At 42.2% G+C, this 208,838-nt stretch overlaps 5 protein-coding genes and 1 long non-coding RNA gene across 12 annotated transcripts; 4 read left to right on the top strand and 2 right to left on the bottom strand.

The window, feature by feature from the left end:
* The first annotated feature begins 38,587 nt into the window (after positions 1–38,587).
* Positions 38,588–86,748, top strand: cops7a (COP9 constitutive photomorphogenic homolog subunit 7A). Of its 2 annotated transcripts, none has more exons than XM_034174458.1 (8): positions 38,588–38,655; positions 69,676–69,798; positions 71,114–71,189; positions 71,862–71,950; positions 72,482–72,684; positions 72,772–72,877; positions 80,903–81,064; positions 86,277–86,748. In XM_034174458.1, the coding sequence occupies exons 2-8, from the start codon at positions 69,676–69,678 to the stop codon at positions 86,340–86,342; spliced, it is 825 nt and encodes a 274-aa protein (XP_034030349.1). In that variant the 5' UTR covers positions 38,588–38,655; the 3' UTR covers positions 86,343–86,748. The 2 variants fall into 2 exon arrangements, with proteins under 2 accessions (XP_034030349.1, XP_034030350.1); XM_034174459.1 differs by having other exon boundaries at positions 80,903–81,072.
* On the top strand, positions 75,211–77,028 carry LOC117514152. Its single transcript, XR_004561818.1, has 3 exons — positions 75,211–75,377; positions 75,444–75,445; positions 76,699–77,028. It is a non-coding gene; the product is annotated as an uncharacterized LOC117514152 (long non-coding RNA).
* A 1,237-nt stretch (positions 86,749–87,985) lies between the features above and the next one.
* Positions 87,986–99,764, bottom strand: pianp (PILR alpha associated neural protein; the record flags this gene model as incomplete). The annotated part of the gene is made up of 4 exons (XM_034173650.1): positions 87,986–89,441; positions 89,852–89,995; positions 98,860–98,938; positions 99,302–99,764. Coding segments are annotated over 4 exons (708 nt in total), but the record flags the coding sequence as incomplete, so codon positions are not given.
* On the bottom strand, positions 99,635–133,671 carry si:ch211-154o6.3 (uncharacterized protein LOC563854 homolog). Its single transcript, XM_034173649.1, has 16 exons — positions 133,430–133,671; positions 121,328–121,464; positions 120,693–120,904; positions 114,060–114,183; positions 113,677–113,798; positions 111,011–111,097; positions 110,789–110,878; positions 110,322–110,410; positions 102,100–102,322; positions 101,880–102,002; positions 101,595–101,760; positions 101,299–101,387; positions 101,084–101,168; positions 100,333–100,449; positions 99,825–99,881; positions 99,635–99,720 (listed from the first exon to the last, which is right to left on the bottom strand). Exons 1-15 carry the CDS (start codon positions 133,517–133,519, stop codon positions 99,872–99,874), a joined length of 1,764 nt encoding a protein of 587 aa, XP_034029540.1. The 5' UTR covers positions 133,520–133,671; the 3' UTR covers positions 99,635–99,720; positions 99,825–99,871.
* Positions 133,672–151,408: 17,737 nt separating this feature from the next.
* znf384b (zinc finger protein 384 b) lies at positions 151,409–167,771 on the top strand. Of its 6 annotated transcripts, XM_034174454.1 has the most exons (11): positions 151,409–151,577; positions 154,741–154,808; positions 157,239–157,464; positions 160,260–160,379; positions 163,798–163,964; positions 164,044–164,135; positions 164,764–164,988; positions 165,960–166,127; positions 166,260–166,338; positions 166,477–166,635; positions 166,780–167,771. In XM_034174454.1, exons 2-11 carry the CDS (start codon positions 154,743–154,745, stop codon positions 167,134–167,136), a joined length of 1,659 nt encoding a protein of 552 aa, XP_034030345.1. In that variant the 5' UTR covers positions 151,409–151,577; positions 154,741–154,742; the 3' UTR covers positions 167,137–167,771. The 6 variants fall into 6 exon arrangements, with proteins under 6 accessions (XP_034030345.1, XP_034030348.1, XP_034030343.1 ...); XM_034174457.1 differs by lacking the exon at positions 164,764–164,988; XM_034174452.1 differs by having other exon boundaries at positions 166,477–167,771.
* A 5,101-nt stretch (positions 167,772–172,872) lies between these two features.
* On the top strand, positions 172,873–204,589 carry gnl1 (guanine nucleotide binding protein-like 1). Its single transcript, XM_034174451.1, has 12 exons — positions 172,873–173,085; positions 175,598–175,745; positions 176,379–176,515; positions 180,623–180,774; positions 190,371–190,442; positions 191,887–192,079; positions 192,231–192,329; positions 192,451–192,633; positions 195,212–195,390; positions 195,662–195,848; positions 203,242–203,382; positions 203,644–204,589. The coding sequence occupies exons 1-12, from the start codon at positions 173,013–173,015 to the stop codon at positions 203,907–203,909; spliced, it is 1,830 nt and encodes a 609-aa protein (XP_034030342.1). The 5' UTR covers positions 172,873–173,012; the 3' UTR covers positions 203,910–204,589.
* Positions 204,590–208,838: the final 4,249 nt, after the last annotated feature.

Raw genomic sequence — 208,838 nt, 5'->3', positions numbered from 1 at the left:
TATAACAGAGTGCATCATGCTCTTAACTTATACAAAACTTACCCATAACTTATTTGACGTATGCCAGTGTATGCCAGCATTTTCAATACAGTCGGCATAGACTGGCTAAATTTTCAAGGTGTGTAGGGTTATTAGTAAAACGCACATGGCAGCCTGCCTGAAGTTTGCCAAAAGGCACCTGAAGGACTCTCAGACCATGAGAAACAAAATTCTCTGGTCTAATAAGACAAAGATTGAACTCTTTGGTGTAAATGTCAGGTGTCATGTTTGGAGGAAACCAGGCACCATCCCTACAGTGAAGCATGGTGGTGGCAGAATCATGCTGTGGGGATGTTTTTCAGCAGCAGGAACTGGGAGACTAGTCAGGATTGAGGGAAAGATGAATGCAGTAATGTACAGAGACATCCTGGATGAAAACCTGCTCCAAAGCACTCTTGACCTCAGACTGGGGCGACGGTTCATCTTTCAGCAGGACGATGACCCTAAGCACACAGCCAAAATATCAAAGGAGATGCTTCAGGACAACTCTGTGAATGTCCTTGAGTGGCCTAGCCAGAGCCCAGACTTGAATCCGATTGAACTTCTCTGGAGAGATTTGAAAATGGCTGTGCACCAATGCTCCCTATCCAGCCTGATGGCGCTTGAGAGGTGCTGCAAAGAGGAATGGGTAAAACTGCCCAAAGATAGGTGCGCCAAGTTTGTGGCATCATATTCCAGAACACTTGAAGCTGCTGCCAAAGGTGCATCAACAAAGTATTGAGCAAAAGCTGCGAGTACCTACATGTACATTTTATTTCTTAGTTTTTTAATTTTTAATAAATTTTCAAAATATATATATAAAAAAAATATTTTTTCATGTTGTCATTCTGGGGTGTTGTGAGCAGGATTTTGAGGGAAAAATTAATTTACTCAATTTTGGAATAAGGCTGTAACATAAAATGTGGAAAAGTGAAGTGCTGTGAATACTTTCTGGATGCACTGTAAATACATTTTTTTTTTCGAACCATTTCAGTAATTTAAAAAAGTCACATGACTGCAGTCTGATGACCGTGACACTTTATGCTGTTTATGAGCACTCCTCTAATAAACCCACACTGAGCTTTACCTTTTTATATTTCTTACTTCTTATATTATAAAACGTTCGACAGAGAGGTGTTGTCAGGCTGGCTGTATCTGCTGAAGCAGTTAAAAAAAGAAAGAAAAATACACACACACAAGAACAGTTCACAGTAAACTGTAAAACAATCACAAAAGACAAGTTTTTGATGAGTCATTATCAAACACAAAAAAATGGGGACAGATTAAGTAGCAATGCACTTAAACACATCTGAAACACAACCCATACACAAAGGGACAACCAGACATCAGTGACTCATCACAAATCACACCACTTTTTTTTATCTAACATTATTGTGAGAGCTGAGAAAGGAAATGTAACAAACTATTAGGCTCATTCAGTGCTGGAGATACATCAGCCTTCTTTTACATTCACGTGAGATAATAGCACTACAGTGAAGACTACCATCAGGGAAACATTTGAAATGTACCTTGACATGAAAATAAAATGAATAAATGCAACACTATGTAAATGGATTGCATTTTCTGTATACACCGCTTTCATTGGTCAAAGTGCTTTACAATGATGCCTCACATTCACCCATGCGCACACACACACACACACACACACACACACACACACACACACACACACACACACACACACACACACACACACACACACATACTCTAAACCTGAATGTTAAATTAATTAAAAAGATTAAGTAAACTCAAAGTATTAAGAAAGTGTTTGACATACTTAAATATTTCAAGTTTGTGTAACATGATCTTGCTTTTTGAGTAAATTAAACTCAGAATTTTTGATTGACTTGAACTAACTGTATATTCAGTAAGCAAAACTTAAAAGTATAACTTAAGCACAACTTAAAAGAATTAAGTAATAAGATAAGAAAATATTTGAGTTGACTTCGTGGACACTTCAGCAGTAGTGGTGCCAAGTGGTTAGTGCACTTGGTTTTGGTGCAGAAGGTTCCTGGTTCAAACCCCACCCCTACTACATTCCTCTAGTATGTAATGTGGAGTTGCATCAGGAAGAGCATCCGGTGTAAAACTTGTGTCAACTCAACATGCAGATCCACCTCGGAGCTGCTGTGGTTATCCTGAATGAAAAGCAAGGGAGCAGCTGAAGGGACTTACTTTTACTTAATAAACACTTTAATTTAATTTTAATCAGTGGCATATAATCAAAACTTTTAAGTTCTGGAAACAATTGATTTGTTTGGGTTTACAGTGCATAGATGGCAGATGCAGTAATTGTTTTATTTCTGTAAAAACAATGGCTGATCATCAACCACTTTCACTGTCTGTACTGTATTTAAGCAGTGCTATCAAGTTAATGGAGTCACCCATCAGGACAGTCATTAGAACTAAACACTATGGGGGGGGAGATGCATGATGGATTATTCAGGCAGACAGTGGTTTCAGGGAAAACGCTCAAGTAATCAATTTGCAGAAAGATGTGGGTGATTTCAGACCACCATATGTGGGCAAAAAACAGATTTTACAGCCAGTCTGCTGGAGCCTGCTAATGATTTTGGAGTAAATCAGATGGACACTTGTTTGACATAATTGTCTCACATGAGGATGCAGTGGTTTATCACGGAGTTGAACTTCAGCATCTGAAGAGACAATCTGCACTCTGGACTGTCCACATTTTGACATGCGTCAGATGTAGAAACAGGCCATTGGTTTGACCACTGGGTATCTGGCATCTGTTGACAGAATTGGCAGAGTTCATTTTGTGATGCAGACCTGACTTTTAAGCAGAGTCCAGACATTTTTAATAGTGTTGAGTTCAGGACTTAGGGAACATCATTGCAAATGCTTAATTGTTAGCCTGCTGTACCTTTGTTCTAGCCAGCTTTAATCTGTGTTTGTGGTGACTGTCCTTTAAAAACCAAACTGTATCTAAGGGACAAGCATCTGCCTGATGGTTTGAAATACTGCTGAAAAATTCTGAGGCAGTTCACTTCTTCATTAGTCCATCATTAGTATGAGCTTTGGGTAATGACCAAAACAGCAAGGTTGTGGATATATAACCAGTCTAAATGAGATTCCTACATTGGGTATCTGGGCTTACATTCAAGGATGGGGGGGGGACTCAGAGTACAGCCACTGCTTTTTCACATTGAAAGGAGCCAGCTGAGGTGGTTCAGGCATCTGTATGGATGTACCTTAGTGGGCTCCCTAGGGAGGCAGGGAATGCCTAAGGAGGCCCCATGAAGAGTAAGAGGACTTAGCCAAGAATAGGGAACTGTGGGACGAGCTGCTTGGTCTGCTGGGACTGCCACCTGGACCTGGATAAATGCCAGAAAATGAATGAATATACATAGTAGAAACATTCTGCCCTACAAAAACAACAACACACAGAAATGATTGAAAGCTCATTATGGTCATGACCTTCATGTCCACAGTGAGTGTATACAAACTTCTGACCACAGCTTTTATTTTTCCACCTGTGTCGCTGTCTCATTCACTTTCTCCATCACCCTTGGCTGACACGGGGTCCTTTAAATCTTCAGCACAGTCTGTACCTCTTTGCATTGAGGATGCTTTGTTTTCTCTTCGGGCAGCACTGTGGCTTAGTGGTTAGCATTGTTGCCTCACACCAAGAAGGTCATGGGTTCAGTTCCCACCTGTGGCCTTTCTGTGTGGAGTCTGCATGCTCTCCCCGTGTTTGTGTGGGTTCTCTCTGCTGTGCTCTGGCTTCCTCCCACATCCAAAGACACGCACGTTAGGTGGATTGGAAACTTTTTTTAAAAATTGTCCATAGGTGTGCATGCAGGTGTGAATGTGTTTGTTTGTCTATACAGTATGTGGCCCTGCAACAGACTGGTGTCCTGTCCTGGGTGTACCCCGCCTCACGCTGTATGACTGCTGTGATAGGCTCCAGCTCCCCCCGCGACCCTTAATTGGACTAAGCGGTTGAAGATGAGTGTGTGTGTGTGTGTGTCTTCTCTTCATTAGCGGAGCAGCAGCAACAACGCCACCTCAGTGACACCACACAAACATACCCGACCAGATGCCCAGTAGCTGTCTCCAAAAAGCTGTCAGCTGGTTTCTCTCTCTCTCTCTGTGTGTGTGTGTGTGTGTGTGTGTGTGTGTGTGTGTGTGTGTGTGTGTGTGTGTGTGTGTGTGTGTGTGTGTGTGGTGTGTGTGTGTGTGTGTGTGTGTGTGTGTGTGTGTGTGTGTGTGTGTGTGTGTGTATATGTCCCATTTTTTTCTTGGCACCTTATTCCCACTGCTGCTGTCAGCTGTTCTACTCTATGAGATTTTGTTATTCAAACTAAACTAATTAAAGCAGAGGATGAATATTTATCCCTGTGTTTGTTTTAGAGACTCGCAATGTGATTTATGTGCTTCTGCATCATCATAAATTTATTATTGTCATACTTTGTGCCGGGCCTTCTTCTTCTCCACAGCACACTGGGCACACAGCGGTGTTCACATCCGTGCAAACATTTTGGTTTTAGTTTATAATTAATGGCAAAAAAGATGAAGGTGCTCTCCTTTTTTAACTACTGTTGAAATAAAAAACAAACAAACAAACAAACAAAAAAGACTTTCCTCTTCATCTGACTCACACATGCACACCCTGCACTGTGTCATCAGAGCTCTTCACTCCAAACACAGCGACTGAGCCCAACGCAGGGACACATCATAAAATGAGGTGTCCTACCGGACTAATTCTCAAAATGACACTGTATAAACACAGGATGAAAAATGCACTTCTTTTTATTGCATGTCATCTTCATTTCAAGCCATATTTACTTTCTGCCTCCATGGCATACTCTAAATTAAGGCTAAATTACGAAAAAAAAACCAAACTTAAAAATGATAACTTTCCCAACAGGCTGATAGGGTGGGGGGGCTTTGAAGCAGACTTTATAGAAGAGAAATAACTACATATTTTAAGAAGTGGGATTTACACAGTGACAGCTGGTGACAAATATTCTCGGTGGGTCTGTGGGTGCTACCTTCAGTCAGTTTCTGTTACCATCCCAATACAATTTAACACAATACACCAGATACTGGTGATCGGGGAAATAAATTCACATAACTAGCAATAAAAAAAAACCTTAGCAAATTAATGATAATAAAAATGATCATTAATTCCAGCCCTAATGTGCTCAGATATAAGGTAGAGTATCATTAGACTGCAAACTCCAGTGTGGTGGCCAAGCGGTTAGAGTGGAAGGTTCCCAGTTCAAGACAAGAAAGGGCATCCGGCGTGAAACTTAAGCTAAATCAATATGCAGATCCATATTGGACCCCATGGTAACAAGGGAGAAACCGAAAGAACTTCCCATTAATTTACAGACTGGATCAGGAAAGAAATCATATACACTCTGAACTATAAGTATTTGTACTGTGATAAAATGATTGTACTTTGCCTCTGTACACCACCATAGTGGAGATGAGATGAAATAATCAAGATGTGCTTGTGCTGTAGAATTTTTAGCTTTAATTCAAGGGGTTTAACAAAAATACTGAATGAATTATTTAGGAATTACAGCCATTTATATGTTTCATGCAGTATTCAAACTGGTAAAAAACGTTTTTTTTTTTGTTTTGTTTTTTTGCACTTCTGAATCTGAAGGCCTTTTCTGGAAGGGCGCTACATACTTCCGGTATCTAAAGATCTAGACCTGCCGTCTCAGCTGCCAAACTGTACAGATTACTATATCTGGTATATACATGGTCTAAATTTAGGGTTAGGATTGGATAAGAGCCCTGTGATAGACTGGCATCCTGTCCAGGGTGTAGGATAGACTCCAGCTCCCCCACGACCCTTAACTGGAGTAAGCGGATATAAAAAAATGGATGGATGGATGAATCTGGATAAGGGTTAGGGTTTAATTTTCTGAAATGCATAAAAAGGTTAGAAATTTGAACAATACTTTTGGTTCCAGACCAACACGTTGTGGACTTCTGGATGTCTTGTGCAGCAGCAGACTTCCAATGTGGTCCAGGTCCAGTTCTGGAATACTTCCAATTTGCATCCTGGGCAGAACATATATACACAATCCCTCCATGTTCAGAGCCCATATATAATTGGACAAACTAAATATAAATTATACAAATGATCACTTTTACAGCCAGCTTTCTGAATACATCTCAGAATTAATTTGCAACAATCATCAAGAGATACAAGCACTTACAGCACATCTGAACCGTCGTATCTCTGGGAACACATTTGTTTAACAGTGCAGCTGTGTTGCAGATGGGGCTACACACCCCAATAAATCAACCAGCACGCAGGGACAAATTTAATTTCACAGAGAAATATTGCTGTTTGGGACTGAAGATGTCTTTGGGGACATGAGTACATGCAGTGTAAAAACAGAGATGGTGATAAAGTGTGTTAACAAGACAGACGCAGGCAAAGAACACAAAGAAATCTGCAGCAGTCTGCACATGTTCGCCTTCCAGAGGGGACAGGTCCGCCCATAAATATGCTGCCATGCTGTTTTAGTGGGTAATGTGTGGCAGAGACATCATAAGAAAAAGATCACTTCATCAACCATAAAACTGTAGGTTTGGCATAAGGAAAAAAAAAAAAAGTCCTGTTGAAGAAATTTCAAATTTACAGCAATGTTTACCTCCATCAAGACGTTAGTGTTTTCACTCATGTGAGCAGTCACTTCAAAGCTTGCTGGGCCTGACATCATTAAATTCTGGAGCAGATCCAGACAAAAAGTACGCTTTTTGCCTGTTCGTCTTTCAGTGTAGCAGCGTTTGTCGGTCTTTAATAAAAACCTGTAGATGTTGGAGCAGCCATCTCTTGCAGGGAGAATTTGATCGTGAGCCAGCTTTTATTTTTATTTCTGTAAACTAACAACACTGGAGTTAAATGGGGATGACACAAACAGTCAAAAAAGCAGGAATGATTGCAAAACTTGCTTTCAAATTTTATTACCTTTGCCAAATGGAGAGTGGAGGAGGTTATGTGACAGCCCGTGTTAGTCTTTGTGTCTGTCTAATCACAGCATAACTCAAAAAAGGGCGATGATCAAATAAAGGAGACATGGGAGGTCAAAATTAATAAAGACGTCTCACTAAATGAACTGGAGGAACATTTGCAGTGAGGCACACTTGATGATAAATTCCAATACTTGGAGGGAGTTTAAATGGAAAGTCGTATGATATTTCCAGACTTCACAAGTAACAGTCAAGTGGAATCTGTTGGGCAACTTCTGGAAAGATATGATAGAGGCCCTGAGAGCAGTGTTCCATCAACATACGTATCTCCTAAAACCCACAGGGGATCCTTTTAGGTGTAATCCCTGAAGGCTTTGAGGGAAGGTTGAACATTTATTTATTGCAAGTGCTCTTGGGGCTGCAATTAAAAGAATTACAATTTGTTGGTTAAATCCCAAACATCAGGTATTGTATGTTGGCCATTCGGGATTTAACCAAAAAATTGTAATGCCTCACTGTATGAGATGGAACAAGTGATTTACATGTTGAGGTTGCAGGGGCTGGACTTCATGAAGAGGTGGAGTCCTGTAATGGTAACTGATGCAATATGGAAATTCTGTATAAATTGCCATGTATAAAACAATTTTTTTTTAAAGGGTATGATGTCCATTCGAATTTTCTCACTTTCTTCCTCATTGTGAGGTAGGTGCTCCTTTGATATTTTCTTTAAAATGTTTGCTTTGTGACATAATAATTCTGTAATCACACTGACAGAAGTGAACCAGGAGAGAGCATTAGTGGGATGTGCCTGTCTGAATCCAAACTGTCTTAAGATTTCCAGTGTTTGCAGTAAATCTATAATAAAATCTCTGCATAAAAATGTGCGGACAAGATAGAAAGAAAAAAAAACTGAATTCTGATTTATGTCAGTTGGTGGATCCCCCTCAAACTGCCACATTATCGTGGTGGGGGAGTTTGCGTACCCGGATGATCCTAGGAGGTATGTTGTAGGGGGCTTTGTGCCCCTGGTAGGGTCTCGGCAAACAGGTCCTAGGGGACGGGTCAGACTAAGGGCAGTTCAGAATCTCCCATGACCAGTATAATATCAAGGACCAAGACATCGCCTGGTATGGTGGAGCCAGGGCCCCACCTTGGAGCCAGGCCTGGGGTTGGGGCTCGCGTGTGCGCACCTGGTGGTTGGGCCCTAGCCCACGGGGCCCAGCCAGGCCCAGCCGGGCCCAGCCCGAAAGAGAGACGTGGGCCCGTCCTCCTGTGGGTTCACCACCTGCAGAGGGGGCCATGGGGGTCGGTGCAGAGAGGACCGGGTGGCGGGCGAGGGCGGGTGGCCCGGCGGCCCTGTCCGCGCTCACAGCCTCTGGCTGTCGGAACGTAGAATGTCACCTCACTGGGGGGGAAGGAGCATGAGCTTGTGAGGGAGGTTGAGAGGTACCGACTAGAGACAGTCGGGCTCACCTCCATGCACAGCTTGGGCTGTGGTACCCAACTTCTGGAGAGGGGCTGGGTGCTCCACGGGGAGAGGTGGCAGGCGGGGGTAGCATTGCTCCCCAGCTTAGTCACCATGTGTTGGAGTTCACCCCGGTGAATGAGAGAGTCACGTCCCTACACCTTTGGGTTGGAGACAGGTCTCTCACTGTTGTCTCGGCCTACAGGCCGAGAGGCAGTGCAGAGTACCCAACCATCTTGGAGTCCCTGGGAGGGGTACTAGATAGTGCTCCGACTGGGGACTCCATTGTTCTTCTGGGGGACTTCAATGCCCATGTGAGTGGTGACAGTGAGACCTGGAGGGGGGTGATCGGGAAGCATGGCCTCCCCGATCTGAACCTGAGTGGTGTTCAGTTGTTGAACTTTTGTGCTAGCCACAGTTTGTCCATCATGAACATCATGTTCGGGCACAAGGGTGTCCATAAGTGCACGTGGCACCAGGACACCCTGAGCCAGAGGTCGATGATCGACTTTGTAGTCGTATCATCTGACCTTCAGCCACGTGTCTCGGACACTCAGGTGAAGAGATGGGCTGAGCTGTCGACCGATCACCACCTGGTGGTGAGTTGGATCCGCTAGGAGGGGAGGAAGCTGGTCAGACCCGGCAGGCACAAAACTATCGTGAGGGTCTGCTGGGAATGACTGGCGGAACCCTCTGTCAGCGAGGTCTTCAACTCCCACCTCCGGGAGAGCTTCTCCCAGATCCTGGGGGAGGTTGGAGATATGGAATCCGAGTGGACCATGTTCTCCACCTCCATTGTCAATGCGGCCGCTCACAGCTGTGGTTGCAGGGTCTCTGGTGCCTGTCGCAGCGGCAATCCCCAAACCCAGTGGTGGACACCGGAAATAAGGGATGCCGTCAAGCTGAACAAGGAATCCTACTTGTCTTTGTTGGCAGGTGGGACTCCGGAGGCAGGTAACAGGTACCGGCAGGCCAAGCGTGCTACAGCCTGTGCGGTCGCAGAGGCAAAAACTCAGGTCTGGGAGGAGTTCAGCGAGGCCATGGAGGAGGACTATCGGTTGGCCTTGAAGAAATTCTGGCAAACCGTCCGACACCTCTGGAGGCGGAAGCAGCTCTTCACCAACACTGTCTACAGTGCAGTTGGGGGAGCTGGTGACCCTGACTGGGGATATTGTCGGGCGGTGGAAGGAATACTTTGAGAATCTCCTCAATCCCATCGTCACATCTTCCGAAGAGGAAGCAGAAACTGAGGACTCAGAGGCAGACAACCAGGCTGAAGTCACCAAGGTGGTCAGAAAGCTCATCTGTGGCAAGGCTCCTGGGGTGGATGAAATCCGTCTGGAGTACCTTAAGTCTCTGGAGGTTGTGGGACTGTCTTGGTTGACACTTCTCTGCAACATCGCATGGCGGTCGGGGACAGTGCCTCTGGATTGGCAGAACCGGGTGGTGGTCCCTCTGTTTAAGAAGGGGGACCAGAGGGTCTGTCCAACTACAGGGGGATCACACTCCTCAGCATCCCTGGTAAGGTCTATTCCAGAGTACTGGAGAGGAGAAATTGACTGATAGTCGAACCTTGGATTCAGGAGGAGCAGTGTGGTTTTTGTCCTGGTCGCGGCACACTGGACCAGCTCTACACCCTCCATCGGGTGCTTGAAGGTTCATGGGAGTTCGCCCAACCAGTCCACATTTGTTTTGTGGCTCTGGAGAAGGAGTTTGACCGTGTCCCTCAAGGCGCCCTGTGAGGGGTGCTCCAGGAGTAAGGGGTCTGGGGTCCTTTGTTAAGGGCTATCCGGTCGCTGTAGGACTTCAGCAGGAGCTTGGTTCGCATTGCCAGTAGTAAGTCAAGCCTGTTTCCAGTGTACGCTGCCCTCCGCCAGGGCTGCCCTTTGTCACTGGTTCTGTTCATTACCTTTATGGACAGAATTTCTAGGCGCAGTCAGGGTGTAGAGGGGATCTGGTTTGGGAACCACAGAATCTCGTCTCTGCTGTTTGCGGACGATGTGGTTCTGTTGGCTTCATCAAATCAGGACCTTCAGCGTGCACTGGAGTGGTTTGCAGCCGAGTGTGAAGCGTCCGGGATGAAAATCAGCACCTCCAAATCCAAGGCCATGGTTCTCGACCGGAAAAAGGTGCATTGCTCTCTTCAGGTCGGTGGAGTGTCCTTGCCTCAAGTGGAAGAGTTTAAGCATCTCAGGGTCTTGTTCACGAGAGAGGGACGGATGGAGCGTGAGATTGACAGATGGATTGGTGCAGCATTTGCAGTGATGCGGTCGCTGTATTGGACCGTCGTGGTGAAGAGAGAACTGAGCAGGGGGCAAAGCTCTCGATTTACCGATCGATCTACGTTCAGACCCTCACCTATGGTCATGAGATTTGGCTCATGACCGAAAGAACAAGATTGCGAGTACAAGCAGCTGAGATGAGTTTCCTCCGCAGGGTGGCTGGGCGCTCCCTTCGAGATAAGGTGAGGAGCTTGGTCACTTGGGAGGAGCTCGGACTTGAGCCGCTGCTCCTCCACGTTGAAAGAAGCCAGCTGAGGTGGCTCGGGCATCTTTTATGGATGCCCCCTGAACGCCTCGCTGGAGAAGTGTTCCGGGCACATCCCATCGGGAGGAGGCCCCGGGGAAGACCCAGGACATGCTGGAGGAAATACATTTTGCAGCTGGCTTGGGAACGCCTCGGGGTTCCCCCTGAGGAGCTGGGGGAGGTGTGTGTGGATCGGGAAGTCTGGGCAGCTTTGCTTGAGCTGCTGCCCCCACAACCCGACCTCGGATGAAGCAGAAGAAAATGGATGGATGGGTGGATGTAATAATAGCTTTGGTCATTGGTGCTGCATGGTGGTGTTATATGCTCTCTGGGTGCCGCTCCAGCTTTATATTTAAGATCCAGTGGGTTTAATACTGGATGTCACAGTTAAATGTGTTTTTAACTGTGGTTGATTTAACATCAGACACATTTTTACTACTAAGCATTATTCACTGCATCACAAAGTCTTTATACATTCCGTTACGTTAATCTCTTCAGTGGAACAGTTTCACTGACCAATTTTCTGAGGTGAAAGATCAAGAAGTGAATATTCAGTCATTTCAGAAAAAGCAAAAACCATTTTGTTATAATAGGAGAGAAAAGTGCACCACTTGGGTCAGGTGGTCGATGACTAATCGTGAGGAATGAAGTGAGTGCAAGTCATGTCTCAGAAAAGAAATTATCCCTCTGGAGTGTTGTGTGGGCCACTGAAGAGGAGGTACTGCTGGCCCACCACCAGAGGGCACCCTGCCTGAAGTGCGGGCTTCAGGCACGAGAGGGCGCTGCCGCCTCACGGGAACAGCTGGGGGTGACAGCTGTCACTCATCATCTCTTGACAGCTGTCACCCATCTCCACCTCATTAATCACTCCATAAAGCCGGACGACATCTCCACCTCGCTGCCGAGATATCATCTATCTACGAGGTAATCTCTCAGCCGTATTCTGTGCCTACCACACTAATTCTGTATTGTTTGTAGGCGTACCTGTTTCTCCACTTACAGCTTAAGGCTGGGTTCGAAGCTGGTGACAGAGTGACGATCTTCACTCCTCACGCTGAACTGTGATAAGTAGTGATTCAGGCGCTGCTGTTTTTTCTGTGTTCCTCTTTCGGAGGTGGAGGTGTTTTGGCCACCATAAAGGAACTGTTGCTGACTGTGTTACTGGGTGTGCACACACCCACACCTAACTGTTTCTGCTTCCTGCCAGCAGTACCAGATCCGACAGCCGGAGACGGTGGCCACCTGGGGACTCGGGACTTGGCGGCTCCAGTATCCTCCGGGTTCGGTGGCAGTGGAAATCGTGTGGGATCCGGTTCTTCTCTGGACAGACGTCTTCTATCCTCGAGCCTGCCCACACGTCACCTTTGTACATTTGACTCTATCCAAATTCTGTATTTGTCTATATTTTGTTGTGCACATTTTCACAGCAGTAAAGTGTTGTATTTTGGCTCATCTATTGTCCGTTCATTTACGCCCCCTGTTGTGGGTCCATGTCACTACACTTTCCCAACAGGATATCTCGGCCAACGTCATGGATTCCGAGGGGCGTCAACCATCTGTTGAACAATCAATGGAAGAGCAGGGTCCACAGGCGCCAACAGGAGGCATGTTAGGTGAGTTGCAGCACATCTTGACCGCCTTCACTGCTCGGATGGACTTAGTGACCGAGCAGAGCGAAATACTCAGTCGCAGGATGGAGGCTCTCACCGCAGAGCTGGAAGCGCGCGCACAGGGTGCGGCTGCAGCTCCTCCTCCTGCTGTCCTGGTGCCAAATATAGACATTCTACTGGTCGTCCAACGAACCCCCCCACCGTCCCCTGAAGCATACATAAGTCCCCCGGAACCGTACAGAGGTTGTGTAGAGACATGCGCAGACTTCTTAATGCAGTGTTCGCTCGTCTTTGCACAGCGTCCTGTCATGTACGTGTTTGACTCAAGTCGGGTGGCTTATGTAATTAATTTGCTTCGAGGTGAGGCACACGCCTGGGCTACGGCGCTTTGGGAGCACAATTCACGGCTCCTAACGGTATATACTGAGTTGTGAGGGAGTTCAGACTGGTGTTCGATCACCCACATAGAGGCGAGACCGCTTCAACGGTGCTGCTGTCTATGAGACAGGGGCGTCGGAGTGCAGCCAAGTATGCAGTCGACTTCCGCATCGCGGCTGTGAGAGCCGGCTGGAATGCTACTGCACTCCACGCCACCTTTGTAAACGGACTGTCTCTGGTCCTAAAGGAGCATCTGGTGGCTAAGGACGAACCGCGGGATTTAGACGGGCTTATCGACCTGGTTATACGATTAGACAACCGGTTAGAAGAACGCCGTTGGGAGCGAGACGAAAGACGTGGCCGGACACGCGCTGTCCCTCTCCCTTCCGGGTCCGAAAAGGTTCCGCCCTCCCCACGCTCCACAGCCTCAGCACTCCGTGTGGCAACAGCTCCCCCTGCTGATGTTGCTAGGGAAATGAGCAGGGCCAATATGAGATCAGATGACAGAATGAGGAGGCTGGCCCGCGGGGAGTGTTTTCTCTGCAGCTCAAAAGAGCACATACAGAAAAACTGCCCCAAACGGCCAAAACGACAGCACTTGCCTTTAGAGACTGGGCTAAGGGTGGGTCATAACATTCACATGGGACACACATGCATATCTGCATGTCTCCCAGTTACGATCCTGAGTGGGGATCTAACCCTTCAAGCCCCAGCACTGGTGGACACGGGGTCAGAAGGGAATCTGCTTGACAGCAGATGGGCAAGGGAAGTAGGGCTCCCTCTAGTGGCACTCCCTTCACCATTGAAGATGAGGGCACTAGATGGCACCCTTCTCCCTTACATCACACACAAGATACAACCAGTAACTCTGGTAGTGTCTGGGAATCATCGGGAGGAGATAGAGTTTTATGTAACTCCTTCTACCTCCCGCGTAATTTTGGGCTTCCCATGTATGATTAAACACAATCACCGGATTGACTGGCCGTCTGGGGTTGTGGCTCAGTGGAGCGAATCCTGCCACCGGGAGTGTTTAGGATCCTCGGTTCCCCCTGGTTTGACTGCTAACGAGGAGGTAAAAGTTCCCCCCAATATGACGGCGGTGCCTGAGGAGTACCATGATCTCGCTGATGTCTTCAGCAAAGATCTGGCACTCACTCTTCCCCCGCAACGGCCATACGATTGCGCCATTGATCTGATCCCGGGCGTTGAGTACCCGTCCAGTAGACTGTACAACCTCTCATGTCCAGAGGGCGAATCAATGGATTTCTACATCCGGGACTCGTTAGCTGCCGGGTTGATCCGGAACTCCACCTCCCCGATGGGTGCTGTTTTCTTTTTTGTGGGCAAGAAAGATGGCGGACTCCATCCATGCATTGATTACAGAGGGCTAAACGAGATTACGGTTCGCAATTGATACCCATTGCCCCTGTTAGATTCAGTGTTCACGCCCCTGTATGGAGCCCAAATTTTCACCAAACTTGAGCTTAGGAATGCGTATCACCTGGTTCGGATCCGGAAGGGAGACGAGTGGAAGACAGCATTTAACACCCCGTTAGGTCACTTTGAGTACCTGGTCATGCCGTTCGGCCTCACTAACGCCCCCGCGACGTTCCAAGCTTTGGTTAATGACGTCTTGCGGGACTTCCTGCACTGATTCATCTTCGTATATCTAGACGATATACTCATCTTTTCCCCGGATCCTGAGACTCATGTCCAGCATGTACGTCAGGTCCTGCAGCGGTTGTTGGAGAACCGACTGTTTGTGAAGGGCGAGAAGTGCGAGTTCCACCGCACTTCTTTGTCTTTCCTGTGGTTTATCATCTCCTCCAACTCCGTTGCCCCAGATCCGGCCAAGGTTGCGCCGGTGAGAGATTGGCCCCAACCCACAAGCCGTAGGAAACTGCAACAGTTCCTCGGCTTTGCAAATTTCTATAGGAGGTTCATTAAGGGTTACAGTCATGTAGTTAGTCCCCTGACAGCCCTGACCTCCTCTAAAGTCCCCTTCACCTGGTCGGATCGGTGCGGAGCCGCGTTTAGGGAGTTTAGGTTTTCGACTGCACCAGTTCTGGTGTAGCCCGATCCTAGCCGCCAGTTTGTGGTTGAAGTGGATGCCTCTGACTCAGGGATAGGAGCCGTGCTGTCCCAGAGCGGGGAGTCCGACAAGGTTCTCCACCCATGTGCCTATTTTTCACGCAGGTTGACCCCGGCTGAACGTAACTAGGACGTGGGCAATCGGGAACTCCTCACGGTGAAAGAGGCTCTTGAGGAGTGGAGACATCTGTTGGAGGGAGCTGCTGGTACCATTCACGGTTTCACAGACCATCGGAACCTGGAGTATATCAGGACCGCCAAGTGGCTGAACCCCAGGCAAACCCGCTGGTCATTGTTCTTTGGGCGTTTTGACTTCCGGATCACCTACCCCCCCGGGACCAAGAATCAAAGATCGGACGCCTTGTCCCGGGTTCACGAAGATGAAGTCAAAACAGAGCTGTCGGATCCGCCAGAGTCCATCATTCCTGAGTCCACTATCGTGGCCACCCTCACCTGGGACATGGAGAAGACCGTCCGGGAGGCCCTGGCATGGAACCCAGACCCAGGAATGGGCCCGAAGAACCGCCTCTACGTCCCACCAGATGCCAGAGCTGCAATCCTGGACTTCTGTCACAGTTCCAAGCTCTCCTGTCACCCGAGGGTGCGAAGGACCGTGACAGTGATCCGGCAGCGCTTCTGGTGGGCGTCCATGAAAGCCGACATCCGGGAATATGTCCAGGCCTGTACCACCTGCGCCAGGGGCAAGGCAGACCATTCAAAAACTCAAGGACTTCTGCAACCGTTCCTGGTGCCTCATCGCCCCTGGTCCCACATCGGCCTGGACTTTGTCACGGGCCTCCCGCCGTCCCAGGGCATGATGACCATCCTCACGGTAGTGGACCGATTCTCCAAGGCGGTCCACTTCGTGGAGCGGAGAAAAGAAAAAAGAAGTTGGAAGACGAGAAAAACAACAAGACAAAGGTAGGTTTGCATGTCCAATATTACAATTTTTGTTGTCATTATTTGCGAAATGCTCCGTTCGTTTAGTGTAAAGTGCTTTAGGTGTCTTAAAGTCAGAGGCGATTGCTCTAAGACTGCAAGTGAAGCTCAGCTTTCCCTAAAATGTCAAAAAATAAGTGATCAAATATATACTGTTGTGTGTACATGTCATTGCCTAAATATGCGCAACAACGCGCTCAACTTTTGAATCAGCTTCTTATCACTGCTAACGACGCGGCTTTCCTCTCACTCAAACCCGCAGCTTCACAGTGCTTTAAACAGTGTGGACGCTGAGCGTCCACAGACTTCAACAGCGACACAAAGCATGCAGCGAAACGAGATGAGTCATTGGATAAATGCTGGGCTTTGTCCCGCCCATCGGACGCTCAGCGTGTCTGGGGGTCTATGGGGCAGTGGGCTGGCCTCGGCTGGCCCGGACGCTCAGCTTCTGCATGATGATTGGATGATCTGTCTGAGGCTGAATCCCTTTTTGATTGACAGTGAAATGAGCGAATCAGCGATCTTTTGGTGTAAACATCCGTGGGAGCATTTTCATTCTGTTCTGAGTTGAACCGGAGACTTTCCTAATCCTAATCCGGCATTTTCTTTGTTAAAAACGACTAGCGACAAATCGAGCTTCTATTTCTGGTGTTTTTTGTTTTTTTTTGTAGCTGCTTGTGTTTGGAGACTGACTTCTATCACTCTTTCTGACTTCTATTGCAGTTTCTGTTCCTACCGAGCAGCGGGTGCTGCTGAGCTCCTCCACCGTCACAAAGCACTCACAGGCGGACACACTTCACACTAGCCTCACGCCAGTCCCAGCTAGCGAGCTAGCAATCTGCACATAATGGCAGACAATTTGAATGTTGTGGACCGGATTTTGGCGAAGCCATTTGATGTCTTCCTTACGAAGAAAAACTTAGAGTTAAACAGCAGGGCAGATCAACTCCTCAGATTAATTTGGTGCAAAAGGTGGAGAAAAGTAGCTCAGCTCTCAATGGTTTGCAGGCCAAAGTTAAAGCAACAGCCCCAGTGTTATGTTGTGGATTTCTATGTTCATTTTGGAGACTTATTAAGTATTGTATTTATTATTTAAGTATTTAATTTTGATTACAACTTTATTTTTCTGTAAGATAATGTGACTGTCATTGATTATATTTTGTATTTGGATATTGAACATTTTGCACCACCATTGCACATCTGAAAGAAATTAACTATTTAACGTGTTTACTATAAATGCAGTCTCCTGCCTGCTGATGTTACTTTCAAATAGTTAATTAATGAGCCATGCTTATACATCACTGTGTATGTAGACGTTAATTAAAACCTATTTATGAGTTTGCTACCCCTTTAAGGTTAAAACAAGAATGACACCTGTATGATGTAAGATAATTACAAATAATGCTAATGATTGTGGGTACGTTACACACATAACAGTGTAGTCTATGGAATAATGAGGCATCTGGTGCTGAGGTGATGGTAGGGGGGCCCCCAAATGAAATTCTGCTTAAGGCCCCATAAAGGCTTGGGCCGGCCCTGTTTCCAGATCAATGACTATGGACGATCGGATCTTTACTGACCATCATGTGTTCATACAATTTGGCAGTTTTGAACGCAGATAATGACTTTGTTATATACAGAGCCGTGTGGAACCTGAGCAGGTGCAATTCTACATGGCTGCTGTGTGCAAACATTGGAGGAGAATTCATGTGCATTTATTAATATTTTGTGCTTGTTTTAGTTTAGTTTTTTAATACAAAAAGCAATCTGGATTGACATACTGGTATAAATCCAAGCATGAAACTATAATTGGACACAGGCAAGTGGCCTTCAAACAGTTAAAAATCTGTTCAAAATTTTATGGAATGATTATGGATAAAAATGGCTGTGTGCCTATCTTTTATTTTTCTAACCCACTCTGGCTTATTTACCTTTATCAACTATCATCAGGCCCAAACAAGTTAAAGATTTGGAAGAAAATAATTTATATCTGGTATTTCATTTTTTTTAAGTTAGTGTGACTGGAGTGAGATACTCTCTTTAAGGCCAAAATCTGTTCTCTACATCTGTCAGTTTCGCTCACTATGACGTTGTTAACTAGTGATGCAAGTCAAGTCAAGTCACGTCTAAGAGCCTGCGCTAGTGCTGCTGTTTGCCGCAATCCCCAACACCACAGGACCCGCCCCAGGTCCTGGCCCTGGGTGGCAATCACCAAGGCAGACACCTAGTCCCATTCCCACATCTCTTAACTAACCCTCTATCTGCCACAGCTGGGTGAAACGTCGATGTACCCTTGGGCCTTCTCCAGCTACTGGGGTCCTCAACACTTAGACACCTGTGTCCTGGATCATGCACAGAGAAACATGCACATGGCCAAAATATCACAGCTGACACTCAATCACAATACACGCAATACTCCTCATCATTAGTTTCTCTCAGTAGTTGTTTGTTTGATGCAGTCATTCCATCTGTACCCAAGAATCCTTTGAACACACTTAGTACCAACGACATCCCGTCATTGCCTTGGGTCACTGTTTAGCATCCAAGTCTCATAACCATACAGCAAGACTCAACAAACAAGTCTCGGCTGTCGTCTGTTGTGATTTGTTTTTTGTTATGACTGTTTTTCTGTGCTTATGGGGTTTTTTTTTTGTTTGTTTGTTTTTTTTGCTCTCCAGTGGTGCTGCGTGAGTTCAACACAGCAGCAATGGAGGTTTTTCTTTTCCCAATTCTTTCCTTGTGTGTGCTTTTATGTGTGTTCATGTACCGGACCGGCTTATGTGTGTTGTTGTTTGTTAAGTGTGTCATGAGGCCGGTGAAGGTTTGCTCAGCCCTGCTCGTGACCTAGGGCAGGGATATACATCTGGAGCTGGGTCCCCGGGTGCCCTAAAAGGCGACCTCTGCTCCTAACTGGCAATTAGGATGGGTAAACATGCAGTAAACACATTTCATTGTGCAGGGAACATGTTCCTTATGTGCATATGACAATAAACTCCTTTTGAATCCTTTGAAGACAGGCAGCACCAGGAACCTAAAGACCGTTCACCTGCAAAGATATCAGCATCTTCAAACACCTCTGTCCAGTGACCTCATGACTCCATAAGCTCTTCCCAGGTGCCTCTCAATCTCACTGGCCGAGGACCCAGGGACATGTACGAGGTCTATTAGAAAAGTATCCGACCTTATTATTTTTTCAAAAACCATATGGATTTGAATCACGTGTGATTACATCAGACATGCTTGAACCCTCGTGGGCATGCGAGAGTTTTTTCACGCCTGTCGGTTACGTCATTCGCCTGTGGGCAGTCTTTGAGTGAGGAGTCGTCCACCCGCTCGTCGATTTTTTTCATTGTTTAGGAATGGCTCAGAGACTGTTGCTTTGTTTGATAAAACATTTTTCAAAACTGTAAGGCACAACTGAGTGGACACCATTCAATAAATTCAGCTGGTTTTCGGTTAATAAAAATTTTAACGGCTGATGAGAGATTTTGGTCTGGTTAGGTCGCTTTAAGGACGGTCCACGGCGCCTGACGGCGATCTGCGCTTCGAGTGGCTGGCAGCGTCTCGCCATTTCAAGTTGAAAACTTCCACATTTCAGGCTCTGTTGACGCAGTAAGTCGTCAGAGAACAGAGAACTTTCAGAAGCAGTCGGCATGAGGAGTTTATTCGGACATTCCATTGTTAACGGTCATTTTGTAATGAAAGAACGTGCGGGCAGAGTCGCATGTCGGGCTGGACCCGACCGCGGGGGGGGTCGCGGCAGGAAAAACACCTCCGTTGGAAATCTTAAGGGGCAAGTTGGAACATGCCCAAGCTGTTAAACAATTTCTCAGTTACTCACTTGTTGAAAGCCATTAAAAGCCGCCTGAATTCTACAAATGGTTTTCAACACGGAGGTGTTTTTCCTGTCGCGGCGCACACAGATTTGCCGAGTCGTCACGGGAAACAACTCGGCGAATTTGCGCGTACGTCTTTCATTAAAAAATGTCCTTAAACAGTGGAATGTCCGCATAAATTCGTCATGCCGGCCTCTCTGAATCTTCTCTGTTCTCTCACGATGTTCCTGGGTGAATTTAAGCCTTAACTTAGGATGTTTTCAGCTTGAAACAGGCCAACGACAGCGCCTGGAAGCGCTGCAGGACGTCCCGCTCCGTGGGAAGTCCTTACACCGACAGAAACACCCCTAATCTCTCATCAGCCGTTTAAACTTTTCACAGAAAACCAGCTTAATTTCTCGAATAGTGTCCACTCGGATATTCCTCACAGGTCCAGAAAAAATTTTGATAAAGCAACGCGCGCTGGTCTCGAGCAGCGTTGTGAACAAAGGAATTCAGCCGAGAGGGCGGGAACCACATCTCACTCAAGGCCTGCCCACAGGGAAACTGACGTCACCAACACGCGTGAAAAAACTCACGCATGCGAAAGAGGGTTCAAGCATGATTGGTGTAATCGCATGTCATTCAAATCCATATAGTTAAAAAAAAAATAAAAGGGTCGGTTTATTATCTAAGAGACCTCGTATATCACTGCTGAGATAAGAGAATGTCTCTACAAGTTCAACTCTTTCACTACATACAGATACCACTTCTGATGGCTGAGTTCAGGAAGTCATTAAAAAGCCTGAATCTTAGTCTTGATCCAGGACAATCTCTAACCCAGACACTCTGATTCCTCATTCAGTGTTATGGCTAACCCAATGAGTGAATTGGACCCAAAAATGCTGGGAACAGGAATGAAAACAAAGAACAGTTTATTGGATGAATTTACAGCCATAATATTGCAGTAGATTTGTGGAGGAGGCACCAGAGCAGGGAGGCACAGGCTGGAACCAGAATGAGATGAGGATGGAGATCAGAACCAGGTGGCCGCAATGGAGCTGAAGGCAGGCTGGAAGCAAAGTGCACAGAAAAATGTCAGGTTGAAGGAATGAACACAAAGACAAAAATCACAGTGCAGGGTATCAATGAGATATACTGAGGCAGGTACCACTAAGCTGAGCTGGGTTCCTGACTTCTGTGGAGTGGCAGAACCGGAGTTTAAATACTGAAGCAGGTGATCACAGGCAGGTGTGCCAAATCAGCTCTATGACACACCTCCTGGAAAAAACAAGAAGGGAGGGGGGTAAGGAGCAAAACTTCTCAAGTTCTGCAATCAGAGCATCTAATGACTCTCCAAAGATCACAGTATCATCCGCAAAGTCAAGGTCAGTAAACCATTCCTTGCCAACAAAAACACCCAAGTCGCTGGTTTCCTTTCCTACCCAACACCAAGTCCATGCAAGCACTGAACAGTTGTAACATTGAACACACCCCTGATGAACACCTAGTTTTCAATAAGAAAATCTCAGTCTCTACCTCCACTCTATACATCACTCACAGTATCATTGTATAGGCTGGCGATGATGTCCAACAGCTTTTTGGCAATCCCTCAAATCCTCAGGCTGTCCCTGAGAGTAGTCCAATCAACTAAATAAAACACTTTGTGAAAATCAACATAGGCCACAAAAAAGCACTGCCGATGCTCAGGCTTGCATTCTATGAGAGCCTGCAGTTGACTTGTTGGGTGTGAAGCCAGACTGCTCCGCTCCGGTCACTGAGCAGCAAGTAGCTGAAACTGAATCCTATTGAGAATTATCCTTGTAAGTACCTTCCCTGCCACAGAGAGCAGTGTGATGTCGCAGTCCATGAGATCACCCTTTCCTTTCCAGATTACACTGCAAAAGACAAAAATTACACAATACACAGTTTCTCCCATCATAGCCACAGAAGCATATAACTCCTTCGGAGTTGTCATTGAGTGTCTTGGTGGCTTCCCTCAACTGTCATCTTCTTGCTGTCAGGGTGGGTCCTGGCTCGGGGCGAAGTTATGGGTTTGTATCCTATTGTTGTCTGCCTCCCCTGATTTGATCCTCTTGGTTGACCTTTTGATCATTTTGTATTATGTTTTCTCTGGTTGTGTTTATTATGTATCTTTGGCATTTCATTATCTTGTATTCTTTTTGTTTTTGGTATTATTTCCTGTGATCATTTGTTCAAGTCATTCCATTGTTTTGCTGTAGGTTCTGGTTTTGTTCTGTTCTTTCTTTATTTTCTGTGATGTTATTAGTTATACTTGAATGAATGAATGAATGAATGAAAACTGTTTATTTCGAACATTTGATACAACAACAATTACAAGATAGATCAGTGAAGACAACAACAAAAAAGTTCCTACTGTGTACCCAACATGTCCGAAAAGGGGTAGGGTGAAGCATCAGCTTATTTTTCCCTACCCCTTCTTCCCCACAACCAGTGATACCCTAAACCGATATCTATCTATCTATCTATCTATCTATCTATATATATATATATATATATATATATATATATATATATATATATATATATATATATATATATATATATACACAAACATAAATATACACCTACACATACCTACTTACATACAAAATACTATATATTTACAAGCCGAAGCAAAAAACAAAAACACCCTAACCCTCATTACCCTTCCTCCTCCCTATACCTAGAAAAAAACATATTTTTGTACCGCTGTTTGAACTGGTTCATGCTTGGACATTGCTTGAGCCCCACTCCCAATCTGTTCCACATCCTCACCCCGCAGACAGAAATACAGAAACCGTTTAATGTTGTTCGTGCCCACTGATGTTTTAAATTAAATTTCCCCCTCAGACTGTAATCCCCTGATCTGTTAAAAAACATATTTTTAATATTTGCTGGAAGTAAATTGTTTATTGCTTTATACACGATTTGTACTGTTTGAAAATGAACCAAGTCTGTGAATTTTAAGAATTTGGATTGTAAAAATAGTGGATTTGTATGATCTCTATAGCCAGTATTATGAATGATTCTTATAGCTCTTTTCTGCATTACTGATAGTGATTGTGTTGTACCTTTATAAGTATTACCCCATACCTCTGCACAGTACTGTAAATATGGTAAAACCAGTGAGCAGTAAAGAATGTGGAGTGAGTTGTGGTCCAGAATATGTTTCACTTTGTTTAGAACTGAAATGCTTCTTGACAGTTTACTTTGTATATGTTTTATATGAGTCTTCCAGTTTATCTTATCATCTTTTTTTGCTCCGTATGCATCACTCTGCATTTAATCATTAGTGATCGATCTCTGCCCCCCTTCTCGGCATGTCTTTTTCCTGGTTCTTTCCCTCAGCCCCAACCAGTCTCAGCAGAAGACTGCCCCTCCCTGAGCCTGGTTCTGCTGGAGGTTTCTTCCTGTTAAAAGGGAGTTTTTCCTTCCCACTGTGGCCAAGTGCTTGCTCATAGGGGGTCGTTTTGACCGTTGGGGTTTTTCATGGTTATTGTATGGCCTTGCCTTGCAATATGGAGCGCCTTGGGGCAACTGTTTGTTGTGATTTGGCGCTATATAAGAAAAAAGTTGATTGATTGATTGATTGATCTATTATCACCCCCAGAAACTTATTTTCATGTACCCTTTCAATATCTACCCCCTCGACTTGTAACTGAACCTGTATGTCTGTATTACAATAGCCAAATAACATGTATTTTGTTTTACTTAAGTTTAATGATCATTTGTTTCTGTCAAACCATATTTTCAATTTTCCCATTTCTATACTGATCCTCCTCAGTAACTCCTGCAAATCCCCCCCTGAACAAAAAATGCTTGTGTCATCTGCAAATAATACTAATTTTAATATTTTGGAAACATTGACAATATCATTTATATAAATTAGAAACAGTTTTGGACCCAATACTGACCCCTGTGGGACGCCACAAGCATTGTCCAAGCATGATGATGTATATTCCCCCAACTTCACAAACTGTTTTCTGTTACTTAAGTAGCTTCTCACCCAGTGCAACACCAACCCCCAATCCCATACTGTTCAAGTTGATTGATTAATATGTCATGATTGATTGTATCAAAAGCCTTTTTAAGGTCTATAAATATTCCAACTGAATGTAATTTGTGGTCTATGGCGTTTGTAATCTCCTCAACTGATTCTATTAATGCAATTGATGTTGAACTATGTGCTCTGAATCCATATTGACTATCAGTAAGTAATTTATGTTTATTTATGAATTTGTCTAATCTATTATTGAATAACTTTTCTAATAATTTGGAAAATTGTGGAAGCAAAGAAACAGGTCTATAATTTGTGAAGTGGTGTCTATCCCCAGTCTTATACAGCGGCACAACCTTAGCTATTTTCCATTTGATTGGGAAATTTACCGGTTTGAAATGATAAGTTACAGATGTATGTTAATGGTTCTACAATCCATTCAATGACCTGTTTTACCACCACCATATCAATTTCATTTAAATCGGTAGATGTTTTATATTTACAATTATTCACAATGTCTATAATTTCTTTTCCATCCACTGCTGTGAGGAACATTGAACAGGGATTTCTTTCTATGAGATTATTATCCCAATCCTCAGGTTGGGAATCGGGAATTTTTTTCTGCCAAGCTTGGTCCAATATTTACAAAAAAAATATTAAAACCGTTGACTACCTCATCCTTATTTTCCTTCTTGACATTATTATCAATGAAATACTGAGGGTAACTCTGTTTTTTATTACCATTTTTGATAATGCTATTTAATATATCCCATATTCCTTTAATATTGTTTTTGTTATTATATAATATGTTACTATAATATAATATTCCTTCCTACATACCCGTATAATATTAATCTATTTTTGTATTTCTTATATCTATTTTCTGCCTCTTTAGTCTTTAGTTTTATGAATTCTCTATACAGTGTACATGCATTTCGTAACCCTTTCGTCATCCATGGTCGAGCTTGGATTTTTTGTTTTCTGTAGTCTTGTTTAATTGGACAATTTTTATCATATAATGATGTAAATATTTGTAAGAAAGTTTCATATGCACTATCAACATCACTTTCACTGTATACCTTTTCCCAGTTTTGCTCCTGTAAATCGTTCTTTAGTGTGTTCATGTTTTCCTCTGTCCGCACTCGCCTGTATTTTATTTTCTCCTCTGGCTGATTCCGCCGATGGTTTCTATTATAAACAATGAAAACTGGTAGATGATCACTAATGTCATTGATTAATAATCCACTCACAGTGTTATTCTCAATATCATTGCTGAATATATTATCAATTAAGGTAGCACTATGGGATGTAATTCTTCTTGGCCTGGTGATTTTTGGATATAAACTCATACTGTACATTATACTGATAAATTCATCTGTTATTTTATGCTTATTTGGATTGAGCAGATCAATATTTAAGTCACCACAAATGAACACAGTTTTTTGATTAGTTTTTGAGAACATTTTTCCCATACAGTCAGTGAATGTTTCAATACTAGATCCTGGTGCTCTATATATACAGCTGACTAATACATTTTTGCTTTTTTCTTCACATATTTCAATAGCTGTACATTCTAATAAGTTATCAATCACAGTTGTCATATTGTCTACTATTTTATAATCCATGTTCTTATCTACATACACAGCCACTCCTCCTCCACTCTTATTCTTTCTGTTTACACAATTAAATTCATATCCATCCAGTTCAAAATCCATTCCTTTATCGTCATTGATCCATGTTTCTGATATAGCAATTATGTTAAATATTTTTTTAAATTGACTTAAATATTCTTTAATGTTGTTAAAGTTTGCATATAGACTTCTGCTGTTGAAATGGATTATTGATAATTTGTTATCCGTTTTAATGATCCGATTAAACTGTTCATCTGTATAATAGCAACATCTGTCATTGATATTTGAGAAGAAATTATTGTCCAGATCTGTATCGTGCTCCAAATCCAGTACATTGTGGTCTGTGTATTTAAATGTTCTCAGTTCTACTTCTCCATGATCAGCAATCCTTTGAGTTATATCCTTCTTGTCTCCAGATGTAGATGATATAGTAGATGAATAGGTTCCTCTGGTCTGTGTCATGGTGTTGTGATGTGTTTGTGTCCTCATACCTTATTGGTCGTATTTGTCCAGTTCCTCGATGTTCCTGATTACCATAACCTTCGCTTGTGCTGGTGTTCCATTCAGTTTGATAAATGTTTTGCAGTTGGATGTCCATGTCTGTTGAATTTTTCCCTGCTTTTTTAAGAAACGAGCTTTCCTGGCGATGTCTGCGTTTCTTTTGGTCAGATGTTCACTGATGAATACGTTTGTTCCTTTGAGTTTCCATCCCTGTTTTAACAATGCCATTTTATGTTTTCTGTTGACAAACCTCATTATAACTGCTCGCTTGTCTCCATCCTCTCTCCTGGGCAGGGGGTGGCACGCTTCAATGTTATTACAGTCCATTTGAATACCTTTAGATTGCAGGAAGTCAGCCACCTGTTGTTCCACTGATCTGGCCTCCTGCTCGCTGGCCTCCCCTCCGCTGTCTTCTGACACCGCCCGTGTGTAGGATCGAGGTTTAATATGAATTCCTGTAATAATAACGTCGTTCATCCTTGTGTACTGTTCCAACTCCGCAACACGGTTCTCCAGGTACACCAGACGCCGGTCTTTCTCGGCATTCTGGATCCGGAGAGCCTTCACTTCTTCCACCAGCTCCATAATGGATTTCTGCTGCATTTTAACAACAGAGATTTCCTCAGACAAAAAGTCCAGGGACTTCTTGATATCGTCTCCCTCCTCCGCCGTCAGTGCCTTCTTCGGACCCATGGTCAGATAACTCCGCGCTGGCGCCTCGGGCCTCAGTGGAGCCGCGCCGGTGGAACTGCACTGACGCCTCGGGCTTCAGGTGGAGCCGCGCCGGTGGATGTGCGCTGGCGCCTCGGGCCTCGGTGGAGCCGCGCCGGTGGAAAACAATCCTGCTGTGGATCAGCGAACTTCACACTAATAATGTGATTATTAACTGTCAGATGACAGTGTAAAACCTCTTATCATTCTAAAGTTGATTGTAAGCAGAAACAAGGCAGTTTAAGCGCAAACGGGGCGATAATCTCTTAATTGCTGCTAGCGCTCAGTCATACTTCAGTCACATTCTGTTCTAGTTTGGATTAGAATCTGTTCTATCTCATTTTCCGTGTTTGTGATTCAATTTTTACTGTTGTCATATTCAGATTTGGTTCTAGTCTTGTTTATAGTCTTATTATTCTTGTACTCTTTTTAAGTTTGGCCTTTATTTTGCTCACGTTTCCTTTTGTTGGTCTGTGGGCACATTATACTTTCACCATTGGTTTTCATTCACTGACTCTTCTTGCTTTTGATCTGCTTTGTTTTCACTCACTCTCTCTCATCTCATCCTGTCTCTTTGCTTCACCAGACCACACCTTCTTCCAGAACCCTGGAGTACACGTGCATCTTGTTACATCACCTATTATTTAACCTCTCACTTCCCTCACTGCGGTGCCAGCTTATTGATCTTTGTATCTTTGTTCCAGCCCTGATCTTGTCTCGTTTGCCTGTGTTTTTGACCTCGCTTTGTTCATCTGGATTTTGCCTTCTGCCTTTGCCTACGATATTGTGTCTCTCCATGCCTTTGACCTCAGCCTGTTCCTGACCACGTATTTTTGCCTTGCCCTCATCTGTACCTTTGCTAAGCTGCCTGCCTTTCTGTGTACCGGAACCTGGACTGGTTGTGCGATAAAGTTTATTATTACAACTTACGTATCGTCTGAGAATTTGCATTTGTGTCCACCCACCTTCTGTGCCACGTGACCAGGAATCCTGACACTTGTACATTCATTCAATGATTGAGAAACAAATTACTCCACACAGACTTAACATACAGTACCAAACTGTTTGTTGTTCTTATTGATTAGTGGAAATTAAAGATATATCAGTGACTTGAAAAATGTTCACGTCTCAAGAAAACTGAATGAAACAACCCCCAATTCCCTTGAAGTTGGGACGTTGTGTTACAAATGTAAATAAAAACAGAATACAATGATTTGCAAATCCTCTTCAAACCTATATTCAATGAACACACCACAAAGACAAGATATTTAATATTCAAACTGATAAACTTTATTGTTTTTGTGCAGATATTTTGCTCCATTTTGAAATGGACGCCTGCAACACATTTCAAAAAGCTGGGGACAGTGGTATGTTTACCACTGTGTTACATCAACTTCCTTCTAACAACACTCAATAAGCGTTTGGGAACTGAGGACACTAATTGTGAAGCTTGTAGTGGAATTCTTTCCCATTTCTGCTTGTTGTATGACTCTAGTTGTTTCAACAGTCTGGGGTCTCCGTCGTATTTTGCACTTCATAATGTGCCAACATTTTCAATGGGCGACAGGTCTGGACTGCAGCACAGGCCAGTCTAGTACCACACTCTTTTTAACTTACAAAGGCACGCTGTTGCAACCACTGTGCCAGAATGTGGCTTGGCATTGTCTTGCTGAACTAAGCAGGGACGTCCCTGAAAAAGATGTTGCTTGGATGGCAGCATGGTTGCTCCAAAACCTGGATGTACCTTTCAGCATTGATGGTGCCATCACAGATGTGTAAGTTACCCATGCCATGGGCACTAACACACCCCCATACCAATCACAGATGCTTTTTAACTTTGCACTGGTAACAATCTGGATGGTCTTTTTCCTCTTTTGTCTGGAGGACACAACGTCCATGATTTCCAAAAATAATTTGAAATGTGGGCTCATCAGACCACAGCACACTTTTTCACTTTGCGTCTGTCCCATTTCAATGAGCTCGGGCCCAGAGAAGGGCAGCGGCATTTCTGGCATGTTGTTGATGTATGGCTTTCACTTTGCAAGGTAGAGTTTAACTGCACTGTAGATGTAGCACGAACTGTGTTAACTGACAATGGTTTTCTGAAGTGTTCCTGAGCCCATGTGGTACGATCCTTTACACCAGAGGTGGGCAATTTAATTTTACAACGGGGCCACATAGGGAACCTGAATTATGCCCAAGGGCCACACCCATCAATAACGCGGACTGTCTCCCATTACAAATTTTACAAAAAATTACCTATTTAATAGCTTTTATAGGTAATTTTTATTATTGTAATAATAATATGTAATATTTAAATATACCTAAATAAACCTCTCTAATGATTTGCAACACACAGCTTGACATTTTAATATATGTAATAATAATCACAGACCCATGAGGGCCGGACAGAGACATGCAAAGGGCCACATGTGGCCCCCGGGCCGCAGTTTGCCAGGTCTGCTTTACACAATGATGTTGGTTTTTAATGCAGTGCCACCTGAGGGATCGAAGGTCACAGGCATCAATGTTGGTTTTGGCTTGCCGCTTACATGTAGAAAGTTCTCCAGAGTCTCTGAATCTTCTGCTTATATATGGACTGTAGATGATGAATCCCTAATTCCTTGCAATTGATCATTGAGAAACATTGTTCTTAAACTGTTGGACTATTTTTCATGCAGTTGTTCACAAAGTGGTGATCCTTACCCCATCTTGCTTTGTGAACGGCTGAGCCTTTTGGGGATGCTCTTTTTATACCCAATCATGACACTCACCTGTTCCAATTAACCTGTTCACCTGTGGAATCTTCCAAACAGGTGTTCTTTGAGCATCATCAACTTTTCACTGTTGTGTGTTGGGGGGTGTGGCTGGACATTTTGGTGTTCTTTTCTTTTCTTTGCTCTCCAGGTGGCATGAAAACTGATTTGTCTGTGGAGAAGGTGCTGGCTGAAGAGTCCTTCACCCTCATCAACATCATGTGCAGCACCTGTGAATGGTGCTCACGTGCAGCCTTAAAGACTTTCAGCTGAAGCAGATAATTGGATGGCGTTCTGCATTTAAATCATGTGTGATTCAAGCAGAACTGCCGGGAACTCGACCTTGTGATGTTCGTTTGTGAGACGCTGAGGACCGCGCCTGGGTTTGACACATCGAGCCTGTGAAGCAGGAAGGGTGAGGGACACATGCTGTCAGCACACATCAGAGGTGATTAAGTGTTTGACTAATTGTTGATAGTAACTGGTATTTTGTTATGCAGTATATTTGAATTGTGATGAGAATTGTGCAGCTTGCTTCTCACTGCTTGTGGCGTTTGCGGACAAGTGATCCTCCACCTGTTGTGAGAAGCTGCTCATTTTGCATAAAGTTTAAAATACAGACCTGAAGTGTTGCTGATAGTGTGTGTCTTTTGAAGGATATTAGTTGTAACTGCTGACTTACCTCACCTCTTCTATCCTTCGCAGAGAGTCGGTTTGTCGTGTCCACTGGGGGTGTGTTTGTCGGTAATAGTGAGTCCAGAAGCACCGGGCTTCGATCCTTTTGGGCGCTGGAGAGCGTGACCAGCCTTCACTCCACCAGAAGGCCGTTATTTTAGTTTTTACACTATTATGCACCAGCCGGGTGAAATAAATAAATTGTTTTGTTATTGGAACCGCCTTTTCTGGTTATTTTTAGCGCTGGGTTCCGTCTGACGCAGGTCCGCCTCCCTCAACCCGCGTCGACACATAACATTCCCAGTCTGTTGTTGCCACGTCCCAGCTTTTTTGAAATGTGTTGCAGGCATCCATTTCAAAATGAGCAAATATTTACACAAACAAAAAGTCTGTCAGTTTGAACATTAAATATGTTGTACTTCTGGCCCTGAAAATGGAGAAGAGACCTAAACAGTATAAAATGATTAATGTAATATTTTTCTTAAAACTCCTTGAATGAAATGCTGAAAATCTAAACTGCAAACACATTCTAGTGGTGTCCAGAGAAAATTTACAAATATTGTGTCACTGTCCAATTAATAATATATCTGTAATTGGGGTCAATGTCAAAACAAACAACACACGCACCACACACACACACACACACACACACCACACACAACACACACACACACACACACCCACACACTCATCTCGTCAACCATTAGTCCAATTAAGGGTTGCAGGGGGCTGGAGCCAATCCGAGTAGTCATAGAGCGCAAGGCGGGGTACACCCTGGACAGGATGCCAGTCTGTGACAGGGCCACAAACAGACAAAACAAACACATTAACACTCATACACGGCCACACACAATTTAAAGATTTCAATCCACCTAACCCGCATGTCTTTGGATGTGGGAGGAAACTGGAGCACCCGGAGGGAACCCACGCAAACACGGGAAGAACATGCAAACTCCACACAGAAAGACCACAGGTGGGAAATGAACCCATGACCTTCTCGCTGTGAGGCAACAGTGCTAACCACTAAGCCACTGTGCTGCCTTTGTTCAAGACAACTATTTCTAGTAATTTGTAGGTAAAATGTCTGACTGGAGCAAATAGAAACTTGAGGTTGGTGAGTAATTAAGAAGAAGAAGAACCTTTATTGTGATTGTACATATATACATACCTTACAAGGAAATCTGTGCTCTCTATTTAATCCATCCTAACAGTTAGACACAATTTAAGCCTAAAATCTGCTCTGCTGGAGGTTTTTAGAGTTGGGTAGTGGGTTAATTTCACTAGTTTTGGCTGTTTCCATGGTAACAGTTCAGTTTCCGACAAAGGATTCTATTAGGGACTATTGAAACTTTTTTGCAATAATTTCACAAAATTAAGACCAAATGAGCAGTGGACTTTAAGATACAACATAACATCCACAGAAACAACCACACACACACACACACACACAGAATGTAATGTATGTGGATTTTTTTTTATCTTTATTTTTCCATTTTATAATATATATTTCAGTCAGGAAATGAATTAATTTAATTAATTAATTAGCTAATTAGTGGGGTGGCATGTTGGTCGTGCAGTCACAGAACAATATTTGATCGTGTTCAGACTGTATCAGGGGACAGTAAATGTGCACAGTGAAACCAAATTCAGGAAAAACAAAAACATTGTGTTCTGTCATGCTGTGCTGCAGCTGAGGATTAAAGTGCTGCATGACAGCTCCCATGCCATGCACAGGCTGTTTTGTCACTAATAAGCCTCCTACAGATGTGCGTTTTGACCATCGGAGGAGTTAGATGACTCTCTTGGTGCTGATTATTAGCTTTTTGGCCTCCATGAGCACCACTGTGAGTATAAACACAGACTCACAGCAGGTCTCTGTGTGTATGTGGTGTGTCTGCTCCTCTGTCCATTTAGCTTTCGTTGGATTATTCCCTTTACTTCAGCTTAGTGTACCTATAATTGGCAATAAAAAAAAAGATTAACCAGTCTCTCCAGTCCAAGAAGGGTCATGTCATAGAAAAAAGCACAAAAGCCCATAATTGTGAAATATTTGTCCTGCAGGTCAGAGACTCTCTGGCAGTTCAACCTGATAATGTGCTTGTGAGGACACTTTCTCATTTAAAATAAACACCAGCGGGGCTGTACGTCCACAATTAGTCACCAACGGCACCCCTGTTCCTCACTTAAAGAGGAAAAGAGTCACTAATAAAAAGAAATATATCTGTGATGACTGAAAGCTACAGTCGGTGTGATTTAGGGTTGTTTATGAGCAGACATGTAATATAGAAGAAATATAATATAGCATTCATAAATATCTGTTCATTAGTGGAGAGTTCCCTGCAACAAGGAATCGATGTGTTTTCATAAACTTCGAATGGGCTCCCTCATGGTGTTGTGAGTTCTGCTTGTTTTATTTTTTCTCTCTCTCTCCCTCCCTACTGACCTCATCAGTGGAGCTGTAATTGAAAACACCTGTGGTGCCTCAGCACCTGCAATTAATCATTGTGGCATTACACCAGTCCCGGTCTTTCAACCCATCCTTGCCTGTACTCAGTGTCCTGAGGGGTTACTGTTGGTTACATAAGCTGTTTTCCTTGCGGATTGTTCTTAGCACCTCTTGAACTGAGTTTTTGTGGCTTAATCTCCATTTGTTCCTATCTCCAGATTCCCAGCTGCCACTGCAGCTCCACTGACAATCACAAGCTTTCAGTTCTCTAACCACACCCTGGCTGGCTCCCAGCTTCTGAGTCTCATCTTTGTCTCCAATTTTCACATTTTAATTTATTAATTTTCTTACCCATTGATTCCAGTCAAGGATCAAGGGGGGCTGGAGCCTATCACAGCAGTCACAAGGCAAGAAGTGGGGTTCACCCTGGACAGGGCATCAGTCTGTTGCAGGGCCACACACAGATAAACTTGTTCATGCTCAGACGCACACCTACGGACAATTTAGAGTCTCCAGTTCACCTGCGTGTCTTTGTAAGTGGGAGGAAGCCGGAGCACCCCGAGGAAACCCACACAAAGATGGGGAGAACATGCAAATTCCACACAGAAAGGAACAGGTGGGAAGCGATCCCAAGACCTTCTTGCTGTGAGGAAACAGTGCTAACCACTAACCCACCTTGCCACTCAGACTTTAATTTTTTTTTTTTTTTCTTTTCACATTTTGCTCATAATCTGCCTTCGGGTGCAACTGTCTTTTCCTGGTTTTCCCCAACCTGGTCTCACGGCAAGTCGTGATTCAGCAGCATGAAATATACATTAATCTATTGATTTGTGATATTGTGAAGAAAAGCGCCTCATTTTCGTCACGGCAGCACAAATTCATTCTAATACATTCCGTGATGGCTGCATGAAATTAAAAGTGAAGCGCGCAGGGGGTCGGGGGTAGGAGTAGGGTTAGTAATAGTTAGTTAAAAAAAAAAACCCCGTCACGAAAATTTGACACATAACCCTAACCTCGTGACGGGAGGACAAAAAACAACAACAACAACAACAAAAAAAAAAACCGTGAGACTGGGCTGGGTTTTCCAAACACAGGGAGGAAGCCGTGTTACACTACAGTACCTCTAAAGGGTCATGCTTACTCCAGCTTTTGTATTTCACAGTGCAGACAGAAAACAGAAGAAAAAAAAAAGGAATTGTTGATTGCTCCTCTTTACATTTTTGACTAGACTATAGTGAAGGCTAACAAGTTTGAGTGCCCCAATTTTTGTGTAATGGTGACACGTTTTCACTCACTTGCTCAGTGCTCCTTTTCGCCATGATGTAACAAGTTGGGGACTCCCATTGTGTCATGTAGTGATGGGTTGTGAAAGGCATGTTTTGACAACTACATCATTTCTCTCCGACAGTGCGTAACTATCTGCTTCACTTTCACATTGTTGGGGGACATTCATCTATGCTTTAGCTATAGTCATGTTTAAAGTTAGGGTTAGCGTCACACATTGATGTTTGGCCAAAATGAGCCATTTGCATCAATATGAGATGACTTTGGTGTTGAAAATGGAGGATCGTTCACATTGATTATGAGAAGAAAAGGCAATGGAGCATGAATCCTGGTCACTGGAGAACTCAAAATGCTGTTGTTGTTGTTCATTCAACTGCTCCCGGTTTTGTTCGGGGTCGCCACAGCGGATACAGCCAGATCCACATTGGTAATTGGCACAAGTTTTATGCCGGATGCCCTTCCTGGCGCAACTCCAGTTTCACCTGGAGAAACACACACAGCCACTGGTGTTCCAAGAGATCTCCCATCCAAGTGTGAAGGGGAAAAAAAACTATGACCAGTGACGGCATAACGTAGTCTGCAACCTCATCACTAGATGGCACTAAATCCTACATAATGTAGCTTTAACATATTTAGATCATTGATACAGAAATAAAATACACTTTATTATACTTCAGAAAGGTGGAATTTCAATAAACACATATTATCATGAATGACTATACAAGATTTCAAATATTAAACAGTGTTTTTATGACTCACTGTTTAATACAAATGTTTTTACTTTATGCAAACTGTTCATTTGCTCTTTTCTCTCTCGCTCCCTCCAGCAGTTAAAAATCTTGGGGGCTGGTTGTGCAGCCATTAGACATCTTCAACACATTGTACCATTTGCCATTTAAATGCTTTGCTTTTAATGGCAAAATATTATAATAGTCTTTAGGTTTTACAGCATTTTCATCTGCACTATTGTCATTAGTTTTATCAGTAGTTACTAACTTCTGGAATGAACACTAACAAATTTTACTTACCACGGCAAACTTTTTAACTAACACTCAAGCAGCATAAAGTATTGCAAATGGCATGCTGATTAAATGAAAAGGTCCTGATAAAACTCGGCTTTCAAATGAATTAAACATGGCAAAACAATGTGCAATTGTATTGTAACTGTGTCTGTATGATATAATCTGCAGATTATTCTATGAAAGCCTTAATATAGGCCCATTATCTTTATGGATGGCTTTTGTTGCATGGAAATTGTTACCTAAATATCACCGTTGTTCAGTCCGCAAAAGAGAATCTCCAGCATAAACAGAAAAAAAGTGGAAGTATAATTTAACAAATACATCATACTAAGTCCTCATTGCAAATGATATCTGACAGCCGTGTTACACTCAATTACTCTAGTAGCAATAACACCACATGAGATGCACAGACTGTTTTCAAAGAGCTGGATGATGGGGAACATAGTTGTGTAAAATACAATAGCATCAGACTGGCACATACAGATCCAACAGCAACAAATACTTCTCAATCCATTGCAATATTGAGGAGCAGAGAGTGCACAGATTTGTGTGATGAGAAGGATGTAGCTGAACAAAGCGCCAACACTGTGGAACTTGAAAATCGGTGGGCTGGTACCTACTTGCGGTTAATTACAGATCTTTGACTTCTGCTGGTATCTGTTAGGACTTGAGCACTTGATTGGCTCTCCACATGTGCCACTGGAAAGAACTCTAGTAGGCAGTTAGCTCATGCTCAAGGGTAGCATTCTCGGTTTTGCAGGAATGAAAGTTGTCCTCATTGGCAAAATATTTAAGACTGGACTCTACTGTTGAAACTGCAGTTTTCTACAAGTTCAAATTTCTGTTTGGACCTGTTCAGTTGCACAACGGAGCATCACAACAAGATGGTTTTTCCTGCCTTGAATATGTTGTGTGCATGGCGAAGCTTGGTGGAACACCCAACCAATACTTATTTTCTATCCAAAATACTGTCACTTCATAAATCTGCAGAGACCAAGGCAGGTGTGGTAGAAGTCAAAACTGGAAGATCAATCAATCAATCAATCAATTTTTTTTTTATATAGCGCCAAATCACAACAAACAGTTGCCCCAAGGCGCTTTATATTGTAAGGCAAGGCCATACAATAATTATGTAAAACCCCAACGGTCAAAACGACCCCCTGTGAGCAAGCACTTGGCTACAGTGGGAAGGAAAAACTCCCTTTTAACAGGAAGAAACCTCCAGCAGAACCAGGCTCAGGGAGGGGCAGTCTTCTGCTGGGACTGGTTGGGGCTGAGGGAGAGAACCAGGAAAAAGACATGCTGTGGAGGGGAGCAGAGATCGATCACTAATGATTAAATGCAGAGTGGTGCATACAGAGCAAAAAGAGAAAGAAACAGTGCATCATGGGAACCCCCCAGCAGTCTACGTCTATAGCAGCATAACTAAGGGATGGTTCAGGGTCACCTGATCCAGCCCTAACTATAAGCTTTAGCAAAAAGGAAAGTTTTAAGCCTAATCTTAAAAGTAGAGAGGGTGTCTGTCTCCCTGATCTGAATTGGGAGCTGGTTCCACAGGAGAGGAGCCTGAAAGCTGAAGGCTCTGCCTCCCATTCTACTCTTACAAACCCTAGGAACTACAAGTAAGCCTGCAGTCTGAGAGCGAAGCGCTCTATTGGGGTGATATGGTACTATGAGGTCCCTAAGATAAGATGGGACCTGATTATTCAAAACCTTATAAGTAAGAAGAAGAATTTTAAATTCTATTCTAGAGTTAACAGGAAGCCAATGAAGAGAGGCCAATATGGGTGAGATATGCTCTCTCCTTCTAGTCCCCGTTAGTACTCTAGCTGCAGCATTTTGAATTAACTGAAGGCTTTTTAGGGAACTTTTAATAATGAATTACAATAGTCCAGCCTAGAGGAAATAAATGCATGAATTAGTTTTTCAGCATCACTCTGAGACAAGACCTTTCTAATTTTAGAGATATTGCGTAAATGCAAAAAAGCAGTCCTACATATTTGTTTAATATGCGCTTTGAATGACATATCCTGATCAAAAATGACTCCAAGATTTCTCACAGTATTACTAGAGGTCAGGGTAATGCCATCCAGAGTAAGGATCTGATTAGACACCATGTTTCTAAGATTTGTGGGGCCAAGTACAATAACTTCAGTTTTATCTGAGTTTAAAAGATCCAAGCCTTATTCTTGCCAGGGTGGTCTGTCTTATTGGTTTGTATGGTAACACTGAACTTTCAAATGATCTGAACCTCGTCAATCAAGGTGCAAACCCATTCTCATATTGATTGTGTCTACATGACATCACCGCTGATGGTTCTTTCTATGAATGCCTTAAAACACAGCCTCATTATCTTTAACTTTTGTTCCATGGAAAGTGTTACTGAAGCAGCTTAATTTTTGAGTTGGCAAAAGAAAACCTACAGCATAAACAGGAAAAAAAGTAGAAATATAATTTTCCAATTAAATCACTGTAAATTCACATTGTAAATGATAATATCTTATAGCCGCAAGGGAGCGCATTAAACTCAATTACTCCAGCAGCAATAACATTATATGAGACACACAGACTGTTCTCAAAAAGCATTGCACAGTAGGATGGATGAAGGAAACATTGCAGTGGCTAAGAAAACGCAATAACGTAAAATTTAAGTCATCTGTCTGTCTGTCTGTCTACAGTATCTATGACTACATGCCGTCTCGTTTTCCCATCAAGATAACTATCCCAAGGAAAAGCTCTTAAAACACTGAAAATGCTCTTTTCAGATCAATTACTTTAACATTATTGTCCCAATGAACATACATGGCAAACATAACACAGTCTGTAGGAGATATGCATAAATTAATACAAGATTTTCTTCAACCAAAACTTTATACTTGACATATGTAAAGAGCATAAATGCTTTGTGAACAAATGCACAAAATGCAGGTTTGTCATTGTCTTTGTCATTCAGTGCAAGTTTCTGAGTTTGGTTAAAATTCTTGAAAAATGGCCAATGTAATTTGTTGCAGAATTTCTAAAAGTCAAAACTGCCTTTAAAATCTAAGGCTTGCACATTTAAGAGTGGATTTTAACTACATTATCTTGTTGCTTGCATCTTATTCCAGAATTAAATGTGACTTCTAACAGTGAGTGTAATGTCCAAATTATACGAATGACCACACACGTTTCAGTTTAATTAGTAGAGATGTAGTTCTTGGTTAGTGAGTAGTTAAATAAGATTTTGAACCAGATGGGGATTCTGGATCACGTTTACATTATATTTTTATGTTGTCTTATAATTATCATGTTATTTGTACACTGGCAAAAACTTTGCCCCCTACCTGTAATTCAAGTGTATGATAAACTGTATTTTAGAAAAATTGTCCATCTTTTCTCTTGTTTTGTTTTCCACTGCATCATACAGATTACTATTATAAAATTCTATTATATTCTATTATAAAAGTCAAAAAGCTAGCTTTTAGTACTGATTAACTCAAAATTAGCTCATTGCATTAACGAGCATTTGATGACTTATTGTGCCAAAATCGAAAAGGGTCATTCCTTCAAACAAAAAAGAAAAGAAAATTAAACTCAAATCGAGAGATTTCTTAACCGAGTTTTATTTCTTCTGGATGTGGAATAAAAGTCGACACACGATGGCGGTGTTCTTGTTCCTAATCCTGATCTACATACACTTGTCCCGCCTACTTGACGGTGTTGTCCAATCAGCGAGCACGTTGTTTTGTTGTTGTACGTGTGTGACACTGGGAAGAAGAGGCTATTTTCTAGAAAGCAAACACAAGGTAAATGCTATTATATGGTTTTGTTGTAATACAGCTGTATAATTTTTTGTGAACGTTTTATATTTGTTCGGCATTTGTTTCGTGTCGTTGAGACTGTTGGATTGATAGAAAGCTATAAAATGAACTAAGGCCTGGCGTTAATGCTTTACGTTCGTTAGCATTTGACTTAGCATGGTACATTTAGCTCATATTTTAGCGAAAGTTTACGGACACTAATTCGTCGTTTAACACTGTTTCACATATAAACATGCTTTCTTATATTGTGTGTTTTTAATACTTTAATGTTAGTTCTGTGATAACGTAAATATCTTAGCGTTTGAACGTTATCACAGAGCAGATTTTGAGCAATCCTGGGCTAACAGAACCTTCCACAAGTGACCAGAAAAATGGACACAAACCAAACTAACAGTTCTGTAATAAGCACGGATTTATCAAGACAGTGGTTATCTAAATAACATAACCAAAAGTAAGTGCTAGTTACTCTTGAAAATATGATAAGGGGGTGTGTTACTTTGTCACAGTAGATAATAGACCTTTTAAAAATATAATGAAAATGACTTGGTGTCAAATTTGGACATTTTCAAGGCAGAAGAATTCCAACCAAAATATGTGGTGAGGAAGATGGGAGGCGGGTAGAGAAATTGCACGGGCAGAAAGTGAGAGCAAATAAGACATTTGGAAACGCATGGAGGAAAGAGATCAAAACGACTAATCTGCTTTCATCTGTCATTTTTGCACAGATTTTCTGATCCTAACTATATACACTTGTCCCACCTAATTATCTGTGTTTGGAAATCATGCAGTTTAAAACATCCCCACCCCTTCCCAAGACATACATTTTTCAAAATCGTTATTACGCTTGTCTCCCACAACAAGAAGGCATGAAGGTGTCTATTTAGTGCAGAACAGCTGAGCACCTGTGACAGTAGGATGTGTAGTCATAGAAAGAAGTTACACAAGTCAGAGATTGTTTCCCTTCAATTTCAGTTCAGTTTATTTTGTGTATATAGCGCCAAATCACAACAAAGCTGCCTCAAGGGGCTTCACACAAGTAAGGTCTAACCTTACCAACCCCTAGAGCAAGCGCTCTGGTGACAATGGTGAAGAAAAACTCCCTCTGATGATATTGAGGCAGAAACCTCAAGCAGACCAGACTCAAATGGGTGACCCACCGCTTAGGCCATTGTAACAGTTACAAGGTTTTTACAAAGTTTTACAGAGCTGAAGAAACAGCAAACAGGAAATCAAACAACACAACTTTACAAAAGAAAAAAAATATTAATTCAATGAGAAGTCCAAGCAGGTATTTGCACCACAGGCAGGGGTCATCCAGGCTTCCTCATGCTGTCAGTGGGCCTGTTCCTGCGACAATGTCCATGCCAAACACAGACTGCGCAGCTTACAGGTTCTGGCAATTTCACAGGCAGTCCGGCATCCTGCGGTTTGTAGCGATCAGTCCTGCAATCCTAAGCGATGTTATATGTACATCGGACAGAGAGAAAAACTGTAGAATAAGGTCGACCGGAAAAAGCAATACCTAATTATAATTCATCAGCAGTAAATCAACAGGAAGCAGAGAAATTTACTAAGGTTATCGCTGGCTGTTAGCCCTAAGCTTCACTAACAGACCCTGAATGTAAATGGTAAATAGACTGCATTTATATATCGCTTTTCCAACTGCATCAGACGCTCAAAGGGCTTTGCAAATAATGCCTCACATTCACCCCAATGTCAGGATGCTGCCATACAAGGTACTCACTACACATTGGAAGCAGCTAGGGGATTAAGGACCTTGCCCTTAGTCCTTAGCGGATCCCCCTGGTTTCAAGCCCAATGCTTTAATCACTGTACCACCACCTCCCCTAAATGTAGATGAAGTTGAGGCCAAGACCTGTTACATTGCTAATAAAATGACTTTAAAAGAATAGGGAGCACAGTGTCATGCTATGCCAGTATGCTAGCCATATGACAGGGAGAATAAATGCATCTAAATCTTATTTGAATGTCTCTACAGAATCTGACTGTTATATTGACGTAGGGAGATCATTCCACAAAACAGGTGCACAATAAGTGAAGGCTCCATGGCCTGAAGTCTTTTTATTCACCCTAGGGACACAAAGTAGTCCTGCACCCTGAGAGAGCAGAGCCTGGGCCAGTATGTAGGGTTTGATGAGGTCAGCTAAGTAGGGAGGTGCTAGTTCGTGAATAATTTTATAATAATAATAGCAGAACCATAATATTTGACCTCACAGATACAGGAAGCTAGTGAAGAGATGCCAGAATGGCTGTAATGCAGTCAACCTTTATGCTAACCTTTATGCTTCCTGTCAAGAGTCTGGCAGCAGCATTTTGAACCAATTGGAAGCTCTTAATGCTGGATGCGGGAAAACAAGAAAAAACAGCATTGCAGTAGTCCAGTCTAGAAGAAACAACTACATGACTTGGAGTGTCTGCATCAGCCATAGACAGAATGGGATGACTTTTTGCTATATTTTGCAGGTGGAGGAAAGCAGTCCTCATAATATCTCTAATATGAAGGTCAAAGGACAATGTGGGATCAAAAATTACCCCGAGGTTCTTCACTTTGTCAGTGTGATGTATGACACATGAGCCTAGGTTAAGTGTTAGCTGATCAGACTGATGCCAATGTCTCAGTAGAGTAGACCATGAACATTATTATGGTCCTGTCTGAGTTTAAAAGTGAGAAATTGCTGGACATCCAGCTTTTTCACCTGATGCAAGGCAATCCTCTAAGGACTTATGTGTATGAGATTACCAGCAGTTATCGGCATGTACAACTGACTATCATCAGCATAGCAATGGAAAGGTAATCCCAAAATGCCGCAATATGTGCCCAAGGGGTGCTATATAAGGGAGAAAAGCAGGGGGCCTAAGATGGACCCTGTGGAACCCCATATACTCATGTCACCAAGGTTAGAGACAGTGTTGTTGTACAAGACACAGTGAGAACGACTGGTCAGGTATGATGTCAACCATGCAAGGACATTTCCAGTAATCCCAAAATGATTCTCCAACCTATCGAGTAGAATACAGTGATCCACCGTATCAAACACAGCACGAAGATTAACAGCACCAGAACCGTAGTGGTATCTGAATCCATTGCAAGCAGAATATCATTTACCACTTTAGTGAGAGCTCTAAATGCAGACTGTAGTGGCTCAAAGAGATTATTCTCAGCAAGGTGGTCCACGAGCTGCTGTGAAACCACTCTTTCCAAAATTTTGGAACATAATGATAGATTTGATATCAGCCTATAATTTTCAATACAGTAGGGTCAAGATTAGATTTCTTAAGTAATGGTTTAATCACTGCAGATTTTAAACATTTAGGAACAGATCTTGAGGGTAATGACAGTCAATTTCCAACACAGTAGACTCAAGGGTGGGCAACAGTTTAACAGTTTTGTTGGTATCAGCTCAAATAAGCTAGGGCTGCAGCTATCGATTATTTTAGTAATCAAGTATTCTATTGATTATTCTGGCAATTAGTTGAGTAATTGGATAAAAAGTACTTTTGCATTTTTAAACAGCATCAATAGTTTAGGGCTCTCCCTAAGCAAATGGCACAATGTCGCTGCGCCAAAGTGTTGACATTTTGCTGAAATGCCGATGGGATATGGGTTTCTGTTTTGTTTTCTCCAACTTGTAAAATTTAACCATTTAAGTTTTTTTTTTCCCTTACAAACGTTGGTGGGCTGAGTTCCTGCGTGATTTATTTTTTTATCGCTCTGCGATTCAGCAGATGCATTTCAGCTGGAGGTTGAACATGCAAGCCTCGCACTCGCATTTTCCTCTGTGTCACTCGCATTTTACTCTGTCACTTTGAAAAGCGGTAGCTATCGTTGCTAATTTCATTAGGTGTTGTGCTCTAGTCTTCTTCAATTTTTTTTTTTCTGGGGATGTTGAGGTGCCACACACAGGCCTGGCATATGTACTACAACGTTAAACGAAGCTTTAAGGCACGAATTTGCCTCGAACATTTTTTGTAATCGAATATTGAGTTACTCGACTAATTGGTTCAGCCCCAGAATAAGCAGGTTGTGCTTTTAGCAGACATTACAAGTTTTGTCAGCACGCCCAGTAAGATACTGTCAAATTCTGCAAATCTAGGTGATGGCACCCACCTTGACAACAGATTGGAGTGGCTGGATTAAGGCATGCTGGGATATAGTTAACCTGATGTCATCTATTTTCTTCTCAAAGTAATCTAAAAAATCTTGGGCTGTAAAAGGAGAGCGACTTATAGGTGGTTGTCCATGAATAAGTGTTGCCACCGTATTGAACAGGAACTTTGAATTATGCTTGTTTTTGTTGATCAGATCAGTCATAGGCCCGTTTTGTAGCAAGTAGTATGCTTATAGTCTATTATAGCGTCATGCCACGTGATGCGATTCCACAAACACAACACATAAGTTATACCTTATCGAGGTCCTCATTTCAGTTGCACAAATTTTGTGCTACGCAGGGCTCCATCCATCCATTTTCTTCCACTTTATCCGGAGTTGGGTCGCGGGGGCAGCAGCTCAAGCAAAGCCGCCCAGACCTCGCGATCCACACACACCTCCTCCAGCTCCTCCGGGGGAACCCCAAGGCGTTCCCAAGGCAGCCGAGAGATGTAATGCCTCCAGCGTGTCCTGGGTCTTCCCCGGGGCCTCCTCCCATTGGGACGTGCCTGGAACACCTCTCCAGCGAGGCATCTAGGGTCAGCTGGAAAAGATGCCCGAGCCACCTCAACTGACTCCTTTCGACATGGAAGAGCAGCGGCTCGACTCCGAGCTCCTCCCGAGTGACCGAGCTCCTCACCCTATCTCTAAGGGAGCGCCCAGCCACCCTGCGGAGGAAACTCATCTCGGCCGCTTGTACTCGCGATCTCGTTCTTTCGGTCATGAGCCAAATCTCATGACCATAGGTGAGGATCGGAACGTAGATCGATCGGTAAATCGAGAGCTTTGCCCCCCTACTCAGCTCTCTCTTCACCACGACGGTCCGATACAGCGACCGCATCACTGCAGATGCTGCACCGATCCGTCTATCGATCTCACGCTCCATCCGTCCCTCACTCGTGAACAAGACCCCGAGATACTTAAACTCCTCCAAAGAGGCAAGGACACTCCACCGACCTGAAGAGGGCAAAGCACCTTTTTCCGGTCGAGAACCATGGCCTCCGATTTGGAGGTGCTGATTTTCATCCCGGACGCTTCACACTCAGCTGCAAACCGCCCCAGTGCACGCTGAAAGTCCTGATTTGACGAAGCCAACAGAACCACATCGTCCGCAAACAGCAGAGACGAGATTCTGTGGTTCCCAAACCAGACCCCCTCTACACCCTGGCTGCGCCTAGAAATTCTGTCCATAAAAATAATGAATAGAACCGGTGACAAAGGGCAGCCCTGGCGGAGGCCAGCATGCACTGGAAACAGGTTTGACTTACTACCGGCAATGTGAACCAAGCTCCTGCTGCGGTCGTACAGGGACCGGATAGCCCTTAGCAAAGGACCCCGGACCCCGTACTCCCGGAGCAGTCCCCATAGGGTGCGCCGAGGGACACGGTCGAATGCCTTCTCCAGATCCACAAAACACATGTGGACTGGTTGGGCAAACTCCCATGAACCCTCGAGCACCCGATGGAGCGTGTAGAGCTGGTCCAGTGTGCCTCGACCAGGAAGAAAACCACACTTCTCCTCCTGAATCCGAGGTTCAACCATCGGTCGAATTCTCCTCTCCAGTACTCTGGAATAGACCTTACCGGGGAGGCTGAGGAGTGTGATCCCCCTATAGTTGGAACACACCCTCCGGTCCCCCTTCTTAAACAGAGGGACCACCACCCCGGTCTGCCAATCCAGAGGCACTGTCCCCGATCGCCACGCGATGTTGCAGAGGCGTGTCAGCCAAGACAGCCCCACAACATCCAGAGACTTAAGGTACTCAGGACGGATTTCATCCACCCCAGGAGCCTTGCCACCGAGGAGCTTTCTAACCACCTCGGTGACTTCGGCCTGGGTAATGGATGAGTCCGCCTCCGAGTCCCCAGTCTTTGCTTCCTCTTCGGAAGACGTGACGATGGGATTGAGGAGATCCTCGAAGTACTCCTTCCACCGCCCGACAACATCCCCAGCCAGGGTCAACAGCTCCCCACCCGCACCGTAAACAGCGCTGGTGGAGAGCTGCTTCTGCCTCCTGAGGCGTCAGACGGTTTGCCAGAATCTCCTCGAGGCCGACCGATAGTCCTCCTCCCAGACCCGAGTTTTTGCCTCTGCGACCGCACGGGCTGCGGCACGCTTGGCCTGCCGGTACCTGTCAGCTGCCTCTGGGGTCCCACCTACCAACAAGGATAAGTAGGACTCCTTCTTCAGCTTGATGGCATCCCTTACTTCCGGTGTCCACCACCGGGTTCGGGGATTGCCGCCGCGACAGGCACCAGAGACTTTGTGACCACAGCTACGAGCAGCCGCATCGACAATGGAGGTGGAGAACATGGTCCACTCGGACTCCATGTCTCCAACCTCCCCCGGGATCTGGGAGAAGCTCTTCTGGAGGTGGGATTTGAAGACCTCGCTGACAGAGGGTTCCGCCAGTCGTTCCCAGCAGACCCTTATGATACGTTTGGGCCTGCCAGGTCTTACCGGCTTCCTACCCTCCCAGCGGATCCAACTCACCACCAGGTGGTGATCAGTCGACAGCTCTGCCCCTCTCTTCACTCGAGTGTCCGAGACACGTGGCCGAAGGTCAGATGATACGACTACAAAGTCGATCATCGACCTCCGGCTCAGGGTGTCCTGGTGCCACGTGCACTTATCAACATTTCAATCAACATTTATTTATAAAGCGCTTTACAGCACCGACTGGTGTCCAAAGTGCTTAACATTAAAAACACAAATTTACAAAATAAAACACATATAAAATAAAATTTTAAAACAACACATAAAAAAAAAAGAACATAAAAATAACAGAACATGTCACCTCCCCACTAAGTGTTAAAAGCCAGTTTAAATAAATAAGTCTTTAACTTAGATTTAAAAAGTGCTAGGTCAGGAATAGTACGTAACTCAAGAGGTAGCTCATTCCACAGTCTGGGGCCAGCTACTGCGAAAGCATGATCACCCCAGCGTTTATATCTTGACCTTGGAACATCTAAGTAAAGCTGGCCAGACGCCCTTAACGTCCTACTGTAGGTGCGCAAAGTTAAAATTTCAGACAAGTAGGGAGGTACAAGGCCATAAATAGCTTTAAAAACAAACATTAAAATTTTAAAATCAATTCTAAAACGAACTGGAAGCCAGTGGAGTGAGTATAGGATGGGCGCAATATGCTCACGTCTAGAAGTGTTTGTCAAAAGACGAGCAGCAGCATTCTGCACCAACTGGAGACGCACAAGAGACGACTGATTAATGCCCGCATAAAGTGCATTACAATAATCAAGTCTGGAGCTGATGAAAGCATGAATGGCCGTCTCAAGATCACGTCTACTGAGAAAGTGCTTTATTTTAGCCAAGAGGCGAAGTTGGAAAAAACTAGCTTTGACAACAGAATTTATCTGTTGATCGAACCTCAAACAGCTGTCAAATATCACTCCCAAATTCTTGACAGCTGGTTTTACATAGTTAGCCAAAGCACCAAAATTTGGTGTTACCACATTTGGTATGCCAGTGCGCTCAAACACCATGATCTCAGTTTTACCATCATTCAGGTAAAGGAAGTTTCGGGACAGCCACTGCTTTACATCACTAATACAATTAAATAATGATGACAAAGCATCACTCCCATTAGTCCTCACAGGCAGATAGATTTGCAGATCATCTGCATAACAATGAAAGGACAAATTGTGCTGGGTTATAATTGACCCCAATGGCAGAATGTACAAAGAAAATAGAATCGGCCCAAGGACAGATCCCTGCGGCACTCCACAGCACAGAGCAGCAGTTGATGAGGAAAGGTCCCCAATCATGACAGAAAAGCTCCTTTCAGCCAAATATGATCTAAACCACTCAAGTGCAGTACCATGAATGCCAATAAAATGTTCCAACCGGGAAACAAGTACTGTGTGATCCACAGTATCAAAGGCTGCTGTGAGGTCCAACAGAACCAGCACAGCAGGATTCCCTGCATCCACCGACAGAGTAATATCATTATGAACTTTTAAAAGTGCTGACTCAGTGCTGTGTCGCGATCTAAACCCAGACTGGAATTTTTCAAGGATGAGATTGTCTTCTAAAAATGATTGTAACTGTAAAAAGACAACCTTTTCTAAAACCTTAGATAGAAATGGCAGATGAGAGACAGGTCTAAAATTGGATAAAACTGATGAGTCCAGGTGAGGTTTTTTAAGAGGTCGAACCACAGCATGTTTAAAAGCAGCTGGATCACTTATGGACACCCTTGTGCTCGAACATGGTGTTCGTGATGGACAAACTGTGACTAGCACAGAAGTCCAACAACTGAACACCACTTGGGTTCAGATCGGGGAGGCCGTGCTTCCCAATCACCCCCCTCCAGGTCTCACTGTCGCCGCCCTAGTGGGCGTTGAAATCCCCCAGGAGAACAATGGAGTCCCCAGTCAGAGCGCTATCTAGTACCCCTCCCAGGGACTCCAAGAAGGTCGGGTACTCTGCACTGCTGCTCGGCCCGTAGGCCGAGACAACGGTGAGAGACCTGTCCCCGACCCGAAGGCGTAGGGACGCGACCCTCTCGTTCACCGGAGTGAACTCCAACACTTGGCGACTGAGCTGGGGAGCAATAAGCAATGCGACCCCAGCTCTCCACCTCTCCCCGTGGGCGACGCCAGAAAAATGAAGCGTCCAGCCCCTCTCCAGGAGTTGGGTACCAGAGCCCAAGCTGTGCGTGGAGGTGAGCCCGACTGTCTCTAGTCGGTATCTCTCAGCCTCCCGCACAAGCTCAGGCTCCTTCCCCCCCAGCGAGGTGACATTCCACGTCCCAACAGCCAGGGGCTGTGAGCATGGACCGGGCCGCCGGGCCACCCGCCCTCGACCGCCACCCAATCCTCTCTGCATCCGACCCCCATGGCCCCCTCTGCAGGTGGTGAACCCACGGGAGGGCGGGCCCACGTCACTCTTTCGGGCTGAGCCCGGCCGGGCCCCATGGGCTAAGGCCCAACCACCAGGCGCTCGCGTGCGAGCGCCAACCCCAGGCCTGGCTCCAGGGTGGGACCCCGGCTCCGCCATACCGGGCGACATCACGGTCCTTGATCTTTTACTGGTCATGGAGGTTCTGAACTGCCACCACGATAAGGTGGCAGCTAGAGGGGGAGTACGCAGGGCTACAGATTAATTTTTTTCAGTTGGAGCACTGTAGCCCTTGACTGAAAAATTATGGGAGCAAACCACAAATCATTCTGCAATGTAATTATTCACATTTTTCCCCACTTAATGATAAATGCTTTGGTAATAAATTAACTCCCTCAGCCATTTCTGTCAGAAACATTGTTTTCTTGTGATCCCAATTAATATATTTAAATATAACATTTACATGTGAAAACAATAACTTGGAAAATAAGATACTGTTATTGAGCCTTCTCTTTGTATATTTGATACTCAGTTGCAGTTATTTTTGAAGTGGGACTTTAACTGAACCAGTAAAGTTAGAAAACGTTGTTGTTGTTGTTATTATTATTATTATTAAATAATATTATTATTATTGTTATATTTAAACAGTTACTTGTTTCAACTTAGGCCAGGGGTGGGCAATTATTTTTTGCAAAGGCCCAAATGAGAAACAGAAAATATTGTGGATGGCCAAAAGGCTAAACTCAAGTTTGCACAATAACAACTTTATTCCTATATAAAAAGCAGTAAATAGCATTGTTTTGACAAACTGTTCGATGTTCTGATTAGAAATTTTTAGTATAGCGGTGCTTCCACTCAGGGTCCTATCCGACCTTGTGTCCTGAAGCCCTGAGACAAAAATAAAAATCTTTTAGTACTGTTTCTGGTCTGATTCTGTGCTGAATTGTTGATTAGTTAAATTTATCTAAAATGTTTGTGTTTCATTGACACATTGTATGTTACGAATGTGCAATAAACTTTTTTGAAAGAAAAAAGAATGTACAGAAAGACGATTTAAAATGTGGGAGATTCCAGACTTTTTTACACATTTCCCCTGCATAATTTTCAATTTGAAAAGTTTGAATTCCTAAGTCACAATATCACCAGGCTGGGGGCATTCATTTCAGTGTGAAAATCTCACCTTTTTCTTGTGATTCAGATTTTGACACCCCTCTATATTGTCAAAAAATAAAATAAAAATAGAAAAACAAAAGGTTCAGCTTTTCTCCCCGAGTCAGCAGGTGCATTTCTGGAAAACATCTTTGTACTCTGCATTTGTCGGGATTTCTCAGCGTGTGATGTACATTTTAGGAAAAGCAGAAACATCCTGATGGCTGACAGACAGTGAAACGAACACTCTTCATCCGATAACAAAGCTTCTGAGCTTTCATGGTTGGGATTTGCAGAGGATGTACAGAGAGTGACACACTTCACCCCAAAACTTTTAATTTTTTCAGAGTCTCTTTGTGTCGCTGGACACTAGTTTAGCCACACAGTGAGCATGCATGTCTGCATGATGCTGTTTTTTGGTAGAGCCGACTTTGGAAATCACAAGTGGATGACTGTTCAGTTTTTTTCTTCTTCTCAGTGGAGCTGGTAGGATTTATTTTTATTTTACTTTAAGAGTCTGTCTTGACATGAGACTGTTCTGTAATCTCAAAGTGTGTCTCAGTACCTGAATAATGTCGAATTCCCTTCTGCCGTTTTCTTCATAAAAGCCTCCCTGTTCACTGTCACAGAGGCTCTAATCTAATTGATCCCACAGCAGATAGCATTGATCGAGTTGGCTGTGCACCTGCCTCCGTAAGCTCAGAGCTGGCATGCCTCCTCCCCAGATGGTGCGGCGATCGCTGCGCCCCACATGGAATGTGGTCCCCTCCAAGACGAAACAGGGGCTTCTACCTGTGCAAGTGTATGACTGAACTTTTACTTCATGGACAAGTTTAACGATTCATTAATTTAATGTTAAAATATAAAAGGAAACAGTTTTTTCAAATAATAAAATAGTTGCTCTTTAAAGAGCCTTTGTTTTATTTAGAAGCATAGCAGCAGGTGTGAGTTTTCAGAGATGACAGGTGAGCTGGACTCTAGCTTTGACCTCTTGGTGGAGTATTTGGAAACACTTTCCTCACATTTTGAAGAGCAGAGATGTTCTCTTCTTCTTTCTGGTCTTCAGGTTTTGGTGTTCAGCTATTATTAATAAGATTTTATCGATATCGATACCATTATCGATTTTGCTTATCGATCCGATTCCTTATCGATACCTCTTGTGAATTTTCTGTGTACTAAAAGTAGGCTTCACAGGTTTTCAATGTCAACATTTTATTGCGTTTTAAAGTAAATGTGAAATTGGTCACTGGATCCTTAAACTCTGGACATAAATAAAATCTACATGGTGGATCCTTGATCACTGGACATAAATAGAAATAAACAAAATCTGTAGTTTTTGTCAAAATTATTTCCTTCCAGACATTATTGGCATGAATGTCTTTCCATACGTCTGAGCTGAGCTCTTGCAGCTGGCTGTGCTGCACATCAGGATGTAATTCATAAAGAATGTAGGATGTCTCACTTTGGGAGGAAAAAAACATTTTAGTCGATTGTAGTTTATTGTCTGTATTACAGCGTTTGGAAAGAGGTGTCATTTATTTAAAGGGCCAATTCCTTTTGAAGTTATTAATTCTGACCAGACTCTGTCTCAGCAGAGAGCCGCACAGCGTTTGGAGCTGTGCTAACGGAAAGGAAGACGATTCTCATTTCTTGACTGCAACAAGACAAGAGTCCCGGTTAGTGACTTTAATCCACACAAAGTGACTCACGATTGACATATTGGTTGTTGAGAGGGGTTAAGAAGTGGACTTGCCACTTCTGAAGAGCAGCGAATCAAAGAACCAACGAGCCAGCGGATTGAAGCACTGCTTCATTGGTTCAGGCTTCAAAGTGGAGTCACGCTGCAGAAGTGGTTGATTACAGAGCTGCTGCAGGGTCTGTAATCAACATAGAGAAATGATCATTTTCCCAATAAAACGCACTCAAAAACGACGGCCGCTCTGAAGGACCAATAAGGAAATCATTAAGCAAAAAGGCTATTGATGTCGGTGGATCGAATCAATTCTTAACAATATCTGAAACTAACTGGTTCTCAATACTAGGACTGCAACAAATGATTATTTGGATCATCAATGAATCTGATGGAGTTTCGACACGATTAATCAGATTAGCGGGGAATTTTTTTAAAAATATACCAGGGAAACAATTTTTGTCTCCTTCCATCACTTTATTTAACAACAGAACATTATTTGAAAACTTAAAATACTTGAAAATCAACAAATCGTCAAATGTCCCTTGGCTGTTGAACCATAAAATAATAAAGAATAAAACAGTTTATAATAAAGAACAAAAATAATTATTTCAAATGACAATGCTTTATCAAAGTGCTGAGTTGCCATAAAACAACATTGAAACATATAAATAAAATATATGGTGAAAAAAGAGGTTTTTTGTTGCTGGAAATGAGCAATTAGCATAACAGTTAAGCATAAAACCTAAATCAAAAACTGTAGCCTGACTCATTATATGTGCAACATTCTCTGTATAACTTGTAAACTATGTGGTCATTTCACAATGACACATGTGACTCATGTCTCTTTCTCTAAAATTGTATTGTAGCATTATTAGTTATTATTACTATTATTGTTGTTATTATTATAATATATAAATAAAAATAAATTAAAAATATTATAATTTGCGATTTGACTCTTGTACGACAACAAACGCTGAGCCATTAATTATTATACAGAAAACAAATGCACAAACATGTTGAAATGCCAGCAGCTTAATGCTAACTTTAACATTGAAAACGCCATAGACAGCATAAAATACATCTATCAACTGTTTCAGAAGACCATAACAGGTCAGTTTAACATAAAAGGTGAATATTCCTCACAGACATATGCTCTTTAGGGTTATAGTGGGGAAAAATTAAGATAAAGTGAAATAAAACAAATGAAACCACGAAGCAGCAGCCCGAAGCACTCCATTGGTTCAAGATTCAAAGCAAAGCTTGCTTGATTATATGGAAGAAACGAAACATTTGCGGTAAAACAAAGTTATTTAGCAACTAATCAATGACCAAATTAATTGACAACTATTTTAATAATCGATTTTAATCGATTAACTCAATTAGTTGTTTCAGCTCTACTCAATACACAACCCTAGTCCCGCCTCACGTCTTATGACTGCTGAGATAGGCTTCAGCCCCCCATGACCCTTAATTGGAGTAAGCGGTTAAAGATGAGTGAATGAATTTACAAATCATTCAGTCAGCTCGACTGAGTGATTGATTCAGAATACTGTAGCTAAAGGCTTAGGTAATGTTAGCCGATAAAACTTTGGCATTCAGTGGTGTACTAACTTTGGTTTTTATTTTCAGATTACTCACGCACATTTGAAGAAGCTCTGTTGGTTAAACTAGGTGTGTGTATCAATCAATCAATCAATTTTTTTATATAGCGCCAAATCACAACAAACAGTTGCCCCAAGGCGCTTTATATTGTAAGGCAAGGCCATACAATAATTATGTAAAACCCCAACGGTCAAAACGACCCCCTGTGAGCAAGCACTTGGCTACAGTGGGAAGGAAAAACTCCCTTTTAACAGGAAGAAACCTCCAGCAGAACCAGGCTCAGGGAGGGGCAGTCTTCTGCTGGGACTGGTTGGGGCTGAGGGAGAGAACCAGGAAAAAGACATGCTGTGGAGGGGAGCAGAGATCGATCACTAATGATTAAATGCAGAGTGGTGCATACAGAGCAAAAAGAGAAAGAAACAGTGCATCATGGGAACCCCCCAGCAGTCTACGTCTATAGCAGCATAACTAAGGGATGGTTCAGGGTCACCTGATTCAGCCCTAACTATAAGCCTTAGCAAAAAGGAAAGTTTTAAGCCTAATCTTAAAAGTAGAGAGGGTGTATGTCCAAAATTGAAGAATTTCTGTGTTCGCTTGATCATGCCGGCTGCTATCTCTCTCTCTGACCGGCTGCTTTGGGCCCCCGGCCAGGCCGTGGTTCAGCTCCGCCCAACCTCATTATGAACAGTCGCTGAAGAAACCTCCTCCCAGCAGGTTGATGTCTGTCACTCGATCTTTTGCTTTTTGCTGCTAATCTTGTGGTTAGGACTCACAGACTGAGTTTCACTTTTTACTTAATAATTTTTTGGGGCACACACAAGTCTTCACAAACATGACCACTGTGAGACTTCTTCAGCCTCCAGAACACAAACAGAACTCTGCCCATTTTCCATGTCCACTTGCGGCATTCACAGGACGCTGTGCGCGTTCTGAAAGGCCCTTTACATACAGAGCAGGCTGGCCCCTGGATACTGCAAAAAGCAGGAGTAAGAGAAGCAGCACGATTCATTGAAATGGTGACCGAGTTTGCGGCAGTGAGGGGAAACACAACATAGACAACTTTATTAAAAAAAAAAAATCTGTTTTGAACTGATTGTGAATTGTTAAGGATAAGAATCATGATTCTGGCGTAAATCAATTTGTTGTTGTTTCTTTCTTTCTTTTTCAATACCCCTGGCACCAAGTAGTCACACAGTGAGAAGAGACAGAAGAACAAACAAACAAACAAAAAACCTAATTTGACAATATTGGAGCCAGTGACACTGAACATTCAATAAGCCAAGAATATGGCCTTGCTTTACTTTAGGTTCTTTACTTTTAATATCCCATTTCAACTAAATACAACCTAGTTTACACTGTCCTCAAAACAACTCCTCCCCAAAAATGTCAGTGTTGTCCTTTAAAGAGTAAATCTATGTTGTTCTCTCAGAATATTTTTAAGGACAGAGCTACAACCCCTGGCAAAAATTATGGAATCACCGGCCTCGGAGGATGTTCATTCAGTTGTTTAATTTAGTAGAAAAAAAGCAGATCACAGACATGACACAAAACTAAAGTCATTTCAAATGGCAGCTTTCTGGCTTTAAGAAACGCTATAAGAAATCAGGAAAAAAAATTGTGGCAGTCAGTAACGGTTACTTTTTTAGACCAAGCAGAGGGAAAAAATATGGAATCACTCAATTCTGAGGAAAAAATTATGGAAGCATGAAAGACAAAACAATGCTCCAACACATCACTAGTATTTTGTTGCACCACCTCTGGCTTTTATAACAGCTTGCAGTCTCTGAGGCATGGACTTAATGAGTGACAAACAGTACTCTTCATCAATCTGGCTCCAACTTTCTCTGATTGCTGTTGCCAGATCAGCTTTGCGGGTTGGAGCCTTGTCATGGACCATTTTCTTCAACTTCCACCAAAGATTTTCAATTGGATTAAGATCCGGACTATTTGCAGGCCATGACATTGACCCTATGTGTCTTTTTGCAAGGAATGTTTTCACAGTTTTTGCTCTATGGCAAGATGCATTATCATCTTGAAAAATGATTTCATCATCCCCAAACATCCTTTCAATTGATGGGATAAGAAAAGTGTCCAAAATATCAAAGTAAACTTGTGCATTTATTGATGATGTAATGACAGCCATCTCCCCAGTGCCTTTACCTAACATGCAGCCCCATATCATCAATGACTGTGGAAATTTACATGTTCTCTTCAGGCGGTCATCTTTATAAATCTCATTGGAACGGCACCAAACAAAAGTTCCAGCATCATCACCTTGCCCAATGCAGATTCGAGATTTATCACTGAATATGCCTTTCATCCAGTCATCCACAGTCCACGATTGCTTTTCCTTAGCCCATTGTAACCTTGTTTTTTTCTGTTTAGGTGTTAATGATGGCTTTCGTTTAGCTTTTCTGTGTGTAAATCCCATTTCCTTTAGGTGGTTTCTTACAGTTCGGTCACAGACGTTGACTCCAGTTTCCTCCCATTCGTTCCTCATTTGTTTTGTTGTGCATTTTTGATTTTTGAGACATATTGCTTTAAGTTTTCTGTCTTGACGCTTTGATGTCTTCCTTGGTCTACCAGTATGTTTGCCTTTAACAGCCTTCCCATGTTGTTTGTATTTGGTCCAGAGTTTAGACACAGCTGACTGTGAACAACCAACATCTTTTGCAACATTGCGTGATGATTTACCCTCTTTTAAGAGTTTGATAATCCTCTCCTTTGTTTCAATTGACATCTCTCATGTTGGAGCCATGATTCATGTCAGTCCACTTGGTGCAACAGCTCTCCAAGGTGTGATCACTCCTTTTTAGATGCAGACTAACGAGCAGATCTGATCTGATGCAGGTGTTAGTTTTGGGGATGAAAATTTACAGGGTGATTCCATAATTTATTCCTCAGAATTGAGTGAGTCCATATTTTTTTCCCTCTGCTTGGTCTAAAAAAGTAACCGTTACTGATTGCCACAATTTTTTTTTTCCTGATTTCTTATAGTGTTTCTTAAAGCCAGAAAGTTGCCATTTGAAATGACTTTAGTTTTGTGTCATGTCTGTGAGCTGCTTTTTTTGTACAAAATTAAACAACTGAATGAACATCCTCCGAGGCCGGTGATTCCATAATTACTGCCAGGGGTTGTACTCTTTCACAGTTTCTAAGATACATGTTAAAAGTTGTTCAGGTTTCATTTTCATCACTGCTCGTAACCTCCCATCTACCAGGAAGGTAGTCAGGAGGACATGCTTGCAAAACATGGTTGTTCTCCTTCTGTGGAGCAACATGAGATACATGATAATTATTTCCTCAGCACTGGTCTTACGAAGGCAATCAGGTAGATGTTGTGCTGTCATTTAGCGTTTCTCGGCTCACTGTCATAAATGGTTCCACTGCCAATTTTCTAGCGCCATGATAATCTCTGTGAATAATATTCCTGCCTTATTTATCGCTGTTTACCGGCAGTGATTATCACAGCAGGAGCACTTTTGTTTTCTGTTCTGCTTTCTGCATATGGCAACAATTTAACCAAGGTCAATGGATTAAAAGAACGTGATTTAATGTACCTTCTACAACAATATCACTAAAATAGGAAATATGCTGTTAGATTTTTTTTTTATGTACAACCTCCCGTTACTTTATACAGAGGGTAAAATAAGTATTGAATGTCACCATGTTTCTCAGTAAACATATTTCTAAAGGCACTATTGACATGAAATTTTCACCAGATGTCAGTAACAATCCGAGTAATCCACACACACAACAAAACCAAAACAAATAAGTACAGAAATTATGTTATCTAATATATAAAGCTGGCTGTGTGTGTGTGTGTGTGTGTGTGTGTGTGTGTGTGTGTGTGTGTGTGTTCGCTCGCTATGCACAGCCACAGTAATTAAGCAGTCGACACCAAACTTGCTGTGGTGACTGGGGGCACCATGGAGGAGGTAACTGTTGCCCTTAGGTTGAAAGCTTACATACACGAACACTGAAACACACGCACACTTGGTCAGCCTTATATATTAGATCACAACGCGCTCACTGGAGCCCTTATTTTCACAGTTCGCGCGTAGGGTTGGGTATCGAGAACTTGTGTAACAGTTTATCTTCCCCCTGGATATCTTACCCCCCACCCTGGAAATCTTACTCCCCACCCCCGATATCTTGCCCAACATGCACGGGTACATATACAGAGGCCACTTGGCTTTTAAGGCAAAATCTAATTTTTGCAAGATATGTTTGTCAGTATGTGTGGGCAGTGGTGGGCACAGTTCCGATAATCCGAAAACCAATAATTATCGAAGATAAAGTTTTCATTATCAGATTATCTTTACAGATAACTTTGAAAACCATTATTGGACTAATTATCTTCAGATAAATTTTTGTCTGATAATTTTTAGACCGTTAACGTGGTAAACAAAGGTGAACAGTGTAGTTCTATCCTCTGCAAACAGAGGAGAAACTGCTTCTAGAAGAAACCGCTGTATCCTCTGCAAGCAAAGGAGAACTGGTCACCAAAAAAAAGAAAAATAATAATTTCTTTTAACCCCATACTGATACGCGGCCAATATCACCCAAGTCATCCAGAGGCATCCATTTTTAACTTATGGTTCAAATTTTAACCAAACTTATTTCGGATAAGTTATTTAAATTAACGTCACGCCTGAAGTTTTATAAAGTGAAAATATCAGATATATGTTTTAGTTTTAAAGTAATGCGCTAATTTTTAAGGTTTTAGTGTGGACATGCTGTGTCCAGGTGTATTATGGGTGATAGCGTAATCTCAGTACGTTCACGACAGGAGAAATGCATTTCAGACACTCTGATCAGGCTCCACGGACAACAGCATTAAAATCTAGTACCTAAAACGGTTAGGACATGTTCTTGGGGTTGTTCTCATCCTCCAAACACGGCGAGTGGAGTTGCTATGAAAAAGCTCTATTTTGATCTCATCTGACCACATGACCTTCTCCCATGCCTACTCTCGCTCATCCAGATGGTCACTGGCAAACTTCAAACAGGCCTGGACATGTGCTGGAGTGAGCAGGGGGGCCTTGCATGCCCTGCAGGGTAATCTTTGTGACTGGTCCCAGCTCTTTTCAGATCATTGACCAGGTCCTCCTGTGTAGTTCTGGGCTTTCTTAGAATCATCCTTACCCTATGAGGTGAGCTCTTACATGGAGCCCCAGAGCAAGGAAGATTGACAATCATCTTGTGTTTCTTTCATTTTCTACTTATTTATGCTAAGTTTTGCCTTCTCACCAAACTGCTTGCCTGTAGGCCTGCAGCCCATCCCAGCCTTATGCAGGTCTACAATTTTGTCTCTGGTGTCCTTAGACAGCTTTTTGGTCTTGGCCATGGTGGATAGGTTGGAGTGTGATTGATTCAGTGTGTGGACAGGTGTCTTTTATACAGGTAACAAGTTCAAACAGGCGCAATTAATACAGGTAAAGAGTGCAGAATAGGAGGGCGTCTTGAGCCTGGGTCCACCGATATAATAAGCCATGAATAATGAGCTATGCATGGGTGTGCCAGCAATTATTCGAAGAATGACCCATATTTTCATCTATCATGTATCTGCTACTAATATGCCTTTATGTGCCTCTCTGTACCCCGCATAAGCCACGTAGCGTCCTCTAGTGAGCCACAACCAACCTGTCATTAGAGCCTAAAATGGCTTGCATCAACCATGCAAAGCCATGTAGTGCCGCGATAGTGCCATGATAATGCAATGTTGGCGCATGTTTAGGCATGGGTTTGGTCCTAACCCCCAGCCCTTCCACACCTGGTGCCTTTAAAGTGTGGGTTTTCAATTCACAGATTCACAGCAGCATTTAAGATGTCACATTTTTTAAATACCATCCAAAATTAGAAGCTCCAGTACAGTCCCTTGGTTGTGCGCTGTGCACCAGGTTGCTGTCCACTTGTAATGCACCAGCCAGCTAGAACCAACCCAGGGTTCCTGGACAACCACCTCTGTGGCCTCCTTGTTGGCTCCGTGGCTCGCTGGCTTTATTTCCTCTGTGGCTTTAAACACACACACCGTAGATCCCACTTTTAACTTTATGTTTGTCATTTATTTCTGCAAAATCACTCTTTTGTGCATGCACTGCTGTTCTCCATTCATGGACAGCCACCTCTGTGCCTTCTCACTGGCTTCCTTTCCATCCCTGGCTTGCTGGCTTTATTTTTTCCCTGGTTTTAAACATAGTCATTTTCACACCATGATCCCACTTTTAACTTGTGTTCTCCTCCGTTTAATTCTGCAAAGTCCCTCTTTGTGTGCGGTGCCATTCTGCATACAGAATGAGGTGGCCGATTAATTATATTCACCTGTAGATCACTTTGAAAGAAAAAAAAAACTTTATTTCTTCCGCAGCTTACAAGTCACCGTGATACAACTTTTAACTTTGTGTTTTGTCTACAAAATTGGTCTTTTGTGCGCTCTCCTTCTGTGTTGCTGCACAGCTCTGCATTGCTTTTAGTGGCTTCACAGGAATTATTTCTTCCGCAGCCTTAAACACACATCCACTTTCAAACAGTCATCCAAATTTTAACTTTGTGTTTGTCCATTATTGACTGAAAAATCACTCTTCTGTGACCTGGCTTCTGCCTAAATGCTTGTTTGGAGCGTGATGAGTCACTGCCTCATTGCGCAGTGTGCACACACAGCAGACCTCATATGATCCATTAACAAGAAATTAAATCAACTATAGGCATACTTTTACAGCTAGGAACTGTTTTATCAAGCTATAAAAACATTAAAAATAGTTACCTTAAGCTGTTCAAAATACATTCCACATGGAGCAGGAAAGAGGAAAAAAGCATGAAACAGTCTTCTGTGATTTCAGAAGTGATTAGAGGTGTTTTCAGCATCCAGGGTTTGGCAGAAAATGATTATTCCGCTACAAAATAATTATTTTATATACAGCGTCTGGCGCACAGAGCAAGTGGAATTGTGTGCGCAAGAGGGCAGCCAAAAATAGCCTCTCAGGTCCTGCATAGCTGCCAGGCGCATGGATAATGGGCTTTTAGCATACTTGTAAGCACCACACACATGCCTCTAAAACCTCCTACACAAACTGCCCCACGCTGTTGTTGCTAAATTTTGAACATTTTGAAATTAGCGCCATGCTCGGAGGAGCCTCATTAAACTGAAGATAATGCCTCTCAGAGCCACTATTCTGCTTTGTGTCAGCCTGATCCCGTAAGATCTCAAGAGCTAAGCAGTGCCGGATCTGGTTAGTATTTGGATGGGAGACCTCTTCGGAAAAAACTGGAGTTGTGTCAGGAAGGACATCTGGCATACAGTGAGGAAAATAAGTATTTGAACACCCTGTGATTTTGCAAGTTCTCCCACTTAGAAATCATGGAGGGGTCTGAAATTTTCATCTTAGGTGCATGTCCACTGTGAGAGACATAATCTAAAAAATTAAAAAAATCCGGAAATCACAATGTTTGATTTTTTTTTTAATAATTATTTGTATCTTACTGCTACAAATAAGTATTTCAACACCTGTGAAAATCAATGTTAATATTTGGTACAGTAGCCTTTGTTAGCAATTACAGAGGTCAAACGTTTCCTGTAGTTTTTCACCAGTTTTGCACACACTGCAGCAGGGATTTTGGCCCATTCCTTCACACAGATCTTCTCTAGATCAGCCAGGTTACTGGGCTGTCACTGAGAAACACGGAGTTTGAGCTCCCTCCAAAGATTTTTCTATTGGGTTTAGGTCTGGAGACTGGCTTTTCCACTCCAGAACCTTGATATGCTTCTTATGGAGCCACTCCTTGGTTATCCTGGCTGTGTGCTTTGGGTCATTGTTATGTTAGAAGACCCATCCACGCATCTTCAATGCTCTGAGGGAAGGAGGTTGTTCCCCAAAATCTCGCAATACATGGCTCCGGTCATCGTCTCCTTAATACAGTGCAGTCGTCCTGTCCCATATGCAGATAAACACCCCAAAGCATGATGCTTCCACCCCCATGCTTCACAGTAGGGACGGTGTTTTTGGGATGGTACTCAGCATTCTTCTTCCTCCAAACCCGGCGAGTGGAATTAAGACCAAAAAGTTCTATTTTGATCTCATCTGACCACATAACTTTTCTCCCATGGACTCCTCTGGATCATCTAATGGTCATGGGCAAACTTAAGACAGGCCTGGACATGTGTTGATTTAAGCAGGGGAACCTTCCGTGCCATGCATGATTTATCCTATGACGTCTAGTGTATTACCCACAGTACCTGGAAACAGTGGTGCCAGCTCTCTTCAGGTCATTGACCGCTCCTCCCGTGGAGTTCTGGGCTGATTCCTCACCTTTCTTAGGATCATTGATACGCCACGAGGCCCTCAAAGACTAACAGGTCTTTGAAGGCAGAATTTCTGCTGATTGGCAGGTGATGAAATACTTATTTGCAGCAGTAACATGCAAATAAATTATTAAAAAAAATCATACTTTGTAATTTCCGGATTTTTTTTTTTTAAATTATGATGTCTCTCACAGTGGACATGCACCTAAGATGAAAATTTCAGACCCCTCCATGATTTCTAAGTGGGAGAACTTGCAAAATCGCAGGATGTTCAAATACCTATTTTCCTCACTGTAAAACCTGTGCCAAATACCAATGCAGATCTGGCTGTATTCTCTGTGGTTACCCCAAACAAAACAGGAGCAGCTGAATGGACAACAACATACAAAGAGATTTTCTGAACTTTTTTTTTTTAGATTCTGTCTCACAGTTGAAGTGTACAGACAATAAAAAAATTGTAGACCTCTCCATTCTTTGTAGGTGGGAAAACTTGCAAAATCGACAGTGGATCAAATACGTATTTGGCTCACTGTAATCAATAAATGTGTGTGTATGTATGTGTATCTAGAGAGAGCGAGAGCTTCCCTTATGTTGTTGGGTTTAGGCAGTGGTGGGCACAGATAACAAAAAAAATAACTTTGATAACATATAATCAGATAACTGAAAAGTTATCTTTGATAAAGATAAAACAATAAACCACCCAAAAAATGTATCGGATGTTACAGATAACCGATAGCTGATAAATTCCAGTATTGTCTCTGGTACACTTGCAACCACTAACAAGCTGATTTTGAGTTTTAACACCACGATCACTTCTGGAAGCATCAAACACAACGACAGACCCAAACAATGAGTCAGCACATGTGTCTTTGAGCGTCCTGCCCCCTGCTGGAAGCTCCAGTTTACTACATGGCTTCCAGCACAAACACAGCTGAGGGGAGCCACAAAGCTCAACTCACTACTCAGTCACAATGCTGCCATCAGGCAGAGGTCTTGGAAAATAAAGCAATGCTAACTTATGGTTTGGTGTAAATAAAAATGAATACTGATAGAATAACTCAATAATGTCAGTTCTGTCATTTGTGCAAAGTTAAGATATAACATATATCTTTTAATGTTGAATAATGCACTAATTCTGAATTTTTGTAACAAACACAGACAGATCGCAAAGGATTCTGGGTAAAATCGCCTCCGCTAACACTGATTGGTTGACTCATTCATTATGTAAACCAACACATTAATGTGAGGTGTCATGTGTTGGTGTTTACAGATAAATGTGCTTTTGTAAAATATGCCATTTTTTTATTTGTTAAAAAAAAAAGCGAAGTTGTAATTAGATAACCATCTGATATAACCGGTGTCAAAATAAATACAACACTGCCATGGTCTACTGGTGCCAATGCGAGTTTTGGCCCTTTTTCAGCTGATTTTTTCATTCGTGTGAGAATTTTTTGGATCGCACAGAGTTTTCAGGTAATCACATGTCCTGCATCGTTAGTATACATGGAGTAACAAGCTGCGTTTAACATTTCACGACCACCTCCTGATCGGCGATCGTATGGTCAGATGAAAATCAAACCTGTTTGATATTGTGGTCAGCCGTCGTGAGGGTATCCCGCTGCCGAAGTGCTACAAGCCTAATGTTTTTGTTGTTTTTTTTGTTTTTTTTTAACTTTATCTCCCGTCGAGAGTTTTTGTAAATTAAGTTTGGGAAAAAAAGCTTCTGTTCATGTTTTGCTTCTGGAAACACGAGTCCGACGTGGTTTTTGAACGTACAGTGTGTGTGAGAACATAAATCGTGCGCTCTGAACTTTTACACCATGCGGTTCTGTGGTACAATTTGAGCTGGAACCAAGTACAGTGATTGAAAATATCAGCCCAGCTTCAGGGCAAATACTGCCGTGAACACGACTGGCCAGTAGATGGCAGTAGAGACCTTGAAACTTGGCAAAACAAAATTCCAGATAATCTGTGTCTGCTACATTTAAAATGCGTGGAATTTAATAAATGCAAACACAATAACAACGTCTATAAACCCAGAGAATATATTCTCCAGAGTTTTAGGCACTCGAGTTTAATGCTGCTAACCGTGGAGCCGGATCAGAGTGTCTCAACTGCATTTCTCATGTTGTGAATGTACTGAGATACACAGCATGTCCACACTAAAACCTAAAAATTAGCGCATTACTTTAAAACTAAAAACATATATCTGATATTTTCACTTTTTAAAACTTCAGACATGATGTTTAAATAAATAACTTGTCTGAAATTAGATTGATTAAGTGTGAACCATAAATTAAAAATGTATGCCTCTGGATGACTTGGGTAATATTGCCCACGTATCAGTATGGAGTTAAAAGAAATTAGTTTTTTTTTGTTTGTTTGTTTGTTTGTTTTTTGGTGGCCAGTTCTCCTTTGCCTGCAGTGGATAGAGTGTTTCTTCTAGAAGCAGCTGTCATCCTGTTTGCAGAGGATAGAACTACACATCTGCTACAACACAGTTAACAGGTAGGTGCTCAACTGATTTAAAAATTTTATAAGGGTTTGTAGCTGTTCAGCTTTGTTTATCATGTTAACGGTTTAAAAATTATTGGGCAAAAATTTATCGGAAGATAATTAGTCCGCTAATGGTTTTCAAAGTTATCTGAAAAGATAATCCGATAATGAAAACGTTATCTTCGATAATTATCGGTTATCGGACTATCGGAACCGTGCCCACCACTGGATTTAGGCAGTAGCAGATTTGGTTGTGTGTGTGTGGGGGGGGGGGGGGTGGCATTAAGTTTCAGTTTTGTACTCGGGTGGGGGTCTGTTCCAACAGATTCATTGCAGAGAAATTATGAAAATAAACCAGAAAATCTAATAGTTGTTACTTTTTTAATTTATCCACAAAGCAACAACACATTGAATTAAATACATTTATAGAAGTATTGACATCATTAATATAGTACTTATTTACGCCTGCATTTATTTCTACAGAGTGTGTAACGTTGGTTAATACTACAACCAATACTATAATACTAGCCCTCATTTACTCCTACACTGTGCAGCTTTGGTTGCTATAATACTATGGCTACACAAACAGCATAACTGTTACTAATACTACAATACAAAGCCTTTTTTAATCTTACAAAGTGTGCAGCTTTGGTTGGTGCAGCAAATTTTCCAAGGTTTTTTGAAAAACGGTTCTACTGCTTCCTGAAATGGGAAGTCAGCCACCTGTGGCCCATTAGTGGAGAGCAGCATGCAGGCTGCAAGATGTTCCCCCTGCAGCCTATTCCGAATGTTTGACTTAATGTGCAAATGCATAAGCAGTTAAGCTTTGAATGTGATAGCTAAGCCTAAAATGCTGATTGCTTAAAACAGTAATTTGTTTTACCTTAGCCAAAATTATATTTTATAACAATAATAAAAATGGGAAACTTTCAAACCAAATATTGCTTAAAAAACTAATTGAAAACATGCTGCTAACCCCTGCCTTCAGAAATCAAAACAAAGACCCACAACATCTCACTATGACCATGTCCACCATTCTATTACTTTTGAAAAATAATATTCACAACCATGAAGTCTTTTTAACATAGCCAATTCTATAACATAGAAATATGAATGCTATTTTTACTTTCCCCATAGCCCAATTGTTAAAAAGCATCACATGATTAAAAACAGCACGCTCTGATGGCTGTCAGATGGCCCAGCTCCAGTCAAGAGGAAAATCGTATTTTAGACTGTAAAATGCAGTGTTATTGTGTTGATATTTGGATTAGATTTTGGCATTTTACATTAGTAATGCTCTAAATTATGTCTTTGTCACTCGGCCCCATACTGCTCGAATTCTTTGTGTCTTTTCATAAAAGGAATGTGTTAAAGTTCTGTTCTGCAAACCAGGAAACTCTCTGGTGTGCAGCTGTGAAGCTAGTTGTAGGTTGCCTATCGACAGGCATTCACAGTCCTAAAACTAATTCACCTCGGTATTGGTTTGTTAATTAATTTAAATGTAAATAAATAATTTTTTTATTTGGCACGCATACAGATTGTTTTCATATGCTTGAAATCAAGATGTATATGTCATTGAAATAATTTTGTGCGCTGCTTGTGAGTGGAGAAGAAAGGTGTGCATTATTCACGTGATTAAAATTAAAAGTAGCGGTCTCTCTGCGCTGTGTTCTGTGTAAAGCCAGATGATGTCGTAGTCAAACATGGTCAATAATTTTCTGAGAATATCAGGAAGATGAGGGTGAAATATTGGTGCATGCTGCTCCCACTGACATCATTCAAATCAGTAAGGCTGGGCAGACACTGTACGATATTTTCAATCGTTGTACTTGGCTCTAGCTCAAACTGTGCGACAAAACCACACAGTGTAAAAGTTCAGAGTGCACAATTTATGTTCTCACACTATACGGCCCGATGCTCTGATGCGATCTGGCTGCTCACATTGTACGTTCAAAAACCACACGTCAGACTCAGAAACAGAAACAGAAGCTGCTCTCCCAAAGAGAGCAGAAAGATGATCACTGTTTATACTCTCTTCGGTGTTTGCACATGCACAGTGCGAGAGACGCTTGTAGTGCTGCTTCAGCAGTGGGATACCCTCACGACGGCTGACCAGAATATCAAACAGGTTTAATTTTCATCCGACCATACAATTGCTGATCGGGAGGTGGTCGTGAGAGGTTAAATGCAGCTTGTTACTCCCTGTATACTACACGATGCAGGACGCGCAATTAAGCTGAAACTTGGCGCGATCCAAAAAATTCTCGCACGAGTGAAAAATCGGCTGAAAAACGGCCAAAACTCACACAGTGTAAGCCCAGCTTAAGTGTGTGTGCCCTCCTGTACTGGAAAAAAAAACCTGTTGTAGTTTTTGTAAAATTATTTTGTTCTGTGTGTAAAAAGTAAAAACATCCCAAAATAAAACTAAGATGTTTAGAAATTATGAGCCAATGTTTATAAGAATCATGCAGTTTACATGGGGCTGTGATAGTGAGCAACTCAGATTTTGCTCAGACTTTGGGTAACTGGATGCACCCTCCACCAAACAACATACACCAAAATTTGGGCCAAATTCCATACGGTGACCTCACCAGGGGTCATCAAAGTTCCACACCCGAATGGCCTTAAACTGAAATTTGTTGAACAGGAAAGATTTGGGCAGCTCTTACATGAAATGCGTTCAATCCCCCAAAGTACTTTTATGATTTAAGTATTATAGGAGGACAGTTCTTCAAAATAATCACTAATCTGGGTTGGGGGATTGAACGCGTTGACTATAGGGGGCTCTTCAAGTTGACGAATTTTCAGAAATGCTCATATTTGTGAAGGCTGTTACTCAATACGCGTTTAATCCCCCAGCAAGATTTTTATTGTATTAGAAAGGGCAAGACTTACCCTCTTTAAAATGACAACAACAAAAAAAAAAAAAAATCAGTGGGGGATTGTATGCATTGGCCACCAGGTGACACCAGAGTGGTCAAATTTGTGTTTTTCATACAGCTTTGGCGCCGTCTGTCCACTATCACAGCCTGCCTCACTCTTTTAAAAATTGGCTGAAAATTCCTTGCTGTGTTAACAAAAATGAAAGAAAATGTTTATATATATATATATATATATATATATATACACTCAACAAAAATATAAACGCAACACTTTTGGTTTTGCTCCCATTTTGTATGAGATGAACTCAAAGATCTAAACTTTTTCCACATACACAATATCACCATTTGCCTCAAATATTGTTCACAAACCAGTCTAAATCTGTGATAGTGAGCACTTCTCCTTTGCTGAGATAATCCATCCCACCTCACAGGTGTGCCATATCAAGATGCTGATTAGACACCATGATAAGTGCACAGATGTGCCACAATAAAAGGCCACTCTGAAAGGTGCAGTTTTGTTTTATTGGGGGGGATACCAGTCAGTATCTGGTGTGACCACCATTTGCCTCATGCAGTGCAACACATCTCCTTCGCATAGAGTTGATCAGGTTGTCAATTGTGGCCTGTGGAATGTTGGTCCACTCCTCTTCAATGGCTGTGCGAAGTTGCTGGATATTGGCAGGAACTGGTACACGCTGTCGTATACGCCGGTCCAGAGCATCCCCAACATGCTCCATCGGTGACATGTCCGGTGAGTATGCGGCCATGCAAGAAACTGGGACATTTTCAGCTTCCAAGAATTGTGTACAGATCTTGCAACATGGGGCCGTGCATTATCCTGCTGCAACATGAGGTGATGGTTCTTGGATGTATGGCACAACAGTGGGCCTCAGGATCTCGTCACAGTATCTCTGTGCATTCAAAATGCCATCAATAAATGCACCTGTGTTCTTAGTCCATAACAGACGCCTGCCCATCCATAACCCCACGCCACCATGGGCCCTCGATCCACAACCCTGACATACAGAAAAACGCTTCTACACCACATGACGCCACAACACGCTGTCTGCCATCTGCCCTGGACATCGGCCTTGCGACATCTGTGGCTTGTGCTGTGTGATAAAACTGCACCCTTTCAGAGTGGCCTTTTATTGTTGGGCAGTCTAAGGAACACCTGTGCACTAATCATGGTGTCTAATCAGCATCTTGATATGGCCACACCTGTGAGGTAGGATGGATTATCTCAGCAAAAGGAGAAGTGCTCACTATCACAGATTTAGGACTGGTTTGTGAACAATATTTGAGGGAAATGGTGATATTTTGTATGTGGAAAAAGTTTTTAGATCTTTGAGTTCATCTCATACAAAATGGGAGCAAAACCAAAAGTGTTGCGTTTATATTTTTGTTGAGTGTGTGTGTGTGTATATATATATATATATATATATATATATATATATATAATATATATCATTACAGTGGTGGGTACAGCTAACCAAAAGTTAGCTTTGATAACTGCTAATCCGCTAACTGGAAAGTTAACTTTTAACACTAAACTGGTAAACCGCTAAAAAAATTAGTGGAAGTTACAGCTGATCGCTAACTTTTAGTATTGACTCGGTACACTGTCAGCTGCTGATAAGCCAGTTTCGAGTTTAAGCACTGCTGAGGTGCTGACAAAAGCCAGAGCTTTTGTCTTTGTGCACCCTGCCCTCTGCTGTAAGGAAGTGTCATTTACTCTCTACATGCAACAACTTAGAGGTGTGGCAGGAGACATGAAAAGCAAGGCACTTTTCACTCATGGTTTCATTTATAAACAAAACTAATTCCGGACATTTTATTGACATTAACAGCAACTCTGTCATTTTTACAAAGTGAAAATGTCGCACATATCTTTTAAAGTAATACGCTAATTCTGAAGGTTTGAGCGTTAACAGACACACGTGCCAAACAGCATTATGGGAAATGAGTCTCCTCTCTATCACTGATTGGTTGGTTTTTTTAATTTGTAAAACCAACACACAAGTTACTGTAACATGTGTTGGTTTCTCCAAATAAATGTGTATTTGTAAATATGTAATTTTTTTCATTTGAAAAAAAAGGCATTTGCAAAACTGAAAATTCTGTTTGTGAAGTGTGATTCAGCGCAATGAATAGCGACCAACAATTACACCTTGGCCGCTATTCACACTCCCATCTAGTAGATGGCAGTGTTCTATGCATTTTGAAGGGGGGGGGGGGGGGGGGGTGGTGATTGAGAGGAGACGTATTTCCCATAATGCCTTTTTGGCGCGTGTGTCTGTTAACCCCACCCCTGCCACATTTCTCCATGTAATATAGAGTTGCGTCAGGAAGGGTATTTGCATAAAAACTTGTGCCAAATCAAAATACAATCCACCACCTTGGATCTGCTGTGGCGACCCCAAGTGAAAACAGGAGCAGCCGAAGGGACTTACTTATTAACAATCATCCTGACATGAAGCACAATTTACACAGCTGAAACTAATGGACCAAATAAACTTGCAAGATGAACAGAGACCAACAGAAAATGCAGCCATTAGCAAAGAACATTTTTTACAATAAAAATCAGTTTATCATTATAATAACTATCAAGTGTCTTTGTATGGTCATGTTACCTTGAAATATGGTTTAACAACTGAGGCATATGGTCAGCTATCTTTTGCATATTTAGTAATTCCACATATGCCTCTTTCTGTGTTCATTTAAATGTTAAAGAAATACAAAACAGTTTCATCCTTTTGTATGCGTCAACTTTCAGAATACTCCCACTTACAAAATGTATAATATCTGGAAAATATAGGTTAATTTATTTGGTTCTACCACATTCCTCTGCAATCTGCTGACTTGGTATCATTTAGGATGCGGATACTATATGGAAGATGTGCATGGATGCTGCTATGTATCAATTTATGATTGCTACAATAAGAAAATCTTTGTACAAGCCAACATCATTGTTGAGCAAAAACCACACTAGTATGAGCAAAACACTGGGGATTCAGGCCCTCTGTTGTATTAAGTGCGTATAAATTCTCAATATTAACAGAAATGAGTCTGATGCAAACTGTAATGATAATTTTTCTCCTTTCAGATTCAACTTACTTGCTTATCTGAAGGTGTCTACTTGAATAAATATTTTGGAATCTCTATCAGACAAACACAAAAAGAGTCAATTGCTCATCTGGAAATATTTCAGTAACACTAGTGTCCCACTGTGGTGTTATTTTATTAAAAAGGTTTTCAGAGTTGGGAGAAACTGAGAGAAGAGATTGTAGTGGTTTTAGTTTTTCTCTTCATTTCCAGCAGTATTGCTCGAGCGCAGGTAATTATTCTGCTGTGCCCTCAGCCTAGTAATACATTTGCATTATGTTCCTATGGCAGTGAATGGTTTTTGATGAATATACTCACCCTTCTTCACATTCATTTGTTACCCACACTGTTGCTAACCAGTACATCTAGGTTATAAACTGTACATTTCTCAGTAAATTTATAGGTCAAGTGCTTTGGTCACGATTATTTGGCCATTAGATACAGAATCTAAAGAGAGAGTGGATCATTTCTTTGAACAGGTTAGGAATTTCTGTCTCGTGTTGTAACCACAGGATAGACTTCATTCATGCTGTGGAGGACATTCAGCACTGTGATTGTTAGTGCCTTTCAGGAGAATTGTGAACCCGTGTCCCTAGATGAGATTTTCCACAGCCAAAATGCTGAGAGCAGTGTCCAGGCAATTATAGAGATGATATTTCCTAGATTTTGACAATGCACAGATGTGTATGTCTCTGGTACTCCTGTCGGTCCTGCTAATGGTGTCTGTGACACTTGTGTCCTCTGGCTTCAGATGGAGGTGGAGCAGCTCCTGTCTCTGTCAGGCTCAGCTCTGGCCCAGGCTGTCAGCTCTCTGCTGGAAACCCCCGGCCTCTACGTCTTCTCCGACATCCTGGAACTGCCTAATGTCAGAGAGGTACATGTGCACTCTATTGTCCTCTTTTGTTTTTGAACCTATTAAGACTTCAAAATCCATCTGAGGCGAACCGCTGACATCATCACAGTTAGACATGAGTGCAGATGTATCCAAGCCAGTCAGAAGATGAAGACCCAAATCACATTCAGAGGTGGTCAGTGATGATCAGACTGCATGAACACAGATGTAGTTTCTGACCATACTGAAATATTTTGTGTAAGTACATACAGACAGATACATATAGGTAATTGCACAGTGGCACAATTTCTGTATTTGTGCTTCTTTACACCACCACAGTGGCATTGAAATGACACATTAATGATGTGGTTGAATTGTAGACATTCAGTTTTAATGCAGACAATTCAACAAAAATATCACATCAACTGTTGTTTCTCCTTGCATGTGACTTGACAGCGGCTTCAGAGCAATATATGCAGTATTACATAAACAAATCCAAAGTTTCTTTTTGGATTTCTCTGGCACATCAGAGTTACCTGACATCTAATCAGTTTATCCTCATTATATGCCCCTTTAATTTGCTTACTTACAAGGTTATAGTATTTATTTTCATTCAGGCACTGCATTTTATAGAGTATGTGCCTAGGTTTTTCCAAAGCCCATTAATTCACAGGGGAATGGCATGTATTCCTATTTTTAAGTGTGCTGCAGAACATTATGGTTTCTTTGTTTCTGGAAAGAACAGTGTCCATTGAATCTATCGTAGCATGTCCATGTAAAAAATAAATCACCTAATACACCAAGAACAGCTACCAAGGGGATTGGTGCAGTGGAAGCAGAGAGAGCCTTCAGAATACGATCATTATCCACAATATTTTGCAATTTGCCAGATTAAGATCGGTGTCTGATTGCATTTGTGCAGAGTGTGTCCTGTGATACACACACCCTCCAGTTTTTCTCAGGATAGCTGCATTAAATTTTAATTAGCCAGTTATTTTAAAAAAGAATATCCCATTTCACACTGTTAAAGAGAATGATAATTAACTCCTGCATTCTGATTGGCTTGTCACCTCATATGAGAGCAATTGCATTTAATGAAAATAGATTTTTAGTTTTCAAGACATCCTACTTACAGATCGACAGAGGCTGCCTATACTGGAATGCCATCCTACAAGAGGTAAAAAGAAAGAATTAAGTCAATCTTATTACAAAACATAGATCCATTAGAAGAAATGTACTGGTTGAAGAATATTGTCTGATTGTTTTACTGTTAGCAGGTCTAACTGGCTCTGAGAGTTTCTTGTGTAGGTTTTTGTATTATATTTAATCATGTTTCTTTTTTCCTTCTAAATCACAGTTGGAGAACAGCCCACATGCACCAGTATACCAGCTCCTCAGCCTCTTTGCCTACGGAACCTACTGCGACTACAAAGGTATTGCAGTGGCAGCACAGTGTAAATAAGTAATAGGCTGGTCCTGTAACTCTTAATATGAGCTGTATTTTCTGTGCTGTGAAGCAGGCACCTTGACACAGAGGCCTAACTAGTCCTTCTGACAGTCTGCAGGCAGGTAATTTACAAACAAAATATGACTTTTTGTCCCTTAGGGTCAGCTGTGGTCAGGCATTTTGATCGGCTCATTCTCGTCAGTGTCGAAACACTGATGTCACAGACGGATAATAGTCATCTTTTCTGACTGAAGTTGGTGTCGTTGTAACAGAAGTTTAAGAAGTGGAATATTAATCATGTTTTATATGCATAGTGTCAGCCAGTAGCCTTAAAAAAGAACATAGCCTAGTTTATTGTTCCCATTCTAGTCCTGCCAACACGGAGCACATTTACCTTCACAGAGCCGAGTAGTGCAGCATTAGAGGAGCTGTCAGAGCCGACGTCTCGGGGGTGTGAATCTGTCAGCAGGGAAGCACGGCAGCAGACGCAGTCGCTGGAGACCCATCTTCTCCGACTCTGTTCGCTGTCTGTTTTAAAAAGCTATCTGCTCACCCCTGTCTCTCTGTGTAACGCTGCTGTTCAAAGTAATAAACGACGTGCCAATAATATGTTTGACCCTCAGTCTTCTTACATCCTGCTGCTATAATCCCACTCTAGAAAGAGCTGCCTCTCTTCCCGAGTTGACCCCAGCGCAAAGGAACAAACTCCGCCATCTGTCCATTATCAGCTTGGCATCAAACCTCAAGGTACGTTTTTCCTTCTTTTGCAAGCAAAAAGCAGATGAGCTTTCTTTTTGTGTTTTTAATTGTAGCTGTAGTCATATTAATTATGTCAAAACAGTCATGGCTTTGTGCATTTGGGTGTTTTATTTTAAGCTTGTGCTTTATTTGTATCATGTCAGTTAGACATAAAGTAAGAGAGACGCTTTCCCACCTCAACTCTTTTAAGAGAAACACACCAGCACAAGCTGCCATTGCCCAAATCATATAGAATAAGATGTAATTCTCTTTGTGGTAATTCTTGTTTTCCAATCATATCCTACCTCTTCTACTGTCCTTTTTTTTCACTTCCACTTTTTATTAATGATTTTTCTCTCCAGTTATCTCATAATTATTCTTTCTATAATCATCAGTCCTGCCCCATTTTTTTTCTTCAATATTCCACACCTTTCCACGCATGTAGGCATCAAACGGCTTGATTCTGATACTAGCTGTATGCCATTTTTAAGAAAGAGCATGTGATGATAAATCTGTCCATATCACTTTTTATGCCATCAGTGCCTGCCATACTCATTGCTGCTCCAGCAGCTTGAGCTGAAGAATGTGCGGGAGCTGGAGGATCTCCTGATCGAGGCCGTCTACTGCGACATCATCCAGGGTAAACTGGACCAGAGGAACCAGCAGGTGGAGGTGGACTGCAGCGTGGGTCGTGACCTCGGCCCCAATGAGCTTCCTACCATAATCAACACGCTCCAGGAGTGGTCAGTGACCCCGTCTGTGTGCATGCTGAGGATTTATGCCTATGGGATGTGGACCTGTTTACTTACCACCTTCTACTTCTGTCCCAGGTGTGCCGGGTGCGAGGCAGTGCTGTGTGGAATTGAGGAGCAGGTCTCAAGAGCAAACCAATACAGAGAGAGCCAACTGAAGGTCAAAGTACAGGTGGAAACAGAGGTCAGCACATTATTCTCTTCAGGCTTCTAGCTGCATGTGTTATTTTGGTTTGGTCCTCGTGGCACATTTTTTCCTTTTTCTGCAGCAGCTTGTCTGCACTTAGAACTCTTTATCCCTCCCCTGTAAATTTTTAATCTTGGGGACTTCTGCTATGGCTCTGCTGCGCTGTTCACTTTTTTGCCTTGCCAGTGATGAAAGTCTTCTGGAAATTACCGGAAATCCGGGTTTTTACTCATGTGGTGAACGTTTCGGGGTTATTTTTAGTAGCATACATCACAATCCATTCATTCAGTTCCATTCAGTTACACACCCAAACAGTTGGTGGCAGTAATGCGCTGTGTTGGTTTGCAAGCTGCCAATAATCTCCAAAGAAGAAAAAAGGTTATTTCGTTTTGGAAGTTTATTAAGTCATATTTTTGGAGACTGCGCAGTGGTTCTCCTATAATGGTTTACTTTGGTGGACATTAAAAGTTATGAGCTGCATATTTCTTCCAGTAATGGCACATTTGTGGTGACCCTTCCAGCTGCTACAAAATGCTAGTGCTGTTAGCATTCAGATGAGAGTTTAACTCTTACTCTGTCTGCAAGTCAAAACCACAAGATGAATGAGTTTGAGCAACAGACAAAAATTTGTCTGAAATAAGTAATTGAAAATGATATGTGACGATGCTCTGCTGAAGTTTGTGAGCTAACGTTAGCCTTCTAGCTGTAGTAAGTTAAATCAGTCACTGTAGAGCTGAGTGAGCATTTTATATTTATAAATTGTTCAATCTATTTTTATTTGTACCAAATAAAGCTACACAGTTTTTTAATTGTTACTGCCATAACTGCAAGAAAAGTCTCCGCTTTAAATATCTTTTATTTTATTTTTTAACTATAAGCACAATACAATAAGCAAAACATGCACAAGTTGTGTGAAAAGACTGGAGTGGGAAACTTGGCCTGACCCCCCAAAAAAATAAAAAAATATTTTGTTGGGTAAATAGATCTGAAAATGCACCAGAATGGATCTGATCTCATATTTTTTTTCTGGTGGAGAACCCCCAGACCCCCTGCCTGGGGTTTGTGCCTTTGGCGCTTGCCAAAAATTTTCAGAATTTTTTTTTTTTCCATGGCTCACTTTCATCACTGCTTGCAAACCTTATACGTTTTGTCTGGAATCCCAGTTTTATTTTTCATATTTTCCACTTTCTGACCACCTGCAAAATGTCCAAGTTTAAAACTAAGTCTGAACGAGACAGAGAAACTATGGCAGAACTTAGCCTGTGGGTGGGTTGATCTGAAGCTACTGAGGGTCTGCGCCCTTCTGTTTGTTTCTCCCAACTCCTCATCGATGTTTTTGGAACGGAGGTGCTCACTTCACCACCGGAATTGGACTGGGCATACTGGAGCCTACACCAGCTCACGGACGAAAACCCCGACCAGTTATCCTGTGCTTTCATCACTTCCAAATGAAAGATCTGGTGATCCAGAAGGCATATACAGTAGTGTTCAGAATAATAGTAGTGCTATGTGACTAAAAAGATTAATCCAGGTTTTGAGTATATTTCTTATTGTTACATGGGAAACAAGGTACCAGTAGATTCAGTAGATTCTCACAAATCCAACAAGACCAAGTATTCATGATATGCACACTCTTAAGGCTATGAAATTGGGCTATTAGTAAAAAAAAAAAAAAAAAAAAAAAAAAAAAGAAAGAGAAAAGGGGGTGTTCACAATAATAGCATCTGCTGTTGACGCTACAAACTCAAAACTATTATGTTCAAACTGGAGCTGATCAATGGGTGAGCCTTTGCCATTCTGGTTATTCTTCTATCCATTTTGATGGTTGTTTTCCATTTTCTTCCACACGTCTCTGGGTTTTTTTTGTCCATTTTAAAGCATTGGAGATCATTGTAGACCACGGGTGGCCAACCAGTCGGAGACGAAGAACCACATTTCTTACTGTGTTACAACAAAGAGCCACATCGGCACATGGGCACACAAACATTACCCATCCTTCAGTGTGTGCACGCACACACACACACACACACACCTCTGCTCAGTCAGATTAATTGTAAATACCCCTACAATAGTAAGACGACAGGCCAGCAACATCATACACATGGGCACACACCCCCAACCATCTCTTCCTCTCCCTCACTCTCTCTCACACACACACACACAGGCTCAGCCAGATTGATGTCACTCCAACATGATAACAAATAACAAATGCCCCACACCAACATGATAATGACATATTTACTACAGTACCAAGACCACAGGCCAGTCATTTTTCAATAATCAATATAGCGTTCACTTACTATGTATGTTGCTTAGTGGGACTTCTGGCATTCCTTCCCTTGAACAATCCTCCTCAAATCTGGCTCGTACTCCGTTGTTGCCACTTGAAGCAATTCTTTCATATGGGTGTCAGTCATAACAGAGCGGTGTTTTGATTTGACGTATTTCATGGTAGAAAATACAGACTCACAGACGTACGTTGAGCCAAACATTGACAGTATTTTAAGTGCAGCCCTTTTGACATTGGGGTATTTTTCCATTGACACACTTTTCCAGAACTCAGTGGTCCCTTCCCTTAAAGCAGGTTTCAGTTGGTCCTCCTCAGCGAGATCAATCATCTCCAACTCAGCGGCTGCCTCATCTGCGACTAGAGGGGCTTTCAAACAGTCCATATCCGCATTAAATGGGACGACGAGGAACATGATCTGTGGCCTTTTCAGTTGTAGATCGCGGAACCGGATCACAAAGATTTCGTGCAGGTTTTCAACCAGAGTTGCATATCTGGCTCCTTGCTTATTCAGGGGTGGCACTGGTTGACTTGCCCGCTAACTTTTAGCAGAGTGGAGAAATGCGTTAAATCTCCCTTTTGAATATGCGCCTTGAACAGCTTCAGTTTGTTGACAAACGCAAACACACTTTGCACCAGATCAGGCAGCACTTTCATTTTACCCTGCAGGGTAAGGTTCAGTCTATCCAAGTGGCCCAACATGTCGACCAAAAAGGCCAAATCCAAAATCCATTTGGGGTCCGAGAGCTGGGGATAGTCGTCGTTCTTCTCTTCCATGAAGAGTTTCACAGCATCCAAAAGTTCAAAGAAGCGAGAGAGTACCGTTCCCCTTGACAGCCACCTCACGGTGCAGTGTAGTGGCAGGTCACCTGGAAGCTCTTCGTCCAGCTCAGTGATGAAAATTCTTGAATGTGCCTGTGATTAAGAGCATGTGTACGGATGTAGTTGACGATTTCCATCACAGGTTTCATGATGTTGTCTAAATTCAACGATTTAGACATGAGTTGCTGCCTGTGGATGATGCAGTGGAAATTCCAAAAGTCGGGAAATGTTTCGTCGGCTTTGCACAGCCCCACGAGCCCGTTTACAGATCCGATTATGGATGGTGCGCCATCCGTGGCTATTGCGGTTAGCTTCTGTAGGGGCAGATTTGCTTTCTCAAATGCAGCCATCATTGTTTCTTTCACATCTATGCCACGGGTTCGGTCTTTCAGTGGCACAATATCCAGGAGTTCTTCTTTGATCACACACTCCTTTGACACAAAGCGTGCAAATATTGCCAACTGAGGCTTGTCTTGTATGTCACAACTCTCATCCAATGCGACACTGAAATACTCGCATGCTTGAAGGTCAGAGTGCAACTGTGATTCAATAACTGTGTTAATGTCTGATATTCTGTGTTCAACAGTGTGGCGGGACAGTTGGAGGTCTGATGCCATGTGTTTTAGTTTGTCGTTTTCAGGAGACAAGATTTCAGCAGCGTCACTTATGCATTTTTTAACGAACTTCCCTTCGTTGTATGGCTTTTTAGCCCGTGCAATGTTCCAAGCCAGTTTATACGATGCGTTACTGTCTCTGACTGCTTCGTAAATTTTTTGAAAACCTGTACCTGCTTTTCTGCCTGACTTTTCAAAGTGGTCAGTTTGTGCTTGCGAAGTTCAGTCCCTTTGGAAATTCCTGGTCAGTGTTAGCGTGGAGTGAGCTGAAGTGACGCTGAAGATTTGAAGCCTTGAAATGCACCAATGACGACTGACATATAAGGCAGAATGGCTTGCCATTACGTTCGACGAAAAAATATAAATTCTCCCACTCTGTTAGAAACGTCCTGTTTTCATCTTCATATTTTTTTTTTGCAGTGCATTTTTTTCCTGCCATTTTGAGATCTGACAGAAGATCGACCCCCTGACCTTCTTCTTCTTCTTCTTGCAATTTTTCTTTTTGCACCTGCGCATTTGCCATGATCTCGAAATACTGTAATGAACCCAAGTGAAGTACATTCAACAAAATTACTGTATTGAACTTAAGCGAAGCGAACACGCACATAAATACACACACAAACACAAACTTGGACATGAACGTAAGAGCTGCATGACACCAGGCAAAGAGCCGCATGCGGCTCGTGAGCCACAGGTTGGCCACTATGGTTGTAGATGAACAGCCTATAATTTTTTGCACCTGCGTATACGTTTTCCCCTCTCCAATCAACTTTTTAATCAAACTATGCTGTTCTTCTGAACAATGTCTTGAATGTCCCATTTTTCTCAGGCTTTCAAAGAGAAAAGCATGTTCAACAGGTGCTGGTTTCATCCTTAAATAGGGGACACCTGATTCACACCTGTTTGTTCCACAAAATTGACGAACTCACTGACTGAATGCCACACTGCTATTATTGTGAACACCCCCTTTTCTACTTTTTTTTACTAATAGACCAATTTCATAGCCTTAAGAGTGTGTATATCATGAATGCTTGGTCTTGTTGGATTTGTGACCTTGTTTCCCATCTAACAATAAGAAATATACTCAAAACCTGGATTAATCTTTTTAGTCACATAGCACTACTATTATTCTGAACCTACGTATGTATGTTAAAGTGGAGTCTCATAATGATTTTTTTTTTTAATGGCTCTTTTTTCTCTTTTTTCTCGCTTTAATGGCTCAAAAATTCATAATTATTCGTCTCACCTGTCCAGGTCCAGGAGAACTAGACAAAAATACCTTACTACAGAAAATTTTAAAGTTGACCGTCAGTATGCCCAGAAACCTTCCCCAGATTTCAACTGTGTCTCACAGGTGAAATGTACCTAAAAAAAAAAAAAAAAAAAAAAAAAAAAAAATTTACAGACCTCTCCGTGCTTTGTAGGTGGCAAAACCTACAAACCTACAAAATCGACAGTGGATCAAATATTTATTTGCCTCAGTGTACATAAGTATTCAAACCCTTTGCTCAGTACATTGTTGATGCACCATTGGCAGCAATTACAGCCTCAAGTCTTCTTGAATATGATGCCACAAGCTTGGGGCAACCTATCTTTGGGCAGTTTTTTCCCATTTCTCTTTGCAACACCTCTCAAGCTCCATCAGGTTGGATGGGAAGCGTCAGTGCACAGCCATTTTCAGATCTCTCCAGTCTGGGCTCTGGCTGGACCACTCAAGGACATTTACAGAGTTGTCCTGAAGCCACTCCTTTGATATCTTGGCTGTATGCTTAGGGTCATTGTCCTGCTGAAAGATGAACCGTCGCCCCAGTCTGAGGTCAGATGCGCTCTGGAGCAGGTTTTCATCCAGGATGTCTCTGTACATTGCTGCATTCATCTTTTCCTCAAACCTGACTTTTCTCCCAGTTCCTGCCACTGAAAAACATCCCCCCAGCATGATGCTGCCACCACCATGCTTCATTGTAGGGATGGTGCCTCGTTTCTTCCAAACATGACTCCTGGCATTCACACCAAAGAATTCAGTCTTTGTCTCATCAGACCAGAGAATTTTGTTTCTCATCTTCTGTGAGTCCCTCAGGTGCCTTTTGGCAAACTCCAGGTCAGCTGCCATGTGCCTTTTACTAAGGAGTGGCTTCTTTATGGCCACTCTACTATACAGACCTGATTGGTGGATTGCTGCAGAGATTGTTGTCCTTCTGGAAGGTTCTTCTCTCTCCACAGAGGAATGCTGGAGCTCTGACAGAATGACCATTGGGTTCTTTGTCACCTTCCTGATTATGGCCCTTCTCCCTGATCGCTCAGTTTAGATGGTCACCAGCTCTGGGAAGAGTCCTGGCAGATCTGAACTTCTTCCATCTACAGATGATGGAGGCTACTGTGTTCATTGGGACCTTCAAAGCAGCAGAAATGTTTCTGTGCCCTTCCTCATATTTTTGTCTGGAGACAATCCTGTCTCGGAGGTTTACAGACATTTCCTTTGACTTCATGCTTGGTTTGTGCTCTGACATGCACTGTGAACTGTGGGACCTTTTATGTAGACAGGTGTCTGTCTTTCCAAATCATGTCCAGTCAGTTGAATTTACTCCAGGTGGACTCCAATTAAGCTGTAGAAACATCTCAAATATGATTAGTGGAAACAGGATGCACATGAGCTCCATTTTGAGCTTCATGGCAACACCTGTGCATACTTATGTACATGTGATTTCTTACTTTTTTGTTGTTTTTTTTCTACATAAATTTTCAAAAATCTCAAAAGAAAAGCAAGTATTTTCACATTGTCATTTTGGGGTATTGTGTGTAGAATTTTGAGGGGAAAAAATGAATTTCATCCATTTTCAAATAAGGCTGTAACAAAACAAAATGTGGAAAAAGTGAAGTGCTTCGAATACTTTCTGGATGCACTGTACCTTTATTGGTTAAAGATCCTCATACAACTTATGGCCAATTAGAAGCTCATTCGTGTTTATCTACCTCTCTGCCTTAGTATTTTCATCCCTCCCTGTGTTCCTGTTTCAGTACACAGATAATCCTGTTGTACTTTCCTCTCTTAAAATATGGTGTCAGTTTTGACTTTACTTCAAATGTGTCTTTGCTTCTGCTCTTGGCCAATTATGTAAGAATCGCCTCTTTCCTCCCTCTGTCTTAGACACTGCATTTCATCTACGGGGTAAGAAGGGCATTAAATGTTTGCATAATTTTTTTTAAGGATAATTCTTTTCTTAATTTTACAGATATGTCTTCCTTATATGGCATGCCCTCATCTCATTTATTTATTTTGAAAATTAGACATTGTGCATCTACTGTTTTTCTGGAGTTCGCTGGTCAGCCCCCTTAACATCCTTGGGAGGACCTCTTTGAACATATTCCCCATAAGAAAGCACTTGTATTGTGGATATATAATCTTATTCTCTCAATGTACAATCATCCAGGTACTAAAACTATCTAATTGGGAACAACAGTTAGGTCTACAATTCAGGGAAGATTTCTGTGATAAAGCAGTTGACAGAATTCATTCATCATCATCTTGTGCAAGACTTTCCCTAATTCAATTTAAAGTAGTACGCAGGCTGCATTTATCAAAGTCCAAATTATCCAAAATTTATCCCAATGTTTCTAATCTGTTTGATAGATGCAACTCATCTCCCTGTGATCAGAATCAGAACTGAATTCATTGCCAAGCAAGTTCGCACATACAAGGAATTTGATCTGGTGTTATTAGTGCATTAACAATAAGAAAGAAAAAACACTTCTATAAGAAGTAAAAGAATCAAATAGACAAAACATATTATCTCTCACGTTCTTGGCTTCAGCCTGGAGTCTTGTCCACTGATCACTATTTTAGGAGTTCCTGGAATCCCCACTGTGTCACTCACCAACCTCGCAGGCAGATGTAATGCCTTTACCTCATTGCTAGCACGTCGCAGAATTATTATCCTGGAAAGTTCCATGTCTTCCATCTATTTCTTTATGGTTGAAAGATCTTATGTTGTTCTTAAAACTTGAAAAGAACTCAAGGTTGGTCTTAGATGGAGGGCTGATGGAGTTTCTAAAAGTGTGCAACTGTTGATTTGTTATCTTGGAGCCTTAAAAACTATTGGATCTGATTGAACTGCTTGTCATGGGTATGTGGTGTGTTTTTGTTTGTTTATTTATTTTAATTATTATTTTGTAGGGCATATGGTTTTGGATATTTTTATTTTTTGGAAAAAGGATGTTTTTTTTTTTTTTTGGTTTTGGAAAAAGGAAATACTATAAATGTTTTAAAAAAAATAATCTCAATCTCTCTCACTTTCCCATCAGGTTTCAAACCTACAGAAAACATTAAAGGCCAGTGCAGCCTCGCCGTCATCAGGCCCCGCCCCTGCAGGAGCCACCTCCAATCAGGACGCAGACCAGCTGGCTGAGCCACGGGACCCTGCCTCCTCTCAGGAGCCACGACAACCGGGGAAAAAAAGCTCCAAGGTAAAAGGGTAAGTACTGAAAGTTACTTTTGGTTTTAATGTGGTTACATATAACGTTATGCAAGTACACACATATATCAGTTGAAGCAGCAGCAAGACTTAGTTTAGCACATGAGTCAAACAGCATGTCGAGTGAAAGAGAAGGCAAACCTCCTTGCACACAGGAGTTAGCTGACCTGCCTGCCTCCTTTAAATCTCCTGTGTGGGGAAAACGTTTGGGTCCCCGTGATAGCAGGAGTGGAGCACAAGTTGTGAATCGCAAGTCGTGAATCCTGTACCGGAACTCGTACTTAACCTTAATGTCTAAACGCAAATGTGAACTGAACCGTACCTTCAATATATATATATATAATATATATATATATATATATATATATATATATATATATATATATATATATATACACACACACACAGTAGTGTTCAGAATAATAGTAGTGCTGTGTGACTAAAAAGATGAATCCAGATTTTGAGTATGTTTTTTTTTTTTGTTACATGGGAAACAAGGTACCAGTAGATTCAGTAGATTCTCACAAATCCAACAAGACCAAGCATTCATGATATGCACACTCTTAAGACTATGAATTGGGCTATTAGTAAAAAAAAAAGTAGAAAAGGGGGTGTTCACAATAATAGTAGCATCTGCTGTTGACGCTACAAACTCAAAACTATTATGTTCAAACTGCTTTTTTAGCAATCCTGTGAATCACTAAACTAGTATTCAGTTGTATAACCACAGTTTTTCATGATTCTTCACATTTGCGAGGCATTAATTTTGTTGGTTTGGAACCAAGATTTTGCTTGTTACTAGTGTGCTTGGGTCATTGTCTTGTTGAAACACCCATTTCAAGGGCATGTCCTCTTCAGCATAAGGCAACATGACCTCTTCAAGTATTTTGACATATCCAAACTGATCCATGATACCTGGTATGCGATATATAGGCCCAACACCATAGTAGGAGAAACATGCCCATATCATGATGCTTGCACCACCATGCTTCACTGTCTTCACTGTGAACTGTGGCTTGAATTCAGAGTTTGGGGGTCGTCTCACAAACTGTCTGCAGCACTTGGACCCAAAAAGAACAGTTTTACTCTCATCAGTCCACAAAATAGTCCTGCATTTCTCTTTAGGCCAGTTAATATGTTCTTTGGCAAATTGTAAACTCTTCTGCACATGTCTTTTATTTAATAGAGGGACTTTGCGGGGGATTGTTGCAAATAAATTAGCTTCACACAGGCATCTTCCAGACTGTCTTTGATCATCCTGGAGCTGATCAATGGGTGAGCCTTTGCCATTCTGGTTAGTCTTCTATCCATTTTGGTGATTGTTTTCCATTTTCTTTCACGCGTCTCTGGTTTTTTTGTCCATTTTACAGCATTGGAGATCATTGTAGATGAACAGCATATAATTTTTTGCACCTGCGTATAAGTTTTCCCCTCTCCAATTAACTTTTTAATCAAACTATGCTGTTCTTCTGAACAATGTCTTGAACTTCCCATTTTCCTCAGGCTTTCAAAGAGAAAAGCATGTTCAACAGGTGCTGGCTTCATCCTTACATAGGGGACACCTGATTCTAGGGATGCCACAACTAGTCGACTAATCACGACAATGTCGACTATTGAAACCGTCGACAACTAATTTAGTAGTCGACGAGTCGTTTATTTTATTTAAGTCTTTGTTCTTCCCTCAATTCATAGTTTTAGGCAGCGAGCCATCCTGCTATCATTTGGACGTTCAAACTCGGATAAGACGGCCGATTAAAACAGTGGCCGTCTTGTTCAAAGCCGTTTAAAATGCGCAGTTTACCGGAGGAGGTGTGTGTGTGTGTGTGTGTGCGTGTGCGCACGGAGTCAACTCACTGCAGACCGCGAACGGAGGCATGAGATATTACACTCCGTTGAGAACCATCAGTGCACGTGACACAGCGAGCGCAGAGCAGAGAGAGAGGATTTTAACCCGAGTGAACATGTTAAAAAAAAACACCTGGAACTGCCTTTATTTTTCTCTGTACTTTCTCTACCGGTGTTTTTCTGATGGCACTGTCCTGTTTACACCATGTGCGCGTCATATGCTGAATTTATGAGATGAAAATAAACGGTCAAATATCCTTAAAACATCCTTAAAAAATGAGAATATATAAATGAACTGAGGAAAAATTACGCATTCACGGGTTAAAAAACCCTGCTGTGGAGAAGCTGATGTTCAGAGGCACAGATCACAAAAAACAGGTGAGAACCCTGAACTTTAACAGCTGTTATTTTCCAAAGGTATTTATTTGTTCAATCTTAAGCTTAATGTAATGTTCAAGCACAAAACGTGACTGATGAGGAAAAAGAAAAATGACTTTTAAAAATGGTTTCATCACACTAAAATGAACTGGAGTCAGAATAAAAATACAAGCTGCTGATTTTTGTTATTTTACAAAGTTATTATAAGCTGCAGCTATATGTTTTAATTATTTCAAAGTGAGTTACCTCTTACTTTATTCTGATTTATTTATACAGAAAATAAGGGGAGCCAAGTCAGCCAGCATTGTTCTGTTCAGTTTATATCAAGGTTTTCCTGCACATCTGTGTATTTTTTCCTTCTTTATAGGAGCTTGGTGTTCACATTTGCTCCACAAAGTTTTAAAACAATAAAATGTTCACACTTTTCTTTATAGCAGTTCTGTAATTTCAGAAATGCAGCAGAAACAACTACAAATCAGAAAAGTTGGGACTATAAGTAAAATGAAGACAAAAATAAAAATGTTGCACTATTCCCAGTTTCTCCACTCAGAGAAGTCAAAAGTTCTTCCAGAGTTGTCTTGGTGACTTCCCTCACTTTTCTCCTTCCAGCATGGGCATTCAGTTTTTGAGAACTGCCTACCTGGCACAGATTTACTATAAAGTACCACACTGGTTGTATTTCTGAATGAACTAAGAAATAGTCACTGATTTGGAAATGTTCATGTTTTCATCCCGACGTTTCTTGGAAAATGCTGCAGGCCTTAATTTAGGAAATTATGTATGATCCGACTAGTCGACTAATCACAAAAATAATCGTTGACTAGTCAACTATCAAAATAGTCGTTTGTGGCAGTCCTACCTGATTCACACCTGTTTGTTCCACAAAATTGACCAACTCACTGACTGAATGCCACACTACTATTATTGTGAACACCCCCTTTCTACTTTTTTTTTTTTTTTTACTAGTAGCCCAATTTCATAGCCTTAAGAGTGTGCATATCATGAATGCTTGGTCTTGTTGGATTTGTGAGAATCTACTGAATCTACTGGTACCTTGTTTCCCATGTAACAATAAGAAATATGGAAATATGGTGGAAACCATTCGGATGATTCAGACGGCTTTCGGTGACTTTTCAGTCGTGTGACTATCCGAGAAATTGTGGAAGAGGTGGGCATGTCACAACATGTCCTGTGAGACTTCAACACAAAGGCGCTTTTGCTCCGCCGTAGACAGCTTCGTGCCGAAGCCATTGGCATGATTTTCACCGCCAAATCTTCTGTCACAGTGGAATGTTCCGAAAAAGTGCTGATGTCCACCTCTTCCGCAATTTTCGGATAGTCACACGACGGTCCCGCATCGCCACAGCGTTTACTTTGGAAATGATCTGGTCATTTCAGCATGTTGATGGCCGACCAGAGCGTGGCTCGCTCTCCACCGTTGTGCGGCCGTCTTTAAACCGGTTGTACCGCTCCTTAATTTGTGATGCCCAGAGGATCATCACCGGAAGCCGTTTGAATCTTCCGAATGGTTTCCACCTGGCTATCGCCCAGTTTCTGGCAAAATTTGATGCGGCGCTGCTCCAGTCGTTCCGTCTTTTTCCTTGGAATGAAAATATGCCGAGCTCACAGCACATGTCCCACACAAAGGCTACTTACCAGGAAATTATGCAATCGACAGGCCTGAAAAAGTTCACGCATGCGCACGAAGGTTCAAGGTTTGCTCATGCAAGCACCCGTGATTCAAATCCATCAGGTTTTTGCAAAAAATAAAAAGGTCCGGTACTTTTATAACAGACCTCGTATATAAACACACACTGCATGATGATGAAGTATGCATTAGAAGTAGGACATGTAAAATAACTTTGACGGTGGTGTGTAATTTACTGTAATGCCTCATTATCAGTCATCACTTTGTTCCTAAATCGTTTGTGTCGCACTGTTTTCAAGCAACAAACATTATTTCCACAAGGCATAAAACTGGAACAAAATACACGTGGAGGTTTCTTTCATTATGGCTCTTTTATTGCTGCAGCTTCTTTTGGTGTGTAAAGTGTTTTATAAGTACAATTTATAAAAAGCACTTTATAAATAAGATTTTACCTTGTTATAACCACAGCACTAAAGAGTCTGCTTCAAACAGTGAATTAAAGCCATTAGTCGGATCTTGTTCTCAGGAGTAACGTTAATTCAACTGAGAATTGCTATGTTTTCATTTTTTCAGTAAACATTAAAAAGCCAGCTGCCAGTGTAAGTGGTTCGTCTGGTTGTGAGTGTGCATGAAGCGGCTTTATTATTAGCACAATGCACATCAGTGTTTTTGCAGCAGTACTCTAACGCTGCTATTGGGGACTTGCTTTCTGTTTTGCCTCCATCCGGCCCAATTACCAATGGGCAATTTCACATCTGTCCTGGATTGCAAATGTCACTGAATCTCCAAATGCCCCGTGTGCATTCCTCCTCAAAGAACCGCTTCCCCCTCTGGTGATCAGAGGAGACGCTTTGGTTGTCTGGCTGCTTATGTTTTGCCTGTTAAACAGAAAGCAGTGATTTATTTATTTATTTCCCTGGCTGCCTGTCACATTTTGGCAAAGCATAGAGCCCTGTAATTTTCAGCACTCATCACCGCACCTCATTCAAATGAAGATCCTCTTCATTTTGAAATCCAAATTAATGATTGCTTAACCTCAATCCTTGAATTAAAATGGGTTTTGACACCATTTCTTTACAAAGCTAAAGGATGGGGGTCGATGGCGCAGCAGCAGTTATTATTAGAAATGTGTTATTTGCAAAGGAACAAATAGAAATTGCCTGCAATTAATTTTAATGCACTAAATACAGATATTTGCGTCACCCAGGTTGCAATATTAATCTGCTGATACAGTAAATGAAATGTAAACGTAACCTATTCTAACCTACTAATCACGTTGCTGAGTCATCAATAATGTGTTAAAGCAGTGTTTTGTGGGTCATTCTGCCCTCAGGCTGCGTGGCAGTGGGAAGATCTGGTCAAAGTCCAACTGAACAGTGAGAGTGGAAAGCAGCACTGATGGGCACTTACACATGGACACGCTGACGAGGAAACGGCTGTGTTTTAATAATAATAATAAAAAAAAAAAAGACATTGTGACCGATGTTCACGGGCACATAGGAAAAGAGCTTCATGGGAACTTTCTCAGACTGAGGCAGCAGCACCTGGCCCATGGAATCAACTCGTCTGACATTGATTCATTCACACACACACCAATTTAAAGTAACACTGGGTGAAAAAGTACAGCAGGAGTGATATGGTTGGTGTATTTGATGCATATTTGTGTATGTACAGTGTTTTTGTTTAAAATTTGTTCTTTTGGCTTTAGAATCATACTGTGTTTCCTTGTGTTGTTTTTCTTAGGAGTTGAGACGTATAAAATCGGGTTATTTGTCGGGAAATAAAATGACATTCTGTTCTGATCCTATCTCATTAATGTCACTGTCACTTCTTTTATTAAACGCACTTCAGAGTGCATCTCTGGAGGGTGCACTGCTAAATGTTAACTCGCAGAAGGGGGCTACCCGTTAGCAGGTCAAGCCATTAATTAGGGCACGTCCCCAAAGAGACTAATGTATTATAGAGTCGAGGCTTCCCCTCTGCGCAACCAGCATCATTACGCACACAAGACGTATTCACATTTTATCGGAGCATGTGTTGCCCAGAGCGTCTATTTCAATGTCAGAATTGTGTTCCAGTCGCCCCTGTGCTTCTATCAAGCAGTCAAAATTACCATAATCATGTCCGTCTCTCACTCTACAGTCTTGTTCAAACCGCCTGACATTAATGGTGTCAATTACTGCTAACTGACCAGCACGTGTGGGGAAAAAAGACGAGGAAATTATAATGCTGCTTAACTCCGTATTCTTCTCCCCCCAACACCTCTATAAATGGAGGTGCTAATTTAAGTCAGTGTGACTGAGCTTCGCAGAGGGGAGCTGTGAATTCTAACAGCTGTTCCTCTCTGAAAGTGTGACTGAAATGTTAGTCTGCATATGTGCAATTTAGAGAGCGTGGCAGGTGAGTCATGTTCATTTCAGGTGCACAGCTTGTATGCATTCACACCTGATTTCTGCATACGCATTGTTTCTTTTTACCCTCACTGACATTATAGATTACTGCGGCATCTGATACTATGCGACTCATAACTAGACGGTCATTAAAACTTCCAAGTGGAACCCAGCCAGTCAATTACTTTGATCAGTAAAATGCCCAGAGGAGATTCGAGATACACGAGCAGTGCGACAGACTGGGAGGCTCAATACACTGGAGTGGTATTTCTCCTTAGACTCCCCCTTGATTTTATTGACAGGTGCTTGAAAAACTACATTGGAAAACTCTTGTTTAGCATCCCTGTTAATCTTTCCAGTGCAAGACAAATCCATTTGAGCTGAGGAGATAAGCAAAGGCTTCCTTTTTATTATTTTTCTCCTCACTTGTTAAAACATGACTGCTACATGCAGGACTTTTTAATGCCAAGCCCCTGGTTTGAAAGCAATGCAAGCGATCAACTAAATGTTCACGGCAGGAAGGAAAAGATTAGGATACAGAGTAGCTATTAAAATCCACAGTGTAATCTTTATCCTTCCCATAAAGCATTGCACATAGTTCGCAGGGGAATTCATTCAACATGCAGAGAAATAAACGGACAAAAAGCTAAAACACTAGTGTTAGATCTTTATTGAACTTCATGGTACAGAAAAACCATGTTCCTACAGGAATTCTACTTAAAAAAAAAAAAAAAAGTCACAAGACGGGGTATCTGGAGGATTGCTCACAAGACTGCACCAGCACGATGTGTGTATGTGGGTTAAAATCTCAGCTGCTTATAAAAGGAGCTTAACACAAAGTGGAAATTTTCCTTTGAAATGTTCTAAAAGACATCACTGACTGAAAGATAAAATAGACATTTATAAATAATAGATTTTAAGCAAATCACAGATTTTCCTACTGTATACATGCAGAATCAGTGGAGAGACGAATAATGATCCTAGATGTGTGCCATCAAGTTTTCTTTAGTGCACTACAGACTGCTCATGTTCACAGATTTCATAACATGAAGGAAAATTCTTCTTTTTCTGTCCTAGATCAAGCTGTCCTAGATGTCAGGTGCAAAAAAAATAAATATTCTTGTCAGCTCTTTGATCGTTTTGCCAAATCTCATTTCCATAACAACGTATGCTCTTCTATTCTACCCCACACCTTTGAACAGCACTAATTTACAGGGATGTCTGATCTGTCTATCCAAGATCATCCTCTTCAATGTTTTATTCCCACGCCTGGAAGTAACAACGCTCCTCGCCACTGCAACAGTAACAAAGAAGGCTCACAAAGGCTTAAAGAGGTGAACGTCAGTCAAATAATTAAGAGGAGAAATCATGAGGAAAACTGAAATAAAACAGGCTCCTCAACACCCCGCAGAGGAAAAGACACACAATTTGCATTTCAGGCACCCAAATTCGGGGAATAAATGACAGTTTTTGGAGCATGACGTTAAACACATTGCCTTTTGGCTACAGCTGCACCAAACCGCTCTGTGAAATACCCAGTTTCAGTGTTTGAAGACACTGAGAATGGCTTTTTAACCGTTTACAAGCCTACTGTAGCAAAATGAATTTGAGTGTCACTTCATCAATGAACTGTCTGCTGGAGTACAATTAATACGAACAGCTTGTACAGATGAATGACTGGAAATACTTATGAAAGCACAGGTAAGGTATTTCAGGGCGAATTGGATGTTTCATGGCTGTTAAACTGCTTGTTTTTGAATTAGTCATGGCAGGTAGAATCACATAGTGGCAGAGCTCCAGGCTAAACAGCAGACAGAAAACAGGGAGGTTACAGTGACGCAGAGCCACATGAAAGATTTTACACCCAGCACAGAGGAGGGAAGGTGGGACCAGCAGGGAGATGAGTTTAGGTTTTTCCGACCTCAGGGAAGCTGAAGAGTTTGGTGGCGGCTGGCTACTTGGGATTCCTGAATTCATTTCACAGTTTCAGAGAAAAAAAACACCGCTGTAGGCACACCCTCTGGTCCATGTTGATGTTCTTCCTCAAGCCACGTAGAAATATTTACAGTGTGGAAAAACAGTCACCTCAGAGGTTCACAACTGGAATCCTGACATAGCGAGAGAGAGAGAGAGAGACAGACAAAGAGTGAGGGATGAGGCTGGATGTGGAGATGGGAAGACAGGAAGGTGGGGGCGGTGAGACAGAAAAGGAAAAAGGTAGAGGAAGGTCCCCTGATTGGGGAAGGAAATGAGTGTTCAGAGGAGTGCTGTGCCATAATTATCCTGATTGAAATAAACTTTAAACACACTGGGGAAAAAAGCATCATTTCATGGATAGCGGCTGGGACACAATGACTCGTAAAACACGTCTTCCAGCAGCACAGACACTTCAGGCCTGAATACTCTGAAGCAAATAGTACTACTGTCCAATTATACTGCGTGAACTTGATGAACATGTGTGCAAAACTAGTTTCTCTGTGCACATCACACACTCCGTGCTGGTGAGGCGACTCATTACCTCTCCCTGTCTGTGAAGGAGGAGGTGCTGTGCAGTGTCTGCCGGCTGTCCTCCGAAACAAGAGAGCGAGGGAGAGCAAGGGAGAGAGGGGGAGCCGCGCCACGGGAAAGTGGGGGCGGATGCTGGGAACAGCTGCGATCATAACTGGGGAGAAGGACAGAGAGATGGGTAGACATAAGAAAAAAGAAGGGATATGGAAAATGGCAGTAGACAGAGAAAAAGGAGATGCAGCACAGTGCAGAGAGGAGCAAGAGAAGGATGGAGAAGATGCATATTGAGGAGCCAGAAGGAAGGAGACGATGCATAGTGAGGAAAAAGGAGGGTGATGATGCATAGTGAGGAGAAAGGAGTTATGGTTAGGGAGAGAAAGTGATGGAAAAAATGCAGTGGAGAATAAAGGAGGAGAAGGGAGAGAGAAGGATGGAGAACATGCAGAATGAGGAGAAAGTGAGAGAGAAAAAGAAAAGGACAGGTACAGATGTACAGGGGGGCAGTAAAAGAAAGATAAGGCAAAGAAAGTTGGAGTTTGACAGCAACAGAGGGCGAGATTGAAAGAAACAATGGGAGATGGACAGAAGGGGTGAGAGGGGGCGGAGGGGGGAGAAAAACAAAGAGAGCGTCAAGAACAGTCGAGTCATTTACCATCAGCGAACACATTACACTGCCACTGTGAGAGAATTAGTGCGCTCCTCGGACTCATTAAAACACTGTCAGAGAGGAGTGCGGTGGAGCACGAGGGGTGAGGTGAAACTCAGATGTGGTCCATGATTTCACTAAGGAGTGTGAGTTATAGTCACGAGATGAACTCCTTAAGAATTCAACAAAGCTGCACTTGTTCTGTTACGAAGAACAAACAAACCTCCAAACAGCTGTCTGACGCCTTCATTTTTCCCACATGCACGCAAACAGTCGAGCTTGATGACATTAGCCACAGTGTGAATTTTGGAGCTGAGCACATATGCTGCTTCTCAGCAGCGTGATCACAATGAACTGGATTGAAGCCAGTACCCACTATACGCTATCGTTTCAGTCCATCTGTGGCTTGCGCCCATTCATTTTGCCTTCTCACACATGCTGTTATTTACACATGTATGACTGAGGCACGAGCCAGTCAATGCTGCCACCGAGTCCCTGCTCTTCTCACTCTGTGATGGATCCAGCAGCACAGCAGGGCTCTGTGAAGAACAGTGAAGGCACGGTGGTTTAGTGGTTCGTCCCAGGTTTGCTTCCAACCCGGTACATTCTGTGTGGAGTTTGCAGGCCCACCCCTATGATTGCGTGTGTTTCCTCCCACTAACTTGACCGTAGGTGTGATGTGTCCATATGTGGTCCTGCGATAGACTGGCAGCCTGTCCAGGATGTACCCCGCCTTTCTGCCAATGACTGCTGGGATAGATTTAAACACAGCACCCCATCCACTCCGTGACTCTTAACTGTAATAAGCAGGTTTAGAAAATGGACGGGTTAAACACTAAAGGCCAGCGAGACCAGTGGTGTCCAAACTATTCCAGAAAAGGCCGAGAGGGTGCAGGTTTTTTTTGCAGCCACCGACTCCAGCAGGTGATTTCACTGATGATCCGTGGCTCAGCAAGCAGACATGGTGATGGAGATGGGAGGCGCCAGACTGAACATAAAGATGGTGGTGCCTGAAGGTCAGTGGTGGGCACAACTAAGCAAAACGTTAGCTTTGATAACCGCTAATCCGCTAGCTGAAAAGTTAAATTTATACAGATAAACCGATAAAAAATTTAGCGGAAGTTACAGCTAACCACTAACTTTTAGTACTGGCTCAGTGCACTGTTGGCTACTGATAAGCCAGTTTCGAGTTTAAGCACTGCCGAGACCTCTGAGTCAAATCAAAGGCGATCACAAACCCAAAAACAACGAGCCAGAGCTTCTGTCTTTATGCACACTGCCTGCTGCTGCTATTTATTTGTAAAAACCAATACACCAGTTACTGCAATGTGTGTTGTTTTTTACAAATAAATGTGTATTTATAAATGTCATTTTTTTCATTTGTAAAAAAAGGCATTTGAAAAACTGAAAATTCTGTTTGTGAAGTGTGATTCACAACAAACAGAGACCAACGATCACATGTTGGTAGCTATTTACACTCCCATCCAGTAGATTGCAGTGTTCTATGCATTTTGATGGGGGGGTGATTGAAAGGAGACTAATTTTCCCTTAATGCCTTTTGGCGCGTGTGTCTGTTAACCTTCAGAATTAATAGTATTTCACTATTTCACTTAGACTCCCCGTTTAGAGCTAATGGCCACACAACATACAGAGAGCACACACACACACACACAAATGCAGTGTTTACATGCTCTGAAAGCCATAATGGTCAGCATACTTCTTCAGCACACTGACATCAATGAAACCACGTTACTGTTCGAGATGTGCAAGCTTATTTTTGCTTTCCTTCCTACTGTATTGATTAACACTGCAAATGTGCAGTGGTTAGCACTTATACCTCATAGCTAGATGGCCTGAGGTTTGATTCCCCCATGCCCAGGTCCTATCTGTATGGAGTCTGCATGTTCTCCCCTCATCTGCATGCATTTCCTCTGGGCACTCTGGTTTCCTCCCACCATCAAAGCACATTAGGGTCATGCTGTTTTCTCTGCCCTTGACCAAGGCAGTGTATTTAGATGTGGAGTTAGTCCCCGGGCGCTGGACTGTAGCTGCCCACTGTTCCATGCGGTTGGATTGTGTCTAACCATAATTAAGATGGGTTAAATGCAGAGGACAAATTCTGTTGCATGTACGTACAATGACAATAAAAGCTTCTTACTAAATAACGTACTTACTGAATTGAACTGTACCTTACTGAATTTTCATGTCTGTGCCAAATGTTGCCAGAAGTGCCAAAGTTCGCTTTACAGTCGTCATTACATGAACAGCCACTGTGAGTGTAGTTATAAATTGCTACATAGATGTGAACAAAAAGACACATCTGCAATTCACTTATTTCTTTGGCATTCCTCCTCATGTACATGTAATAAAGTGTGACGGCATGTTTTGTGAGGCTGAATAATGGATCACAGTATGAAGCCAGTTAAATGAGTGAAAAACAGTTTGACCAGAACTATGTAGAAAGCAGCTCCATATTGTAACACATAATATTATACTGTAGCCTCTCGGCTGAGGCTCCTGTATGCTGGGTTATGCTCTCAGAAACACACCACAAGACCAAAATGTCTATCTGATGTTCCCTCACAATACAAGTAATACTCCTCATCTAAAGCTACAGTCACATTAGCTACTAATGACGACGACAAGCAGTTGTCACTTGATGGGCGTTCACATGGCAAGCACGCTAACATCCATAAGATGTCTTATAAATCACTTCAGAAGTGTTATCTAGTTTCAAAAACACTGTTATTAGATTTAGAAGTGTTTATTGCTAGCATTTACTAAATAAATGAGAAACAAATTTATACAGAAATAAGCACTTCCGGGGCGTTTTCCACCATCTTGGATTATTTTGTTCGCACGAACAGTCAACTGACGTCACACTGCTTCTTTGTTAAACTCCAATTGTCATGTCGCTCAGTATTATGCAAAGTAGACTTCTGGACTATTTTAGCCACGCCTAGCTGGTGGCAGAGTGACCATTGTCACTTGCCACTGCAAAATGCCCACTCTGATTGAAAACGAATAGTAAGTCACCAGTTTGCCTGTCGACTGCAGTTTCTGGTGACTACTGTGACTGTAGCTTACAAGTATAGGGCCACTAAGATTTTTAAGATTTAAGGCATGAAAAGAATTTTCACTGGCACCATTATAATTTTATTTATTAGCCTTTAAATAGGGGATTCATAATATGACATTACCAATATGATCAAAATTCACGTTGTCTAGAAAAAAAAAACTAATAAAAAGTTCCCCTGAAGAGTAAAATATCAAAAGAAGAGACAGCCATGAACTACTTACGGCAGCGACGGTAGAGACCAATACAGTCTGACAGTGACGTCATAGAGCACGTGTTGATAACCATTTGTAAAATCCAGGCAGCTTTTGGTGGCTTTCAGTTGAGTGAGTATCTGAGAAATTGTTTAACAGCAGAGCATGTTCCAACTTGTCCTTAAGGCTTCCAACAGAGGTGTTTTTCCTGTGGTGGGCGCGCCGCGCCAGCTGCGAGCCAACTCACCAATCCGTCCGCACGTCTTTCATTAAAAAAATCTCCTTTAACAGTGGAATGTCCTGATAAACTGCTGATTCCGACCTCTTCTGAAAGTTCTCTGTTCTCTCACGACGTCCTGGGTCAACAGAGGCTTACATTTGGAGGTTTTCAGCTTGAAACAGGATGACGACGTCGCCTCGGAGCGCTGCGCGACGTCCCGCTCCGTGGGAAGTCCTTACAGCGATAAACAATCCATAATCTCTCATCAGCTGTTAAAATTAACACCGAAAACCAGCTGAATTTATCGAATGGTGTCCAGTCGGATGTGCCTCACAGTTCTTGAAAGATTTTGATCAAGCACAGCGCCAGTCTCTCAGCAACTTCTCAGACAAAGGAATTCCGATGAGGGGGCTGAACCACTCCTTACACAAGGCGTGCTCACAGGCGAATGACGTCACCGACAGGTGTGAAAAAACTCTCGCATGCCCACGAGGGTTCAAGCTTGGCTGATGCAATCACACGTGATTCAAATCCATATGGTTTTTAAAAAAAAATAATAAGGTCGGATACTTTTCTCACAGACCTCGTACATAAAGTGAAATATTTCAAGCATTTTTATTTTAATTTTGATCATTCCAGCCTATAAATAAAATATTGACTAAGATCAATTTATAAAAGGACTTACAGTATCATACGGAAATGTCAAAAGTATGCTTGTTTATGCGTACAATGCTTGGTTGAAGCTCCTTACTTCATCAGTGTGTGGCATTGAGGTGATCAGCCTGTGACACTGCTGAGGTGTTATAGGAGCCCAGGTTGCACTGACAGCAACCTTCAGCTCATCTGTATTGTTGGGTCTGTTGTTTCTCATCTTCCTGTTGACAATACCCCATAGAGTATCCATGAGGTACTGTCTATGAGGCCAATCAAGCACAGTAATACCATGGTCAACAAAGCAGTTACTAGTAATTTTGGCACTGTGGGTATGTGTGAGGTCCTGTTGGAAAAGGAAATCAGCATCTCCATAAACCTTTTCAGCAGATGGAAGCATGAAATGCTCTAAAATCTCTTAGTAGATGGCTGCATTGACTTTGTCAGCTTTGCTTAACAATCTTCTCAAGGTTGTGGTCATCCCTGTTGCTTGTGCATGTTTCTTACCACACTTTCCTCTTCCAGTCACCTGTCCATGAATGTGCTTTGATACATCACTCTGTGAACAGGCAGCCCTTTCAGCAATGGCCTTCTGTGGCCCTCATTGTGGAGGGTGTCAGTGTCTTCTGGACAACTGTCAAGTGGGCAGTCTTCCCCATGACTGTGGTTGTGTGTACTGAACCAGACAGAGCTTCAATGTATTTATACTACATAAATATTAAGTTTCTCAAACTTGAAATGAACGATTCAAATATTTTGAGTTTTTATTTTATTTTTTATTTTTCTGAGCTGTAGGCTGTAGTTATCAAAATTTAAAAATGCTTGAAACATTTTAGTTTATATATAATGAGTGTAAAATATGCAATATTTACACTTTTTCAAAAATTTTGGAGATGCACCTGTGTAGATAGTGTGCATGTGAAATGAACGTTTCACATTTGCTACCATTTTTGTCAACCCACGGGGGGGTAGTTAGAACCCCAAAATCTTCTGGAGCCACTGATCCCAGAATTCTGTGTGTGGAAGCTACAGTTTTGCATGAAATGGCAGGAGACTCATCAGTGCCACCTCACCAGAACATGACATAACAATAGCACTGAAGCTCGTGCACGCATCACTCTGATGAGGTGTCCTTTGTAGTCTCCAGAAAAGCAGCACACATCAGACTTCTGTGACATATGTCACTAATGTACACACCTAGGCTCCTAAGCTCATTAAGCGCGAAACGTGACTGGCCGGTCGACACAGGGAGCATTGTGGGTAGTGTAGTTCAGGTTCACTTTGGAGGTTACAGTGTTTCTGTCCCTTGTCCCTTGGAAATCTGCTGCAAAACCCATCGCACATCGTGCAAAAAGAATTATTTAAATATCTAAAGGACACTGGATTACTTCATCACATATAAACAAATGACTATGGCTGCCAGGAGCTAAGGTTTTGTAAAATCTCAGCAATCAGTCACCAGCCCGGTAGGTGGCGGTAAATGCACCTTAAACTGGTGCCGTCCGGCATTGTATCCAAAAGAAGAAGAAGTCCACTCGACACAAACACAAAACAGACTAATTTTAACATTATTTTTATTTTATTTCTTTGTGGCTGTTGGTATCGCCAAGACTCGGGTGGGAGAGAGGAGCTCTCAAGGCACAGTTGTGTACAGACTGGGACGTTTCTTCACCGTTTAGACCGTTTTGGATCATCTCAGGACGATTATTTTTTTGAGATGACTCCCACTGAATCTAACAGGTAAGAATTCATATTTACTACGTGTATTTTACTCTGCCAATCAATGCATTAATGGACGTATTTCCATTGTTTAAGCCACAGGGTTGAAAGCGTGTGAAAAAAGCAGCAGCTTTTTAGTTCGTAAATGACAGTGTAGCTAATACCAAGATAAACTGACTTCTAATACTGTGTTTTACTGCTTCTGAAAGATGATGACAGTGTTTGGGGTTTTCTTTTTTTATTCATTCATTTTTCGTGCGTTCTTATGTTTGTGATCCTTGAATTTACCCAGCAGTAAAAATGAAAGTGAAACCGGTTTATCAGAAGCCGACAATGTAATCTGATCTGGCCGTGTTCGAATAAAAGTTAGCACTGACAAAGGTTAATTTCAATTTGTACAGAGATCAATATTTCAAGCTGCTCCAATTTTAGGAAAAAGTGATGCAAATTATTGGTTGAGCTAATAGGGTTCTAAAAAAGGAATAGTTTGCACCATCTGTCATGCTTAGTTATCACATTACACCATAGAATACAATGAACATTGATGTTTGACTGTTACTTCGGACACCAATCATTTAGCACAGTCTATATATATATATATATATATATATATATATATATATATATATATATATACACACACAGTAGTGTTCTGAATAATAGTAGTGCTATGTGACTAAAAAGATTAATCCAGGTTTTGAGTATATTTCTTATTGTTACATGGGAAACAAGGTACCAGTAGATTCTCACAAATCCAACAAGACCAAGCATTCATGATATGCACACACTATGAAATTGGGCTATTAGTAAAAAGTAGAAAAGGGGGTGTTCACAATAATAGTAGTGTGGCATTCAGTCAGTGAGTTTGTCAATTTTGTGGAACAAACAGGTGTGAATCAGGTGTCCCCTATTTAAGGATGAAGCCAGCACCTGTTGAACATGCTTTTCTCTTTGAAAGCCTGAGGAAAATGAGACGTTCAAGACATTGTTCAGAAGAACAGCGTAGTTTGATTAAAAAGTTGATTGGAGAGGGGAAAACTTGTACGCAGGTGCAAAAAATTATAGGCTGTTCATCTACAGTACAATGATCTCCAATGCTGTAAAATGGACAAAAAACCAGAGATGCGTGGAAGAAAACAGAAAGCAACCATCAAAATGGACAGAGGAATAACCAGAATGGCAAAGTTAGAAGATGCCTGTGTGAAGCTAATTTATTTGCAAGAATCCCCCGCAAAGTCCCTCTGTTAAATAAAAGACGTGCAGAAGAGGTTACAATTTGCCAAAGAACATATCAACTGGCCTAAAGAGAAATGGAGGAATATTTTGTGGACTGATGAGAGTAAAATTGTTCTTTTTGGGTCCAACGGCCGCAGACAGTTTGTGAGACGACCCCCAAACTCTGAATTCAAGCCACAGTTCACAGGGAAACATGGTGGTGCAAGCATCATGATATGGGCATGTTTCTCCTATGGTGTTGGGCCTATATATTGCATACCAGGTATCATGGATCAGTTTGGATATGTCAAAATACTTGAAGAGGTCATGTTGCCTTATGCTGAAGAGGACATGCCCTTGAAATGGGTATTTCAACAAGACAATGACCCCAAGCACACTAGTAACTGAGCAAAATCTTGGTTCCAAACCAACAAAATTAATGCCTCGCAGATGTGAAGAAATCATGAAAAATTGTGGTTATACAACTAAATACTAGTTTAGTGATTCACAGGATTGCTAAAAAAGCAGTTTGAACATAATAGTTTTGAGTTTGTAGCGTCAACAGCAGATGCTACTATTATTGTGAACACCCCCTTTTCTACTTTTTTTTTTACTAATAGCCCAATTTCATAGCCTTAAGAGTGTGCATATCATGAATGCTTGGTCTTGTTGGATTTGTGAGAATCTACTGAATCTACTGGTACCTTGTTTCCATGTAACAATAAGAAATATACTCAAAACCTGGATTAATCTTTTTAGTCACATAGCACTACTATTATTCTGAACACTACTGTATAATACACACACACACACACATACACATATGAAAAACTATATAAGGTGGGAGTGACATGCCCAATTTCAGCGGCCTGTCCCGAGGTTTAAACATCTTTTTATCTGTATAATCAGTACTAAGCACCTGCTGCATCAGAGTTGCAAATTGTCAAGAAAAGTGGTTTTGAATAGTTCTGAGTAGATGATAGGTCAATAAAAATGACCTTAGTTTCAAATTTAAGAATACTCTTTCACATATCTTTCTATTGTTTAACTCTCTCCCTTTTCTCCTCCATCTGAATTCTTGATGACACAATTTTTTCCACTTATGTAACCATAAAATGAAAACAAACTAGTTGGATAATGAACAAAAAATTCATCAAATCTTTGCTTAAAAAACAATCAATTTGAACTGTTAAGACATTGAGTTTTCAGCTCGTACTGGTTCACCAGTTCCCACTTCACGTGGTCATGTGATCACAAACACACAGACTAGTCTAAGGAGGAGCGTTTTGGTTCCTACCAGAGTTTGGCTGTTATGATGACTGCAGTCAGGATGAGTAGCGAGGAGATGGTCACGGTAACATAGAATTGAGGGTCCACTGTAACACACACACACACACAAACACCAATCTCAAACTGTGACCGTTTAATCGTATCCAGTACAAATCAATGAAGCCAGCTGAACATGAAATTGGACGTGTAAGACTTTGGCCTCCAACTACAACACCAATCCGGTCTCGCCTTTCCTGTATCTGGAAGTGTGACAGCAGCCGGTTCCTCATGTGAGTGATGAGAACTTTATTATCCATTCTTGGCCAATGGACACACGGCTGGCTGCACACAGCAGGGTGCCAGTCTTCACCCTGGTGACAGCTCTCGCCCTCCTGGCCTGCACATATTCACACTGCAGCTTGTAGGCACTTTTACTTAGAAATCTTTCATTTGGATCTCCTGATGCCCACCTTCCTCAGGCTCTGACTCCTCAGCTCCCATTATTCCATCCTCCACTCCCTCCTGGTCGCTGGACTCCAGTGGGGACTCCTCTCTGGGATGTAAGCTGCTTGCGATGCTGTCAGGCTGAGGCCAGTCACGGGTTGAAGCAGTGCCATCTTCCTGCTGGTTCCCATGCTGGTGCAGGGGATCGGTTTCCGCACTGGAGAGAAAGTGATGGGTCTCGTCCTCCAGGGTCTGAGTGGGGCCCCAGATCACCACCCACAGAGGAGTGGGTGTGACGTGGCCTGTGACGGACAGCTGGACTGTCAAAGTGTCCGCTTGCTCCTCGTGCACAGTATCGTCACGGTTACAGGTGGAAGGCTGTGTCACCAGAGCAACCAGGAGGAGGGAGACGAGGGCAGTCAGTCGTGCGACAAGAGAGATGGAGCTGGAAGAGAGGTGGAGGAAAAGAGCGGTAGAGTGACACAGAAGTTAACTATAAAAATGTGCACGTTCTCATTACTTTTGTGTATCCAATATGATCTATCTTACCATCTCTCCATCGCTTCGTTCTGTTCACTGAGACTACACTCATCCGATCATCTCTGTCTGAAAAATAATAGAGTGGAGAGAGACCGAGAAAAAGAGAGGGAGAGAAAGGGGGAGGGTCCTACTTTTTTCTTTTATGTTATCACATAAACAAGCATGTAAACAGACACCAGCAAATAGAACGGCACATTGTCTGCTCTGACACCTTTTTCAGACAAAATACCCAGACTCGTGCTTGCTTTAACAGCTAATGCTCAATTATAAGCACGTTCACACACAGAATCCACATCTGCATGCACAAGAAACACACACTCGCTGCCTGTTTAGCACACCCACACCTGAGCAAAATACATTAATCATCATTATAGACGTCATGCATGGAGCCAATACTCTGTCAGGCACTTTGAGACGCAACTTCTTATCTACAACTGCTGTCTAAATGCCACAGAAATGTCAGTCAGAGCCCAGCAGACAGACGCGCACGCCGACACATATCAGTTCTCATGCCTACCTCTGGCAGTGGAGAGAGGGAATGAGAGAAGGAGACGGAGAGAAAGGGGGAGATACAGAGAGCAAGTAAGGAGGAGAAAAAAGCATCGGTTGCCTTAGCGACTGAGACATGTAGAGTCTGCTAGAAAAAAAGAGAGAGAGAAAGAGGAGAGAATGATGTGGAGAGACTGTACAGAAGAGAATTAAATGCTAATTATGTTTTGTTTTTCTTTAAACATGATCAATTAAAGGGACACAGTGTAAATAAATAAGTTTGATGAGGCAAAAAGAAAGAGTGAGGAAAACATTAATATGCTCATTTTTGGGAGGTGGGTGTTGCAAAAAAAAAAAGTCCAATTTATACTCCAAAAAACATCCAACAACACCCCAGAGAGGAGCAAAACAGCAGCAAGGAGGAGGAGGAGGAGTACAATTTAATTTGCATTCATTTACACAGGTCTTTCACCAGAGGGAGTGGAGTGATGAACTGGTGTTTCAAAGAGAGGCTAAAGTGGCAAACCGGATTGATCCATAAACAGATAAAATGAGCCGGGAGTTGTAGAGTGACAGCTTTATTGCTTGTGAAAACAATATTTACATAGAAACTGATCACCGGCGCGCCCGTCTTCACTGCCCATATGCTGTGACACTGACAGTCTGCCACATTTTGTTCCCTTCAGCCGTCCACCGCTGTCACCGTGCTCCCTCCCTCTGTCCATCCCGCTCACTTCCTCTTCGTGGCTGGAGGCAACCGCGTCTTCAGCAGCACTCACTGAAGAACACAATGAAACCACAAGGCGTAGCCTCCGCCGCCTTTAGTCGGACTGGCTTCTCTTTCATTGTCGTCGTCCTCTTCATCTAAGTTTGAGAAGGAGGTCAAGAGAATATGTCATGATAAACATTGTCAATAATTAACGTGACAGTGTCATTTCTAATTCCACAGATATTTGTCAAGCGTGTGAGTGAAGACGTGCAGGAGCCGCTGTACCGTCAGTCTCCTCGTCTTCTGCTGTGTCTCCCTCCGACTCCAGCAAAGAGAAGTCCAGTCGGCTGTTTCGCCGTGCTGTGACATCCCCCCTGGAATGTTTAGAAATTAGAACAGTTAAACATGCAAGTGTTTGTCAAACTCGGTTAAATCTGTTCGCGAAGCATAAATCCCATTACACCTCCTGGGTTAGCGCCACGGTTGACCTCAGAACAGCATCATGAATATGTAAATGAGGTATACAGCTGATTAGAGTGAAATGTTTGCCACTGAGGAGTGTTGACAGATTTGGTGCTCACCTCTGCTTTCCGGATCTGGGGAGCTGCTCCCATACGATGAGGTCACGACCTCCAGTGACCCACCGGTGATCTCCGCTCCCTGTGGTCCACGCTGCGAAGCAGAGAATTCGAGGAGCAGCAGCCCAGGTCAGGGAGGTCAGATAACTACACTGAGGCAGAGAGAATACTGAGATGGGGAAGGGGTGGGGTGGGGGGGGTGTTTAAATTTGAAATGAGTTTGGGCTTCAGCACTCAGTCAGAACACAGCTACACGTGTAGTTACATGTGGTTTATTCTGCCACTCACCATTTAACGTGCTCTCTCCAGTTGCCACGTCATAGCAGGAGCCAATTAGTAGACCTCCTGTCTGGTGAACACAATCTGTTACCCCGGTGATACTACTGTGATTGGTCAGTTTGGATGTTGTTCCTGTGATAATTAAGCAGATGTGAGCTACAAGGGTTATGCAAATTTTTCTACATCTGACCCTGTGTCACTTTCACACATACACTTTTGCAGAGCTCACCAATCCTCCAGTGCAGGATCTTGAGCCAGGCTTGACCGTAGGCCAGGAACAGTCGGTCCCCCCGAGGGCTGAGGGTCAAACGACCACCAGGCCCCCCTCCACAACCCGTAACCTGACCACTCCAGTGTTGCAGGAGCTTCAGGGGGTCGCGTCCTGAGTAGCGATTCTCCCAAACAGCCACCCCTCCTTCGGCTGAGCCAGTGAACACCAGTGGACCCTGAGACTGTGGAAGCCACATAAGGCACGGTTGTCATGGAGATTAGAGTGTGGTGTGTTCATGTGTGTGTTGGCAAGAAAGAAAAAGGGAACAAAACCATGTGTGTGTAAATACAAAAAAGGGGTGTGAACACTTTCAAATTATACATTTGTGCTGCTGCTGGTTGTAAATAGATTGTGCACTCTGCATGATAAAAAGCAACAACAAGAACAAGCATGACAGTGATGCTTTATGCTTTAATGCTTCAAGCATTTTCTGATTACTGCAAATTAAAAAAAATGTGCATACACAGCTCTGGATTTCAATATTCATAAAAAGCCTTTTTGTACTGAAAATATGTGCAGGATCCTGTAAGACCGGTGGAGCTCCGCAGCTTACGTCTCTGTTTGCCTTCCAGCTGAAAACAATAAACAGCTTGTGTGAAGATGAAAGTGTAGAAATCTGGCTGGCTGGCTGTTTTATTTATTTAAATAACCCTTTTCACAAAAATGAAAGAAAAGAGCACAGTCATTTTTAGAAAAAAAAAAATCAAACTAAATCCTATACATGTCTTCACATATCCACGATAAACTCTGTCTGTCTGGCCTACTTTTCTTTTTTTTTTTCTGACAGAAGTTGCATTTCAGATTTTAAATCTGATTTATGAACATGCTGATGCAATTTCCACAAATTCAGTGTTTTAATTAATTCATATATGCATATTATTATGTTCTGCCAACAGCTGCTTTATTTATTTCTACTATTTATTTTACATTGTGAGACAAACCGAGTCACACGGGGTGAGCAGCCAATATACTCTGGGTGCTGGTGTCGCAGACCAAACGATCCCCCCTAAAAATTGGTCTGCCCTGCCTTCACTGCGCATGCGTCATCAGTCGCGGTTCACAGGTTATCATGTCGTTTCTGCTTAAAACTGCACTCCAGTCATCATCTATCACAATCACAGGGACAGATATTTGAAGCTTTTGTACTAGGTGCTGGAGACCCTCCTGTCCTGTGCACCAACAGCATTTCCTGTATATTTGTTTTGTGAATTGTTCTGTAATTTATGTCTGTAGCATGGCCCAAGCAGAGGGTCACCCCTTTGAGTCTGGTCTGCTTGAGGTTTCTTCCTCAGAGGGAGTTTTTCTTACCACTGCTGCTCTGGGGGTTAGTAAGGTTAGACCTTACTTGTGTGAAGCGCCTTGAGGCAACTCTGTTGTGATTTGGCGCTATATAAATGAAAATAAATTGAAATTGAATTGATGACGCATGCGCAGTGAAGCCAGGGTGGGCCGATTTTTAGGGGGGACCATTTGGTCGGCGACGCCGGTCCCAAGCCTGAATAAATGAGGAGGGCTGCATCAGGGAGGGCATCTGGCATAAAACAAGCCAACCCAACCATGCAGACTAAGAATCTAATTTCCATACCGGATCGGTTGAGGCCTGAGTTAACAATGACCGCCACCGATGCTGTTGCCCAAGAGGGTGCCGGTAGAAATTGAGCTACTGCTGGGTGAAGAAGAAGAAGAAGAGGAGGAGGAGAACATGTCCAGAGACAGCGGGAGAAGAGGAAAACTCGAAGGGTGGAAGTGAGAGACAGGACTTTGAATGTTGGCACTATGACTGGTAAAGGGAGAGAGCTGGCTGATATGATGGACAGGAGAAAGGTAAACATATTGTGTGTACAAGAGACCAAGTGGAAGGGAAGTAAGATTAGGAGCATAGGCGGTGGGTTCAAGTTGTTGTATCATGGTGTGGACAGGAAGAGAAATAGTGTTGGGGTCATTTTAAAGGAAGAGTATGTTAAGAGTGTGTTGGAGGTTAAGCGAGGATGATGAGTGTTATGTAGGAAATTGAGGGAGTGATGATGAATATCATCAGTGCATATGCCCCACGGGTAGGTTGCAAGATGAAGGAGAAAGTAGATTTCTGGAGTGAGCTAGATGAGGTAGTGGAAAGTGTGGTGATAGGAGCGGACTTCAATAGGCATGTTGGTGAAGGGAACAGAGATGATAAGATAAGCATGGTGTCTAACCAGATCTTTACTCTGGATGGCATTTCCCTGACCTCTAGTAATACTGTGAGAAATCTTGGAGTCATTTTTGATCAGGATATGTCATTCAAAGCGCATATTAAACAAATATGTAGGACTGCCTTTTTGCATTTACGCAATATCTCTAAAATCAGAAAGGTCTTGTCTGAGTGATGCTGAAAAACTAATTCATGCATTTATTTCCTCTAGGCTGGACTATTGTAATTCTTTATTATCAGGTTGTCCTAAAAGTTCCCTAAAAAGCCTTCAGTGAATTCAAAATGCTGCAGCTAGAGTACTGACGGGGACTAGCAGGAGAGAGCATATCTCACCCGTGTTGGCCTCTCTTCATTGGCTTCCTGTTAATTCTAGAATAGAATTTAAAATTCTTCTTCTTACTTATAAGGTTTTGAATAATCAGGTCCCATCTTATCTTAGGGACCTCGTAGTACCATATCACCCTAATAGAGCGCTTCGCTCTCAGACTGCAGGCTTACTTGTAGTTCCTAGAGTTTGTAAGAGTAGAATGGGAGGCAGAGCCTTCAGCTTTCAGGCTCCTCTCCTGTGGAACCAGCTCCCAATTCAGATCAGGGAGACAGATACCCTCTCTACTTTTAAGATTAGGCTTAAAACTTTCCTTTTCGCTAAGGCTTATAGTTAGGGCTGGATCGGGTGACCCTGGACTATCCCTTGGTTATGCTGCTTTAGACGTAGACTGTGGGGGGTTCCCATGATGCACTGTTTCTTTCTCTTTTTGCTCTGTATGCATCACTCCGCATTTAATCATTAGTGATCGATCTCTGCCCCCCTCCACAGCATGTCTTTTTCCTGGTTCTTTCCCTCAGCCCCAACCAGTCTCAGCAGAAGACTGCCCCTCCCTGAGCCTGGTTCTGCTGGAGGTTTCTTCCTGTTAAGAGGGAGTTTTTCCTTCCCACTGTTGCCAAGTGCTTGCTCACAGGGGGTCGTTTTGACCGTTGGGGTTTTTCATAATTATTGTATGGCCTTGCCTTACAATATAAAGCGCCTTGAGGCAACTGTTTGTTGTGATTTGGCGCTATATAAAAAAAAAGTTGATTGATTGATTGATAATGGTAGATATGGTATCAAGGACAAGAATGTGGAAGGGCAGAAGGTAGATTTTGCAAAAAGGATGGAAATGGCTGTGTTGAATATCTACTTTATGAAAAGAGAAGTGCCCAGGGTGACATACAAGAGTGGAGGAAAGTGCACACAGGTGGACTACATTCTGTGTAGGAGATGCAAGCTAAAAGAAATTGGAAACTGTAAGGTGGTAGCAGGAGAGACTGTAGCCAGACATCATAGGATGGTGGTTGTATGATGACGTTAGAGGTAAAGAAGAAGAGGAACGTGAGAGCTAAACAAAGGATCAGATGGTGGAAGCTAAAGGAGGAAGACTGTCGTATGAAATTCAATGAGCAGGTGAGAGAGGTATTGGATGAAGGGGAAGCAATTTTGAACAACTGAAAATATGTTAGTTCTTAATCCTGTCCATCCTTGCTGCTATCAAAGAAAATCACAGCAGCTTCTGGTCTGCCACCTCCAGCTAAACCTCCTGTCTTTTTGTTAGGGCCACCACCGTACAATGACCACGACCATTCTTGACCAACTTGTAAACATTCCCTGTTACTACTGTTTATCTAAAATCATACTCTGTAATCCACCATAGACTGTCTTAAAATAGCAGGTGTCAAATGTCACTGAAAGTTAAGAACAGTCTTAGCTCTTGTACATACCGTTCAATCACAAATCACAACCACCACTTTTCTCCATTCCACCCTGCGTGCACTCTCTTTTTTCTTTTTTTTACCTCTCAAACATTCTTCTTAAACTGTTGGACTATTTTTTTTCACACAGTTGTTCACAAAGTGGTGATCCTCGCCCCATCTTTGCTTGTGAATGGCTGTGTTGTGTGGGCCGCTGAAGAGGAGGTACTGCTGGCCCACCACCACCAGATGGCGACCTGCTTGAAGTGCGCGCTTCAAGCATGAGAGGGCGTCATAGCAACAGGGAGTGACAGCTGTCACTCGTTATCAGCACCAGCTGTCACTCATTCACATCACCACCACCATAAAGGCCGGCCTGCAACTCCACCTCCCCGCCGAGGAATCAGCTACCATTCAGTACCGGGTCTGACTGCTGAAGACAGTGGCCACCTGGGGCGCAGGGCTTGGCGGCTTCGGTGTTCTTCAGATCCGTTGGTGGTGGAAGCTGTGTGGGAGCCGGCTCTTCTCTCGCCAGACGTCTTCTATCTTCGAGCCTGCCCACACGTCACCTTGTGTATAATTGACATTCCACCATATTGTTATTGTCTGTACTTCGTTGTGCAATTCACAACATTAAATTGTTACTTTTTGGCTTATCCATTGTCCGTTCATTACCGCCCCCTGTTGTGGGTCTGTGTCACGACACTTTCACAACAGGCTGAGCCTTTTGGGGATGCTCCTTTTATACGCAATCATGACACTCACAATTAGTATCCTCAGTTCCCAAACGCTTATTGAGTGTTGTTAGAAGGAAAGGTGATGTAACACAGTGGTAAACATACCACTGTCCCAGCTTTTTTGAAACGTGTTGCAGGCATCCATTTCAAAATAACCAAATATTTGCACAAAAACAATAAAGTTTATCAGTTTGAACATTAAATATCTTGTCTTTGTGGTGTATTCAATTGATTATAGGTTGAAGAGGATTTGCAAATCATTGTATTCTGTTTTTATTTACATTTTACAAAATGTCCCAACTTCATTGGAATTGGGGTTGTAGTAGGATGAAAAAATGTCTTCAAAACTGGACCTTTAATCTAGGGGTGTTGTGGGGAGCCGTGCTCCCCCCCATGCCTCCTTTCCGGATTCACCCCTGGTTTCCTATCTGAGCAGGAAGAATGGATAACATGTATTTATGCACAAAACACAACCAGATTGACAGGTAAAAAAGTTTTTATCTGCATTTTTTTACGTCATGTCCTCAGAAAGAGACTTTAGGCACATTTGGGTGGATAAAGAGCATAAGTATTTGTTGTTAACGCATCGCGGGTCTTCAAATGTTTTTAGCGAGGACACTCACAGAGCGGCACAGAGTTTTAAAGAAAAAACTTTAAAAAAAGTCTTTGTAAAGCTCAGTGCAGGAGTGCTGCCCTCACCGCGCTTTGAGTGACAACTGTTTTATCAACTCAGAGCTGCTCTGCCCACAGGCCAGTTTTAATGTTGTAATCGACCCACACTATCTCCACGATCGACTGGTCAGGCACCCCTGATTTATACTGTATAAAATTAATAGTACTGACAGTAGTATTGTCAGCACATTTCCATCTGCATCCTTTATCACCCGAACCTACTGCACATCCTTTCTAGCTCAGTCCCTCTGCCTGGCCAAATGGTACAAGTCCTTTTCTCCTTCCTTAGTGTTTAACTTCATGTACAGCTTGCTATATGTCCTTTCATTAGCCTTTGCCACGTCTCCTTTCACCTTACGCTGCATGTCCTTATACTCCTGTCTACCATCATTATCTCTCTGGCTTTCCCAATTTTTTTCCATCAACATCTTTCTTTCTCCTTATACTTTCCTATACTTCTTCACTGCACCACAAATTCTTCTTGTGTGCACCTTCCTCCACTTTTATACATCATGCTTTTTTAAAAATATTTACCACAGCCATTTCCATCCTTTTAGCAAAATCCCCCACAATCTGTCCCACATTCCTCTCCTTGATACTATATCGACCCATCATTTCCTCAAATCTGTTCCCTTCACCGACATGCCCACTGATGTCTACTCCAATCACCACTCTTTCATCCTAGGACACACTTTTTACCACCTCATCTAACTCATTCCAGAAATATTTTCCCCTTCAACTCAGAACTTACCCATGGGACATATGCACTGATGACATTCAACATCACACCTTCAATTTTCAACTTTACACTCATCACCCTGTCAGACATTCACTACCAAACACACTCTTAACATAGGCCTTCCTTTAGAATGACTCCAACACCATTTTTCCTCCCATCCACATGATGGTACAAATCAAATCAAATCAATTTTATTTATATAGGGCTAAATCACAACAAACAGTTGCCCCAAGGCACTTTATATTGTAAGACAAAAGCCATACAATAATTACAGAAAAACCCCAACGGTCAAAACGACCCCCTATGAGCAAGCACTTGGCGACAGTGGGAAGGAAAAACTCCCTTTTAACAGGAAGAAAGCTCCAGCAGAACCAGGCTCAGGGAGGGGCAGTCTTCTGCTGGGACTGGTTGGGGCTGAGGGGAGAGAATCAGGAAAAAGACATGCTGTGGAAGAGAGCAGAGATCAATCACTAATGATTAAATGCAGAGTGGTGCATACAGATCAAAAAGAGGTGAATAAAAAGAAACACTCAGTGCAGAGAGCGAAGCGCTCTATTGGGGTGATATCGTACTATGAGGTCCCTAAGATAAGATGGGACCTGATTATTCCAAACCTTATAAGTAAGAAGAAGAATTTTAAATTCTGTTCTGGAATTAACAGGGAGCCAATGAAGAGAAGCCAATATGGGTGAAATATGCTCTCTCCTTCTAGTCCCTGTCAGTACTCTAGCTGCAGCATTTTGAATTAACTGAAGGCTTTTCAGGGAACTTTTAGGACAACCTGATAATAATGAATTACAACAGTCCAGCCTAGAATAAATAAATGCATGAATTAGCTTTTCAGCATCACTCAACAACAGTTTGAACCCACCTCAGATGTTCCTGGCCTTACTTCCCTTCTACATTGTCTCTGTTAAACACAATGTCTCTCGGTCAAGGCTGAAGACCAAAGGAGACTTTGGGGTTTGAGGTTGTGGCTCCCAAACTGTGGAATGCACTACCACTGCATCTACAATCTGTGGACTTTTAAAGAGAAGATCAAGACCCACTTGTACAACCTTGCCTTTAACTAGTTATGTTACTGCTATTTTAATTTCTGCATTTGTATAGTCTTTAATCAACACTGGAAAGCACTTTGTGATTTTTATCTTGAAAGGAGCTATACAAATAAACCTTACTTACTCACCTTTCCTCTTCAACATTTATCCTGGTTTGGGACCAGCACTGTGATTTCACTGGCTTGAGCACCCAGTAGGGCTGAGATTTGACCAAATTTGCAGTGTGTGCCCATCTTGCTTCTAGGCTCCTCATTTACTTAGTCTTGGGACCAGCACTCAGAATGCACTGGCTGTACACCTCGTGTGGCTGACTGTAAAAGTGCACACACGCGCACACACATACATAGAATTTTAATGTGTATAAGCAAATGCTGTTTAATAGTGCAGATCCTGTGTCAATTAAGTAAAGCCAGGCAGTAATGGGCGTTGCTGAAGTCAATATTGTTGAAGGGCTTGTTGCGCTCCACTGAGTACTGGCCTAGTTTGTTTTTGTTAAATTTTATTGTTGCCTTCCAGTCCTAAACTAAATTTATATTGTGAACCTGGAGTATCACTCTATTGCAAAATTAAACCAAAGAAATTTGCTGAAAACATCCCAGTGACTGAGGTTTCAAAAATAATCTTTAAAAGCCACCTCCTGTCTTTGGCTGCAGATTACTGAAGTCATATATGCTTCTGTGTCACTCCCCACTAGACAACAATATTATTTCCTGGAGAAGCTTCTCCCCATCCAGTGATCAAATTACATAATGTCCCACTGTGAGTGATGCAGCTGTCTGACAGGTATGAGAAAAGCACCTGGCTGAGATGATGATGATTATTTACCACAGCTTCTGATTTATACTTCAATTCAGTCAGCCGGTTTGCATTGCTGTGCCTGTGTGGACACGAACAGCAGGCGTGCTGGGAGACTTCTATGGAGCAGAAATCCCATTGAGCTTCTCAAAATGGTTGTGCCATTAAAATTGGCTCTAGTGTTGCACGAGCATGAAAGCAGCTCCACAATCCTCACCGCACGCAGCACATCAAGGTGTTGGCTAGTTGGTGAGTGACACACCCACCTGGATGGAAGTGACTGCTTCTTGGTGAGCGTTGACAGACTGACAGTTTTCAAAAGTGTGCCAGCTCCAGGCTTGAACTTTGCCCCCATCTGGAGGTGACAGAGCGTGAGGTTAACATAAGATGACAGAGTGCTTGCAGTCCTTACTGTTGCTCATCTTACACCCGCCTGAGCATAACTGCCTAAACTGTGCACTTTCATTTGAGAATCAGCTCAACGCTGTACTCCTTATCTTAGTGGCAGCTGCAGCCAGTGGGCCAGACACTGCCGACACATTATGAAAGACAAACACCCTCACAAAAAAGAAATAACACTTTTAGTATGCATGTGTCTACCTGCCCCAAGGCCTGTATATGTGCATGTAAAGATTTACATGTACACAAGCTCCTAAATCCATGTATGCATTTATGTGACACCACAGATGTTAGCTTTGCCAAATTAAGTCAATCTCTCCACATGAAAACACACCTGATCCCACGACAATATAGCCATCTTCTTCTGACACAAAGCAGAGAGCAGTCACAGCGTTGAACGTGTATATAGACTTAACACACTGGCCTGAGGGCAACACAAAAACGCTCAATTAAATGACAGCCATACAAACATACTCTGTATTGACTTTGATGGACACATTTCTCAGGTGCTCTGTGTGTGTGTGCGCGTGCACGCGCACGTGTATGCTGAACATACCAACGTTTAAAGCCCAGATCTTCACATTGCAGTCTGCAGAACCACTTATAATAAACCTCTCTTGATCAGACAAAGACAGGGTCCACGCTGGTGAAAGGACAAACACACAGACATGTGGATACAGAGAAGGTGCAGAGAGACAAGGACAGAAGGATTAACCCTCAATAGTATGGACAAGTATACAACATTACATTCACATTTTTCCTTCTTATCCTACTACGGTCAATGCTTGCATGGACTGGGTGTTGGGTACGGTTGTGAAAGCCAACAACTTAAGCGCCTTTGCTGGCAAGGAAAGGCTTACCAACACTAATTTCTGAGATGATGCCTGTGACCTTTGTGAAATCAGTGGATACCCTCATTGCAGCACTTTTGAAGCTGGGTGAGGGGTGGGAGTGTCTGGGTTTTAAATGGTCCTAGACCAAAACAAAGATCCAGGGTTTTGATGACTTTCTGGACTCAACCATCAGAAGTGTGTCTGTATGCGGTGAAAGTGTTGAACCTATAAAGACATTCCCTTGTCTCAACAGTGGCATTTGTGTCTCTGGATCCTCAGCCTTTGAGATCCTGGTTTACATTCATTGTGATTCCTGTCTTACAATTCTGTTGTGAAATTTGGATGCTAACCAGTAACCCAAGGCAGTGACTGGATGTCTTTGGTACTAGGTCTCTTCAGATGATCTCTGGGTACTGTTGGAATGACATTGTGTCAAGAGAATGTTTATTTAGCGAGACAAAGATGAGGCATAGTGCAATGTAAGGGAAAGTCATTTATTACATTTTGGCCATGTCATGAGTTTCTCTATGCACATTCCAGCATGCAGGTGCCTCAGTACTGAAGACCCCAGAAACAGGAAAAGGCCAAGGGGAATACAGAAGTATGACCTGGCTACTTTTGAGGGGTGGGAATGGACCGGTGTCGCCGACCGAACAGTCCCCCCTAAAAATGGTCCGCCCTGCCTTCACTGCACATGCGTTATTTCAGACCACAGCAGAACATCTCAGACTGACTCTGAGTCTGACTCTCTACACCCAAAGCGATCAAAGGGAATAATGTGATTATTAACCATCACATGACAAAGTAAAACCTCTTAAATCATTGTAAAGTCAGTTTTAAGCAGAAACGAGGCCGTTTTAAACCGAAAACATGCATGTGCAGTGAAGGCAGTGCAGACCGATTTTTAGGAGGGATCGTTCGGTCAGCGACGCCGGTTTCCTGCTTGGGTGATCGCCTTCCAGAACCTAGCTTGGTTCTGAAGTGTGGTTCATGTGGCAACACCCAGCACCGTCACATTCCCGCCCCAGAATTTCATCTATCCAGGTGAACAGCAGACCTCATCAATCCCCACAGGCACGGGGGTGGCCAGGACTAATGAGAGAGATGACATAGACCCTACCTAACTTTAACCTAATGCTCACCTTAATCTAACCCTAATCATATTGTTTCTTGGAACTGTGTTGGAAAAAAAATTAATATTTTTTCCCCATTAAAAAGGTTCCTGGAGTTCTGTTTGAAAACAAACACAGCAAAACAAATAAGGTTCTAACAGGAATCAAAGCAGTATAATGTGGCTCAAACCCCAAGATTGTAACTTTAAATCGGCAGAAGGTCTGATATCAATACGGTGTTCTACCTTTAACACGATGTCAATGCAGTCCAATCATGATCGGCTACTTCAGGTGGTCACATGACTGTGGAAAGATACCGTGTTCTGGCAAGGTGTCCTTCAAGATTCCTCCACATGGCAACAATTACCTGAGTGTGACTAAGCTGGTGGATAATCAGAGCTTTTGAGACCAAGTATAAACACTGGAATGTCCCCTTTACCAAGTCCTACATCTACTCATTTGTTGGACAGTAACATGTCCGTGACAGAAGTACGTCCATTGTGTCATCACAATGTATTAGGTAAAAATCCAACCTCTGTGTCACTCTGTGTTAGCCAACCCTCTACGCATAGAGGCAGCATGATGTTTGATGATATAGACCTGTACTTGAGGTTTGTGGGTGTACTCAAGTGGTCAAAACAAAAATCCTCACATGTTTTTTGAGTACCAGATCTTATGATAGAACTCATTTCAATGACATTTTCTCTTTTTGCTACTTTTTGGTGGTGCCATATCTAAAGCAAAGCAGTGTGAGTCTAGCCCTGGAACATCACTTGTCTGCATGTGGTGTTTTCAATAGAATAAGCAGCACAGATGGAATTCCCTGAGAGCTCTGCTGTCATTATATAAGAAAGCTGCAAGGAAGTAATGATGTCTCAAATAGAAAAAAAGGTGGCACATCACAAAGACTGGGCACAAAGGGAATAAACTATTAAAAAAAGAAGTTGTCCAATAATTTACGTAATACCCCATTGTAATTATAGTTGGACAGAGCAGCATAATTTACGCACCACTTAACACTACTTGGCATTTTAAGCTGGAGATGCAGGTAGAAAGGAAGTGTAGGAGGAGAGTAGGAGAAGGTGCTGTGTGTTAAACAACAGAAGGCTGTGTGCTGCTTCAGACAGACAGTGAACTCTTCTGAGGTAATGTCTCAGTGGGATTTATCTGATGAACTGCTCCTATAATTATAAGACCCGAGGACAGACATTACTCAGCTCGAGCCGGTGCACATAGGACGAATATATGGGTTTGTGTAAATGCCTGTATGTCCTTACCCAACCTCTTGCAGTACTCTGGAGGAGGGGCAGACAGACAGGTGACCCCGCCACTGTGACCTCCCAGGTTCTTGTACTCCGTTGCTGTGGGAACATGCCACACCTTCACTGTCGTATCTCGGCTTGGAGGAGAGAGATCAACAGAGTGAGATGCAGAGGGTGCAGGAAGAAGGAGAAGTCAGAATAAGTGAGAGAAGGTGGTGGAAATGAGCAACGTGGGAACTATTCAGTCATGGGAAATTTCAACAGGATTGTCAGGGCGGGGGCTGAAAAACAAATACATGTCAGAAAGCGAGTGAGAAAGGGAGAACATAAAGAGATAAAGGAGATGAAATGTTCCCTTTGCACATCCATTACGTAAATGGAGGCTACGTCAGATTTACCTTCCAGAGACCACCAGGTTGTCAACGGCAACCACACAAGTGACTATGTCACTGTGCCCCTCCAACAGTCTCAAGCGAAACTTTGTCTTTTCCCACATTCCCTTGAGGGATGTAAATTCAGCATCTGGGGGGGGGGGGGGGGGGATGGGGATAATTTGTACACTTAGCAGTGTTGACTCATGAGCACCCAGACTTATTATTCCACAGAGTTCCTCAATATGGATTAGTCTGCCACTGTGAAGTGTGGAGCTAATTTCACTCCAAGGATACAAAACATGGGTTGTGTCTTTCAGGGAAGCAAATGCTGCCTGTCAGTTTTACAGTGCATCTGGAAAATATTCACAGCGCTTCACTTTTTCCATTTTGTTATGTTACAGCCTCATTACAAAATGGAGTAAATTCATTTTCCCCCTCAAAATTCTGCTTACAACACCCCATAATGACAACATGAAAAAAGTTATTTTTTTTGTTTTTTTGGGGGGGTTTTTTGCAAATTTATTTAAAATAAAGACCCAAGAAATCACATGTACATGGTGGGCCTTTGCTCAATACATTGTTGATGCACCTCTGGCAGCAATTACAGTATCCAGTCTTCTTGAATATGAAGCCACAAGCTTGGTGCACCTATCTTTGGGCAGTGTTGCCCATTTCTATTTGCAGCACTTCTCAAGCTCCATCAGGTTGGATGGGGAGTGTCGGCGCACAGCCAATTTCAGATCTGTCCTGAGATGTTAAATCAGATTCAGGTCTGGGCTCTGGCTGGGTCACTCAAGGACAATCACAGAGTTGTCCTGAAGCCACTCCTTGATATCTTGGTTGTGTGCTTAGTGTCCGGATTTTCCCCGGATCCTGGTTTTAACTGTCTTTTAACCAGTGTCATGTGTTAGTTTCTCCACCAGATGGCACCCTTAGCTATTTTTCACATTATTCCTTTAACTTTAACTAGTAATTACTTCATGACTTTCTTTGCAAATAAAATTTTAACTATTAAAGAAAAATTATTCATAACCATCCCAAAGACATATCTTTATGTTCGGCAGCTTTCAGTAATGCTGGTATTTGGTTAGACTCTTTCTTTCCGATTGTTCTGTCTGAGTTATTTTCATTAGTCACTTCCTCCAAACCATCAACATGTCTATTAGACCCCATTCCTACCAGGCTGCTCAAGGAAGCCCTACCATTAATTAATGCTTCGATCTTAAATATGATCAATCTGTCTTTATTAGTTGGCTATGTACCACAGGCTTTTAAGTTGGCAGTAATTAAACCATTACTTAAAAAGCCATCACTTGACCCAGCTATCTTAGCTAATTATAGGCCAATCTCCAACCTTCCTTTTCTCTCAAAAATTCTTGAAGGGGGAGTTGTAAAACAGCTAACTGATCATCTGCAGAGGAATGGTCTATTTGAAGAGTTTCAGTCAGGTTTCAGAATTCATCATAGTACAGAAACAGCATTAGTGAAGGTTACAAATGATCTTCTTATGGCCTCAGACAGTGGACTCATCTCTGTGCTCGTCCTGTTAGACCTCAGTGCAGCTTTTGATACTGTTGACCATAAAATTTTATTACAGAGATTAGAGCATGCCATAGGTATTAAAGGCACTGCGCTGCAGTGGTTTGAATCATATTTATCTAATAGATTACAATTTGTTCATGTAAATGGGGAGTCTTCTTCACGGACTAAGGTTAATTATGGAGTTCCACAAGGTTCTGTGCTTGGACCGATATTATTCACTTTATACATGCTTCCCTTAGGCAGTATTATTAGAAAGCATTGCCTAAATTTTCATTGTTACGCAGATGATACCCAGCTTTATCTATCCATGAAGCCAGAGGACACACACCAATTAGTTAAACTGCAGGAATGTCTTTCAGACATAAAGACATGGATGACCTCTAATTTCCTGCTTTTAAATTCAGATAAAACTGAAGTTATTGTACTTGGCCCCACAAATCTTAGAAACATGGTGTCTAACCAGATCCTTACTCTGGATGGCATTACCCTGACCTCCAGTACTGGAGGTCAGGGAGTATTGGGGAGGTGATGGTCTAGTGGTTAAGGTGTTGGGCTTGAGTCCAGAAGATCATGGGTTCAAATCCACGCCTGACTGGAAAATCACTAAGGGCCCTTGGGCAAGCCCTTTAATCCCCTATTGCTCCCAGTGTGTAGTGAGCGCCTTGTATGGCAGCACCATGACATCGGGGTGAATGTGAGGCATAATTGTAAAGCGCTTTGAGCGTCTGATGCAGATGGAAAAGCACTATATAAATGCAGTCCATTTACTGTGAGAAATCTTGGAGTCATTTTTGATCAGGATATGTCCTTCAATGTGCATATTAAGCAAATATGTAGGACTGCTTTTTTGCATTTGAGCAATATCTCTAAAATTAGAAAGGTGTTGTCTCAGAGTGATGCTGAAAAGCTAATTCATGCATTTATTTATTCTAGGCTGGACTACTGGAATTCATTATTATCAGGTTGTCCTAAAAGTTCCCTGAAAAGCCTTCAGTTAATTCAAAATGCTGCAGCTAGAGTACTGACAGGGACTAGAAGGAGAGAGCATATTTCACCCATATTGGCTTCTCTTCATTGGTTCCCTGTTAATTCCAGAATAGAATTTAAAATTCTTCTTCTTACTTATAAGGTTTTGAATAATCAGGTCCCATCTTATCTTAGGGACCTCATAGTACCTTATCACCCCAACAGAGCGCTTCGCTCTCAGACTGCAGGCTTACTTGTAGTTCCTAGGGTTTGTAAGAGTAGAATGGGAGGCAGAGCCTTCAGCTTTCAGGCTCCTCTCCTGTGGAACCAGCTCCCAATTTGTATTAGGGAGACAGACACCCTCTCTACTTTTAAGATTAAGATTAAAACTTTCCTTTTTGCTAAAGCTTATAGTTAGGGCTGGATCAGGTGACCCTGAATCATCCCTTAGTTATGCTGCTATAGACTTAGACTGCTGGGGGGTTCCCATGATGCACTGAGTGTTTCTTTTTATTCACCTCTTTTTGCTCTGTATGCACCACTCTGCATTAATCATTAGTGATTGATCTCTGCTCTCTTCCACAGCATGTCTTTTTCCTGATTCTCTCCCCTCAGCCCCAACCAGTCCCAGCAGAAGACTGCCCCTCCCTGAGCCTGGTTCTGCTGGAGGTTTCTTCCTATTAAAATAAGGTTTTTCCTTCCCACTGTTGCCAAGTGCTTGCTCATAGGGGGTCGTTTTGACCGTTGCGATTTTTCTGTAATTATTGTATGGCTTTTGCCTTACAATATAAAGCGCTTTGGGGCAACTGTTTGTTGTGATTTGGCACTATATAAATAAAATTGATTTGATTTGATTACTGACAGACTGACTTTCTGTTCAGTAGTTGCCAGATACTTGTTAGCATTGCCAGACTTTGCCAGACTCTTATAGACCTTCCAAATTCTTCCACAGCCACGATCCATGATCCATACCGTTACCAGGAGGACCAAGCCTGATTGCCTCTCTGTGACCTTGACCACGTCTTCCTACTGTGTGCTTAAGACACCAGAGCTTTCCACAGCTAAACTTCAGGTAACCTGGCCTCCCCTCTAATTCCCGTATTAGAGCGAACTGTCTTTCCTGGTGTTCCAGATGATTCCTGCACAGCTCCCATGCTGTCCTGGCTCCTGATTCCTGGCTACCTGCACAGCTACGTCACTTTGGAACCCCTCAGCTCTCTGCTCAGAGCACGACTCTGCTACACGCAGTTCTTCCTTATTTTAGTGGGATCCTGTTCTTACTCATTCTTGTCTGTGACTGTGCTATGATAAAGAACTGTTCCAAGAACTCTTCCTAAGACCCGCATTAACTGTGATATCAAACAATTAAGAACCCAGCTGTATCAAGTCCTGCTTAATTGGAACTGTGTCACAACGCGCAGCACTTGACCTCTGACCTCTGGATACAATTTATGAACTGTGAAGAATTCCGAACAGTAAACCTTATTGCTTAAGAAGAGAACATCATTTCCTCACCTCCGAAGCAACGTGTGTTAAGCCTTTTGTGAACTGTGACTGTTTTGAGGCTCCAGTGTTACGAGTGCATTCACTCACCATGTGTGTCTATATTCCCCATAGTTCCTGGTTTCGGAAGCGAGCGTTCCACCTGGTCTTGGTCCTTGAACCTTAGTAATCATTCTCCTTCAAGACTGGCTTGCGATATTGCAGCTCCCTATTTTCACCACCAGGAGGTGGGCCATCTTTCTATACTGCAGGCACCCCTGCGCAGACCCTTTTATTTGTCATTTATAAATAAATATATTTTCCTTTGTACTCCTTCCTGTGTCCAGCTCCCTGCATTTGAGTCCATTGCCTGAAACGGCCTGGTTCCATCTGGACCCCTAACCATAACACTTAGGGTCACTGTCCTGCTGAAAGATGTCTGAGGTCAAGAGCGCTCTGGAGGAGGTTTTCATCCAGGATGTCTCTGTACATTGCTGCATTCAGTTTTCCCCCCAAGCCTGACTAGTCTCCCAGTTCGTGCCACTGAAAAACATCCCCACAGTATGATGCTGCCACCACGCTTCACTGTAGGGATGGTGCCTGGTTTCCTCCAAACATGACGCCTGGCATTCACACCAAAGAGTTTAATTTTTGCCTCATCAGACCAGAGAATTTTGTCTGTCTGGCCGTGTGCTTCCGTCTGGCCACTCTACCATACAGACCTGATTGATGGATTGCTGCAGAGATGATTGTCCTTCTGGAAGGTTCTCCTCTATCCATAGAGGAATGCTGGAGCTCTAACAGAGTGCCCATCGGGTTCTTGGTGACCTCCCTGACTAAGGCCCTTCTCCCCCAATCACTCAGTTTAGATCGGCAGCCAGCTCTAGGAAGAGTCCAGTGGATCTGAACTTACGGATGATGGAAGCCACTGTGTTCATTGACCTTCAAAGCAGTAGAAATGTTTCTGTACCCTTCCCCAGATTTGTGCCTCGAGACAATCCTGTCTTGGAGGAGGTCTACAGACAATTCCTTTGACTTCATGCTTGGTTTGTGCTCTGACATGCACTGTCAACTGTGGGACCTCATATGTAGACAGGTGTGTGTGCCTTTCCAAATCATGTCCAGTTAACTGAATTTACCCAGGTGGCCTCCAATTAAGCTGTGGAAACATCTCAAGGATGATCAGTGCAAACAGGATGCACCTAAGATCAATTTTGAGCTTCATGGTGTAACCCACATAAATATACAAAATTCCTATTTTTTTGCGTGACCGCAAATGCCTCTTTGGGCTACATCATTACGTGCCACGTACGCACGGCTGTTGCAGCCAATCACGCACTAGCAGCGTTGCATAATACATGCTCAGCGCTTCTCATTCCCAGACATGGGGAGAGAAGCTGTATGGCTGCAAAAGGCCTAAACCGCTACCGTCAAAAGGCCTGTGCACCCGCCATGTCCGTAACCACTCGGAATTGGCCAGGTATGCCTGTTGGGTGCAAAGAAAACCCCCACAATGATGGCAAGCTAAGAGCCCGAACTTCATCTTCTGAAGACATTTCTGGAAAACTTCTGCAAAACACCAAGAGTCTGTGGTCTGGTAGGACGCTGGCAGCTGGCTCTCTCCTTTCCCCTCTCCCTTCCCATTCACGCTGCTTTTGGTTATGCACGCTCATGGACAGTCCACAGTATTCCAGTGAACTCTGATCATTCCTTTGGTCATTCAATCCATTTCATTATTGTGGATGGGATTGTGGTTTATTGCCTAAGTGGCAATGTGGAGAATACTTTCGGACTTCTTTGTGTTTGCATTTGTACTGTGAAAAAAAAATATTCGCTGTAAGCAAAGAACTCTTGCTGAAGAACTTTATTTATACTTTTCCTGAGACTTCTCAAATATAATTCAAAATGAATCATTGTGTCTGCAGACTGTACGTATTGTAAATAATTTCACTGTAAATAATAAGGCACAGCCATATAACGCAAAATACTTGTGTCTGTCATCTTTACTGTCACACACACCTCCCAGAGCTGAAACTACTACTTCTGATACTGGTCCACAGCTTACCAAAATTCACTTTTGTGGTACCTGCTACAATGGCAATGGCTGTGAATACTTATATACATGTGATTTCTTAGTTTTTTAATTATTATTTTTAATAGTAAGTCCCTTCGGCTGCTCCCTTGTTTGCACTCGGGGTCGCCACAGCAAATCCAAGGTGGATCTGCATGTTGAAATGGCACAGGTTTTACGCCGGATGCCCTTCCTGACGCAACTCCACATTACCTGGAGAAATGTGGCAGGGTTGGGATTTGAGCACGGAACCTTCTGCACTAAATTTGCAAAAATCGAAGAAAAAAAAAAACGTTTTTCTCATTGTCATTATGGGGTATTGTGTGTAGAATTTTGAGGGAAAAATAATTTCATCCATTTTGGAATAAGACTGTACCATAACAAAATGTGGAAAAGGTGAAGCACTGAATACTTTCCGGGTGCACTATAATACTACCAGCTATAAAAACTTGTATTCAGACTGACACTCTTCAAGGCATATGAGTGAATCAGATCTTAAGACTTGTTCACAAGTAAAAGTGAATATACTGTACCTTTGCCTGTGTATGATTAACAATTTTCATAACCTGTTCAATGCTTATTTTTAATCACGCCACCTTCCTGTTTAAGTTGCTGCTCCTTGTCAAAGTTTGCTTGGGCTGAAACATCTTCTGGCGTTCCTTGTCGTCTGCCTATCCCTTCTTGCCCTCCTGTGTCTCCCCATCTGGCAGCCGGCGACGGTGGTGCTTGAGCTTTGGATTGCATTTCTCCCTTCAGGATCTTGGAGGCTGGAGGCGACGGTGATGGAAGGACCTCATGGGCATCCTCCCTGTACCCGTACAGAAAGCAGAGCTGAATGAATAATCAAGGCGTAGAGAAGTACCGCACACGGCATTCTTTGTGGCAGCAAGCATACCTGGAGAGATGGGCATACAAATCTTTAATATGATAGTACTTGCTGGGAACACCTGTCTGCTGGGAAAAACACGGCCTGATTTCCTCAACTCTAATTTTAATAACATTCACGCTGGTTTCAATGATATGCACAAGATCCTACGAGGCTTTAGGAAGGAGAATGGCATCCCTGAATGATTGTTTATATGACATATTACAAACAGCTAAAAGTTTTCATTTTCTTAAAGCATGACAGTATTTGACCCCCAGTGTGTTTGGCTGGAAATACAAAGATCAAAGGCTTCAGAATGAATGTTGTTGCTTTTGAAGGATTATGTTTCTTTCCATCCCCCCATACCTCTCCCTCATATCCTCACCCTTGTCTTTCATCTCTTCAGCTTTTCCGTCTCCCACAATCCCCAGTGTTTCCTGCAGGCCAGAAAGCTGCAGCTGAAGCTCAGCCAATCTGGAACGCAGCTCCGCCTTCCTGGAGATCTGAAAGGAGAGAAGGCACAAGATTGGTAGTAAACCCTGTTACAGCTTCCACAACCTGTTTACACACACAGTGAACACTCCAACAACCTGCAACTTCTACAGTAATGCTGTCATATAAATAACACATACAAAAATACCATTTGCATGTCCTGTGCTAATAGGGCAGCTCAGTCTCGTTTGAACCCCTGCATGATATCGTGGGATTTGACCACATCCGTGGACAGCCTGCACAAACACGGCAGAGAATGCCCGGGCGGAGTGTAGGAGTTTCAGCACAAACCATTCAGTCCGGCTTGGTAAAATTAAAAGCATACCCAGGGATTAGTCTCTCCCCACAAACAGCATCACTTCACACATTAAGATGGCATACGGTTTTGTTTTCGGCTACAATCACCGAAGCAGTCACGAAAAGTGCAGTTTTTTTCGGTTCCCAGTGGAGAAGAAAAGATGAGGCAAATGTGAGAAGTCGTGTCGATAAGTGTTAGCCTACAAACCTAGCCAGAGTAGCTACGGTCTCTTGCCTGCACAACCGCCTTGACATGTTTGAGCTCCGGGTCATAAACAAACCGCAACACATGTCCACTTTCCATCGCGTTGTCACCTTTTCTTCGTATTTTCACTTTGTTTGCCATGCAATTTGCCCAAAAACTCAGAGAAAGTGCCGTGTTTCTGCTGGGGACAGACGAGGGCTGTCCCCGGATGTAGAAAAATTGCATCATATGCGTCATGTTTTACCCGTTTAGCGCCCGTCCTCAAGCAAGACCACAGTGCCCAATAATGAATCCAGTTTAAATCAGGGATCGGTGTTAAATGTTTTGTCCAGTGAGTGACCCGTTCTCTTCTAATTTACTGGCCCCAGTCAGATTTATTAAACTGCAGTTTGAATGTATCTCTTTCTGTCTCTCCCTCTTTCTGTTAACAAACTGTATAAACCATAATATATAATTATGAAATTATCAACAGCAAGCTTTAGAAAAATTTGGGATTCTTTGTTGTTTCCATGGAGTTTCCACAAAGACATGCTATTGTATTTTAAACTATATAGTTAAAATAAATATATAAATAAATAAACCACTACTACTTCTGAAATTACTGTCTGGAAACAAATGCTCACTGTGTTGTTGTACAACAGACAGGAACTACTTCCACCAACCATGTGGACCAGTAGAAATGTTTAGCTTTGAAGATGAAGTTCATGGATCATCTCAAGGGGACTCAGATACAGATCCAAGTACGCTTGGCACCAAAGTCCAGTACTGTCAACACTGTGTACCGAGCTCAAGCTGAGGTCAATGAAGCATTCCTGGATCCACTTTAAAATGCGGTCTCCAGTAAGCTGTACCAAAACAAGAAAGTAGACTGCTATTTAAGGTGTGATGCATTCTTAAAATGTGGTAGCATTAAAAAAAATAAAACCTCTTATTAAAGAAATAAATCCTTGCTGGAAATGTGGGCTGACAAAAGCAAAGAGTTAGAACTGGATGGTACAAACAAAAATTCAGAGATTTTTTTATTTATTTAGGAGGATAAACACGCACATGGTTTCACAACAAATGTCACACAATGACGAGGTATGATAGTGCAGATATACTCAGATGTAGAACAACATAACAATGTGAAACCTGGCCATGGGGGATCATACTCGGGCACAGTACAAAGCAATCATACCTAATGTGAAAACACCCTCAGTCTGTAAAGTCATAAACACTCAATTTATCTACTGGCCGACCAGGTCAGTAAAATATGACATCTGGTGGCCATGTTGACCAAATGCCCACAAAAATGCCAAAGGACTGTTGAGCCAGATTTAATGTCTAACCATGAAAAATCCATCAACCGTTTCTTAAAACTAGTGCAGTGCCCGTAGGAAGTTTGTATTCCAATAGAAAATTGCGAGCTAAAAAATTTAATTAAAAAAATACCATCACCAGATTAACACCGGATATCAATGCCAAATACCACCACCAGACCAACAGAATTCTAAATAAAGTGTTGTGAAATGCCATCAACAGAATGCAGCGCTTTCAAATGCTACCAGTTGCCATATAAATAATAAAAGTAAAGGTTAATGTCAAAATAAAGGTTTTAAAAATGAATCCCAAAACGTTTCATAATAAAGGATGCACATCATTGTGCCATGCGCAAGCCATATCCGAAAGACATGGATTCAAAACTTCATTGTTTTACATATATTTATAAAGTGGATCTCAACTCACATCTACCAATCTGTATCCAAAGATCTGTATCAAATAATTATATGATTTGGTATGCAAGAAGATGTGTTTCAAGACAGTTTCACACTAACCAAATAGGCAAACTCCAGCTGCTCTTGTGTTTATGTGTTATGTGTTCTCAGGCATACAGAGTAATAGATTACACAATATGTAATGATATTACAGTTAAATTTTGTACAAATGCAGATTATTTTCTGGACTGATGCCCTGCACAGCTCTTTTACCACTTTCCTATGACGTTAATCACAATGAATGCTAAGACTGAGACAGGACTGTCTGTCTGCAGGCACATATTAGAGCGCCACTGCCTCCGGAACATCCGTGCTCTTGTCTGAAATCACTTAAACTGGTTCATACGTGAATAAGATACTTATTTTATATTGAGTGGGTGGCGTTTCGGCTACACAACAGAAAAAACATCAAAGTATTATTAGATCACTGCTTATAAAAGCTGCTTCTAACTTCTGGAATTCACGGCGTTAACACACCAACTGCATTCTCTACTGATGCTACATCATTCGAAATACGAAAACAGTTGAATGCCAGTATAAGTAATGTGTGATCCAGCTAAAGACAGACATTAAATTATTGCATAACGAGAGAATTATCTTCGAAAGAAATACAGATCACATGAAAGCTAATGGTGGAAAACATTTTCAGCGGATGGAAGTTTCATCACTCCATTTGTCTTTAAAACGGAACAGGAAAACAACATCACAGTGCAGTTTGGCACTTCATTTGTTTTATCATGCACTGCTTTAATATTTTAGAGAATACACCTCAGCAAAATTAATCTGACTGACATTTATTGTCCCCCACCTCCCTGAACAAAGTATCGGCAGGAGATACAGTCAAGAGCACTATCCACTCATCCGAAAATTATATCTCCAAGGAATAGGTGATGTAAGTGGTGTTGGTGGCGTGGGGGGGGTTGGTGTCACAGGAGAAAACAAATCAAATCAATCTAAACTCAAGTTCCCTGTGTTCCCTTCTGGCACACTGTAGCTGAAACATCTTCTTTTTCTCTGCACCACTCCACTGTGTTTTACATAATTATTGTATGGCCTTGCCTTACAATATAAAGCGCCTTGGGGCAACTGTTTGTTGTGATTTGGCGCTATATAAAAAAATTGATTGATTGATTGATTGAAGCTGAACAACTGGTGATGCAACAAACAAAAACATACAAAAGTTGCACTGTGCACAAACAGTTTCTCCAAACACAGCCACAGGAGCCTGTAACTCCTTCAGAGTTGTCATGGGTGTCTTGGTAGCTTTCCTAACTAGTCTCCATCTTGTAGTGTCACTAGATTTTTGAGAACTGCCTACTTCCATGCAGATTTACTGCACAGTTCCATGGTGTTTGCTTCTCTTAATGAATGATGCAAACAAAGTAGGAGACATATTTAGTGACTTGGAAATGTTCCTGTTTCTGTCCCCTGACTTGTCTAAAGAAAACTGGCTGCAGAAGTGATGATTTGGATTAAAAATAATTCTCAAATTTAGTTTGCCCAATTCTGAATACACACTGCTGTAATCAGAAAATGGTTAACAGTTTGATATAATCCTTCAATTAAAATAACAGTCTCTACATTATCAGAATCAGAAAACTTTATGAATCGTGAAAGAAACTGCTTATGTTACAACTGCACAGATGAACAGAAACACAAGTAGACACGAGGAGCAGCTGTTGCTTTTAATGTCTCTTTTAATGTCTGTATTTGTGTTTAAATGTGTTTTCAATGTGATTTAATGTAAGTTGCTGTCCCATGTCAAAGGAGAATTTCTGTCACCTTTGGGACAGACAACAAAGTTCATCCATCTATGAGAAATAACCACATAATGAGAAAATGAAATGATAAATATCCAAATAAGACTAAAAAAAAAAAAAAAAAAACCTCTAACAGAACATTTTTGATAATATTGCACATTCATTCATTCATCATCTATACCCACTTACTCCAGTCAAGGGTCATGGGTGAGCTGGAGCCTATCCCAAGAGTCATAGGGCAAGAGGCGGGGTACACCCTGGACTGGGCATCAATCTATTACAGGGCAATATTGCACATACAAACAATTTATTGCACATTCTTACAGTGGAAGAGTTTGTGAACATTTGAGCAGCTGCAGACATGTTATTATTGTACATTTGAGTAGTATAAGAAGAGTACTGATGAGATACACTAAGGCAGGGCGGAAACACCTGGCATGTGGATGGACAGCAAAGGGAGGAGTTAGAGGCACATAGCAAGAATGTGCAGGAACCAGGCCGACACAGCAAATATGGTCATAATCCGGACACAGTTGGGAGGAAAAGAGGCGTGGTCAGCCGCGTCAGAACGCCTCGTGCACACCTGCAGGATGCAGCCTAAACATATTTCAGACAACAGTCAGATGACACAGACTGCTGTCAGACGGCACCGACATTGGAGCTGTCACTCACCCACGCAATCAAATCTCCGCTCGTCCTCACATTCCCAGCACTAAACTGACCTCTCATCAGGAGGACGGTGCGCTGGCAGGAGTGTGTGTGTCTCACACGATGGAGTGCGCACATGTACGTGCATAGAACAAGTGATCCAAGCAGCATGCGAGCGTGTGGCCAGATGAAAAGTTCACTTAGCTGCGCGCGTGTTCATAATGGCTGAACGAGTCGCTACGCACGTGTGTGCATGTGGCATGCGCATGCCTGCGTGTGTAGAGCAGGTGATCAAAGCAGCGTGCGAGTGTGTGGCCGAAATGTTCGCTCAGCTGCGTTTATGTGTGTTCATAATGACTGTTCCAGCCACTCCGCGTGCACACGTGGGGCGCACGTGCACACACAAACACAGGAGCTGTCTGACCAGAGAGCACACAAAAAGGGTGACAACTGTCAGGGATCGCGTGCTTGTGTACAGTCTGGTGAAAAATCCCTTTAGGTGTTTGATCAGTATATACTTGCATTGCTAGAGTTTATTCATCCGGCTGGACTCCTAACTGTTGCTGAACTGTGCTGGCAGTGCGCCAACTTCCCATTTGTGCACATGCAACATTTTTCAGGCATAGCCAGTAGACTTTTTCTTCTCTCTCTTTTTTTTTTTTACTTTTTTGTGGCCATTTTACTTGATACGCATCTTCTTTTTTTTGTCACTTAAATTTTTATTAACAAATTATTGCAACAACAGACAAATACAAATTCCAAAACATATAAATTGAACAGTTGGCTGCCTGATGAGTACATCATATTCTTAAAGTCTTGTAAGTTGGTGTTTTCAGGTGTCATTATTCTGGTCCAGTGTCATTGTTTAGAGATTTATAAAGGGTCCATTTTCTCCACTTTCTGTCCAGTTGTTCTTCTTGTAGCCTCGGCACGTGTGTCAGTTTTTCCATCAAAAAGATTTCTTCCACAATTGTTATCCATTGATCTTTTGTTGGTGGTATGTCCTTTCCCCAGTTTCTAGTAATAGCTTTCTTGCCTGCCACCAACAATATTTTGATCAAATACTCATCATCAGTGGCAACAGTCCTGTCTGAAAATTTACATAGGTAAAGCACTAAACAGGTATTAGGCACCTCATAACCCAATATCCGTTGCAGCTCCTTATACATAATTTCCCAAAATACAGTTATCTTTGGACATTTCCAAAAAATGTGAGAATGATTCATATTAAAAGATCCACATCCTCGCCAACAATTCTGTCGTATGTGTAGCTGTTTACTTTTCATTTTTTGGGGTAATAAAAAAACGGATCAGATTCTTCCACGCAAATTCTCTCCAGATTCGTGAATTAGTGGATGAGTGATGTATTTTCCACATTTTGTGCCAATCCTCATCTAAAATTTCCACATTAAGTTCTTCCTCCCATTTTATCTTAATATATTCAGTTGAATGGTTGTTGTTAGTATTCAGACCTCAATATAATGATGAAATTATTTTTATGTTACTCCCCTGATATGCGTTAGCTATGATCCGGATGATATCATTCAATTTCCTGGAAGGATCCAGCTTGATATCCTTTTTATAATAGTCCCTCACTTGAAAATATCTAAAGAGTTCGTGTGAATCTAAGTCGAATTGTCTTCTAAGATTTTCAAAACTCACCAGCTCCCCTTTATTTTCTAACACAAACCAGGCAGTTATTCCCTTTTCTTTCCATTGTATAAACCTTTGATCGTATTTTGCCAGATTGAAATCGCTATCATATGCTACCCATTTTAATATTTTTATGTCATTCTGGATCTTATATTTTTTTAGTAATTTAAACCACAGATCTAATGTGTGTATTGTGATTGGATCCATACTATTTTTAAGTTCTTTAAATAACTGGTTGTCACCAACCATATTTTGAATTGGAATCTGGTTTACTTCTTTTTCTATATCCTTCCATTTTGCTCTAAATTCAGACGTGCACCAACAATATATAGGTCTCAATTGAGCAGCGTTGAAGTATTCCCTCAGTTTTGGAAGACCCATTCCCCCTTTTTCTTTAGGTAGCTGAAGAATTTTATATCTGACTCTAGGTTTTTTGCCTCCCCAAACAAATCTAGAGATCATTCTATCCCACTCTATGAACTGGCTCTGGGGAACATCTATTGGCAGGGATTGGAACACATATAAGAATCTAGGTAATATATTTAGTTTAACTATATCTACTCTTGAATTTAAATCTAATGGTAAGGTGGACCATCTTGTTATATCTTTCTGTATTTCTTGTTTTAAAGTTTTATAATTTGCAGTATATAGCTCAGAAAAGTTTTTCGTAATCATAATACCCATATATTTGATTGTTTTCAAGTTCCAATTTAATTTATATGATTTCTGGATCGCTCTCGATGGGTGATAGTTGAGTGCTAGAATCTGAGTTTTAGATACATTGATTTTATATCCTGAGAAATGTCCATACTGTTCTATTAGCTTCATCAGATTGGGGAACGCCGTGTCCGGCTGCCTAAGGTAAGCTATTATGTCATCGGCAAAAAGCCCAATTTTATGCTCTACATTCTTAACTGTGATACCTTTAATTTCTTTATTTTGTCAAACTGCTTGAGCCAAAGGTTCTATAAAATTGCAAAAAGAATCGGTGACAAACAGCATCCCTGTCTGGTTGATCTTTCTAACAGTATTTTATCAATCAAATTTCCATTAATTTTTATTCTAGCTGAGGGTTTTTGATACAGTGTTTTAATCAATTGTATAGATTTATTATTGAAAACAAATCGTTCTAATACTAAATAGAGGAATTTCCAATTAACACAATCAAATGCCTTTTCTGCGTCGATACTAACCAGCACAGAGCTTCGTTTCTCTTTTTGAGCTTGACCCATTACTTGTAGAGTTCTACGAATATTATCATGTTTGACGTCCTGATATGAACCTCGTTTGGTCCTTGTCTATTAATTCTGCTATAAATGTATTTATTCTTTTGGAGATGATGGATGTATATATTTTATAATCGGTATTTAGTATTGAGATCGGTCTATAACTTTCACATCTATCTTTATCTTTACCTGGTTTTAAAATAATTGAAATAATTACTTCTGCCCATGTTAGTGGTGTTTTATTTTCTTTAAGAGTCCAGTTAAAAGAAGTTTGGAGTACTGGTACCAACACTTCCTTAAAGACTTTGTACCATTCTGCAGGGTAACCGTCGCTTCCTGGAGATTTATTATTTTTCAAGGAATTGATCTCTTGAATAATCTCTTCTTTTGTAATGTCTGCTGTTAATCTAATTGTTCTAAAAAGTGTCTTACTTCCTCCTCGTTTGCTGCAGGTGGTTGTGTGTATAATTTTTTATAGAACTCCTTAAATATCCTCTCTATGCCCTTCGGATCGTGTATTAGTCCATTGGTATGTGGGTCTCTGATTCTTTGTATGGTATTCACCGCTTGCTGTTTTCAAATACGTTTTGCTAAGAGTTTAGTCGCTCTGTGCCAAATCTCATAATAACTTTGCTTCAAATATATATTTTTCTTACCATATTCATCTAATAATAATTCAGTTATCTTCATTTTGATATCTTTGATTTGATTATGTATTTCTGGATTGTTCGTTTTCTGACATTGTTGCTCTAATTCTCTCAGCGTTAGTGAGTATTTTGAGGATGTTTCTCTTCTGATCTTTTTGAATAGTGTGGCTCTAGCTATTATCTTTCCTCGAACAACCTCCTTCAAAGCGTACCATATAATGTGTGGTTCCACCTCCCCATTGTTATTTTCCTCTATATATTGTTTGATGTCTTTAAAATCTTCCACCAGTCTTTTGTTATTAAGTATTCCTACATTCATTCTCCAAATTGTCTCTCTTTTCCTGGCATTCAAATTTATTTTTAGAAATAAGGTATTATGATCCGATATGTCAGCACCCCCAATCCTACACTCGGTCACTCTATGTCTATCCTCCTTATTAATAAAAAAGTAATCTATTCTGGAATGGACATTGTGTGTTGCTGAATAATGTGTGAAATCCTTTTCCAAAGGATTGAGACTCCTCCATATGTCTATCATTCCCATTTCTTCTAAAGATATCTTTACAAATTTTGATGTCTGTTTTTTTTTCCCCTTTAAGCTTGTTGTATCTAAGCTATGATTCATGATTATGTTAAAATCCCCCCCCACAGATTAAAGTACCTTCTGTTTCTGTGGCAATAACATTAAACAGGGATTTAAAGAAGTGTGTACTACTTTCTGGAGGTGCGTAAACATTTATCAGCGTTACAGGTTCATTCTCTAATTTTCCCTTCATTAATACATATCTTCTCTCTTTATCTTTGATTTCCTTTTCACAAATATAGTTGAGTTTGGGATTAGTGTTGCAACCTCCCTTCTACGTCCTTGTTTATATGTACTGTAATATGAATTCCTATATCCACATTTTTTCATTTTTTCATGTTCTGTCTGAGACAGATGAGTTTCTTGCAAGAATATGAGTTGTGGTTTCTCTTTTTTCAACTTTGTTATGACTAATCCCCTCTTTTTAGGTGTATTTAGACCATTTACATTTAAGGACAATATTTTCAGATCATTGCACACCATATTTCTTCACTATTATGCTTATGTATTTCCTCAAGCAGCCCAAAAGTAACATGAACATGAACATTAACTCAAACAAAACTGAAAATAAAAAATACCACATGGAACTTCCACTCAGGGGTTCTTCTTCATCCCCCAAGTCCCTGTTGGTGGGTGGATGGGAAATCCTCTGCTGTGAGGGCCCATCCCTAGACCCATAGCTCTTCAAGCCTAGTCTAGACAAGTCCAACATCAGTATGCCTCACCCAGTCGGTAGTATCTTAAAATAAACCGCAGTATCTGAAGCCTTCTTGTATTATTTATGTCCATCTATGGGTCATATCTTATTTTCCTTGCTTCAATAGATTAAATGAGTTGACCCAGTCAATGTTAGTTGAAGTCTTATTAACTTTTTACAAATGGAAGATGTTAATTATCAGATCTCCTTTGATATTCCTGCAACTTCTCCTTCGCTCGTTGTGCTGCCGTATTTTGACTCATCCTGCTCTGTCTCACTCGCTGCCATCCTGGATTCCTTTGAGTTGTCTCCTCCACTTGTCCCACATCCACGTCCAGCATCTCCACAATTAGTCCCTTTGCTCTCATATCCTGCGCTGTCATAGCTCTTAACATCGCTATTCCAGTGAATTCTTATTTTGGTGAATGGGGTCTGAAAACAAATCCCCTTTTCTTTCAGTATTTTCTTGATGTCCAGATATGATTTGCGTTTTTGGACGATTTCAGTGGGATAATCATGGTCAAATTGAATTTTCTTGTTGCCCACCTGTATTCCCTTCTCCTGCCAGACTTTTTGCAGGATCATCTCCTTAGTCTCAAACTTGAGAAAATTAAGCACGACTGCTCTTGGAGCTCTGCCAGGACCCGTTTTTGATGTGAACACTCTGTGCGCTCGTTGTATATGTAGGTCGGTATCTTCAGGTAGTTCCAACTCTTTTTTAAGAAGTTGGTCCAAGTAGACTGTAATGGAGCTTCCCTGTGTCCTCGGGCAATCCGAAAATCCGGACATTATTCCGTCAAGATCTCGTTTCAAGGTCCGTTAGTTGGGACAGTTGAGCAAATGGGACCAAATATGAAGATGTTCACAGACTGCTGTCCGCTGGTCTTCAGACTGCAGCTCAATATTTTCTGATTGCGGCCAGATGTGTCATTCTGATGCCATTTGGCCTCAATCGGCGTATGTGTGATGGAGGTATTAATATTAGTTAATCATCTGGTAAAAATGCTTCTCTGACTGACTACAATGTTGTAAAGTGGGTGGTTACAATTTTCAATAACAGAATGAAGTCCAGACAACATTCTCTGCTCTGTCAGTTTCCAGGCTGTCCAGTTTCTGACCTACCATAGAGCCGGCCTTCTTGATTCATTTGTGAAGTCTCCAAGTGAAAGAAGTGAGGAGGTGGCTCTGTACTAGAGGTGGGCGATACCGGGAATTTTGGTATTGATCCGATACCAAGTAAATACAGGTCCACTATCGCCGATATCGATACTGATACCGATACTTTTTCATATTTAAGTTTCACAGAGCCAAAGGATCCAAAAGACCTAGGACAGAATTTCGCCAAGCATTGTATGTGACAGCAAAATAAATTATTATCACAATCAACATTTAAAAAAAAAAAAATCACTCAACACAACTTAAAATCTCCTGAGGTAGAGGGCTAACAAACCACAATACAAGGGTGCACTGCTCGGTGTTGTGTGATACAGCGCAGCGCTGCTCTTACAGACAGAAAGTAGACTTTAATGAATCTCCGTGCGCAGCAGTCAGTGCATGCGGGAGAGAAAAAAAAGCTTGAGTATCGATTTTTTTACACAAGGATCGTTCAATATCAATACCAGCGTTGGCATCGATATCATCGATATTAGGATCGATACACCCACCTCTACTCTGAACGACAGATGTTTGACTACCAATACATAGACTATGGTTCAATTGCAGGTACGTACTACAGGCTACCTATGTCCTTTGACAAGACACTTAATCCGCATTGTCCCAGTCCACCCAGCTGTAAAAGGGTGCGAGCCTCAACTGGAAAAGTAACTTGCAGTGGACTGGTGTCCCGTACAAGGGGAGTCATTTCACTCGCTTGATGCTACACTGATAAGCCTGACAGACTGCATGGCCTGTACAGAGCCGACTTCTAAAGGGTAAAAAAGAAGCCCTTCTTGAGGTTTCTGCGGTCGGATGCTCTCTGCTGTAAATGTGAGCTTCTGATCTCCTAATTTCCTGAGGCAAATGTATCAAAAGATTTCATTCCACTCTCATTATTTATTCATGTGTTAATAAGACATTGTTTAAATTTCATTATGCTGTTATTTCAGGCTTAAACAGCCTCACTTCAGAACATCTGAGCTCATCAGAACCGTTACGTTCATTCAACATGTAACATTCTGCACGATATGCTTTTAATAATCGTCAGTATTTACAACTCTTGTGGCCTATTTTGGTACGAGGAAAACACTGTTCTTTCATCTGTGTGTCAGCACCCAACGCTGTTGAAGCGTCCTTGAGCAATGCAAGCTCACCTTGACCTATGACCAAACGTGTACGTTATTATTTATTTCTTATTATAGCTGGAAATGAAGTGCAGCTGTGTGTCTGTGTGCTACGGTGGCCCTAAGAGGCCAAATGCACTGCAAATTAAATCTACTGAGGATTTACCAAAGTCACAGAATCTGCATGTAGGTGACATAAAAAGAAAGATAAAGTGTATTTTCTCTACCTTGAATTTCTCCTCTGGGGTAAGACTGATTTTGATTTCCAGATTCTCAATCTGTCTCAGCTTCTTCTGCAGCTTTCTCACTTCAGCCATCTGAAGCACAGGGTTTTCTTTAAAGCGCCGCAGGTTACTCACATACTAAACATAGGCTACAACATTTACAAAACAAAAAGTTTAGAGGTATTAAAAGAAAATATATCATTCAGCTCAGCGCTGTTTTGATCGAACGCGTCGCAGGATGTTGACGAGGCACTTCACAAGTGTATAATTGTACCTGCAGCGACACCCAGCGGACTCTGACAGTATTACTTTGAAACATGATTGAATTACATAATTTGTCTCCATAAATGTTCAATAATGTACTTATCTAATTATATAAAACTACAAGAGTTGGAGGGTAATAGGTCACTACAGTGACCACTACAGTGGCCATTTATGCCAACAGCATAAATGGCCTTTTCTTAAGACAACCATCAAGAGTTTACTCACAGCTGCAAAGGAACCAAGGACAGACCCACCCAGAACTGAAACTGAACAATACTGGAAAGACATATGGGAAAAGGCATCCCATAACACTGATGCCCAGTGAGTAATGGATCTGGAAGAATTATTTACAGGAATTATACCAAAGCGGGCTAAGGCCTTAGCCCATGGGGCCCGGCCGGGCTCAGCCCGAAAGAGTGATGTGGGCCCGCCCTCCTGTGGGTTCACCACCTGCAGAGGGGGCCATGGGGGTCGGGTGCAGAGAGGATTGGGTGGCGGTCGAGGGCGGGTGGCCCGGCGGTCGAGGGCAGGTGGCCCGGCGGCCCGGTCCATGCTCACAGCCCCTGGCTGTTGGGACGTGGAATGTCACCTCGCTAGGGGGGAAGGAGCCTGAGCTTGTGCGGGAGGTTGAGAGATACCGACTAGAGATAGTCGGGCTCACCTCCACGCACAGCTTGGGCTCTGGTACTCAACTCCTGGAGAGGGGCTGGACGCTTCATTTTTCTGGCGTCGCCCACGGGGAGAGGCGGAGAGCTGGGGTCGCATTGCTTATTGCTCCCCAGCTCAGTCGCCAAGTGTTGGAGTTCACTCCGGTGAACGACAAGGTCGCGTCCCTACGCCTTCGGGTCGGGGACAGGTCTCTCACCGTTGTCTCAGCCTACGGGCCGAGCAGCAGTGCAGAGTACCCGACCTTCCTGGAGTCCCTGGGAGGGGTACTAGATAGCGCTCCGACTGGGGACTCCATTGTTCTCCTGGGGGATTTCAACGCCCACGTGGGCGGTGACAGTGAGACCTGGAGGGGGGTGATCGGGAAGCACGGCCTCCCCGATCTGAACCCGAGTGGTGTTCAGTTGTTGGACTTCTGTGCTAGTCACAGTTTGTCCATCACGAACACCATGTTCGAGCACAAGGGTGTCCATAAGTGCACGTGGCACCAGGACATCCTGAGCCGGAGGTCGATGATCGACTTTGTAGTCGTATCATCTGACCTTCGGCTACGTGTCTCGGACACTCGAGTGAAGAGAGGGGCAGAGCTGTCGACTGATCACCACCTGGTGGTGAGTTGGATCCGCTGGGAGGGTAGGAAGCCGGTAAGACCTGGCAGGCCCAAACGTATCGTGAGGGTCTGCTGGGAACGACTGGCGGAACCCTCTGTCAGCGAGGTCTTCAACTCCCACCTCCGGGAGAGCTTCTCCCAGATCCCGGGGGAGGTTGGAGACATGGAGTCCGAGTGGACCATGTTCTCCACCTCCATTGTCGATGCGGCTGCTCGTAGCTGTGGTCGCAAGGTCTCTGGTGCCTGTCGTGGCGGCAATCCCCAAACCCGGTGGTGGACACCGGAAGTAAGGGATGCCATCAAGCTGAAGAAGGAGTCCTACTTATCTTTCTTGGTAGGTGGGACCCCAGAGGCAGCTGACAGGTACCGGCAGGCCAAGCGTGCCGCAGCCCGTGCGGTCGCAGAGGCAAAAACTCGGGTCTGGGAGGAGTTCGGGGAGGCTATGGAGGAGGACTATCGGTCGGCCTTGAAGAGATTCTGGCAAACCGTCCGACGCCTCAGGAGGCGGAAGCAGCTCTCCACCAGCACTGTTTACGGTGCGGGTAATGAGCTGTTGACCCTGACTGGGGATGTTGTCGGGCAGTGGAAGGAGTACTTCGAGGATCTCCTCAATCCCATCGTCACGTCTTCCGAAGAGGAAGCAGAGACTGGGGACTCGGAGGCAGACTCATCCATTACCCAGGCCAAAGTCACCGAGGTGGTTAGAAAGCTCCTCGGTGACAAGGCTCCTGGGGTGGATGAAATCCGTCCTGAGTACCTTAAGTCTCTGGATGTTGTGGGACTGTCTTGGCTGACACGCCTCTGCAACATCGCGTGGCGATCGGGGACAGTGCCTCTGGATTGGCAGACCGGGGTGGTGGTCCCTCTGTTTAAGAAGGGGGACCGGAGGGTGTGTTCTAACTATAGGGGGATCACACTCCTCAGCCTCCCCGGTAAGGTCTATTCCAGAGTACTGGAGAGGAGAATTCGACCGATGGTCGAACCTCGGATTCAGGAGGAGCAGTGTGGTTTTCGTCCTGGTCGCGGCACTCTGGACCAGGTCTACAAGCTCCATCGGGTGCTCGAGGGTTCATGGGAGTTCGCCCAACCAGTCCACATGTGTTTTGTGGATGTGGAGAAGGCATTCGACCATGTCCTCGGGGCACCCTGTGGGGAGTGCTCCGGGAGTACGGGGTCCGGGGTCCTTTGCTAAGGACTATCCGGTCCCTGTACGACCGCAGCAGGAGCTTGGTTCGCATTGCCGGTAGTAAGTCAAACCTGTTTCCAGTGCACGTTGGCCTCCGCCAGGGCTGCCCTTTGTCACTGGTTCTGTTCATTATTTTTATGGACAGAATTTCTAGGTGCAGTCAGGGTGTAGAGGGGGTCTGGTTTGGGAACCACAGAATCTCATCTCTGCTGTTTGCGGACGATGTGGTTCTGTTGGCTTCGTCAAATCAGGACCTTCAGCGTGCACTGGGGCGGTTTGCAGCTGAGTGTGAAGCGTCCGGGATGAAAATCAGCACCTCCAAATCCGAGGCCATGGTTCTCGACCGGAAAAAGGTGCTTTGTCCTCTTCATGTTGGTGGAGTGGCCTTGCCTCAAGTGGAGGAGTTTAAGTATCTCAGGGTCTTGTTAACGAGTGAGGGACAGATGGAGCGTGAGATCGATAGACGGATCGGTGCAGCATCTGCAGTGATGCGGTCGCTGTATCGGACCGTCGTGGTGAAGAGAGAGCTGAGTAGGGGGGCAAAGCTCTCGATTTATCGATCGATCTACATTCCGATCCTCACCTATGGTCATGAGATTTGGCTCATGACCGAAAGAACGAGATCGCGAGTACAAGCGGCCGAGATGAGTTTCCTCCACAGGGTGGCTGGGCGCTCCCTTAGAGATAGGGTGAGGAGCTCGGTCACTCGGGAGGAGCTCAGAGTCGAGCCGCTGCTCCTCCATGTCGAAAGGAGTCAGTTGAGGTGGCTCGGGCATCTTTTCCGGATGCCCTCTGGACGCCTCGCTGGAGAGGTGTTCCAGGCACATCCCATTGGGAGGAGGCCCCGGGGAAGACCCAAGACATGCTGGAGGGACTACATCTCTTGGCTGGCTTGGGAACGCCTTGGGGTTCCCCCGGAGGAGCTGGGGGAGGTGTGTGTGGATCGGGAGGTCTGGGCGGCTTTGCTTGAGCTGCTGCCCCCGCGACCCGACTCCGGATAAAGCGGAAGAAAATGGATGGATGGATGGATGGAAGTTTGTGCAGGACCTGTGCAAAGACGAGAAGTGTTTTGTTTTGTTTTTTTCCATTTCAATAACTACACTGTTACAGCTAAAGTGTACTGATCTTGGCCACTGCTGCCTCTGCCTGTTTATTGGTCAGACTGAGATGAGACACTTTGTTTTGTGTTCAGTGCGTTCTCATAATTAATACCTTTTTAATCATAAGTTCCCTCCCACCACCACACCACATAATATCGTTCAATGTTAACTTTGTTGATCAACTCAGCCACATGGGGTGTGCAGCCAGTACATTCTGAGTGCCGGTCCCAAGCCTGGATAAATGAGGAGGATTGCGTCAGGAAGGGCATCCGGCGTAAAACAAGCCAACCCAACTATGCAGACTAAGAATCAAATTTCCATACCGGATCAGTCGCAGCCCGGGTTAACAACGTCCGCCACCGGTGCTGTTGCCCAACAGGGTGCCGGTGGAAATTGGGCTACTGCTGGGTGAAGACGGTGAAGAAGAGGAGGAGAACGTTTCCACAAACAGCGGGAGAAGAAGAAAACTAGAAGGGTGGAAATGATAGTGGGGACTTTGAATGTTGCTAGTATGACTGGTAAAGGGAGAGAGCTGGCTGATATGATGGAGAGGAGAAAGGTAGACATGTTGTGTGTGAAAAGAGACCAAGTGGAAGGGAAGTAAGAGCAGGAGCATCTGCGGTGGGTACAAGTTGTTGTACCATGGTGAGGACAGGAAGAGAAATGGTGTTGGGGTCATTTTAAAGGAAGAGTATATTAAGAGTGTGTTGGAGGTTAAGCGAGTGTCTGACAGGGTGATGAGTGTGAAGTTGGAAATTGAAGGGGTGATGATGAATATCATTAGTGCATATGCCCCACAGGTAGGTTGTGAGATGAAGGAGAAAGATGATTTCTGGAGTGTGTTAGATGAGGTGGTGGAGAGTGTTGAGCACACTCTCCATGAAAGAGTGGTGATATGAGCGGACTTAAATGGGCATGTTGGTGAAGGGAACAGAGGTGATGAGGAAGTAATAGGTAGATATGGTATCAAGATAGGAATAGGGAAGGACAGATGGTAGTTGATTTTGCAAAAAGGATGGAAATGGCTGTGGTGAATACCTATTTTAAGAAAAGGGAGTAGCACAGGGTAACATATAAGAGTGGAGGAAGGTGCACACAGGTGGACTACATTCTTTATAGGAGATGCAAGCTAAAAGAAATCAGAGACTGTAAGGTGGTGGTAGGAGAGAATGTCGTTAGACAGCATAGGATGGTTGTTTGTAGGATGACTTTAGAGGTAAAGAAGAAGAAGAGAGTGAGAGCTCAACAAAGGATCAGATGGTGGAAGCTGAAGGAGGAAGACTGTTGTGTGAAATTTAGCGAGCAGGTGAGAGAAGCACTGGTTGGAGGGGAAGCAATTTTGGACAACTGGAAAAGTACTGCAGATGTGGTGAGGGAGACAGCTAGGACAGTGCTGGGTATGACATCTGGACAGTGAAAGGAAGACAAGGAGACTTGGTGGTGGAATGAAGAGGTCCAGGAAAGCATAAGGAGAAAGAGGTTGGCAAAAAGGTTTTGGGATAGTCGGACAGATGAAGAAAGTAGACAGGAGTACAAGGAGATGCAGCATAAGGCAAAAAGAGAAGTGGCAAAAGCAAAGGAAAAGGCATATTGCGAGCTGTACAAGAAGTTGAATAGTAAGGAAGGAGAAAAGGACTTGTACCGATTGGCCAGACAAAGGGACAGAGCTGGAAAGGATGTGCAGCAGGTTAGGGTGGTAAAAGATGCACATGGTAATGTGCTGACAAGTGAGGAATGTGTGCTGAGAAGGTCGAGGGAATATTTTGAAGAGCTGATGAATGAAGAAAATGAGCGAGAGAAAAGGCTGGATGATGTGGTGAGAGTAAATCAGGAAGTACAAGAGATTAGTAAGGAAGAAATGGGGGCTGCTATGAAGAGGATGAAGAGTGGAAAGGCAGTTGGTCCAGATGACATTCCAGTGGAGGCATGGAAATGTCTAGGAGAGATGGCAGTAGAGTTTCTAACCAGATTGTTTAATAAAATCTTGGAAAGTGAGAGGATGCCTGAGGAGTGGAGACGAAGTGTGCTGGTTCCTATTTTCAAGAACAAGGGTGATGTGCAGAGCTGCAGTAACTACAGAGGCATAAAGCTGATCAGCCACAGCACAAAGTTATGGGAAAGAGTAGTAGAAGCTAGGCTTAGAAAACAGGTGAAGATCTGTGAGCAGCAGTATGGTTTCATGCTGAGAAAGAGCACTACAGATGCAATGTTTGCTCTGAGAATACTGTTGGAAAAGTACAGAGAAGGCCAGAAGGAGTTACATTGTGTGTTTGGGACTTAGAAAAAGCTTATGATAGGGTGCCCAAGAGAAAGAGCTGTGGTATGTATGAGGAAGTCTGGAGTGCAGAGAAGTTGTTAGGATAGTGCAGGACAGGAAAATTCAGTAAGGTATATCTGTATACCTGTATATCTTGTACCTGTATACATGTACAAGAATAGTGTGACCGCGGTGAGATGTGCAGTCGGAGTGACAGACTCATCAAGGTGGTAGGTGGGATTACACCAAGGATCGGCTCTGAGTCCTTTCTTGTTTGTCAGTGGTGATGGACAGGTCGACGGAATGAAATCAGACAGGAGTCCCAGGGATTATGATGTTTGCAGATTGACATTGTGATCTGTAGTGAGAGTAGAGGCAAGTTGAGTCTAGTCTGGAGAGTTGAGATATGCTTTGGAGAGAAGGGGAATGAAAGTCAGTAGAAGCAAGACTGAGTACATGTGTGTGAATTGGAGGGAGCCCAGTGGAATAGTGCAGTTTACAGGGAGTAGAAGTGGTGAAAGTAGATGAGTTTAAATATTTGGGGTCAACTGTCAAAGTAATGGAGAGTGTGGTAAGAGAGGTGAAGAAGAGAGTGCAGGCAGGGTGGTGTGGGTGGAGAAGGTGGCAGGGTTAATTTGTGACCGAAGAATATCAGCAAGAGTGAAGGGAAAGTTTACAAGAACAGTAGTGAGACCAGCTATGTTGTACGGCTTAGAGATGGTGGCACTAACAAAAGACAGGAGGCAGAGCTGGAGGGTGGCAGAGTTGAAGATGTTGAGATTATCTCTTGGGAGTGACGAAAATGGACAAGAATGAACTGTGAGAGGGACAGCTCAGGTGGGACGGTTTGGAGACAACAGTCAGAGAGGCGAGATTGAGATGGTTTGGACATGTGCAGATGAGGGACCCAGGGGTATATAGGGAGAAGGATGCTGAGGATGGAGCCACCAGGCAGGAGGAGAAAAGGGAGGCCAAAGAGGAGGTTTATGGATGTGCTGAGGGAGGACATGCAGGCTGTTGGTGTGACAGAGGAAGATACAGAGGATACAGAGGCTTTTTCCTAACGGGAAAAGCCGAAAGACAAAGAAGAAGAAGTTAACTTTGTTGATCGAGCACAATAAATCTGCCTCTGCCAAAAATGTTCCTGTGATTAGTGAAGAATCAATCAATCAATCAATCAAATTTTATTTATGGAGCCCTTTTACAACACACAAGGTGCACAAAGTGCTTTCCATTAAAATCAAACAAGGAAAAGACAGTGTACATAAACAGTTAACATTCAAAAAAATAAAGTGCAAAAAAATAAATAAATAAATACACCATCACTGCTTAATAAGTATCAAAAGCCAGTCTGAACAAATGAGTTTTGAGTTGAGCTTTAAAAAGATCAAAGTGTAGAACAGAATAGAATAGAATGGTCGACCGTATCGAATGCCGCTGTCAAATCCAACATTACTAAAATAACAGGGCACTTGGTATCAACGGACAGAGCAATGTCATTGTGTACTTTTAAAAGTGCAGACTCAGTGCTGTGTCTTGATCTGAAGTCAGACTGAAACTTCTCAAAAACAGAGTTACTTTCTAAAAACAATTGCAGCTGTGTAAAAACAATTTTCTCAAGGACCTTTGAGATAAAAGGCAGATTAGAAACAGGTCTAAATTTGGACAGAACATTTTTAACCAGATTTGGCTTTTTAAGAAGTGGTCTCACTATTGCATGTTTAAAAGAGTTCGGGACACACCCTGAGCTAAGACAAGTGTTCATTATAACCAAGAGGGATGACCCAACGGTGGTGAACACCTCTTTCAACAAACTAGTTGGAAAAACATCCAAAGGGCAGTTTGTAGGTCTCATTTTGTTAACAATATCAGTAAGGGAGATCAGTTCAAAGTGGTCAAACACTGCGGAATGCAAAGCCATCTCAGGCTGACTGTTGTGTGGGCCGCTGAAGAGGAGGTACTGCTGGCCCACCACCACCAGAGGGCGCCCTGCCTGGAGTGCGGGCTCCAGGCACCGGAGGGCGCTGCCGCCTCACAGGAGCAGCCAGGGTGACAGCTGTCACCCATCACCTGAGACAGCTGATATCAATCAACAGGGAGGTATATCAGCAGGACGGCATCTCCACCTCATTGCCGAGATATCGCTCTACTAAGGAGGTAACGTACTCAGCCGATTGTATTCTTGACGATAATACTTTGTTGCTTGTGTGTTGGATAGCAGATAGTGAGTAGTACAGCGGGAGATTGTATTGGACTTCTTGGATAAGTACTCACACTCCTGCACTCACCAGTATTTTCCTGACAAGAGGTGGAGGTGGTGTTTCCACCCTGTGTGTTGCTGGGTGCAGCCGCACCCACACCTGACTGTTTCTGTTCCTTGCCAGCAGTACCGGATCCGACGAGCGGAGGCAGTGGCCACCTGGGGTTCGGGACTTGGCGGCTCCAGTATCCCGGGGTTCGGTGGCAGAGGAAATCGGGTGGTTCCGGTTCGACTCGGACAGACGTCTCCTATCGTCGAGCCTGCCCACACGACACCATTGGAATTCGGTTACTGCTGTATTTGTAATCTGTTGTTTGTTGTGTGAATTCACAACAGTAAAACTTTGTGATTTGACTTTCTCCATTGTCCGTTCATTTGCGCCCCCTGTTGTGGGTCCGTGTTCCTACACTTTCCCAACACTGACTTTGACTAATGCTGCAGCTGCTCAGTGCTCTTACACAGTTCACTTTATCAACAAAAAAGTGCAGAAAGTCCTCGCAAGTGGAAACAGTGGCATCAGCCAGAGGACAGATGTTCGGGAAGAAGGAGGGGAGCGAAAAAAAAACTGTCAGCCGGAACAGTGCTAAAGGACCCTAATTAGTACTGAGTTGCCCTGCGTAATGCCTATCTGTTTCTCTTCACCTGCTTGGACACGACCGCCCTCTTATGGGTACTTAGTGTGACTACAATCACTGTAGGTTTGTTCAAAAGGTTAATATAACTTTTTATACATTTTGTTCACACTGGCTATTTAGGCTATATATGTGTGTGTGTGTGCAGCACACGTGTGCAAGGCGCACGTGCTGAAATGATCACTCAGCTGTGTTTGTGTTTATAATCCCTTTTGCTCCTGTCTGCTATATATTTTGCAGCAGTAAGGTAATTAAGAGGAACTGAGCTCAACTCTGCCCCCAACAGAAGGGGTCTGGCTATCAAACTGCCCCCCCAAAAAATCATTATTCCTTAACCCCACATAATGGGCCAGTGATGAGGCAGAGGTCTAGAAATGGGAAAATGTACGAAGTGGATATATAACACATATCTGTTCATTTTAAAATAATGAAGATTTGAACATTAACACAGGTGCCCAGTGCTTAATTTGTAAAGTGGGAGGTCCCGGAGCGCAGAGGATGGGTGGCTCCGGTGCAGAAAAACAAGAAGGGCGGGGAGGGGGGGGGGCTTGCAAACAACGCTGTGCGCCACACTGCACACTCACACAAACACGCACACACACCTTCACAAATGACACTAACACACTGTCTTTTCCTCAAAAATTACTACATTTATGTTTGCTGTCTGTCTCTGTACTTTTCTGTCACTTTTGCGCTCTTTTTCATACTTTTACCTCGCTTCAAAAGTCACCGAACGCACTTTACCGTAATATATACAACATATAGCATACTGTTGGAAAGCACGGGTTCTTGGCTTGCTGTCAGTGTTGAAATTTTTCAGAGTGAGGGCTTACATTAGAACTTACTGTAATGAAAATCAGCGGCGCACTCGTGTGAAACTTCCGTGTTTTTCCTCTGCGTTATGACCTCACAAGCTTACGTTTACCGTAATACACCATATATCATTGAAAAGCCCTTGGTGTTAGCTTAACAATGCACTTTGATACATATGGAAAATATGGCGTGGGCGCCATTGCCGTAGATAAAGGGATAAATAGCTGGCGGAGCCAACGTCAGAGGTTCCGGAGCGGCTTGCTCCCCCTCAAATTAAGCCCTGCAGGTGCCCAAAGGGATTATGGGTAAACTTAGCCTCCGCTCATACTGATTGGTTGACTAATTCATTCTATGTAAAAACTAACACAAGTGAATCAATGTAATGTGTTGGTGTTTACAAATAAATGTGCTTTTGTAAAATATGTCATTTTTGCATTTGTGTAAAAAAGCATGTGCAAAGCCTAAAAGTCTGTTAAATTGTGATTCAGGCTGTGTGATATAACCAGGGTCAAAATGCATAGATCACTGCCATCTACTGGCGACTGGTTATATCACAGTGTTGTCGACCGCAGGATTTTAAAATTATCTGTAGGTTTCCAAAACCTGAGAGTCTACACACGTGGAGATAAAAAAAAATCACAGATCTGACAGGTTTAGTTGTACAGTGTGTGGTGTCAGCCACATGGTAAAAGAACACACACAAACAGATTTCACACATGAACATTCCCAGGTCAGACACCTCACTTTCTGATTGGCTGCATGTCACATTTAGCTCCTCACATCCTTCTGAGCAGATCAGAGTGCTCTTCACACACCACAGACGGCAGGAATATCTGATAAGATTATATTTAGCATCATCACGATTGTCGGGGCATCCTTAAGATTGTCAGAAGGGGAAGATCGGGTCCAATATCGGCCTAATTATCTTGCCATGTGAACCAGGCTTGATGTTATGACGCCTCATGGAGCGACTGATTGATCTGTTTTGACACCGCACGGAGTCGCTAACTGATCGGATGTTACAACCCCAATTCCAATGAAGTTGGGACATTGTGTAAAATGTAAATTAAAAACAGAATACAATGATTTGCAAATCCTCTTCAACCTATATTCAATTGAATACACCACAAAGACAAGATATTTAATGTTCAAACTGATAAACTTTATTGCTTTTGTGCAAATATTTGTTCATTTTAAAATGGATGGCCACAACACATTTCAAAAAAGTTGGGATGGGGCAACAAAAGACTGAGAAAGTTGATGAAAGCTCAAAGAACACCTGTTTGGAAACAGGTGAGTGTCATGATTGTGTATACATAAAAGGAGCATCCCCAAAAGGCTCAGCCATTCACAAGCAAAGATGGGGCGAGGATCACCACTTTGTGAATAACTGTGTGAAAAAATAGTCCAACAGTTTAAGAACAATGTTTGTCAATGTTCAATTGCAAGGAATTTGGGGATTCCATCATCTACAGTCCATAATATAATCAGAAGACTCAGAGAATCTGGAGAACGTTCTACACAAAAGCGGCAAGGCCAAAAATCAACATTGAATGCACGTGACCTTCGATCCCTCAGGTGGCACTGCATTAAAAACCGACATTATTGTGTAAAGGATCTTACCACGTGGGCTCAGAAACACTTCAGGAAACCATTGTTAGTTAACACAGTTCGTTGCTACATCTACAAGTGCAAATTAAAACTCTACCATGCAAAGCGAAAGCCATACATCAACAACATCCAGAAACACCGCCTCCTTCTCTGGGCCCGAGCTCATGTGAAATAGACAGATGCAAAGTGAAAAAGTGTGCTGTGGTCTGATGAGTCCATATTTCAAATTGTTTTTGGAAATCATGGACATTGTGTCCTCTGGACAAAAGAGGAAAAACACCATCCAGACTGTTACCAGCGCAAAGTTCAAAAGCCAGCATCTGTGATGGTATGAGGGTGTGTTAGTGCCCATGGCATGGACAACTTACACATCTGTGATGGCACCATCAGTGCTGATAGGTACATCCAGGTTTTGGAGCAACACATGCTGCCATCAAAGCAACATCTTTTTCAGGGATGTCCCTGCTTATTTCAGCAAGACAATGCCAAGCCACATTCTGCACGTGTTACAACAGCGTAGTAAAAGAGTGCAGGTACTAGACTGGCCTGCCTGCAGTCCAGACCTGTCACCCACTGAAAATGTATGGCACATTATGAAGCGCAAAATACGACAACAGAGACCCCGGACTGTTGAACAACTGAAGTCAAACATCAAGCAAGAATGGGAAAGAATTCCACCTACAAAGCTTCAACAATTAGTGTCCTCAGTTCCCAAACGCTTATTGAGTGTTGTTAGAAGGAAAGGTGATGTAACACAGTGGTAAACATATCACTGTCCCAGCTTTTTTGAAACGTGTTGCAGGCATCCATTTCAAAATGAGCAAATATTTGCACAAAAACAATAAAATTTATTAGTTTGAATATTAAATATCTTGTCTTTGTGGTGTATTCAATTGAATATAGGTTGAAGAGGATTTGCAAATCATTGTATTCTGTTTTTAATTTACATTTTACACAACGTCCCAACTTGTAGGGGAGTAGGGGTTGTATGACGCCTCACGGAGTGACTGATTGATCCGTTTTGACACCGCACGGAGCCACTAACCGATCGGATGTTATGACACCGCTTGGAGCAACTGATTGATGCATTATTATGACACCACACCGCAAAGTTCAACAACCAAAATACCAACATTCTGGGCACAATGAACATGTTTTCACTATTATTTGATTTCTTTGTATGACTGACACTGTTATTCAAGCATTCAAAAGGCAATTCCTATCGCCACACAACTCCAGCAACACACGAGAAAGTTTTTTGACATTTCTTGTTATTGAAAGAAACCTTGTCTCCCTAACTGGATAGAGTTGTGATGTAATTACACGTGTGCTTAGGCGCTGTCTAGCGGGATCTTGAAAATTTCTCTTTTTTTTTGTAAAAATGAAAAGAATGACATATTTTACAAAGGCACATTTATTTGTAAACACCAACACGTTACATTGATTCACTTCTGTTGGTTTTCACATAGAATAAATGAATCAACCAATCAGTATGAGCAGAGGCTTAGTTTACCCTTAATCACTTTGGGCATCTGTGTGTTAATGTTCAAATTTTCAGAATTAGTGCATTATTTTAAAATTAACAGATATGTGTTATATATCACTTTTTACATTTTAAGAGTTTACATTAATGTAGTTATTCTATCCGGAATAATTTTATTTATAAAGCAAAACCATAATTCAAACCTGCCTTCCATTTCAAGACCTCTGCCTCATTGCTGGACCACTGTATCCTGTCAAGGTAAATGACACTTCCCTACAGCAGGGGGCAGGGGGCAGGGGGCAGAGGGCAGAAAAACAGAAATGTTGGCTCAGTGGCTGTTTGGGTTTGTGATCACCTTTGATTCTATTAGAAACTTTGGCTGTGTTTAAACTCAAAATCGTCTTGTTAATAGCTGAGAGTGTATGGGAGGCAAAATTAAAAGTTATCGGTTAGCTGTAGCTTCTGTTTTTAAGCAGTTTATCGGTTTAGTGTTAAAAAAGATAACTTTTCAGTTAGGTGATTACCAGTTATCGAAGCTAACTTTTTGGTTAGCTGTGCCCACCACTGCTTCAGGAGCACAACACAACTCTGTACAGCGTGATGTCGGTTGGATTATCACATGGGATTTAAGTTTTGCTGTGGTTATTTGCAGTACACAGCAGCAAGGTGAGAGGCTTTTCACCACAAGCTGTGGTTTGGCTCCTGTGCACTCTACGCTGTCCTGGTTCCATGCTGGAGGTGAGTTTCATGTTTAATAATAACAACATTGTCATGGCCTGGGATACAGTTCCATGTCACACCTTCTACAGAGTTTAGATGATGATCACGTAATAATATGTATATTACAGTGGTGAGATCCCTTCAGCTCTGAGCCTTTGATACGTGCATTGACGCATGACTGCACGTGAGACCACGGAGAGGTGCAGCGGCACACAGTACTTTCGGTTTGATTGCGCGCTGTTCACACCCACTGTATATGATGAATGTGTGCCACATGCATGTTACTACATGTCAACATTTCCTTTGCCCTCCCTGGCTGGGGTCCAGTGGAGGTGGGCATCCGTGGCACAACATGCCGGCAGGCTTTGCTGTGACCGATTGATCTCAGAGCTCAATCAACCGCGATCAGCTCGTTTCAGATGCTGTTTTGATTCCGTCAGAATATTCAAGGATTCAAGGAACTTTATTTGTCGTGCCAACTCACATTTACATGTTAATGGTACAAAATTAGTACTCAGGTCCCAGTTATTAAAAAAAGAAAAATAACTTCTAAAAACTATAGCTATTAAAATGAAATAAAAGCCAAAATTAGCTGTGTTTAATGCCAAATATAAGTGTGAACAGCAAGTAGACTATAATATTGCACTGGGAATTACATGAAAACCAACATTGCATGTATATTGCACACGGGAGATTATTGCACATGGGCAATTAAAGTGTTTTTAGTACAGTCTGTATGTGATGGTGTAACTTCTATGGAGCACGGCTTGAGTTCAGCAGCTCCCAAGTCCAGCTCTCCGCAACTTCCTGAGGAAGCAAAGGTGCTGGTGGGCTTTCCTGACCAAATGGGAGGTGTTGGCACCCCAGGTGAGGTCACTGGATATGTGCACACCCAGGTACCTGAAGCTGGAGACCACTTCCACAGCTGCTCCTCCGATGTGCAGGGGAGGGGGAGGGCACTTGTTCCTCCTAAAATCCACCACCATTTCCTTGGTCTTCTTCACATTGATGCAGAGATTGTTATCTCTGCACCACTGCACCAGATATTCCACCTCCTCTCTACATATGGACTCATTATTGTCCTTGATGCATCCCACTACTGCTGTGTCGTCCACAAACTTCACTATATGACAGCTGGGATGTCTTGCTGAGCAGTCATATGTTAGCAGAGTGAACAGGAGGGGGCTCAGCACACAGCCCTGGGACGAACCAGTCCTGAGGGTGATGGAAGAGGAGATGGTGTTGTGGATCCTTACAGTCTGTGGTCGGTTGGTCAGGAAGTCCAGGACACAGTTCCCACTGTGGAGCTCAGACCAAGGGAGGAGAGCTTCTGCACAAGGGTCTGTGAGATGATGGCATCAAAGGCGGAGGAAAAGTCCAGGAAGAGCAGGCAGATGTATGAGTTCCTGTTCTCCAGATGGGTGAGGGCTGTGTGAATCACAGATGAAATGGTGTCATCAGTGGAGCAGTTCCTCTTGTAGGCATACTGGTGGGGGTCTACAGTGACGTTGATGGAGTCTTTGATGTGGGCCATGACCAGCCTCTTGAAGCACTTCATAACTACCGGAGTTAAAGCTATAGGTTTGGTAGGCATTCAGGCCTCTCACTGTGGAGCACCTGGGGACGGGGACAACTGTGGCAGTCTTTAAGCAGGTGGGGACGGATGCCAGAGTCAGTGATGTGTTGAAGATGTCTGTCAGCGCCTCACACAGCTGGTGTGCCCAGTCCCTCAGTACCCGCCCCAGAATGTTGTCAGGGCCTGCAGCTTTCCGGGGGTTAATCCTCTAGAGGGTTTTCCTTATGTCTGCTGTGGTCACACTGAGGGGCGTGCCACCAGGAAGTGGTGTAAGTCTGGTGCTGGGGGGCATGTCTGGGTCTTCGAAGCGGGCGAAGAATCTTTTGAGTGCGTCTGGCAGAGAGGGGTCCCTTGGGCATTGTGCATCCCTAATGTTGTAAACTGTGATGCACTTTATGTCCTGCCACATGCGCCGGGGGTCGTTGGTGGTAAAGTGACCCTGGATTTTCTGGGCATATATGGCCTTGGCCCTCATGATGCCGACCTTCAGCTCCTTCCTTGCCACTATGAGCGCTGATGCCTCACTTGCCCTGAACACAGGGTTCCTAGCTTTCAGAAGAGCTCTCACCTCAGCATTCAGCCAGGGTTTCTGGTTCAGGTAGCAGGTTATTGTCCTGGTGGAAGTGATGTCATCAGTGCATTTGGAGGTAAAGCCAAGGAAGGAGGAGGTGTATTCCTAAAGGTCCACCTCTCCCTCACACGTAGGTGCCTCCCTGAAAACCTGCCAGTCTGTGCATTGAAAGCAGCCCTGGAGGGCAGAGGCTGCGTCTGTGGGCCACACAGTGACTGTCCTCTTTATCGGCCTGGTCCATCTCAGCAGCAGGCCATACGCTGGCTCCAGCAGGATGGAGATGTTGTCGGAGAAGCCAAGATGGGGACAGGGGAGAGCTCTGTACGCTTCACCAATGTTGGTGTACACACAGTCCAGAGTGTTGTCTCCCTGTGTGGGAAAGGTGACATGCTGGTAAAAACTGGGCAGAGTGTCTGTCAGTTTCACGTGATTAAAGTCCCCTCCAACCACATAAAACACCTCCGGGTGCTTTGCTTGCATCGAGCTAATGATGTCATATAGCTTCTTCAGCGCATCGCTAGTGTTGGCACCCGGCAGGATGTAAACGATGGTGACGAATACCGCACTGAACTCACGAGGAAGATAATGAGGTCTGCACCGCACACTCATGATTTCTATAGCCTCAGAGCAATAGCTTTTAACCAGTCCACAGTTTGTACAGCAACCTTCATTAACATACACACACACAGTCCTCCTCTCCGTGTTTTCCCGGACCGGTAGTCGCGGTCTACTCGGAAAAGCTGCAATCCGTCGATCTGGAAGGCTGAGTCTGGCATGTTATTATTAAGCCAGGTCTCCATGAGACAAAGAATGGCACAGTTCTTGATTTATGTGGAAGTACTCAGCCTCAGATATAACAAATCCAGTTTGTTATCCAGTGAGTGGACCTTGGCCAAAAAGAGAGTTGGAATCGGTGGCCTGCTAGCCTTTAACTGGGCTAGCGCACCCCCGCACTTTCCTCTCTTTTGTTTTCGGGTGTATCGCTTCCTCTTGCGGGCTGCTCTCTGGAATCTGCTGCGCCCCTCCATTGTCTTCAGGAGCCGCTGTCTCCCGAGTGCAGATTTCAGCCCTGGAGATATTGTGCAGACCGAACTGTTTCAGATGGCCATCAGTTGGGTTAAGCTGTAGTTCACAAACATATTCAGTCCAAAATTGGCACCAATAGCAGCTGCTAGGTGAAAAATACCAAAGCTTAACCGGGAGCTCAAGAATATGTAGACTGTGATCAGATGACGCAAAAACTGCACATAGACCGCCATCAGATGTGCCTCCCATCTCAATGGTGCCAAGTGTTTTGAACTTGTGCAACACACTCAGGACAGCTGAGCGAATGGAATCAAACATGTAAATTGCTCATAGACTGACGTCCGTCCGTCTTCAGACCGCACCTCAATACTTCCCGATTGCGGCCAGATGTGATGCCATTCGGCCTCAGTCGGTGTATGTGTGATGGGGGTGTTAAGGTGGTCCAGTGTTTGTATCGCTCTAATACTGCTAGGACAGTGCACATATGGCTGACAGTAGTTCTATGGGTAGTCTCATTAGAGTCTAAAAAATTCTATGTTACCAATCTATTTCTTTATGTTTGAATGATCTCATGTTTTTTTCTTAAAACTTGAAACAAAATCAAGTGTAGTCTTAGAGGGAGGGCTGATGGATTTCTAAAAACATGGCAACCATGTATTTCTTATCTTAGATCTTCTATCTAAAATATTGGACTTGGTTGAAATGATTGTCATGGGAGTGTGCTCTTTTTTCTTTTCTTTTTTAAATTATTGTAATTATTATTTTGGAGGGCCTATGGTTGGAATATTGGTGTTGGATATTTGTGAAGGTTCGGGTTGTGGCACATTTACCTATTTGATTGCACCTTTATTATGTTTGCACTTTGTAAGTGATGTGCTGGTGTTTTGTTTTGTCCTTTGATAAATAAAAAGCTAAACAAAGAACGCTACTGTGATGCATACATGTGCGTGTTCTCATACTTCATGCCATTCTGGCATAACTCACCCCAGTCAAATAAGTCTGGACACGCTACTGGATGACAGTGTTTTGACTACTAACATTTAAGTAACAACATAAAAAGTTGCGCTGAATTTCATATTTAAAGGCTGCAGTCAGCGCTGTACCTGTATTTGTTGTATTAACTGTATAATGATGAAAGACATAATTAATTCCAGAAGATGGCAGTAACGCCACGTGAAGAAACTACTGTAAAACATCAAAGCAGATGAAGAAGAACAGCAAGACCACTGCTTCCCCAAAGGGAGAAATAAATAAATATTAATTTAAAAAAAAAAAAAACTTCACTGTTTGACAAGAATTTGAATAGATTTAGAAAGTGTTTCCAAATCGCCTCGGCCTGCGGGAGCTGCAGTGAGACGGACGGATTGTCAGTGCTGGTAAATGTTGCTTTTCTACGCGTAGTCTGTTTTATTTTTAGTGTATTTGACTCCGCAGCCGGAAGTCTATGAGGATGGTCATCTTTTTTTTCCTTGCCTTTTTTTTATTTTTTTTTTTTTTTTTATAAATGTTCAGCTTTTTTTTTTTTTTCTTTTTTTTTCCCCCTACTCTTTAACAGGAGGATGCTCACTGTACACCACTACCTTTAACAGTGTGTACACTGATCGTTAAGCAGGCCTTTGGGCCTGTCTTGAATCACGAAGCAAAAAATAGATGAGCTCTTTTCTGCTGCGACAGGTTTTTTTTTTTTTTTTTGACATTATAGATGATATAACGACACAGAAACTGACCGTGTTTTTGACGAATCTAGCTCAACCTAGCTCTGATAAGCTAAGCGTTAGCTAGTGCTAGCGTTAGCAGGTTTTATAGTTAACGTTGCCGCTCAAATCGTTAAGAAGGTTTTGTTTGATTCGATATCGACTTCCAGTCGAGCCACCCGAGGGGGCAAGAGCAGTGATTAATATTATCATGTCATTTCTTATTTTATGTTTAAATAACCGTGTAGGATATATATAGTTTGAAATGCTACATTTTTAGTTTTCTGTTTTGTGCTTCTCATTTTTTTCCTCGTTCATTTGGAACTTACGATAGACTATTTGAGGCCCATGGGTCACATTTTGCATACACTTTTTTTTTTTTACATTTATTGTAAATATATAATGCAAGTCTTTATTAAAATATAATGTATTTTATATACATACACACACTGCCGCTTGGTATTTCACACATTTTAATTTGTTTATGCCATTTCAAATACAAAAAAATTCAAACGGGCTTCTCACTATAAAAAATTCTAAAATGATCTTCCTCAAACTCAAAGTAAAACTTGATTAATTAAAATAGTGAATAAAAAATAGAAAAGCCAAGATGATGGGTTGCATAAGTAATGGGCCCCTTTGGTGTAATTCCTCTAAATAATCAGTTTTATTGCCAGTTTTTATCAGACAAGTCAGGCGATGGATACGTGAAGATTTCCAAGTCACTAAATGTGTCTTGAACTTTATTTACATCGATTAGGAAGAAAGAGAAGAGTGAGGAAAGAAATTATAGGCTTCTGTGGCTGTGAGTGGAGAAATTGTGCATAGTCCAGATTCAGTTCATTGTAGATTACAGTGGAAAATGACGACAGTGGCGGTTCTACACTGAATTACTCCCCAGGCGACACACCATCCAAGCGCCCCACCCACCCACACACCTAAAAAAAATTTTGCACAGCCATTTTTTTATTATTAATATTTTAGAAGTGCCCCTGAAATTGAAATTGACTTCAAAAGCCAGCAAGCTACAATATTACTGCAAAACAAAACATCCATGAACTGTAAGTTTGAATAAACATGCCTTACATAAGACACTTTATTAATCTGTCTTGCAGGGAGGAACAATTAACTCTTTTATTAAGGTGCATTTTTGTCTCAACATTTAGCTAAATATTTAGCTTGATGTTTGTACATATTAGGCTAAATATGTAAATACTTAGCATTAACTAATCTGCAAAAGTTTTAGGTTTGACAGAAATTTGATCATGTAGTGTTTGCCCTTTTTCCTCCCAATTTTTGATCTTCATATGTGGATCAAACAAAAATCTAAACTGAAATGTTACTAGTGTTCCCATACCAATGAAATCAAGTGATTCTTTTTCTCCATTAAATAAACCAGTTAATTATGATGATAAGCCTAATTTTAAATTTCATTATCATTGTTATTATTATTTTGTCAGTGTATATGACAACAAAATGAGTTGCCAGCTGCTGGAAAATTATTGCAAACACACTTGCAGACACAAAAAATGGTCAGATTCAGTCACTTCAGCTAGGAATGTGAACACAACATAAGTTCTAAGTCGTCTTTGCAAATAGGCAGGCTGTCCTTTTTGCAAAAATTTTTTCCACAAGTGGGCAGATTCAAACCCATTCTTACACCCTGTCTGTCTGCTTTTAAATGCCTTTTATTTCATAAACCGGTTGCCTGCCTTGTTTGCTGCGTGATCCGCAGAGAAATGTGGCTCAGAATTCTGGTTCTGTGCTGCGTCCTAAGTGGACGGAGTCAAAGCGGAGCAGAGCGCACAGGATGAGAGCACCTGTCCACGGTTTTCTGCCACACACGGCGCCCAGCTCGGGATAAAGCTGAATCCTCTCCATGTGCAGCAGGACATGTCACACAATTCAGAAAAGAGTGTGGGAATTATAAGCCTGTATTTATAAGGTTATGAATGAGATGTGCGTTATTTGGAAGAAAGTTGAGGTGTAAGTGCTCGTCCCCACGGTGCCGCCCCTCCATAAATGCCACCCAGGGCAATGGCCTGCATGGCTCGTATCAAAAACTGCCACTGCTTGACTACCACCAAAAGTCACATAACAATCAAAAACAGAAAGCTAGAATTGCATTGGAAGTCAGCACTGAGGGCACATTGGAATCAGTAAGAACTGTTATGGCAGAGTCGTGCTTTATTTCTGCTGACAGAATGGCAGTTGTTACAAGATCACTCATCCCTGTTTGTATGAGGACTCTATGAGGCCCCATTTTCTACTAGGCACAAAGTAGCGCAGAACACAAGTGCCATTGTCAATTTCCACCTGACACAGTTGTCATTTTCACACTCAACTCCCATTTTCCTGATACCCAATGTAATGCACTCATCTGTGTATCTACCTTATACGCATAAGTCATTATAAAGTAATTTACAATAACAAACAGGACTAGATTCAATTTTTGCAGGAGCTCCAGATGTATAAACCGAAAACACATGCTAATTATACACCATTAAGATGTGTACCAACTGTGCTTTACAATGAAAAACACATTATATACTAATACCACAATCCATCCGATAAAGCACACAACAGTTAAAGACAAATGAACAGCTCATAACTTACATGTACCTTTAAAAAGTAGTGCAGCTCGCTGGTATCGCTCAGCGGTGTCACAGGTGTTAAAGGATGCAATAGTCCTATAGCTGTTCATTCCACTGTCACAGCAGCTTCCAACATTAGATCGAACAGGATAAACACTCTCTGTAAGTGCCTTTTTTTTTTTATTACTGCAGTTCATTGTCAGTGTTGGCTCGGCATGTCATGAGTTGTTGCTGCTGTTGTGTCATTGCAGACATGATGGAAGAATCTGCTTTTAATTCATCAGATTTCTGGTCTCCAGTTCCCACTGTACCTGGACAGGTAAGTTCGGACAAGTGCTTTAGTTTTATCAGGGTTGAGTTGAGGAAGAAGCTCCTTTGAGAATTTAAATGCATAAGTAGCCTGATCTGAAGTAGGCACCATTATATATCAAGGAGAGCCACATGAAGTAGCCAGGAAATGTTTAAGCTTTAAAGGACATGTTGCATGTTATTTCACGTTCCGGTTAGCAACACAGCATCAAAGTATTCATGATTGTAAGTCTTGCCATGCACATGTGGTAATAATTCATGGTTGCTGATGTATTTTATTGATAATTATCCTGCTTGCTTGGCGAGTCAGCAGATGCATTTCCGGAAAATGTCTTACTTTGCATTTCTTGCCGTTTCTCGGCGTGTGACATACATTTTAGCAAACGCAGAAACATTCGGATGGATGACAGGAAGAGTGAAAGGAACGCTGCTACGTCCAATAACAAAGCTTTTGAGCTTTCATTTGAAAGTGACGGCTCAGATTTACATAGGATGTACAGAGAGGAGATGACACGTTTCACCCTGAAACTCTTCAGTTTTTGCAAGTTTGTCAGATTTTGGATCCTAATATGTGCTGACCCTGCTGTTTGTGTTGCAGGTCACAGTTTTTGCACAGTAAATTTTGCAGAGTAAACTTTACTCTGCTGGGATAACATTTGGTCCCAGTCCAAATAAATCAAATCAAATCAATTTTATTTATATAGCGCCAAATCACAACAGTCACCCCAAGGCGCTTTATATTGCAAGGCAAAAGCCATACAATAATTACAGAAAAACCCCAACGGTCAAAACGACCCCCTATGAGCAAGCACCTGGTGACAGTGGGAAGGAAAACTCCCTTTTAACAGGAAGAAACCTCCAGCAGAACCAGGCTCAGGGAGGGGCAGTCTTCTGCTGGGACTGGTTGGGGCTGAGGGGAGAGAATCAGGAAAAAGACATGCTGTGGAAGAGAGCAGAGAATTAGAGAGTTAAATATACTCTATCACAGTGCTAAAACAACTCTCACAGTGTAAAATCAAGTCTTATTGGAGTAGAAACTCTTGATTTGATAAGATGGTAGAGCTGATTTCACTCTATAATAGAGTGTATTTTACTCTATTTAAACTGGGACAAAATGTTATCCCGGCAGAGTATATTTTACTCAGCAAAATTTACTGTGTACTGCCACTGTGAATGCACACATGTAACGTCTCCACAACGCTGTTTTTACAGGCTGCCTGAACATGCAGATGTAATTCTTACATTGAAAAAAGTTGGAATATGTTATTTTCAGGAGATACTGGACTTTCTATCTAATGTACCAGAATCTTGAGAGACCTTTGTGAGGAGCTGATGGCAGAGCTGCCGTGGGAGCATGCCAACATAATGGAGATGATCGAAGAGAGAGCCGCTTTTCGAAGTGGCCAAGAGAGTCCAGCAACCATGGCTCATGGCCAATGGGCTGGACACACCTATCCGTACCAGCTGGGATTATTGTTTTTCGTCTTCTTCTTCTAAATCGGGACCACAATGGGAAAACGTGTCACGGACCTGGATATGGTTCTCTGGCTGGCAATCGCGCCATCTGTGTGTGACGGTGCCAGCCGGGACCTCTTTGATGGCGTGGACCTGGACATTATCCTCCAGCAGGCAATTGCGCGTGATCCGAGCATGACGACTTCTTTGATGGTGTGGAATTTACATATTTTATCTTGGAAATCATTCTACAAGTGAATGGGTGTCCTGATCCTTTTTTTTTTTTTTTTTTTTCCTTTGTATTTTGTTGTCCTCAGTGGAGCTGGTAGGCTTTGTTAATTTTATTTTACTTTGAGAGAATCTGTTGGATTTTGGATCTCAATGTGTGTGGAGTCTGCCATTTGTACCGGACCAGGATGCTGTTTTAACCCCGTTATGGCCTCCAACATGAACATGCACGTGGAATTCTCCAGTGTTTATATTTTATACATTTATATCGATGACAGCACTTATAAGTGTGCACAAAGCTGAGCCTCTAGCAGAGATTGTTTTTAACAGACTGCGTTTATGATGGATGTGCACACACACTAACATGCCTCACAGTGGAGAGCGGCTGCTGCTTTTACTGTGACTGCAAAATTAACAGTTATCACTTAAAAATGAGTCATCATAACACAATATCACACATGTAAACTTTGCAATTAAGCTGCAGCTTCATTCTTAACATTAGCAGCTACATTCCATTCAAGTGCCCGCTGAGACGTTTCCTCAATGCTATGTAAATGGAGATACTGCCCAGTGCATCGGAAAAGGTGTTTCCCAACAATTACTAATTGCCATATTAAAATGACTGTAATATAAATGGGCATCCTTTGTGTTGCTGTGCATATTTTAACAAAGTAAAACAGTTTCTCACTGAGTAGAAGATGAGGCTTGAACACCTCCCATTTGCTGAACTGAATGAAAATCTTTTTTTAATCCACAGATTGAGAATGCTATGTTCCTGAATAAGGTGAAGGAGCATCAGGAAAAGAATGCTTCCTTCTCTTCTTCCTCTGCATCCCACTACCAAACAGCTGTGGTCACCATCCCCATGTCTGGGGCCAAGTCAGATAACGGGCATATTGGGAGTGTAGCACACGGTCACCCTCAACACAGCACCCAGAATGTCACAGTGCTCCCTGTTCATTCTACAGGTATCATGACAGCAGGTGAGTCTCGTTCTGCACACAAGTCTTTCTTTGGGATCTCATTTGTTCTTGTATCAAACTTGCATTTTTGCATTATTGTGTAGTGTACACTAAAGGGTGATTCTTTAACTACGGGCACTATTGGCCTTGTAAATGTAATGTCCACCACACCATTGCCTTACAATATAAAGCGCCTCGGGGCAACTGTTTGTTGTGATTTGGCGCTATATACATGTGCTCTGATGTCACTGTTTATCTCCATAGAAACTACCCAAACAATCTTTCATACAAACTGTTTAAAGGGACATTACCGTGTTATGGTGGAAATTACGGCAATAGTGTGGGACAACTACATTTTGTTTAAAAAATCACAACAGTTGTATGACATTGAATACCCCAATTATGTTTTGATTATTTTACTGATATTTTATTCAGAGATATTTTAAAACATTAGAAAAAAACGTTTCTTTACCATTCATTTTTATCACTGAAGATCAAAAGTCTGGGTGTGAGACAAGCACAAAACGGCAATATTTGCATATAATGATGCTGAAAAAAGGTTAAAAAAGTCATCATAGACTACGAGAACAAATTTCTTAACACACTTTCATTGTAAAGATAACTATAAAAGTGTGAAATTTCCCCTTTTTTCTGTTTTTCATAGAATATGATCAAAGGACATAATAAGTGCCCGTAGTCTAAGAATCACCCTAAAATGACATTCAAAATACATGCATTTATCATTTCTAAAGAAATGTACTACGAGACTGTCAAAATGGCAGTGACAAATGCAGTTTGCACCTGGAACAGACCTCAGTCTTTGGTCAATGATCTCAGTGTTTGATTGAGCAGAATTGATCACACTTACTTGGCAAAGCATTCTAGCTGTGCTTAACAGATGTGTATCAGATGTTCTTTCTACATATGAAAGGAGTATTATCTTTTACACAATCAGAGGTAGGAACTACATTGAGGAAAATAAGTATTTGAACACCCTGTGATTTTGCAGGTTCTCTGACTTAGAAATCATGGAGCGGTCTGACATTTTCATCTTAGGTGCATGTCCACTGTGAGAGACATAATCTTAAAAAAAAAAATCCGGAAATCACAATGTATGATTTTTTTAATAATTTATTTGTATGTTACTGCTGCAAATAAGTATTTCAACACCTGTGAAAATCAATGTTAATATTTGGTACAGTAGCCTTTGTTTGCAGTTACAGAGGTCAAACGTTTCCTGTAGTTTTTCACCAGGTTTGCACACACTGCAGCAGGGATTTTGGTCCACTCCTCCATATAGATCTTCTCCAAATCTTTCAGGTTTTGGAGTTTCAGCTCCCTCCAAAGATTTTCTATTGAGTTCAGGTCTGGAGACTGGCCAGGCCACTCAAGGACCTTGAAATGCTTCTTACGGAGCCCCTCCTTAGTTGCCCTGGCTGTGTGTTTGGAGTCATTGTCATGATGGAAGACCCAGCCATGACCCATCTTCAGTGCTCTTACAGAGGGAAGGAGGTTGTTTGCCAAAATCTCGCAATACATGACCCCATCCATCCTCCCTTCAGTATGGTGCAGTCGTCCTCTCCCCTTCACAGAAGAGCACCCCCAGAGTATAATGTTTCCACCCCCATGCTTCACGGTTGGGATGGTTTTCTTGGGGTTGTTCTCATCCTTTAAACATGGTAAATGGAGTTGATTCCAAAAAGCTCAATTCTGGTCTCATCTGACCACATGACCTTCTCCCGTGCCTCCTCTGGATCATCCAGATGGTCACTGGTGAACTTCAATCTTCAACTGGACATGTGCTGGCTTGAGGACTCTGCTGCCCTGCAGGATTTTAAACCATGACAGCATCATGTGTTACTAATGTAATCTTTGTGACTGTGGTCCCAGCTGTCTTCAGGTTACTGACCAGGTCCTCCTGTGTAGTTCTGAGCTTTCTTAGAATCATCCTTACCCCACAAAGTGAGATCTTGCATGGAATCCCAGACCGAGGGAGATTGACAGTCATCTTGTGTTTCTTCCACTTTCTAATAAATAATCATAACAGTTATTGTCTTCTACCAAGATGCTTGCCTGTTGTCCTGTAGTCCATCCCAGCCTTGTGCAGGTCTACAGTTTTGTCCCTGGTGTGCTTAGACTGCTCTTTGGTCTTGGCTATGGTGGACAGGTTGGAGTGTGATTGATTGAGTGTGTGAACAGGTGTCTTTTATACAGGTAACAAGTTCAAACAGGTGCAATTAATACAGGTAAAGAGTGCAGAATAAGAGGGCTTCTTAAAGAAAAATCAACAGGTCTGTGTGAGCCAGAATTCTTGCTGGTTGGTAGGTGTTCAAATACTTATGCAGCAGTAACACACAAATAAATTATTTAAAAAAAATCATACATTGTGATTTCTGGATTTTTTTTTTTTTTGATTATGTCTCTCACAGTGGACATGCACCTAAGATGAAAATTTCAGACCCCTCCATGATTTCTAAGTGGGAGAACTTGCAAAATCACAGGGTGTTCAAATACTTATTTTCCTCACTGTAGACTTCTCTCCCAATAATTTACATCATCTTCTGGAAGTCACATCAAGATCTATTAGCCTCATGGCACATTTTGTCACACCAAAATGGATTGATAATTGTTATTACAAGTATCCTCTCTAAGTGGATCAATTGGTGATAAGAAATTGTCTATCTGACATTAATGCTATACACCCACAGGCGTTCCTCAGAGAACTGAACAGCGGCGATGTACTGTAATATTTGTAACAAGTTGGGGTATGTGCCTGTGTCTTACCTTTTCTGTCTTTGTTCATGTTTTTTATGCAGCTGGTCTGGTCATCACAACTCCTCAGGGTACACTCGTCTCGCCCACATCGTCCGAGTCATTCGTCTCTGGTCATCCTGCAACGACCATGATTGTTTCAGCTCTCCATTCTTCTAGTACAGGTGCACAACATATAAGAAGACATGCCTTTGAATACAGTTCTGTAATATGAACACTTTGATTATATGCAGGAGTTATATAGGATACAAATAATGAATGTTTATGAGTTCAGTGATACGAATATTTCATGAGGTGAAAGCTGGAACATACCATTCAATGAGGCGAAGCTGAGATGAATGGTAAAATAAAAAATTTACTTTCATTGAAAGCTCCACTGAAAGGAACACAAAGCAAAAGATGAAAAAATAAACATTCGCTCACCTAGTTGTAAAGATTTCTAAATAATAAGTCCACAACACAAAGAAGCCCCCACACACGCTTATGAGTGAGCGCATGATTGCCAGCCAGTTGATTAGAGGTCCACTAGTCCTCACACAGATGGACAGCTAGAGAACATTTTCAAGTTCCACTAGTCCTCAGGTACAGACGGCCGGCCAGAGAATATCCAGGTCCTCAGGTTCTGGTTGCACACACATCATGTCCGATCGCAACTCTGCCTTCTGCCTCTTCTGTCCCAATTGTGGCACGTTGGATAGTCTATCCATCCATCCATCCATTTTCTTCCGCTTTATCCGGAGTTGGGTTGCGGGGGCAGCAACTCAAGCAAAGCCGCCCAGACCTCCCGATCCACACACAACTCCCCCAGCTCCTAACCCTAACCCATGCCCGGAACACCTCTCCAGCGAGGCGTCCACGGGGCATCCGGAAAAGATGCCCGAGCCACCTCAACTGACTCCTTTCGACGTGGAGGAGCAGCGGCTCAACACCGAGCTCCTCCCGAGTGACCGAGCTCCTCACCCTATCTCTAAGGGAGTGCCCAGCCACCCTGCGGAGGAAACTCATCTCGGCCGCTTGTACTCGCGATCTCGTTCTTTCGGTCATGAGCCAAATCTCATGACCATAGGTGAGGATCGGAACGTAGATCGATCGGTAAATCGAGAGCTTTGCCCCCCTACTCAGCTCTCTCTTCACCACGACGGTCCGATACAGCGACCGCATCACTGCAGATGCTGCACCGATCCGTCTCTCGATCTCACGCTCCATCCGTCCCTCACTCGTGAACAAGACCCCGAGATACTTAAACTCCTCCACTTGAGGCAAGGACACTCCACCGACCTGAAGCGGGCAAAGCACCTTTTTCCGGTCGAGAACCATGGCCTCGGATTTGGAGGTGCTGATTTTCATCCTGGATGCTTCACACTCAGCTGCAAACCACCCCAGTGCACGCTGAAGGTCCTGATTTGACGACGCCAACAGAACCACATTGTCCGCAAACAGCAGAGACGAGATTCTGTGGTTCCCAAACCAGACCCCCTCTACACCCTGGCTGCGCCTAGAAATTCTGTCCATAAAAATAATGAACAGAACCGGTGACAAAGGGCAGCCCTGGCGGAGGCCAACGTGCACTGGAAACAGGTTTGACTTACTACCGGCAATGCGAACCAAGCTCCTGCTACGGTCGTACAGGGACCGGATAGCCCTTAGCAAAGGACCCCGTACTCCCGGAGCACTCCCCACAGGGCGCCCCGAGGGACACGGTCGAATGCCTTCTCCAGATCCACAAAACACATGTGGACTGGTTGGGCGAACTCCCATGAACCCTCGAGCACCCGATGGAGCGTGTAGAGCTGGTCCAGTGTGCCGCGACCAGGATGAAAACCACACTGCTCCTCCTGAGTCCGAGGTTCGACTATCGGTCGAATTCTCCTCTCCAGTACTCTGGAATAGACCTTACCAGGGAGGCTGAGGAGTGTGATCCCCCTATAGTTGGAACACACCCTCCGGTCCCCCTTCTTAAACAGAGGGACCACCACCCCGGTCTGCCAATCCAGAGGCACTGTCCACGATCGCCATGCGATGTTGCAGAGGCGTGTCAGCCAAGACAGCCCCACAACATCCAGAGACTTAAGGTACTCAGGACGGATTTCATCCACCCCAGGGGCCTTGCCACCGAGGAGCTTTCTAACCACCTCGGTGACTTCGGCCTGGGTAATGGATGAGTCCGCCTCTGAGTCTCCAGTCTCTGCTTCCTCTTTGGAAGACGTGACGATGGGATTGAGGAGATCCTCGAAGTACTCCTTCCACCGCCCGACAACATCCCCAGTCAGGGTCAACAGCTCCCCACCCACACCGTAAACAGTGCTGGTGGAGAGCTGCTTCCGCCTCCTGAGGCGTCGGACGGTTTGCCAGAATCTCTTCGAGGCCGACCGATAGTCCTCCTCCATAGCCTCCCCGAACTCCTCCCAGACTGGGGTTTTTGCCTCTGCGACCGCACGGGCTGTGGCACGCTTGGCCTGCCGGTACCCGTCAGCTGCCTCTGGGGTCCCACCTACCAACAAAGATAAGTAGGACTCCTTCTTCAGCTTGACGGCATCCCTTACTTCCGGTGTCCACCACCGGGTTCGGTGATTGCCACCGTGACAGGCAACAGAGACCTTGCGACCACAGCTACGAGCAGCCGCATTGACAATGGAGGTGGAGAACATGGTCCACTCGGACTCCATGTCTCCAACCTCCCCCGGGATCTGGGAGAAGCTATCCCGGAGGTGGGAGTTGAAGCCCTCGCTGACAGAGGGTTCCGCCAGTCGTTCCCAGCAGACCCTCACGATACGTTTGGGCTTGCCAGGTCTGACTGGCTTCCTACCCTCCCAGCGGATCCAACTCACCAGCAGGTGGTGATCAGTCGACAGCTCTGCCCCTCTCTTCACTCGAGTGTCCAAGACACGTGGCCGAAGGTCAGATGATACGACTGCAAAGTCGATCATCGACCTCGGGCTCAGGGTGTCCTGGTGCCACATGCACTTATGGACACCCTTGTGCTCGAACATGGTGTTCGTGTGGATAGTCTATCTCCTTAAAATAGCATCTTCTGAGTTTTTCCAATATGACACACATCTGCATATCCAGGCAGTCTGTAAAAACAGCATGGTGGAGACAGTCCACATCCATCGTGTTTACAGCAGGAGTAAACCAGCATCCTGTGGCACAAACAGTGCGTCACCACAATTAGGTTCCTAAATCCATCAGATTCTGAAAAAGTTAAGAGTTTCAATGCGAAGCGTGTTGTCTCCTCTGTAAATCCGAGCCATCACTTTCAAAGAAAAGCTCCAGAACTCCTCCAACTCCTTCATCAGTTCCTTCTGTTGGACCTTTGGGACAAATATTCTTTAATTCCTGGGTATTAAATTGGGCCTCCATACTCAATGATGTAAACTTTGTATGGTCCAAAAGCTTCTTGTGTTTTTGTTTAATAGACTGTACAATTATTCATGGTAGCATGAATGTTTTCAAGATAACTTTAAATGAGGAACCTCTCTTATGTTAGTAAACTTAGGGCCCCAACTGCACATGCCACAACCATCACCATTAATTTTATATTTATTTAACCCTGTATTTATTTATTTTTAAATCCTATCCTAGACAAAAAATATGGAGAGGAAATGTCCCATGTGGTTGTTGTACCTGCACCATCAAAAGGAGGCCGAAAGAAAAAGACAGCACCACCCACGGTTGGTCCTGTGGATTGCCATACTCTTCCAGTGGGGAATGAAACTGTAATATTAGCTCAACTGACACCCAGCGGCCAAGTAAGATGACATCAATGCCGACAGAGGAATGTCACATCATATATGCATAAATAAATACTAAGCATATTATCTTTGATAGGTGACAACATCACAGCATCATGCACGACACCCATATGAGCTGTCAAATGAGCAGCGAGACCTAGGACAGAAAGATGGCACGAAGACATACAGGTATAGTGCAAAAATACTACAAACAGAACACAGCCGCAGTGTGCCATGTGCTTTTGTCCTAGCTGTGGAATGCAGACGCATCTGTTCCTGTGCGCTGTAAAAATCAGCATAGCGACATTTATCTTATATTGACATGACAGGTGCTCCTGGATGAAGGCATCTGATACTCAGACATATTCTAAATCACCCTGCATGTTATGGCAGCTGCTTTGTAGCGACGTGTGCCTGTGCGCACACTGAAAACACACCACTGCCTCCCTCTAGAGTCTGCTTTCATATTTCCACCTCTGTAGAGCATGCTGTGAGTCGTGTCGTCTCTTGAGTGCTCTCCTTTCCTGCTGTGCCACTTGAGATAGTATCTTCCATTTATTTCCCCTTTGGTTTCAATTCTCCCCTGACATCTTTCCCTGTGTTTATATGTCTGTCACTTTTGATTCACCTGTGCGACCTTTCACTTTCATTTTTATTTCACCCTCCTTTTTATTCTGAACCTTATTGACTGTCATATCCCATTTGTGTCTGTGTGCAAGTGATTCATTTTTCTTTTCTCCTTCCAACAACATAACTCCACTTTCCCCATTTTCTTTGTCTGCATCCTGTGCTCCCATTTCTGTTTCTCCACCTGTAGGTGCCGGATGTGTGCGGCGACCTTCTTCAGTAAGTCTCACATGCAGATCCACTCCAAGTCGCACACAGAGGCCAAACCTCACAAGTGTCCCCACTGCGCCAAGTCATTCGCCAACTCCAGCTACCTGGCCCAGCACATTCGCATCCACAGCGGGGCCAAGCCATACACCTGCTCCTACTGCCAGAAATCATTCAGGCAGCTCAGTCACTTACAGCAGCACACACGGTACTGCAGATCCCTGTTACATTTCCATTCCATAGTCCATTTCGTTAACCCTGCCTTGTCCGTGTCTTATGGCTATGTTCCTGTCTTGTACTCATTGAGTGGAGTGATGTGCAAATGCATGTTACATTGTCATTAGCTGCTGGTTTGCTTGCACACTGCTGACCATTTCTGTCAAGATGTGAACTTTCAGGCATGAGGTTCTTCATATTTGTTGCAGTAGCTGAAATGCACCTTTAAACCACACATAATTCTGATAACTGGTAGAATTCTATTGTCTGACTTTTATTTTTCATGTGTGTCTGTGCATTGGGCCTTCTTGCCTGCATGCTCTGTGCACTGCATTACATTTTGACTGCGTTCTGTGACCCTGCCTGCATGTTCTTTCTGGCCAAGTTTTTTTTTTTTTTTTTACATGAACTCATGCAAACAACACATTAATGAATACATGCAAAATTAAGATTTATAGGCAAACATGCTTCCGTTCCACATCCCAGTGTAACTAATTGTGTTTTTGTTTGCTATAGTATTTCATTATCATTGTTTTTCATCACATTCTCAATTTAATATTACGCATAGTAGAAAACATTTTGCTGTGGAGGAACGTGGCTCTATATTGAATCATTTTTTGTAAAAAAAAAAAAAAGAAAAAAAAAGTGAAGTGGCATCAGTTTTGTCTGAAATTCAACTTTTGCAAAATAATAAAAATGTATATACCTTTACCTTAATAATCTTAAGGATAGATTACATTTGTTTTTACATGAGATTTGAAGCATTCAAACTAAAACTGACACGGCCTGTAAATTGTACATACAGGAGGTTTTAGTTTCCAGATGTTTTCGTGGTCAGAGTCTTAATTTCTTTTTGGAATCCATTTTTAGATTATGGCAGTATCCTGTTGTTTTTTAAAGTATGCCTTTATTTTTACAATCTTATTTTCTTTCCTTCCTTCCCTTCACACCTGCCATCATTAGGAACCACACAGAATCTAAACCTCACAAGTGTCCCCATTGTATCAAGTCGTTTGCCAATTCTAGCTACCTGGCCCAACATATCCGCATCCACACTGGAGTGAAACCCTACACCTGCACCTACTGCGACAAGTGCTTCAGACAGCTCAGTCACCTTCAGCAGCACATGAGGTAAATGAATTCCTGGGATCGTGTTCCTGATGTACCTCTGTCTTTCTGAGGTCAGATTAGCTTTAGGCTGTAAAAATAGATGTGAAAGTGATAGGAGTGCTGTGCATAAATGAACATGTCTATGTTTTGTAGGATTCACACTGGCGACCGGCCTTACAGGTGTACCCATCCTAACTGTGAGAAAGCTTTTACACAGCTCTCAAATTTACAGGTGTGCAACAAATAATTTCAAATCTTGAATAATTTTGTTGTATTGTAAATAATTTGTGGGTGGCTTTTTTTTTTCTTTTTTCTTTTTTTGGTCTTGAAAGAAAATAGTTGCATTTTTTGATAACATTTTTTTCCCCAGTCTCACCGCCGCCAGCACAGCAAGAACAAGCCCTACAGGTGCTCCCACTGCAATAAAGGCTACATAGATGCAGCAAGCCTAGAGGTGCACATGTCCAAACACACAGTGCAACATGCCAGGATCTACTCGTGTAGTCTCTGCAACCGCAGTTACACATCAGTAAGACAAATGTCCATTTCTGAAGACCATTTCTACATGAAACAGTATGAAACGCATCACTGGCATCAGACGCCTGGCAGCTACTTTAGACCGTGTAGTCATATGTCCACTGTTTCCCCTCTACCTATCCTCCCCTCATCCCAGGAGACTTATCTGGTGAAACACATGGAGAAACACAACCCAGAACTGCTAACTGCACCAGCAGTCACGGTCCAACAGAATCAGAGCCAAGGCCAGGCTGAAGCTCAGAGACGGAGAGGACATGCAGAAGATGGTCTGACACGACCCGGAGGAGCTGGTGGAGACCAGCAAGGACAGAGCCGGGGTAGCTACTTGGAAACAGAAACCATCGCCTGTCCGTTTGACCTCCAGCAGTATAAGACCGTGTCTGCCAGTGACATCCAGTACAAACCCGTTAGTGTGTCTAATGTCACATCGCACAAAGACCTCTGTCTGACTGTGTCAGAAAATACCATTCAAGTGGAACACCTCAGCTCGTAAAAGTGATTAGAAGAGGGAATGTGGCAGGTGTGGACATTAAAATCAAGTGCAAGAAGTCAAGAATTGGACAATGGATAGATGAACAATAAAAGCAATACAAGAACTTTACAATATACAAGTGACATAGGTAACACTATACTGAAGAAAACCCAAGAATAAAACTTTTTAATTTGTCACTTTTCTTGCTTTTTTCCCTTCTCTATATTTACATGTGAAAACTACAGAAATGTATTTTATAACACAAAGACAGTGAATAATGTTGTTCTCTTTATTTTTACGCTCCCTGCGCTTCCCTGCAAATACAGGATTAGCGGCAACAATTCATGGTCTCCTTGGTGATTCAACTGCTAGTTGATTGTGATAATTGTTTTACATCTATCCAAACCTTTGGTTTTGTGCTTTTACCTCTACTGTTTTGACAAGTATATGCCCACAATTACAACTTTAGAAAAAGGTAATGTAAAGGCTAGTTAATTTTAAGGAAAGAAGAGGAGGAGAAATGAAATCATAATTGGGTAAATACCGTTTCTACTAATCCATGTATCTTTGAGATGAGTTGGTTCATTTTCATATAATCCCTACAATACGACTTTGTATGTGCCTAAGAAATGGAATGAACATCTGTTCCTGTACTTACACTTCCACAAGTGTGCTCAACATTTTTCTTCATTGACATTCTCACACATTAAATCAGTGCATTATTTCAGAATATGGTACAATAAAATGAAATAATTTCCTTGTGCTACCGCTGGTGCACTGAGTATTTTGCGTATCGCGTGTGTCTGTGCAAAAAGCAAATTTTCAACAGTGATGGTAGGAATATTTCTTGGGTGTTTCTTAACTGTTCAAAGAGCAAAGTCATCAAAAATAAAGTCTGAATTTTTTTATTTTTATTTTATTTATTTTTTGAGGTGATCTACCTATTTTTGCAATCAGATGTAAATGGATAGCATTATCATGCCTCATGAAAGACCTCATGAAATGATGTCATGATTGTCCAAAAGATGTACAAGATACATCCACAACCAATGGGACTACTGAGGTGATCCTCTGTGTGTGTAAAAAGATGTTACAAAATTATGTCACTATAGTCTGAAAAACTTTATTTACTATGTGTGTATGCGAGGTATGCATCTTCCCTCCTTTACCTTTTATGCTCATTCATTTTTTTTCCAAGGTTTTTTTTTTTTTTTTTTTGGCAAATTAATAATTGTATCAATTGTATCTTAGTGGATAAGGAGCTGGCTTGCCAATATGTAGACCTGGGTTTGAACCCCCCTATGCAACCTGTTTGTGGGCTTGGATAAGACATTTAATCTATCTTGTCTCAGTTTAACCAGCTGATAAATGGGTACCAGACTCAGCTGGAGAAGTAACCTGTGCCGGACTGGCGTTCGGTCCAAGAGGAATAGTAGACTGTCATCCACTTCACACAACAGAATCAGGAGTGCCTCTGGGCCAATACAGCTGACATGAGGACTTTATAGAGGTACACAATGTGTTGCAACAGATGTATTTCTACAAGATACCAGATGGAGTGTATTCAATCATCAAATTCAAAAATTATATATTTAAATGATCTATCATCTCGTTTTTATTATTATTATTATTTTTAATTTATTATGTAACACTTGTTGCAATCTTATTTTCATCCTATCAACAGAACAAAACCCAAAAATCATAGTAATTTACAGACTTAAATGATGGATAAATTATGATCAAATTAAATTGTTTCGTTTTTGCCCACTGGCTAAAGGGTTTTATAAAGAGGCAGCCTTAACACAATATAAAACAGCATATTTAACTAGAAAATGTAGCACATTTTATATTTGCACAATACGGTATATGGGCAATTCTATCTTTTGTTATTGCCATGTTTTTTTTCCTATATTAACGGAAGAGAATGAAAACAATAACTCGAGGCATAATGTCTTACGCTGATGTTTCTGTGCATGAAGATTAATGTATTTAATAACTACAAGACTGATGAGATGTTTATAAAAGGAGACTGTACCATTGGCGTCAGAAATGTGGATTTACTGCCAGTTTAACCAGACTGTTTTTGTGTGTGTGTGTGTGTGTGTGTGTGCACGCGCTTATGTGTGTACGCTATGAAACTTGCGTTGAGAGTGCGTGTATTTCATAATAAGTCATATTCTTCTAAAATTGGCTAAATAACAAAAAAAAAATGCTCCTCAGCGGATATGACGTCACTGAAAAGTAGGGGTTGAAAACGAGAAACTGCACGCATGTAAATAAAAACCTGCGTGACACCCTCGGCAAACGAGACTTGAAGCCTTTTAAACAGTGTATCGGATATTGATTCACGGCTCGGGAGTTAAATCTAAAGTCATAGAAAGATGGACATCTAGTGGAAGTGTGGGTGTAGTGCAACGAAATAGCCTGTGACCAACAAAGGTCTTGGTTAAATTTAAATTGAACCTTAAATTTAAGGATTAATTCCACTGCAGAGGATATCATATGTTATTTCCACAGACTATTAAAGAATACTGATTCTTACAAATTCTTGATGCAAGAAGCACTAGTGCAGTAACCCTTTGGAGCCACTCTTACCCTTTTCATTATATTAAATAATGACACCGATGAACACGCATTTTGTAAGTTACTGGCAAATATTTTACAAAGAGCAGCATTTCAGAAATGATTGTGACATTTAAATAAATATGTGAGCACACTGGCATTAGTAAGAAATAACACAAACTTTTTGCCTTCTGTTTTCCACTCATTTACTCACCCTGCTCACGGTCTGTTCAAACCACTCCCCTCGGGCAGGAGGCTACGGTCCATCCGGACCAGAACCTCCCGCCATAAGAACAGTTTCTTCCCCTCTGCCGTTAGACTCATGAACACCTCATAACTCAGTCACCTTAAGCTTAACTCTGTCACTTTATCATTTTATCACGGGTCACTTTAGACAATGTACTTTGGTTTTTAATTGCACTCCTCCCACTGCACTGTTTTTCTGTTTCTCTGTTTTTCTGTTGCACACAGCCTTTCATATTTCATATTTCTTTTTTTTTTATCTTATTTTGACACATATGTTATATTTTATCCTAGCATTTTATCTCTTCTTAATGTTGCACCATTGTACCAAAGCAAATTCCTAGTCTGTGAATCCTGTTCACTGGCAATGGCAATAAACTTCTGATTCTGATTCTGATTCTGATTAAATTTAGTTCTTAAGTTGATTTAAAAGGGACTGTTAAAAACGTAAATGTCACCATTTCTGCACTGTACCAGATTATAGCTGTCAGCTAATTTGCATCTGTAGTCCCTTGTCAGAAATATTATATATTGCTTTTGTGCTTTCTGTATTTGAATAAAGCTTTTGTCAAATTAGGGATTAATGTGAATTTTATTTGCTCTGTCTGTATAAATGGGAGAAGCTGGAAGCTTGTTACAGTGACTGTGTTATTAATGTGCAGCAAATCAAACTAAAAAATATATATGACATCACTTTGTATGATTAAAATTGCTGACCAACTAGCAGGCTGACTTTAGGATATTGCAAATGTTCCACAGACTCCAAATATTTGAAAATTCCAGAACTGTACCGAGACATATCAGAATTCTGCAACTGTGCAAGACTTTTAGAAGTGTGCGAAAGTGTGGGCCAGAATCAGAAGTATGGTTTACATTTACAAACTTTTTATGCATTTCAGAAATGTTATACTCTAATCCTTACACCTAAAGCAAACTGTTTTATAAAGTAATTTATAGTGTTGCTTGGCAGCTTAGACATCAAGTTTAGATCTGGTGCTGAAACCAGGGGCGTGTAGTGCACTTTCAGAAATGGCATTCAATTTCAGAAGTGCAAAAAAAATCTAGTTTGTCCCTGTCCATATTGCACTGAACATAGAGGCTCTTTGCTTTTACAACAACCTGCAAAATGTTTCAAGCAGATTGTGCTTACTGCACAGCAATATAAAATTCAATATTGTGCCATAAAATGGCATGAAGAGCAATATTAGGCAGCATTGCCCAACATGCCTGCAATTCATTAATTTGTATTAATCAGTATTTGCTTGCAGTTGATCGAAAGATATAATTTTTTTTTATCCATCATTTTTTGTGGTGGTGCTTATAATTTAACAGGAGATAACAAAATTTGTTAAAAGTGGAATGTTTCGCTAATATGTTAAGTGCCACCATTTGAGACTTTGTTTTTACCTTCTGCCAGGAAAGTGCCAAAACAGTTCTTGCTTGTCGATCTACGGAACCTACAATAATGGCATGCAAAGGTTTGGGAACCCCTGGGCTTTTTAGGGTCTGAGCAGTGTAATTAAAGACACTAAACATTGGTGGGCAGCCTAAACCAGGCGGGGTTGAAATGTTAAATTTACAGGGTTGGCAGAGGACAGTATCAACTAGAGTCCCTTTATAGAGTATAAGGGACCAACTAACCAGCTATCCGATTAAAAAAAAATGGCCAGTAGAAAAGGCGTAGTGTACAAATAGTACAGCAACTGTGTGCTATATATATTTGGAGTAGCTAGTTCTCAAAAACTAAGTGTACCAGAGATCAACTTTATCTAAATTTTGGGTCTGTGAGTGAAGCTTAGGGCTAGCGGCTGGTGATCACCTTAGTAATTTCTCTGTTTTCCTATTGATTTACTGCTGATGAATTACACCTTAGGTGTAGTTTTTCCAGCTGACTGATTCTACTCTTTTTCCCCTCTGTCTGACGTACTAATTAATGACTGATGTATCCGAACTGAGGGTCCGTACGGACTGTGAGGAAGAAGATCTGAGGTGGGTGCTGCATGCTGTGGTCTTCAAGTAGCGGGCCCAGTGACGGTGTGGACGACCCCTGTGGTGCTGACGCCTGTGCGGCTACACCCATGAGTCCAAATGAAGGTTGACTGCAGCAGTTGCAAAATGGACTATGCTCGAAGACTAGATCTGAAGACCCAATCCCTCCTCCCCTCCCCAACCAACCGGTGCTGTCCTGGACGTCTGCGTGGACTTAATAACTCTCAAATGGTAAATGGACTGCATTTATATAGCGCTTTTCCATCTGCATCAGACGCTCAAAGCGCTTTACATTCACATTCACCCTGATGTGAGGCTGCTGCCATGCAAGGCACCCGCTACACGACAGGAGCAACTAGGGGATTAAGGACCTTGCACAAGGGCCCTTAGTGATTTCCAGTCAGGCTGAGATTTGAACCAAGGATCCTCTGGTCTCAAGCCCAACACTTTAACCACTAGACCATCACGGCCCTCCCCACCTCCCCTCTCAAAAATTTGATGTTCCTCTGTATTGTTAACCATGTTTTTTATTAGTATGACCTAAGCAGTGGGTCATCCCTTTGAGTCTGGTCTGCTTGAGGTTTCTTCCTCAATATCATCATCAGAAGTTTTTCCTTACCACTGTCGCCTGTGTGCTTGAGTCTAAGGGTTGGTAAGGTTAGACCTTACTTGTGTGAAGCATCTTGGGGCAGCTTTGCTGTGATTTGGCGCTATATAAATGAAATGAAATGAAAATCAGTGAGGGAAGCCACCAAGACACCCATAACAACTCTGAATTAGTTATAGGCTTCATGGTAGTACAGTGGGATAGAGAAGAACTTTTGTTACCAACAAACAAATTAAATATAGACATGAGTCCCCTATGTACCTTTTGGGAAACTAGCTGAAATTTCACGTTTTCGGGTTCCTTGGCTGCTTCTTTTGACCGTGCGACAGCTGAGTGAAGTACATTTTGTTTCATGAAGCGAGCATCAAAACATCTTAGCGCGTACGGTACTTCTGCTTCAAAGGTTCGATACTGTGTCAAGCTCTGAGCTTCGCGATAAACAGCAGTCCTAAAGAGTACATAGGTCCATTCTCACATTTTCAGCTTATTTTCTACTATGCCTCGGAAAAAGCCATTCAGCAACAAGCAGAAGAAGAAACAATTGCAAGTCAAACGGGAGAGAAAGAGAGGTAACTACATCGGACGATAGCATAATGCTACATGCTGAACGTAGTTTAGCAGCAACTGTTAACAGAGCAGCATTTAGTCACTTAGCCGGTAATTATAAACCTACACATAGTTCAAGTCAGTGAGCTGCAGCATTAAATACTGGGTGATAACTTGGGAAGGGTACGGTTAAATAGCTGGTCCAGTATTTAAAAAAAAACAACAACAAAACATTCACATTAGTTTTGTATTAAGGAAAAAAAAAAATCCTGTTTGTCAAAGGCTAAAGTGGTCAAATTGTGCAGTATCTAACTTTTACAGCTAACTGCACTATAGAAGTGACGTCCTTGTGCAATATATCAATTAAATGTCAAATGTTTCAACATTGTATTACCTCTTAAGATGCATTATGTTTAAATTGACAGATAGTTTATTTTGAACAGTCAAAAAAAAAATCACACTTTAGAAAGACTAGATTGAAAATACAAGCCCCAAATCAGACACACATTGTAAAAGAAGTCACTACAAATATAATGTTACTCATCTAAATCATCACTTCTGTAGTCAGTTTTGTTTTAAAGATGAGTTTAAAGTCAGTCATTAAGTATGGTACTATGTTGTAATTTTGTTTAGAGCAGGCTGACTTCAAAAACTTTATTAAATGAAACTGTTTAGTGAGGGAAGCGTCAATGACACATGACACTCGGAAAGGTTTCTGTGGATGTGATTGAAGAAACTGGGTTTAGGGCAGCTGTTGGTTGTAGCTTCACCATCTGCTGCATCATTGTAGAATGTCACTTATAAGTACTTGGTTAAAAAAAAACAAAAAACGTGAAATTTCGCAAGACGACAATTAATTTTTGTTTGGGTTTGTTTTTTTAAAGTCCTTTATACCACTTTGGATTGAAGTTGTATCTGGGTAAAGTAATAGACAAAAATTCCCCTGTACCCAGTTTTATATTATGTTCTTGCATATACTTACTGACATTGTATTGCTCCTTTGAGGCTTGTATTTTCAGTATAAGCTGTCTAAAGTATTTATTTTTGATTGTTAATTAAACTATATGCATCAGCTTAGGCATAATGCGATTGTTCAGTCTTGACAATTTTTAAATCATTTAATATTGCACACAGGCATACTTCTTATACTTTTTTGGGGGGGTTGCGCTTCAAGTAATTACCCTCAACCCTCCATAGTTCTGTATGCATCTTGTAACTCCTATTAAAAATTTAGGCCTGAAATAACTGAAATAGGGAGGTGGTGATGTAATGGATGGCACAATCATGCATTTATTTCCTCTAGGCTGGACTATTGTAATTCATTATTATCAGGTTGTCCTAAAGGTTCCCTCAAAAGCCTTCAGTTAATTCAAAATGCTGCAGCTAGAGTACTAACGGGGACTAGAAGGAGAGAGCATATCTCACCCATATTGGCCTCTCTTCATTGGCTTCCTGTTAATTCTAGAATAGAATTTAAAATTCTTCTTCTTACTTATAAGGTTTTGAATAATCAGGTCCCATCTTATCTTAGGGACCTCATAGTACCATATCACCCCAATAGAGCGCTTCGCTCTCAGACTGCAGGCTTACTTGTAGTTCCTAGGGTTTGTAAGAATAGAATGGGAGGCAGAGCCTTCAGCTTTCAGGCTCCTCTCCTGTGGAACCAGCTCCCAATTCAGATCAGGGAGACAGACACCCTCTCTACTTTTAAGATTAGGCTTAAAACTTTCCTTTTTGCTAAAGCTTATAGTTAGGGCTGGATCAGGTGACCCTGCACCATCCCTTAGTTATGCTGCTATAGACTTAGACTGCTGGGGGGTTCCCATGATGCACTGAGTGTTTCTTTCTCTTTTTGCTCTGTATGCACCACTCTGCATTTAATCATTAGTGATTGATCTCTGCTCCCCTCCACAGCATGTCTTTTTCCTGGTTCTCTCCCTCAGCCCCAACCAGTCCTAGCAGAAGACTGCCCCTCCCTGAGCCTGGTTCTGCTGGAGGTTTCTTCCTGTTAAAAGGGAGTTTTTCCTTCCCACTGTCGCCAAGTGCTTGCTCACAGGGGGTCGTTTTGACTGTTGGAGTTTTTACGTAATTATTGTATGGCCTTGCCGTACAATATAAAGCGCCTTGGGGCAACTGTTTGTTGTGATTTGGCGCTATATAAATAAAATTGATTGATTGATGTTGGATTGTAACACAGTGTAATTCAGGTTCATTTCCAAATTCTAGCCAAACTCTCAACTGGCATTTTGAGCAGGGGTGCTGGGGAGGTGGAGAAACCCAGTCCCTTCTGGAATAAATTTAGTGTTTTCATTGGCTACCCACATTAAATAAAGACCTTCTTCTAGTGGGTTTTACACTTATAGTCCTGATCACAATTATTGACACCTCTAAATTGTAAGTACAGAATTTAAAATATGTTCAGAAATGAATGAAAATAAACAAATTTATGATGTTGGTGTTTCAGAAAGAAAAAATATTGTATTCTTAGGGAAATATGTGTGTCTCTAACCTCTGACCTTGAAACACATTTTCCAGGTGACACAGGTTCTGGGCCAAGCAGTCAAAATGCCGGCGAGGATCGAGGAGGAGAGCAGCAGTCAGACACCTCAGACAGTGAGACCACTGATATTAGACGAATAAATCAGCAACCCTTTAATAGAGAAGGGAGATGTGACCCAAACAGGTTAGTTGTCTTTGTTATTGTGTATATTATTAATACAATAATTAATACTAATTTTTCACATTGCAATAACATCATGGAACAGCATGTCACAAAACAAAAATGTGATGTTGTGCATTGTAAAGCTTAAGTAAATGAAGAAAAAACATTTTGCCCAGAAATAAATATAAAACGACCCAGTACTGCGAATTACAAAATTATGGACCGTAAATCAACAGACAGAGAGCACTGTACGAGTGACTGCTGCAACACATTTTTGCTGTGCAGTCTAAAGAATGCAATTCTTTGCACAGGTCCATTGTATTGTCATTGCAGTGAACTGTGTTGTATGTCGAACAATATCATTAGCTAACTGTATCTTTAAAGCTTTACTTGTGAGAGGTGTGTTATTTGACATTTGGATATGCTGAAGATGCAGTACTTTCTGTTTTGGAAAGATGCAAACAATAATGCTGCAAATATAATTGGTCAGTTGTGTTACTTAACAATGGGCTGTTGGCTAATACTGTCTGATCCTTTATTGGGTTTTGTAAGATGCAGTTATTGATACTTAGACAGGATAGATCATGTTAGGAATTTGAATGTTGTGAAATTTTCAACATCAGAAAAATTCTTACCGACACTTCCTCTGCTCAGATTCCGACTGCATTTTGAGAAAGAGAGTAAAGAAGAGGTGGAGAAGAGGAAGACGATGGCCAGGGAAGACATTCTGCAGCCAATCTCTGACAAGGAATTTGAGATTGACATCAGTAGCATTTATCCCACAGAGAAAGGTTTGAGTATTTGGTAGTGTTGTTAACATCTTCCACATGACAGCCTCAGAGGAAAGCTGGCCTCAATGTACACCATGTTATTAACAGAATATGGGTTACTGCAGGACCAGACAGACAAGCAAGCTATATCAAATTGTTGTATCTTGTGCCGTGCATCCGGAACGTATTCACAGCGCTTCACTTTTTCCACCCTTTGTTACAGCCTTGGATCTGTGACGGCTCTCAGTTGTCCAGGTGGTTTCCATAGTCGAGAAGCTTGACTCTTCGACTGGACTGGGTTGCTTGATGTGAGGACGTTTTGCTTCAAATCGCAGAAGCTTCCTCAGCTAGTCAGAAGTCAGACTAGCTGAGGAAGCTTCTGCGATTTGAAGCGAAACGTCCTCACATCAAGCAACCCAGTCCAGTCGAAGATTCAAGCTTCTCTACTACAGCCTTGGGTGAAATTCTTTTTTTCTCAAAATTCTACACACAATATCCCATAATGATAATGTGGAAAAAGTTGCTTGTTTTTTTGCAAATTTATATATATAAAAAAACTAATTAAATCGCATGTACACAAGTATTCACAGCCTTTGTCATCAAACTCAAAATTTAGCTCAGGTGCATCCTGTTTCCACTGATAATCTTCAAGATGTTTCTAGAGCTTAATTGGAGTCCAGCTGGGGTAAATTCAGGTGATTGGATATGATTTGGAAAGGCACACACTTGTCTACATATAAGGTCCCACAGTGTATGTCAGAGCACAAACCAAGCATGAAGTCAAAGGAATTGCCTGTAGACCTCTGAAACAGGATTGACTCAAGGCACAAATCTGGGGAAGGGTACAGAAACATTTATGCTGCTTTGAAGGTCCCACTGAGCACAGTGACCTCCATCATCTGTAAATGGAAGCAGTTCTGATCCACCAGGACTCTTCCTAGAGCTGGCTGCCCGTCTAAATTGAGCAATTGGGGGAGAAGGACCTTAGTCAGAGAGGTGATTAAGAAGCTGGTGGTCACTCTGTCAGAGCTCCAGCATTCCTCTGTGGAGAGAGGAGAACCTTCCAGAAGGACAACCATCTCTGCAGCAATCCACCAATGAGGCCTGTATGGTAGAGTGGCCAGACAGAAGCCGTTCCTTAGTAAGAGGCACATAGACAATGATTGAGCTCTTTGGCATGAATGCCAGGCGTCATGTCTGGAGGAAACCAGGCACCATCCCTACAGTGAAGCATGGTGGTGGCAGCATCATGCTGTGGGGATGTTTTTCAGTGGTAATAACTGGGAGACTAGTCAAGTTGTGGGAATGATGAATGCAGTAATGTACAGAGACATCCTGGATGAAAACCTGCTCCAGAGCGCTCTTGACCTCAGACTGGGGTGACGGTTTATCTTTCAGCAGGACAATGACCCTAAGCACACAGCCAAGATATCAAAGGAGTGGCTCCAGGACAACTCTATGAATGTCCTTGAGTGGTCCAGCCAGAGCACAAACCTCAATCTGATTGAACATCTCTGGAGAGATCTACACTCAACAGAAATATAAACGCAACACTTCTGGTTTTGCTCCCATTTTGTATGAGATGAACTCAAAGATCTAAAACTTTTTCCACATACACAATATCACCATTTCCCTCAAATATTGTTCACAAACCAGTCTTAATCTGTGATAGTGAGCACTTCTCCTTTGCTGAGATAATCCATGCCACCTCACAGGTGTGCCATATCAAGATGCTGATTAGACACCATGATTAGTGCACAGGTGTGCCTTAGACTGCCCACAATAAAAGGCCACTCTGAAAGGTGCAGTTTTATCACACAGCACAATGCCACAGATGTCGCAAGATTTGAGGGAGTGTGCAATTGGCATGCTGACAGCAGGAATGACAACCAGAGCTGTTGCTCGTGTATTGAATGTTCATTTCTCTACCATAAGCCGTCTCCAAAGGCGTTTCAGAGAATTTGGCAGTACATCCAACCAGCCTCACAACCGCAGACCATGTGTAACCACACCAGCCCAGGACCTCCACATTCAAATCAAATCAAATCAATTTTATTTATATAGCGCCAAATCACAACAAACAGTTGCCCCAAGGTGCTTTATATTGTAAGGCAAGGCCATACAGTAATTACGGAAAAACTCCAACGGTCAAAACAACCCCCTGTGAGCAAGCACTTGGCAACAGTGGGAAGGAAAAACTCCCTTTTAACAGGAAGAAACCTCCAGCAGAACCAGGCTCAGGGAGGGGCAGTCTTCTGCTGGGACTGGTTGGGGCTGAGGGGAGAGAATCAGGAAAAAGACATGCTGTGGAGGGGAGCAGAGATCAATCACTAATGATTAAATGCAGAGTGGTGCATACAGAGCAAAAAGAGAAACACTCAGTGCATCATGGGAACCCCCCAGCAGTCTAAGTCTATAGCAGCATAACTAAGGGATGGTTCAGGGTCACCTGATCCAGCCCTGACTATAAGCTTTAGCAAAAAGGAAAGTTTTAAGCCTAATCTTAAAAGTAGAGAGGGTGTCTGTCTCAGCATGTTCACCTCCAAGATCGTCTGAGACCAGCCATTCGGACAGCTGCTGAAACAATCAGTTTGCATAACCAAAGAATTTCTGCACAAACTGTCAGAAACCGTCTCAGGGAAGCTCATCTGCATGGTCGTCGTCCTCATCGGGGTCTCGACCTGACTCCAGGTCATCGTCGTAACCGACTTGAGTGGGCAAATGCTCACATTCGCTGGCGTTTGGCACATTGGAGAGGTGTTCTCTTCACGGATGAATCCCGGTTCACGCTGTTCAGGGCAGATGGCAGACAGCGTGTGTGGCGTTGTGTGGGTGAGCAGTTTTCTGATGTCAGTGTTGTGGATCGAGTGGCCCATGGTGGCGGTGGGGTTATGGTATGGGCAGGCGTCTGTTATGGACAAAGAACACAGGTGCATTTTATTGATGGCATTTTGAATGCACAGAGATACCGTGACGAGATCCTGAGGCCCATTGTTGTGCCATACATCCAAGAACATCACCTCATGTTGCAGCAGGATAATGCACGGCCCCATGTTGCAAGGATCTGTAAACAGTTCTTGGAAGCTGAAAATGTCCCAGTTCTTGCATGGCCGGCATACTCACCGGACATGTCACCCATTGAGCATATTTGGGATGCTCTGGACCGGCGTATACAACAGCGTGTACCAGTTCCTGCCAATATCCAGCAACTTTGCACAGCCATTGAAGAGGAGTGGACCAACATTCCACAGGCCACAACTGACAACCTGATCAACTCTATGCGAAGGAGATGTGTTGCACTGCATGAGGCAAATGGTGGTCACACCAGATACTGACTGGTATCCCCCCCCCCCCCCCCCCAATAAAACAAAACTGCACCTTTCAGAGTGGCCTTTTATTGTGGACAGTCTAAGGCACACCTGTGCACTAATCATGGTGTCTAATCAGCATCTTGATATGGCACACCTGTGAGGTGGGATGGATTATCTCAGCAAAGGAGAAGTGCTCACTATCACAGACTTAGACTGGTTTGTGAACAATATTTGAGGGAAATGCTGATATTGTGTATGTGGATAAAGTTTTAGATCTTTGAGTTCATCTCATACAAAATGGGAGCAAAACCAAAAGTGTTGCGTTTATATTTTTGTTGAGTGTAAAAATGGCTGTGCACCGACGCTCCCCATCCAACCTGATGGAGCTTGAGAGGTGCTGCAAAGAGGAATGGACAAAACTGCCCAAAGATAGGTGCACCAAGCGGCATCATATTCAAGAAGACTTGAGGCAGTAATTGCTGCCAAAGGTACATCAATCAACAAAGTATTGAGCAAAAGGTGTGAATACTTATGTACATGTGATTTCTTAGTTTTTTGTTGTTTATTAATACATTTGCAAAAAAAAAAAAAAAAATCATGTTCTCATTATGGGATGTTATGAGTAGAATTTTGAGCGGAAAATGAATTTACTTCATTTTGGAATAAGGCTGTAACATAAAATGCTGCTATTACGTTGATATGTTGCAGTACGGTCGTATCGTAACATTTTATCGTGTAGTGGGTGGCCAGCTGAAGTTAAATTGATGGGATAAGTAGTTCACTCTAATGTTGTAAAAATTTGACTGTGCACTGCCAGGTCTTGGGTTCCCGCGACGCCCGTCCTGGAACTATGAGATGACACGAGAGAGCCTGTTGAAGAAAGAGGAAAAGTCGTACAGAGAGTACCTCAATGAGCTGCACGCCAGAAACCCACCTGGCTCTCTGAGCCACTTTGAACACAATCTGGAAGTAAGTGATTGATTTACAAGTTTTCTACAACTTAATTCCACGTGTTTTATCACTCAAGTCTCTGATTAGCTGTATTCACCTTTTGATAATCATGTCACATGAGAGAAATGCCATTTGCAAAGAAACAAAACAAGTTTGAAAAGGAAACAAATGGACATTAATTGCATATGAGTAGTAGTAATAGAGCTCTATAAACTAACCTAAAAATGACATTCTTATTAACCTTAAAGTCACGTTGTGTAGTTATTAAGCTACATGTGCATTTTATGATGACTTGTATTTTTCTCATGATATTATTGGGACTATTTATCATCAGAAGAAGAGTAAACTATAAGGGTGATAGAGGAGGTTTATAGATGTGCTGAGGACATGCAGGTGGTTAGTGTGACAGAGGAAGATACAGAGGACAGGGTGAGATACAAACAGTTGTTCTGCTATGGTGACCCTTAATGAGAATAGCCAAAAGAAGAAGACTATTTATCATCTGCTCCAGCCATGTTAAGAAAAATGACCAAAACGATCTTCTTGCTCTGACAATTATTGATAAACCTTGTATAGTACTATGTACATGTGATTTCTTAGCTTTTTAATTTTTAATAAATTTGCAAAAAAAAAAACTAGAGACATTCATCACGAAATGCCCTGGACACAGTATTATTTTCCATGCAAAGTGCAGTAATATGTACTTGTATGGGGTGGGTATTTGGTTGAAGCCTTATGTGTTTGATGTAAACTGGGATATACAATGAAAAAATTGGAGATTGGCATAATATTTATTTAGAGGATGTGACAAACAGTGGCCATAAAAAGTCGGTCACAGTCGCCAGCCTTCAAAACAAATGCAACCACTGGTGACCTTGAAACAGAGGTCAAGGTCACCAGTGGTTGCAGAAGACCTTGACCATGTGCGAGTGAGTTTCAGAGGTGACTCATGAAACAGACCTCTGTTTCAAGGTCACTAGTCTTGAAACGGACATCAAGGTCACCGGCCTTCGAACCCATGCGAAGTACTCCTCCAAGGCATGTACCCACCAAGAATGGTTTCTATGAGCAAAAGGTGCCGAGCTACGTTGTGGCAAAGGACTTGACAATTGTGACCATTGGTGACCTTGAAAAGTAGGTCAAGGTCACAGGCCTTCGAACCCATGCGAAGTACTCCTCCAAGGCATGTACCCACCACATATTAAGTTTCTGCGAGCAGTAAGTGTGTAGCTATGTTGTGGCGAAGGATTTGACAGTTGTGCCCACTGGTGACCTTGAAAAGTAGGTTAAGGTCACCAGCCTTCGAACCCATGCAAAGTACTCCTCCAAGGAATGTACCCACCAAGTATGAAGTTTCTATGAGCAAAAGGTGCCGAGCTACGTTGTGGCAAAGGATTTGACAGTTGTGACCATTGATGACCTTGAAAAGTAGGTCAAGGTCACTGGCCTTCGAAACTATGCAAAGTACTCCTCCAAGGCATGTACCCACCAAATATGAAGTTTCTGTGAGCAATAGGTGCCGAGCTACGTTGTGGCGAAGGATTTGACAGTTGTGACCACTGGTGACCTTGAAAAGTAGGTCAAGCTCACCAGCCTTCGAACCCATGCGAAGTACTCCTCCAGTGCATATACCCACCAAATATTAAGTTTTTGCAAGCAATAGGTGCCGAGCTACATTGCAGCGAATGAATTGCGGACGGTCAGATGAAGTGACGGAAGGACGGACGGACGGACAGCTCGGGTGGTATATGCTCGTATGCATATACCATCCGCATGGCATAAAAAAAACCTTTTACATTGTCATTTTGGGGTATTGTGTGTAGAATTTTGAGGGGAAAAATAAATTTCATCCATTTTGTAATAAGGCTGTAAGATAACAAAATGTAGAAAAGGTGAAGCACTGTGAATACTTTCCTAATGTACTGTTTTTAATCATTTGAGGCCTGTTCCTATGTCTGTGTTTTATTGACCAGTATGGATCACTTAGACCACAAAATTTGCATAATTACAGCTAATGTATTCTGGTTGAACCTTAGGGGAATAGGTAGGATGAGGACAGATAGAAAATGCTCTCAGAATTTCACCATTGTCTCCAAGTATTACCTGTATGTGTTCAAATAAAAGTGAGAAATGTTAATAAAAATATCTGCTTCACATTTTGCCTCATTGCTCATGCAATTGAGACATTCTCAGTTTTCTACCAGCACAAGATTCATCACAAAAAAAAAAAAAAAAAGGCCTTCCCACTATCCTCGCAAGCGAGGAAACTGCCAGCAACAACAGTTTTATACCAGCACAAGATTCATCACTTACAGCAGCTATATTTGTTTTTGTTGTTTATTTTGTTATGGCTTCCTATTGATGTCATTGGGGATTTTCAGAACATTTCCTTTTTTCCTACGTTGGTAAATATAACAGTTTGTAGATATATTTGAATACGTCTACAAAATCGTGTCATATAGTTGTGTGGGCTCAAAGTTAATACTGTCATCTTTGTTTTTTTTAAACATACCATGTTAATTTAAATAAAGGTGTAGTTTTCCCTCATGTATCAGCTAGTTAGGAAAAAAATACACCATGCTGACCATATTTCTTCAGACATTTTGTTCATGGCTTCCTAAATTAACTTTTCAAAAATAGATTCATCAAGCAAAGCAACCATCAAAGGTGAGTACAGCAGTCAGAGGCCTGGTTGTTCACAATGTTTTAATATGAACGAAGAAGAGGGTATGCTTGTACCAAAACAATGTGAACTTGTTCTTTAACTTGATTCATGCAGCATCGGCGGCATAAAGGACATAAGTCGGGTTGATTTTGGTTTTACATGTCACAGTAACACTGAGGAAAAGTCAGACAAAAGTGAAAACATGATCATCTGGGGTGATTGCTGGTATTGTGAACATTGTCTGAAACTAAATCCAGCAAGTCAAACTTAACTTCATTCTTTTCTGATGCATCATTTAAATCACAATTTGGTCATTTTATGCCAGTAGAATTTAGCTTTTTTCCCTTTTTCTTAAGCCCCTAACTAACCAAAGTTTGCTTCTCTCCATTGATGGCATCACTCATGCTTGTGAAAGAAAGAAGGGGGTGGGGGGGACATTGTCTTTAACCCGCCAAAATGGAGCTGAAATGAAACAGTCGTGATGTGCTGTGCTTGCATTGAATACTTTTTTTTATCTTTAATTCAAGGTGTTGAACTTAAAAAAAAAGTAATTTTAACCATTTGGGAATTGTTGCCATTTCGATGCATGCAGTAGTCTTGCCATTTTCTGAGCTCATAAGTACTTGGGATTATTATACAAGTCATCACTTTTACAGACAGTTTTCTTTAGACAAGTCAGATGATGAATAATGAATATTTCCAAGTTACAGCATATGTCTTGGACTTCTCTGTTATCAGACATTAAGAAATGCAAGGTACTACACTGTGCACCATAAGCAGTATTAGGGTTCAGTTTTGTGGTTAAAGAAGCTTTGGAGCGTAATGACAAGGAATCCAACCAACAGTCCTTCTGTTAACAACACGCTGTGTCATCTGAGCTCAGTGAGCCTGTATGTGAAGCTTTAAAGGCATTGTCAAAAGAAATCTAAGATGGTCTTCCATGTGCCTTCTAGGAAAGTCTGCTAAAGCTTGTAACACTTCAGCACTGCCACGGGTGGTGGTGTAGCTATGTACCCTCAGTCACTCAGGTTTTAAGGACAGTTGGCTCTCGGTGGAATTCTGTACTGCACCAAACTCTTTCTGTTTCTTCCTGAATGATTCATCTGAACTTTGCATAGTTTTTAAAGGTTGTGTAACAGTTGCCCTTAACTTTGCATCATTTATTGATTGAGTTGTCAATGAAACCGAAATTTTAATAACACAACTGACTGTGATACACCTCAGCAGCTACTTTTTCCATTGCTTTTGGTCCCTTTTAACACAGGGGAATAAAGGCACAAAAAATCGCATCAACAAGTACGCTGCTCTCCCAACTAAGATGTTGATTATCTTCAAGCTCATATTTATTTATGTTCATCTTTCATTTGCTGTGATACAATGGTAAAATAAAAAATAACAAAAACCTTGAGCATTCATTTTGGATAATTTACAACCCCAATTCCATTGAAGTTGGGACGTTGTGTAAAATGTAAATAAAAACAATACAATGATTTGCAAATCCTCTTCAACCTATATTCAATTGAATACACCACAAAGACAAGATATTTAATGTTCAAACTGATAAACTTTATTGTTTTTGTGCAAATATTTGCTCATTTTGAAATGGATGCCTGCAACACGTTTCAAAAAAGCTGGGACAGTGGTATGTTAACCTCTGTGTTACATCACCTTTCCTTCTAACAACACTCAATAAGCATTTGGGAACTGAGGACACTAATTGTTGAAGCTTTGTAGGTGGAATTCTTCCCCATTCTTGCTTGATGTTCCACTTCAGTTGTTCAACAGTGCGGGGTCTCCATTGTTGTATTTTGCGCTTCATAATGCGCCACACATTTTCAATGGGCGACAGGTCTGGACTGCAGGCAGGTCAGTCTAGTACCCGGATTCTTTTACCACGAAGCCATGCTGTTGTAACACGTGCAGAATGTGGCTTGGCATTGTCTTGCTGAAATAAGCAGGGCCGTCCCTGAAAAAGATGTTGCTTGGATGGCAGCATGTGTTGCTGCAAAACCTGGATGTACCTTCCAGCATTGATGGTGCCATCACAGATGTGTAAGTTGCCCATGCCATGGGCACTAACACACCCCCATACCATCACAGATGCTGGCTTTTGAACTTTGCGCTGGTAACAATCTGGATGGTCTTTTTCGTCTTTCGTCCGGAGGAAACAACATCGATGATTTCCAAAAATAATTTGAAATGTGGACTCATCAGACAACCAGAGCAGATAACCCGTAAGTTGGAGAGGAAATGGCGTCTCACCAATTTAGAAGATCTTCACTTAGCCTGGAAAAAGAGTTTGTTGCTCTATAAAAAAGCCCTCCGTAAAGCTAGGACATCTTTCTACTCATCACTAATTGAAGAAAATAAGAACAACCCCAGGTTTCTTTTCAGCACTGTAGCCAGGCTGACAAAGAGTCAGAGCTCTATTGAGCTGAGTATTCCATTAACTTTAACTAGTAATGACTTCATGACTTTCTTTGCTAACAAAATTTTGACTATTAGAGAAAAAATTACTCATAACCATCCCAAAGATGTATCGTTATCTTTGGCTGCTTTCAGTGATGCCGGTATTTGGTTAGACTCTTTCTCTCCGATTGTTCTGTCTGAGTTATTTTCATTAGTTACTTCATCCAAACCATCAACATGTTTATTAGACCCCATTCCTGCCAGGCTGCTCAAGGAAGTCCTACCATTATTCAATGCTTCAATCTTAAATATGATCAATCTATCTTTGTTAGTTGGTTATGTACCACAGGCCTTTAAGGTGGCAGTAATTAAACCATTACTTAAAAAGCCATCACTTGACCCAGCTATCTTAGCTAATTATAGGCCAATCTCCAACCTTCCTTTTCTCTCAAAGATTCTTGAGAGGGTAGTTGTAAAACAGCTAACTGATCACCTGCAGAGGAATGGTCTATTTGAAGAGTTTCAGTCAGGTTTTAGAATTCATCATAGTACAGAAACAGCATTAGTGAAGGTTACAAATGATCTTCTTATGGCTTCGGACAGTGGACTTATCTCTGTGCTTGTTTTGTTGGACCTCAGTGCTGCTTTTGATACTGTTGACCATAAAATTTTATTACAGAGATTAGAGCATGTCATAGGTATTAAAGGCACTGCGCTGCGGTGGTTTGAATCATATTTGTCTAATAGATTACAATTTGTTCATGTAAATGGGGAATCTTCTTCACAGACTAAAGTTAATTATGGAGTTCCACAAGGTTCTGTGCTAGGACCAATTTTATTCACTTTATACATGCTTCCCTTAGGCAGTATTATTAGACGGTATTGCTTAAATTTTCATTGTTACGCAGATGATACCCAGCTTTATCTATCCATGAAGCCAGAGGATACACACCAATTAGCTAAACTGCAGGATTGTCTTACAGACATAAAGACATGGATGACCTCTAATTTCCTGCTTTTAAACTCAGATAAAACTGAAGTTATTGTACTTGGCCCCACAAATCTTAGAAGCATGGTGTCTAACCAGATCCTTACTCTGGATGGCATTTCCCTGATCTCTAGTAATACTGTGAGAAATCTTGGAGTCATTTTTGATCAGGATATGTCATTCAAAGCGCATATTAAACAAATATGTAGGACTGCCTTTTTGCATTTACGCAATATCTCTAAAATCAGAAAGGTCTTGTCTCAGAGTGATGCTGAAAAATTAATTCATGCATTTATTTCCTCTAGGCTGGACTATTGTAATTCATTATTATCAGGCTGTCCTAAAAGTTCCCTAAAAAGCCTTCAGTTGGTTCAGAATGCTGCAGCTAGAGTACTGACGGGGACTAGCAGGAGAGAGCATATCTCACCCGTGTTGGCCTCTCTTCATTGGCTTCCTGTTAATTCTAGAATAGAATTTAAAATTCTTCTTCTTACTTATAAAGTTTTGAATAATCAGGTCCCATCTTATCTTAGGGACCTCGTAGTACCATATTACCCCATTAGAGCGCTTCGCTCTCAGACTGCAGGCTTACTTGTAGTTCCTAGGGTTTGTAAGAGTAGAATGGGAGGCAGAGCCTTCAGCTTTCAGGCTCCTCTCCTGTGGAACCAGCTCCCAATTCAGATCAGGGAGACAGATACCCTCTCTACTTTTAAGATTAGGCTTAAAACTTTCCTTTTCGCTAAGGCTTATAGTTAGGGCTGGATTAGGTGACCCTGGACCATCCCTTGGTTATGCTGCTTTAGACGTAGACTGTGGGGGGGTTCCCATGATGCACTGTTTCTTTCTCTTTTTGCTCCGTATGCATCACTGCATTTAATCATTAGTGATCGATCTCTGCCCCCCTTCACAGCATGTCTTTTTCCTGGTTCTTTCCCTCAGCCCCAACCAGTCTCAGCAGAAGACTGCCCCTCCCTGAGCCTGGTTCTGCTGGAGGTTTCTTCCTGTTAAAAGGGAGTTTTTCCTTCCCACTGTAGCCAAGTGCTTGCTCATAGGGGGTCGTTTTGACCGTTGGGGTTTTTCATAATTATTGTATGGCCTTGCCTTACAATATAGAGCGCCTTGGGGCAACTGTTTGTTGTGATTTGGCGCTATATAAGAAAAAAGTTGATTGATTGATTGATTGATCAGACCACAGCACACTTTTCCACTTTGCGTCTGTCCATTTCAAATGAGCTCAGACCCAGAGAAGGCAGCGGCATTTCTGGATGTTGTTGATGTATGGCTTTCGCTTTGCATGGTAACATTTTAACTTGCAATTGTAGATGTAGTGACGAACTGTGTTAACTGACAATGGTTTTCTGAAGTGTTCCTGAGCCCACGCGGTAAGATCCTTTACACAATGATGTTGGTTTTTAATGCAGTGCCGCCTGAGGGATCGAAGGTCACAGGCATTCACTGTTGGTTTTTGGCCTTGCCGCTTACGTATAGAAAGTTCTCCAGATTCTCTTTCGCTTTGCATGGTACAGTTTTACAGTTCGTTAGATGTAGCGACGAACTGTGTTAACTGACAATGATTTTCTGAAGTGTTCCTGAGTCAGAATGTTGCCATTTGAAATGACTTTAATTTTGTAGAAAAAAAGCAGATCACAGACATGACACAAAACTAAACAACTGAATGAACATCCTCCGAGGCCGGTGATTCCATAATTTTTTGCCAGGGGTTGTATTCTGTTTTTATTTACATTTTTACACAACGTCCCAACTTCATTGGAATTGGGGTTGTATTCCCCTTAATATACTGTATTTTCCAGAGTATAAGTTATGTTTTTAAAATACTTTTTATACTCGAGTGTGACTTTCCAAAAAAAAAAAAAAAAAAAAAAAAAAAAAAAAATATATATATATATATATATATATATATATATATATATATATATATATAATACACACATCCATAATAATAATTATTACGACTGATTATATAGGTCTTTCTCAGGAATCAAAGCACTAAACAAAATAAACTCTATTAATAAAATAATAAATGCCAATAGTAAAAAGTACACTACAACAATGCACAAAAATCCCAAATTAAAGCACTGTAATACAGGAAAAAAAGGTGCACCTTATACTTAAAGGTGATTTATAGTCTGATGTGACTTTTATGTGGGTTTTTTCTCTCCTGCCTGGAGGCTTTTTTTTTTAACAGGTTTGACTTATACTCCCAAAAATGCAATAAGTTCTTTCAGCTTCGCCTGGTTTTATCAGGGTTGCCACACCAGCTCTGGTATTATTGTGCATGTTGACTGACACCAGATGCCCTTTTCTGACACAACTCCACATTACACGGAGAATGGAAACGGGCGTTTTTTCAACCGGGAACCTTCTGTTTTTCAAAGCAACCGCAGCTGATATATACTCAAGAAGATGATTATAGTGGTATGCAGTATATGATTTAATAAGTATAAAGTATCTGTTACAATTTTGACAGTATGTAAAATCTTGCTATTTTTGTTTTAACTTTTTATTGCAAAGCATCTTTCAGCCACTAATTGTTTCTAGCACAAGTAATGACAGCCTGGGCGAGTGGATGCTTAACACGTGTCTTTGCTTGGGTTGTTATTATGATTTTAATTGAGTAATTTTTCAGTATAGAGCTATGTTTCTCTTATTGTAACCATTTTCACTTTCTCTTTGGCTGAGATGGGCACATTTAAGAGATGGAGAGGCAAAGACAGCCAGTTTTTCCATTTAAGAACATGGATATCTGTGGTATAAATACAAGTAATTGCAGTATTTTGAATTTGGTACACATACTCCCTCCATCTCCACCTTCTTATTTGTGCCTATGATTATTTATAAACCTCTTAAGTCATTTGATACCAGTTCACAGCAAAAGTAGTTCTGCCTTTTATGGAAGTCACCTATAAACGGATTACCCAGGAGCCTTGTTTTATCAGACAGCTGTTCACTCTGCAATTATAAAACTCCAGGAGGCACTGTGAACTGTAAATTTCACATTTACAATGTTGAACCATGTCAAGATCTGTAAAATGTTCATGGCATGCCTGTGGGATTGTATGATAGTTTCCAGTAAAGACAGTGTACCATCACACCTTACACGCTGTGTTATTGCACTGTTTTGAGGGTGCACAGGACCTAGCGTCATTTTCAAACTCAAAGCACGCTACATCATTTAATTTCAAAGTATGGGATGCATTTAGAAGACAAACTGCAGCAGAAGCAGCTGATGAGCAGTTGCAATGGCGTAACATGTGACACTTGGTAATGTGGAGATGATGCCTTTTTAAATAGAACTGAAAACAAAAGACTGTAAAATAGCATCCAGTAAGCTGCTTGTTTTGTTTTGTTTTTGCCTGATGGGTTGGATATTATCTTAATAGCATTAAGGCAAAGAACTAAATTAGATAGCATAATAAATATGTATAAACATTTTCTGCATTTTTTTTTTTTTTAGCAAGCAACCATGTTGCATGAGGACAGAAATGGTGTACTTTTAGTAATTTTTTTTTTCTCCCTTGTGCTCTGTTTTAGACATGGAGGCAGTTATGGAGAGTGTTGGAGATGTCGGATATCATCCTGGTCATTGTGGACATCAGACATCCAGTAGGTGATCTTCTAACCAAAAACCTACACGAGGGATCACACCACTAGATGGCATTACAGTCAAATTCCACTGTCCATTTGTCCATGTAATGTGGAGTTGCTTCAGGAAAAAAACAACAAAAAAAAACAACTTGTGCCAAATCAACCTGTAGATCCAACTTGGATCTAATGTGGTGACCCCGAGTGAAAACAAGGGAGCAGCTGAAGGGGCTTATTTCTTAGCTAACATTGCATTTTTTCCACATGAAGACATTTAAAACTTTTTATGCTCTTTCTGGCAAAAGAAAAACAATTAAATAAATAAATAAATACAAAATAAATACAGAAATAAGTTCCCTCTGGAAAAGATTTGTTTGATGCTGTTCCTTAGATTTTGTCAAGGCAAAAAATAAATAAATAAATAACAGCATTACAGCAGAAAGCTTGTGCTAATAATAGAAATAGATTTACAAGAAAAATATAATAAATTGGTGAGGAAATAGTCAGATCTCTACCTCAAATACACATGAACACATTTGAGTAGGTGACTTACACATAGCAATAATGGCTCCACTATATTTGTGTGTTCCAGGGTTATTGCTTTTTTTTTTGTCTTTGTCTTTTTACCATTTAATAATAATAAAAATTCTCCAGTCTGTCGTGAGACATTGTAGTGAGATTTGGCTAAACTTAAGACAATCCACTCAGAAACAGCCTGAAATTGACTGTAATTTACAACCTGGCAATTTATGCCCAGCTTTTTAGAAGCTGTAACACAGTTAACTGCCAATATATGTCAATATGCCACTTTTTAAAAGGGCACTTTTGCTTTTGATTTTGTTCTTTCTCAGTTATTGCCATATTATTGGCACAAAATGAAGACTTTACAAGTTTAGCAGTAGAAATGCGTATTTTTATGCAACAGCATAAAAATAAATATGTCTGTCATCTCATCATTAACATTGTACTTACATTGTCAATCCCTTTTTCAATAGTATTTGTAAAAGTTCCTTATTTTAATGTGCATTTATGTTGATTTAGTCTTTCTTTTAATTAAACTCCCTTCTCATTTTTCATGAACTTGCAAAGTTTACTTTAAAGTACTTTTATTGCCATTTACATGTTTAGGGTTCGATGTTCATGCTGCATTCAGTGCTACCTAGTAACTCAGAATTTCCAACTTAGAACCAAGAAATTATTGGGTTCAAGTCCTGTCAGTGTGATGTACTGCTGTGTGTAAATGGAAGTTAAAAACCAGACCTTGCCGGTGTTGCCAGAAATTCTAATGCCAACAATTTAAATTACCAGCACCTTATGTTAATGCATCTCTGTTTAGACTTTCCAAATTTAGTGCAGACTTAAAAACAGCTCCATTCATCTTGTTCCCAGTAAAAATGAAATTATCACACTTTAGTCTTTAATTTGCCCATAATTTAATCAGATGCTCCTTCATGTTTGCACCAAGGTTCTGCAGTTCCCTCCATCCTTGTACCACTACATCACAAAAACTCTCCAGAAGCAGGCGGTCCTGGTGTTGAACAAAATTGACTTGTGTCCTCCCCCACTTGTCATCGCTTGGAAGCACTACATTACCTCTCAATTCCCCAACTTGGAAATAGTCTGCTTCACCTCACACCCTGGACAACCCTACAACACAGGTAATGAGTGGGAGGGTTGCAGTTTGAGGAATCTGTGGAAATATAAATCAACTTTGCACTTGAGGCACTTTCACAATCACCTTGAAAACTTGTATCTATCTGTTATGGGGGTTGAAATAAAAAACAAACAACTGTCTGCTCTGGGTTGCAGTGCTCCAGAAAAAGAGATTAAGGAGGAAAGCAGATTGGAGTCACGCTGGAGGTCCGATTGATATCCTGAAAGCCTGCCAGGAGATCACAGCAGGAAAAGGTGTGACTCTTTAATTTGAGAACACTGCTGGCATTTGTCAGTCCTCCATTCAGTGCACATGAATCTTCGCATGTGCATGCTAGTGTCGGTCTTGAAAGTGTCACCTCTTATTTCATTGTAGTTGACTTGTCTACTTGGGAACAGAAGATTCAGAGAGATTCTGTTGCTGAGAAACCAGATGGAGATTGGGCTGATGAAGGGGGAGAGTCGGTACTGATGGAGCTTCAAAGTGATAGTGCTATGGAGATGAGCAGCCCATCCCAGGAGCTCTATAAAGATGGAGTTCTCACTCTGGGCTGCATAGGTACACATCTGTCTTCAAAGAGAAATTAAGTCCTTAGGCAGATTAATTAAGTATATCACTGAAGATAATTTTCCCCCACCTCTATCCGTTATTAGGAAACCAGGCAAGGTGCAAGATTAGAGTTCAGCACAAGGCAAAGGGGTCCCTGGGTACACCCCACAGGCAACCCATTAATCATGTTTCGCAAATGATTTGCAATGGTTTTGTCCAAAAATGAAATGTAGAACAAAAATATTTAAAAAGGCTTAGAGCAATAATCTTTGGTGAGTTCTACATCACCCTGTGGAACTGGATATTACTGAATGCAATTAAATGCAAAAGATGACAGTAATGCAGCACCACAGTGCCATCTGTTTGAATGCGAAACCTCACTGAGCGCACACACACACACATACACACAAGTCAAATATGAATGGACTGTTGTGAGTGTGGTAGAATAAGCAATTGTATCAGCTCATCCTTAAAAGTGAGTTCAGGTTGCATGTAGAGGAAATTTGTTGCAGAGGGAGTGCTGTCGTCAGTGGCAGAGCAGTTTGGGAGAAGTGCCTCAAATTATTTGCTTATAATAGTCAGAAAAGACAAAAAATAAAGCAGCAGGACAGTCATGGTTGGATGTGATCATTCCCTCCAAATTGGATAATTACTACAATATGTTTTATAGCAGTAACAAGAAGGAGCTTGCTGAATGAGTGAAGGTTGTGAGAGTTTGTGGAAACAATTAAAATGATTAAAGCGCTCATTCAGCTTGATAGGACCCTCTATTCTCTCTGTGATGTCTTGTGGATTTGCATGTTAGATTTACAACTTTGTTGGTCTCCGTTGCATCATTTTCTACATCAGATGTTGAAATCACGAAAACTAGAGCACTACGCTTGTAGAGTGCAAACCTCCATCAACAGTAGTTTCTAATTCCACAAATTGTTACCTTGGAAAGTCCAGTTAGAAGTGGGTTTTCATAAGCTAAATTAGATGTGATCAAATGTCAAGAGTATGTATTTAGTTCATGCACTCGAATCTAAGTTTTTTTGGGGGGTGGGGGGTGGGGGGGGGGGTTGTGGTGTTGTCAGGTTTTGTTTATTTGTTGTTGTTTTTTTTTTTTTTTTTCCAACATTTTAGGTTTCTGAATTCTTTAAGCTAATTTTCACAGAGCCTTGGTTATCTTATTCAACCGATCAAGTTGTCATTGATTTTGGCACTTGGTTTCCAACTGATAACTAGAAAATTAGACAAACAGGCATAAAACTGGAACCTCCATCCAATTTTTTTTTTTTTGGTGTAGATAAATCTGTAACAGAAAAAAAGAGAGTGATTGAGATATAATGCAAAATGTACAACAAATGCGCTTTTCAATATTAAATTCAAATGTCCACAAAATCCACAGTCCGGATCAGATCCAGATCAGACTTTGTCAGATGATACTGAGTGCCAGTCTGCACCCCACCTTCAAATATGAGAGTGATTGGGGCATGTTTGATTAAGATATAATTTAAAATATATTTTAAATGCGGTTTTCAGTATTAAATTTAAATGGCCACAAAATCTGTAATCCCGATCAGTTGATAAAGGATACCATCCTACACAACGCTCTCAAATATGAAAGAAATTTGATCTTTTGTGAGAGTTATGAATTTTCAAAAATTCATTCAATGTTAAAGGATAGGAATTTTTCCTGGCTTAGACCTTCGACCTATGACCTCAAAAATGTAATCAGTACTTGCCTATCAGGACGTGAATCTTCAATAAAAATTTCAGAACGATATATAAAAAGTTGTGGCTGTTCCCAAACAAACATGGGCGAAAACATTACCTCCTCCGACTTTGTTGGTGGAGGTAATAATAATAATAAGGATTATGTCACATCTTGTAAAAACTACACTGATCGAAGAGAAATTGTTGTATGTGTATAAACAGATTTATTTAATGGTTTACAATTGCATTGTTGTCTAATAAAATTACATAAATACAAGTTAATGACAGCGGTGAACTGTGTGATCAGTGCAATATTAACATACAAGTTTATTGATCAGGTAGAGAGAACAGCACATTTACCAAATGCATGTATCCGCCTGTGTTGACCACATTTCAATTGCTGGCCCAATTGAAAGTAAATTTATTGAGAGAGAAAAAACAACAATGTGGCCCTCCTGCACATGTAAGCTACCATTCAAAGGTTTTGACTGGTACTGTATAATAAGTTGGACTGCACTCTTGTTGTTTTCTAACTGGCAGAAAAATAATTTGCAGAACATTGTGGATTAATCTGTCTGGAGTCTGGCAGGTTAGAGGCTCATGTTATTTAGATGCTTAAAAAAATTCCATTACATAATTTTATTCCCCTCTGTCCCTCATCTAACTGTTGGGTGTTTTTCCTCTATTTACTAGATATCAGAAATTTGAAAAGGAAAGCGACTATGCTGTGCTTCGAGACATGACGCACCTCAGTATTTAGTAATGTGTTTTATAATTGAACATAGTCACTGGCCAGGTTTACATCGTATTTCTTAAATGTATTCAATCCATGCAGCTGTTTATGACTTCAAGCTCTGATTTTAATCAGCTTGCCCCCCTCCCCATCCAGGTTTTCCAAATGTTGGCAAATCTTCTGTGATAAACAGCCTGGTGGGAAGGAAAGTGGTGAGTGTGTCTCGAACCCCAGGCCACACCAAATACTTCCAGACCTACTACCTCACCCCAACCGTCAAACTCTGTGACTGTCCAGGACTGGTCTTCCCTTCCCATGTCAACAAACAACTACAGGTATAAGCTTGTGTAAATGAGTCCCATTTACTTTTCTCTCTAATCTGAAAAGAGATTTTAGACTTTCTATGTAATAGTCAGACTGTCATTCAAAAGCTCTTCATTAATTCCAGGATTGCTGCTCCACTCTTCAAAGAATTTTTAATTTTGTGGCTTTTTCCTGTTTGTGTTTTTTTTTTTTTTTTTTTGACCTGCCTTTTATTTTTTGTTGGTACATTTTTTCATAGTGTTCTCCCTTTGTTTTTATCCTTCATATTTTCATTTTGTGTAGATTTTGGCAGGAATCTACCCAGTGTCTCAGCTGCGGGAGCCCTACAGCTCAGTAGGTTATCTTTGTGAGAGGACCCCTTTCCTTTCTGTGCTGAAGCTCAAACATCCCAACTGTCAGGAGAACGAACCCAAGCAAGGGGATCAAGACTCCGAGAAGATCAAGTGGACTGCCTGGGATGTGTGTGAAGGTGAGACAGGTTTCCATAGCATCAAGTGTCTTGACTTATCTTCTAAAATTTTATTACCTGAAAAAATGTCAGAATTTTTAACATTCACTAATATAAACCTGTTTTTACTCACTTTTAGTATTTAGTTAAGGTGCCATTTGACATAGGAATGGTAAATTGACTGCATTAAGCTTGCGCTTTTTCCCATCTGAATCAAAAGTTCAAAGCCCTTTACAATGCTGCCTCACATTCACCCATGCCGATGTCAGGTGCTGCCATGCAGGGTGCTTAAAGTACACTGGGAGCAAATGGGGGTTAAGGACCTTGCCTAAGGGCCCTTAGTGGTTCTCCGCTCTGGCATGGGTTTGAACCGAGGATCCCCTGGTCTCAAGCCCACCGCTTAACCACTAGACCATCACCTTCCCTTTCAGGAAAACCTAAGACATAAGAACAAGTTGCTGAATACAGGCTTTAACACTGTGCACGGTATGGTAGATAAAGTTTACTTTCTACACAGTATCTCCAGTCATGTTTAATTTTCTCTGTGTAGTGTGGCGTATGATCATGTCGGTCACTGTGGCACTTTTTCAGAATCCCTTTCTGAGGTGGGCCTATTTCTTTATACTTTGCAAAAAATCAGATGTACTCAACAGTACAGACAAACTTGATTTGACACCTAGATTTACAGAATTTGTTACTATTTCACTAGACGCTCTGGCAAAGCTTGTGACATCTACAAAAAGCACAACCTGCCTTTTTGATCCTATACCAACAAAATTGTTTAAGGACCTGTGGCCCGTTCTTGGGCCGACTGTGCTGGAAATTGTTAATCTTTCATTAAGCCCTGGTTCTGTTCCTGGGTGTTTTAAATCTGCAGTGATTAAACCATTGCTTAAGAAATCTGGTCTTGACCCTGGTGTATTGAGTAATTACAGGCCGATATCAACTCTGTCATTCTGTTCTAAAATTCTGGAAAAAGTGGTCTCATGGCAGCTTGTGGACCATCTTACTGAGAATGATCTTTTTGAGCCACTTCAGTCTGCTTTTAGAAAACATCACTCCACAGAGACAGCGCTTATCAGAGTGGTGAATGATTTTCTGTGTGCAATGGTTTCGGACACCACGATGGTTTTAGTGCTTTTGGATTTTAGTGCTGCGTTTGATACTGTGGATCATTGTGTTTTACTTGATAGGCTGGAAAATTACTTTGGGATTACTGGAAGTGTTCTGCTTGGCTGACGTCATACTTGTCCAGTCATTCTTATTGTGTTGTGTATAATAACACTACTTCTGACCTTGGTGAAATGAAATTTGGGGTTCCACAGGAGTCTGTGTTAGGCCCCTTGCTTTTCTCACTTTATATAGCGCCCCTTGGGCATATTCTGTGGCATTACGGGATTGCCTTTCATTGTTATGCTGATGATACTCAGTTGTACATGCCGGTAACTGCTGGTAATCTTGCCCATATAAAAGCCTTAGAAGATTTCCTTATATCTGTGAGAAGTTGGTTGTCTAGTAATTTCCTACTCTTGAATACTGATAAGACTGAAATGATGGTTCTTGGTCCAGCCATACATCGGCATCAATTTGACCAGCTGGCGCTTAATTTCGGTTTGTGTGTTGTGCATCATACGGACAAAGTGAGGAATCTTGGAGTACTTTTCGATCCTACGTTGTCTTTTGGACCCCACATTAGAGACATTACGAGGACTGCCTTCTTCCATCTGTGAAATGTGGCGAGGTTTCATCCCATCCTGTCTATGGTTGATGCTGAGACTTTGATACATGCGTTTATTTCAGACTGGATTATTGTAATGCTTTATTTTCTGGCCTGCCGCAGTCTCGCATTCGGGGACTTCACTTGGTACAGAATGCTGCTGCCAGACTTTTGACACAAAGTAGAAGGTTTGACCACATTACACCCATTCTGGCATCCCTTCATTGGCTACTGGTTTCTGCCAGATCGGATTTTAAAGTCTTATTGTTGGTTTATAAAATTGTTCACGGACTGGCACCTTCCTAACTGGCGGACTTGGTTAAGCTCTACGTACCTGCGCGGCCCTTGTGTTCGCAGGGCTTCTGTGTATTCCAAGGGTGAACAAGAAGTCTGTGGGGTATAGAGCCTTCTCCTACCGTGGTCCGACTCTTTGGAATGATCTACCTTCAGTTATTAGGCAGTCTGACATGGTGGAGACTTTTAAATCAAGACTGAAGACCCACTTTTTAGACTGTCTTTCATTAATCTAATTTGTTTTTTATGTTTGCTGCTCTTGCTGGTTGTACCTGTAACTTGTAGGGGTGTTATTGCCAGGCTGGTTTCGAAAAGCACCTTGACACCACACACCGAGAAGTCTGTAATGGTGGTCATGTCATCAATGCCTCTGATGACCTTGAAACATTGCAGAAGGTCTGCTCTCTGGCGTCTATACAGTAGTGTTGGTAGATTGAGGTGCTTCAGGCGATCCTCATAACTGAGGTGCTGAATCTCCCGTACCAGCTTCGTTGCCCGTCGTTGGATGCCCTCGAACTTATCCATGCCCTTCTTGTAGCTTGGTGACCAGATACATGAAGCATACTCAAGGATGGGGCGTACCATGGATTTGTAGAGCTGGAGGAAGACCTTCATGTCAGGATACCTAAAGGTGTGGGCCAGACATCCTAGGATCCGGTTGGCTTTGACTATGATCTCCTCCACATGAGCTGAGAAGGTCAACTTGGAGTCGATAGTGACACTGAGGTGCTTCTCAGCATCCGCCTTTGTGAGAGCGATGTCTGTACCTTGGTCATTCTTAATGGTGTATGGTGTCTCAGTATTATGGGCATCTAGGTGTAGGACATGGCACTTTTCTGGATGGAACCGCATTTGCATTTTCTGAGACCACTACTCTAGTTTCCCAAGATCTTCTTGCAGGTTTTCTGTAGATCTGTTGGAATTGACAATTGCTGTGAAGATATTCGTATCATCTGCGAACATCTTGATTACACAATCTAGAAGGTCTGGAATGTCACTCGCATAGAGCAGGAACAACGCCGGGCCGAGCACAGAGCCCTTTGGAACGCCGCTAATGACTGGTTTCCAGGTCGAGTGTGTTCCCTTCGCAGAGACCTTCTGTCGTCGCCCATTCAGGAATTGCTCAATCCATGCATGTGCTTTCCCTGTGATTCCAAAGTTGTATATCTGTTTCAGCAGCCGTTGGTGTGCCACGGTATCAAATGCCTTGGCGTAGTTCAAAAATATGATATCCACTGGGATGTTGTGTCTCGGGGCCTCAGTCCAGATGTTTAGCGCCTCCAGAAAGTTGGTGACTGTGTTTCTCCCCTTGGTAAAGCCATGCTGGTGTACACACTGAAGTCCATTCTCCTTAATGTGATATGTCAGCTGTTCCACTATTAGGTGCTCAAGGGTCTTGCAGATGACGGAGGTCAGTGAAACTGGTCTGTAGTTGATGGCCTGTAGTCTGCTTCCTTTCTTATAGATGGGCACCAATGCATCTTTCCACTGTGTTGGTAGAGTCTGTGAGTCGATGCTCTTGCTGTATATGATGGAAAGAGGGGTGCAGGGTGTTCTTAGAAGCTCCCTGAACAGTCTTGGATGAAGACCATCCAGGCCAGGTGACTTGTCAACCTTCAGACTCAGCAGAACTTTCTTGACCTTCTCAGGGGTAACACAGAAGTCACTCGGGGGGGGGTTAAAGTCTTTGCTGGGATATTGGGGATGTTTGTTTCTGCAGTCTCCCTATCATTCTGTGTCAGCGTGCCGTCCACCTTCTTCAGTTTTCCCAACTGTTTGTGTTGCAGCCAGGAGTTCACATACTTCCATACAGTCTAGTTGTTCGTCTTACATTCCTTAGCCAGCTTCTGTTTGAAGGATCTGGTAGCAGTTCGACATGCATGGGTTGCTTTATTCCTGGCTCTAACATACTTAAGAAAATCTTGGCCGTCTTTAGTGTAGCGATATCTGGTCCAGGCGTGATGTTTTCTCTTGACAAACTTCAGGGTTTCCTTATTCATCCAGACCGGAAGAGAGGACACATCAGCTTGTACTTCTTTATGAGGTATATAGGTATCATCCAGGCACTTCAGTTGGCCCTCTCGAGAGTCCATACATTCCTGGACTGATTCCTGAATCGTGATCGTCACTGAGTTTTTAAAATGTCTGTGGCTTTTAATTGACTTACATGAATTTACACAAGAATATAAATGAGTTTTATTAATGTAGACTTTTTTCATGGGAAAAAAGACACCGTGGCTTTGAGTGATTTACAGGAATTTACAAGAATATGTGACTTTTTTACTATAAGGTATGTTATTGATATTTTACCCTGATTTTCAAAATATATAAAATAAATAGCTTTAGCTGTAGTTTTTGAAATGCTGTAACAGTCTTTTCAGTCTTCATGAATTTCATGTAGTTTAATTGTACTGAGTCAATGCATCATTTGGTTTACAATTAAAAGGAAAATCATTCCAGGTCCTATTTGCATGTCATATTCTGTTATTTCAACATGATCATTGATGGTTCAAATTAAAGGTTGAATACAGGGTCATTTAAATAGCCACTAATTTTGAGATTTTTTTATTCCAGGAGATGCTGAAAATGTATCATTAGATAGAAAATTTATTTGGTTTCTGGGATCCCACAGGGTAAGAGACCCCGGCTCCTGGGGGCCTATGCCCCCCAGACCACCTGCAGATTTTCCCCAGATTTCACAAGTTTCATTTCACAGCCCTGAAGAAAGAGAATAAAAATAGGTTTTAAGTCTTGACTTAAAAATGTCCACGGACTCTGACTGCCTCATGATTGCAGGAAGACCATTCCACAGAGCGGATGCACGATTAAAAAAAAAGCTCTTTGACCCACTGACTTCTTCTTCACCTTGGGAACATAGAGAAGTCCCGCATCCTGCGACCGCAAAGCCCGGGCCAGCATGTAGGGTTCCACCAGATCGGCCATATATGACAGTGCCAGTCCATGCACAACCTTATAAGTCAATAATAAAACCTTAAAATCTGCTCTCACAGAAACAGGGAGCCAGTGTAAAGATGCCAACATGGGTGTGATATGTTCAAACCTTCTGCTTCGTGTCAAAGGTCTGGCAGCAGTGTTCTGAACCAGCTGAAGACCCCTAATGCTGGACTGCGGTAACTCTGAAAATACGACATTACAATAATCTACTGTAGAAGAAACAAATCATGAATCAGAGTCTCAGCATCAGCCATATACAGGATCCTCGCTATATTTTGCAGATGGAAAAAAGCAGTCCTAATAACATCCCTGATGTTGAGGTCAAAGGACAACGTAGGATCAAAAATCACTCCATGGTTCTTCACTTTGTCCGTATGATGTATGACACACGAACCCAGGCTGAGCGCCAGCTGGTGGAATTGATGCCGATGTCTCGATGGACCAAAAACCATCATTTCAGTCTTATCAGAGTTTAAAAGTAGGAAGTTACTAAACATCCAGCTTCTCACTGATAGAAGACAGTCCATCAGGGATTTTATGGGAATGAGATTTCCCGCAGTTATTGGCATGTACAACTGAGTATCATCAGCATAACAATGAAGGGCAATCTAGGAAGATGACCAGGAAGGATCAACCAGGTCAGTAGGCAGGGCTTGAGACCAGGTTCATTTTCATGCATATGAAAAATCATAACTCATGCTCAATCAAAGGTTCTTTTGTTTGTTTGTTTATTTTTTTAGAGGGAACAAAATGTCTTTTTCATTTTACTGAACAATTTTTCTGAAAATTCTTGATAACACAAACTTATTTCTAACTGAATATTTTTAATTTCTCAAAATAGCTTCTTTCTTTTTGCCATTTCATGTCAAACTAATCACAATCTACACTCAACAAAAATATAAATGCAACACTTTTGGTTTTGCTCCCATTTTGTATGAGATAAACTCAAAGATCTAAAACTTTTTCCACATACACAATATCACCATTTCCCTCAAATATTGTTCACAAACCAGTCTAAATCTGTGATAGTGAGCACTTCTCCTTTGCTGAGATAATCCATCCCACCTCACAGGTGTGCCATATCAAGATGCTGATTAGACACCATGATTAGTGCACAGGTGTGCCTTAGACTGCCCACAATAAAAGGCCACTCTGAAAGGTGCAGTTTTATCACACAGCACAATGCCACAGATGTCGCAAGATTTGAGGGAGCGTGCAATTGGCATGCTGACAGCAGGAATGTCAACCAGAGCTGTTGCTCGTGTATTGAATGTTCATGTCTCTACCATAAGCCGTTTCCAAAGGCGTTTCAGAGAATTTGGCAGTGCATCCAACCAGCCTCACAACCGCAGACCACGTGTAACCACACCAGCCCAGGACCTCCACATCCAGCATGTTCACCTCCAAGATCGTCTGAGACCAGCCACTCGGACAGCTGCTGGAACAATCGGTTTGCATAACCAAAGAATTTCTGCACAAACTGTCAGAAACCGTCTCAGGGAAGCTCATCTGCATGCTCGTCGTCCTCATCGGGGTCTCGATCTGACTCCAGTTTGTCGTCGTAACCGACTTGAGTGGGGAAAATGCTCACATTCGCTGGCATTTGGCACGTTGGAGAGATGTTCTCTTCACGGATGATGCGAAGGAGATGTGTTGCACTGCATGAGGCAAATGGTGGTCACACCAGATACTGACTGGTATCCCCCCCAATAAAACAAAACTGCACCTTTCAGAGTGGCCTTTTATTGTGGGCAGTCTAAGGCACACCTGTGCACTAATCAGCATCTTGATATGGCACACCTGTGAGGTGGGATGGATTATCTCAGCAAAGGAGAAGTGCTCACTATCACAGATTTAGACTGGTTTGTGAACAATATTTGAGGGAAATGGTGATATTGTGTATGTGGAAAAGGTTTTAGATCTTTGAGTTCATCTCATACAAAATGGGAGCAAAACCAAAAGTGTTGCGTTTATATTTTTGTTGAGTATATTTGCCTTTGGGCTGTAACGCAAGGTGCTTTTAACGCCTCGCTATGACATGGAGCTGCTGTTGCAGTCTTGTCTGCAGCGCAATAAAAGACCACCTGGCAGTGGTTTTACTCTTGATTAGCAAAGAAATATTACAGTTAATAAAATAAAGGTTTAGCAACTGTCATGAAATGTGTTTTTGTTTGCTGCCAAACGTTTGCTCTAGGAGTAGCTGAGGAAAATCAAACACTGTGACATATCCACTGGCCTTTTTGTTGTTGTTGTTGTTTGTTATGAGCAGTTGCAAACGGCAGGATGGAGAAGTAGTAGTCAGGTTTGGGAGTCCAATACAAAAATAAAACAACAAATACAGAAGGAACTTTAATCAGTGCTGCACTCCTTTTAAAGATGATTCCTGCTATTTGCAAAGCATACTGGGATCTTCTGACACACTAGCACCCTTTCTTTTGCATTCCTCAGCATGGGCAGAAAAAAGAGGATATAAGACAGCAAAAGCAGCTCGCAATGATGTTTACCGCGCAGCTAACAGCCTCCTGAGGCTGGCCATCGAAGGCAGATTGTGTATGTGTCTCAGACCACCTGGCTACAGCTGCCTGAGAGGTAATGCAACACACGCCTAAACCACTGGTTGTTCAAGGTATCAAGGTGTCTCTGTTATCCCCAATGGGGCCATTTGTTGTGCGGCCAGCAGACATAACACATTCGTAGAAACATACGCGTACATACATAAATATGACATGAAAACTCACCAGACAGTGGACATAATAAATAATAATAAATGGAACTAGTTAAAAACACGTGAGATAAATTTTATTTTAAGATAAGTGCGGCATAGAAGAACATGATGTTTGTGATCTACAGAACACTGGGAAAATCATTCAGATTTGCCCGAAATCATGGCTCTTCAAGGAAGAACGGAGGGAGAAGAGACAGGAGAGGAAGAGGAGGAGGAGGACAGAGAGTCCAGCACTGAACCAGATGAGGAGAGAGACAGGGATGCAGATGATGATGACGGAGATGGCGACGATGAAGATGAGGGATGCGGACATCCCAAGCAGCAGGGTGACGCGCCTACTGGCTTCATGCTCAACATGTACAGCGTCCTTCCTGAACATGAGTGTGAATGATGTGAGAGAAAAGGATCAAGCATGTGCTTCATCTTCCTGCCTTCCTCATCTTTTCCAGCACTTTGAGGGGTTTTTTTTCTCTCTCTCTCTAAAGCCGGCATCCCCACTCATTTCTCCTCACCGCTCTTCCCTTACATGAACATGGAACTACTCTCATTCATTCACTCCTGTCCTCTCCCGGAGTGCATTTCTGCACTCTTTGCTGTGCCTCTGCTCTTCTGCGTGTTCGTCCATTAGGCTTTGTGTCAGGGTCAAAAAGTCTAGTTCTTGTTCTTCTTGTGATGCTGCTCACATGGCGACTTTGGTTTGGCCCCTTCCTTGTATGTGGACTTTTCTCATAAATGAACAAATGTCCTTTGTCTCTTAAAATGATGTTCAGTCTGTTTGTCGATATGTGACCTCACAGCTGAGATGCCAAAGATCGTAAATGGTTTGATTAAAGAAATGCAGTGCACTGTTCATGACAGCAGCCATTTGGCTCTGAGCAACTGGCGATTTGACAACTTGCACCAGTCAATCCTGTTTAGAGTATGTTAAGTTTTTGGTTCAGGTCTGTGGGATGGTGCAAGAGAGGTATTACATTGCAAAAGGGTGATTCTTTAACTACGGGCACTATTGGCCTTGTAAATGTAATTTCCACCACACCATTACCTTACAATATAAAGCGCCTTGGGGCAACTGTTTGTTGTGATTTGGCGCTATATACATGTGCTCTGATGTCACTGTTTATCTCCATAGAAACTACCCAAACAATCTTTCATACAAACTGTTTAGGGACATTACAGTGTTGTGGTGGAAATTACGGCAATAGTGTGGGACAACTACATTTTGTTTAAAAAAAAATCACAACAGTTGTATGACATTAAATACCCCAATTATGTTTTGATTATTTTACTGATATTTTATTGAGATATTTTAAAACATTAGAAAAAATGTTTCTTTACTATTCATTTTTATCATTGAAGATCAAAAGTCTGGGTGTGGGACAAGCACAAAACGGCAATATTTGCATATAATGATGCTGAAAAAAGGTGAAAAAGTCATCGTAGACTACTAGAACAAATTTCTTAACACACTTTCATTGTAAAGATAACTATAAAAGTGTGAAATTTCCCCTTTTTTCTGTTTTTCATACAATATGATCAAAGGACATAAGTGTCCGTAGTCTAAGAATCACCCAAAAATAGAATGTGTAAGTCCAACATTTCATACACACTCAGGTCCATAAGTAGTTCAACAGCGCAGTTTTTGGAGTTTTCTCTATGAACACCACCACAGTGGAGTTGAATTGAAACAATTCTGATGTGGTTGCTGTGTAGACTTTCAGCTTTTAGGATTTTATTGAAAAGTATGTGAAATTTCAGCTACAGTTTGCTGGAAGATGCACGGGAGACTTGAGCCTTGATTTGATCTCTTGTATGAAAATCCTTATGTTCCACTCCACCACAAAGCTGTGACTGGTGGTGTCGCAGACCAAACGGTCCCCCCTAAAAATCAGTCCGCCCTGCCTTCACTGCGCATGTTTCATTAGCTGTGGTTCATGGATTACCACCTCGTTTCTGCTTCATACTGCGCTCCAGTCATCATCTATCTCAGCAACAGTTATCTGAAGCTTTTGTACAACAATCATTTTGATATAAATTCAGCATTATTTCATCATAAAAGATGGAGGAAGTGATCAGAGCGCAGCGGCTACACAAGCTGCTAGGTGGTGCATTCTCGGCCAAAGCATCACCAAGTTTCGCCTTGTTTCTGCTTAAAACTGACTTTAGAATGATTTAAGAGGTTTTACCTTGTCATCTGATGGTTAATAATCCCATTAATCCATTTGATCGCTTTGGGTGAAGAGACTCTGTCTCAAAACTTTGAAATGACGCATGCGCAGTGGAGGAAGGGCAGACCTATTTGTAGGGGCGAACCGTTCGGTCTGTGACAGTGGTGCAACAGACGAAAGTTACACAATACAGAGTTTCTCCAATCACAGTCAGAAAGCTTATAGCTCCTTCAGAGTTGTCATAGTGGCTTCCGTCACTAGTCTCCTTCTCACATGGTCGCTCAGTTTTTGAGAAGTGACTACTCCAGACAGATTTGCTCTACAGTTCCATACTACTTTGTAGTTTGTCCAGCTACACATGGCCTTTGAAAATGTTGGCACAATGTTTACAAATGGCTGTAATTCCTAGGATGAATAGGATATTTTTGTTAATGCCATTGAGCTAAAGCTGAAAGTCTACATGAAGATCTTGTTTCATTTCACTTTTCTTGTGATGTGGAGATAGAATTACAAAAATTGTCACTGTCCAATTACTTATGGTCCTAAATGTATTTTTTACCCATTAACAAAAAAGCAGTTTTTGATTTAGTATATGATTATTAATTTCCTTTCCTCTCCCCAATGTGGTTTTACAATCAGTGTTGCTCCATCATTGGGGTTTGGGTGGGAGGAACATTTGATTCCTGTATTGCTGGTCTACACTGTCTCAGGAACAAAACTCGTAGTGTTTTAACTACTAAAAATGAACAGTAAATGGAGATCTACAGTATCTGGTGCAGGATTTGCCTACACTTATTCAGAATGTTTTTTTTGCTAATGGCAGTGCAGTAAGTTTGATCCAGCAGTGAAGCACACAGAAAAAAGTTAGCCTCAACAGCTTCCATCTGTCTTATTATAAATAACACTGCAGAGTCCACCTCAACGCTTTTATCCCGGTAATCAAAAACTATTACTCAAAGTATCCGAGCTTAAAAGGGCATTGGGAGACCTGAAGCACATATTCCTCACTGTTAAAACGGTGTGACCACATACTCTCCTGAAATGACAAAAAAAGCAGCGTGTGACCTTTTTTGCTGTTTTGTCACACTGTGATGTGTGATGGCTAATTGCTGTATTTATTGTGTGCTGTTGTACCTCATGCTTGTGTTCACCGAGTGAAGTTTGTAACACTTCACGTTGCAGACATGCACTCACTCCTACCACTGAGTGTGACGTAAAGCATTTATCTCTGACATGCTGTTAGAAATAGAACAGATATTTGATTTGCTTGATGGTTTTTGGAAATATACTGACAGTTTCTGGAGCGTGTAGTTTATTTGTGAAGGCTTGAGGTGTGTTCAGGCTGTTGACTGCATTCCTTATTTCATTCCTGTGTTAAACCGGACTGCTTTCTGCAATAAAACAAACTGTTCCTCTTCAAATTGGTTTTAGTCACTTTTTTAATAGAAAAATACATTTTTCTAATACTGTAGTACCAGTGGGCATGAAGACGGTAAGGGCTATGACAATCTGACATTTGACCCCAACTACATTGACCTTCAACCAAATGATTGACATCTGATTGACCTTGCCAGAGCAATTCTGGAATCTACCTAAGCATATGCCACATTTGAGCTAAATTGGGTTGGAAATCTCATTTCTTGAACTTTGCCAAAGTGTATTTCAGGCTCAACCATTGACATGTTTGGTAGCGATTATTTGGCTATGCTGGGTAATTCTAGAACCCGCTTCTGTATGTGTGCCAGGTTTAGTGCAAATTGAAGTGAAAAATTTTGACTTTTAACCCTAATGATGGACCTTTGATAAATGTGATCACATTTGGCCAACTCTAGAACCCACCTCCATATGTCCATAATTGGTGCAAGTTGGAGTGGAAAAAAAAAAATCAAAATTGACCCCCACTGACCTTTACCTTTGATAAAACACCCTTTTTAAGAGTAGTTCCGGAGTTGACCTTCATCTGCATACTAAGTTTGGGGGAAATGGGACAAAAGACCTGGAGGAAAATTGTGACAGATGTACAAACATTTCTCAAGTTATTCTATACAATATGAGGCTATTGCTGTTTGTCTGCCTAAATGTGGCCCTGTGATAAACTGGCATCCTGTACAGGGTCTACTCTGCCTCACCCTATGACTGCTGGGATACGTTCCAGCTCCCTGCATGATCCTTGATTAGAGTAAGCAGGTATGGAAATGAATGAGTATATTGTTGGAAGAACAGGGTTTTTTTTTGTTGTTGTTGGTTGTTTTTCCCCCTTAAGCAATTCTACAGTTATTTCCATTTTAGTCATGAAATTGTGCTAGTAATTAAAGCAGCAACATTTTGTGTGTGGGAGATTATTTTCCTTTTAAATGTTTTGACAGCATTTTAGATGAATGTAATAAATACAGACAGCTGGACATCTCAATGATCTTTGTCACGTCATTCAATTATAATTTATTCTGCTTGAACACCAAATTGACTTGGATATAAATGCATTATTGTGGAAATGTGTTTTGTCTTTGAATTTACCCCATAATTAGATAAGGGATTTTGTTTTGACAACTACCAAAGATGAATAATTACTAAGGTGCAATTTATTAACAAAAATTAGCTGCATCTAATTAGTTTCTCAATTGATAAGACACTGTTCCTGAAAAATAGCACACCATTTCCCCAAAATAGGACACAATTTACTGCACACTTGTCAAAATTAGAGTACTCCAGTCAAAATGTGTCCACGCTGATCAAAATTAGCACACTGCAAAACACTTGTTCCCTCACTGTTTCCACATCAAGTGTAAAAAAAAAAAAAAATAATAATTATGTCTCCAAAAATAACTACAACACAAATGCAACTCACAATTGACTCAGAGGGGACCATTACAAAATTAGAAGTAATCTTACAGCACAATATTGTTCACAGTATTTACACCACATTTGCATCAATTCTGTCAGCTTGATTAGGCCACAGGACCTCATCACAAGCTATACTTTCTCTGGCCAGGCAACGTGGAAAGAAAGACCTTGTGTGTCTGATCCAACCCTGGCATGCATCAGACACATCACATGCCAAGTCCATTGACTGCAAAACATTGTCATGAGTATATGGCTGCCGCTCATATACCTTCCACCTCCATGCTGAAAAGAATTCCTCTATAGGCTTAAGGAAG

Source organism: Thalassophryne amazonica, chromosome 7 (genome assembly GCF_902500255.1).
Source record: "Thalassophryne amazonica chromosome 7, fThaAma1.1, whole genome shotgun sequence".
In the NCBI taxonomy this organism is placed as follows: Eukaryota; Metazoa; Chordata; class Actinopteri; order Batrachoidiformes; family Batrachoididae; genus Thalassophryne; species Thalassophryne amazonica.
Note: the sequence above shows the minus strand (reverse complement) of the source record. Positions and strands in the feature narration are given on the sequence as shown.

Coding starts and splice junctions, on each gene's coding strand:
- cops7a (XM_034174458.1), top strand. CDS start 69,676: ATGGAGGTGGAGCAGCTCCTGTCTCTGTCAGGCTCAGCTCTGGCCCAG. Junction 72,685..72,771: donor ATCAACACGCTCCAGGAGTG/GTCAGTGACCCC, acceptor CTTCTGTCCCAG/GTGTGCCGGGTGCGAGGCAG. Junction 72,878..80,902: donor AAGTACAGGTGGAAACAGAG/GTCAGCACATTA, acceptor CTTTCCCATCAG/GTTTCAAACCTACAGAAAAC.
- gnl1 (XM_034174451.1), top strand. CDS start 173,013: ATGCCTCGGAAAAAGCCATTCAGCAACAAGCAGAAGAAGAAACAATTG. Junction 175,746..176,378: donor GGGAGATGTGACCCAAACAG/GTTAGTTGTCTT, acceptor TCCTCTGCTCAG/ATTCCGACTGCATTTTGAGA. Junction 190,443..191,886: donor TTGTGGACATCAGACATCCA/GTAGGTGATCTT, acceptor GTTTGCACCAAG/GTTCTGCAGTTCCCTCCATC.
- si:ch211-154o6.3 (XM_034173649.1), bottom strand. CDS start 133,519: ATGGCTGAAGTGAGAAAGCTGCAGAAGAAGCTGAGACAGATTGAGAAT. Junction 111,098..113,676: donor AGAGTACTGCAAGAGGTTGG/GTAAGGACATAC, acceptor TCCTTTCACCAG/CGTGGACCCTGTCTTTGTCT. Junction 101,388..101,594: donor CCCAGATCCGGAAAGCAGAG/GTGAGCACCAAA, acceptor TAAACATTCCAG/GGGGGATGTCACAGCACGGC.
- znf384b (XM_034174452.1), top strand. CDS start 154,743: ATGATGGAAGAATCTGCTTTTAATTCATCAGATTTCTGGTCTCCAGTT. Junction 160,380..163,797: donor TCTCCATTCTTCTAGTACAG/GTGCACAACATA, acceptor ATCCTATCCTAG/ACAAAAAATATGGAGAGGAA. Junction 166,339..166,476: donor CACAGCTCTCAAATTTACAG/GTGTGCAACAAA, acceptor TTTTTTCCCCAG/TCTCACCGCCGCCAGCACAG.